Source organism: Microcebus murinus, chromosome X (assembly GCF_040939455.1).
Source record: "Microcebus murinus isolate Inina chromosome X, M.murinus_Inina_mat1.0, whole genome shotgun sequence".
NCBI lineage: Eukaryota > Metazoa > Chordata > Mammalia > Primates > Cheirogaleidae > Microcebus > Microcebus murinus.
The window spans coordinates 35,744,406-36,032,763 of record NC_134136.1 but is presented as its reverse complement, the minus strand read 5'-3'; the positions used below and the strand labels follow the sequence as shown (position 1 = coordinate 36,032,763).

General features: G+C 45.1%; 2 protein-coding genes and 1 pseudogene across 2 annotated transcripts; all 3 read right to left on the bottom strand.

Annotated features, from left to right (window-relative positions):
* Window positions 1-57,689: 57,689 nt before the first annotated feature.
* On the bottom strand, window positions 57,690-83,228 carry PRPS1 (phosphoribosyl pyrophosphate synthetase 1). Its single transcript, XM_012750781.2, has 7 exons — window positions 82,943-83,228; window positions 69,176-69,359; window positions 68,032-68,130; window positions 66,806-66,930; window positions 63,368-63,541; window positions 61,394-61,553; window positions 57,690-58,776 (listed from the first exon to the last, which is right to left on the bottom strand). Exons 1-7 carry the CDS (start codon window positions 83,062-83,064, stop codon window positions 58,684-58,686), a joined length of 957 nt encoding a protein of 318 aa, XP_012606235.1. The 5' UTR covers window positions 83,065-83,228; the 3' UTR covers window positions 57,690-58,683.
* A 19,839-nt stretch (window positions 83,229-103,067) lies between these two features.
* LOC142866084 (uncharacterized) lies at window positions 103,068-103,168 on the bottom strand (annotated as a pseudogene).
* A 5,508-nt stretch (window positions 103,169-108,676) lies between these two features.
* FRMPD3 (FERM and PDZ domain containing 3) lies at window positions 108,677-175,475 on the bottom strand. Its single transcript, XM_012750796.2, has 14 exons — window positions 175,295-175,475; window positions 171,767-171,869; window positions 168,604-168,649; window positions 156,515-156,619; window positions 152,668-152,775; window positions 149,976-150,107; window positions 148,060-148,179; window positions 142,193-142,329; window positions 141,729-141,855; window positions 138,868-138,957; window positions 137,015-137,194; window positions 127,221-127,365; window positions 115,074-115,895; window positions 108,677-112,654 (listed from the first exon to the last, which is right to left on the bottom strand). Exons 1-14 carry the CDS (start codon window positions 175,440-175,442, stop codon window positions 109,584-109,586), a joined length of 5,334 nt encoding a protein of 1,777 aa, XP_012606250.2. The 5' UTR covers window positions 175,443-175,475; the 3' UTR covers window positions 108,677-109,583.
* Window positions 175,476-288,358: the final 112,883 nt, after the last annotated feature.

Below are 288,358 nucleotides of genomic sequence, written 5' to 3'. Positions count from 1 at the left end.
AAAAAAACACACTGAAAGGCGGTCTTTCTCCAGCGCAGTGTGCGGTCCACCTGCCCCGGCTTTGTTGGGAAGTTTAAAATGTAGATCCCGGGGCCCAGTCTGGGAAAGTCTGAGGAACCTCTACTAGGTGAAAAATCAACATGACTTGGTGGCAAAGTGACTTGGGGAGGAGACAGCAAAGCAGCCACAGGTCGAGGAAGACATGAAAGATTTTGGTTTGGGATTTTTTTATTGTCGTGCAATATACAGAACATAGAATTGACCAACTTTTAAGTGTATAATTCAGTGGCATTAAGTACACTCACATTGTTATGCAACCATCACCACCATCCATATCCAGAACATTGTCATCATCCCAAACTGACACTCTGTACCCATTAAGCACCAACCCCACCCCCCCAAACCCCCACCCCGCCTCTGGCTCCCCCCAGGCCCTGGCGACAGGAAAGTTTCGATTGGGAGACTGGAGGCGCTGAAAGAAAGGGAGGGGTAGGAAAAGGCTGTGGCTTTGCAGAAGGATGACGGATTCCAATTTTGGTTTTCAGCTGAGCGAAGCATATTTACATATGGAAATAGCCCATCATGGGCTGTGGAAAGAGAGCTGTGAAGTAAAAGGGTTGCAGGCAAGATGAGACACAGGCATGTCTGTGTGTCGCAGGAGTCGAAGACGCCCCAGAGAAGTGGCTGCAGAGGAGGGCTAGGGGAAAGCCATGCATGCGTGCCAGGGAGGAGGAGGACAGGCAGCCACCTGGGAAGGTGACAGTGAGGAGGAGCAGCCAACTGGGAAGGCAACAGAGAAAGGGACAGGGAAAACCCAAGGGCACACTGAGGTTTGGTGATCTGTTGTTTTATCTTTTGGTCAATTTTTTTTTAACATTTCCTGTTTTCAGAGTCCTTCCTGGCAAGACTCCCCCCTTTTTACAAAATTAAACTAGTCCCAAAAAGGTCACTTTGGGGAAGGCTGAGGCAGTGGAAATATTCTAGGAAGAGGCAGTCAGGGGCCCTGGGCTAGCAAACTATGTGACCTTGGGCAAGTCACTGGCATCTCTTAGAAAACCTCAGTTCTCTAATCTGCAAAAGAAAGTGGTTAAACCAGATACTTAGTAAATACCTATGGGGCCAGGAAGAGCCCTCTGGCTGTGAGACTTGTATAAGGCACCTCTTTGCTCTAGTCCTCAATTTCCCTCCCACACCCCACATTCTATTCATCTTCATATCTCGTTCTTATCAAGTCATCCTGTTTAAAGAACACCATGGAACTAGCCACTTTTTTTTTTTTTTTTTTTTGAGACAGAGTCTCACTCTGTTGCCTGGGCTAGTGTGCCTTGGTGTCAGCCTAGCTCACAGCAACCTCAAACTCCTGGGCTCAAGCGATCCTCCTGCCTCAGCCTCCCAAGTAGCTGGGACTACAGGCATGCGCCACCATGCCCAGTTAATAGAAATAGCCACTTTAAAAGACCAATACACAGCCCAGCACCCACAAGACTCCATGTAACTTTGTAGAGGAAGGAATCACCTATAGCATTGTCTCTCCCCTTTTTCATTTCAGGAGCCACCTCCAGTTGGCAGCATTGTGACAACACACTTCGAAGCTCTGGGTCACCAAACTAGAATGGGAGGGAGGTGGGCAGGTTCTATGGGTACTGTGTTTCCCTGAAAATAAGATCTACCCATAAAATAGGCCCTAATAGGATTTCTAAGCATTTGCGCAATAGAAGCCCTACCCCGAAAATAAGACCTAGTGATGGGTGTGGCTACGCAGCGCATCTGCACAACCCATGCATTTCGTTGCAGAGTAGTAAAGAAGATGAGCAGCCCTTCTCATCTGCCCCATTGTGACAGCTACTATCCCAGAGGTGACCAGAAATGTGCGGGCAGCCCCACCAACAAGGTCGGCTCCCACTGTCAGGTCCCGGCCATCCTGTGCGTGCTGCAAGCCGAGGCTTTGAGGGGAAAATAACACATCCCCTGAAAATAAGCCCTAGGGTGTCTTCTTGAGGAAAAATAAATATAAGACCCTGTCTTGGCCGGGCGCGGTGGCTCACGCCTGTAATCCTAGCACTCTGGGAGGCTGAGGTGGGCGGATTGCTCGAGGTCAGGAGTTCAAAACTAGCCTGAGCAACAGCGAGACCCCGTCTCTACTATAAATAGAAAGAAATTAATTGGCTAACTAATGCATACAGAAAAAATTAGCCAGGCATGGTGGCGCATGCCTGTAGTCCCAGCTACTCGGGAGGCTGAGGCAGGAGGATCGCTTGAGCCCAGGAGTGTGAGGTTGCTGTGAGCTAGGCTGACGCCACGGCACTCACTCTAGCCTGGGCAACAAAGCAAGACTCTGTCTCAAAAAAAAAAACCAAAAAAACAAAAAAAACCCTGTCTTATTTTCGGGGCAGAACTTTGAAATGGGCTTGTCTTTGAAAGACTTGCGCTTGCTGCAGGTCCGTGGAGGGAGCAGGGAAGGGGAGAGAAAGGTGACTGGAAACGGGTGGCAGGAACTAGAAGAGGCGTGTGTGCAAAGCGGGCACCCCGGCCCACTGGAGCTTCCTCTGCTATTTCTCTGCTGTTCCACTGGCAAACACGCTGCCACCACCTAGGAGAAAAACAGGACGAATTCACCACCAAAGCCTGAGTCTGTGGGTCCTGAACTCTCCCAGACAACTCTTCTTTGCTGTCTGTTGAAATCCAGAACCCAGTCACTTCTGGTACAAAAGTGGTCAGGTTACCCTGACCTCTTCGTGAAGGCATCTTGAGGCACAAGTGATATCACGGCGAGTTAAATCACACTCGGGACCAGAAAATAGAGTAATAAACCATTAGCCATCGTCTAGCCCAACCCCCTCACTTCCCACAGGAGGGCACTGAGGCTCGAGAGAGACAGGCTAGTCCCAGCCCCTCGCAGTCGGCAGCAAGCCCTCTGCTGTCGCACCCTCTTCAGATGACCTTGCTGTAAAATGAGGAATGGGACCAGAGCAATAATAGTTCCTCACTATGGCTGCACAGTGAAGTCACCCGGGGAGAGTGTTTAAAGAAATCCTGAATGGTGAACGTCATCCCCAGAAATGCTGATAAAATGAGTCTGAGATTGGGGCCTGGGTGTAGGTGATTCCTGTATGATCTAGGAGGACTGTTCCAGGTTTTTTTTGTTGTTTTTTTGTTTGTTTGTTTCTTTTTTTTTTTTTTTTTTTGAGATAGTCTCGCTTTGTTGCCCAGGCTAGAGTGAGTGCCATGGTGTCAGCCTAGCTCACAGCAACCTCAAACTCCTGGGCTCAAGCGATCCTCCTGCCTCAGCCTCCCGAGTAGCTGGGACTACAGGCATGCGCCACCATGCCCAGCTAATTTTTTCTATATATATTAGTTGGCCAATTAATTTCTTTCTATTTATAGTAGAGAGGGGTCTCGCTCTTGCTCAGGCTGGTTTCAAACTCCTGACCTTGAGCAATCCACCTGCCTCGGCCTCCCAGAGTGCCAGGATTACAGGCGTGAGCCACCTCGCTTGGCCTGTTCCAGTTTTGACACCCAAAGGAGTTCGTTCATTCATTCAACAAACATTGGCACCTACTGTGTGCCAGGGTGTTGTGCGAGTTATGGGGGATGCAACGCTGACCAGCTCAGATATGGCCTCTGCACTGCATAGCATGTCTCCCTATGGAGAGAGCAGGTGAGACAAGATGGGGCATTTGGAAGGCGGAACAGGGCACACTCGGAGTCGCCCCCTCGTCTCTCCCCACCTCCTGGGTTCTCGCGCCTGCAGAGAACGCGTGCTCTGTCTGCTCCCCACCCTGCAGTCATGTTAGTGGGACAATGGGACAGGCCCAGCCCCTGCAGGGGAGGCCTGTGCATGTCCTCCCATGGCAGGGACAGGATGGCTAAGTCCGTCCCATTGAGATGGGACAAGTGTGTGATTAGCAAGTCTGTTTGACTGCAACTCTACTCCTTTTTCTCCAGTTTTATGATTCATAAAGGTGATATTCTTATCTCCTGTCTGACTCATGCTCATGTCTCTCTTGATCGATTCTGATTTCAGGCAGAAGAAAAGAGACACTATTTACCAGCCTCCTCTAAATGCAAAACAGCCTATGGAGGATGATGGGCAATATATAAATAATCCTATGGCCCCTACTCAGTCACCTTCTTGTCCTCTATTTGGAGTGTCTCTGGGCCCAGCTCTGCCTCTCTGTCCTCTCCCTGGCCAGTTCCATCTACCCCCAATGTCTTTTTTCTTTTTCTAAAATTTCTTTTTAATTTTTATGTTTTTGCTTTCACAGCTGAGCTACCAATGTCTTTTTTCTTTTGTTTTTTGAAACAGAGTCTCACTCTGTTCCCTGGGCTAGAGTGCCATTGCATCAGCCTAGCTCACAGCAACCTCAAACTCCTGGGCTCAAGCAATCCTCCTGCCTCAGCCTCCCAAGTAGCTGGGACTACAGGCACGCGCCACCATGCCCAGCTAATTTTTTCTATATATTTTTTAGTTGGCCAATTAACTTCTTTCTATTTTTAGTAGAGACGGGGTCTCGCTCTTGCTCAGGCTGGTTTCGAACTCCTGACCTTGAGTGATCCGCCTGCCTCTGCCTCCCAGAGTGCTAGGATTACAGGTGTGAGCCACACACCCAGCATACCCCCAAGGTCTTAAGTAACACCACCATGCTAATGACTCCCAAATTTATATCTCCAGTCTAAGCATTCCCCTGAGCTCCAGACTTCAACATTCAACGGTCTCCTCGACGGCTCCATTTGTATGTGTCACAAGCATGTCAATATCTACATGACCAAAATCAAAGTCTTGCCTCCCATCTCCCCCAGTGTCCCCCGCCTTGGTGTATGGTGCCATCATTTACACAGCTGCTCACACCAGAAACTTGGACTCGTCTCCCCCCGCCAGTCCCCATGTCCAATCCATCGCCCAGTCTGGTCCCTTCAACGTCCAAAACACACCTCGAATCCCTCCACTTTTCTCCAGCCCCGTTGCCACTGCCTGATCTAAGCCACTCTCATCTCTCTCATGAAGGCAAAAGCCTCACACACTGTTCTCCCAGCTGCCACACTGGACCTTGTCCAGTTCCACACAGCAGCCAGAGTGACCTCGTTCTTAATGGAAAATCAGATCATGGCATTCCCTTGCTTTAAGCTTATCAATGGCTTATCATTGTACTGAGAATAAAGTCCAAACTCCTTCCCATGGCCTACAAGTGCCTGCGTGATCTGGCCTCCGCTGACCTCTTCAGGTTTTCTGAGTGTCATTGCCCTGCTCTTACCAAGCTCCGGCCCCGCTGAGCCTCTTCCATTCCCCAGACAGCCCCCAGAACCTCAGCGTGTGTGGTTCCCTCAGCCCAGAACCTGCCACCAGCACCCACACCCCATTGTTGGTGTGGCTGCTTGTTCCTGTCCCTGGGCCCCGTCCCTTCCTCTGAGAGACCTTTGCCCACCACTTTGTCTAAAGAAGTTTCCCCCATTATGCTTCCTTTGTCGCACTTATACCAGATTGGAATAATTTGTTCACCTATCTGTGTGGGTCTGTTTCAGCCTCCCTGCTCTGGACGCTCCCTAAGGGCAGAGCCCACACACGTTTTGCTCTCTGCTATATCCTCGGAGCTGAACACAGTGTCTGACACATGCCAATCAAGAAATACATTTCTGGAAGTTTCACATGTTACAGCAGGTGATGGTGGGTTGGGAAAGACATTTTCAGATGGGGATGGCAGGCAGACGAAACTTTCCCAAAGTCTCTCTCTCTCTCTCTTTTTTTTTTTTTTTTTTTTTTTTGAGACAGAGTCTCACTCTGTTGCCTGGACTAGAGTGCCATGGCATCAGCCTAGCTCACAGCAACCTCAAACTCCTGGGCTCAAGCAATCCTCCTGCCTCAGCCTCCCGAGTAGCTGGGACTACAGGCATGTGTCACCATGCCCAGCTAATTTTTTTTTTTCTATTTTTAGATGTCCGGCTAATTTCTTTCTATTTTTAGTAGAGATGGGGTCTCACTCTTGCTCAGGCTGGTCTCGAACTCCTGACCTCAAGTGATACTCCCACCTTGACCTCTCAGAGTGCTAGAATTATAGGTGTGAGCCACCGCACCCAGCTGCAAAGTCTTTCATAGCATGCAAGTACACTGGCCTGTTGGTCATTTCTATTATGAAAGCAATGAACTGTTCATCCCATCAACCATTTTTAATTGAACCTGTCCTGTGTGTTATGCACCAGGCCAGGTGCTGGGGATACTATGGTAAATCTTAGGGGCATGATGCTGGTTGTCACCAGGCTTACTGTGCAGGGAAACTACCTCCAGCCTCTTGATATCCCTGTGCCTCTTGCCTAGGGAACCCCCTCATTTTTATCCCTCAAGATATTCTAAATGCTTACTTTCCCCCATGGAGCTATTTGTCAAGCCACAGTCTCATTTTAGGGAAGGGGTATAGTAGTTAGTTAAGAGTAGCTCTGGCTGCAATAACAGAAAAAAAATATATATTTGTTTTAAAAAGATAGTTTATGTATCTCTTCCATAAGATAATTTGGAAGGTAGGCAGTCCAGGGTTGATAGGATGGCTCTAAAAGGTTACCAGAGACCCAAACTTCTTCCAAATCTCTGCTTCCATATTTAGCCTATTGCCTTGTTGCCCAAGATGGCAGCTCAAGCTCCAGCCATTATATCCACAACCCAGGCAGCAGAAAGGAGGAAAGGGAAGAAAAATGGCTCCTTCCTTTTGAGAAAGCTTCCCAGACCTACTGCAAACACTGCTGCTTATCTCTCATTAGCCAGAACAGAGTCAGCCCGCTCCTAACTAAAAGAGAGGCCTTTTTTTACCTGAGTACATGGCTATCCCCAAACAAATTCCAGTTTCTATTATTAAGGAAGAGAAGAATGGACTTTGAGTAGGCAACCAGTAGTTTCTTCTTCAGGTGTTTGGCTATATTAAGCAATGAGAAGGAGGGAGAAGAAAAGAGGAAGAGAGCACAGGAAAGGGCTTCATTAAAAAGTCTGTGACCACTGACTTCCACACAGGGGGACATGCCTACTCCAATGGCCAGAGCTGGCAGGCAGGTGTGGCCATACGCTTTGGGAACCAGATCTCTGGGGAGTGGAGGGGTGTCTCTGCTGCTGCAGAATGGTTTCCCAAGAATGACCCAAAGGGGACTCAGGAGGTGACCCAAGAGGCCTCTCATCAGAGAAATTCCAGAAACTAGGAGCCCCGACTATGCCATTAAATGTCTTTCCGCAGGCAAAGGGGATAGTGATCTCTAAAATAGGCAGTCCCAGGTCAAAATCTGGTGCCCTGATATCTAAAGTCAAAATTCCCGAAAAATCCTCTTGCTTTTTGGTTGTTGTAGAAGGCATGTCAGCAGAGAATCTTCAAACCTCAGGGCTGGAAGAGGCCTTGAGGGTCTTCTACCAATCACACTGTCTTCTGCTCTGCAACCTCACAGGCCATGTGGAGAAAATGTTAATTTGAGGGGATTATTTTCTATGGGAATGTAGCTTTTTGCAGAGCTAAAAGACTTTTTTGTGGATAAAAATGTCCCCAAAACACTCATTTCCCCAAACCTAGGATTACAGTATCTGTTTTAACAGTCTTCAACCTCATTGAAGAGCAGTTGCTAACCTTATGGAGAATGACACAGACAGCTGAGTGTCACTGAGGGCCAGCTCATTCCCTGCAAGTCCCTTCTTCTCCCTCCAAAGGCATCAATATCATCTTGGCAGCTTCTGCCTTGCAGAAGGTCGGGGTATGTGTTTCTTCTGCCTTTAGCAAAAGGCAAGGGGCTCTGTAGAACTTTGGTCTTAGGGGCTCCCAGCTAAACTCTTCTATCTCTAGTTTCTTTTGAAGGTCCTACAGCTTGATTACCTTCAATCTCTCCCACTGAGCCTGTGAAATGGGACACCAGGGCATTGTTACAAACTGCAGGGAAAGCTAGGACTTAAGGAAAACATTTTTTTCCTGCCGCTGGGCAGGGCCAAGGTTGGTGCCAGGCAGAGCTATGGAAGTTTGTCTCCTGACCCTGCCCATCCAGTGAGCAAGAATTACTCAGGCAGAACACAACTCCTCCTCCCACAAATGCTGAACATTCTGTTTTTTGCCTGTAGGAAGAAAGTAGTAAATAACTGCATTCTCTTCTCTCAGTAGCACAGCCCCTTCTTTGCAAAACCAAGGAATTGGGTCACATTACATAAGTCTATGTGGTTTCAAAGGGCTGAACATCAAGCTTCAAATTATTGTCACACACATTGGAGCACAGCCCGTGTTCTCCTGGACAACACGAAGGGAAGTTGCTGAAGTCCAAAGTTTGGCAAATTGTTTTTCCATACACTTCAGGTCGTTTTAACTCATGTGACCTATTTGAGTTCCTCTCCTAGAAGGGCATTAAGCTCCGTGAGGAGTACTTAAAACTAGCCCAGACAAGCACCCATTAGGTTAAGGAAGGGGAAAGTTACCAGAAATTCCAGCCATCAAATTATCAAGGTCAACCCCCTCCTTTTGTAGATTCAGTCGTTCATTTGTTTGTTCAACAAATATTTATAGAGAACGTATTATTTGCCAGGCTTTCTGACAGATGAGGTTCCTAATCTTATGGTGCTTAAAGTCTAGTGGAGGGAGACAGACAGAAAATAGAGCGACAAGTAAGAAGCCCGGCGCGGTGGTGCAGGCCTGTAGTCCCAGCTACGCAGGAGGCTTGCCTGAGCCCAGGAGTTTGAGTCCAGCCTCGGCAACACAGCAAGACCGTGTGTCAAAAAAATGAGAAGGCCTATTCCTTAGAAAGAAACAAATAAGAACAATATCAGACAGTGAGGAAGCTGAGTCTGGAAGAGAGGAAGGGACTTGCCTGACATTACACAGTCCAGGTCTTCTGACTCTCAATGTCACGCTGACCATATATTGAGCACCTATCATGTTCCAGGCATAGCACTAGACATTGAGGATATAATATGAATAAAACAGACAAGGTTCCTGTCCTTATAGAGCTTATAGTATAGTCCGGAATATATATTGTGAATAAACACAGAAAAAACCATGGAGAATTCTGGTTTCTGGTCTGGCATGTAAAGAGGTTAACAGTCGCCACTCTGCCAAAGCTGAAATGAACTGAAAGATGACCAACTCTTACTAGATCTCTCAGAGGAGTGGGATCATAGAGCAAACTGCTACCTCCAAAACTGGAGAGAGAGACAGGCAGATGCAGAGAATCACAATGTTCCAGACCAGAAGCCTCTGTGGGAACCAGCACCAAGTGGGAAAATCTGAGCTGGAATCGACAAAGTGCTCAGTGTGGACAATGCTGAGAGTTAAAAACTCCAGGGGGACCCAGTCATGGGGGGCCCCACGTTTTTGTGAGTTTTACCTCCAGGAGCTCTATCATGTTCTCACAGTGAATATCAGAGAAAAATCCTCTCGCGCTTCCTGTAAGGGGCTGGGGGGAAAAGGAACCATTTTGAAATACACCAGAGCATTCTGTTCTTCTTAAAAAGGCATACCCTCTGGAAAAACTATTTTATCAGAGCCTAAATTGGTACGGTTTTATCAGAGCCTAGCCACCCCAGGGGAAGGAAATATCCAATTCCAGCTTTCTCTAGCTTTCCATTTGGGGTAAGGGAAATACCCGACTCCAGTCCACTCTAGCCATCTTGGCTTACAAGGGGATGGGGACTGAGAAGCATTGGTGAAGTTCACTGCCCTGGGGCGCAGGCTCACTTAAACACTGAGACCTAATCATGGGGCTAGAGAGTACTCCCCCTCCCCTCACACCTTACCATCACATCACTAAAGACCTATTTACCCCATAGATCACTTTCACCTTTCAACCAAAAAATTACAAGGCGTACTTAAAGGCAAAATATGCAGTTTGAAGAGACTCAACACACATCAGAATCAAAGTCAGATATGGTAGGATGTTGGAATTATTGGACCAGAAATTTTTTCTTTTCCTTTTTTTCTTTTTTCTTTTTTTTTTTTTTTTTTTGAGATAGAGTCTCACTCTGTTGCCCGGGCTACAGTGCCGTGGCATCAGCCTAGCTCACAGTAACCCCAAACTCCTGGGTTCAAGCGATCCTCCTGCCTCAGCCTCCCGAGTAGCTGGGACTACATGCACCACCATGCCCAGCTAATTTTTTCTATATATTTTTAGTTGTCCAGATAATTTCTTTCTATTTTTTAGTAGAGATGGGGTCTCGCTCTTGCTCAGGCTGGTCTTGAACTCCTGAGCTCAAACAATTCACCTGCCTCGGCCTCCCAGAGAGCTAGGATTACAGGCGTGAGACACTGGACCAGCCATGGACCAGAAATCTTTAAAAACTATTTTCAATATGCTAAGAGATTTAATGGGAAAAGGAGACAACATGCAAGAATAGATAGGCAATGTAAGCAGAACGATGAAAATTCTACAAAAGAATAAAAAATAAATGCTAGAAGTCAAAAACACTGTAACAGAAATAAAGAAGGCCTTTGATGGGCTCATTTGTAGACTGGACATGGCTGAGGAAAGAATCTCTGAACTTGAGGATATGCCATTAGAAACTTCCAAAACTGAAAAGGAAAGAGAAAAATACTTGGATAAAAATCAGAGCAAACATGCAAAAGTTGGGGAACAACTACAAAAGGTGTAACATACATATAATGGAAATACCAGGGAAAGAAAGAGAGAAAGGAATAGAAGAAATATTTAAAGAGAAATGACTGAGAATTTCCCCACATTAATGTTAGATACCAAACCACAGATCCAGGAAGCTCAGAGAACACCAAGCAGGATAAATGCCTTCCCAAAAAAACTATACCTGAACATGTCATATTCAAACTTTAGAAAATCAAAGATAAAGAAAAAATTTTGAAAGAAGCCAGAAGGGAAAAAAAAATCTTACCTATAGAGGAGCAAAGATAAGAATTACATCTGACTTATTCTCAGAAACCAAGCAAGCAAGAAGAGAGTGGAGTGAAATATTTAAAGTGTTCAGAGAGAGAGAGAGAGAAAAACAACCTAGAATTCTATACCCTGTGAAATAATTTTTCAAAAGTAAGGGAGAAATAAAGGATTTCACAAACAAACAAAAATTTGTTGTCAGTAGATCTGCCTTGTAAGAAATGTTAAAATAATTTCTTCAGAGAAAAGAAAAATGATGTAGCTCATAAACTCAGATCTATATAAAGAAAGGAATAACATTACAGAATAAGTGAAAGTTATTCTTAATTGATCTAACAGTTTGTTAAACTCACGCCTGTAATCCTAGCACTCTGGGAGGCCAAAGTGGGTGGATCATTTGAGCTCAGGAGTTTCAGAACAGCCTGAGCAAGACCCTGTCTCTACTAAAAAATAGAAAAAATTAGTCAGACATAGTGGCACATGCCTGTAGTCCCAGCTACTTGGGAGGCTGAGGCAGGAGGATCACCTGAGCCCAGGAGCTTGAGGTTGCTGTGATCTACACTGATGCCACGGCACTCTAACCCGGGCAACAGAGTGAGACTCTGTCTCAAAATAATAATAATAATAATACTGGGAATGCATTTGATAGTAAGAATGTATTTGATTTTATATATAGACACACATATATAACATATAAGTTAAATGAATGATAGCAATAATACAAGGGACAGGAGGGAAGAATGAGTATTATTTTGTTATAAGGTACTTGCACTATTGTGAAGTGGTATAGTTTATTTGAAAGTGGACTTGGATTATTAGCAAGCATATGTTGCAAACTCTAGGGCAACCACTAAAAACAGTTTTAAAAAAGTGTAATTGATATGCCAAGAAAGAGAAAATGGAATCATAAAAATGCTTAATTTGAAACTATAAAAGGCAGAAAAAGTGTGAAAGACAAAAATAGGAACAAAGAAGAAGAGCAACAAACAGAAAACAAATATGGTAAATATTAATGCAACTATATCAATAATCTCTTTAAACATCAGTGTTCTAAATATGCCATTTAAAGACAGAGAATGTCAGAGTACCTAAAAAACCAAGACACAGCTATATGTTGGCTACAAGAAACCCACTTTAAATATAAAGACACATATAGATTAAAAGTAAAGGGTAGAGAAAGATATACCATGCTAACACTAATTAAAAGAAAGTGGGATTAGCTATATTAATTTCACACAGAGCAGACTTCAGAGCAAGGAAAGTTATCAGGGATAAAGAGAGACATTACATAATGATAAAAGGCTCAATTCTCCAAGAAGACATAACAATCCTTAATGTGTATATAACTAACAACACAGAGTCAGAATATGTGAAGCAAAAACCAATAGAACTGCAAGGAGAAATATATGAATCCACTATTAGAGCTGGAAGCTTCCCTATCCCTCTATCAGAAATAGACAGATCCAGTAGGCAGAAAATCAGTTAAGGATAGAGTTGAACTCAACAGCATCATCAATCAACTGGATATAATTGACATCTATGGACTATTTCATCAAACAACAGCAGAACACACATTTTTCTCAAGCTCACAAGAAACATTCACCAAGACCACATTCTGGAACATAAAACACATCTTAACAAATTTAAAAGAATAGAAATCATACAATGTCTGCTCTCATACCACAATGGAATTAACTAGAAATCCATAACAGAAAGATAGCTGAAAAAACCTAAAATACTTGGAAAGTAAACAACACATTTCTAAATAACACATGGATCAAAGAAGACATCTCAAGAGAAACTTTTAAATATTTTGAACTAAGTGAAAATGAAAATGCAACTTATCAAAATTTGTCAAATGCAGCAAAAGCCATGTGCTTAGAAGGAAGCTTATAGTACTGAGCGTGTATATTAGAAAAGAAAAAGACCTAAAAATCAACCTAAGCTTCCACCTTAGGAAAATGGAAAAAGAAGAACAAATTAAACCCAATGTAGGCAAAATAAAAGATAATGCAAATTAGACCAGAAACTAACGAAATTGAAAACAGGAAATGAATAGAGAAAATCAACAACATCAAAAGCTGTTTCTTTGAAAACATCAATAAAATCAATATTCCTTTAGCCAGGCTAACGAAAAAGAAAAGAGAGAAGACACAAATTGCTAACAACAGAAATGAAAGTGGGGCAATTACTACAGATCCCATGGACAGTAAAAGGATAATAAAGGAATATCATGAACACAAATTTGATAACCTAGATGAAATGGACCAATTCCTTGTAAGACACAATCTGCCAAAACTCACAGAAGAAATGGAATAGCCCTATTCATTCAACTAATAAATTCAAATTATTCAAGAGATTTTTTATCATGAAAATGCTCATTAATAAAGAATCTAGACACAGACTTTACACCCTTCACAAAAATTAACCTAAAATGGATTATAAACATAAATGTAGAATGCAAAACTATAAAACTCCTAGAAGATAACATAGGAGAAAACCTAGACGAACTTGGGCAGGGGTCCTCAAACATTTTAAACAGGGGGCCAGTTCACTGTCCCTCAGACCATTGGAGGGCCAGACTATAGTTTAAAAAAACTATGAACAAATTCCTATGCACACTGCACATATCTTATTTTGAAGTAAAAAAACAAACGGGCAAAAACACCCACATGTGGCCCACGGGCTGTAGTTTGAGGACACCTGACCTTGGGTATGATGATGACTTTTTAGATTCAACACCATGAAAGAAATTATTGATAAACTAGACTGGAATAAAATTAAAAACTTCTGCTCTGCAAAAGACACTGTTAGGAGAATGAGACAACAAGTCACAGACTGGAAGAAAATATTTCCAAACGACACATCTGACAATGATTTGCTAACCAAAATATACAAAAAAAAAAAAAAAACTGTTAGAACTTCACAATAAGAAAACAACCTGATTTTAAAATAGACAAAAGACCTAAATAGAAACTCCAATAGAGAAAATACACAAATGGAAAATACGCATATGAAAAAATGCTCAACATCATGCCATTAGGGAATTGCAAATTACAACAACAATGAGAGACCTATTAGAATGGCCAAAATTGAGAACACTGGCAACACCAAATGCTGGTGAGGATATGGAGCAACAAGAACACTAACTCATTGCTGTTGAGAATGCAAAATGGTACAGCCACTTTGGAAGACCATTTGGCAATTTCTTACAAAACTGAACATTCTCCTACCTTTCAATCCAACATTCACGCTCCTTGCTATTTACCCAGGTGACTTGAAAACTTATGTCCACATGAAAACATGCACAGGGATGTTTATAGCAGCTTTATTCATAGTTGCCCAAACCTGGAAGCAACCAAGATGTGCTTCAGCAGATGAATGGATAAACTGTGGTACATCCAGACAATGGAATATTGTTCAGTGCTAAAAAGAAATGTGCTATCAAGCCATGAAAAGACATGAAGGAACTTTAAATTAAATTATTAAACTTTAATGTTACTAACTGAAAGAAAACCAACCTGAAAACACTACATACAATAAAAAGATCTGAGCTTGGCCAGGCATGGTGGCTCATGCCTGTAGTCCCAGCTACTCGGGTGGCTGAGGCAGGAGGATCACTTGAGCCCAGGAGTTCCAGCCTGGGCAACAGAGCAAAATGAGACTCTGTTTCTATTTAAAAAAAAAAACAAAAAAACAAAAACACCTTGGCTTGCAGGGGTTAGTGGGGAGGGAGGGATGAGTAGGTGGAGCACAGGGGATTTTTAGGGAAATGAAGCTATTCTGTATGATGTTGTAATGATGGAAACATGTCACTATTCATTTGTCAAAATCCAAAAACCCATAGGCTGTACAAAACCAAGAGTTTTGTACATCGGAATATAAACTATGGACTTTGGGTGACAATGATGTGTCAATGCAGGGCCATCAATTGTAACAAATGTATGTGCCACTGTGGTGAGGGATGTGGATAGCGGGGGAGAATGTGCATGTGTGGGGACTGGGGTATATGGGGACTCTGTAATTTCTGCTCAACTTTGCTGTCAACCTAAAATTGCTCTAAAAGAATAAAGCGTATTAATTTAAGAAAAACATAGAAAGTTGGGGTCTCAGGTACCTGAGAGATATCATCTGTCCATTCCACTTACTTGGCAGATGGAGCCACTTAGGCCCAGCAAGCAGAAGATATTTGCCCAAAGTGACACAGCAAGCCTATAACAGAACCCAGGTCAAAACCAGATGTCTTGCTTCTCTGTTCAATATATGTCCCCCTGCCATGTAGCAAGGGTCAGCCCATCGTTTATCAGTTAGACAATGACTTGCATGAGCTCTTCTGAAGTAGCTTCTAGGCTCCATTGTCTGCAAAGGGACTGAACGACTTAGCCCTAAGCCCTTCTCCCTTTGGAGGGCAAACTTTATGATCAGTGGGCCTCTGTGCTTCATAAAAGATCAGCGGTGTCACCAAACCCCAGCCTCACTTCTGCCCCAAGTTCTGCTGCACCTTCAGAGCCAGGGGCGGCCTCAGAGGCAGAAGCAGGAAAGGAGCCTAAGGCCTTTTTCCTGTTCTGTTCTCAGCCTGCCTACTCCTGGCCAAAGTCCAGAGCAGGATGGAACAATCGGCAAACCCATTCATTAGGTCCTATTTATTCACTGTAAAGGCTCATAATTTGTTTTAAGGGAAATTTTACCTTGATTAATATGTAGGCTCCCGTGCATACGCGCATTACATTACAATGTGCTTGAATCTGTATGAAGCACGTTTGAAGTGTGTATTGTTTTCACTTCCCAGGGAGGAACCAGCGACTCTGTCAGTATTGTCCTTTCTAGATGCCAAGGACCAAGGCCTGGGGTTCTATTTGAATTAACCCATGATTATGCCACATTATCCAAGTTTGCAAAGAGCCCCAATTCATGCATTGATAATTTGATCTTTGCTGCTTCCTTCTCATTGAAAATGAATTCATGAGAAGTAACCCTTCAAAAAGAGGTCTCCCTTCTCCTACTCAACATTAACCCCCCTGCTTGGGCTCTCCAAGCCATCTAAGTCCCCGCCTCCTGTCCTCCTATCTGGCTCCACTGCTTAATTCCTTTGTCTTCTGGGTATTCTATCTCTGCAGCTAAAATGGGCTTACTTGTGTCTTATCTTTATAATAAGGACTCTCCTCCAAACTTTCGCCCTCCCTTCCGCCCCCCACCTCACTCCCTTCCTTCACAGCCCAGAGTCCTTGAAGAAGAGCCTCCCTCACAACTTACTTCCTCACTTCCCACTCACTCCTGAGTCCTGCAGTCTGGCTTCTGCCCCCGCCACTCCCCTGTATCTGCTCAAAGACCCAAAGTAAATGCTAGACCCTGATGGCCACTTTTTAGCTCCTATCTTGGTGGCACTCAGCCATGGCACTGCTGAACACACTCCCCTGCAAACTCCCTTCCCCTCAGCCTAAGGGAGCCTCTCTTTCCCTAGCCCTCCTCCTGCACCTATTACCATTCCTTTGTAGCTACCTTTGCAAAGTCTTCCTCTTTTGTCCCTGTTATGTGTCAGTGGTCCCCAGGACTCTGTCCTTGGACCTCTTCTCTTCTCTTCTCACTCGGCCCCATCTAGTCTCATCCCTTCACCTGCATCTATATGTTCCCACACCTCAGGGCCCAGCTCTGACCTCTCCCCTGAGCCCCAGCCCCATACATCCAACCGCTGGGTGTCCCACTGACGTCTCACACTAACTGTATCCAACACTGAACTCATCATCTTTCCCCACAAATTTTGCTCCTTGTTCCCTGTTGCCCTTCTTACTGAATGACTCCATCAGACACTCCATTACTTAAGCCAGGAATCTAGGAATGAGCCCAGATTCCCTTTACTCCTCCATCCTTCCCCCCATCCAGCACATCAATTTGTCCTGCTGGCTCTACCTTCAGAATATATCCAGAACATAACCATTTCTTTCCACATCTTCTATACATTGAGTATCCCTTATCTGAAATACTTGTGAACACACATGTTTCAGATTTTTGGATTTTTTGGAGGGGGGAGGTATTAGAATATATGCATTATAATTCACCGGTTGAGCGTCTCAAACCCAAAAATCTGAAATCCAAAATGCTCTAATGAGTATTTCCCTTGAGAGTCATATTGACATTCAAAATTTTCAGATTGGGGAGCATTTTGGATTTCAGATTTTCGGATTTGGGATGCTCAACCTGTACTACCTTTCTGATCCAAGCCACCGTCCTCTCTCCTAACTGGCCTCACTGCTTCCACTGTCACGCCTTCAGTCCACACCCCACTTGACAGCCAGAGGGATTGATGCAGCATCAAGTGGCCTGTGTCACTCTTCTAGTCAAAATATCCCAATGGCTTCTTGTCTTGCTTAGAAGAAAAGTGAAACTCCTTATCATTGCATACAAGGAAGTCCACATTCTAGTTACCACCTGCTTTATCCTTCTCTTACAGTAGTCCCCCTCCCCCCCATGCTCCAGCCACTTTCCTTACCAAGCTACTTCCCCCATCTGGACCTTTGCTCATAACTGTTCCCTCTGCCTGAAATAATCTCCCCATTATGGTCAGCCAACCTGGTGACCACATACTCAAGTTTCAAGACAGCAATAGAAACCTTGCCTGATACTCCCAGGCTGAATCGATCATTACCTCTGCTGTGTCCTATAATTCATCATCAGGAAATGCCTATTAAGCACCTATTATGTACTGTTCTACCCACTCCTGTACATAACAAATTCTATTAGTTTCTGGTTTATTCTTCTTGTGTTTCTTTTTATACAAAATGAGCAGATACATTTATATATTTTTTTTACTTCCCTTTCTTTCTTGCACAAAAGTAAGCATACTATAGACATCTTTTTTTTTGCACTTGGCTTTTTTGTTGTTTTTTACTTAAAAATATATCCTGAATGTCACTCCCTATCAGTGCACAGAGAGCATCCTCATTCTTTTTAACAGCTGCATAATACTCCACTCTGTGGCCATGCCATAGTCTATTCAACCAATCTCCTATATACAGACATAGGTAGTTTCTAATATTTTGCAATCACAAACAACACTGCAATGAATAAACCTTAAGCATATGCATTTCCATATTGTTGGAGGTGTATCTTCCAGGTAAATTCCTAGAAATGGGATTGGTGAGTCAAAAGATAAATCCATATATAATTTTGTGAGAGATTATCCAATTCACCTCCAAAGGGTTGTATCAATTTTCTTTTCCACCAGCAATGCATGAGAGTGACCTAAGGCATTTTTGGAAGAGGGTTTTCTCAAAACATTAACTAGCTCCATTTCCTAGCCAACCTGTCTCTGTCTGTGACTGATTCGTCCCAGTGCACATGACGGCCCCTCGGGCACTCAGCACACAGCCGTGCCCCACGAGCACTCACATATGTAGCAGGGGACAGGGGACAATGGACAAAACTCTCTGTTGCTGAAAATGCTCCTGTATCTTCTGCCTTTCACACTGTTTATCGAAAAGAAATAATAAGCAAATTGTTTACACTAGCTCTGAGTGAGCAAGGCTAATCAAAAGTAACTTAAACGAGGGTCAATTAGCTTGAGGGACATAGGAGGAAGTACAAGGAAAGTTTAGTACTTTTCCAGGCTCAACAAGTACCAATTTGGTTTGCTTGAAGGCCCCTAATGAGAACAGACATCCATCTCATAAATAAATAAGCCATCCTATTGAGAAAAATAACAATAAAAGTAATTTATTGTGCTTCAAAGATCACACAGTGCTTTCACACACATACATTATCTCATTTGATCCTAACAATAGAAGCATCCACGCTGGAACAATTGCTTCATTGGCCAATCTTTGATGTCTATTAAGTGGTTCGTGGACTTGAACTGTGATTTATCCACCCAGACTTCAAAGGGTTAACTAGAGCTGAACTCTAAACAACCTGAACTTATTAGAGGCACAGGGTTGGAGGAAGCCTTGGGAGCAGGAAGTGGTCAGGAAGCTGAGTGGGCCCCAGGCTCAAATTTCCCTGACCGAGAGCCTCAGATGAATTATGGAGGAAAACCCCCAACTGCAGTGTATCCTTGCCCTTTAATTTAGGCATTTAATAAACAGATGGCATCGTCCTCCAGAAATAAGGAAGGTTTAATAATTTCCTTGGACGGAGAGTTCCAAGCAGCTCTGTGGCTTTGTGTGGACCTTCAAAAGAATTTCTGCAGACAGAGTCTGTGAAACTTTTTATACTTGTCTATTAACTTTTCACTAGGCTCTCCTGCCCTTGTTAATATCATTATAGAACTGAGGACCCGGCCAGGATTTGTCCAGCATCCCAGAACATCAGGCAGGGATTATGAGGCATTCTTCCTGCCAATGTTCCCAGCTGGCAGTGCCCTCTTCTTCTCCCGGGCTGCCCAGGACCCCCCAGCATGGCAGCGGATCATCGCCATGGGATCACTGAAAGAGGCCTTCTCTTGTCAATTCAGCTCACGGCATCACAGTGTCCCCTTGCTTCTACCAGTATCTCAGCAGACCCTGAAAGTGGAAAGCAGGGAGGCAGGGCCATTTTCTCTCTTTAGCAGCCCCAGCTTGTCAGGGCTTCAGGGGCTCTTAGGATGGCATTGAGCCTGTCCAGTTGCTGCTTAGGAAGCATTTATGAGTGTGGGGTGTGAGATTGCGATCAGGCAGACCTGAATCCAGATCCCGGCTTTGCCCTTTGCTAGCTGTGTGTTTTTGGGTAAGTCACTTAGCCTCTGAGCCACCATGTCCTCGTCTGTAAAGTGTATGTGTAAGGCGAGGACATCCCAGCGTCTACCTCACAGGATCTGTTCTGGGGATTAAGTGAAATAAGAAATGTAAAATGCTTAGCCTGGCATCTGGTGCGTAGCAGCTATTTGACTCTTAGCAAGTCACAATTAGAAGTGACCTTGGAGAGCATTTGTTCAGACCCTCTCAGTTTCTAGATGGTGGAATGGGCCTAGAGGGGGGTTATTCAACTCATTAACAAAAGAACCAGGCCTGCTTGGTGGCTCACACCTGTAATCATAGTACTCTGGGAGGCTGAGGTGGATGGATCATTTGAGCTCAGGAGTTCGAGACCAGCCTGAGCAAGAGCGAGACCCCGTCTCTACTAAAAATATGAAGAAATTACTTGGACAACTAAAAATACATAGAAAAAATTAGCCAGGCATGGTGGCGCATGCCTGTAGTCCCAGCTACTTGGGAGGCTGAGGCAGGAGGATCGCTTGAGCCCTGGAATTTGAGGTTGCTGTGAGCTAGGCTGACGCCACGACACTCTAGCCGGGCAACAGAGTGAGATTCTGTCTCAAACAAAACAAAACAAAAGAACCGGGATTCAAATAGGTTTCCTGACCCTTTTCAAGCCACCATGGTGTCTCTTTTGTCCAAAGCATATGGGTAGGAAGTGAACTGAGTCCTGACCTGCCGGAGGCCAGGTTGGGGAGATGGCAAGTGCCAGTTTGGCTGGCGCAGTGTAAGTGGGGACCAGTGCTGACGAGAAAGTGAGGCTTTGTGAGATGAGATGAGGAATTTTTCTGTCTAGAATTATTTTCATGCTTATCTACACCCTAGGCATTTCAGCAAAGCCTGAGTTGAAAATCCATTTGGTGTCATTTCTCCCTAATTTGGTGCTCAACCTAGTCCCCACAAAGAGCAAGTACTTTGCTCCAAGCTTTGGGAAGCAGAGCAGTCCTCCTTCTTTGGCTGTGAGCAAGATGCCACTCCCCAAGGCCTTTTGGACCAGCTGTGGGGTGGAGGAGGGAAGGAACTTCTCTCCCCAGTTCCCTTGGTGGAGGGAAGTTCTGCAGCTTTTGCTAGAACAAGTGAAGGGGGGGAGAAAGGGAGCAAGGATGCTGTGGCTCTAGCGATTGGCCATCCACAGAAGTGGTGTGTCAAACAGCAACCAATCTCATCCAAGCTCAGGCATTGAGGCCCGCCCTCCTGACCTCACGTGGCCCTGCATGAGGTTTCTGGTCTGAGACCAGGGAGCACTGGGAGTCCTGCCCAGCTCAGCACTTCCTTATGCTATGGAGGCAGGAAGGAACTGGCCCGTAAGGACTTAGCTCCTGTCTGAGCAACAGCCAGACTAAACAGGGTGGGGATATGTAACTAAGGACTGATGCTGGCTTTGCTGCACCCCCAGGCACTAGAACAACAGAGCACCCCAAATAATGGAAACCAGGCCGGGGGCAGTGGCTCATGCCTATAATCCTAGAACTTTGAGAGGCTGAAGCAGGAGGATCACTTGAGGTCAGGAGTTTGAGACCAGCCTGAGCAACACAAAGAGACCCTGTCTCTACAAAAAATAGAAAAATTAGCCAGGTGAGGCGACATGTGCCTGTAATCCCAGCTACTAAGGAGGAGGCTGAGGCAGGAGGATCACTTGAGCCCAGGAGTTTGAGGTTACAGTGAGCTATGATGATGCCACTGCACTCCAGCCTGGGTGACAGAGGGAGACCCTGTCTCAAAAAACACCACATTGGCAGCTCATATTTTAGAAAAAAGAATAAATAAAAAAGAGAAAAAAAACCCACCACCACAACACAAAACAAAACAAAATAATGGATACCAAAGTTGCTTCATTTCCTTCCCAACTCTGAGCATCTGTATCAGTTTTTGGAACCCCAAATTTGCCACGATGCACCAATAAATTCATCCTACCAGAATGCACTTAGCCTTCTCTGTTTGGTTCTCTGTTAAGTTCCTTCTTATGGGAGAATAGGACCAGGAAGCAGGATGACTTTGGGCAAGTCACTCCCCTTCTCTGGGCCTCAGTTTCCCTATCTGTAAAATGTGTGTGCTGAACTCCTACAGGAGGTCTGCACAGCCACTAGCCTACCTAGGCCAGGTCACAGCATAACCTCCTGACTTTTCTCTCTGCTTCCACTCTTGTCACCATTCAACCCATGACCTACACAGCAGCCAGGGGACACTCAAACACAAATTAAATTGCACCACTCACCAGCTTAAAAGCCCCCATTCCACTTTAAGTAAAATGCAAGGTCCTCAGTCGGGTGCGGTGGTTCACATTCATAAGCTCAGCACTTTGGGAGGTCGAGGTGGGAGGATTGTTTGAGGCCAGGAGTTCAAGACCAGCCTGGGCAACATAGCAAGACCCTGTCTCTACAAAAAAAATGAAAAAGTATTTGGGCATGGTGGTGCATACCTGCAGTCCGAGCTACTTGGGAGGCTGAGGCAGGAGGATCGCTTGAGCACAGGAGTTTGAGGTTGCTGTGAGCTACGATCATGCCACTGCATTCCAACCTGGGCAATAGAGCAAGACCTTGTCTCAAAAAACACAAAAGAAAACAGAACCAAAAAAACAAAAACAAAAAATTGCAAGCTCCTTACCATGGCCCACAAGGCCCTACATGAGCTGCCCCCTCGCTAGCTGCCTAATCTCACCTCCTGCCTCTCACCCCCTCACTCCCTCTGTTCCAGCCATACTAGCCTTCTTGCATGTTCTACACATAGTGCCATGCTTGCAACTGCCTTGAGTCCTCACGTAGCTATACATCTGCCTGAGATACTCTGCCCCCAAATTTTTGCCTATTTAACTCTCGGTCATGCTTGTGATCTCGGTTCAAGGTCACTTCCTTGGGAAAACCCTCCTTAAACACCCCCACTCCCCTCTCGCCAGCTTAAGTCAAGTGCTCCTGTTACATGCATTTTCACTGGATTTTGTTCTCTTCCATTATAGTACTTATCTCAACCACAATTCTCTCTGCAGTATTCTAACGTCCATCTCCCCCGCTAAACTGTAAGCTCTGTGAGGGCAGGAAGCTTGCCTGTCTTGTTCACGGGTTTATCTTTGGTACCTGTGTAGTGCCTGGCACAGAGGGGGAGCTTTCTAAAAAAAAAAAAAGGAGTTGAATGAATGAAGCTCCCGGATAGCTTGGGCAGCAGCCCACAGTGCCAGCATCATAGCTCCTTATCCTGCTACAGCCAGGGCAGGTCACTGTGTTCCTGCCTCTCTGGGGCCATAAAGCATTGGTGGTGACCTATTAACCTCACTGTCAGGCAAGGTGAGAGGACAAATATGTCCTTGGAAAAGACTCAGAATGTGGTCACTCCTAAAGCAAAATGCAAAAGACTTTGGTTTATGTTATTTGGGCCTCTTGCTCTTGTCATGAGTGATTCAATTCCTTAAGTATCTATTGGGCACCCACTGTATGCCTGGCTCTGCCCTAGATGCTGCTAGTCTAAAGACATTAGTCTTCCCAGGTGGCCTGGGCTGTTCGAGAGCTCGTATGTAAACAAGCAGTTCTCATACAAGCCAGACTCTGATAAGTGCCTGGGAGGACAGGGGAAAGAGCAATTGAGTACTGATTGTCCTGTGGAAATTTAGCGGGGGAAGGAGGAGGGGCAGAAGATTGTGCAAGAGGGTAATCCGATTAGTGGCAGAGCAGGAGTGCGTTTCCTGATGGAAAGATGAACATCAGGGAAGCACGCTCGTGGTGGGTGATCATTTGGGGAAGGGCTCTTTGTCCATCCAGTGGCCACCAGGGGCTGCATGTGGGGGTGGCAGGAGCATGAGCACCCCTAGTCCACATTCACATTCTCCACCACAGCAGCTTTCGAATTATTGGGTGTTGGGGCCACCCAGGGAACCTGTGAAACGTGCAGAACCCACTCCTTTCTCCTACCCAGCCCTGTAGACTCTGATTTAGTGGGGCAGGCGTGGCTGTGGCCATCTGCACAGGTAATAAATCTCCCTCCACCTGGTTCTGAGGCAGGTGGTCCAAAGGCAACACTGAGAGAACCACCATTGCAGCGGATTGGCCAGTAGCTAACACGAATGGGAACCCCAGTGGAAACCTAGGCCCACAGTGGGTCCTCAGAACTTTCATAGCATCACTGATTGGTGGGAGGCGTGGTTGCGTAGGAGGCAGGGGTTTGTGGGTGAGTGGCAGAGTCTGGGTGAATGGTATAAGACAGGAGTCCTGAACCCATGACAAGAGTCCTCAGAGCCTTGCTGGCCTCCATGCCCAAGTGCCACCCTGCCAGGCCAAGGTTTTCCTGAGTGCCCAGAAGGTTTCTGGACCACAAGGGAAGAAACAAGATGAGGGTATCCTAGGGGGGTTAATCCAGGAACAACTTGGGTGGGGAGCAGTGGCTCACACCTGTAATCCTAGCACTCTGAGAGGCAGAGGCAGGTGGATTGCTCAAGGTCAGGAGTTCAAAACCAGCCTGAGCAAGAGTGAGACCCCATATCTACTATAAATAGAAATAAATTAATTGGCCAACTAAAAATATATAGAAAAAATTAGCCGGGCATGGTGGTGCATGCCTGTAGTCCCAGCTACTTGGGAGGCTGAGGCAGGAGGATCACTTGAGCCCAGGAGTTTGAGGTTGCTGTGAGCTAGGCTGATGCCACGGCACTCTAGCCCGGATAACACAGTAAGAGTCTGTCACAAAAAAAAAAAAAAAAAAAAAAAATCCAGGAACACCAGAATCTCCAGGCTGCTCCATGCCTCCAACAGGCAGTGCTGGAAACAGGTAGGTTCAAAGGTCTACCATATGGGTGAAAGAGAACAATAGAGAAGGAGGAAGGGATATGCATGCAGTTCATTCATTCATTCAATGATGTGTTCATTCCACAAACTTGTGTTGAGGGCCAGACACTGTCCCGTCATCTGCCCTCCTGTCAAAGCCAGGAGCCAGAGTGGCATCCTAGACTCTTCCATCTGTCTTACTTATCCCCTCCCATCAATCCATTTAGCAACTCTCATTGATTAGACCACCCAAATGTCTTCTGACTCCCCCACCCAATCTCTCTGCCACTGCCTTAGTGCCAGAGCCCACTAACTTTTGCCCGGACCATTGCAGAAGTTTCTTCACTGTTCTCTGCACACCCAGGCTAACCTCCCTCTAATCCATTTCCCACACTGCAGCCAGACTGATTTGATAGTCTCTTATTTTTAAATAGTTTTATTTAGGTACAGTTTACATACCATACAATTCATACATTTTAAGTGGACAATTCAATGATTTTTGAGTATATTCACAGAGTTGTGTGACCATAACCACAATTCAATTTTAAAACATTTCCATCACCCCAAGAAGGTCCCTCATGCCCATTAGAAGTCACTCCCCATTCCCACCCCTAGTCTCAGACAACCACTAATCTACCTCTGTCTCCTTGGAGTTGCCTTTTCTGGGCATTTCATATAAATGGAATCATACGATATGGGGTCTTTTGTGTTTGGCTTTGATTGCCTCTCAATATAGAAGTCTGCTCAGTTAAAACTCTTGAATGGTTTCCCATCATTCCCATTCAAACACATCACATTACTGTTCAAGGTCCTTCATGAAGGTCCAATGGCTGACCCTACTCTTGAACCTTTATCGTTCCCTAACACACACCACACACTGATTCTGGCCTCCATGCCTTTGTGCCCGTGGTTCCCCTGACTACAATGTCCTTATGCTGCCCCTAAGCAGGCATCACCTCTGCTATGTCTTCAACATCCTATTCCCCAAGTTCTGCTCACCACTTCCACAGCTACAAGCACTTTGCACCGTGTATATGTTTTGTTCATCATCATCTCACATTGCATCACAAGTAGCCACATGCACGGGTTTCCTAGCTAGACCGTGAGTTCCTCGAGGGCAGAGATGCCATGCTTTTCATTTCTGTGACCCCACATTGGCAACAGATCCTGGTGCCATAAATGTTTGTTAAACCAAACAGAACTGCGTAAGACTCAGTCCAGAAACTGCCCTCGAGGAGCTCACAGTTTCGTGAGGGAGAAAACAATCCAAGCATCAGCCAAGCTACATTTACAGAGGCCCCACTGTGCGATGCTGGGAGGAAGGACAGAGTGAAAAAGACGAGGCATGATGCCTGTCCTCTTGGAGCTTATAATCGAGTGCAGAAGATACACTTGCCACAGAACAGGCTGCAATGCCACACGTTACATAGTCAAATGGTAGGTGGAATAGTGGGGTGTAGCAAGAGCTCAGGAAAAGGGGTAAGTGATCATTGTTGGGACCCTTGGAGAAAGCATCATGGAGAAGGAACTCGAGGGTGGGAGGGCCGGAGGATTTGGACCGGAGTGGGAAATGTACAAAGCGTTCTTAGATGGCAGTGAGACAGTGGCCTGAGCAACATCTTGGGGCAGAGGAAGAATGGCTTGGAAGATAGAGACCTGGGAGGCCAAGAAATCAGTTTGGTAGAGGGTAGTGACTTCATCCAAAAGAGTGATAAGACTTAAACTAAAGCTCTATCAGTAGGAAAGATTAGACAGCTGGAGTAGCATTTCCAGATGTATCAAATAAAAACACAGGACACAATGCAAGGGACACAAGGGACATAAAAAAAAGGCTATTTGTTGTGTTTTCAAAATTCAAATTTAACTGGGCATCCCTACGTTTTATCTGACATCCCTACACTAGTAAAGAGCAAGGTTGAGCCAAACTAGGAAAATCTTGAATGCCGCGCTACAGTGTTTACCCTGTGCCCTGGGGGAAATGAGAAGCCCCTGGAGGTTTTTAACTCGAGGACTGACAGGATCAGATATGTCTTTTAGAAAGATGGCTCAAGCCTGGGCAACACAGTGAGACCCCATCTCTACAAAAACTTAGCCAGGCATGGTGGCACCCGCCTGTAGTCCCAGCTACTCAGGAGGTTGATGTGGGAGGATGGCTTGAGCCCAGGAGTTTGAGGCTACAGTGAGCTATGATCGGGCCACTGCACTAGCCTGGGTGACAGAGTGAGATCCTGTCTCAAAAAAGGAAGGAAGGAAAGAAGGGAGGAAGGAAGGAAGGAAGAAAATAAAATAAAGAGAAAGATGGGGCCTGGTGTGGTGGCTCACGCCTGCAATCCTACCACTCTGGGAGGCCAAGGCGGGTGGATCACTCAAGGTCAGGAGTTCGAAAGCAGCCTGAGCAAGAGCGAGACCCCTGTCTCTACTAAAAATAGAAAGAAACTAATTGGCCAACTAAAATATATAGAAAAAATTAGCTGGGCATGGTGGTACATGCCTGTAGTCCCAGCTACTCGGGAGGCTGAGGCAGGAGGATCGCTTAAGCCCAGGAGTTTGAGGTTGCTGTGAGCTAGGCTGATGCCACGGCACTCTAGCCCAGGCAACAGAGTCAGACTCTATCTCAAAAAAATAAAAAGAAGAAGAAAAAGAAACAGAAAGATGGCTCAGGTAGCAGCAAGGAGAATGGGTTGCTGGAAGGAATAAGTCTACAGGTTGTGACAGTGACTCAGGGGACAGAGGATCAGGGCATAAGCCATGGCAGAGGAGGTGGGCATAGAGAAGAGAGTGGATGCAGGAGCAACTCAGCTCAAATCAGACGATGCCACCCTAGTGACAAGTGCGGGTTGGGGGAGTAGGGCATGGGGATGTTGTTGCCGGGGAAGCAGCTGCCAGGTAGGGGCTGGGCCTAGCCAGCTGTGAGTTTCCTCACTGCCTCCTGCTGCGCAAGGGAAGGCGATGAGCCTGAGCAGCTGCCATGGCCAAAACCCCTCCCAGGCTTCTCCCCAGCCAGTCAGTCCTGTACACTTCCCTTTCCCTGGGGTCCCGGCGCCGGTCCAGAGCACACAGTGTTCTCCCAAGCAGATGCAAGCATTCTGGGCTGGGTGAATCACTGTCCCTGGCCAGAACGACCTGCCTGCCGGGGCAGAAAACAGGCAACCCCAAAGAACGTGCCAATGGGGCCTCCTGTGCATACTCTTACAGAAAAGATTCACACGGGGGGGGGGGAACAACAGGTGCCAAAACAATGCTGACCTTTTCCGGGGTGAAAGAGATGCCCCATCTCAGCCCTGCTGGCCAGGAGTATCTAGAACATTTTCCTAGCTCAAGCTTAGCACTCCTTGGGAATGCAAGAGCCAAGAAAGCAGAACCTGCTTCTGCGTGATTTGCTCCACCGTAGCCCAGACGCTAGGGATAAGCTCCAGTCCCACCCTGGAGCTAGGATTAGGGTTAGGGTGATCCTTGTGCTTGCTTGCACGTGGGTCTTCACATGGCCTGGGCAGGGACAGGAGGCTGATGGCAGGCACAAGAGGCTATCCCCCATAGGCTGCAAAGGCAGGGTTAGAATGTTCTCAAGATCCCTGCTGTCTTTCTCTAGGACCTGTGGGACACAGTGGTCCCTTGGGGCCTGTGATGGAGTTGCCAGAATCTTCCTTGTTACCAACTGCCATTGACTGCCATTAAGCAGTCAGTGGGGAGGCTGCCTAGTATGGTGGTTAAGGACAGTGGCTCTACACTTAGATAGATCTGAGTTCTAGGCCTCACACTCCCTTCACTAGCTATAGACCTTGGCCAAGTTACTCAACCTCTCTGAGCCAGAATTTCTGTTACCAAAGCGTAAAACAGTGACAGTATGGGTACTTGAAAGGTAATAAGCATTTAGCCTTGCAGTTGGCACTTAGTGAGCACTCAATAAATGTTAGCTGCTACGATTATCCCCCTTTGATTTTATGCCCCTCATCTGTTGGTTTTCCTCATCCCTCACAGATTCTTTTTCCCAAGGTCACTGCTCAGGACCATCCCCTTCAGGCCACCGCTGCCTGGCCACAGAGCCCTCTCCAAGGATCCTTCTTGGGGATCTCAGTCCTTGCTCCATGATGGCATTTCTCCCAGGGCCTCTCATCCTGATTCACAGCCACTTGCCCTCTGTGCCTCAGCCTTTGCCTTTTCTCTCTTGTGCCATTGTTGAAAAGGAGCCAGAGACACAGGGCAAAGGGCAGGGCCACAGAGCAAGGCGACCAGCCCGGGCGGGGCAGAGGAGATGCTGAGAGTGTGTCCTGTCAGCACTTTTTCCATGTGGAGAGACAGCCACCACGAGACTGGGCTCTCTGAGAATGTCCAAACCCTATCTTGTGCAAAGCTCGGCTGTCCCTAGGCCGCAGTCCCCTCATCAGCAGGCTTTCTGATCTCTTGGGTGGAAGGAAGGAACAAGAAGCTCAAAGAACTCAAAAGGTCCCCTCCCACGTAGCTCTCCCCGCAGCCCCCTCAGTTCAGCATGTCCCTGCCACCCTCAATTGCAGGCGCCCGTGTGTCCTGACTCACACCACGCACTGCAAACCCAAGGGGCAAAGCTAGTCTTGAAAAGAGAGGGGGTCCTGAGGGTGACCTGCCACCGGAGGCTTTTGTTTGCTCTCCAAACTGCACACCAGGTCTCCAAAACCGCTTACTTTCCCCTGCAACTCAGAGGAGCTATCAAGAGCAAGTGTGAAAATGTCCCTGGTGCTAAATCAATTAGGATCTCCTTAGCAATCAAGCCCTTGATTTAACACCAACTTCATTTCCCAGCTTTTACTGCACCTTCTAGGTAGAATCTCATTAACTTCTTTCCAATCTCTAAGAAAAAAAGGAAAGCAAGCACTTGAGAAAAAGAGGACACAAACAGCTGCATTCAAGCCTACTTCACAGAGAAAATAGGTAGTGTGTGGGGGGAAATAGAGATGTTGTGTTTAAAACATCTGGGAAATGGTATCAGTCCTTAAAAAACACAACTGGCTGGCGGGTGGGGGGGGCTTTCCATTGGCCTTGCCCAGCTGTCTCCCTCCCACTCAGAACGAAATGTTCTGTCTTTTTGTGGTTATAACCTCTTTTCCCTTGGAATGACTTGCCATGTCTGGACCTTGAGCAGGGCTGCTGCTCTAAGTCGCTCTCACGCAATAATAAATTACCCAGGAGGCCCCGGGGCGAGCTCTCCTCCCCCGCCCCCGCCCACTTTCTTCCCCTCCCTGTTCTCCTCGTCCCACTCCAAAAAGTCACTGTGGTTGGTTCTTAGGCGGCGACCAAGCCCATGCTGAGCCGCATCACTGGCCTGTGGCCGTCCCCCCTCCCCTGTGGCCCGCAGCACATGTCTCCCCACGCTGCCCAGCGGCCGGGAAGCCGGGGCATGTGGGCCTCCTTGTGGCCGCCAGACGAGGGCGGGGCGGGGACGCTTGGCCCTGCCTGGGGCTCTGGCGAGTTCCGGGTGGCTGGAGTGGGGACAAGAGGCACTAGGGAGGATGTGAGTTCTTTAGATTTTCCAAACGCCTCTGATACATGTCCTCACTCCAAGCTGCTCAAGAAAACAAAACAAGCTCCACTAATAAGTGACAGAGGGAGACGTGGGGGAGGCGACGTTTGGCCTCAGAGTCCCAGAACAAGAGAGGAATGAGACCGTGGGCAGGGACGAGGTAGAGAGGCGGGTTTGGAGCAGAGCAAGGGTCAGAGGCCTCAGGGCCCGCCCAGGCAGGTAAGGGGACAGGAGAAAGTGATCATGGCTGTAATGAGGTGGTTCTCCAACTTGACTGCAAATCAGACTCACCTGGGGGGCTTTTACCAAACCTGATGCCCAGGCCTCACCCCACACCAAAGTCATCAGAATCCCTGCAGGTGGAACCTCAGCGGGAGTTGTTTTCTGAAAATTTCCCCCGGGGGCTGGGGGGTTCCAACGTGCAGCTGAGGCTGACCAGGAGCAGTGCAAGAGCTGCTGCTCAGAACTGGGCGGGGGACCAGCAGCGTGCACCACACCTGGGAGCTTGTCAGAGTTGCAGAATCCCGAGTCCCGCACCTACTAAAGCAGCATCTGCATTTTAAAAAGAGCAGCTCTATTAAGCTATCATTCACATGCTATAAAATTCACCCTTTTAAAGTGTACAATTCAGCAGTTGTTAGTCTATTCACAATATTGTGCAACCGCCACCTCTATATGGTTCCATTTTCATCACTCAGAAAAGAAACCCTGTATCGCTTAGCAGTCCCCCCCCCATTTCCCTCGTGCTCCTCCCTGCACCCCCCCCCACCATGAGCAACCACGGCTGTGCTTTCTGTCTGTATAGATTTGCCTCTTCTGAATGTTACCATGTATACACAGTTTGAGAAGCACCGCCTGGAGAGACCTAAAAAAGAAGCAACCCTCACTCCTCTCCCACAGTTGTTGTCGTGTAGACATGAGGGTCCTGAGTCGCTAGATTATCTGCTTTATTTTTTTCAAGAGAAGCCAACAATCTGGATTTTTATGTGAAATCTTGCACTTTTTAAAAGGTTGGCAACTAATTCCAATTTTCGGAAAATGCTGTTTGGGCCAAACAAAACCTGCTTGAGGGCTGGATTCAGCCTAAGAGCTGCCAGGTTGCAACTTCTGAGGGTCACCAGGTTCTTACCGACACCCACCCAAATCCTTCCCACTCCAGCCATAGTGTACTTTTTGTTCCAGTTTCCATAAATATGGGGAAACAACTGGTTAGTAGCTTCCTCATAAAATCTTCTCACATCTTATTCCTCCCTTCTCCAAACAGACGTCCAAATATTTCTTAAGGACCAACTATGTGCTTGGTGCTTTATATTTTTTGAGTCACTTATATCTTCACCACAACCTTTATGGCAGATGTTATTATCCCAGTTTTAAAGACGAGAAAACTGGAGTTCAGAGAGGTTAAGCAACTTTCCCAATGTTGCACAGCCACTAAGTGACAAAGCCCGAGCTCTTTCCACCTCACCGCACTGCCTCTACTGTACCAATCTCTGTCCAGAGGCCCCATCTTTCCGCTCTCTCTTCTTCCTATTCTGAACCTTCTCCATTTTTCCCTGATTGTGCACCTTGCTCTCTGATGAAGATTCTAGACTGTCACCGAGCTACGCCTGCTGGGGAGAGTCTGAATTTCAAACACTGAGGCTTGTTTGCCCATAAGGACATTTATCCTTGTCAAATATGTGTCCTGATGTTCAGTTTGGAAAATGTGGTCTACATAAGTGAGCTGTGCTTTATTTTGACACTGATTCATATTCAGCTTGTGGTCAACTCCCTTTTTCACTTGGTGTTTTTCTTGTTTATTTATGTGGAGCCAAATTATGTTGTTAGGTTTTGTCACTAACGAGCCCCTTGCAACCTGTCCCTGCTGAATTGCATCCTAGTTTCACAGGACCTTCTTCCTCTAACCCGTCTGACTGGATGGAAGTCCCTCTCCTCTCTGCTGTAGGTTTGGCCCCTCTCCCAACCAACCTTCTTTCGTTTGCAAGTCACTTCAAGCTTCGGGAAACTGTCTCCACCCTCACAAAAGGTCCCATGTGGCTCCCTCCCTTCACTGTTCTGGAAACCCTAGTTAGGCCTCTTGCAGGATGGTGAGGACAGGTGGAGGGAGACAGAATCTGTTCCCCTAAATTGGTTTGGGGTGGCGGAGGGTCTGGCTGCAGCTGGGAGCGTCCCCTCCCGGTGGCCTTAGGCTGCAAGCTCTCCTAGGCTAGTTCCAGACCGAATCTGATCTTTTCAGATCACAGGGATCCGCAGTCCTGGCGGACCCTTTGGCAGTGGTCCTTGAACTCAGTCCTAGCCCCTTAGGACATCCCATTGTCTGAGCACTGCAGAATCCCAGGCGGTTGCTAGGTGCAGGGCTCTCAAACAATGTGGTGTGACAGTTCCCTACCCGCCCCAGGGGCCTCCCCAAGCCACAAGGGTGTGGTTTGCAGTCTGGGTACATTCTGTACCCTCACTCTGGGGGCGGGTTTGTGGTTCCGGGTGCTGTGCAGTGGAGCCCCGCCCATGCCTTTCCTCTCCAGCCACAAAAACAAGCTTGACACCAAGAGAGGAAGAATCAGAAAAAAAAAAAAAAGGCTGTTACTGTACAGCTGGTCCCTAGAGACTCTGAGACAGACCCACCCCTTCCCCTTCCCTAAAGGCGTCCCACACATGGAAGGCCAACAGTGTCGCTGGCTGTCTACTGCCCGTTCTTCCCTTCCCATGCCTTCCTTAGTAGCTGCCTCCGCCACAGAGCAATGACCTAGAGGGGGGTGCCAGGCGGTGTTCTCTAGGGACTGGCTGTCACCTTCTTCCCCAGAGACCCTGAAATACGGCTTTCCTTTCTCTACCAGCACTTGGCATCTCCACATTCCTCTGGCCTTTACCCTGACTGCTAGCTTCCCAGGCCTGTGCACCTTAACTGTTATTATTAGCATCATTATTATTATTAGCCACCACCCATTGAGGGCCCATATGGTACTGAGCGTTTTCAACTTTTCCCACTTTAACCATCACGACCACTTTGTGCGATAATCCTCGCTGATACTTCACACTCACACATGAAGGCACTGTTGTAAGCACCTTACGTATGTCATTCAATCCTCACAACAATTTTGAGCTAGGCCTGTTTTACTGTACTGTTATTAACCACATGTTACAATCAGGGAGACTGAGGCACAGAGAGGTTTAATACCGTGCCCAAGGTCATACACTACCAAGTGGGAGAATCAGGATTCGAACCCAAGTCTTTCTACTGGACCGGACTGCTTGCTTTTCCCCCAGGACAATCCTGAGGACTGGATGACACCTCTTATCAGTCTTTTCACTGTAGAGTAGACCAGTTTGGGAGGGGAGGACATGGGCCCTGGAGAAGCTGGGAGAGACAGGAGCAACCTTTGCTCAGTTACAGGGATTCCCCAGGACTCCCTGGGAGTCAGGCCACACCCCACTGCTTCTGCTGGGCTGGCAGTCAGTGTCTGCTCTGGAGTGGGACGGGGTGTGACACACACACACACACAGGCGCGCGTGTGTGTGCACATGGGCGGGTGGGGAGACGGGAGGGGGAAGGGAGAAGGAAGGGAGCAGGGGTGGCTGAGGACACTAACCGTCCCAGAGCTCTCTTGCACCCTCTTCAGGCAGTATGTGCTCACTGCATCTCCTGTCCAGGTGACCAATTTCTGCCTTCTGAGGCTCTGTCCCTTGGACCTCAAAACCCACCACCATTCTCTGTGGGCTGCAAGCTCAGTGCACCAGGCCTCTGCTGGGGCTGTTTTGTTTGTTTTTTGTGGTGTTTTACATTTTTTGTACCATTTTAATCATTTTAAAGTGTATAATTCAGTGGCATTAAGTACATTCACATTATTCTGCAACCATCACCACCATCCATCTCCAAAACTCTTTGTCTTATAAAACTGAAACTCTGTGCCTGTTAAACAGTAACTCCCCGTTCCCCCCTCCCTCAGCCCCCAATAACTAACCAACACTCTACTTTCCGTCTCTATGAATTTGACTACTTTAAATCCCTCTTGTAAGTGGATTCGTACAATATTTGTCATTTTGTGTCTGGTTTATTTCACTTAGCATAATCTTCAAGGTTCATCCATGTTGTAGCATGTGTCAGAGCTTCATTCCTTTTATACTTTTTTTTTGAGACAGTGTTGCTCTGTTTCCCTGGGCTAGAGTGCCCTGGCGTCAGCCTAGCTCACAGCAACCTCAAACTCCTGGGCTCAAGCGATCCTCCTGCCTCAGCCTCCCGAGTAGCTGGGACTACAGGCATGCGCCACCATGCCTGGCTAATTTTTTCTGTTTTCAGTAGAGACGGGGGCTCACTCTTGCTCAGGCTGGTCTTGAATTCCTGAGCTCAAAGGATCCACCCGCCTCAGCCTCCCAGAGTGCTAGGATTACAGGCGTGAGCCACTGCCCCCAGCCTGAGCTTCATTCCTTTTTAAGGCTGAGTAATATTCCACTATATGTATATATCACATTTTATTTATCCATTTGTCCATTGATGGACAGTTGGGTTGTTTCCTTTTGGCTACTGTGAATGCTGCTGCTGTGGACATTAGTGTACAAGTAGCTGTCTGAGTCCCTGCTTTCAATTCTTTTGGGTATATCCCTAGGAGTGGATGTCAGAGCCATATGCCTATTCGCTGAGGCAGACTAGTGGCCCTGGCCCTCCTTGGAGGAAACATGCCTTCACAGCTTTCTGCTTTGATTCTGCTTTTGTCTCAGAGCACATGGCAGCACCTCTTGGAAAAGTTCCTCATGTCATCCCCCCCCTAACCCTACCCCATCACAAATGATTCCCCAGCACCAACTCACTGGTGAGCCTCTCTGGGCTTCATTTTGTATTTTTCTGCTCCATGTACTTATGGTCACATTCTCTCCCCTTGAAGACCATGTCAGTCTCTAGTTGCCCTGTCAGCTCCCCAAGGGCCAGGACCATGGCTGCAATGGCCTTTGTACAGGTAGGAGACAGTGTGGTGTAGTGGTTAAGGATGTGGGCCCTGGAGCTAGACTGCTAGGGTTTGAATCCTGGCTCCCTCCTTGTGTAACTCTGGGCAACTTACTTGACTTCACCATGGCTCAGTTTCTCCATCTGTAAAATGGGGACAATAATAGTATCTATTTCAAGTGATTATGAGGGATTAAATGATATACACAAAGCCACCAGTGCAATGCCTGATGCATAGTAAATGCTAAATACATGGGAACTGCTACTGGTAAGTCCTCTTTCTGCCCCTCACTGCCTCTTTGACAAAAACCATCAAGAGATAGTAAGAGTCACCTCAGTAGGTTTTCTAGGGAGAATTGCTGTTGAGCTTATAGAATTCCTTCACCACTATCCACCCTCACCCCGTGCTGACAGTCTTTTCAGGCCAGTGCCCCCTCCACCTGTGTTAAATGCTTTAGTGAAGTTAGTGTAAATAATATAGAGAATATAGGCTGGGCGCAGTGGCTCACGCCTATAATCCTAGCACTCTGGGAAGCCAAGGCAGGAGGATTGTTTGAGCTCAGGAGTTCGAGACCAGCCTGAGCAAGAGCGAGACCCCGTCTCTACTAAAAATAGAAAGAAATTAGTTGGACAACTAAAATATATATAGAAAAAAATTAGCCAGGCATGGTGGCACATGCCTGTAGTCCCAGCTACTTGGGAGGCTGAGGCAGGAGGATTGCTTGAGCCCAGGAGTTTGAGGTTGCTGTGAGCTAGGCTGACGCCATGGCACTCACTCTAGCCTGGGCAACACAGTGTGACTCTATTTCAAAAATAATAATGATAATAATATAGAGAATATAGCGCTTGTTCTCTTCACTCCTACAGCCCCACACATTGTAGCCCTTGTGCGATAGATAACCGGAGGTCCCACCCAGATTAAATATGACTCAGGAAGGTTGCCAACAGCAGCTGGCTTTGAGAAACCTCTCTTCCTCTTTAGGAACCTGCCAAAGAGGGGATACATTGTTTATGACTTCCAGGATGGGAAAGAAAAACCCCCGACTCAGTGTATTCTAAGCTTATCAGCAAAGATAGCCATATCTTGTTTGTCCTGTTGGTTAAAGCGCCTTATTAATAGGGTCTATTAACAAGGTCAAGCCCATAATTTCAGTTTACTGGGCCATTCTCCAAACATTGACTGGGCACCTTTTACAGACCAGGACACCTGTTACCTGTATCCCCCACTGCGGGATACAGACTTGAGCAAAGTAAGATGGCTGCCCTCGAGGCACCCAGACCTGGATGATGCAATGCTCCCAGTGCTCCAAGAGAGTTTGAAGAGCTCCCGCAACCCCAAAGCCTCCTGGAGGAGTCAGGGAAGACTTCCCGGAGAGAGTGCTAGCTTTTGTGTTAACTCTTGAATGAGCAGTGTGTTGCACTGAGGCCTGGCAGGGAGGACAGGGCATTTCCCCAGGGAACAGGAAGCTCATATGCTAAGGGCTCAGAGCACCAGGGTGATGCCACAGGTGGCTGGAGCTGGAGCTTAAAGTGCAAGCTGCAAGGCTGGGTGCGGTGGCTCACACCTGTAATCCTAGCACTCTGGGAGGCCGAGGCGGGTGGATCGCTCAAGGTTAGGAGTTCGAAACCAGCCTGAACAAGAGTGAGACCCCCTGTCTCTACTAAAATTAGAAAGAAATTAATTGGCCAACTAAAAATATATAGAAAATATAATTAGCCGGGCATGATGGCTTGTGCCTGTAGTCCCGGCTACTTGGGAGGCTGAGGCAAGAGGATTGCTTGAGCCCAGGAGTTTGAGGTTGCTGTGAGCTAGGCTGACGCCACGGCACTCACTCTAGCCCAGGCAACAGAGTCAGACTCTGTCTCAAAAAAAAAAAAAAAAAAAAAAAGCAAGCTGCAGTGCCAAGATGCCAGAAGGCCAGGGAGACAGGACCCAGAGCATAGGGAAGTGATTTGCTATTATTGTCTTGTTGCTTTCTTTGTTTTGTGAGAGTTTGGACTTTATCCTGTAGGTTTTCCAGCTGAGTTCCCCAGAGCACTAAAGTTCCACAGAACTGCCTCTGGGGAGCTCCCCAAGTAGCTGCTGGAGGTGACAGTGGAGGAAAGAGCAAGGAGGACACTGAGTGGAGGCGGCTGTACATTCCACCCCTGCTCTCCAACTAGAATGGCTCTACTTTTACCTGTGTCAAAAAGTTGTGGTTTTGGCCGGGCGAGATGGCTCACGCCTGTAATCCTAGCACTCTGGGAGGCCAAGGCGGGCAGATTGCTCGAGGTCAGGAGTTCGAAACCAGCCTGAGCAAGAGTGAGACCCCATCTCTACTATAAATAGAAAGAAATTAATTGGCCAACTAACATATATAGAAAAAATTAGCGGGGCATGGTGGCGCATGCCTGTAGTCCCAGCTACTCGGGAGGCTGAGGCAGAAGGATTGCTTGAGCCCAGGAGCTTGAGGTTGGTGTGAGCTAGGCTGACGCCATGGCACTCACTCTAGCCTGGACAACAGAGTGAGACTCTGTCTCAAAAAAAAAAAAAAAAAAAAAAAAAAAGTCGTGGTTTTGTTTTTTTTTAACTTATTTTTTTTAAGTTCCACTGTTTTTTTAAAAAAAATCACCACCCACACACAAGTTTGAAAACTCCTGTTGTGGACAAATGACTAAACATTAAAGGATTTGGAGTAGGGGAGTTGATACATTTGATTTATCAAATATATATCTGACTGTCATATGGAGAATGTATAACAGGAAGGTATGAGTGTAGGCAGAGAAACCAATTAGAAGCCAAGGAAAGAAAGTATGGTGGCTTACACTAGGGGGAAAGCCATAGAAGTGGTGAGAAGTGGTGGAAATGGGGCTATGTTAGGAAGTAGAATTGGCAGGACTTGATGATGGATTGAGTGTGGAAGGTGGGGGAGAACATATCAAGAATGACTTGACTTCTAGATTTCTGCTTAAGGCCACTTGTTGAGTGTCATTTCCTGAGCTGAGAAAGTCTGATTTGGGCAAAAACTTGAGTTCAGTTTTAGCCAGATTGGTTTGGGATATCAGTGAGACATTCAAATGGAAAAGCCAGTTAAGAGGTTGGCTATGTGAGTGTGGTATTGAGAAAGGACGTGTGGAGTAGTGCCTTGGAGTTGGGGTTCACGGTTGCCTGAGGACTGAATCCTCAGTGCAGGTAAAAAAGAGGAGGGAGCTGAGGACTAAGCCCTTTAGGGATCAGAAAGATGAGAAGGAGCATCCAGCGAGATAGGAAAGCCAGGCAAGTGTGGAGGAGTCCCCTAAACCAAATGAGAGGCCGGGCACGGTGGCTCACACCTGTAATCCTAGCACTCTGGGAGGCTGAGGCGGGCGGATTGCTCGAGGTCAGGAGTTCAAAACCAGCCTGAGCAAGAGTGAGACCCCGTCTCTACTATAAATAGAAAGAAATTAATTGGCCAACTAATATATATAGAAAAAATTAGCTGGGCATGGTGGCGCATGCCTGTAGTCCCAGCTACTCGGGAGGCTGAGGCAGCAGGATTACTTGAGCCCAGGAGTTTGAGGTTGTGGTGAGCTAGGCTGACGCCTTGGCACTCACTCTAGCCTGGGCAACACAGTGAGACTCTGTCTCAAAATAAATAAATAAACAAACAAACAAACAAACAAACAAACAAACCAAATGAGAAAAGAGTTTCAAGAAGGAGCGAGTAATCAATGGGACAAATGGTGCTGAAAAGCTTAGCAAGTTGAGGACAGATGGTTGTCCACTGGGGTTGGTAAATTGGAGGAAGCCAGGGACCTTGACAGGAACAGTTCGATGAAGTGGTAGGGATGGAAGGTAGCTTGGAATGGGTTGAAAAATGAACAGATTAAAAAACAAGAGTGAATGGGATGTGCGACATAAAAATCATGTGTGCAGACAATTCTTTTGAGAGTTGTGTTTTGGTTTAGAGAGGAGGCTGGAGATACGTTCAGTTTGAGGCAGGTTGGATCTGAGGTGCCTTTAAGACATCTAGACGGAGCATAATAAATAAATATATTTAAAGCAGATGGATATATAGGCCTGGAGCTCAGGAGAAAAATCTGGACTGCATACATAGGTTTGGACGTCAATCATTTAATAGTTTATCACTGAAGCTCTGGGAACTGATGAGTTGGAAGGAAGATGATTAAGGTGGTGAATAAAGATACAAATAATTTAGTGAGTGGGGGCAGGTTGAAAGTTGAGGAAATTCCTGGTTGATGGCCCGATAGGAGCCAGTTAGCTTGGTTCTATCCTAAAGGACATGAAGCTGGTCCATGAAAGGCTGGTGGGAAGATCTCTTGAGACCCAAGGCTGTGTGTGGGAATTAGGAGTTTTATGGTGAAGATGACTCTAGATGGGATCTAATTGTTGACATTTTATGATCTGCAAACTGATGGTATGAATGAGGTCATCCACTATAGCAAGATACAAAATTAGCCACTCAAGTTGTAAAAGAAAATGTGCAGGCCAGGTGTAATGGCTCACACCTGTAATCCCAGCAGTTTGGGGGGCCCAAAGCAAGAGGATTGCTTAAGGCGAGGAGTTCGAGACCAGTCTGGGCAACATAGTGAGACCCCATCTCTATATGAAAAAAAAGTATTTTAACAATTAGCTGAGCGTGGTGGTATGTGCCTGCAGCCACAGCTACTCAGTAGGCTGAGGCAGGAGGATTGCCTGAGCCCAGAAGCCTGCAGTGAGTGATGATGACGCCACTGCACTCTAGCCTGAGTGACAGAGTGAGACGCCATCTCTAAAAGAAAACAAAATGTACAGTGTGACACCATTTGTGTAAAATTTTTAAAACCTCAGAAATCAATATTATATAATATTTATAGATATACACTGTGTGGTAAAGGCATAAAACAAGGACCAAAAAATTGGTGATGACCAATTACCAACTTCAGGATAATGGTTGCCAATGGACAGTGTAGAAGAGGAATGGGATGGGTGAAATGTTAACTGTTTCTTCCATGTTTTCTTTCTTTTTGTAAAAAAAAGTTCTCTAAGGTAACTATGGCCAAAAGTGAACATTTGTAAAATCTGGATCATGGCTACAGAGGCGTTTATTATAATGGCTTGCTGTGAAGAATGAGTTAATCCATCGAAAGTATTTTGAACAAGACCAGTACATGACTGCACCCAGTCAGTATGGATTATTAGAATCAGATATTATTGTTTCTGTACTTTTCTGTATGTTTGAAGGGTTTTGGAATTAAATATATATTTATATACTTAAATATATTTAATTACTTAAATACTTAAATATATTTAATTATATATTTATATAAATATAGTATATATTTAAATATTTAATTATATATTAATATATCTTATATATTTAAATATATTCATTTATTTATATTCATTTATTTATTTAATTTTTGGGTACTTGAGCCCAGCAGGCTCACCACCAGGCTGCAAGCCTTAAATATATATTTATAACCAAAAATAGCCACTCCATGGAAAAAGGCCACTATTTACTTCTGAGCACTTTCAGCTCAGATGGGACTGATCACTGTGCTATGAGGACACCAGTGAAATGACATGCATTACAAGTTATTCCATCTCAGTGTCACACTGCTGCAGTGGGAAATGGATGATGCTACAGACGCATCAAAAGGAAATACAGGCTGGGCACAGTGGCTCAGGCCTGTAGACCCAGCACTTTGGGAGGCTGAGGCGGGAGGATCTCTTGAGGCCAAAAGGTCAAGACCAGCCTGAGCAACATAATGAGACCCCTGTGTCTAAAAAATATTTTTTTAAAAAATTAGGCAGGCAGATGCCCTGGGAGGCTGAGGCAGGAGGATCGCTCAAGATCTGGAGTTCAGGACCATCCTCAGCAAGAGCGAGACCCTGTCTCTACTAAAAACAGAAAGAAATTAGCTAGACAACTAAAAATATATAGAAAAAATTAGCCGGGCATGGTGGCACATGCCTGTAGTCCCAGCTACTCAGGAGGCTGAGGCAGGAGGATCGCTTGAGCCCAGGAGTCTGAGGTTGCTGTGAGCTAGGCTGATGCCACGGCACTCTATCCTAGGCAATACAGTCTCAAAAAAAAAAAAATATATTAGGCAGGTGAGGTGGCACGTGCTTATAGTCCCAGCTACTCAGGATGCTTGAGGCGAGAGGATCTCTTGAGCCCAGGAGTCCAAGGCTGTGGTGTGCCATGATCCTGCCTGTGAATAGCCAGTGCACTCCAGCCTGGACAACATAGTGAGACCCTATCTCTTAAAAAAAGGGGAAAGGGAATGCAACTAGCTAAGCAGTGGGCCTATAAGACCTTCCAGCTGGGTTTCTCTTGAACTGCTCATGATGTTAAACTTGAATTCAGACTATGATAGTCTATACAGCAGCATCTTTGCCAGTTTAGAAGATGGGCAATTATATGAACCTCCCTTCTATGGCCAAGGAGTAGGAGTGCCTTATTAGCAAGCCCAGCACAGGCAGACCCGCAGCAGCCAAGAGGGGCTAAGCAATGTCCTCCAGCAGGAGCAGAGGCAGCTGAACTGCTTAGACCTGTGCCCAGCTAACGGAGGCTGGGGACCCACCACCCACGTCCCCATCAGTGGAGGGCTGGGGGAAGCACAGGTGGGAGTACATACAGGCCATAAGGGAAGAGGTAGGAAGCACATAACCATGAACTGTCATAGCTAGAAGGGCCCTTAGGGATCATGTAAGGTAACTTTCTATGTTTATGGATTAGAAAACTAGGGCCCAGGGAGCAGACAGGACTTGTCTGACGTTGCCTAGCCACTTGGGGGCAGGTCTGGGAACAGACCCAACTAAGGTCTCCCAATTTTTCTTTTTCTTTTCTTTTTTTTTTTTTGAGACAGAGTCTCACTTTATTGTCCGGGCTAGAGTGCCGTGACATCAGCCTAGCTGAACCTCAAACTCCTGGGCTCAAGCAATCCTTCTGCCTCAGCCTGCCGAGTAGCTGGGACTACAGGCATGCCACCATGCCTGGCTAATGTTTTTTGATATATTTTTAGTTGGTCAATTAATTTCTTTCTATTTTTTTTTTTAGTAGAGACGGGGTCTGGTCCTTGCTCAGGCTGGTTTCGAACTCCTGACCTTGAGCGATCCACCTGCCTTGGCCTCCCAGAGTGCTAGGATTACAGGTGTGAGCCACCGCACCCAGCCCTCCCAATTTTTCTGTAGGGGCTTCGCGTGCTCTTTTCCAGGGACTACTCTGCCTTCCTGGCCCTTCAGACTCCAAGCCCTCCACCTTGGAAACAAGGTTAGCTGCCCTGGGATGCCACTCCCTTCGAAAGAATTCATCTCCTCTGTGGATTAGGTCATTGTCTCACCAATCTCCCCTGGAGCTTTGCCCAGCTTGGTCTGGAAAGGTAGCCTGACCCTGTGATGGCTCTGTTCTTGTACCACACACTCCTCACATTATCCCCTGCGGGCCTGGCTGCAACCTGGAACCTTGGGTGGATGGAAAACGGTCCTAATATGTAGCCAAGCGCCCGCATTTTCAGTCCTAGAATGATCAGAGCAGGCATAAGGCTGCATAGAGTGTATATGGAGGTGGCTGGGAGCAGTGGCTCATGCCTGTAATCCTAGCACTCTGGGAGGCCGAGGTGGGTGGATGGCTCAAGGTCAGGAGTTCGAAACCAGCCCGAGCAAGAGGGAGACCCAGTCTCTACTAAAAATAGAAAGAAATTAATTGGCCAATTAAAAATATATAGAAAATATTAGCCGGGCATGATGGCACATGCCTGTAGTCCCAGCTACTCGGGAGGCTGAGGCAGGAGGATTGCTTGAGCCCAGGAGCTTGAGGTTGCTGTAAGCTAGGCTGACGCCACGGCACTCTAGCCAAGGCAACAGAGTGAGACTCTGTCTCATAAATAAATAAATAAATAAGTAAGTAAATAAATAAATAAATAAGTAAATAAATAAATAAATAAATGGAGATGAGGATGGGGGCAGTGACAAGCAAGAGAGGCCCCCCCCAAGGCCTAAGAGCAGTGACAGCTGGCTGAGACAAAAGGTCTGAGGGGAGAGTAATTGCCCAGCAGGCCTGAGGGGCGCACCAGGAAGCCGCTGAGGACAGGATGGGTAAGGGAGGGGTAGGTGCAGACTGGAGGCAGTGAGAGAGCCGAGCCAGGAAGTTATTTCATTATGCCAACTTCAGTTTTTCTCAGAAATGATTTCAGGTGTCTTTCACCAGGGCACACAAAGTATGTCCAAGACAGTATAAATTAAAGAGAGAGAGAAACAAGAGAGGGTGGGCGCCAAGTCCAGCCAAGCGTGAGGCTCCGACGGCATACCATGAAAACGTCTGCTCCCACGAAGGGTGGGCCAGAAAGTTGGCTCTAAGCTTTCTAGCAGCCAACAGGAAAGGGGAAACCTTGTTGTTACACAATTCACAATGTTCAGGAGATAAAAACAAACCAATTGCTCAGAAGGGCAACTGTTTTCAGTACTAAGATCAGACAGGAATTCCTCCCGGGGGGTCCTCGGAGAGGATGCTGTGGGATACAATGAACAACATCCTTGACAACATCCTTACAATAGCGGTAGCAACAAGTTTCAAAGGGCTGTTTTTCATAAGGACCCTCAGGATCAACCGCCTGTATCCCACTGCAGCCAGGCAATTAGAGGCTAAAAATAGCGTGTGAAGGTGCAGAACACTGTGTCTAGTATGTTCACATTGGTGGGAAAAAAGAAGGTTATATATAGGCATACATATGCATAGAACTCCTCTGGAAGAATAAATTGGTAACAGCGGTTGCCTCTAGGGAGAGGAAGTGGAAGACTGTGGCTTGGGATAGGAGAGAGACTTCCTTTTCATCATATGCCATTTTGTACTGCCTGGACTGTTGTTAACCATGGCTTATTTTTTTCAATAAAAGCATTGCTTACTAAAATAATAATGGCATCCAGGGGTCAAAGGGGCAGCTGGATTTTATCTCTCACCCACAGCCAGCCTGAGGATGTCTGAGAGTTATCCTTGATGTTTAAGGAAAGAAGGAAAGGAACATTTACTGAGCAATTCCTTGATGCTAAAGGTTTTATCTACATTATTTTATTTAATCCACACAGTAGTCCTGCGGGAGAAATCTACCTCATGGACAATCCACTCAGTTTCCTTGGAGAAGATACATGAGTTACACTGTTTCTTTTTCTTCCGGCAATTGTGTTTTAGGAGAAATGAGCAACTGGGAGGAAAACAAGCAGCTCTAGGGAATTTAAGAAAGCAGTTATCAATGGGGGTGGGGTGGGGCTACCTATGAACCTCCCACTCAGCTCAGCCTCCTTAACTTTCCCCATCTCCGGCCCTGTGGCGTGGGGGCTCACTAGCTCTCTGGGAGGCCGAGGCGGGAGGATCGCTCAAGGTCAGGAGTTGGAAACCAGCCTGAGCAAGAGCGTGAGCAAGAGCGAGACCCTCTCTTTACTAAAAAAATAGAAAGAAATTAATTGGCCAACTAATATACATAGAAAAATTTAGCCGGGCATGGTGGCACATGCCTGTAGTCCCAGTTACTCGGGAGGCTGAGGCAGCAGGATTGCTTGAGCCCAGGAGTTTGAGGTTGCTGTGAGCTAGGCTGACGCCACAGCACTCACTCTAGCCTGGGCAATAAAGGGAGACTCTATCTCAATAAATAAATAAATAAACTTTCCCCATCTCCTTGCCTGGGCTTGGGGAAGTGGCCACTGGTGTTCAGACAGACAACCCTGACAGTGGCCAGACCTCTGTCAGAAAAATCAAGATTCACTCCCAAATTAAGGTAGCCAGATAAAAACCAGGATGCCCGGTTATCTCATTTTTGCCTGCTGGTCCCTGAAAAAAAAGAAATAAATAAAATAAAAAATTTACAAATTAGGCCGGGCGTGGTGGCTCATACCTGTAATCCTAGCACTCTGGGAGGCCGAGGCGGGCGGATTGCTTGAGGTCAGGAGTTCGAAACCAGCCTGAGCAAGAGTGAGACCCCGTCTCTACTATAAATAGAAAGAAATTAATTGGTCAACTAATATATATAGAAAAAATTAGCCGGGCATCGTGGCACATGCCTGTAGTCCCAGCTACTCGGGAGGCTGAGGCAGGAGGATCACTTGAGCCCAGGAGTTTGAGGTTGGTGTGAGCTAGGCTGACGCCACGGCACTCACTCTAGCCTGGGCAACAAAGTGAGACTCTGTCTCAAAAAAAAAAAAAAATTAAATCTCAGAAAAACAACAAAGAATTTTTTAGTATGAGTATGTCCCAAACGTTGCATGGCCTCCTTACTGCCTGGTGGCAATGAATATCCGGGCTCTGTACTAGGCCTTTTGGGAAGCCTTGCTGGGGGGTCTGGGGACACTTCCTTATACAGCCTGGTTTCCCACTTGATCCTTGCTGGTATGAGTGGGACGGGGCCAGTTTTTCTTTTTTGTGGTGTTTGGTTAAAACAAACCTTTTTTTTTTTTTTTGTGGTGTTTGGTGTTTGGTATTGTCTAAAAGTTTTATGGCTTGGGAGGCTGCTTCTTTCCTGATCCTTTACCTAGAGAGAGCTGGATTTTGTTAGGGCCTTTTTCATCTGTGCCCCCTGGCATTTCTGGGTTGCTTCTCTGGCCCCTAGCCTGGGATATATGAAGCAAAAAGAAAACCCAGGGAACTTACCACCATGTTGGGCCTCAGGTCCTGAGATCCCTTTTTGGTCTGCCTTCTTCTCTCCATCTTTCAGAGTCTTCTGGTTTTAAAATACACAATTATTCAGGGTTATCACTTGATGTCCTGTATTTTTATTGTCTAAATCTGGCAAACCTACCCAGACTCCTATTACCAGCCGAGGGAGTGAAGAAGACTTGGGGATTTGGGGTGAATTTTCAGCCACCAAAAGTGGAACAATAAGAAAGCTCTGCTCAACCCCTATTCACTCAGAAAAACCAATTTTTTTGAGGGAATTAAGCTGACCAGCCAATTTTCTCGCCCATTTCTGTTAATCAAAGTTTTACTGTGCTTCTAGAACCTTGGCAAACTTCCCTTCCCATATATTTGCCAGTGACATTGAGTTTGTGCTAATGAGGCCCTCTGCTGTCTGCAGAGAGAAGGACAACTCCATAAATCTCGAGGCTGTAGCAAATTTCTCTGCAAGGCAGAGCAGGAGTTCATAAATTACATACAATTATTAGAGTAGCCGATCCCCAAACTTTGGGGAGCCGTCATGCCCTAGCTCTGTTTAATTTCAAGATACACTTTCCTTCTCTCCTCACAGAAATGCATAGTGACCTAGTTAGAAAATACTTATCTCAAACTGCATTTTGGACATTTAGTAAAAAACTCTCCCTGTAACCCCCAAATTGGGGGTTCACCAAGGCTGCTGGCCTAGGAGGACACCCCAGTACAGCTACTCTCGTGAATGAAGCTTTTCCATCCCTCCCTCCAACCCATGAGAACAAAGTTACAAAAGAAACTGACTCCTCATTGTTCCTCCTTCCACAAGGAGGAAAGAGAGGAACTAACACTCACTGAGTGCCACAAACCTTACCAGGTACTTTACATACTGTTTAGTATTCACAACAGTCCTAATAATTATAAAAATGGTAACACTTACCCTTGACTGAGGGCTGGTTTATGTAGCAAGCACTGTTCCAGGCACTTCACGTGAGTTGTGGGTTTTTATTTTTCTTTTCTTTCTTTTTTTTCGAGATAGGGTCTCACTCTGTTGCCCAGGCTGGAGTGCAGTGGGATGATCATAGCTCACTGCAGCCTCCAACTCCTGGGCTCAAGCAAAGTGATCCCTGCCTCAGCCTCCCAAGTAGCTGGGGTTATAGGTGCACACTACTGTGCCTGGCTAATATTTTTTATTTTTTTACAGATTGGTTCTTGCTATGTTGCCCAGGCTGGTCTCAAACTCCTGGCCTCAAGAGATCCTACCACCTCAGCCTCCCAAAGTGCTGGGATTACAGGTGTGAGCCACTGAGCCTGGACGAAGTGTTTCTTTTAATCCTCAGAACACCACCCTGAGATCAGCGCTGTCATTACCCTTCTATAGATCACACCGCCAAGAAGTTGTAGAGCTAGGATTTGAACTTCGGTTTGATTCCAAATCCCATGCTCTTAACCACTGCACTGCACTTTTGGGAAATAATGGAACTCAAATTTGAACCTGGGGCTGTGAACAATGTTCAAACCTAAGGTGCCTAAGTGAGGGAGTCAGATTGATAAATGTGTACTAGGCCCCGCATGCCTATGCGCACGCGCACAGTCTGGGGAGAGCTTCGAGCTGGTCAGAGCGGGTCTCAAGCTATCAGCACCCTTCTGCTAAGCCAGCCAGGTAAAAGCCACAGAGGCACTGGTTACTACTGCCTGGAGAATAGTGCCTGAAATTGGATAAGGGGGGACTTCTGGGTCGTCAGGAATGTTCTGGTTTTGATCTGAGTGGTAGGTATGTTTGGTGTGTGAAAATTCATTGAGCTATAAACTTATGAATGAATTGTGATCTTTCCACATTTTAAAAAAGGTATATAGAGTTCTGAGAAGATGGAGTAGATGTACTTTTACCTATTCCTTCTGCTAAGTACGACTAAAAACTCTGGACACTATCTACAAAACAACCTGGCAAAGAACGAAAAGTAGAAAGAAGGCAGCTAGGAATTTCAGGCCCCCAGGAGCAGCATGGTGGTGAGTTTCTTGGGTTTTCCTTTTGCCTCCTGCGTCCTGACTTGGAGCTGAAGAAGCTGACAACATGGAAACACCAATGGGTGCAGACCCTAGCCAGAGTCTTCTCTCTCTAGGCAAAGGACCAGGAAAAGCGCAGCCTAGGAAGATAGAGAATGTTCGATATGGATTGCTCCACTGTAGCTAAACACCACATCCCACCAGCAAAGGCCTAGTGGGGAGCAGAGACTTCAACCCTTGCCAGGTTGGAGTGTTGCACCAAAGTCCCTGCCCGAAGTCCCTGCCAGGGTGGGTGTCAGAGAAGGCTGAGTCGGGAGCTGGGACCTGCATCCCTGCTGAGTGGTAACCTGCACTGGTGTCAATGAAGACCACATGGGGAGGGTAGACTTCTACTCCCACTAGGTGATAATAAGGTAACTCTTCCCTCCCTTCCTGGGGTGGTGTCAGAAGATCTAGAGGAGTGTTACAAGTTTCATCATCCGGGGCCGGGCATGGTGGCTCCTGCCTGTAATCCTAGCAGTCTGGGAGGCTAAGGTGGGTGGATCGCTCAAGGTCAGGAGTGGGGAGAGATGGGCTAAAGGATACAAAGTAGGCCGGGTGCAGTGGCTCACTCCTGTAATCCTAGCACTCTGGGAGGCTGAGGCGGGCGGATCGCTCAAGGTCAGGAGTTTGAGACCAGCCTGAGCAAGAGTGAGACCCCCGTCTCTACTAAAAATAGAAAGAAATTAATTGGCCAACCAAAACTACATAAAAAAAAAAAAAAACTCGCCAGGCATGGTGGTGCATGCCTGTAGTCCCAGCTACTCGGGAGGCTGAGGCAGGAGGATCGCTTGAGCCCAGGAGTTTGAGGTTGCTGTGAGCTAGGCTGACGCCACGGCACTCTAGCCTGGGCAACAGAGTGAGACTCTGTCTAAAAAAAAAAAAAAGACTTTCATCACCACCTCGCAGTAAGAAGGCCACCACACTCCTCACCATGTGGTAGCAGTGGAGGGCATGTGAAGAGTAGTAATTAATAATGAGGAACTCCTCCCCCTACCAGCCAGGAGGTATCAGGGAAGGCCTAGCTGAGAGCCAGGACTCCCACCACCACCCAGGAGTAATGAGAAGGCCTCTACTTAGCTGCTGATGGAGGCTGTGTGGGGATCTGTACTTCTACCCCCAGCTGGCAGGAATGGGGCATGCACCATTCCCCACTTCTCCTGCTGGAATGCAGCTAAAACCAAAGGCTTAAATAAGATCCAAAAAGATTTGACCAGACGCTTCAGCAAAGAGGATATAAAGATGGCAGATAAGCACATGAAAAGATGGTGAACATCATTACCCATTAGGGAAATGCAAAGTAAAACCACAAGGAGACATCGCTACATGCCCGTCAGAATGGCTAAAGTTAAACAAAAATATAGTGACAGGCCGGGCGCGGTGGCTCCTGCCTGTAATCATAGCACTCTGGGAGGCCGAGGCGGGCCGGATGGTTTGAGCTCAGGAGTTCGAGACCAGCCTACGCAAGAGTGAGACTCCGTCTCTACTATAAATAGAAAGAATTAATTGGCCAACTAATATATATATAGAAAAAATTAGCTGGGCATGGTGGCGCATGCCTGTAGTCCCAGCTACTCAGGAGGCTGAGGCAGGAGGATCACTTGAGCCCAGGAGTTTGAGGTTGTTGTGAGCTAGGCTGACGCCACGGCACTCTAGCCTGGGCAACAGAGTGAGACTCTGTCTCAAAAAATATATATATGGTGACACCACCAAATGCTGGTGAGGATATGGAAAAACTGCATCATTCATACACTGCTGGTGAGATGTAAAATGATACCACCACTCTGAAAACCAGTTTGACAGTTTCTTTGGAAAAAAACCCAAAAACTAAATAGGCAGCTACCACACCACCTGGTGACTGAATTCCTGGGCATTTATCCCAAGGAAATAAAGCCTTAAATTCACACAAAAACGTGTCCATGAATGTTCCTAGCAATTTTATTCCTAATGGCCCCAAACTAGAAACACATATATTTCAGTGGATGAATGGTTAAATAGGCTGAGGTACGTCCTCCACACCATGAAATTCTACTCAGCACTAAAAAGGGACAAACTACTGACGCATGCAACAACTTAAATGAATCTCCGGAGAATTAGGCTGAGTAAAAAAAGCCAATCACGAAAGGTCACCAACTGTGCGATTCCATTTCTGTGACCATATTATGGAAATGGAGACTAGATGAGTTGTTGCCAGGGGTTAAGGAGGAGTTGGGTGCGGAGGTAGCGCGGGTGGCTCTGTTCTCTCTCTTGCCCGTATCATTGTACCAGGGTGTCTATTGCCCTATAGTTCTGCGACATGCTACTATTGGGAGAAACTGAGTAAAGGCTGTATGAGATCTTTCTGTATTATTTTTCACAACTGCATGTGAATCTACAATTATCTCAAAATAAAAAGTTTAATTTAAGAAAAGGCATAAGGACTCTCTTTTCAGCACAGACACAAGGCTCTGGATCCCTTGCCTCCCTTTTTAACGAGGCCCTGTTTGCCATTCCCTCCTCAGGTGTTTAGCCTTCTAAATCTGCCCTTTGACCCTGTAAAACAGTGACTTTAGGTTATCTGTAGTTAGCCTGCTGCTGCTGCTCTTCCTTCAATCTTGCATACCTCCCAGATACCAAAATGACCAGGCTTGGGATGGGGTGGCAGCTGACGGGTAAGGCTTCTTACATACTTCCCAAATGTTCTGTAATGCTGTTACCAAATGTCCATAATTTTAAAAAGACTCACATCTTTTTCCTTCAGAATATTCTTTGTTGCCTTCTATTTATCTTTCTTCTTTAGACATCCCATAACCCCAATCTTTACTTTCTACATTTAAAATACTTTTTACTGGCTAGGTGTGGTGGCTCATGTCTGTAATCCTAGCACCCTGGGAGGCCGAGGCGGGAGGATCACTTGAGTTCAGGAGTTCGAGACCAGCCTGAGCAAGAGCGAGACCCTGTCTTTACAAAAAAAAAAAAAAAAGAAAGAAAGAAACTAGCTGGCCAAGTAAAAATATATAGAAAAAATTAGCCTGGCATGGTGGCGCATGCCTGTAGTCCCAGCTACCTGGGAGGCTGAGGCAAGAGGATCACTTGAGCCCAGGAGTTTGAGGTTGCTGTGAGCTATGATGCCACTGCACTGTAGCCCAGGCAAGAGCAAGACCCTGTCTCAAAGAAAAAAAAAAATCAAAATCTCATCCTGACAATGCCCTGTTGGAAACCCTCAGTACCTCCTCTTTACTCCCAGGATAAAGTTCAAGCTCCGTAGTATGTTTTACAAGTGGGTTACCAGATAATTTGTCGCCCCAAATGGGACATTTTTGAAATGGAAAGGGTGCGCTAGTAATAAGTACACTGGGACAACAGGTGCGTGGTCACCCTACTTGTACAATCCTTCCTGATCTTGTCTCACCAGCCCCCTCCCTCATCACAGCGCTCCATCCTACCCTAACACACAGCAGCCACTTCCTTTTGAGTGTCCAGGTAAGCCCCTGCTCTTCTGTCTGCCTGACATGCCTGTCTCCTCACTTTCTCTTTGACCAACTTCTCATGAACTGCTTCAAGAGTCAAAATATTTTTCCCCAGGCTGTCTTTCCTGGCACCCAACACTGGCTTCAGCGCCCTCTCCTGTGCTCCCATTGCACCTTGTTCTTCCCTCAGCAAACAGCAAACCGTAATTATTCATCTCCTGGCCTGCCTACCCCTCTAGAGGGAGCACACCTCAGGGTTGAGGACCACGTCGGGTCTGCCGCCGCCTTCCTAGCGCCCTTGTGTGAAAACGCACTGGCTGTGCACGTTCCCATCTGCAGAGTGCGCGGGCGCCATGCTGTCGCCCACACGGGAGAAGAGGGGACCTGGAAGACCGGCAGGTGCCTCGGCTGCCACCCTGTTCCCCAGGTGTCTCCTCGATCTAGCCTGTTTGGCGCCCCCTCGTGGCAGCTTGGCGGTAGTGACAGGCCCGCGAGGCAGGTGGTGGCTGCAGGCAGGGGAGTGGGTTGTGGAGGGGAGTGTCCTCAGCCAGGAGGCAGCTGCGCCCGGCGCTGGGGAAAGCTGGGCTGGGCTTTAGCCACAGGACAGCCCTGCCCTCATCGCTCTCCCCTCTGCCTTGCTGCAGCACCACGGAGTCCCCACCCATTGTACCATTACAGGGCCTACCCCAAGAACTTGGAGGGTGATGACTATGATTGGGCAGCATAGCTACAGGCTGCTTACATGCTGGAGGCAGAAAAACCTCTGCTGAGTGGATTGCCCTGGCTGGCCTGTTTTGTTTTATATCCAAACCCCAAATCAGAGCTGCAAGATGTGAGTGAGCTCGTGGCAACTACTGTGTTTCCCCGAAAATAAGACAGGGCCTTATATTTATTTTTCCTCAAGAAGACCCCCTAGGGCTTATTTTCAGGGGATGCGTTATTTTTTTTAAGTATGGTACAACAATCTACATTTATTCAAATATAGTTAAGTCGTCTTCTTCTGGAACATCATCATAACTCTCCAAACCCCGAATTCCATCCTGAATTTCTTGCGACTCTATTTCCTTTAGAACCATTGGCCCCAATCTCTCATGTCCAGAAATAGAGCTCTCATGGGGCAGATGAGAAGGGCTGCTGGACGAAATGCATGGGTTGTGCAGATGCGCTGTGTAGCCACGCCCATCACTAGGTCTTATTTTTGGGGTAGGGCTTCCATTGCACAAATGCTTAGAAATCCTGCTAGGGCTTATTTTATGGGTAGGTCTTATTTTCGGGAAACACAGCATGTGGGCAAAACATGAACCCAACTCCAGCAGTTAGCGGATGTGCAGGGGTTGGGGGCAGAAACTTGGAGAACATGAAAACTTGAGCCAGTTGGGGGGGAAATAGGGCTGAGGGGAATGGGAGGAGGGTCTACTGTCACCCTGAATGGCTTCAGATATTTTTGCTTCAAAATGAGCTTCCCCCACCCTTTATGTTTTATAGTTGACAGCTGAGCTACTGAAGGAACATACTGGGGCAAAAAGCTTGGAAAGGGAACAAGATGGAGAGAGAAGTCTGTTGGCCAGTGGAAGTTCTCTGGTTTTCCTTAGGGCATGGGGCAGGGAACAGTAGGCCATCAGGGGGTGGGGGCATATAATAGCCTGTCAGCAGTGAGAACTAGAGGAAGAGGATCACACAGACAGGTTTCTTTTTCTTTTCCTTTTTTTTTTGAGACAGAGTCTCACTGTGTTACCCAGGCTAGAGTGCCGTGGCATCAGCCTAGCTCACAGCAACCTCAAACTCCTGGGCTCAAGCAATCCTGCTGCCTCAGCCTCCCGAGTAGCTGGGACTACAGGCATGCACCGCCATGCCCAGCTAAATTTTTCTATGTGTTTTTAGTTGGCCAATTAATTTCTTTCTATTTTAGTAGAGATGGGGTCTCGCTCTTGCTCAGGCTGGTTTCGAACTCCTGACCTTGAGCAATCCTCCCGCCTCGGCCTCCCAGAGTGCTAGGAGTATAGGCATGAGGTTTCTGAGTCTATGGCTGATAAGGTTACAGCAGGCTGAGATGGAGCAAGCTACTCTGTCCCTTTTGCTCTCCTTCCAAAAAAAAATTAGGGAACCTCCTCAAAAAGAACGAAGGGCCTAAGAAGCTTCATAGCAAGATCTGCTCAGAAAGCTCAAAGGCTAAGGCCAGCCAGGCTTCCTCCACAGGAGTGGGGAACGGGAACAGACAGTGGTGCTTGGGAAGGACAGTTGTCGGTCTGCCTCATCATGGACCCTTGGTCTTGAGAAAGGAAAGCAGTCTCAGCAAGGGGAGGCAGCAGGGATCTGAGCAGCCCCATCCCAAGCCCTTTGCAATTTTTAGGGGCCATGTAGAGCAACTCAATAATCATTACCATGAATCTCCTGTCTCCCAGGTGAAATTCAACTCCTTGGGCTTTAAGGAAAGGATTGCCACTTTTTATATTCCCTACATCCCTCTCCCCACCCCCGTATTCCCCTGTAAGAATCATTCAAAAGAAACAGTGACCCCCTCATCTTAAAAATTCTGTTCCGAATGCACTGAACATGACTCCAAGTCACTTTTCTCTGTTACCAGGCTTATGACAAACTCTCAGAAACTGAATTTACACTAGAATTTCCTTCAGATTTGACAACTGCTAACATCTGGCCTTACTTCTGATTTAACATCTAACCTTACATTCAATCTTACCCCTGAAATAAGTGGTTTTACGCAGGCTTTTCCTAACAGTATGAGGCCTTCTGAGGCAGCTAACAGTGTTGCCCCAGCAGAAACGTCCCAGAAATGCAACCTGAGAACCAATAGCAGGGCCTGCACAAGTGATGTGCATATGCTATTAACATCTTAGTGTCACTGCAGTTGTCCCCCAGCAAAAACCTTTGAGAAAGGTGATTTACAAGAAATGCTTGTTATTCACAATAGCCAAGATATGTAAACAACCTGTGCCCCCACCCCCAGGAGGAATGAATAAAGACAATGTAGTGTACGCATGATAAAATATTCTTCTGCCTTAAAAAAAGGAGATCCTGCCATTTGCCATAACACTGGATGGACCTGAAGGACATTATGCTAAGTGACATAAGCCAGACACAGACAAATTTTGCATGATCTCACTTATATGTGGAATCTTTAACCAAGAAAAGGCCAAATATACAGAGATAGAGAATAAAACAGCAGTTGCAAGGAATGAGGGAGGTAGGAAATGGGGAGATATGGGCTAAAGGATACAAAGTAGGCCGGGTGCAGTGGCTCACTCCTGTAATCCTAGCACTGTGGGAGGCCGAGGCAGGCAGATTGCTCAAGGTCAGGAGTTAGAAACCAGCCTGAGCAAGAGCGAGACCCTGTCTCTACTATAAATAGAAAGAAATTAATTGGCCAACTAAAAAATATATATATAGAAAAAATAGGCTGGGCATGGTGGCACGTGCCTGTAGTCCCAGCTACTCGGGAGGCTGAGGCAGGAGGATCGCTTGAGCCCAGGAGTTTGAGGTTGCTGTGCGCTAGGCTGATGCCACAGCATTCTAGCCCAGGCAACAGAGACTTTGTCTCAAAAAAAAAAAAAAAAAAAAAAGATGCAAAGTAGCAGATATGTGGGATAAACAAGTCTAGAGATCTAAAGTACAAGGTGAGGACTATAGTTAATTGTATCCTATTATCTATTTGTTAAGTAGATTTTAGCTGCTTGTCACCAAGAAAACTATGTGAGATGACAGATGTTAGTTTCGCTATAATAACCATTTACTATCTGCATATATCCTATAACATTATGCTTTAAATCTCAAATGTATACAAAATCTACTTTAAAAAAAAAACTTTATAAAGCCAGGTGTGGTTGTGCACACCTGTAGTCCCTTCTACTCAGAAGGCTGAGGTGGGAGGATCCTTTGAGCCCAGGAATTAAAGTCCAGCCTGGGCAACATAGCAAGACCCCCATCTCAAAAAAAACAAAAAAAACAAAAAACAAAAAAAAACTGAGCACGGTGGCTCAGGCCTGTAATACTAGCACTCTGGGAGGCTAAGGTGGGTGGATGGCTCAAGGTCAGGAGTTCGAAACTAGCCTGAGCAAGAGTGAGACCCCGTCTCTACTAAAAATAGAAAGAAATGAATTGGCCAACTAAAAATATATATAGAAAAAATTAGCCAGGCATGGTGGTGCATGCCTGTAGTCCCAGCTACTCAGGAGGCTGAGGCAGGAGGATTGTTTGAGCCCAGGAGTTTGAGGTTGCTGTGAGCTAGGCTGATGCCATGGCACTCCAGCCAGGGCAACAGAGTGAGACTCTGTCTCAAAAAACAAAAACAAAAACAAAAAAAACAACCCAAAACTTTATAGCAACTGACAGCTTTGGAGAATTGTAAACAATAGTCAAGTAAATGTTATAACAACAAAACAAAAAGAAATGCTTCAAACAAGATTCCTTGGAGCAGAACTTGCTATATTCTTAAAACAAAAGATCTGCCAGAGAAAAATAGGCTTTGAAACACAGTGGAAGCAAAGTGGAGGGGCATCTCTGGCCATAGCACCCTTGCCTTTAAAGCACCACTTGTAACAAGATGGAAGCCACTTATCACAAGCAGCAGCATCCAGGAGCTAGTGGATGGCTGTAAGGGGAGGGATACCAGAGTATGTGTGTTTTGGGGTAATCATTTGCAAGAGGCTGAGCCAACAGCTGGGAAAAGGCAGCAAACAATAGGCACATGGCCAGTCCTTGGCCCGGGAAGGAGGTATGAATTAACTTTAGAGTGTGTACCTGCCCAATGGGTTGTGTTAATTCTAATCTTCCCTGATCCCATTTGCAGCTATGAGACAATGGTGGCTCAGATGAGCCTGGTAACCTGTTAACAAGTGATGGAAGGACAGGGTGCTTTGGCATCCTTTAAAGAGGACTCCAAAGACACATGGCCCTACTCTACCTGAACCTCTTTGGTCCTAAAGGCCTTGTCATGAGCAATTAAAATGGATTCCTTGCACAGGCAAAGCAGGAAGCGGAGGCAATCAGCTGAAGAAGCATCTGTCTGAAGACCAGAGGTATAGACTAAAGGGCAGGAGGCTGGCCCCCCTTACTGACCGGATGTCATGGCTGTTTTCTACACACAGAGCATTTATTCTCTCGACATCACCGGTGTGAGTGGTGGGCCCCAGAGCAGTCGTGCAAAGCTTTCTTCCTTCAGCCTCACTTTATTTTGTGAGGGAGGTGCCAATGACCAGATTCCCTTCTGGAGGCCTCTTCCCTCCTCCCCAACAACTGAGAGCTAATAAGGCTGCGATAGTAGGAGGGCACAGCAATAGGAGAAATGATGTTTTCTAGGGATTTCAGGCTTTTTATGATTCTAATAACCCTGTTATGGGCTACATGTTATTAATGGACAAGTTAACACTTTCCACAGGAAACACTTGGTGTCCAGATCTGGAAAAGAGACAAGGACTTGCCCCAACTCGAGATGAAACACATCTTTATTACAGAGGCATAAGCCCTGGGAGTTGCCGAGCTTAGCTTTGGTCTAGGTAGTCCCCTCTTCTCTGGTTCTGAGATGGGCTGAGGTGAGGGGGTGTGAACTAGACCAGTGTGATGCCTTTTGCTCGGAGGCAATCATGTAGCTGTCAACCAAGCTCGCTGCAACCCCACTCCACTCTGGTGCTGCCCCTCCTTGTGCCCCACCGGTCTGCTCTCACTGCTGTTCCCCATGGTCAGGAACTGCTCTGCCATCCAAGACACTTGGGTCTCTCTCATTGTAGGGAAAACAATGTCCCCTTGGAGGTGTTTATGGCACTTGGCTGAGTGTCACAGAAAACTGGACACTGGCCTTCCCCCAGGCATAGGGGTCAAAGTTGGGGACTGAGGGCCTTTCTTGAATGATCTCAAAACCTCATCCTAGGAAACAGATTACCCAAAGGAGCCCATAGTAGAGGTCTTATGTCAAAATATTCTGAACCAAGTCCTGACAACTGACCCAATACTTCAGGAAATAGCAAGTGAAGGCACTGTCGCACCGTATCAGCTTCTCCCAGAGCAAAGATTTGAGATGAAAGAAGGCTAGAGGGTCAGAGCCACATGCTCTATAGCTTACTTCAGTCCCTCTTGAATCATCTTTATCAACAGGCTAATTGTAACGTAGACAGCCCAATACCCAACCAAAGCGAAACCAAACTGATCAAAAGCAGACCCAGGCTCCACCAATAAGGGAGCACTCTTCAAGCTCCAGAGGTATGTAGTTTCCCAAAGTAAAAGAGTGCCCTCGTTTGATCATGCGCCAAGAAACTCACTTAAAACTTTGGAATGTATTGATTGTAGTTCATTTTTAAATCCTGTACATTTACCTTCTCAAAACAGTTTTTTTTTTTTTTTAGGGGGGGCCAAACCACGTGGCTTTATTATACACTCGTGGACGAGGTTCTGGGGCCCCAAGAGCGGGGGCCCCGGAAGTCGCCCTCAAAACAGTTTTTATTTAGAAGGGCCAAAATTAAATGCGAAACATGTTAATCACTGATGGATGGAGGGGCATTATCACTTTTGGCAAAATTGGCTCAAAATGAAGCATAGAAACTACTCTCCTTCTATAAGAAAATACTTAATTCGGATCCCCAGGAATAAGAGCCAGAGATCCAGTAGGCATTATGCATTCTATAATTCAGGTACACTGCACAGAATTATACTAAATCTAGTTCTTAAACCCTAGACATCTTAAAATCTTACAATTGAGTAAAACTGCTGCCAATGTGTTCTCTTGGCTTAGCAATGCACCTAAAATAGTTTGGAAACAAAGAAATAAGAGCTATTATTGGACAGAAAGGCATCTAAACCAAACCTTCAGCAAAGAGATCAGTGTAGATATGATATAGACCCCAAATCACACACATACAGACACTTTATTAGTTTCCTCTACAAGAAACAATAACATCAATCTTTTAAAACAGAAGTCTCAGGTCATTTGAGAGGCTAAACAGATCCATGGAAGGAAGATGAAAATTAAATACTTAAATGAATCCAAAGGCACTATGATTATCACCTAAAACCTACTGCTACAGCAGTAGTAGGCTAGGGAAGATTAAGCTACAGCAAATCATCTAATGTGAATGTTAGCAGTTACACAACAGGAAGCAAGTCTGCTTTTCAGAAGACTATGGTACAATGATCATTTGGGCCCAAGAGGATATTTGGACAGGAAAAGGTCGAGATGGATGAAGGTAAGCCAATGGAAAGGAACAGGTACAAAGGAGAATCAGAGCTACACAGTCAAGCAGATGGTGATGGATCAGGCTTCTTCCTCCCAAGAAACATTTGCTGCACTAAGTGCTGCCCCCCCACCCTCATCCCCCAACCCCACCCCATGGCTGCTCAAGCTGAGCTGCCTGCTCCTGCCTTGTTGGGTGCTCAGCTACCAGGACAAGGTTTAGGGCAGCCCAGAGCTCTTGCTGAAATTTAGCACAGATCTTAGGAGACCTTGTCCCAAGTGGGTTGGCTCTGTTGCTAGTTGTACTGAACAAAGAAAACCCTGAAGCATTCACATGCAAAGTATCCTGAGCTCTCCCAATCACAGTTAAACACCTCTACACAACACCTTCACAAGTCTAAAATCTTGCAGCAGCTGAGCCCATAGTTAAAGCTGCAAATCTCACAAAAATCATGGAGGAAGCCAGAATGAAACAACGCAGGTCGGAATCCTAGCAATTAATCTCAATCCGTCTTTCCCCATTTATAATAAGCTCTAATAGTCAATATGGGATGTAGAAAGCTACACTGGAATAAGCTGGGTCTTCTGCAGAGTTTTGTCATCAAATACCAAGGGAAAACAAGGAGGGGGGGGTTGATTTTATTTTCAAAAAGCTTCAGAAGTTATTCTATTATAAAGGAACATGGCTGAACAGGTACGAAACAGACTCCCCATTGTGAGTCCTCCTGATGGCTTCTGCAAGGATCATGGAGATGTCAATCACCTAGGAAGGCAAGAAGGGCGTTAGGTTAGTATCATATGGACAGAGATGACTGGCCAATCTGCAGACATTGACAAGCAGCCTAGTGAGTGCTCCTCCTCTTTTTGTCAGATTTGCAAGATTTATTTCTACAAGTAGATCTCTTTTTTTTTTGAGACAGAGTCTCACTTTGTTGCCCGGGCTAGAGTGCCATGGCGTCAACATAGCTCACAGCAACCTCAAGCTCCTGGGCTCAAGCAATCCTTCTGCCTCAGCCTCCTGAGTAGCTGGGACTACAGGCATGCGCCACCATGCCAGGCTAATTTTTTTTGTATATTTTTAGATGTCCAATTAACTTCTTTCTATTTTTGGTAGAGAAAGTGTCTCACTCTTGCTCAGGCTAGTCTGGAACTCCTGAGCTCAAAGGATCCACCCGCCTTGGCCTTCCCAGAGTGCTAGGATTACAGGCCTGAGCCATCACACCTGGCCAGATCTCTTGCTTTAATATGAGAGTCACTGAAAGAATGTGGGTGTTTTTACTATTATTTAATTTCAGACTATTACAGCGGTACAGACGTTTTGGTTACATAAATTGCCCTTATACCATTTGAGTCAAAGCCGTAAGTGTTCCCGTCCCCCAGATAGGGTGCACTGCACTGGTTAGGTGTGAATTTACCCATCCCCTCCTTCCCCAACCTGCTTGATTTCCGATGAATATTACTTCCATGTGTGCACATTTAAGTGTTGATCGATTAGTTCCAATTTAACGGTGAGTACATGTGGTGTTTGTTTTTCCATTCTTATGATACTTCACTTAGAAGAATGGGCTCCAGTTCCATCCAGGTTAATACAAGAGGTATTAGTTCACCATTTTTTATGGCTGAGTAGTACTGCATGGTATACATATACCACATTTTATTAATCCACTCATGTGTTGATGAGTACTCGGGTTGTTTCCTCATCTTTGCAATTGTGAATTGTGCTGCTGTGTGCCACTTGTCTTAAAAGTGCTACACTGTACTGTTTCCTCTCAGGAGCCTGCACTCAGCTACTCTTCAGAACATCTGTAACATAACCACTTAGGAAGGGGTCCAAATGCTAACTGAAGAAAAACCCTGATTCCAGCTCATGAAAATGGTGGTGGGTTGGCATTTTAAAGCCCTTAAGAATGAAGAAAAAAAAAATGGCCGAGTGTGGTGGCTCATGTCTGTAATTCTAGCACTCTGGGAGGTCCAGGCGGAAGGATCACTCAAGGTCAGGAGTTCAAAACCAGCCTGAGCAAGAGCAAGATCCAGTCTCTACTAAAACAGAAAGAAATTGGCCAACTAAAAATATATAGAAAATAAATTTACTGGTATTATAGACATATAAAAAAAAAAATTAGCTGGGCATGGTGGCGCATGCCTATAGTCCCAGCTACTTGGGAGGCTGAGGCAGGAGGATCGCCTGAGCCCAGGAGTTTGAGGTTTCTGTGAGCTAGGCTAATGCCATGGCAACCTAGCCCGGGCAACAGAGTGAGACTGTCTCAAAAAAGAATGAAAATTTAAACTGAAAAAAAAAAAAAAAAATCCTTAAGAATGGCAACAAAGCCGGGCGTGGTAGCTCACGCCTGTAATCCTAGCACTCTGGGAGGCTGAGGCGGGCAGATTGCTCAAGGTCAGGAGTTTGAAACCAGCCTGAACAAGAGCAAGACCCCGTCTCTACTAAAAATAGAAAGAAATTAATTGGCCAACTAAAAATACATAGAAAAAATTAGCTGGGCATGGTGGCGCATGCCTATAGTCCCAGCTACTTGGGAGGCTGAGGCAGAAGGACTGTTTGGCCCAGGAGTTTGAGGTTGCTGTGAGCTAGGATGATATCATGGCACTCTAGCCCGGGCAGAGTGAGACTCTGCCTCAAAAAAAAAAAAAAAAAAAAAAAGGATGGCAACAATCCTCCAACTATATATATTAATTTCAGAAAGCTAATAGGATACTGTTCCTGCCCCCCACTTTTTTTTTTTTGTTAAATGCTGGTCAAGTGAAGCAGTGGGTGTGGAGAAGGAACGAAGGAATCTGTAACTGGTTATGATCATGCACTTGGACCAGCCTGTACACATTGTTAATTAGTGAAAGGTCTTATTCTTTCAGTGCAACAGCACTCAAACTTTAGTGTCTAACAATTATTCGGAATTACTTTAAAATACTGGTTCCAGTATTTCTGGTTTTATAGTTCTTGGATGGAGCAAAGGAACCTACATTTTAATAAGAACCTTAGGTCCAGAGTATACTTTGAGAAACACTAAAATTCAATCATTTTAAAGGTTTCATATTATGTCTTCAGGGGCCTATAGTTAAGAGTAAGACAAAAAAACTGTAAAGTATGGATTTGCAAACTGTAATGTGCATCAGAATCATGAGGAAAGCCTGTTAAAATGTAGACACTTCTTGGCTCCATCCTCCAGAGACTCTGAGGTCTAGCAGTTTGAACTTCTAAACAGGTGATTTTTTTTTTTTCACTTTTGGAACACAGATTCTGATGATACACTAAACCCTTAAGATCAATGAAGGAAATCTTCAGAATCTAGACACCTAATTCAACATTACATAACCACCTCCTAAACACTTAGTGAAATCTTGTTTTGCAAGAATCTCACTCTCACCTGTATTTTGGAGCAATGCTTCATCTTGTCCTCCTGAGGTATGGTATTGGTGACTACTACTGCTTCAAAGCATGCATTGTTGATGCGAGAAATGGCTGGACCAGAAAAGATTCCATGAGTCAAGATGGCATAAACTCTGGTGGCTCCAGCTGAGAGAAGTCTACAAGAAAAGAAGTTCATTTGAATTAATCTTTCTTGTCACTACAGAATCTGAGTCAGGGAGAGGGAGTGCATTAGTTTGCTCAGGCTGCCATGATAAAATGTCATACACTGGGTGACTTAAATAACATTTCACTGTTCTGGAGTCTAGAAGTCCAAGATCAGGGTGCGGACAAGGCCTTTTTGTCTTAGCTCATAGGCGGCTGCCACCTTGCTGTGTGCTCACATGACCTCTTCTTGTGAGTAGGCACAGGGATAGTACCAGCAAGCTTTCCAGCATTCTCTTCTTGTAAAAGCACTAATTCCGTTGTGAGGGCTCTACCCTGGTGACCTAATCTGACACTAAATTTCCAAAAGTGATCTCCAAATATCATCACATTGGGGGTTGGGGCTCAACATATATGAATTTTGGGAAGACAATTCAGTCCATACTAAGAAGAATCTTGCCTGAATAGGTTTAGATTACTGTAAAAGGACTCTGCATAGACATCAGTGCTTAGCAAACTCCATCTCCTCTTCTCCCTAGGCATGCAGCTGACCTACATTTCCCAGCCTTCCTTGCATAGTTTGGTGTGGCCATGTAGCTTAATTTTGGCTATTGAAATGTGGGCAGATACGGATATATACCACTTTGTGGCTGGATTTATAAAAATCTTCCACGAGTGATCCTCTGTGTTCTTTTCCCTTTCTGGCTGGCCAGAATGGAAATGTCTTCCAAGGTAATTTTGGAAGCCACATGTTAAAGATATAGCACTACAAGATTGAAAAGAATCTGCATCTCTGAACTATTGCTTAGAGAAAATGAGTCCAACCAAGAATACTTGCATTGGAGGGTGCCATGGACAAGGAGAAAACTATCATGTTAAGGCCGGGCGCGGTGGCTCACGCCTGTAATCCTAGCTCTCTGGGAGGCCGAGGCGGGCGGATTGCTCAAGGTCAGGAGTTCGAAACCAGCCTGAGCAAGAGCGAGACCCCATCTCTACTATAAATAGAAAGAAATTAATTGGCCAACTAATATATAGAGAAAAAAAATGAGCCCGGCATGGTGACAGCATGCATTTGCAGTCCCAGCTACTGCTAATGCCTGTAGTCCCAGCTACTTGGGAGGCTGAGGCAGAAGGATTACTTGAGCCCAGGAGTTTGAGGTTGCTGTGAGCTAGGCTGACGTCACGGCACTCACTATAGCCTGGGCAACAAGCGTGACTCTGTCTCAAAAAAAAAAAAAAAAAAAAAAAGAAAACTATCATGTTAAACCACTGACATTTCAGGATGTTGACCTGTTGCAGCAATTAGCATCCCCTTATTAACACAAGAATGAAATGGGTTTATAAACATAAACTCCGGAATCCAAGCGAGGAATCATTCAGCATCCAAATATTTTACAGGCACTGTGCAAGGCTCAGACACTTAAGAGTTTTAAAAAAACCATTCTCCTTAAAACAAAAAGCTATCAAACATAGGGTACTCAAGGCGATGAAAAAACTTTATAAACAGACAGTGGTGATGGTTGTACAACACTGTGAATGTAATTAATGTTACTGAATTATATATTTTTAAATGGTCAAAATGGCAAATTTTGTTATATATATTAACAGTTTAGCACAATAAAAATTGGAAAAAATTAAGAAAATCTGAAAAAAATAAGACTAATTATCCACTTCTATGTATTATAATTCAAGACTAGGGTAATGAAAATCATCCAAAGCCACTTATCCAACTCAATTCAGTTCCAAAAAGAATCAGCAGGCTGAGGCATTCAGACAGCAGTTGTTAGGTTTTTACTTCCAACCATCAGCCCCAGCACTTCACACTCACTTGTCAGCTGCGTGGCAGATTGTGCCACAAGTGTCAGCCATGTCATCAACAAGGATGGCCACTCGATCCTTCACATCTCCCACTAGCACCATGCGGTCCACTTCATTGGCCTTCTTCCGTTCTTTGTGAATCAAGGCAAAGTCCACATTCAGCCGGTCAGCAATGGAAGTTACTCTGCAAAACAAAGGGTGTTCATGTGTATGTGTGGTTTCTAAGACACAAGAAACAGGGTCTTAGCCAGACTCAGTGTCTCATGCCTGTAATCTCAGTGACTTGGGAGGCTGAGGCAAGAGGATTACTTGAGGCCAGGAGTTCAAAACCAGACAGGGCAATATAGTGAGACCCCATCTCAACAACAAAAAAGCAAAATACAAAACCCAGGTGTGACAGCATGCATTTGCAGTCCCAGCTACTTGGGAGGCTGAAGCAGGAGGATCGCTTGAGATCAGGAGTTCAAGGCTGTAGTGAGCTATGATTGTGCCACTGTACTTTAGCCTGGGCAAGAGAGTAAGACCCTATCTTTAAAAAAAAAAAATAGACTGAAGAATGGACATGTTTTCTGGGGGAGAATGCTCCTTGAAACCAAATCGTTCCCAGGGCTGGAAGAAAGCAACCATCATTTATTGACATCAAAGGCAGATCACAAACTGTGCTTTATAGATTAATACCTACATATCCCGATAGCAGTTTGTGAATGTATTGGTCAAACTTAGGTGAGCATTCATACTTGGTAGGGGACATACACCCTCACCAGTCCTGGGAAGCAGTATTAATACTATAACACATTTATTTTATGCTGTGGTCCCCAACCCATGCACCATGGCCTGCCAGAAACCAGGCCACACATCACCGCCTGAGCTCTGCCTCCCCTGCCAACCCTCTAGCAGTGGAAAAATTGTTTTCCATGAAACTTAGGAACTGGTAGCACAGCAAGAGGCGAGCGAAGCTTCATCTGTATTTACAGCCACTTCCCATCACTTGCATCACCCCCTGCTTGAGCTCTGCCCCCACCCCACCCCCATCCCTGGCCCCTGGAAAAATTGTCTTCCATGAAACTGGTCCCTTGTGCCAAAAAAGTTGGGGCCAGCTGATTTAATGGATTGGCAGTAGAACAGATGAGAGAAGGCTTCATTAACTAATGCAGGGAGGGTGCAGGCTATCCCAATTTCTGCCATGGAAGACCTGTGACTGTGAATGTGGTGACAAGTGACCCTGAAGCTTGCAGGAGAGTAGCAGTGTCCAGCCTGTTCCAATGCCTATGCCCTCATTGCTCCTCTCAGTGAGGGTGGCAGAACACCCACCAACAGTCAGTGCCAACTGTACCTGGACACCAAGCTTGGGAGTTCCTTTCATGAAGCCTAGAAAGAAAGTTATCAAGATGGCATCTCACTATATAGGCCAAAGTATTTCTGAAATCAAAACAGAATTCTTATTTTTCTAATTACAAGATAATACAAACCAGACTAGAAGGTGGGATAGAAGACAAATGTGTTTTTGGACAAAGTACCACATAACTCAAACAGATATCCATTCAGTGTAAATGACAGTGAGCTGCCCCAGTGACATGTTTGTTCATGCTCTGCTGCGACATCCCTGTCATGCATGCAGAAGAGGCCTGTGCTTTGGGTTTTGTCTTAGTGTTTTTGTTTGTTTGTTTGTTTTTTTGAGACAATGTCTTACTCTGTTGCCCGGGCTAGAGTGCCGTGGCATCAGCCTAGCTCACAGCAACCTCAAACTCCTGGGCTCAAGCGATCCTCCTGCCTCAGTCCCCCAAGTAGCTGGGACTACAGGCCTGTGCCACCATGCCCGGCTAACTTTTTCTATATGTTTTTAGTTGGCCAATTAATTTCTATTTTTTTTTTTTAGTAGAGAAGGGGTCTCGCTCTTGCTCAGGCTGGTTTCAAACTCCTGACCTTGAGCGATCCACCTGCCTCGGCCTCCCAGAGTGCTAGGATTACAGGCACGAGCCACCTCGACCGGCCTTGTCTTGTTTTTAAACGTAGCATTGATCAAACTATAGCATTTTGTTCTGTGGTTTTTGTGTTTGTGACTAGGATCACATAGCTGAGGTTTTTCTGTGAACCACAACTTAGACAACATTTACACCTTGATCTAAATGAACTACACCCTGTGCTCTCCATTACTACTGCTTCGGCACATATCAATGTAACTTATTTGTTTGGAATGATTACTTATCCAAGGCAAATGCATGATCAATCAGTTTAAGTGTCCCGAACTGTCCATACTCAATGGCCAACAAGCTCAGTGCCCAACAAAGCATAAAGAGGGCTAGAAAAAGTCACTCCTTATACTCTTGAGTGGAGAACCACTGTGAGAATCAAAAATCACACAGGGATCTCCACCTAATCCCCAAACCCTGCCAAGACAGAAGTGATTACAATTATATAGCCAATAGGGAAAAAAAAGTGATAGCCACTCACTTGAAAAATACTCCATCACTGTAAGACAATTATAATGAAAAAATAATCTACTAAAGGCAGTTCTCCTGCACCCAACTTTGGAAAGAAAATCTTTCTTGATTATTTCAAATGTGACTATTCTCTAAGCCCCAAGGCAAGATATGAAAATAATGGCCAATAAGTTAAGACAAGTACAATGACTACCAGTAGGCGGATGTTTTTCAGGCTCTGTCTCCAATATTACAAATGGTAACTAGTGATTACATGGGGCTCACCAAGCCATACATCTGGCTGGATAAAACGACTCAAACTCCCAGCTTATCAGTTCTGTGGAAGTTACTGAAATCAAGAGGTTGTTAAGAAACAGTCATTGAAGATTTGAATGGCTTTTGGAAAATTCTGAATTAGCTTTTCCTAATCATCTGTGTTTTGTTGCTCTTCATTCTATTTCCACAACAAGAAGAACATGTGTTATGTTTTTGAATGCATTACTAACGAGTAATCCACTAAGGAAATCAAGAGCTCTTAGTCTGCACCATGTGAGCTGTAACTGGCAAGCCCTGGCAATCAGTTTGTTTAAAATTTTATCGTCTTGGTTTAAAATAAAAATAACACATTTTATTTTGCTTCCTGCTTGATCATAATCCCCCCAAAATTAACAGCATTAAGAGGTATGTAAAAGCAACCTTGTACACTAATGTGGTTCATAGCAACTGCCATTCATTAGAAAACCAAATTTCCCATCCTGCGATAGGTTTATTACAGTATTGCTAACTCTGTAGTGCCAAGCTATTCGTGTGTTACGGTCAAGTCCACAATACCATGACTATTTAGGGCTCTTTTTCTTTGTCTTCCAAGTAGTGATTCAGGCAAGTAAAAAGAGTAAGTAACACTATATTCAACCCATGTCCCAACTATTGGTATATCCATTCAGAAGGAGTATACTTATCACTTTCTGACATAATTGTCTGAAACGATTTTCCCAGTACATTGGTTACAATACTAATTTCAACCATACCTCTTAGCTCCACCAGCATCAGGTGAGACAATAGTACAGTTCCTCCACTCAGAGATGTTCTCCCTTATCCACTTCAGTACAGCTGGCTCTGCATACAAATTGTCAACTGGGATATCAAAAAAGCCCTATAGAAAGAAGCTAGATCAGTTTTGCTTCATTTTCCTTCTCTTCCATTTATAAATGGCTAACACAAAGAAAGCAGTAACTTGCTCAGAGAATACCTTACTGCAACATTCAAACTGATGGGAAGGCATGCCCAGTGTGGTAGATTATAAAAACGGCCTCCTCGAATCTAGGCTGTGTCAGAGAGCCCAGCTCTCAGCCAACCCACAACTGGCCATAGGAACATGAGTGAGTCCATGTGAAGAATGGACAAGTTCAGCCAAGACCGAAAGAACTGCCCAGCCAACATGCAGACTCATGAGTTAATAAATACTGCTTTATGCCAATAAATGTTGCATTGATTTGTTAAGGAGCAAAAAGCTAATTGATAAACCAGTTAGAGATGCTATGGTGTATAACTTAGTGGAAGCTATTTATAACAAACAATAATCTAGAAGTCAGGAGATCTATATTCTAACTCTAGTTGATACAAATTAGCTGTGTTTCTCAAGTCATTCCTTTCTATAAAATAAGTACAATCTCCTGTCCTATGTACTTCATTAAATTCCCATAAGCCTCAAATGATAATGATTTGAAAGCCTCTTTGAAAAGCATAAAAGTGGTGTTCCACTCCCCTCACTCTGGGTTTATGCTAGAAAGTAGGTTCTAATATCTGTGGCTCTAAATCTAAGACAGTGAATATTCAAGGGAAACAAATAATAATGACAATAACACTTTCCATTTATGAATACCTATCATGGCCAGGCATTATATTATGAATTTAATTATCTTACTATACTCACAATAACGAAAAGTATATGACAGAGAAGTTAAGTAACCTGCCCAAGCTTACAAAGCTAGTAAGTGTCAAAACCAGTATTCAAACTAGGTCTGATGCCAATGTCTATGCTCTTTCCCATAATACCAGACTGCCTCCCTATCTCACCACCTCAAATGACCAAGAGCACGAACTATGCTTAATGTGAATACATTTTAAAATGTTGTTGATGTCTAGTTTATTTAAGCTGTACTTTGGCATAATTTTTGGCTTCTCTGCTGTCTTCAGCATCATTGGCACTCACCTCCCACCTTTCTAACCCCCAATATTTAGGTTCCATTGATACCTGTATTTGAGAAGCATGTAGGTCCATGGTGATAATATGATCTGCACCTGCTACAGACAGCATATTTGCAACAAGTTTGGCTGAAATTGGAGCCCGGCTCTAAATGAGAGGAAGAAATAAGAAAAAAAGAAAAATCCAATTTGAAAAACTATTTGATCAGGAAATTCATAGAAAGAGACATGGCCACTGACTGTAAGTAGATTAAAACCTAGAATAAACATCACTTTTCCAACTTAGGACACTATTTCAATAAAGAATATACCTTCCTAGCTTTCATTTTCTTAACGTACATATTTTCATCCTATTCAAGTGTTTCCAATGTATAATTATGCAAACTAGGTAGACTTAAAGATCTCTTTAAAAATAAAATAATTTTATTAGAAATTTTGGCACATACATACTTAAACCTGTATAACATCTGATGTGTCAAAGTTTAAAGATACATCAATAAAGAATGGGAATTATAGGGTTTTTTTTTGGTAAATTATACCACTACTGTACTCATCTGGAGGTCAGCCTTCCAATAACCTTAAATCCCTTAAAAAAAAAAATAAACATGCCCACCACACTATAAAATAGAAAAATCCATGCCCTTTAATTTATATTCTGTTTGAATCAAAATATCTGACCTTCTCCCAGGCTTGTGTATGAAATCGGGCATTAATTACAATAGACTTGCAAAGTTTTATGTACGTGCCTTATCTTCAAATATACCAGATCTGGTGTAATATATATATATATGAGAAAATCAAGTATTCATGTAACAGACTTCAATTTTCATGAAGTTTTATGAAGAGGTCATAACGAGGACCCCAATTTTGACACTTTGAGAGGATCTACCATAGTTTCAAAAAAATATTCTACTCCATGCGGAGTTGGTGCTTAGTCTTACTGATACAATTAAAAATACCAGTGAGCTAACTGAAAGTTACATATGTAGGACTGGAATAAATATGGACTACAAATGTTGCTTTATACAAACCAATTATTAATATGTCTATTGTTTTGAAGATAGGTATTACCCTAACAAAATGTGATTTAAAAAATACCCCCTAAATATGTATCTGCTGGTTACAGAATTCTTTTGTGACTTTGGAAAAGTGCTTGTTTCCCCAGCTTTAAAAAAAAAAGATTCTGCTCCTACCTTATCCTTCTTATCCTGCCGGGCATACGGGAAGCATGGGATGACTGCAGTAACCCGGCTGGCTGAAGCAATCTTGCAGGCATTAATCATGATCAAAAGCTCCATTAAATTGTCATTGATTTCACCACAACCACTCTGAACAATGTAGACATCCTCTCCACGTACACTTTCGCCAATTTCCACACTGCAATGGGGAAGAAAAACAACATAAAATAGATTTTTAAGTGCTATACAGTCAGCCCTCCACATCTTTGGGTTCCAGATCCATGGATTCAAGCAACCGCAGATCACAACCTGTGAGATGAAATACAGGCTGCCTGCTGAAATTATGTTCCAATTATTTGTAAGTACTTTAGACTAACATTAGCCAATCCTTTTCATGTCGTGTCACATGTAGAAAATGGTAATATTTGTATACTGCACTGGAGTAAATTGAAGCAGTGAACTGCTTCTGGGTATAGGGGCTCCTTCAGAGGATCACCTGAAGTCTGAGGGATCAGTATCCACGTGTAGCTGTAACCCATTCACAGCATACTTGTAGGGAAGCTGTGCTTCTTAGACTTATTGCTTCTTAGACTTACTATCTGGAGAAGTATAGTTATCATCTCTCGGTATCCGAGGGGGATTGGTTCTAGGAACCCCTTTTGATACCAGTATCCACTGATGCTCAAGTCCCTTATGTAAAATGACATAGTATGTGCATATAAACTATGCGTATCCTCCTGTATACTTTAAATCATCTCTAGATTATTTATAATACCTAATACAGTATGAATGCTATGTAAAATAGCTGTTGTACTTTACATTTAGAAAATAGGCCAGGTGTGGTAGCTCACGCCTGTAATCCTAACACTCTGGGAGGCTGAGGCGGGAGGATCGCTCAAAGTCAGGAGTTCGAAACCAGCCTGAGCAAGAGTGAGACCCCATCTCTACTAAAAATAAATTAATTGGCCAACTAAAAATATAAAAAAAATTAGCCAGGCATGGTGGCGCATGCCTGTAGTCCCAGCTACTTGGGAGGCTGAGGCAGGAGGATCCCTTGAGCCCAGGAGTTTGAGGTCGCTGTGAGCTAGGCTGACACCACAGTACTCTATCCCAGGCAACACAGTGAGACTCTGTCTCAAAAAATATATAAATAAAATAAAACCACACACAAAAAAATTGTCTGTACACGCTCTATACAGGTACAATTTTTTCCCATATATTTTTGATCTGCAGTTGTCATGTGCATATAAACCTGATACATCACATGTGACTGTTATATATTCCATACATAACAAAAGGAGAAATATCATAAGGAGTGAACTGCTACTGTTCTATAATGACACTTTATACAGAAGACAGCCCTACCTCTACCACGTTGGCAATTCACTCAATAAATATTAACTGTTCATATGCTAGTCATTGTGCTAGGTGCCACAGAAACAATGGTAAATAAGACAGATGTGGTCCTTGCCCTCATTCAGTGTTAACTGTACTCTGGCCTAATCAGTGAATTTTGTTTAATAATACTCCACAGGAAAGTTACTCCAGTTATGGAGTAGGGCTATTATTTTACCACAGAATCAAAGTTTTAACACCCATACTTGGGTCCTTAACAAGAAAAAGTTATGACCTAAAAAAAAAAAAAAAAAAAAAAACCTCAGTGACACCTTAAACGGCACCATTTTCCCAATCGATCCCCTAGATGAGAAAGAGGTATGTGTGTGTATAGGCAAGGAGTAGATTAGAATGCCTGACAACACCTATCGCAAGAGAAAAATTTTCTGTCCAAATCAAAAGGCAATACAGTTATTAAATAAAAGAGCCAGACCTTTATCTCACTCTAAGTGCTATCTTCTGCGTGGTTTCAGCAACTATCCACTGTCCCATGCCTGTTAGGATCACTTTTACCCCATTCCACTCCCCAAACAAAACTTTAAGGAGCATTCTGAAACGAACTTATATGAAAATTGGCAGAGGTAATTCGATTGCCAGAAGAAGCTGACATAGCAGATATAATCACTTATTTATTCATTTCTAACCCAAGTAGCTATTGAAGGGATCCTACTTTTATTACAAAAAGAATGGGCTTTTAAGCACTGAAAGCTGTTTGATGGCTGCTTCCTTTTGCATCTTCCTGACAAATGGGTTTATTTTGCTTCGTAACCAGTCCTTTTGGCTAAGATGTCCATGGAAGCCCTCCAACAGCTGTTGGGTCTTTTTGTCCTACTCATTTCACTTTTCATATAAGATCATCAAAATAAAAACTGTAAGGCATTTTTTTAAAAAGAATGGTGTTGGTTAGTATTATAAAGCAAGAAAAATAAAAGCAAATAGAAAAAACCAGCTGAGCTTCCTGGCAGCCAGAATAAAAAGGAAAACACATTAGTTTAGGATATCTGAATATAAATCTCCAGGCACTGAATTCAAGAAGTATTTTATACCATGGATGCTTATGCTAAAAGTGTATTATTTGCTCAAGTCAATAATCTAAGTTCCTACCTTCAAGAAACTAGGAACAGCAAAATAAACCCAAGCAAGCAGAAGGAAGAAAATAACCACAAGAGCTGAAGTCACTAAAACTGAAAACAGGAAACAGAAAAAATTCAATGAAACAAAAAGCTAGTTCTTGAGGGGAGGGAACTATCAATAAAACTGATAAACCTCTAGGAAGACTGAATAAAAAGCTTTACTGGAGAATTCTGCCAAGCACTGAAAGAAGAATTAACACCAATTTTGCGCAATCTTTTCTAGAAGACAGATGACGAGGGAACACTCTCCAGCTCATTTTATAAGGCCAGTATTATTACTCAGACACCAAAACCAGACAAAGGCAATGTAAAAAGGAAAACTACAGAGGGGGAGGAGGAGAAAGGTGGATGTGGTTACAACAGGTAGGACCCTTACAGTGATAAAACCATTTTATGTCTTGACACTATCAACTTCAATATGCTGGCTGATGCATTGTACTCTAGTTTTGCAAGAAAATTATAGTTGGGAAAACTATGATTGGGAACTTTGGGACAAGTGGATAATGGGCTCACTGGATCTCTATGTATTATTTTTACAAGTGCATGTCAATCTACAATTATCTCAAAATTCAACTGCAACTAAAAGTGCATTTTTATACTCTTGTGTATACTTGAGTGAACTATTGCTGCAGCCCTCAGTGAAACCTAAGGTCATAAAAGCATAACTAAAAACAGCACTTTTGTAGTCAATCAAAAAGAACTTACTGTACTTGTATTATTTTCTGAGAAAATATATAATACTGAGAGAACTTGGAGAACAGTTAATTTGACAAATCGGTCATTTCAAAATATTTTCTCCCTAACTTATACATTGCGCCACACTCTCTTCCTTACATTCCTTGAATACAGCTGTTTCTTTTCTTTTCTTTCTTTCTTTTTTTTTTTTTTTGAGACAGAGTCTCACTCTGTTGCCCAGGCTAGAGTGAGTGCCGTGGCGTCAGCCTAGCTCACAGCAACCTCAAACTCCTGGGGTCAAGTGATCCTCCTGCCTCAGCCTCCCGAATAGCTGGGACTACAGGCATGTGCCACCATGCTGGGCTAATTTTTTCTATATATATTAGTTGGCCAATTAATTTCTTTTTATTTATAGTAGAGATGGGGTCTTGCTCTTGCTCAGGCTGGTTTCTAACTCCTGACCTCGAGCAATCCGCCCACCTTGGCCTCCCAGAGTGCTAGGATTACAGGTGTGAGCCACCGCCCGGCATGAATACAACTATTTCTACTTCATGGCCTTTACACTTCTCCCCGCTACCTGGAATGCTCTTCATACAGCTACCTTACTCACTTTTCAGGTCTCCAATCAAAATGTCTTCCTTCCCTGACCATCTTATCAAAAATGACCTCCCAGAGAACCTGTAAAATTAAGTGACTTAAAAATCCTATCAAACAGGCCGGGCGCGGTGGCTCAAGCCTGTAATCCTAGCTCTCTGGGAGGCCGAGGCGGGCGGATTGCTCGAGGTCAGGAGTTCAAAACCAGCCTGAGCAAGAGCGAGACCCCGTCTCTACTATAAATAGAAAGAAATTAATTGGCCGACTGATATAAATAGAAAAAAAATTTAGCTGGGCATGGTGGCGCATGCCTGTAGCCCCAGCTACTCGGGAGGCTGAGGCAGCAGGATTGCTTGAGCCCAGGAGTTTGAGGTTGCTGTGAGCTAGGCTGACGCCACGGCACTCACTCTAGCCTGTGCAACAAAGCGAGACTCTGTCTCAAAAAAAAAAAAAAAAAATCCTATCAAACAATTATACTGTATGGACCTTATTTGCATACTGTTTCAAACAAAAAAACCCCACATTTATGAGCTGGGGAAACTGGAACACTGTCTAGTTATTTGACAGTAAGGGATTACTGTTAATTTTTTAGGCGTGATAATGGTATTGTGGTTACTAAAATATACATAGGTGACAAAACACCTGTGTTTGCTTCAAAATAATTCAATTGTGGGAGTTATGTGTGAAGGGGAAATAATGCATGAAACAAGAGTAGCTATAAGGCCGGGCATGGTGGCTCACGCCTGTAATCCTAGCACTCTGGGAGTGAGGAAGCGTGAGGATAGCCTGAGCTCAGGAGTTCAAGATCGGCCTGGGCAAGAGTGAGATCCCGTCTCTACCAAAAAGAAAAAAAAAAAAAAAAGTGAAACAACAACAAAAATCCCAGGAAAGCGTTGCAGCGTGGGCCTATAATCCCAGCTACCCAGGAGGCTGAGGCAGAAGGACACCTTACTGCCCAGGAGTTAGAGGTTGTTGCAGTGAGCTACAATGATGCCACTGCACTCTACACAGGGTGACACAGTGAGGCTCTGTCTCAACAAAAACAAACAAGGCAACTGAGCACCCCCCTCACAACCCCCTAGCCCTTCAAAAAAAAGAGTAGCCATAAATTGGTAACTGCTGAAATGTATGATGGGTACTGGGAGTAGGGGGTGATCATTATACCATTTTCTCTACTTCCGTATATGTTTGAAATGTTCCATAATATAAAGCTAAACAAAGTGATCCTCCCCAGGTATTTTCTCATCACCCTGGTTATTCCCTTCAGAACACTTACCACAACTTATTATCACCTTATTATTTATGTACTTGTTTACTGTCTGTCTCCTCCACTAGAATGCAAGCTCTGTGAAGGCAAGGACGAGATCTGTCCCATTTCCGGGTATCCCCAGCAGCCAGTGCCAAAACAATGAATGGATGTATGAATGAACATCCTTCAGAATTAGCTGCCCCTCAGCCGGGCGCGGTGGCTCACGCCTGTAATCCTAGCACTCTGGGAGGCCGAGGTGGGCGGATCACTTGAGGTCAGGAGTTCGAAACCAGCCTGAGCAAGAGCAAGACCCCCATCTTTACTATAAATAGAAAGAAATTAATTGGCCAACTAATATGTAGAGAAAAAATTAGCTGGGCATGGTGGTCCATGCCTGTAGTCCCAGCTACTCGGGAGGCTGAGGCAGCAGGATTGCCTGAGTCCAGGAGTTTGAGGTTGCTGTGAGCTAGGCTGATGCCACAGCACTCACTCTAGCCTGGGCAATAAAGCAAGACTCTGTCTCAAAAAAAAAAAAAAAAAAAAAAAAAAGAGAAAGTGAAAAGACAACACATATTAAAAAAAAAAAAGAATTAGCTGCCCCTCGTACCCATTCATTTTAGACAGATTATAAACAGTAAACAGGATTTAGGCCTGTTATTGGGAAAATTTAGAAGGCTGACTTATCATCATCCTTCACAAAATAATTCACTTTGGCTCTATGATAGAGGCAAGTGTGAACATGTTTCTTTAAAAGGTTGACAAATCTACTCATGCCCTTTTGCAGATACTTGTATGATATTTAATTTGGGGAAGAACTATAATCTGATGGGCTCACCAGGATGACAGTGACAAAGAATTTTATGGTGTGATCCTTAAATAGTGGTGCTAAGTAAGATAATGAACAATACAGCAATTTTGTGAACCTCCACGTAGATGAAGTGACAGAGTGATCTACCTCTTTTTTGTTCTAACTTACGAATACTTAACTTGATTCAGCTTTTATATGAACTTTGCCTTATCTTCAGTTATAAAACGTAAAAGGATATGCATCTTTTATGCTGAGGATATTTTATCACCAAGATCATCAGCCTTAAGAAACAATTGAATCTGTTTGAAATACCAACTATGCCAATGTCAAAATTGCTTTCTGAAGATATTCTTCAAAATTCAGATAGGCAGGAGGGAGCCAGGAAGGGCTTTCTAGAAAGACAACTTTCATGTTTTCCAAAATGCAGGCCCTAGAATGGTACAGTCCAATATGGTACCCACTGGCCTCATGTGGTTATTGAGCACCTGAAACGTGGCTAGTGTGACCCAGGAACTGAACTGATATGTGCTATCAGTGTAAAATACACACTTTATTTGAACAACTGCAAAACCCAGAAAATTTTAATCTTGCCCACATTCGTCCCTCATACATCACATCATATCCTTGACCAAATTCTCCATTTCCCTGGGTGGAGTCAGGCACATTGATTTCCAATAATGTCAACTTTGCCCTCTACATCTGGTATCAGAAATGTATAGATCTTGTTTTTAGTCGAGAACACAAATATTATCTGTGCTGGACGCATTCACTGACCAGATCTAGGTGGTTTGTTAGGAGTTAAGAGAACAAATGTAATTTAACAATTGATCCAAGACAGTATAAAGGGCAGGCTAACTATCTATTCCTCTATGTTTTTAAAGCTTTATTATTATCAAGTAAGACCAGAAAACAACAATACTTAGACCACTGTGGATTATCTCCCTTTACCAAGGCCTTAACTATCAAGTCAGTATAAAAAATACCCACATTTGGAGCTGTCATTTGGGAGGGTGACACACCTGCAGGGTTGATGAAATATTTGATATCCCAATCTACATAATGCCTATTATGAATGTTTTCCATATGTAAAAATGCTGTACATTTAACTTTCTCCATTCGTGTTATAATTCACTTTCTCCATTCATGTTATAATTCAATGAAAAAGTAAAAATTGTAAAAAAGAAAAACCCACAAAATTGCTATATTGTTCATTATGTTACTCAACATAACAATTTAAGAATCCCACCCATAAAATTAGCCTTAAGAAAATAAAAGCTACATAATCCTAGGCTAGCTGACTGTGCTGTAAGAAGAAAAAAAGAAAAGCTACATAATCCATTGCATACACCTTTATCCCTCTGGCTGCCAGGAAGCCAGAGGGATACAGTTAAAGTAACACCAAACTTCAGTAATCATTTTATGTCAAATTCTAGGCACAATCACTGTAGTTTATCATTCCACATTGTTCCTTAACAAACTTGTGACTATTGTGAAACACACTTCAAATCCTTTCTTAAAAGCAGGTGAGGTAGGCTGGGCGCTCACACCTGTAATCCTAGCACTCTGGGAGGCCGAGGCGGACGGATTGCTGGAGGTCAGGACTTTGAAACCCAGCCTGAGCAAGAGCAAGACCCCCGTCTCTACTAAAAATAAAGAAATTAATTGGCCAACTAATATATATAGAAAAAATTAGCCGGGCATGGTGGTGCATGCCTGTAGTCCCAGCTACTAGGGAGGCTGAGGCAGATGGATCGCTTGAGCCCAGGAGATTGAGGTTGCTGTGAGCTAGGCTGACGCCACAGCACTCACTCTAGTCTGGGCAACAAAGCGAGACTCTGTCTCAAAAAAAAAAAAAAAAAAAAAAAAAAGCAGGTGAGGTATTAGTTATAAAATTAAACATCAGCTAAATACATAGCTTTAGTAGAGGTGATTTTTTAAAAAATGATATATTCTAACATCACATAAGGTTTGAAGAATAATTATTTTAAAATCATGTATCAGCTCACCACTCAACACAATCACTAGTATCATTTTTATTATTACACTTCAGACATTTCCCAAGTTTAAACTTAAAACTAAAATTTACCCTCAGCATAGAAGGATATTTGTTATGATGAGGCATGTATCTAATAACTTGAGCAAGTTATTTGTCAAAAATAAGGTGGTACAAGTAAACTTAGGACTTTTACTTGTTTTACTGTATATAATTTTTTTTTTTTTTTGAGACACAGTCTCACTCTGTTGCCCAGGCCAGAGGGCCGTGGAGTCAGCCTTGCTCACAGCAACCTCAATCTCCTGGGCTCAAGCGATCCTTCTGCCTCAGCCTCCTGAGTAGCTGGGACTACAGGAACGTGCCACCATGCCTGGCTATAATTTTTTTCTACTTTTAGTTGTTTGGCTAATTTCTTTCTATTTATAGTAGAGACAGGGTCTTGCTCTTGCTCGAGTGGTCTCGGACTCCTGAGCTCAAGCAATCCTCCCACCTTGGCCTCCCAGAGTGCTAGGATTACAGGCGTGAGCCACGGTGCCTGACCTATAATTCTAATGTTAAACTTATTAAGACCAATTTTTCCCTCTAGTAGTACTGTAATGTACAGACTTTGACAAAGCCTTAAAAAGTCCACGAATGATTAAGAGTTCAGAGAGTGCATGAGGATGGCTGGCCCTGGAGTAGGACAGTATTGCGGTGTTACGGTCCTAAGCCTGCATCAGGTATAATTCTAATAAGAGAGAGAAGCCAAAGAATGAAGCCTACACAGAGAAAGGAGCAGAAGTAAGAGACTATCCAGGAGGCACTACTGTGAAAGAGGAAGGAAGGGAGGGGCGATACCTGATCTCCCTGGTAGAGCCCCATTGCATCGTTTTTGAACACCACTTCTTAGCCTTGGATGTCTGGAGTACCTCTCTCAATAAACTCTCAATTCATTTAAGCAACTTTGATATGACCTTAGTTTTTTGCAACTGAACTGACTAGAACATCAAAATATTTTGTCCATACCACCATTATCACAGTTATTACAATAAAGGACAGATATTCTTCCGCTCTCCAATGGAAACAAACAAAAAAAAGTCCATGAACTACATTCATTATACAGCATGGAAAATAAACGACTTTTGGTTTCCTCTAAATCTAAGAAATAAGGTATGGCAGTGCTTGATGGGACGAACAGTTGTGCCTAAAACTTGTTTGCTCCTAATATAATCTATTAGGCAGAAAGACCCAGTTCAGCAATTTAGAGGATAACACTCTTTGTTCTCTCCCTCTAGTTAATGGAGTACTCTCCAAATGGCTTTGCGCCAATCATTCTCCCAGTTGTTTTGGAGAGGTGAGAGGACTGGCTATGTCCATCCAATCAGTGAGAAAACTAGCTTCTCTTTTTCCTTTCCTTTAGCATTAGGAATAAGTGCATCAAACCAGCACTGAATGTTAAAAAACACAAAAAGGAAATATAGCCAATCTAAAAGGCGGATGGTATTCTTAAGAAAATCTCAAGAATTCAGACTATGGAGATGTTGGCACGCACAAAATACATGTGATTAACTAACCAAAAGGTATGGTTCTTACAAAAATCCTAGGCAACCGAAGTTCAGTTCAAGTCTTCCTCCTCTCAGCCAAAGTCAATAAACCGAAGTTATTTACTAATATTTAAGAGAACAGAGTCAAAAGTTTGTTTGTTTTTGAGACACAGTCTCACTCTGTTGCTGGGGCTAGAGTGCCGAGGCGTCGACCTAGCTCACAGCAACATCAAACTCCTGGGCTCAAGCAATCCTTCTGCCTCAGCCTCCCAAGTAGCTGGGACTACAGGCATGTGCCGCCATGCCCGGCTTATTTTTTTCTATATATTTAGTTGGCCAGCTAATTTCTTTCTGTATTTTAGTAGAGACAGGGTCTTGCTCTTGCTCAGGCTGGTCTCAAACTCTGGAGCTCAAACCATCCGCCCGCCTTGGCCTCCCATAGTGCTAGGATTACAGGCGTGAGCCACCGGGCCCAGCCCTCATAGCAGTTGAGGGGGTTGTTGAATACAACATACACAAATGCTTAAAGGTGTGCTCAAACTATACATCAAATATCATCAATATTGTTATGGATGATGAAACTGGAGATTGGTTCAACTTTTCTGGGAAGCAATTTGGCAATAGGTATCAAAAGCCTGCAAAATGGCGTATACCCTTTAACCTAGTAATTCCCCTCCTAGGGATTTATTACTTTTTTTTTTTTAAGTGACAGGGTCTTGTTCTGTGGTCCAGGCTAGAGTGCAGCACAATCATTGCAGCACAATCATTGCAGCACAATCATGGCTCCCTGCAGCCTGGAACTCAAGTAATTCTCTAGCCTGGGTCTATAGGCACAAGCCACCACACCTGGCTCCTCCCTAGGAATTTATTCTAAGGAAATAATCAGATATAGTCAAAGATTTATATTCAAGGATTTTCATATAAAAGCATTAGATCAGGGCCGGGTGTGGTGGCTCACATCTGTAATCCTAGCACTCTGGGAGGTGGAGGCGGGCGGATCACTCAAGGTCAGGAGTTTGAGGTTGCTGTGAGCTAGGCTGATGCCATGGCACTCTAGCCCTGGCAACAGAGTGAGACTGTCTTTAAATAAATAAATGAATAAATAAAATAAAAGCATTAGATCAGAAGTTGGAAATATCCAATAACAGGGACTTGGCTATCTAAAACTATGGTATATGGCTCACACCTGTAATCTCAGTACTTTGGAAGACCAAGGCAGGAGGATCACTTGAGGCCAAGAATTAAAAACGAGCCTGTGCAACAAACATGGTGAGACCTCATCTCTACAAAAATTTTAAAAATCAGCCAAGTGTGCTACCACACACCTGTGGTCCCAGTTACTCAGGATGCTGATGCAGGAGGAAATCATACCACTACACTCCAGACTGGGTGACAGAACAAAACCTCGTCTCAAAAAATAAAATAAAATAAAATCATGGTATAACCATAAGAGTATGTAGCCGTTTCAAATCATATAGACTAGCTAGGCATAGTGGCATACACCTATAGTTCCAGCTACTCTGGAGGCTGAGACAGGAGGATCACTTGAGCCCAGGAGTTTGAGGCTGCAATGAGATGTGATCATGCCTGTGAACAGCCACTGCACTCCAGCCTAGGCAACAAAGTAAGACCTTGTCTCTAAAATTTTTGGTTTTGGCTGGGCATGGTGGCTCACGCCTGTAGTCCCAGCTACTAGGGAGGCTGAGGCAGGAGGATCACTTGAGCCCAGGAGTTTGAGGTTGCTGTGAGCTAGGCTGACTCCATGGCACTCACTCTAGCCCAGGAAAAAAAGGGAGACTCTGTCTCAAAAAAAAAAAAAAAAATTGAACTAAATAACTTTTAAAAAATCATATAAAATACTAAAGGGAGAAACTACTCAAAATGTATGGCTAAATGAAGAAAACTACTAAAAGTATATAATACACACATATATAACAAACATCTGGGAGGTCATAAATCAAAATGTGAACAGTTTATCTTGAGTGGTGGAATTATGAGAGATATATCTTTTTTTTCTGTCTTCTACAAAGATTAAGGACTCAAATCCAAGTTCCCTGATTCCAGTGACTTAACTTTTAACCTCTATTTGTGTATGTTTCCTAAATAACTAGGAGGATAATAATACTTGTGTATGTTTCCTAAATAACTAGCTGAGGATAATCCTGATTTCAGAAGAAAAGCTAATCTGCTCAAGACAGCATCAACTCCTGAGATTCTAACAAATTGTAGGAAATAGCAAAATTGTTTTATTTGTTCCCCAACACATGACCCACAGTACCTATCGAGTTGCCCTGTCCATGACCTTTAGATCCCAAGAGTCACCTAGGGGAGCAGGTATGATGTCTGCAGCATAGAAAAGACAAAGGTTGGGGGGTAGCTCTATAGACAGCATATCTGACTATGTTAAATGAAGATTTCTGAATATCTAAGGAACCAAAAAGCTAATGATTAAGCCAGAACCAAGGAAACCTAGCCAGTCAGCAATTATCCATGTTGGGCTTATTAGAAATCAACTTCTACTGAGAAAATGAGGTTATTTTCCCCCTCCCCTCACCCAATACAGCCTCAGGTTCTGGTATGTTGCATTATGCAGAAGGATTAAGACTAGGAGAAAATAAAGTCTTCATATTTTTCCTGGAAGCATAATAAAAGGATTAAATAACCACAGGGGCCAAAGAAAATCTTGAATTGAAAAACATTCTTGTCCACTAGCTATACTGCCATTCAAAAAGTCTGGTCCTGTTTTGTATTCTTAACTAAGGCCCATGATGTTTGGTCAAGGCTAAACACCAAGCAGCAGTAAGCCTCTTTTGCCTGAGGTACAGGCTTGTTACAGATGGCAGTGTTTACAGTACATTTGCATCACAATCATTGGCACAACAATCCAGGAGCCTGTCCATACAGTAGATTTTACTTTTATCACCTGGGTCTTAAAAAAGATAAGGGGAGGGCTGGGTGCCGTGGCGTTAGGATCCCTTTAAAGTCAGAGGTTGGAGATCAGTCTGAGCAAGAGTTGAGACCCCATCTCTACTAAAAACAGAAAAAAAAATTAGCTGGGCATGGTTGCAGCTGTACTCCCAGCTACTCGGGAGGCTGAGGCAGGAGGATTGATTGAGCTCAAGAGTTTGAGGCTGCAGCGAGCTATGATGACACCACTGCACTCTATTCAGTAAAAGGTAAGGGCAGTTACACTTGGAAATCAGTTTAAAGAAAAAAAGTAAACAAAAGCATTTAGAAAAAAATGTTCAAAGAAATGGAACAAGTTATTAGGTGAAAACTATTCACTTAACATATGGCTATATCTGTAAGATTGTGGGCCGTGCTCTGATTTGATCAACAAGGTAACAATAAAACACGAAGTACACCTATTAGAACCAAAAGATCCCGCAGTTAAGTGGAGGAAGTATTGAAAGAATCAGGTGACCAAATTATCTCTAAGATGGTCCCATGGTGCAGGTACAGGGTGGAAGTGAAGGGGAGTAAGCAAGTTTTAGTGGCAAGGCAATGAAAAAAATTCAAGTTGCAATGACTGTCCAATCCCGGTCTTCCACTTCATTATCTGTCCTCAATTATCTTAACATTCAGGTATAAAAATGTTTCCTAAATTCCCCACCCTAAGAGAAGAGAAGTGAACAAGTTCAGGGTAGACTGTGTTACTGAAAAATATGCTTTTGCATTATCTGTACCACTAGCTGCATTGGGGAAGGTCAAAGATTCCAGAATTAAAGTCCCCTGGACTTTCTGGATGGCTCAAGCTGAGATGCTGGCCATCAAGGATGCAGAATCAATGCATCACTTTATCCCATCAAGTAGATTTATGGCTCCGATTACGCAGTAATCTAAAGATGTGAAAGGCCAACGCTTGCCGGATCTAAGGGAAGTCCTCAAGTAATGATTTTGGCGCCCACAGTATATAAAGCCAGTTTCTCTCAACACCAGACTGGATCCACAACATTTCAAATGGAAAAGCTACTTCTTAGACACTAGAAGAAAGACCAGGAGGGCTCACTACACGGAAGGTTCTCCAATGCAAGCTAGTCTTAAGAGCCAAAGCGTAGTCCAAGAGCCGAAGCGAATCCAGTCAAGCATGGGTGGCTCAACAGCGAAGCCAAGCCACGTGTCCCCTCCGTCGCTCTAGGCAGCCACTATCCACTGGGTTCTCCAGCCCTTGCCTTTAAACCCAGCAGCCTCGCCTCATGCTCCATCTTGACTCCACCCCACCACACGGCGAGAATGAACGTGACCCTCCCGCGAGAGGTAACATAACGGAAACAGCCCAAGGGGCACGCTCGCCACAGAGCTGCCCCCTTTCCCCCTCCCAAGTCCCTCAGAACTCAGGCGGCGGCCCCATCCCCTCTACGCCCGCTGTTCAGGCGGGTGAGATACAATCGGGGTCCCAATTTGGCCCTTACCAGGTCTCCTGGTTGCTGAATTTCTTAGTCACCACCTTGCCTAGCTCCAGGCCCAGGCGGTCAGCAATCTTCTGGGATAAATCCTGGTGGGAGCTGCCGCTGAAGATTTTGATATTCGGCATCTTGGCCAACTACCCTAGGCACTCTTCCCTAAGCGATCGCTGCTGCGGCGGAGACAGGAACCGAAGTCGACCCAGAGACTAAATGCTAACCTCTTCGCGCTGCTATTCCGCCATCTTACATTCCCGCCCCGCGCGCGGCTCTAAATTACCCAGCGCCGGGGAGGCGGGGTTAGCAGGGAAGTCCACACCCCCACCCCGCCCGGATTAGCTGAGCGGGAGCGAGGGGCCGGCCCATCCCTATAGCTCGGCCTCCCTCCGGTTCTCCAGGTATTGGCTGGAGAGCATGAAGTGGGCGGGACTACTTTTGGCCCCGCCCCCTGTAGCTAAGCTGCGGGGGAGAGCAGACTGGAGCGCCTGGAGACTACTGGGGGTGGAGAGATGTGGGTGGAGGGATGACGCGGAGATAGTTCCCGCTAGCGGGAAATCAGCCACGCTTGGTTTTTTTTTTTTTTTTTCCTTCCTCAGCGCGAGAAAGTAAATCTGGCTTTGGTTTACAGTTTGCTTTAAAAAAATATGTTCATCAGAATGTCAGCCACATGAGTTTGCATGTTTCTGAACACCATTTTTCTCTCTTAATGGGGCTGAATTAAAGCACTTTTACATCACAGAGGTGCATCCAAAGGGCTTGTTTGCCCTTTGCAATTGAACAGCCTGAAAGACAAATCCTAAGGGGAAAGTGACTGAAGGCATGCCACCTGAATCATCCAGTGACACTGCCAGGGAAAGTTGAGTTTTGTTTCTTAACGCTGGGACCAAGTATGTTCAAGCAAGTGAAGGACTGTGAATTTTCAAAAATATCTGGGCAATAAAGGTCTGATTTACCTAACTCTTGGTAAGGAAAGAAAAAATAGAATACTATGGAACTTCAGATGAGTCAAATGAGGGATCAGAAAACCCGGATTTTAGTCCAGTCTCCCTTCTGTGATCTTCAATGTCGTATCTGCATGTTGCTAAAGTGGCTTTTACACCATGTCTTATTATTTTTATAATGATCCTTGCTAATTGGACCAAAGTGAGCTTTTATTCTTACACCATGTTTTCGTTAGGCATACTCCAACCATGGGGTAGGAGAAGAGAAAAATCATACAGTTCTAGAATCAAAAGTGACTGTAGTGCTCATAATTACCAATTATAAAAATAGAGATCATCTAGTCTACTAACTTCGTTTTACATATGGTGCAACTGGGACCCAGAGTGAGGAAGGGATTTGTCTAGTGGCAAAGGCAGAAAAATCTCGAAGCAGCAAAGCAGCATCCTATCTTTCTCTTACTGCCATTTTCAACAATGTCCATGAAGGACCTCTCCTCTGACCTTTTGTCATACTTTCACAAGTTCAGAAATTTAATATAGGCCCATGTGTATAGGAATACTCAGAGAAGGAAGCAGACTACAGGGCAGAATATTAGTAGTCTCCCATCATAGTTCATCCATCAAATATTTACTGAGTGCTTTATTGCATACAAGGCAGTGTACTAGGTCTTGAGGGGACTACAAGGTATTTGCCCCCAAGGAATTCATTCAATAAATATTCATGGAACACTTTTTATGAGCCAGGCCCTGTGTATATGCATGAGAATATAGCAGTAAACAATCAAACCCCCAACCCCCATGAAGTGTGCATTTTTCAAACAATAAACATGTAAATAAAGAAAATGCATAGTATCACAAATGATGATAAGTGCTGTAAAGAAAAATTAGGCAAGGAAAGTGGGATTATGTGCCAGGGTGTAGGGGGCAGGAGTATAATTTTAAGTAGGGTGGTCAGAGAAGGCCTATTTGGGAAGATAGCATGTGGACTAGAACTGAAGGCGATTTTAAAAAGAGCCATGTTGATATCTGGGGTAGACAGAGCAAAGCCCCTAAGGTGGAAGCATTTGACTGGCTTGAGGAACGCAGGGTGAGTGTGGTGGGGTCGGGGGTAGCATGTACCTATAAGAGAAAATAAGCAAAGTAAGGTCATCGAGATAAGTGTGATTGGAAGGAGAATACCCACTATGCAGGTCCTTGTAGGTTACTGTAAGGGGTTTCCTTTTACTGAATAAAGGTTTTTAGCAAAAAGTGACATAATCTGACCCCCCTTTTAAAAGAATCAAGGCAGCTGCTGAGAATAGAGTGTAGGAGGCAGGATAGGAAGCAGGGAGACCAATTAGAAGTTGGCTTCCTAGGAGGGGATTAAACATTGATACAAATAATTACAAATCATGATGCCATTTAACATGATGAAGAAACCTGTGTATTTAGGTAAAGAGTAAGCTTCTGGGACAAAGACTCTAAAATATGGCAGCTCAAGTAAGGCAAATTGTTTCCTTCTTGCAAAACAGGCTGGCTAGTCTAGGCCAGTGGGACAGTCCTGCTCCATGCTAGGAGGTCATGAGCACATCTACATTCTCACTCATGGAAGAGGGAAAGAGACAAGGTCCAGGCAAGGGATTTCTTTTTTCTTTTCTTTTTTTTTTTGAGACAGAGTCTCGCTTTGTTGCCCAGGCTAGAGTGAGTGCCGTGGCGTCAGCCTAGCTCACAGCAACCTCAAACTCCTGGCTCAAGCAATCCTCCTGCCTCAGCCTCCCAAGTAGCTGGGACTACAGGCATTCGCCACCATGCCCGGCTAATTTTTTGTATATATTAGTTGGCCAATTAATTTCTTTCTATTTATAGTAGAGACGGGGTCTCCTCTTGCTCAGGCTGGTTTTGAACTCCTGACCTTGAGCAATCCGCCCGCCTCGGCCTCCCAGAGAGCTAGGATTACAGGCGTGAGCCACCGCGCTGGCCGAGGGATTTCTTTTTTAAGCAAGTGAGGTGGAATTTGTCCATCTCACTTTCTCTCACATTCCTTTGGCAAGAGCTTAATTGCAAGTCACACCTAACTGCAGGAAAGATTAGAAATGTTTTGGTAGGTGGCCCTGTGCCCAGGAAGAAGAGGAGAGTGGATTTTGGAGAGGCAACTAGAAGCCAGTCTCCCACAAGGCCAAAATAAAGTGCTATGCAGGTCCAGAGGTAAAAGATATCACCTGTGCATGGGGTATCCTGGGAGATATTTTTGGAGGTAGAAGCACAGGAACTAGGCCTTGAAGAATGGGTAGGGTTTTGACAGGCAATCATTGTGAGGAGGTGGGAGCCTGCTTGCTTCCCCAAGCAGGAAGCCAAGGTGAGAAAGCAGAGAGAAGTTTTGAAGAAAGGGAAGTTGCCTATTTTGGCTGGAGTATCAGTTACCATGTTGGGACTTCATTCTGCAGGCAATGGGAAGCTACTGACTGCTCTAGAGTAAAAGAATGATGTGATCATCACTGTGCTTTAGGAAAATTTGTCTGTGTAATGTGAAGAATAGGGAAGAGATTGGAGACAAACCAGATTGAAAGAGCAAGTTAGTAATACCCTACAGCTACTAGGCTGTAGTGTTTAAGAAGAGGAATGGTAGAGACATTATAAATTTCAACCTTTTGGTGACCATGGACCCCTTTGAGAATTTTCTGCACACTATAGATTCTCTCCAGATACCAGTATACCTCATTTTATTGCCTTTTGCTTTATTATACTTCACAGACATTGTGTTTTTTACAAATTGAAGGTTTGTGGCAAGCCTGTATTGGCCATTGTCTATCAGTGACATTTTTCCAACAGCAAGTGTTCACTTAGTGTCTCTGTGTCACCTTTTGGTAATTCTCATACTATTTCAAACTTCATTATTATTATTATTATATCTGTTATGGTGATCTGTGATCAGTGATCTTTGATATTATTATTATAATTATTTTGGGACACTATGAACCATGCCTATATAAGACAGTGAACTTAGTTGATAAACGTTGGTGTGTTCTGACTGCTGCACCAACTGGCCATTCTCTCTGCCTCTCCTTTGGCCTCCCTATTCCCTGTGACAAAACAATATTGAAATTAGGCCAAGTAGGCTGGGAGGGGTGGCTCACGCCTATAATCCTAGCACTCTGGGAGGCTGAGGTGGGTGGATTGTTTGAGCTCAGGAGTTCGAGGCCAGCCTGAGCAAGAGCAAGACCCCATCTCTACTAAAAATAGAAAGAAATTAGCCAGACAACTAAAAATATATATAGAAAAAATTAGCCAGGCATGGTGGATAGCGCCTGTAGTCCCAGCTACTAGGGAGGCTGAGGCAGGAGGATCACTTGAGCCCAAGAGTTTGAGGTTGCTGTGACCTAGGCTGAGGCCATGGCATTCTAGCCTGGGCAACAGAGTGAGACTCTGTCTAAAAATAAAATAAAATAAAATAAAAAAGAAATTGGGCCAAGTAATAACCCTACAATGGCTTCTAAGCATCCAAGTGAAAGGAAGACTCCTATTTCTCTCACTTTAAATCAAAAGCTGGAAATGATTAAGCTTTGTGAGGAACGCATGTCAAAAAGCAAGACAGATCAAAAATTAGGTAGGCCTCTTTGCCAAACAATTAGCCAAGTCATGAATGCAAAGGAAAAATGTTCTTTCTTTTCTTTTTTTTTTTTCAAGGCAGGGTTTTGCTTGGTTGCCCAGGTTGGAGTGCAGTGGCACAATCATTGCTCACTGCAGTCTCTAACTCAAGCAATTTCCCTGCATCAGCCTCCCTAGTAGCTAAGACTTCAGGTGTGCATCACCATGATTGGCTAATTTTTCTATTTTTTTTTTTTTTAGAAGTAGGGTCTCACTATTGCCCAGGCTGGTCTCAAATTCCTGGGCTCAAGTGATCCTCCAATGTTCTGGGAATACAGGTGTGAGCCACCATCCCTGGCCAAGGAAAAGGTCTTGAAGGAATTAAAAGTACTACTCCAGGCCGGGCACAGTGGCTCACGCCTGTAATCCTAGCACTCTAGGAGGTCGAGGTGGGTGGATTGCTCAAGGTCAGGAGTTTGAGACCAGCCTGAGCAAGAGCTAATTGACCAACTAAAAATATATGGAAAAAATTAGCCAAGCATGGTGGCACATGCCTGTAGTGTCAGCTACTTGGGAGGCTGAGGCAGAAGGATCACTTAAGTCAAGGAGTTTGAGGTTGCTGTGAGCTAGGCTGACGCCACGGCACTCTAGCCCAGGCAACAAAGTGAGACTCTGTCTCAAAAAAAAAAAAAAAAAAAAAAAAAAAAAAAAAAAAAATATATATATATATATATATATATATATATACTACTCCAATGAACACACACATTATAAGAAAGCAAAAGCAAAAGAGCCTTATTTGGAGGAAGATTTAGTGGTATGGGCTGGTCCAAGTGCAGGCTGTTTACAACGAATTGATCACAACAAGTTACAGATACCTTTGTTCCTTCTCCACTCCCACTGCTTCACTTGACTAGCCTAAACAAACAAAGAAAGAACACAAGATTTAGTGGTCTGAATAGAAGATCAAACCAATCACAACACTCCCTTAAGACAAACCCTAATTCACAGCAAGGCCTTAACTCTCTTCAGTTCTAGGAAGGCTGAGAAAAGTGAGGAAGCTGCAGAAGATAAAGTATGTAGCTAGCAGAAGTTGGTTGATGAGGTTTAAGAAAAGAAGCCATCTCCATAACATAAAAGTGTAAAGTCAAGCAGCAGGTGCTGATGTAGAAGCTGCAGCAAGTTATCTAGAAGATCTAGCTGAGATTATTGATGAAAGTGGCTGCATTAAACAACAGATTTTCAAGGTAGACAAAACAGCCTTCTATTGGCAGAAGATGTCATTTAGGACTTTCATAGAGAGAAGTCAGTGTTTTGGCTTCAAAGCTTCAAAGGACAGGCTGACTCTTTTTAGGGGTGAATGTAATTGGTGACTTTTTTTTCCCTCCCAAACACCAAGTTTGGAGCTGGTGACTCTAAGTTGAGGCCAATGCCCATGTACCATTCCCTGAATCCTAAGGCCCTTAAGAATTAGGCTAAATCTACTCTGCCTGTGCTCTAGAAAGGGAACAACAAAGCCTGGATGACAGCACATCTGTTTATAGCATGGTTTACTGAATTTTTTTTTGACACCGTCTCACTCTGTCACCCAGGCTAGAGTGCAGTGGCACAATCTAGTTCACTGTAACCTAGAACTCCTGGGCTCAAGTGATCCTCCTGCCTCAGCCTCTTGAGTAGCTGGGTCTACAGGCACTCGTGACCATACCTGGCTAATTTTTTCTATTTTTGGTAGAGATGGGGGGTCTCACTTTTGCTCAGGCTGGTCTCGAACTCTTGAGCTCAAGTGATCCTCCTGCCTCAGCGTCTCAGAGTGCTAGATTATAGGTGTTAGAAACCATGCCTGCGGTGGCTCACGCCTGTAATCCTAGCACTCTGGGAGGCCGAGGCAGGAGGCCTTGAGCCCAGGAGTTTGAGGTTGTTGTGAGCTAGGCTGACGCCACAGCACAATAGCCTAGGCAAGAGAGTGAGACTTTGTCTCAAAACAAAAGAAACCATGCCTGGCTGGTTTACTGAATATTTTAAGCCCACTATTGAAACCTACTGCTCAAAAATAAATATTCTTTTCAAAATACCACTCATTGATAATGCACCTGGTCACCCAAGAGCTTTGATGGAGATGTGCAAGGAGATTAATTTTGTTCTCACCTAGGGATTTATCTTTTTCTGTAAGAAAGAAATAAAATCTCCTTACCTTTCAAAAAAAATGTTGTTCTCATGCCTGCTAATACAACATCTATTCTGTAGCCCGTAGATCAAGGAGTAATTTTGACTTTCAAGTCTTATTTTTTAAAAAAATACATTTTGTAGAGCTATAGCTGCCATAGATAATGATTTCTTTGATGGATCTGGGAAAAGAAAATTGAAAATCTTCTGGAAAGGATTCACACCATTCTAGATGCCATTAAGAACATTTGTGATTCATGAGAGGAGGTCAAAATATCAACACTAACCAGGAGTTTGGAAGACATTCATTCCAACCCTCATGGATGACTTGAGGGGTTCAAGACTTCAGGGGAGGAAGTAACTGCAGATGTGGTGGAAATACCAAGGGAACTAGAATTAGAAGTGGAGCCTGGAGATGTGACTGAATTGCAGCAATCTCATGATAAAACCTGAACAGAGGAGCATTTGCTTCTTATGGATGAGCATAGAAAGAGGTTTCTTTTTTTTTTTTTTTTTTTTTTTTTTTGAGACAGAGTCTCACTTTGTTGCCCAGGCTAGAGTGAGTGCCGTGGCGTCAGCCTAGCTCACAGCAACTTCAAACTCCTGGGCTCGAGTGATCCTTCTGCCTCAGCCTCCCGGGTAGCTGGGACTACAGGCATGCGCCACTATGCCCGGCTAATTTTTTTTTTTTTTATATATATATCAGTTGGCCAATTAATTTCTTTCTGTTTATAGTAGAGACGGGGTCTCGCTCTTGCTCAGGCTGGTTTTGAACTCCTGACCTCGAGCAATCCGCCCGCCTCGGCCTCCCAAGAGCTAGGATTACAGGCGTGAGCCACAGCGCCCGGCCAGAAAGAGGTTTCTTGAGATGGAATCTACTTCTGGTGAGGATGCTATGAACATTGTTGAAATGACAACAAAAGATTTAGAACATGACATAAACTTAGTTGATAAAGCAGCGGGCAGGATTTGAGAAGACTGACTCCAATTTTGAAAGAAATGCTATCAAACAGCATTACATGCTACAGAGAAATCCTTTGTGAAAGGAAGAGTCAATTGATGCAGCAAGCTATATTGTTGTCTTATTTTAAGAAATTGCTACAACCACCCCCCCTTTCAGCAGCCACCACCTGATTAGTCAGCAGCCATCAACATCAAGGCAAGACCCTCCACCCTTCACAGACATTGTGTTTGCAAAGATTATGACTCCCTGAAAGCTCACATGATTGTTTGCATCTTTTAGCAATGAAGTATTTTTTAATTAAGGTACATACATTGCTTTTTCAGACATAATGTTATTGCACACTTAATAGACTACAGTATAGTGTAAACATAACTTTAATATGCACCGGGAAACCAAAAAATTTGTGTGACTCACTTATTGTGACATTGGATTTATTGCAGTGGTCTGGAACTGAGCCCTCAATATCTCCAAGGTATGCCTGTAAATGACCATAGAAACCTAGACTCATTAGATTAAAATAAATATCCCATTAGGGCAAAAAGTAAGTACTGTAATCTGATTGCCTAATCCCAGAATGTAAATGGATATGGAAATAGTGCTGTTATCTTTGTCCTTTATTCCTCTCTGGAAAGGTAAACAAAGTCAGGGTATGTGGGAAACAATTACTCTCTGGGGACAGGTGGACCTTTAGGCAATATCTATAGTACAATAGTGGGGAGGGGAATTGAGAGGAGATTTCAATTAAAATAATTTAGAAAACAATGTCCTCAAACCTTTAGGGTTGAAAGAATATGGACGAATTATATCATCAGAATAGGGACAGTGTGGGTTTCAGGTAGGCATTAGGATCTTAAGAGGTGAGACTTTCTTTTTTTTTTCATAAATGTTATGTTCAACTTTTTAAAAAGTTTTTTATTAAGAAATTTTGCTCTCTCTCTCTCTCTCTCTCTCTCACTCTCTCTCTCACTCTCTCTCTCTCACTCTCTCCAAAAAAAAAAAAATAAAAAAAAAAAATAAAAAAAAAAAGAAATTTTAATTGACACATAATAATTTTACATATTTATGGGGTACATAGTGATCCTTTTTTTCTATTTTTTTCCTTTTTTTAAAAATAATTTTCAAATTAAAAAAAAAAAAGGGTCTCACTGTACTCAGGCTGGTGTTGAACCCCTGAGCTGCACCTATCCTCCCACCTCAGCCTCCCAGAAAGCTAGGATTACAGGCGTTGAGCCACCGTGCCGGCCACATAGTGATCTTTTGATACATATAATGTATAGTGATCAGATCAGGGTAATAGCATATCTATCATCTCTAACATTTATCATTGAGAACATTCAGTATTCTCCTTTTAGCTATTTGAAACTGTATAATATATTATTCTTAACTGTAGTCATCCTGCAGTGGTATAGAAAACTAGAATTTTACAATAAAACTAAATGTGTACACACACACACACACACAAAGAAAACTAGAATTTGTTCCTTCTATCTAGCTGTCATTTTATTTTATTATTTTATTTTATTTTATTTTATTTTTGAGACAGAGTCTCACTCTGTTGCCCCGACTAGAGTGCCATGGCATCAGCCTAGCTCACAGTAACCCCAAACTCCTGGGTTCAAGTGATCCTCCTGTCTCAGCCTCCTGAGTAGCTGGGACTACAGGCATGCGCCACCATACCCGGCTAATATTTTTAGTTGTCCAGCTAATTTCTTTCTATTTTTTAGTAGAGATAGGGTCTCACTCTTGCTCAGGCTGGTCTCGAACTCCTGAGCTCAAACAATCCTCCCGCTGCGGCCTCCCAGAGTGCTAGGATTACAGGCATGAGCCACCACGCCCGGCCTAGCTGTCATTTTATATCCTTTAAAAAATCTCTCCCTATCCCTCCCTTTCCCCTACCCTTCCCAGCCTCTAATATCCTCTCTTTTACTTTCTGCTACTATGAGATCCACTTTTTTTTTGGCTTGCACACGAGTGAGAACATGTCGTGTTTAACTTTCTGTTCCTAGCTTATTTCACTTAACATAATATCCTGCAGTTCTATGCATGTTGTCAATGACAGTGTTTCATGGCTGAATAGTATCCCATTGTGTATTTATACCACATTTTCTTTTTTTCTTTTCTTTTTTTTTTGAGACAGAGTCTCACTCTTGGCCAGGCTAGAGTGCCGTGACATCAGCCTAGCTCACAGCAACCTCAAACTCCTGGGCTCAAGCAATCCTCCTACCTCAGCCTCCCGAGTAGCTGGGCCTACAGGCATGTGCCACCATGCCCGGCTAATTTTTTCTATATATTTTCAGTTGTCCAGCTAATTTCTTTCTATTTATTTAGTAGAGATGGGGGTCTCACTCTTGCTCAGGCTGGTCTGGAACTCCTGAGCTCAAATGATCCTCCCACCTCAGCCTCCCAGAGTGCTAGGATTACAGCCACTGTGCTCGGCCTACCACATTTTCTTTATCCATTAATTTGTTGTTGGACACCTAGGTTCATTGCATATCTTGGCTGTGGTGAATAGTGCTGCAATAAACATGGGGGTGCAAATATTGCTTTGACATACTGATTTCCTTTCCTGTGAATAAATGCTCAGTAGTGAGATTGCTAGATCCTATGGTAGTTTTATTTGTAGGGTCTTTTTTTTTCCTTTCTAAGACAGGTTCTTGCGTTGTCACCTGGGCTAGAGTGCAGTGGCATCATCGTAGCTCACAGGAACCTCAAACTCCTGGACTCAAGCAATCCTCCTGCCTTGGCTTCCTTAGTAGCTGTGACTACAGGCACATGCCACCACACCTGGCTATTTAAATTGTTTTTCTGTAGAGATAGGATCTTGCTATGGTTCTCAGGCTGGTCTTAAACTCCTGGCCTCAAGCAATCCTCCAACCTCCCAAAGTGCTAGGATTACAGGCATGAGCTATTGTGCCTGGCCTCTATCTGTAGTTTTTTTGAGGAACCTCCATACTGTCCTCCATAGTGGATGTACTAGTTTACATTCCCACCAACAGTGCCTAAGAGTTCCCTTTTCTCTGCATCCTCATCAGCATTTGTTATTTTTTGTCTTTTTGATAATAGCAGTCCTAACTGGGGTAAAGTGATACCTCGTTGTGGAGTTTTTTTTGTTTTTGTTTGTTTTCTTACAGACTCACTTCATGGCACCTCGTTGTCGTTTTGATTTTCATTTCCCTGATGATTAATGATGTTGAACATTTTTTCATATATTTTTTGGCCATTTTTGTGTCTTCTTTTGAGAAATGTCTGTTTAGATCATTTACCCATTTATTTAATCAGATTTGTTTGTTTCTTTGCCAACGAATGTTTGAGTTCCTTGTATGTTCTGGATATTAATCCCCTGTTGGATGAATAGTTTGCAAATATTTTCTCTGATTCTGTAGGTTGTCTTTTCACTCTGTTGATAATTGTTTCCTTTGCTGTGCAGAAGCTTTTTACAAATGATGTAATCCCATTTGTCTATTTTTGCTTTTGTTGCCTGTGTTTTGAGGTCTTATTCATAAAATCGTTTCCCATATCAATATCCTGAGGTGTTCCCCCTATGTTTTCCTCTAGTAGTTTTGGGTCTTACATTTATGTCTCTGATCCATTTTGACTTGATTTTTATATAAGGTGAGAAGTGGGAGTGTAGTTTCTTTTCTTTTTTTTTTTTTTTTTTTTTTTGAGACAGAGTCTCACTTTGTTGCCCAGGCTAGAGTGAGTGCTGTGGCGTTAGCCTAGCTCACAGTAACCTCAAACTCCTGGGCTCAAGTGATCCTACTGCCTCAGCCTCCCGAGTAGCTGGGACTATAGGCATGCACCACCATGCCCGGCTAATTTTTTCTATATATATTAGTTGGCCAATTAATTTCTTTCTATTTATAGTAGAGACGGAGTCTTTTCTTGTTTAGGTTGGTCTCGAACTCCTGACCTTGAGCAATCCGCCCGCCTCGGCCTCCCAGAGTGCTAGGATTACAGGCGTGAGCCACCGCGCCTGGCCTGTAGTTTCATTTTTCTGCATATGGATATTCAGTTTTCCCAGAACCATTCATTAAAGAGACTGTCCTTTCCTCAATGTATGTTCTTGGTGCCTTTGTCAAGAATCAGTTGGCTGTAGATACGTGGCTTAATTTCAGGGTTCTCTATTCTGTTCCGTTGGTCTATGTCTCTGTTTTTATGCCAATCTATGCTGTTTTGGTTACTACAGATTTGTAGTATATTTTGAAGTCTGTGTTGCCTCCAGCTTTGTTCTTTTTGCTCACGGTTGCCTTGGTTATTTGGGGTCTTTTGTGATTCTATTTAAATTTTTAGGATTTTTTTCTATTTATGTGAAGAATGTCATTGGTATTTTGATAAGGATTGCATTGAATGTGTAGATTGCTTTATTTTTATTTATTTATTTTTTGGAGACAGAGTCTCACTCTATTGCCTGGGCTAAGACAGCCTAGCTCACAGCAACCTCAAACTCCTGGGCTTAAGCAATCCTTCTGCCTCAGCCTCCCTAGTAGCTGGGACTACAGGCATGTGCCACCATGCCCGGCTAACTTTTTCTATATATTTTTAGTTGTCCAGATAATTTCTTTCTATTTTTAGTAGAGATAGGGGAGGGCATCTCACTCTTGCTCAGGCTGGTCTCAAACTCTTGACCTCTAGAGATCCTCCCCGGTGCCCCTTAGGTCTCCCAGAGTGCTAGGTTTACAGCTGTGAGCCACCATGCCTGGCATGTAAATTGCTTTAAGTTGTAAAAGATAAGGTTTTAAAAAGTGTAGCTAAAGCCAGGTGAGGTGGCATGCACCTGTGGTCCTAGCTATTTGGGAGACTGAAGCAAGAGGATAGCTTAAGGCTAGGAATTTGAGGCTGTTGTGCATTATGATTGCACACGTGAATAGCCACTATACTCCAGCCTGGGCAACATAGCGAGACCCTATCTCTAAAACAAACAAACAAAAAAAAAAAAACAAAAACCTGGGCAGTTTGTGAAAATCATGGTGGGTTCTATAAATTTGATATACTGTAATTCAAAAACTGTGCTGAGCTCCTCTATGCCAGACCCTCTCGAGGGTGGGCATAGAGAATTTTACAATAAGCTATCCTTTCCTTTGAACAGATAAGACAAGTATTAATACTTACCGAAATAAGGTTACTAAGGGGGTGTGGGAAATGCAATCAAATTGAGAGGATCTGGGAAGAGTCTTACAGGAAATGGCTGAGGGAAGACCAAGGATCACAACCCGAGCATAGTTGCAAAGGCAAGGGCAAGTGAATGTATGTATGGGGTGAGATGGGATGAGGGTGTGTTAAGAGCTCAGGGAAGAGAGAGAGAGAGAGAGAGAGAGAGAGAGACCAACTGTGATGGTCAGTTTTAGGTGTTAGGTGTTAACTTGACTATGCTCTGGTCCCAGTATAGAATTAAACCCTGGTCTAGGTGTTGCTGTGAAGATACTTTGTAGAAGTGATTAATGTTCATAATGGGTTGACTTTAAGTCAAGGAGAGGTCCTTAGACTTTTTAAACAGGGGGCCAGTTCACTGTCCCTCAGACCGTTGGAGGGTCATTGGAGAGTGCGGCGCACATTCCACACATGCGCACTGTGGGCCTGGGACGAATTGGCTGCTAAGCAGGACAGGCAGTGGCAGCAAAAACACCCGGCGGGCCAGATAAATGTCCTTGGCAGGCCGCTAGTGGCCCGCGTGCCATAGTTTGAGGACGCCTGTCCTAGATCATCTGGGTGGGCCTGATTCAATCAGCTGAAAGGCCTTAAAGAGCAGAACTGAGGCTTCCCCGAGGAAAAAGGAATTCCACCTGTGGATGGCAGCTTCAACTCATGTACAGAATCCCAGCCTGCCTTTCCTTTTTTTTTTTTTTTCCAGACAGGGTCTCACTGTGTTCCCCAGGCTAGAGTGGCATGATCATAGCTTACTGCAACCTCAAACTTCTGGACTCACACAATCCTCCTGCCTCAGCCTCCCGAGTAGCTGGTACTATAGACACACGCCACCACACTCAGCTAATTTTTAATTTTTTGTAGAGATGGGGGTCTTGCTCTTGCTCAGGCTGGTCTCGAACTCCTGGCCTCAAGTGATTCTCCTGCCTCGGCCTCCCAGAGTGCTGGGATCACAGGTGTGAGCCACTGTCCCCAGCCAAGCCTGCCCTTCCTAATGCCTGCCTCATGGATTTCAGACTAGCTTAGTCAGCCCCACAATGATGTAAGCCAATTCCTTACAACAAATCCCTTAATATGTATCTCCTACTGGTTTTGTTTCTCTAGTTTACCTTGACTGATACAAAAACAGATTGTGGAGAACTTTGAATGCCAGTTTGAGGGTGCTGAGTGTAAGGGCTGGAGTCCTGATGAAGGGAGCTCTGATCCATGACCTGGAGAGAAAGGTAAGGGAAGAGCACTGATTTTTCATAGAAAATGCTGAGGGATGCCTTCTTGCCCATATTTCATATTTCCAACTAGCTCCAAAGCATAGGGCCTCTGGGAGAATTATGTAAACACTCTCCTCATCGGAAGGGCTCCTTCCCTCCTCCCACCTTGTGGGGTGTTTCTGCCTGTCTGGTTTTACTTCCCTCTGAGATCCCAGGCATGTTAGGAGAGTCTAAATCCACCCATTTGTTCAATCAGTCATTTCTTCTGCAGGCATTTCTTGGGCAGCAACTATGGACAAAGTACTGTAAAAATTTGCTCAGTCTCTGGGCTGGGTGTGGTGGCTCATGCCTGTAATCCTATTACTCTGGGAGGCTGAGGTGGGAGGATCATTTGAGCTCAGGAGTTCTAGACCAGTCTGAGCAAGAGCGAGACGCTGTCTCTAGTAAAAAGAGAAAGAAATTAGCTGGACAACTAAAAATATATAGAAAAAATTAGCCGGGCACGGTGACACATGCCTGTAGTCCCAGCTACTCAGGAGGCTGAGGCAGGAGAATTGCTTGAGCCCAGGAGTTTGAGGTTGCTGTGAGCTAGGCTGACGCCACAGCACTCTAGCCTGGGCAACAGAGTGAGACTCTGTCTCAAAAAAAAAAAAAAAAAAAAATGCTCAGCCTCTGGATTACAGAAATCAATAAAATATGGCTCTTATCTTCAAGAAACTTTACAAACAGACTTGTAGATGACTAACTTTAATAGCGGACAGAGAGAAAGAAGTCCCCTCTTCTGCTCCCTACAGGACTAGAAGGAAATAGTTGCAGCAAAATCTTCCTTTTCTGGGCCTGCCATTTTGATCCCAGTGCGCTGGGCTTCTTCCAGCTTCAGGTTTGACTAGCCGGGCTTCCTTGTCATCTTTCAGCAACCTTTCCCACTCCTTCTGGGCAGCATTTCTTTCAGAATATTTTCTCTTTTCTATCTCCTGTCTGTGTCTGTTCCAATTTTTCCCTCTTGAAGCTAGTGTGACCTGCCCTCATTGTTCATACTCCCGCCTTGGCCTTCTCAGCCAACTCACAATTCAATGCCAAAGTGATGGCAGGTGGGTGTTTCACTTTTGTAAGCACACCAGAGAGCTTTCAAAAGCCACTACGAAGCCCGTCACATCTGTAGAAACTGCCTGACCTGCTGCAGCCCACACTGAACTCACCAGCTCTCAGGAGTCGGCCCTTCCACTGGGCCCTGGGCTGCCAATCTCATGTTCTCTGTGTGTGTCTTCAGCAAGAACGCAAGCTGTCTGGAGGCAGAGGCCATATAGCTCCTGCAGTCTCACCTAGATCAGCCTTAGTTAGAGTGGATGCATTTTATTTTAGCTTCCTTGCTTGCTTGCTTCCTTCTTTTTTTTTTTTTTTTTTTTTTGAGACAGAGTCTCACTCTGTTGCTCAGGCTAGAGTGCCGCGGCATCAGCCTAGCTCACAGCAACCTCAAACTCCTGGGCTCAAGCAATCCTGCCTCAGCCTCCCAAGTAGCTGGGACTACAGGCATGTGCCACCATGCCCGGCTAATTTTTTCTATATATATTAGTTGGCTAATTAGTTTCTTTCTATTTTTAGTAGAGATGGGGTCTCAATCTTGCTCAGGCTGGTTATGAACTCCTGACCTTGGGCGATCCTCCCACCTCAGCCTCCCAGAGTGCTAGGATTACAGGCATGAGCCATTGCACCTGGCCGCTCTGTTTCTTTCCCTCCCTCCCAGGCTGGAGTGCAGTGGTGTCCTCATAGCTCACTGCAGCCTCAAACTCCTGGGTTCAAGTGATCCTCCCCTCTCAGCCTCTCGAGTACCTGTGACTACAGGCAAGCGCCATCATGCCTGGTTAATATTTTTTTCTTGTAGAGACAAGGTGTGGACACATTTTAAACACTTAATGATTTCGATTGAAAAGCTGGATTGACATCAAAGATATATTAGGAGGTGACTATTAAGGGCTTTTCAAAAGGATTCAACATTGGAGCCCTTTGAAAGAGCAAAGGACTTATATATAAATCATGGTTTTATTAACAAAAGTCTGTCTTAAAATGAATCCTGTTCTGGAAGATTTATCTCATAAAACAAAGTTTGCTTGTTTTATCTTAGGTAGGATTTGGCTGAAATCTTTAGATGTGTTTCACTCTTCTAGAGTTCCCGTTTGTAGGTTTGTTGTGAATGTAGGTGTTATTGTACAAGGTCAGTGTCATAGGGAGCTAGAATCATGTAGGGATTTAAAATATGCCAGGTTTCAATCCTTGTTGACAGAAGGTGATTAGATGAAAACAGCAGGGCCAAGTGGGCTTTGTAGTTTGTTCTGGTGTTTAACTTTTATGAATTGGGGAGTTCTCCCAGTTTAATTACTGACCTGGGGACTGTTGGGTGATGCTAGAAGTACTTCCCTTTGCTTAAACATGCTTCGGTGAACGAATGTAGAGAAAAATATTTTTTTTAAAAAACGAATAGACCCTCTAGTTCAACCCATTCATTTTATATAGCAAGAAATTGACAGCCAGAGAGGGGAAGTGAATGCTCAAGGTCACACAGCTAGTTCTTGGAAGAACTGCTAACAGAATCAAAGTCTTCTGGCTCCTGGTGTAGGGCTCTTGCGTGCAGCTCCGTTACAGAGCCAAGCTAGCGTGGGCTGAGGGCTGCAGGAACTGCAAATCAAATCAAAGTCTCTTTCATTGTTCAGCAGGGGAAAATCTGTCCAGTTTCCACTTGGTTCTCTGAGGCTTTTCGGATCCCCGGAGGCCTTGTACATTCCCACTGTGCCAGGTTAGGAAAGGGGCCGGAGTGCTTGTCCTTGCGATCTGGCTTTACTACCAATTCCTCTGTCCTTGGTGGCCAAGGCCATGTAGCATTTTTTGGCCTATAAATCAAACTAGGATGCGGGAATTGCATTCACTTCCAAGAAACTGCAAAAACAGCTTGCCCATACTGCAGATTTATTCTCAAATTTATATGCAAGAGGGAGGGGCAGATGGGATCTTTAGTTTGCAAGGGGGCAGGCTGAGGGATTGAGTGATTAGGGTTCTAGAGAAGGCAAAGAGAACAGATGTTACCTCAGTGGCTTGGGCACTCCCCACTGTCATCATCCCATAACTGAGAGGAGAAATTTCTGACAGCCACATTACCAAGGTCACACAGCATGTGTATCAATTAAAAGATCAGATTCATTGCAGCCCGCATGGGCTATGAGTGTATCTGCCTTTGTAGGAAGCTCTTAGGCCCAGCAACAGAGTGCTTTATTCAGTTCATGAGATGGCTCCAGACCTAACATATACCCATGACACCAGTTTTTGCTTGGGGAGAGGAAGAGGAGGAGGAGGTCATTTTGAGGGGAGGTGATATGGTTTGGATGTTTGGACTCTCCAAATCTCATGTTGAAATTTGAACCCCAGTGTTGGACGTGGGCCTAATGGGAGTTGTTTGGATCATGGGGCTGGGGCCCTCATAAACAGTTTGGTGTCCTCCTGCTGTAATGAGTGAGTTCTTGCTCTATTACCGTGTTTCCCCCAAAATAAGACCTACCCATGAAATAAACCCTACCAGAATTTCTAAGCATTTGCACAATAGAAGCCCTACCCCGAAAATAAGACCTAGTGATGGGTGTGGCTATGCAGCGCATCTGCACAACCCATGCATTTCGTCCAGCAGCCCTTTTCATCTGCCCTATGAAAGCTCTATTGCTCGACATGAGAGATTGGGGCCAATGGTTCTAAAAGAAATATAGTCACAAGAAATTCAGGATGGAATTCGGGGTTTGGAGAGTTATGATGATGTTCCAGAAGAAGACGACTGAACTATATTTGAATAAATGTAGATTGTTGTACCGTCCTTAAAAAGAATAATACATCCCCTGAAAATAAGCCCTAGGGTGTCTTCTAGAGGAAAAATAAATATAAGGCCCTGTCTTATTTTTGGGGAAATATGGTAGTTCTCAAGAGAGCTGGTTGTTTAAAAGAGGCTGGCACTCTTCCTCTCTCTCTTGCTCCCTCTGTCACCATGTGACAAGCCTGCTCCCCCTTCACCTTCCAACTTGATTGGAAGCTTCCTGAAGCCCTCACCGGAAGCAAGGGAGGGCACCACGTTCCTTGCACGGTCTGTAGAACCGTGAGCCAGATAAGCCTCTTTACTTTATAAATTACCCAGTCTCAGGTATTTCCTTTATAACAATGTGAAGTGGACTAACAGAGGAACCAGGCCTAGAGAGTTGTCACTGTGTAGGGCATTTAGAACCCAGAGGAACACACGATGATCCAGGATGCCCTAGAAGATAGGAGTGGGGGGAGGGCAATAAGGGGATGGGAATCAAAATCAATTTTACCTTCTAGGCAATTTTGCCATGATCCTGGGAACTGAGCTGCCCTCTGTGCCATGGGTCTTTGAGAATTGTTTCTTCTGCTGCCTTCAGCATGTTGCCACCGGTTGGCAACTGCTAGGGTGGGAGAGGGAGGCATGGGAACTGACCACTGGGCATAGTCGATAAACTATCTACAATATCTATAGCTGCTGCTGGGAAGCTGGCTAAGAATTTGGAGTTTAAAACCCTGTCCCCAGCAATCCCCCCTTCTGGATATTTACCTAAAGGAGATGAAATCAGCCCCTTGTAAAGATATTTACACTCCCATGCTCATTGCAGCATTGTTAGTAATAGCCAAGATATGGAAACAGCCTAAGTGTCTGTCAATGGAAGAATGGATAAAGGAAATGTGATATACATGGGATGTATACAATGGGATGTCATTCAGCTGTAAAAAAGGAGATCCTGCCACTTGCCACAACATGGATGGACCTGGAGGACATTATGCTAAGTGAAGTAAGCCAGGCACAAAAAGACAAATACTGCATGATCTCACTAACAGAGACAGAAAATAAAACAGTGGTTCCCAGGGGCAGGGTGGAGGGGAGGAAATGGGGAGGTGTAGTTCAAAAGATACAAAGTAGCAGATATGTAGGATGAAGAAATCTGGAGATCTAATGTACAACATGATGACTATGGTTAATAAGAAGTTTGAAAAGTGACTATTCTCAAAAAAAACAAAACAAAAACCCAAAGTGAATCAAAACCATTTCCTATTAGCTAAGCCTAAATGTTGAGGAAAAATAAGAAATTCAAGTCTTTTTAACTAGCTGCTTCTAGCAAGGAGGATGAGGATGCAGGAAGGGTAGGAGGTTGTCAGAGAAACCGGCCAGTGTATTGGCCAAAGGCTAAGAAGAGTCTTGGGCTCAAAAGGCCTCCGGGGAGGAGGTCCTGCATGTCCCTTTTCAGAGGAACTGATGGAAGACGGTTTTGCCTGAGAGCAATAGATCTGTGGAGGAAACAGGCCCCCAAAGCTCTGCTGGCCAAGTTGCTAGTTCTAGGCCCTCGGAGCAAGCTTAATGAGTTTCTGTGGACCAGCTGCCAATGGGGCAGTTCGATTTGCACTTGTTAAGCTTGTACAGCTAGGACTTGGGATTTTTATAGCTGCTTTTCTGGCATCACCTCATTAATTCTCACAGCCACAGAGGGAGGCTGAAGATTCTGTCAGCTTCATTTTAGAGAAGAGGCCCAAAGAGGTGAAATGGCGTGGACCCCATCATGTGGCAAGTCAGCGGCTGGGCAGAAAACTGAGCAGAGCCTCCCTCATTCTGGGGTGAACTGCTCAGCTTAGCCCACATCCTTCCCTGCTTTGCTGGCCCATTGCAGTCATGGAAATCTCTGGCTCACAGGGAACCTGGCTCCTCTCAGTCTGTGCTGGGGTGCAGGGGAGGGGGCAGGGGAGGGAAGAGGAGGGGAGGAGAGAGGAGGGGAGGGGAGGGGAGAGGGGAGGAAGGGAGGGGAGGGGAGCGAGGCTTGGATAATGGTGCCCCATCTCCTCCAGGCGTCCTTTCCTGGCACCATGTCACTCCAGGTCTCTTATCCCTGAAGAAGCACCTGCCCCCGCCACCTATGCCCAGACCCATGGAAATAAGCTGGTCTTAGATGTCCGTTTCTCAGAGCCTATGTCACCAACTAGCTCATCTGATGGGCCCTGAGTGTGTCCAGTGTTTCCATGTACCCTGGGGAACCCAGGCCCTAGGTTGAGGAGCATGAAGGGTCTCATAACAATGGGCAGATGGGAGAGGGTGAGGGGGCCACTTGGGAACTACATGTATATTTTGAGGGTAGCTTTTTATTTTTTTATTTTTTAAGGGCCATGCTGATCTTCTCTGTATGGTTCCAATTTTAGTATATGTGCTGCCAAAAGCAAGCACAAGGGTAGCTTTTTGAACATTAATGCTCTACCCACAAATTTCCATGCACGTATACTGTTGCACTCCTGGCTCCAAGAGGCATGTGGTGCAAGGGTGGAGTGGTGAACAGAGGTCAGCAGGCAGGTGGGCTTGTGATATCCCTCACTTCACACTCCAATGTTACTCACCACCTGTCACCCACAGGCTGTCTGGACCCTGAGCAGCAATGACAGGCCATCTTCTGATGGGTGGCTGTGTCCATGCCTCTGCTTCCAGGGGAAGTGCTTCAAAGGTGGGGCTGGGCAGAGTACTGCAGGTGTGACCTTGGGCTAGTGTCTTAACCTCTCTGGGCTTCAATTTCCTCCTCTAAGAAATGGAGATCATAATAGTACCTCTCTCAAAGGATTGTTGGGAAGATTAAATGAGATCATGTGTGCAAAGCACTTAGCAGAGTGCCAGGCACGTGTGGCAAGTGTTCATATACAGTTTGGGGCCTATTTAAGGGCAAGGATCAATTTTTCTGTGTTGCAGAAGGCTCCCAACATAGGACAGATGCGTATTCCTTTTTGCCAAAGTCTTGAAAGTAAGAATGAGGAATGAACACCCAGAGGGAAGGACATCACGGACAGGTGAGCAGGGAGGGTAAAACTGAGCTCATTCCTAAGTGGCAGGTCCACAACCCATGGCTGAAGGCATCGGCACTGCCACTGGGGCATGTCCCCATGATGCTGGGGCATTGGGCGTGCCACCCCAGGACTTGGTGTGTGGGCATGCATGGGAGGGAGTCACTCAGAATGCTGATGCGAAACAAGTGGCTCTATACCTGTGAGGAGGAAGGCCTTCATCATTTCCTCCTAACAGCGGCTCCCAGCAGGTCAGGACATTGGATCCAAGAGTTCGATTGCAGGACATTTCTCCAGGGCCCAGGACTGACCCCTCAGAGGTCATTTCCTCCCACTCCATGGAGGACCTCCTCCTTGCTCTGCATGAACACCCACAGCCTGGCTTCCGGGCTGCAGGATGGGGAATGGCTTGCAGTTATTACTCTCATCCTACTGGCTGTTTGGGGAATTTGATCCTAGGACATAAATGTATGCCACTTCCCAACGCTGGCAGTTGATCTTCCCCTGCCCTTTTGGCAGCAAAAATTCTGGCTGAGGCAGGTCATTTGAATTCATTGCTGATGAAATTGCCTATTATCCACAGTGCCTTGACAACAGCTTGAAAAAATGTGACTGTGCTAGCACCGCTGGCATTTTGGGCCTATGCCAATAGAGTGAACCCATTTTCCTTTAATTGGCTGAAGCCAGAAAGGCAGGAGTTGGGCTCTGGGGCTCTTGGATGGGGTGGCTGGAGAGCATCAGCTCAGGTTCAGGTGTAGGCTGAGGACGGCGAGGAAGACGCTGGTGGGAATATGGCCTCCCCTGCGCTCCCCCGGCTACTGTGGAGAATGGCCCTGGGTCTGCAGAACGGGAGGCCACCAGCTACCTCAGGAGAGTTGCAGAAGCTTTTGGGGCCAGGTGCGGTGGCTCACGCCTGTAATCCTAGCACTCTGGGAGGCCGAGGCAGGCAGATTGCTCAAGGTCAGGAGTTCAAAACCAGCCTCAAGAGCGAGACCCCGTCTCTACTATAAATAGCAAGAAATTAATTGACCAACTAAAAAATATATATACAAAAAATTAGCCGGGCACAGTGGCGCATGCCTGTAGTCCCAGCTATCTGGGAGGCTGAGGCAGAAGGATCGCTTGAGCCCAGGAATTTGAGGTTGCTGTGAGCTAGGCTGATGCCACGGCACTCACTCTAGCCCAGGCAACAGAGCGAGACTCTGTCTCAAAAATAAATAAATAAATAAAAATAAAAAATAAAAAAAAAAACTTTTGGAAAGTGGTTAGTGAAACCCCAGCTGAGTCCATGGGAAACTGGATGATGGTTCCAAGTCCTTATCTTTTGTTATGAGGATGCCAGGCTGCCTAGCTATGTCCCACTGGACTGCCCTGGATTGACCATTGTCAGAGGAGAGAGGGCCCTTTCCACTTGCACAGAAGTCTGGGAGGGCTTTCTCATGACAATCATCTCATTCAACACTCATTCATTCCATAAATATTTATTTGAAGACCTACTATGTGCCGGGCACTGTGTGAGTGAGCACCCAGGGTACAGAACTGAGTAAGAATGCTTTCTGACCTTAAGGAGCTACCAGTGTCGTTAGCATGGGGACTTAAGGGGCCCAAGGATTTGCACTGTCCAGTTGGGGGTCATTTTGAGGGGTAGCAGGCACTTTACACTGGCATTGACTTTCACTGAATCCCAACTTTGGTGTTGTGGGACAGTAACCCTGGCAGGCAGCACCCAGAAAGGCTCTGCCACCAGTCCTGGAGCTGTCACCTGTGGTTCCCTCCCATGTGCAGAGTGGCACTCTGGTGTTGGGGAACATGCAGAGCGGCCCAGCCTGACTGTGCTGCCTCTGGCTCCTCCTCAGGGCTTTGCTTCCAAACTTCCTTAGCCACGACCTTTTCAGACATGAAAACAGAGTCTGTGATCCATCTTTGGGAGGACGTGACTAATCAGGGTCGCCGTACATGATCGTGTAGTTTGTAGACCCAGCCAAGGAGGCAAGTAGGGCTGGATGGGGCTGAAATTACCAAGCTATGTGCCGACAGGACTATCATCACCCAGAGAGTGGTTTTTTTTTCTCTAATTCATCATGGGCAGGGGGGGCAGGGAGAACCTTTTTCTAATTTGCACAAAGGCACCTCATAGGCTAGTGAAGACCTGTGATTACCAGAAGGAGGAAATAAGAGAGTAGGAGAAACAAAATAATTTCTCACTGTGAACTAAAATAAAATATTAAGGCTCACCCCCCACCGGCTGACTGAATGGACCCCTTCTTGGCCATGGGGATATCCTAAAACTAAATTGACTGACACAAGGAGGGAGGACAGACATGCCTCATCCTGCCTCCCCCCTTCTTGGGGACATCCTTTGTAACCCATTAATAGGCCTAAGGGTATGCAAGACAAACCTGTAGGTCCTCAATTTACACAACAGATCTATGTCCGGTGGCTTCTCTCTCATTAACAGCTCCTTATGTTAAAACATTCCAATCCTTTAGAAAAAGCTGCATGTCTTTAACCAATTCCAACTCAAAGAATCTTCAAACCCACCTATAACCTATAAGCTCCCCCCCCCAGATGGCCCACCTTTTCAGGCCAAACCAATGTATGCCTCCCACATATTGATTTATGATTTTACCTGTAAACCCGTCTCCCTGAAATGTGTAAAACCAAACTGTAACCCAACGACAGTGACAGCGAGTCCACTTGCTCAAGGGTGTGGCTTCTTGGCTTCTTGGCTTCTTGGGTGTGGCTCTGGGTCATGGTCCTCAAATTTGGCTCAGAATCTCTCTAAAATTATTTTACAGAGTTTAGGCTGGGCACAGTGGCTCACGCCTGTAATCCTAGCACTCTGGGAAGCCTAGGCGGGTGGATTGTTTGAGCTCAGGAGTTCCACACCAGTCTGAGCAAAAGTGAGACCCCTGTCTCTACTAAAAAAAAAAAAAAATAGAAAGAAGTGAGCTGAACAACTATAAATATATAGAAAAAATTAGCCGGGCATGGTGGCACATGCCTGTAGTCCCAGCTACTCGGGAGGCAGGAGGATCACTTGAGCCCAGGAGTTTAAGGTTGCTGTGAGCTAGGCTGACACCACGACACTCTAGCCCAGGCAACAGAGCAAGACTCTGTCTCAAAAAAAAAAAAAAAAATATATATATATATATATATATATATATATATATATTACAGAGTACAGAGTTTGGCTTTTTTTCCCATTAACATCACCATTAGGTAACTCTCTGAAAAGCAACCCATTCCCCACCCTGCAGCCTGGAAGCCAGGCTGTGGGTGTGCATGCACAGCAAGGAGAAAGTCCTCCATGAGGTGGAAGGAAATGACCTCTGAGGGGTCAGTCCAGGGCCCTGGAGAGAGTGGGCCCTGCTTACAGTATCTTCTATCCTATGGAAACAACCCCCATCCAAACCGTCAGGGACTACTGCAAGGGACTCACTAGCCTAAATTACTAAGTGGTCAGGCTACACACTGAGGTGACCAGGCATGTTTCAGAGGGGAAGATCCCATTTCCCAATCCCAACTTGAGAGCTGGTCTAAAACCCTGCCTCCTGATTCTCAGGCCGTCTGGTACACTAGGCACAGGACACATTGTGTTTCTGCCACCCCCCACCCCAGCTCTGAGGTCATAGCCATGGTGGCCAGGTGAGCCAGATGCCCCATGGTGAAGAGAACGGGGCAGATAATATCTAACACCCGAGACAAACAGGAGGCTTTTAAGAGGAGCAAAGGGATCCCCTGCGTGTTGAGGAGGTGGGAGGAACAGGGTCCTCCCATTCCCATCACCCTCCAGAACCCAGGTACATGGGAACACAGGTCCAGGGGGAGCAGTTTAAGGGTTGCCACCACCCAACAATTCAAGGACACCCACAAAGAGGCACTGCAAAGACTTATTGGGATAGTAAGATGAATAGATTTAATCATTCTTGTTTGAAAAACAAGACATAAATTAGTATATATATAATTTATATATTTTATGTGGTATATATACTATATACAGACATTAGAAAATGTTTCCTCTCCATGAGGCTGAGGGAGAGGTGAAGGATGGTGCTGGAATGACACAGGCGGGGTCTGAGTGGTGAAGGCACAGGATCAAGAAGGTGGGAGAAGAGGGAGACCACGTCAGCGCTCCAGCTTGCAGTGGCCGTGGGGGACAGGGTTCCCCACTGGCTGCAGTTCTAGCCTATTAAACAACTGGGTCCTGTGGGAGGAGCGACAAGGAAGGGGGGCTGGCATCTGCAGAAGGAGCTCCCTGGCCCTTGCCGGGAGAGCTCGCCACTCAGGGGTGCTTCCTTGCCCTAGGGGTTACCAAGGATGGGTGGGGGTTAAGCACAGTGTACATCTTTATAAAACTCACAGAAGAATGGCAGATTTCACATGGGCCTCTCACACATTGACGGAAGAGAGGCAGACACAGGGCACGAGGGTGTGGGGAACGGGGAGCTATGGAAAGGTGGACGACAAGCTATCTATACAGAAGAAACATTGGCTTTCTTTGTTCCCTACAGTGTGACAGTTGGTAGGGACTCCGTGTCTTCACTCCTAGGAAGGTTGTTGGGGGTGGGGTGGGGTGGGGGGGTAGCAGCGGTGGTAGTGGCGGTGGTGGCAGCGGCAGCAGTGGTGGCAATAGGAGGTGTGTGTCAAGATGGATGCTAAACAGTGTGACTTCCCTTCCAGATGGCTCCGGAGAAGGAAAAAGAGGTGCAGGACTGCACCGGGTAAGGCGCTCAGCTTCTTTTCTTAGAGAGACAAATCCACAGGGTCAATACACAGCCAAAAGCATATACTCAGGACTAACATATCACACTAGCTTCCAGAAGTTTAAGATATAGTCATCAACACCCCCCACCCCCTAGCCCCTGCCCCCCTCCCCCCACCCCCCACCCCGATCCACAGCTAAGTCAACTCCTAAGGACAGTCTGTCTGGTAGAGATGTTGAGAGAGGAGCCTCATGCCTGCAGCGACAGCCCCTGCGCTGGGCAGGACTGGGCCGGGCGGGCTCCTAGGCCTGTGCTGGGTCACCCCAGGGCAGACGTTTTCACCAGGTACCTTACCCAAACGAGTGGGGTGATCCCAGAGACTTGTTCCCTAGTGGACTGAGCTGCCCTGCCCATCAGCGAGGGGCAGGGCACTTTGGGGATGGCTGGTGTGGAGCTACTGGACCTGGGGCCGAGGGCTCCCCAGGCTGCCAGCCTGTGGGGCTGGCCACAAACAGCTCAGCGCAGCTGTTTTCTGCAGACATCCCACCCTAGCATGAGCACAGATCCTCGGGGGAGGCTCCTGCCAGGTGAGTGTGAGCCCAGGGTGGGCGGGCACATCTGGACCGAGTGCCCTTTCCCCTCAGCTCGGCGCTGTGGCCTGCTGCTACTGCTACTGCTCCCGGGAGCGGGGCAGATGCTAGGAGGAGCTCAAGGCCCAAGGGGCTGCTTGATTCAGGCCCCGGCTCCCCCTGCTCGGAGCAGGAAGTGAACCTGATGTCACCTCTCAGTCCTGGAGAAGAGATAAAATAACAGCTCTGCGGTGGGCAGACTGACGAGGGGCCTTTGCCCTCACAGTGAGGCCCAGAGGCCAGAGAAGGGGTGAAGACACCCAGGGCGGCAGCTAGGCCTGCAGCCCTTAAGAGAGAGCCTCAGTCAAGGGAGTTTTCACTCCCTGGAGACTGATGGGCTCTTGGACCCTGACTGGCCCAACAGACAACACACACACACACACACACACACACACACACACTCACCACGAGATGCAAGGACCACAAAGTTCAAACCTGGGGCTGTGGTTGGGGAAGGGGGACAGGCTGGGCAGATGCCCTACTTAATAAAGGTTTTTAAGGAGCGGGTGAATGTGCTCATAACAGTCGCCGAAGTTGGGGAGCCTGGTGGGTGCCCTGTGGCTGCCCCTGTAGCTGCTGCCACCTGCTGCTGCTGCTGCTGCTGCTGCTGCTGCTGCTGCTGCTGCTGCTGCTGCTGGTTAAGGTTCCGGGCTGTGGACTCCTCAGCGGCGCGCAGCAGGAAGGTGTAGTTCCTCACCACCTCTTCTACCTTGGCCAGCAGCTCTTGGCGCTGCGCCTCGGAGCGCACGATGAACACCAGCCGCACAAAGGTCTCGATGAGGCTGCTCAGCACCTGGAAGCTGCCCGTGATGGCTGCCAGCATGTGAGTCGGGCTCTTGTCCACATTGGCCACACGGCGACAGGAGGCCCGGAGCTCCTTGAACTTGAGAGCTAGCTCGAGTTTGTACTCGGAGATCTGAGAGACGTAGGGCTTGGGGGCCCGGGCTTCGGGGCTGGCCACACACTGCCGCAGGACTGTCAGGAGCTCATTAGTGTCCAGCCGGGCAGCCAGGAAGCCATCAGGGAGGCCGTAGGCATGGGCGCGCAGGGCATTGATCTTGGCCAGGCTCCCCTCGAAGGTGGACACCCGAAGGTCGATCTCCTGAGTGCGGGACGCCTCGGGGCTGCTGCTGCTGCAGGTGGCGGCATCCAGCACCTGCAGGGTCCTGCTCACCACAGGCACCACCTGCTCATCCAACTTCATGCCGGGCAGAATCTTCATGGGGATAGAGTAGGAGAGTTCGTCCTTGCCATCACTGGCGTCATCTGCAATGTCGCACTTGCGGTAGTAGAAGCAGTAGCGGATGGAGCAGCACTTGCTGGTCTCACTGTCCTCGTCCAGATCAGCAGGCCTCCGGTACACCTCCTCGGGCAGCGAGAACACGGCCATCTGTCTGGGGCCTTTGGTCTCAGGGGCAACCTGGACATAGGAGGGGTTTCCCAGGGTTGGTGACTCCAGAGATTTGCTTTTGGAACCCAAGCCTAGGGGGAGGCCTGCCTCTACCTCCTTGGCCTCCCTGGGCAGCATCCCCAGGGGTGGGTGTGGGTAGATGTCGGAGGTCAGTGAGGCCCTGTCACCCTGATCCAGCTCACTGATGCTGTAGCGGCGCATCAGTTTCCTGTAGTTGGGAGCTGCCAGACACTCGCCCCCCGAGGCACACGTGCTCAGGCACGAGATACCACTCTCAGGGTCTGATCGGCACTCTCGGGATTCCAGGCTGGTGGAACGGATGCGCTGCATGTTGCTGGGGCTGCTGAGGCTCAAGCCTGGGCCGGCCTCTGGCTGCCTCTGGGTAGGGAGGACCCTGTCCCTTTCCCTCCCTTGGACGCTGGGCACTGGTGTCTGGGCGGCCTGGGGCCGGCCCCCACGGCAGATGCGCTTGCAGTCGCAGCTGCGCCTCTGCTCGCGGGACATGCCAGGCCCCTGCTGCACGGGGCTGCTGCGGAGCTGGCAGCTGCAGCGGCCAGGTGCCGGAGGTTGCAGGTACTCAGTGCCTGGCAGGTCTCCTTGGCTTGGTGGCTTTAGAAGTTCCTCGAGGAACTCCAGCTCATACTGCTTTACCTTCTGCAGTTGGGCCTGCCGCTCATCTGTCTCCTTCTTCTGGCGGGTTGGGAAGGTGGCAGAGAATAAATTGCGTAGCCGGAAAGGACCCCGGGATGACTTGGGCTTTGCAGGGCCTTCAGAGGCCGAGTGGGCGCCATTTAGGGTTGTCTCAAGCTTCCTAGAGGGCATGGTGCTCACCTGGCGGCTCACGGCCTTGGGCCTCAGTGGGCTCTGGCTTCGAGGCTGGCAACTGGGGCTCTGGCCTCGGGACTGGCTGCTGGGGCTGTGGCCAAGGGGCTGGCAGCTGGGGCTGTGGCTTCGTGGCTGGCAGCTGGGGCTGTGGCTTCGTGGCTGGCAGCTGGGGCTCTGCAGAACCATGGGGTAGCCAGCTCTGGGGACCAGGCTCGTCTCTTCAAGCTTGCTGCTTTTGGGGGTGCTCTCCAGCTGCACCTTCTCTCCCTGGCTGGAGATGGTGCCCTGCTTGTACAGGGTAGGCTTAGCACCCTCTGGCCCACCTTTGCCTGCCACCTCTCCTGTAGCTTGCTTGCCCACTGACTCTCGACTTGCTCGCAAATGATAGCTTTTGGGAGGAAAATTTTGAACAGGCAGCCTGTCTTCTTGTGGGGAGAGGTGCAGGCTATCAGCCCGGCTGCCTGTGAGCGCTCTGGGGCTGGAAGAAACCTCTGGGCAGAGCTGCTGCTGGGAATTCCGTGAGGTCTCTGGAGCACCGGGGCTCATTTTGAACTTCAGATTCTTATTGGCACTGCTGCTCATCATGCTAACTTCTGGCCTCCCCATGCTGGCCTCTAGCCTTCTCTCCCCTCTGCTGGGGGGGTTCCCCAAAGCCCCAGCAGGGGTGGCTAGACTCTTACTGTGAACCACCTGCTGTAGGGCGGCTGAGATGATGGCTGGGGTCACACTGCCCTTTGAGTCCAGGATAAGCTTGGGGCTCAACCTGACTTCCTTAGGCAGGTTCTCCCTCAGCTCAGAGACCTGCTCTTCACTGAGAGATGGCGTGGCCGCTCTCAGTGACATCTCGAGGCCTGCCCTAGTGTGGCTAGGCCCTTTGTCCTCAGGAACTGGGGACAGCAGGCTCAGATTCTTCTGCTCACTAAGCTGTGGGGACAGTGCTGGGTGCACTGCCAGGGAGTATGATCGCTCTCCCTGTGCCTGGCTGTCTGGCTGGGGCAGCTTCCTTCGCGCGCCTGGGGGGCCGGGACTCTGGCTTGTGATGACTGGCTGGAGAGATGCGTTGGGATCCGGGCGCCCGAGAGAGTAAGGGGCCGTGAGAACGGCCTGGGCTGCGCAGCTCTGGATCCGGAAGGGCAGGTCCTTGCGGGCAAGGAGGCTGTCCTTGTTGAGGTGCTGGGCCAGGAAGTAGGTGGTGTTCTGGTGCTGCTTCATGGCCGACATCATCTCTGACATGTCTGTGAGCTCAGAAGAGTTGGTTTCATGGCCCGAGTCCAGCGATGATTCAGGGGTGATCGTGGCCAGCACAATCAGACCTGGAGGAACAGGGACAGAGCCTGTTATACCTACTAAGATCAGGTTCTTTCCCACTCATATATAATTGTCCCTTGGTACCGATAGGGGATTGCTTCCAGAACCCCCAAGGATTCCCAAATCCACAGATGCTAGTGTAGTATTTGCATATCATCTACCCACATCCTCCTGTATACTCTAAATCATTTCTGGCTTACTTACAATGCCTAATATAACGTAAATGCTACATAAATAGTTGCCATACTGTATTGTTTAGGGAATAACAACAAGGAAAGAAAGCCTGTACATGTTCAGTACAGATGCAATCATCCATTTTTTTCCAAAATATTTTTGATTTGAGGTTGGCTGTGAAACTCTCAGATATGGAGGGCCGGCTGTATAGACAGCGCATGGAGGCCAAGGTTAGCCAGTCGTATATCAAGCTGGGGAACACCTGGGGGGAACACAGGACTGAGGGCGGGAGAAGTGGAGGGGACAAAGAGGGGCATGCTGTGAGAAGGGGTATGAAAGGCTAGAATCCAAAAGAGAAACAAAAGAGGTGAGGAGAAGATCTGGGCAGTTTGATGGCAAATTACCATGCAAATCACATGCAAAACAACATGCTAATCAACACTATTTTTAGATTCAACAGCTAGGAAATTTTTGTTAATTGTCTTAAAGAGGGGTTGGCAAAGAGAAGTCCCTCTCTATTCCTCCTCATCTGGCCAGGCCTGCCTACAGCTCCTGCAGCTGAGGCCATTTAGCAAGCTTGTCCTCTCTCTGGCAGCCATGTGGGCCTCGAGCCTGGAACAGCTAGGGCTTGGCACTCTGGGCTCTAAGTAAAGAGAAATGCTGGCCCCTGGGGGAGAGGGCAAACACACGGGGGCTGACCAATATCAAGGCTGTCCTCACTTACAGGCAGGTTCCCTTCTTTTTATTTTTATTTCAGCATATTATAGGGGTACAAATGTTAAGGTTACGTATATTGCCCATGCCCTCCCTCCCTCCTGGGCAGGTTCCCTTCTAATCTCAATCCTTTCACTGTCTCTGTCTACACTTTCCTCTGCCTCACCTGCTTTCTCATATTCCTTCCTCCCTATTCCTTTTCTGTTGCTGTGTCATTTGCCTCTTCTTTTTCTTAAGGTGTATGTGTATGGAGAGATGCATGTGTGACATTGTGTACATGTCTGATGTGTGTCTACAAGATGGAAGTACATGTATCTACATGCATGTTAGATGGTTCTCCTACTAAGTAATATTTACTAACAATAGCTACCACTTACTGAGTCCTTATTGTGTGCTAGTCAGTGTTTAAGTGCTTTGCACGAATGGTATCCTTTAGTCTTCATGACAACCCTAACCCTAACCCTAACCCTAACCCATTTTTCTTCCAATCATGTGCATGCTGGATGTTTTTTGCCTGTCTTCTAGATCTCTCATAGTTTTTCTCTGATCCTCCATCCTGGCCTGGATCAGTAGCTGTTGCTGGATCAGTAACTACTGCTATCAAAATCCACTTAAGGCCAGGTGCAGTGGCTCACGCCTGTAATCCTAGCACTCTGGGAGGCAGAGGAGGGCAGACTGCTCAAGGACAGGAGTTCAAAACCAGCCTGAGCAAGAGCGAGACCCCTGTCTCTACTATAAATAGAAAGAAATTAATTGGCCGACTAATATAAATAGAAAAAAAATTTAGCTGGGCATGGTGGCGCATGCCTGTAGCCCCAGCTACTCGGGAGGCTGAGGCAGGAGGATCGCTTGAGCCCAGGAGTTTGAGGTTGCTGTGAACTAGGCTGATGCCATGGCATTCAATCTAGCCTGGGCAACAAAGTGAGACTCTGTCTCAAAAAAAAAAACCCCAAAAAACCCAAAATCCACTTAAGATGACAAAAGTGAAGCTCAGTGAGAGTAAGTGCCTTGCCAGAGGTCACACTGGCAGTGAGTGGAGAAACAAGGACTTGGGTGCATCTGATTCAGAGCTCATGTTCTTAGGCAGGATAAAGACTCAGCCCTAAGCAGTAAAAGCTCTTGGCTCCCCTGATCCCAGGGCCCTAGGTGGTGAGTTGGTCATTTCATTTTTCTTCCAATCATGTGCATGCTGGATGTTCTTTGCCTGTCTTCTAGATCTCTCACAGTTTTTCTCTGATCCTCCATCCTGGCCTGGATCAGTAGCTGTCACGGCCCCAATCCCTGGGATCCATCTGCAAGACATTTCCAAAGAAATGCAATGGCGAGAGCCAGAGCTCTAGCTAGAGCTGAGTCGCTAATCCCTGCTGCAACATCACTGCTCCCCTGACCCCATCTGAATTAACTCTGGCCCATCCATCCACTGCCCTGACACACCACGGTGACTTGGACATCCGCTTGGGAAAACACAATGTTACCTGCTGGCCCTTCCTGGCCAGGAGGAAGGGGAGTCAAGAGGGAAGAGGAATGGGTTGTTACCTGCAGTCTGTGGGGGCGGGGGGTGTGGTCCATCCTCTGATGCAGCCAGGGCTTCCAGAGCTTGCAGAGTGGACACCAGGGCATCATCTAGCTCCTGAGCATGATCTCGGACAGTCCGGGTCTGCACACTGTCAATCAATGTCACTGGAATCTCATCATACAGGAGCCCACGCAGGTGGCGTCCTTGCTCCTGACTCTGGACGGCCCGGCGCTTCGGGTCATCCTCATCAGAGCTGTTGTCTCGGAAGCCAGGGGGTGGGGCGGCAATGGCAGGCAACAGAGAAGTTGTCTCATCTTCTTCCTCCTCCTCCTCCTCGCTCCCGGGTGGTGGGAGGGACATCAAATCTACAATATTGTCACGAGAGGAGCCAGGCCTTCCGCCTTTGCGTGGGCCCTGTTGCTCCTGGAATTTGGCTTTGCAAGAGTCACAGTAGAAATTCAGGGCTTCAGCCCCAAGGGTATTGTCCAAGGTGTAGGACCGGGCCCTGCTGGCACAAGGCTCATGGTCTAGGCTGGCTGCATCAAAGTCATCAGGGATCACGTCGTAACCTTGGCCAGAGCTTTTGGATGTGGGGTCAGACTTGGTCCGGGGCCTGGTCTCTTCAAAGAAGATTAGGTTCTCATTGACATCTGTCCGGCTTTCCTGCTCCTTCCTTTGTTCCCGCATGTGGAGGTAGCAGAAGCTGACAAGCTCAGAGTCGGCAGGCGGGGGCGTGCAGCGGCTCGACTTCCTGGGGCTGGTGCCCATGCTGCCCACATAACTACTCTCCTTTTTCCCCAGGTGGCCCCCAGTGACAGGGCGGTGGGCGCTGTGCATGTAATCTAAACCCAGAAAGAGAATGGACAATTGAGCCCTGATGCTGAGGATTACAGCTGAGCTCCCTTGGCATCTCTGGCCCAGGTCTCTGTAGCACAGTTGGATGGCAGGTACCAAGGGAAAGCATTACCTGGCTGCTAGAGATTAGGGGAAGGGGAGTGGATGAGCCATGTCACTGTTGACTCTGAAAGTGGAGTGAGTAGAATCGAATGATCTGAGCTGCTAATAGTCCCATCACCTGTGAAATGGGAAAAGGCATGTGGGAAGTGGGTGTGGGGGTGAACACCTGGGTACGTGGGCACAGCTGGACTATTACATGGACACCTATGGCCTGTCAGCTGTAAACATACTTAAAAAGGCAAGATTTGTTTTATGTCCCCCTTGGAACTGTTCCTGTCCCGCCCCAATCCCTTTTCAGAGCCCTTCCAAGTGCCAGTACTCTGCTGCTCTTTGGGTTATCTTAGATTTCCTCTAGCAGATGGAAATAAATCTGACAAGTCACTAAAGCCTTAAACAGACTACATACAATGTCCAAGTGTTTACATTTCAAAGAGGACTGTTGATGGAGGGACACACTCTAGTGCTCTAAGGCTGGTGGCTCACACCTATAATCCTAGCACTGCGAGAGACTAAGGCAGGAAGATCCCTTGAGGTCAGGAGTTCTAGACCTGCCAGAGCAAGAGCAAGACCCCATCTCTACAAAAAATAGAAAAAATTGGCTGGGCGTGTCCCAGCCACTTGTAAGACTGAGGCAGGAGGATCACTTGAGCCCAGGAGTTTGAGGTTGCTGTGAGCTATGCATCATCACACCACTGCACTCTATCCTGGGTAATAGAGTGAGACCCTATCTCAAAAAAAATAAATAAATAAATAAATAAAAGAGTTAGAATTCCCCACATCAGAATGTGTAAAGTGTATAGGAGATAGATAGGAGGTACATGTGTGGGAGGAGGGTGAGGGGAGCTACCTTTTCTTTTTTTTCTTTTCTTTTCTTTTCTTTTCTTTTCTTTTCTTTTCTTTTCTTTTCTTTTCTTTTCTTTTCTTTTCTTTTCTTCTTTCTCTCTCTCTCTCCCCCCCTCCCTCCCTCTCTTTCCTTCTTTCTTTCTCTCACCTAGGCTAGAGTGCAATAGCTTGATCATAGCTCACTGCAGCCAGTCTTGAACTCCTGGGCTCAAATGATTCTCCCACCTCAGCCTCCCCAGTAACTGTGACTACAGGCAGGTGCATGCCACCAAGTCCAGCTAATTTTTTTTTTAAGAGGCATGGTCTCACTTTGTTGCCCAAGCTGGTCCTGAACTCCTGGCCACAAGAGATCCTTGCATTTTAGCCCCCTGTGTAGTTGGGATTGCAGGCATGAGCCACCATGTCCAGCTTTGGGAATATTCTTATAATTCCTCACATCTTATTCCTTTTCTGTATTCATGTAACCAGCCCTGCATGCTACACATACATGTGGTAAATACTCTCATCAATAGCTCTTAATGCCGACAGGTGTGTGCATCTGAGAAGTATCCACAGCAAATGCTTTATCTCTGAATAGCTTTTCTCTCTCTCGCTCTGTTTTGGGAGCCCCTCCCCATGTTATCTATGAGAATATACTCAGACAATGCCAATTCACTTCAGCAGACAGATGATAAACAAGGACTAATTTAGGCTAAGCTCCTTACACATGATCCCATTTAATCCTCGCAACAACCCAATGAAATAGGTATTATTAACCCTATTTTAAAGAGAAAGAAACCGACAAAGATGGTTATGTGACTCACCCAAGATTACATGGATCATAAGTGACAGTCTGGATTTGAGCCCAGGTCTGAGGAACTTCAAAAGCCATATTTTAACCATTACCCTTATAGCTCATCATGGGAGTCAAGTTGCTGGAAAACAAGACTTCAAAATGCCTTTCAAAACTCCAGTTTGACTGAGTCACTGTGGCAGTGTTGCCCTTCACCAGAACTTATTATAGCTATGACAAAAGCACAACGCTGGCACCTAACAACAGAACACCAAAATACATGAAGTAAAAAAGGAACTGAAGGTAGAAATAGACAATTTAGTAACAATAGTCGGAGACTTCAATATCCCACTTTCAATAATAGATACAACAACTAAGCAGAATGTCAGCAAGGAAATAGGGGACTTGAACAATACTATAAACCAACTAGACCTAATATAAATCTATAGGCCGGGCATGGTGGCTCACGCCTGTAATCCTAGCACTCTGGGAGGCCGAGGCAGGCGGATTGCTCGAGGTCAGGAGTTCAAGACCAGCCTGAGCAAGAGCGAGACTCCGTCTCTACTATAAATAGAAATAAATTAATTGGCCAACTAATATATATAGAAAAAATTAGCTGGGCATGGTGGCGCATGCCTGTAGTCCCAGCCACTCGGGAGGCTGAGGCAGTAGGATTGCTTGAGCCCAGGAGTTTGAGGTTGCTGTGAGCTAGGTTGATGCCACAGCACTCACTCTAGCCTGGGCAACAAAGAGAGACTCTCTCTCAAAAAAAAAAAAAATAAATGGGCCGGGCGCGGTGGCTCACGCCTGTAATCCTAGCTCTCTGGGAGGCCGAGGCGGGTGGATTGCTCAAGGTCGGGAGTTCGAAACCAGCCTGAGCAAGAGCGAGACCCCGTCTCTACTATAAATAGAAAGAAACTAATTGGCCAACTAATATATATAGAAAAAATTAGCCGGGCATGGTGGCTCATGTCTGTAGTCCCAGCTACTTGGGAGGCTGAGACAGAAGGATCGCTTGAGCCCAGGAGTTTGAGGTTGCTGTGAGCTAGGCTGACGCCACGGCACTCACTCTAGCCTAGGCAACAAAGCAAGCGAGACTCTGTCTCAAAAAAAAAAAAAAAAAATGAATCAATCTATAGAACACTCAACTTAACAGCAGGAGAATATATATTCTTCTTAAATGCACATGGAACACTGCCCTGGAAAGACCATATGTTAGGCCATAAAATAAGCCTCAATAAGTTTAAAAGGAATGAAATCATACTAAGTATATTTCCTGAGCATAACAGAATTAAATTAGAAATCAATAACAGAAGGAATTTTAGAAAATTCATAAGTGGAAATTAAACATAGCACTCTTAAATAACCAATAGGTCAAAGGAGAAATCACAAGACAAATTAGAAAATACTTTGAGATGACTGAAAATGAAAATACAACATACTAATGCTTATGGGATCTAGCTAAAACAGTTCTTAAAGGGGAAATCTGTAGCTGTAAGTGCCTACATTAAAAAAGAAGAAAGATTTCACATCAATAACCTAATCTTCCATCTTAAGAAAACAGAAAAAGAACAAACTAAACCCAAAACAAGCAGAAGGAAAGTAATAGTATAGAAGATAGAAAAAATTAGAGAAAAATCAATGAAACTAAAATTTGCTTCCTTGAAAAAAATCAATTAAAAAAATCAATAAAATTGACAAACCTTTAGCTATACAGACCAAGCGAAAAAGAAAGAAGACTCAAATTACTAAAATTAGGAATGAAAGAGAGGACATTGCTACTGATCCTACAGATACAAAACTGGTTATAAGCGAATATGATGAATAAGGTTGTATCAACAAATTAGATAACCTAAATGATATGGACAAATTCTCAGAAATATACAATCCGGCTGGGTGTGGTGGCTCATGCCTGTAATCCTAGCACTTTGGGAGGCCAAGGCAGGAGGATTGTTTGAGCTCAGGAGTTCAAGACCAGCCTGAGCAAGAGCGAGATCCTGTCTCTACTATAAATAGAAAGAAATTAGCCAAGCAACTAAAAATAGAAAAAATCAGCTGGGCGCGGTGGTGCGTGCCTGTCGTTCCAGCTACTCGGGAGGCTGAGGCAGGAGGATCGCTTTCAGCCCAGGAATTTGAGGTTGCTGTGAGCTACTCTTTTTTTAAAAAAATTTTTTTTATTTCGGCATATTATGGGGGTACAAATTTTAAGGTTTCAATAAATGCCCTTTCCCCCCTCCCCCCACAAGTCTGAGTTTCCAGCATGACCATCCCCCCAGATGGTGCACATCTCACTCATTATGTTTGTATATAACCGCCCCCCTCCCCCCTCCCACCTGCCCAATACCCTATTACTGTAGCACCTATATGTGAACTACTCTTATGCCACGGCACTCTAGCCCAGGCAACAGAGTGAGACTCTGTCTCAAAAAAAAAAAAAAAAAAAAAAAAAAAAAAGAAAAGAAAAGAAAAGAAATATACAATCCACCAAAACTGATTCAGGAAAGTAGAAAATAGGAATCAGCAATAACAGGAAAATAAATTGAATTAGTAATTAAAAATCCCCAAGCCCCCAAAAAAGCCTAGGCCCAGATGGCTTCACTGGTGAATTTTATCAAATGCTTAAAGAATAATTTACACCAATCTTTCACAAACTCCTTCATAAAACAGAAAAGAACACTTCTCAACTCATTCTATGAGGCCAGTATTACATCGATCCCCAAACCAGACAAAGATATCACAAAAAAACTACAGACCAATATCTCTTATGAATATAGACACAAAGTTCCTCAACAAAATACCAGCAAACTGAATTCAGCAAAATATAAAAATAATTATACATCATGACCAAGTGATATTCATTGCATTAATGCAATGTTGGTTTAACGCCTAAAACTAAATTTGTGTAATATACCATTAAGAGACTATAGGAAAAAAACTGCATGATCATCTCAATAGATGCAGAAAGCCATTTGACAAAACCCAATACCCTTTCATGATAAAACATTCAACAAACTAGAAATAAAAAGGAACTTCCTCAACATGATAAAAGTTATCTATAAAAAACTCACAGCTAACATCATACTTGATTCAGATGAAATACTGAAAACTTTGCCACTAAGATCAGGAAAAAGACAAGAATGTCTGTTCTCATTACTTCTATTCAGTACTTTACTGGAAGTTTTAGCCAGGGCAATTAGGAAATAAAATAAAATATAAGGTTTCCATATTGTAAAGGAAAAAGTAAAACTATTTCTTGCAGAATACAAGCTCAATACACAAAAATCAATTGTATTTTTATGCACTAGCAATGGACAATTTGAAAATGAAATTAGGAAACAATTGTATTTTATGATAGCATCAAAAAGAATAAATAGGTATAAATTTAACAAAAGAAGAACAAGACTTGTACACTGAAAATTATAAAACACTTATGAAAGAAATTAAAGGAGATTTAAATAAATGGAAAGATATTCTATGTTCATAGATTGGTAGACATAATATTGTTAAGATGACAATATGTAACCTTAACACTTGTACCCCCATAATACACTAAAATAAATAAAAAAAAATCCCAGCTGACTTTGTAGAAGTTGACAAACTAATTAAAAAATTCATATGGAATCACTGGGACCCAGAATAACTAAAACAGTCTTGAAAAAGAAGAATAGGGCCGAGCGCGGTGGCTCACGCCTGTAATCCTAGCACTCTGGGAGGCCGAGGCGGGCGGATTGCTTGAGGTCAGGAGTTCAAAACCAGCCTGAGCAAGACCCTGTCTCTACCAAAATATAGAAAGAAATTAATTGACTAACTAAAAATATATATACAAAAAAAATTAGCCGGGCATGGTGGTGCATGCCTGTAGTCCCAGCTACTAGGGAGGCTGAGGCAGTAGGATCGCTGAGCCCAGGAGATTGAGGTTGCTGTGAGCCAGGCTGACGCCACGGCACTCACTCTAGCCTGGGCAAGAAAGTGAGACTCTGTCTCAAAAAAAAAAAAAAAAAGAAAAGAAAAAGAAGAATAAAGTAGGAGGACTCACATTTCCCCATTTGAAAATTTACTACAAAGTAAGACAGTGTATTACTGGCATAAGGATGGACATACATATCAAGGCAATAGAATTTAAAGTCCAGAAATAAACCCTCACATTTATGGTCAACCAGCCCAGTTTAAAAATAGCAAAATGATTTGAATAGATATTTCACCAAGGGAGATATACAAATGGCCAATAAGCATATGAAAAGATACTGAACATCATTAGCCATCAGGGAACTGCAAATCGAAAACCACAATGAGATATCACTTCATACCCACTATGATGGATGTAAATAAAAAGACAGATAATAACAAGTGTTTCAAAAATATGGTGAAATTGTAACCCTCCAATATTGCTGATGGGAGTACATAATGGTGCAGTCACTTTGGAAAACAGTTTGGCAGTTCTTCTAAAAGTTAAATATGGAGTTATCATTTGACCAGCAAGCCCATTCCTAGGTATATACTGAAAAGAAAAGAAAACATATGTCTCCACAAAAAGTTATACATGAATGTTTATAACAACATTATTCATAATAGCCAAAAGGTGGAAACAAGTCAAATGTCCATGAACTGATGAATAGATAAAGAAATGTAGTATGTCCATACAATGAAATATTATTCATCAATATAAAGGAATGAAGTACAGACACATGCTACAACATGGATGACACTTGAATATATTATGCTAGGTAAAAAAAGCAAGCCCCAGAAGACCATATTCCATTTAAAATTCATTTAAATGAAACATCCAGAATAGGCACAGCTATAGAGATGGAAAGTAGATCAATGGTTGCTTAGGGCTGGGTGGTTATTAGGGGGGAAATGGGGAGTGGCTGCTAATGGGTATAGAGTTTGTTTTACAAGGGGCAAAAATGTTCTAAAATTAGATGATGATGATGGTTGTACAACCCTGTGACTATACTAAATATATTAAAAAACACCGAGTTGTGCGCTTTAAATGGGTAAATTTTATGGCTTAGAAAGTTGTTTATTTTTTTACAAAAGCACAGCTCTGAACATGCACATGATGAACTCTCAATCCTTAGAAAAAAAGCAAAAAAGAGAAAAAGAGCTCTGCGTTGTGAAAGGACTTTATGTGGTTTACCTGACACAGTCCTGTCAAATCCCTCATGAGGTAGTAGTAGTATTGTCCTCTTTTTATAGATAAGAAAACTGAGACTCAGTCTCTGGCATCTAGTCATGATCACACAGCTAAGATATGGCAGGACAGGGACTGGATGCCAAGTCTTTTTGACTGCTGATCCCAAGTTCTTGTAGTTTTCCATAGACCATGTTGCCCCTTTAAATATACATTCAATGTAATTACATTGAGTGGGTTTGGTTCAGGCCTTACTGGGCTTTACTGTCTTGAGGGAATCCTGGATCAATTGGGGTAATGGTATCTAATGACCCTCCATCCAGGCCTCTGAGACTTAGGGAATAAGTGCTCCAGGGGAGCACCAAGCCAGGAGTATGAACTATTAGTTCATGTCATCTCTCTACTGCAAGGCATTGTCCTCAGATCCTGGGGCTGCACCAGGTGCTAACTACCTATGAGACGCCTGAGTCATCAGCTTGGCAATAAGCTGCCATTGAAGGTTGCTCCCCAGGGCACGTCCAATGAGCAGGTGGCAACTCTTCTCAGTTAAGGGCAGGAATTCTAAGGGTGGTTTCCCTCCCTACAAGATGGAAATATCTCCCAACACTAGACTATCAAGGCCAGGTGATTCCCAGGCCACCATTTAGTACTGTGATTTCCAGATTGGAGGAGAAAATGTGTCTGGAGAAGCCCAAATCTTCTCCTGGCAGAAGGTTAAAAACGCCAGTGATGCCAGGCACAGCTGGCTGATGGCTGGGACAGTGTGCTTCCCAGATTGCAAATATGTTGTAAATTACTCATCAGCTTCCCCCAAGGGGGTTGCCCTAGTCTATCCCTCTGTACTCAGCCACTCAGAAGACTGACTTTAGGAAAAAATTCTTGCAAAGAACAGGACGGTGATCCTACTGGAGTTACGGCTGAAAATATATGCATTTTATTTTTATATCTATAAACATACAGTCAGTGTGACATGGACTCAACCAGCATTCTAGTACTTGGCTCTGCTATATTCTGTAGTTCAGTGATCATTGGTCATTATGATGACAAGGACCACATGCTGTTTCTGAATCCTAAAAAAAGTCCATTATGTTCAGTGGAACTTTAGTACCCTGTGCATGTTGCTGGGTTTTAACTACATGAAAATTGGTAAGTCATGCGTGGTATATATGCTAGCCATTAACCAGAATGTTCAATTCACCAAATCAAACTCTTTTCTAACCATGGTAGAAAATATAGACTGAGTTCCTCCAACAGAGCCCCCAACTGGAGCCCCCAAAGACTTATTTCCTGGATTCCCCCAGAATACAGGGAGCTCAGGGCCACGAAGAGATAGTAGCTGCCTCTGGGTATCTCACTGCCTCGGTACAGATGGAGAATTGGCATTTGTCTGGGCCTTTCTCTAAGCTCAGGGCCTTTCTGGGCCCTCAAACTCAGGTGCTCTGTCTTTTGAATTTCTGCTATATAAATACAAGGGTACTTACTGTGCTGGACTATCCCTTTAATCATCTGTCTGTATTCCCTCAAGAGTAAATGAAGTATCTACTTCGGTGAAGCTACTGATAAAGCCCAAGAGGGAATCACTTTCCCACCATGTCCCTATTCTCCTTTTTTCCTGGGACTTGAAGAAAGGTGATGCTTTCTCTTTCCCAGTTGCTGGTTTAATAGCATCCTTTAGGCCCAACAGGCTGTGTCCTGAGTTGGGCTGGCTGGCAGCCAGCAGCTGCCGTGGGACAGGAATATAGAGCTGGCCAGACTTCTTCCTCCCTCCACAGAGACCAGGCCTGGAGTGGGCTGGGGCTTTGGACTCTGGGGGAAACGTCCAGATGAGGTTGGGAGGATGCCCGTTCCCTATAGGCCTTTGCTGAAGAACAACAGTTGGCATTGGGGCTTCTGTTCTGGGATGAACTGAGGACTGATGGAGTAAACACAGCTTAACTTTGGACCTGGGTCCTAAAGGTCTACAGGACCTGGAACTGATAATTCCTTCACTGGAACCTGAGCTGAGGTCTCTTCAGTGGTGCCCTTCCCTTCCTAGGGGTCATGAGACAAGATATGCCCACCAGTCCTAGAACTTTGCTGGGGCAGTGGCAGCTCAGTGAAGTCGGGCAGAGATGTGAGGCTTGCTGCAGCCCACCCCACCCACCAAGAGCATCTAACAGTCTAGAATGCCAAGAAACTGGGCCCAAGCATCGAACCAAGCCCCTGGGGAGGTAATGCCAAGTTTAAGTTCTCATGTTTCTGGGCAGAAGAAATGAGGAAGGAAGAGCAGAGGCTTTCTATATGCCTCTGCCTCTGAGCTGACTGTTTCTACCCAAGAAGGAGAAGCACTACAAACAGAGGAGACATCATAGTGGCCCATCTGGCTCCTGCATAGACACAGAGGCCCTGTGCTAGAGGCAGCTTGAGCCCCATCACCTGCAGGGCCAAGGGGGCTCAGGAATTAGGGAGGTGGGTTCTAAAGTCATGCCAGCCCATAGAGAATCCAATGAAACAGATCTGCCTTTGGAAAAGCAACGGGGGAGCAACATGGAATGTGTTCAGAGAGGTTCCAGGGGACACAGGAAGCCTGTGTCTCTCGCTTGGTGCCACTCTCACCAAAGCAAGAGGAATCCTTGGGCCCCGCATTGGCTAGGGTTCTGATGAGATGACAGAAACCCTTTGTTGGGTGGAGTGGGACTACAGAGTCACCACCAGTGCCTTAAGAAAGTAGTTTCCCCCAAACAATCCTCACTGCCACATGTGGTCCTTGACTGGGCTCCAGGTTGTTCCTTTTGCCCTCCCTTTTCCCTTTCTCCTTCTCTACCCTGTTTAGTAAGAAGTACAGTTTACTTGGTGAGAGTAGAGAGAGGAGGGCCACAGGTGACGCTGATAATGCTAACATGGGCTTTTCCATCATTTGGCCATCTGGAGGGTTGCTAGTATGGCCACCTCTTCAGAGCTATTCACCTGGAGACTCACAGCAACTCGCCCCCTGCTGTCTTCCTCTTTTTCAGTCCGTTCCCTTTGTCTTTCTATGTGAGCCTCCTTCATATGCCTGGGGGCCATCCATCCTTTCCCAAATCTGTGTTGGTGGATTGCCATTTAATTCCTGCGGACAATGTCATGAGATGTAAACTTGGGCTTGTCATGATGGTCGTGATGAAGAGACAATGAGGTGAGAGGATGTGTGTGGGGATCCCCAGCCCTCTGGGTGCTGGGTCATCCATTGGGAGTGTGTTTCTACTTTCAGACACCTCAATTTCGATCAGATATGACTACTCAAAACCAAGACAGCCTTGAAGAAAGAAGAAACAGCCAAACAGTAAGAGCAAATGGGTCAAAAGTATTCAGCATGTAAGGAGGGTGACTACTGAGTGTCAGATTCAGCTTCACCTATGATATGTGGGTGCTGGGGTGGGGGAACAGTTACTGTGTATACGTGAGCCTTAAGTCTGATATGTGGTGCACCTGCCCTTTGAGTCACCTCCTTCTCCTCTTCCTGTCAGTTCTGGGCAGCAGTGCCTGCACTGAGCTGGTTTTTTCCCAGGGCCCCTGTATGTGCCATGACCAGGACAGCTCAGAGAGGTAGCTGCATTAAGTTGCCTAACTAGAACGCTTTCTGTTTGTAGGGTGCACTTGAACTTGTTCTTTATGACCATCCCCTCTTATCTCTAAGCCTTGTTTGGGGCCTGCACAATCTTTCCCCACCAGAGCCTTCCATGGGCCCAGGAGAAGCCTTATTTCAGGCAGCTCTGTTGATCCCCACCATGATGAACAAAAAGAAAGGTTATATCTTCATTTTGTTTTTATTTTTCCTTTCCTTTCCTTTATTTTTTTAATTTTGTTTTGAGACAATGTCTCACTCCGTTACCCATGCTAGAGCGTACCTCTGGGCTCAAGTGATCCTCCCAATTCAGTGCCCTGAGTAGCTGGGAATACAGGTGTGTGCCACCATGGCCAGGTAATTTTTCTATTTTTCGTAGAGACGAGTTCTCACTATGTTGCTCAGGCTGGTCTCAAACTCCTGGCCTCAAGCAATCCTCCTACCTCAGCCTCCCCAACTGTTAAGATTACAGGTATGAGCCACCGCACCTGGCTATAGTTTCATTTTCAACCCCACTTCAACTGAGCCAGAACACCCATGAATCTCCCTGAGATCTCTGTACCTCTAAAACTTTGCTTTAGATCTAATGCAATTCTGTAGTTGGCTCTATTTATCGCTTGTTTGCTATTTTTGCTGTACATTCATTCACTGACTTGATCACAATATGTCATCATAGGCATCCTTTGTGGAACAGGCACATGTGAAGGTCAGGTGTCTTTCCCACTAGGTGTACCAGGTGGGACGCAGCGCTATAGGCCTGCTACTGGTAACCAGGTACTGTCGTCATGGGGTGAACACTAAGGCACAGAAGTTCCTCCCTCTATTTCCCCAGGGTCCAAAGGGGCTCCGGCACACTGAAAACAGAGGCTGAGCCCTACCTGCCTTTATCATTGGAGGTGGAAGAGGCTGGCTGGCAGGCCTGGAAAAGATCATCTTCCTGGAATCCAGCAGGAGGCGGCAATACCCCGCAATCAGGCAGGCAAAGTTGGTGGCTTCGGGCCACTCCATCAACAGCACCAGAGGCTGCAGAAGAATCGGGAAGAAACATAAAGACATGGAAAGCAGAGAGGCAGGTACATTTCTGGAAGGATGATAGCAAAGAAAAGATGACTTGCATAGTTATGGAAACCATACTTTCTGAACTCCAAATTGAGGCATGTGGCCTGACAAATAGTTGTTCTGATCTGGGAATTTCTTTGTAGTAAACTCTTATCCAGGTTATCGAAATTAAACCAAACTTTAATTATAAATTTAATGAACCACCTTTACTGCAAATGACTAAAATTATATAACATGTGACTACTGTGTTGGCTGTATGTGTGTTTGTCAGGGCTTGGCAGATGTGTGGGCTAATTGGAGTGAAGCTGGGAGTCTAGGCTAGACTATAGAATGGCCTGGTATACTCTTGACTCTAAGCTCCTTGGGTGCAAGAACAATCTCTTGCTCATCTCCACATGCCCCTGAAATATCCAGAACAGCTTCCTGGACATAGAAGATACTATTTGTAATCAAGTTCTAACTGTGTCTTTTGGGCCAAAGTCTTTCTGGCCCACCCTGCTCAGAGCCTCATACTCTATCCCCTTTCTTCTGTTTCCCAACATGGCCTCATGATGTTAATTGGTGCTTCTCAAAAGAGCTCCTTGTTCAAAAATGTTTGTGCAATAAATGCTGGTGTGGATGCGGAGAGAGAGGAACACTCCTACACTGCTGGTGGGACTGCAAACTAGTTCAACCTCTGTGGAAAGCAATATGGAGATACCTTAAAGTGATACAAGTGAATCTACCATTTGATCCAGCAATCCCATTGCTGGGCATCTACCCAAATGATCCAATGACACTCTACAAAAAAGACACCTGCACTCGAATGTTTATAGCAGCACAATTCATAATTGCAAGGCTGTGGAAACAGCCCAAGTGCACATCAATCCAAGAATGGATTAATAAAATGTGGTATATGTATACCATGGAGTACTATTCAGCTCTAAGAAACAATGGTGATATAGCACATCTTATATTTTCCTGGTTAGAGCTGGAACCCATACTACTAAGTGAAGTATCCCAAGAATGGAAAAACAAGCACCAGATATATTCTCCAGCAAACTGGTATTAACTGAGTAGCACCTAAGTGGACACATAGGTACTACAGTAATAGGGTATTGGGCAGGTGGGAGGGGGGGCGGGTATATACATACATAATGAGTGAGATGTGCACCATCTGGGGGATGGTCATGATGGAGACTCAGACTTTTGGGGGGAGGGGGGAAATGGGCATTTATTGAAACCTTAAAATCTGTACCCCCATAATATGCCGAAAAACAAAAATGTTTGTGACACAGGGTTAAACAAAGCTATGCAGATAGTTTTACTATGGCAATTCTTAAGACCCTTTAATATATTAACGTGCACTGTGAAACTTCAAAAGAAAGGCTTTAGTATTCCAAGTTTTCCAAGTTTATTTGACCACAAACATCTATTATATTTTTATAGAACATCTCATGGTAACAGAGTTGTTGTAGTTGGTTTTAACCCACTTTGGAAAATACTCGCATACTCTGTTGACTTCTGTTCCTAACCCTAAGTGAGTCAGATTAGTTTGGGGATGAACTGCTTCAAAGACCAGGCAGTGCTATACAAAAAAAATTCAGCACCTTTTCAAGAAAACTTCATAATATCTGTACTATAATTTAAAAAGTGTGCCTTGATTAAGCCTGCGTCAGGCTGAAGTCAGCTATGGGGGTGTTCTCTTTGGAATAGGGCAGTAGTCTCCAGACTCCTGAAGAGTGACTAACGAGGGAGCCATGGGGCTGTCGGTGGCCTAGGCCTGAGGCTCCCAGACCAGGCATTAAGAGCTGAAAGAATTAAGCAGAGGGAATGAGATTCTTTTCTGACCAGTGAGGAGGCTACTGCAATAGTTCAGGAGAGAGGCGAGTAGGGCCTCTGCTAGGCTAGTGGCCATTCAAGTAAAAAGGAAGGGACATCATACAGACTTGATAGGACTTGGTCACCAACTAGATTAGCTGCCTTTGGCTGTATCATTATCACTTGGGGAACAATTCAGACTCCAAACCAGCTCAGCTGTTAGATAAAGTTGTACCAGTTTTCCTTGCTGTCTCCCTGGATCCCAATATACATCTTGAGTTGAATACTTTGTAGTTCATATATTCTTTTTCTTTCTTTTAAGCATGAGATACTTGCTTTACATGCAGTTCATATAGATCAGGGGTTGACACACATTTTCTATAAAGGGCTAGATAGTACATATTTTAGGCCATATAGTTTGTCACGACTCTACCATTGTATGTAGTGTGAAAACAGCCATGGATGGTCTGTAAACTAAACAAATGGGTATGATTATGTTCTAATAAAACTATTTTTACAGAAACAGGCAGGTCGGATTTGGCTTATGGGCTATAGTTTGCCACCTGATCTAGAAGTGAGATTTCTTCCCAGCTAGATACAATTGCATTTATTCATCACACATCTCAACTTGTTACATTTGCTGACAGACAGTGATCGCCTTCTCTTTTGGAAATTCTTCTCTTGGCTTCTGTTTCTGTGAAGTGACACTGTGTTCTGGGTCTGTAAACTCTGACCATCTTTGGCTGGCTCTTCTTGAGCAACCTCCCCACCCTATCTATGCCCCAGGCTCAGTCTACAACCCTCAATTCTTCTCCCTCAGGGTGTAAGCTTTCACCTCTATGGTGGGGAATCCAAAATTCCAGTCTATTTCTCCCTGGAATTCTTTTTCTATCTCCCAAACTCATATGGTGCTATGTCTATACCATACAATCTTGTTCTGGATCAAACACTATCATGAATTATTTAATAGTAATTGTACATCCAATTACAACACATGCCACAGTAAGGCATTTGGACTCTGCCCCACAGGAAACAAGTGATGCTCCTATAGAGTTGGTGCAATACCATTGGGAGGAAAAAGGAACAGTCTCTACCCAGAGGAACAATGGCTCTTTTCTCCAGAGAGAAAGGGGTTGGGGATAAGGTATTACTTTTGAGTCATTATTAGGAAGGGACAGAAGGGATGTTTGTACCTCAAGTTAATAAACACTTCTCAGTCACAACGGAATGGTCAACCTTATATACAACAAAATAACAACAAAAGGGATGGAAAGGGGATGGGTTTGGGGGTGGGAAGAGAGTCAGATATCCCTTCCCACTGCACCCCCTGCCACCAATTGGAAGAAGGGTACAGAGAGGTTGGGTGTGGATGGCTGTCACTACCATGAAGGCCCAAGATTCATTAGGCTTGCATCAGGAGAATTCACAGATATCACCGCCATCCCTACTGCCACTGCTTTCTTTCAGACCCTTATCATCTTCCTCCCAGACCAAAACTTCCCAAGGCATGTGTGAATGGGTGGCAAATATGCTGAGATCCTGAGCCCCTCAGCCTCTGGGTCCTATTGCCTCTGGCTATAAGCTGCCTTATCTGTGTGTGTATGTATGCCTCATCTGTTTGTATGTTTAGTCATACAAATTGTGACATTTTTCTCATGAGATTGAAAAGGTTGGGACATACTAACCTAAGGACCTCCACTAGCCTCCTGATTGGGCTCTCTGTTTCTAGTCTCTTCCCACTTAGCTCCACTTCACCTCCATATTGCTACCTAAGGGGTCTTTCTAAAGTACAATCTCATTGTCATTTAAAATTTTCACTAGCTCATCACCTATAGGATAAAATGCAACTGTCTTTTTTTTTTGTTGTTTTGTTTTTTTGAGACAGAGTCTCACTCTGTTGCCCGGGCTAGAGTGCCGTGGCATCAGCCTAGCTCACAGCAACCTCAAACTCCTGGGCTCAAGCAATCCTTCTACCTCAGCCTCTCGAGTAGCTGGGACAACAGGCATGCACCACCATGCCCGGCTAATTTTTTCTATATATTTTTAGTTGGCTGATTAATTTCTTTCTATTTTTAGTAGAAATGGGGTCTCGCTCTTGCACAGGCTGGTTTTGAACTCCTGACCTTGAGCAATCCTCCCACCTCGGCCTCCCAGAGTGTTAGGATTACAGGCATGAGCCACCGAGCCTGGCCTAAAATGCAACTGTCTTACCATGGCACACAAGCCCTTCAGGACCTGGACCCAACCTCCATCTCCAACCTTATCTCCCATTAGCTCTGCCAGTGCTGTCCTCCATCTGTCCCTCATCTTATGCTCCAGCAAGGACATTTACAGGTCACATGTTCTTTCACACTTTCATACCTTAACCTATGCCACTCCCTCTGGCTGAAAGGCTCCTGTGCCTTGCTTTTTCTATGCAGCAAGCTGCTACATATTGGCTAGTGCCTCCTGGAGAGCATGAATGACTGAGAGATGCATCCATTCATTCCAGAACAGGGCCAACCCAGTTCCTGCCCTCATGGAGCTTACAATCTAGCAGGAAATAAGACACGAACCAAATAATCACACAAATGACTATGGCTGTGAGGTGTGATAAGCACTTTGAAGGAAACATAGGGAGAGCTATAAGAACATAGAATGTCCTGGAGCACTCCGTGGGTGGGTGGGTGTGAACATGTGTGTGTGTGTATGACTAATTTGGTTTCAGAAGCTGGAGAAAGCTTTGAGGAAATGACATTGGCTGACAAATATAATGAGGGACCATTTGACCAAAGTACAGGCTGAGTGGCTGACTGACTGACTGACTGAAGGACAGGCTGGCGGGCTGGCTGGTTGCAAGACTCACTCCTGCCCTGGCCGACCAGCGGTCTGCAGGGCAGGCACAATGCCTACGGGCCTCACGTTCTGGCGGCTTAGCTACCTGGCTGGCTGCTTGGCTGGCCGATGGACAGAATAACTGACTGACTGGAAGCCGGGAGATTAACTCGTTGACTGGCTTAGATGTATGACTTCAGTTTCCCCCTTTACCCCTAATATAGCCCAATGCTGGTAATGAAACAGCAGAAGGCAAAATCTTGCGCACAGAGAGGGCCAAGCACGTCCCCAGCTGGCTCAGCACAGCATGGAAGAGCACATCAGGAACCTCTCTTCGGCGTCCCCAGCCAGCCAGCCAACTAGGCCCCGGCACGGGCCAAATGCTGCTTGTAAAAGCAACACAGATGCACTTTTTGCCAGCAGGGGTAAAAATCAAACCAAAGGCAGGCAAGCCAAGAGGTTGGATAGGTTTCTTAGAAACCTTCATAAACAACATTTTATTTTAAATAGGATTTTAATGATCTCCACATCCAATGTAATGCCTGTCCCTAAAGAAAGCACTAGAGCAATAAAGCTCAAACATGAAAATAAGAGACACAATGGGCCACGAGAGATCTCTTGGGACATCCCTTTGATGGTTTCTTTCCCCCCTACGTGCTTCTGTGGTAATGGGGTATGGTAATGGCCCAGTGGCATCTCAGTCTGAGGCTGCCGTCTCTTGGAGAAAGATATTTCAATACTACCTCATGTTTGCTCCACTAAAAGCAAGTAAGCTGAGTGAAAATTATAACTAAATATGCCCAAGCCATCTTCCAATGGAAAAGGAAAAAAGGAGAATGGAGTCTGAGGCATGAACGAGCCAGGAGAAGGTACAGCAGGGATTGATTTGACACGTTCCAGCTTCATCTCTTTCCCAGGGTGCCCTGGGCGCTCTCAGGCACCCAGAACTTTGTGATGCCAACCAGGGAGGGGATTGGCCCTGGGGTAGCCCCGGCTCACTCTAGCATTCCTGAAAACAAAAAAAGGATGGGACTCCAGGGGCCTGGCAGGGCAAGGGTACAAGATGATGGTCCTTGAGACCCAGAGGGCCAGCACATTTGTGCTCTTGCCTCCGCAGCACAGGGAAATTTGGGCACAGCCAGCCAATTTGGGGGCAAGGCAGAATATCGCTTAAGGCAGTGGTTCTCAGGCCCGATACACATCAGCAGGGAAGACCTGTACACCCCTGGGCCCACCCCCAGAAATTCTGATTTAAATGGTCTGGAAGAACCTGGGCATCTGGTGGTTTTAAAATCTCCACACATGATGACAATGTACGGTCAGAGCTGAGAATTGCTTTAAATGAATAATTTTCATAATATCACCAGGCCCTTCCAGAATATTCCCAGAGCAGAGGGGAAGTGGGCCAAGCCTGGTTTCTAACTTCCACGTCTCCTGTTAAGGATGCTCGACAGCCTTGCTTCAGGGCACCTATGCAGTGGGGTGCTGCTAAACAGTTCACAATGAGTTCTTTCAAGTCCTGATTGGTAGCGGTGGCCAATTTCTCTGGTGTACATACTCCCGCCATGGCTGCTTTCGAGCTATCAATGTGACGGCACTGAACGCACAGTTGGGAGAGATGTGTCCAACTGGCTGTGGCATGCTGTGTGAGGTGGCTCCAGCACACCACTGACTCTGTGGGCAGACCCCTGCTAGGCCCAGGGAAGCCATTCTCCAACTAGAAGCTTCCCAAACCCTGTTCCCACAATTCCTTCCTAGAGGCACCTCTCAGTAACCACAAATATTAATGACATAAACTGCCTCCAGGAAGCTTTCTTTAATACTCCCAGCCAGAATTTTGCCCTCCTCTGTATTCCTCTAACACTCTCTTGCTATACCTCCTCCTTTGGTGTGTCATGTATTTGTACATTTCTTTCCTACAAGATGGTAAGCTTCTTTTTTCTTTTTTTTTGAGTCAGAGTCTCACTCTGTTGCCTGGGCTAGAGTGCCGTGGCGTCAGCCTAGCTCACAGCAACCTCAAACTCTTGGGCTCAAGTGATCCTTCTGCCTCAGCCTCCCTCCCGAGTAGCTGGGGCTACAGGCATGTGCCACCAAGCCTGGCTAATTTTTTTCTATGTATTTTTAGTTGGCCAGATAATCTCTTTCTATTTTTAGTAGAGACGGGGTCTAGCTATTGCTCAGGCTAGTTTCAAACTCCTGACCTCGAGCAATCCACCCGCCTCGGCCTCCCAGAGTGCTAGGATTACAGGCGTGAGCCACCACGCCCCACCAAGATGGTAAGCTTCTTGAGGGCAGGGAACCATGTTATTTTTTTTTCTTTCTTTTTTTTTAAAAAATCTGTGTATCCCCTATTGTGTTTAGTGTGCTTCCTAGCAATAGTATTAATAAGTTCATACTAAAAGACTGTCAAATGGAAACCTTGACTTTTTTTCGTCCCTCAATCTTCGTCTTTTCCTTCTACCACGGTATCATCCATCTTGCCTCTGCTGTGCACATAGCACCATTCTACGGTACACTTGGGATTCGTGTAGTAGGCAGCAGGGTTAGGTGTGATGCGAGAAGACATGTGCAATGTTGTGCAAGAACAGTGCGTGGGGGAGGGTGTGCATGCACATCTCACTCATTCTGCATGTTTCACATGCACGTTTTCTTTCTCATTACCGCTACTGTCCATCCAGCTTGGGCCCTTATCCCTCCACTCCTGGACTAGTGCCATGGTCTCCTCCTTGCTGCCCTGGCTGCACACTAGGCTTGCTCCCACCTATCTTGCACCCTGGTCCAAGTCAGCTTTCATTTGGTCACCCCTCTGCTGAAGGACCTACTGTGGAATCCTACTATTCTACCACATGACTCGAAATTCCCCAGACTGGCCTTCGAGGCTTTTTAATGAACTCATTCTGCCCACCCCCAATCTCCCCAGTCTCCTTTCGCGGTATTCTCTCTAGCCAAGCAACTATGCTTACCGACCTGCACATATGGCTTGCTTATTTCTGTGCTTGCTCCTTGCCTTTGAACACATCCCACTTCTCCCTGCTAATTCATGCCTATCACTTCAAGATCCAGCTTAAAACACCCTCTTGTGGGAAGCCAGTCTGGTTAACTCCTTCCTATTCTTTTCTTCCATGTTCCGTGCCACACTTCACTATAACATTTACTTCATATTACTTTTTGTTTACTGATGTTTTGCTTTTGAAGAAATAACAGGTCTCATTTGTTGAGTATTTAGGATGTGCTGGGCAGTGTGCTAAGACATTTTATGTGCATTTTCTCATTTTACCCTGACAATGACCTTCTGAGATAGGTGCTGCATTCTGCAGTTGAGGGAATCAGGGTTCAGAGAGGTGAAGACACTTTCTCGAGGCCACACAACTTGGAAGTAGTAGAGCTGGAATTTGAACCTGGTCTATCTGACTCCAGAGTTCTATAGATGTTCTAAAGTTGTTTTTAAGGCAGGTCATGTGTCTTTGTGAGTCTAGCCTCCCCAGTAAAAGTGTGGCCTGTTTGGGGCAGCAATTCATGCCCAAAACTGTGTCTGGATCACTCTCAGAAAGAAGCACAGTGCTCCTCACTCAGCCAACACCCACAGATCACCCGCTCAGCCTGTCTCTTCCCAGAGCTCTGGTCATATAGGTCTCAAACCTGTGTGTTCTCAAACTGGTTGTACTACATGATCACCTGGGAAACTGAAAAAAAAGTTGCCAATGCCCAGGCTGCAGCCCTGACCAATGAAATCATAATCTCTGGGAGTAGGATCCAGGCATCTGGTTTTTTCTTAAGGCTCTCAAGCAAATTCTATTGTGAAGCCAATGTTGAGAATCACAGAAGACAGGTCAGTTGGAAAGCCGCTTTTCTGTTTTAAACCCCTTTTATTTCTCAGGAATCCACATATTCTCTGCATGCCTTGTCTTTCCTCCCCCTTCCCTGCCAGTCCATTTGGCCAACAACATCCGAGGAGGGCGGCCACCATTGGTTCAGGAGGTAGCCAGAAGCCAATTAAACATTGGCTCCAAGCAGGTTCCTAAACCAATGGGAATCCTATGAATCACAGGTGGAGAAATTAACATATTAAAGCTTTCTGGGTTTCAAAAATACAAAAATAAAGCAAATAATTTGCTCTTTTAGAAACAGCAAACACTCCACCTCTTAATCACGGATAACAACATCTCCCCCCTGGGAAATCCTTTAAGAAAGGAAAGTTGCACCTCCTCTAAGAGCTTCCGCCAGCTGGCAGACAGGCCTGCCCCCAACCCACACTGGTCACTGGTATTCAAACAGGAGAGCTGTGGAGGGGGTGGCTGGCCACGGCTGCCAGACTTTGCACAGGCGACAGCTGCTTGCCAGTCCAAATGAGCTGGTCTATGGGGAAGGTTCTAAGGTTCTGGAAGAGATGGATTCCAGGAGGTGAAATAGGGACTAAGCTCCGCCTGCTCCCCTTCTCCCCAGGTGCCCTAAGGTGTTGTGTCCATGTGCTCAGACACCCCCCTCCATGATTCCAGTTGTGTGTGCACCTATGGCAGGGCCACCCCCAGTGTGCACACAGAATGGGTTGAGGTGAGCCAAGATATTCATCCTTTCAGCCTCTGGGACAGCCAGGCAGGGCCTGGGGTGGGCAGAGTCTCTGAGGCTACTCCATTCATCCCCAATGTTCCATGCGAATGTAATTTTCTATGTGTGCTATAGCATGAGAAAGATCAGAAAGCAATGGCCTGGGGGTAGCTCTAAGTTCTCCAATTCCCCTGGCCTGCGCTGAAGACATGTCTCAGGTTGATCTGACACTCCCCAGCCTTCCCTAGTGCTGGTGGAACTTATTATGTGGTCAAAACAGCATGTCCCAGAGGGTTGAGAAGGGAAAGATGAGCCCCAAAGGGTCCAGGGTCTGAACCTCTTTAGAATCACTGAACCTCACCTAACAGACTCAAACTCTCTTTCTCAAGTTTACTTCTTCCTCTGTTCCCAAGGCCTGTTTCTAGACAGAAGTAGCCCCCAAAGCAGGGTTTACCTTGGCATCCATGATGCTGGTCTCCACCCGGGCCACGCCCTGGTTCTCCCGGAACAGCTGGATCTTGCTGATCTTGCTGAACTCGGACAGCACAGTGGTGAGGTTGGTTTTGAGGTCAATAACATGGCTGATGCCGTGACGGGGTCCCACCAGGAGAGTGGTGGCTGACTGCTTCTCGTCCTGATGCCCAAGAGTGTGGCAGGCAGCATTCACAGAAAGAAGGGGTGGAGGAGGTGGGGAGAAGAAGCAGGAGTAAGAAATAGAAAACATGCATTGGACTGGTTCTGCTGGGGACATCTGGAAATATCTGGGGCTTGGTGCCAGGGCAAGAGGACGACGTTGAGGGGAAAATGGTTTGGGACTCCCCTGTTCCCAGGGTAGGGCCCCAGATCATCGGTTTCATTGGACACCTTAGCCTCGGCAGCAGGGCTGGCTCTAGCAATATCATGAAGTAGGTGAGGTTCGTTTGGGTGTCTTTGGAGCACCCTCTCCTACCAAGCCCCAGGGCCTTGCCATTTGTTGCTGCAGACCATTAAAGGCCACCCCCCCAACTCGTGCTCTACCTGACTAGGTAGCATCCTGGTCTTAACCCTCCCCCCACCAACAGCTGCTCAAACTTACCCTGTGCCATAAGCTAAACTGGCCCAGTAATTCTGCCTAAGGTGTTAAGGGGTGATTAGGCACTCCATGGGGGCCTCCCTCCCTAAGAGGACATTTGCCCTTAATAGGCACTCCAGCAGTCTGAACTGAAAGGAATGGCTGAAAGGAATTTCAGCAGTGGCAGGTGGGTGGAAGAAAGATTTGAGGGTGTGTGTGGGTAGAGGGAGGGGAAGGTGGGCTCTCAGTGTTCTGCAAATCCCAGTATGTAAATGGACATCTCTAGGCCTGGTAGACTGGATCTCCTTAAGTGGTCCTGACAGACTTCTTGGAGCGATCAAACCTGAGCCCTCTGTCAGCCTATTCCTTGGCATTAGCATCACCCCGAGGAACCTCTTGCATCTGCCTATAAACACTTTGATAAGTGGCTTTCCACCAGTGTGCTGCACTAGCATGACAGTGCTCCTGGGAGCAAGACAAGCACCTGGATCCAATCAGCAAGATGATTTGAATTTCCTTTCAGCAGGGTAAACTAGCCTGGGGCACAGTCTTAAGGGTGGGACCAGCTGTGCCCGCCCCAGGGTGTTTTTGTGGCAGCCTAGTGCCAGGCGGAGCAGGGGGAAGTATAAGGACTCAGGAAAGCTGGGGTCGGGAACTGCGGGGGGTAAGTGGAAGGGAAACAAAAGAGAGCAGGGTCTGGCAAACTATGGCTCGTGCAGCAAATCTAGCCCACTATCTGTTTCTGTATGGCCCACAGGCTAAGAACAATTTTTACATTTTTAAATGGTTGGGGGAAAATATCAGAAGGTCCACGTCTTGTGACCTGTGAAAATTACATGAAATTCAAGTCTTCCTGTCCATAAATCGTTATTGGCACACAGCCACGTCCATTTGTTTCTGCATTGTCTCTAGCTGCTTTCTCCATGCGACAGGGGGGGCAAGTAGCTGCCACAGAGACCTGTATGGCGCCTTGAAAAGCCTAAAACCTTTACTATCTGGCCCTTTACAGCAAAAGTTTGCAGACCTCTAAAATACAGGAAGGGGGACACAAAAGGGCCATGAAGGGATACTGAAAGCAAATATCTCCTACTTTATCATTTTACCAGAGGCAGGGCCAGAGCACCAAGGGGAGGCAAAGGTAGAAGAAGGAGGAAGTGAAGGAAGGTGTTTAGAAATATTTGCCCCTCCGACCCCGCACCCAAGGATAAGAACCAACAATGGGCCCCTCCCGGCTTCCCCCACCCTGCTCCACTGACCAGGCCCACAGTGTTGAACAAAACGCCAGTGAAGGTCGGAAGTTCATTCAGAATTCGAAGATACTGGAGCTTTGCCTGAGTTGCAGAGCCCTGTGGAAACAAGCCACGCAGAAATATGAGAAGCCCGAAGAGCAGAGGAAAAGCAAACCCACATTCTCAAAGAGGAGTCACACCATCCTGGGACAGGCACTAGTCAGCAAGCCACAGTGTGGGAACGTGAGGAGGCCCTCTGTAAAACCGCAGGAAGCTTTCAGTGTGCGCAGCTCTTACCTCGAGCATCCCTGCTCCTTCCTCCTGATCCTCCTTCCTAAAGCATCCGGCTGACTCATTTTGTTCTTTGGTTCATTCCGACACTTGCCCCCAGTGTGACACACTACCTAATCTATACCTCCCTGCTGAGACCCTCTGGACCCCTAGAGTCACCTACATACTGGCCATCTCCAGCCAGGGGTCCCACTTGATGGCTTCAATACTGAGCACCCCAAAGTCCCAAACCTGCTCTTCATCTGGCATTCCTGGTCTCCATCAGCATCTTCCTGGAGATCGAGCCAGAAACCTGCGAGTCACACTGGACTCCTCCTTCATCCTCTCATGTGAGTGCCACCAGTCACCAAATCATCTTGATTCTACCCTCTAACACCTGCTATCCCCCTTCTCTTCTCTAGCCCCACAGTCACTGCCTTGACATTCCCACCTGTGTCAAGGTGACAGCCAGGGTACCTTCAGGACTGACATTCTTTCCCCTCTTTCCCTCCAGTGCCTCCACACAGTTAGAGGGAGCATCCTAAAACACAAGTTTCTTTATTTACTTAGAGACAGGGTCTTACTCTTTCACCCCGGCTAGAGTGCCGTGGTGTCATCATAGCTCACTGTAACCTCCAACTCCTGGGCTCACGGAATCCTCCTGCCTCAGCCTCCCCAGTAGCTGGGACTACAGGTGTGCACCACCATGCCCAGCTAATTTTTCTATTTTTTTTTTTAGAGATAGGGTCTTGGGAGTTCTCACTATGTTGCTTAGGCTGGTCTTGAACTCCTGGCCTCAACCAATCCTCTCACCTCGGCCTCTCAAAGTGCTGGAATCATAGGCGTATGCCACCATGCCCCATTGGCTGCCAGCTTAAACCCTTCAGTGGCTTTAGGCTGCCTACAGGATGAAGTACAAGCCCTTTCCTTGGCACACAAGGCCCTCCATGGACTGGCTCCTTCCTCCTCTCTTGCTCCTACCCCTCACTCCTTGTATACCCCTTGCACTCTCTGTACTTGCTTAGGCTGAACTATTTGCATTTCTTTTCTTGCACCAGAGACTCTGATATCTCTGGGCCTTTGTACAGATGGATCTCTCTGCCTGGGGAAGTCTTCCTTACTACCCATGGCCACCAATTCACCTAGATACACTCCTACCTGTCTGTCCTTCAAAACCCAGCTCTGGCATCAAATACATCAATTCCTGGCCTCTTCCACCTCCTTTGAGTTGGGCCTGGTGTTCCTTCTCTGAGCTTCCAGAGTGCCAGCGCCTATCACGCTGTGTTGGACCGACTATTGTATTTCCCCACTAGACTGTGCCTGACTGAGGACCAAGCCTAGGCCCTCTTCATCTTTGTATTTCCAGCCGGAGCACTGGGGCGCCTCAGAAAATGTTAGCTGCAGGCGGGCTAGGTGGCTCACGCCTGTAATCCTAGCTCACTGGGAGGCCAAGGAGGGTAGATCACTCAAGGTCAGGAGTTAGAAACCAGCCTGAGCAAGAGTGAGACCCTGTCTCTACTATAAATAGAAAGAAATTAATTGGCCAACAAATATATATAGAAAAAATTAGCCGGGCATGGTGGCGCATGCCTGTAGTCCCAGCTATTCGGGAGGCTGAGGCAGGAGGATCACTTGAGCCCAGGAGTTTGATGTTGCTGTGAGCTAGGCTGACGCCATGGCACTCACTCTAGCCTGGGTAACAAGGTGAGACTCTGTCTCAAAAAAAAAATAAAATAAAATAAAATAAAAAGAAAATGTTAGCTGCGGAGACATTGGTGAGCACTGGTGCTCTCAGCTGAGAAGAAAACAATCTAATTAAATATGCACAGCAAGGTGGGAATGGCTTAACTCCCAGGGGAAATTTGCATCTTAAAAGAGAAGCTAGTTGGGAATAGGAGGAATCTGAAATGGGTGGGAATATCTGGGGGCGACTGTGTCCCGTGTCTACATCTGCATGCTGATTCTCCTGCTTCTCCCCACCCTCCTGCTTCTCGCCACCCTCCTGCTTCTTGGGCAGGAAGCACAAGCAGACTGAGCCTTAGGAGCCTGAGCAGGGCCTGCAGGGTTCTGGGCAGCAGTGAGTCAGAGGCCCTCAGAGCACTAGAAGGTGGAAGCAGTGACCTGAGCCCTTGACACTGCATGGTGACCCATTCTCCAGGTCAGGCTTTGTCCCTTAACTCTTCTCTGACCCTCGAGCTGTTTTTTTTTTTTTTTAATCTCCCAGAATTCCATATCCCAGGATTGATAAATTAGAAAGCTGTTGAGGGACGGAGCAGTCATTTCCATGGAAAACATGGGCCTCCCCAGGGTCCAATGCTTTCCACGTGACAAGTGCTCAGCCAGCACTAACTAATCAGTGACAGGACCTGAGAATTATCTCTTCCTACACCTTAGCCCCTTTGTATTGAGGGCCCTGAGCGCTGTAGCTGTCTGTGGGGGAGGCCCAGGCCTCTCCATAACTGCTCCCATACCTGGCCAAGCTGGAGGTGCACGTGAGTCAAAAACAGAGGTGAGGATCCCCAAAGGATCAGACCCTGCTTGAAAACCTCTCAGGATCCCCCTAGGGCCAGCAGTGCCGCAGTAGTAGCACGGCGCGCCCAGTGGCCTACTCTGGGTACCTTGGTGCCGCAGGAAGGATGTGTTTGGTGAGCTTTCAGTTGCTGAGAGAGAGATTTCCGGAGGTTCTTCTCTTTGATGCCCTGCAGGAGGGAGGGGGGAAGAAAGGGTTCCAGGCCCCACTCCTTCCTAAAAACAGAAGAAAAGTAAGAAATTAGTGAGAGAGACACAGCGGGGCAGAGACAGGAAGATGGTAAGATAGAAATTGAAAGTGAGAGAGAGGTGGAGGTGGGGGACTAGAGACTGGGAGAAAGAGACAGGGATGGTGACCAGAGAGTAACATTGGTCACTGTTCCCCAGTAGAAGCTGTAGCTCTAGGGCCTCATGGTCTAGGTGTGAGGAACTCCAACTTTCACTCCCATCACGTGCCCTACGTTTCTGAAGAAGCACAGCCTAGCTCAACCAGTGTACCGTTTCCCTGCACAACTAGTTGCCCCACATCCTGAAAGGCCCCAGCACAACTCACTCCACATTCTTCAGCGAGATCTTCTGACTAGGTCGAGTGGCTGAGACAGTGATATAGATGTGGAGGGCAGCAAGGCCCAGAAGCATCTCTGGCTTGGGGTCCATTCCAAAGCGTTCTCGGATAACATCGTTCCGACTCTGCGAGAGAAGGCAGTCCAAGCCCATCAGTTAAAGGAGACATTCCCTCCCCATCCCCTGATCTACTCCCTTACATCCCAGTAAAGAATCATGGTGTCAGTAAGGCATGCTAGATCAAGGGAGAGGGGAAGGTGCTGCCCTTGGGGAAGAGATGACAGAGGAGCCTTGGGTCTTGAAGACGCTATTTGCTTTGTTCTCAGTGACACGTGCACCCAATGGCAAGGCACCAGTGGGCAGAAAGTTTAATTCACCACAAAAGCGAGACATGGGACCACTCCCTTTCTTTCCTCCTCTTACTGAAGATGCTCCCACTTATTCTCAGGGATATACTCACCCCTCAGCCATACAAGCCTTCTCTACTAGCTCAGAAGGGCACAAGGGAACAAAGACATTGAGCAGGACTCTCCATAGGGCTCTGGTCCAGAGGCCCAGAGTGAGAAATGGATTGCAGGGATGGGGAAGATATTCTGTTCCTTGGTGTCCAAAAGACAAAAACATTGATGAGTCAATCTTCCCTATGCTATCCTAGAGGGGGGTGCACTGGAACTGCTGGCCAAGGGTATAATAACCCAATAACCCTGAGGGTCACAGCTCCAGCTATGAATGAGTCAGCCTTAGGTAGACCAGTTGCCCATTTTGTTGAGGTGGAACCAGGACAGGCTAAGGGACTAGAGAGCCACAGTAGTATCAGTATAGTATAGGAGAGGGTGGAAAAGGCATACTTTGTCAGTGATCTTCTATGTAGAAAATCCAATGGAATCTACAAGAAACAACTAGAACTACAGTTGTCCCTTATTACCCTGGGAGGATTGGTTCCAGGACCCCCGCAGATACCAAAATTCATGGATGCTTAAGTCCTTTACACAAAATGGCATAGTATTTACACATAACCTACGAAAATCCTCCTGTATACTTTAAATCACCTCTAAATTTCTTATAATATCTAATACAATTTAAATGCTATATTAATATAGTTATAAACTATAACTAACAGTTATTATGCTATATTTTAAATTTTGTATTATTTTTGTTGTATGGTTATTTTTTCTTGATTTTTTTCAAATATTTTCAAAATCCACAAATGTGGAACCTGTGGATACAGAGGAACAAATGTAATATGTGAGTTTAGCAACGTTTCAGGATATAAGATCACTATATAAAAACCAATTGTATTTCTGTATGCTAGCAACAAATAATTGGAAATTGAAATTAAAAGTCAAAATCATTTACAATAGAATAAAAAATATGAAATAATTAGGGAAAAAGCTGACAAAATATGTGAAAGACCCATACATTGAAAACTATAAAGCACTGTTGAGAAAAATTAAAGAAGACCTAAATAGATATAGAAATACTATGTTCATAGGTTGGTAGATTCAATATTGTTAAGATGTCAATTCTTCCCAAATTGATCTATAGATTCAACATAATCCCAATCCAAATCACAGCAGGTTTGTGGTAGAAACTGTCAATCCGGTTCCAAAATTCACACGGAAATGCAAAGGACCTAGAATAGCCAAAACAATGTTGAAAAAGGAGAGCAAAGTTGGAGAACAAATACTACCTGATTTCAAGACTTATTACAAAGCTTCAGTAAACAAAAGAATGCGATGTTAGCATAAGGATAGACAAATAGATCAATGGATCAGAATACAGAGTTCAAAAATAGATCACACATCTAAGGATACCCTAATCATGAAAAAAAAAATAGATCACACATATATAGATGACTGATTTTTGACAAGGGTGCAAAGGCAATTCAGTGGAGAAAGGATAGTCTTTTCAACAAATGGTGCTAGAACAATTGGATATCTATATGTGAAAAAAAAAAAACCCACAAAACTTTGATGGATATCTTGCACCACATACAAAAGTTACTCCAAATGGATCACAGGCCTAAATGTAAAAGCTTAAATGATAGATCTTCTAGGAAAAAAAAAACAAAAGAAAATCTGTGTGACCTTAGGTTAGGCAAAGATTTCTTTGATATGACACCAAAAGCACTGTCCATAAGAGGAAAAACTAACAAATTGGATTTCATCAAAATTCAAACATTTGCTCTGTAAAAGACACTGTTTAGAAACTGAAAAGGCAAGCCATAGACTGGGAGAAAAATAATTGCAAGTAACACATCCAACAAACAAATTGTACCCAGAATACATAAAGAACTCTCAAAACTCAATAATAAGAAAACAAACAACCCAATAAAAAAGCAGTCAAAAGAGCTGAACAGACATTTCACCAAAGAAGATGCATGACATCAAATAAACACATGAAAAGATGCTCAACATCATTCGTCATTAGAAGCATGCAAATGAAAACCACATGAGATGCCACTACACATTATTAGAATGACTTAAGTAAAAAAAAAATATGCAGAATACCAAATGTTGATGAAGATGTGGAGAAACTGAAACTCTCATACATGGCTGGTGGGAATAAAGATGGCACAACCACTTTGGAAAACACTATTGGAGTTTCTTTTGAAGAAATTAAAGAAAGATCTACTGTATGATCAAACCATTCCTTTCCTAGGTATTTACACAAGAGAAAAGAAAGCATATGTCCATACAAAGGCATGTACATGAATGTCCATAGAAGCTTTATGGCAATAGCTAAACCTGGAAACAACACAGATGTCCATCAACAGGTGAAGAAATTCTGGCACATTTATACCATGGACCACTATTTGATATACAAAGGAATGAACTGTTGATACATGCAACAATGTGGATGGATCTCAAAATTATGTTACACCAAATAAGCCACACCAAAATAAATGTACATACTGTATGATTTTGTTTATATAAAACTGTAGAAAATACAAACTAAACTAGAGTGACAGAAAGCAGGTCAGTGGTTGCCTGGGGCTTGAAGGGATGAATTACAAAGGGGCCTGAGGAAACTTGGAGGGGCGGTTAGGGTTGGGTATGTTCAATATTTTGATTGTGATATAAGTATATGTCAAACCTTAATATTTTATGTTTTTATTTTTTTTTTCTGCCAGGAATACTGTGTTGAGGCAAAACTTATCATGCTGTGTTCTTTAAACATGTACAGTTTGTTGTGTGTCAATTAGACCTCCATAAAGCTGTTAGATATAAAAAAGAAGGAATACACCAGAAGTCCATATTATCATGAAGGGGAGAGATAGGGTAGGCATGGACTTATCCCCAAATTCTAAAATATTAGAACCAAGGCAATTCCCAAGATACTTGAATGAAAAAAAATTAGGGCAAACAAAATGAGAACCAGACTTATAAAATTCACAGAGCAACCATAACATGTTATCCCCCAGAGTGTTGGTGAAGGAACTTGAGGCTGTATGAGAAATGTTCCTGCTGGGCACAGTGGCTCATGCCTGTAATCCTAGCAATTTGGGAGGTGAGGTGGGAGGATCGCTTGAGGCTAGAAGTACAAGACCAGCCTGGCCAACATAGTGAGGACCTGTCTCTACAAAAAATTTAAAAATTAGCTGGGTGCAGTGGCACATGTCTGTACTTCCAGCTACTCAGGAAGTTTAGGCAGGAGGATCCCTTGAGACCAGGAGTTCGAGGCTGCATTGAGCTATCATGCCACTGCACTCCAGCCTGGGCAACAGAGTGAGACCCTGTCTCAGAAAAACACAACAACAACAACAACAACAACAACGACAACAACAACAACAACGACAACAACAACGCCCTTGAGAAATGTTCTGGTGTACTTCCTCAGTGCTGAGTGATCTTTTGAAATTGTTCACCTGACCAGGCTATTCTTCTTTCATCATTTCTGTGCTTCTACTTTCCAACAGAATTTCTTTACCTTGGATGCACATTAGAATCACTTGAAGAATTAAAAAAAAATACCAATGTTTGGACCCTACTCCTATAGATTTTGATTTAAATGGTCTCAGGTAGGGCAGAGAATTTTTTCTGAAGCTTCCTAGATAATTTTAATGTACAGATAAGGCTAAGAATCACTGTCCTATGGCTGGGCACAGGGGCTCACACCTGTAATCCTAGCACTCCGGGAAGCCGAGGTGGGAGGATTACCTGAGCTAAGGAGTTGGAGACCAGCCTGATCAACAGTGAGATCCCTAGGCCGGGTGCGGTGGCTCAGGCCTGTAATCCTAGCACTCTGGGAGGCTGAGGTGGGCGGATTGCTTGAGGTCAGGAGTTGGAAACCAGCCTGAGCAAGAGTGAGACCCCGTCTCTACTATAAATAGAAATTAATTGGGCAACTAATATATATAGAAAAAATTAGTCAGGCATGGTGGCACATGCCTGTCATCCCAGCTGCTCGGGAGGCTGAGGCAGTAGGATTGCTTGAGCCCAGGTTTGAGGTTGCTGTGAGCTAGGCTGACGCCACAGCACTCACTCTAGCCTGGGCAACAAAGCGAGACTCTGTCTTAAAAAAAAGAAAAAAAAAAAAAGAGTGAGATCCCCGTCTCTACTAAAGATAGAAAAAATTAGCCGGGTGTGGTGCTGGGCGCCTACAGTCCCAGCTACTTGGAAGGCTGAAGCAGGAGGATTGCTTGAGCCCAGGAGTGTGAGGTTGCTATGAGCTAGGCTGACGCCACGCACTCTAGCCTGGGCAACAGACAACAGAGTGAGACTCTGTCTCAAAAAAAAAACCCAAAAAAACAAAAAAACCCCACCAAAAACGAATCACTGTTCTGAAGCAGTGGTTCTCAAAGTACTCTTTTTGGCATCAGAGTCCCTTCGAGGGCTTGTTAAAACACAGAGTACTGGGCTCTACCTCCAGAGTTTCTGATTCAGTAGGACTGGTCTGGGGCCTGAGAATTTGTATCTCTATGTTCCTAGTTTATGCTGATGTTGCTGGTCCAGGGACCACACTTTGAGAACCATTGCCCAGCCTTCCGGGGACCATACTTTGAGAACCATTGCCCGGCCTTAATCATAAAGCCTATGCTTGCCATGACCTACCAGCTCTACACTACCTGCTTCCTGTCTCTATAATTTCATTTCCAACTGCTCCTTACCTCAGAATCTCCTGCCATAATATTAATAAAAATCACTATGGTGCTCTCATGCCATGCTGTTTCATGCCACCATGCCTTTGTTTAGAATATGTCCCCTGCACTCCATCACTCTACACAGCAAACCTCCATTCATCCTTCAAGGCTAAGAGCATGTGTGTACCATGTTCTTCCTCTGTGAAGCCTTCACTGTCTCTCCCCCATGTAGAGTTGGACAAATGTTACCTGGATGCCCTCATTGATACTGCACCCTGCTGCTGTCATCCATATCTGTGCACAAATGTGCTCTAGCGAGCCAGGACAATTCTTTGTTCACCTCTGATTGCCAGTAGCTAGCGTAAGTCCTGTCCCAGAGTATGTGTTCAGTAAATGTCTCTGGATGAACTGAATTGGGAATTGTTTCCTTACTGGAACTTGGTATTATGGGTGTTGGGATCCCTGGAAACCCACATGGGCTTGTTAAGCCTTGGGATCCTGTGAGGATGCCAGAATTAGTGGGGTCACTTGTTCCTGAAAACTGATGAGATCTGAGTGGACAAATAAATAGGACTTTGAGCCAAAGCCAGCTCAGGTCACCAGGCTAACCAACTTGGCCATGGTCTACAATGGTAGCAGAAATGGAAAGGAACTTCAGCGATACCTGGAGGTTGGAAAAACTTACATAGTGACTGCAGTGTGATGGCAGAACAGTCTGCCTGCTTGTTTGTCCACTGGTCGGTCTGTCTGTGTGTCCCCAAGTCAGACCCTACCTGGATGTATAGGTACTCGAAAGCAGCGGGGTCCCGACGCAGGAGCTCCACAGGGTCTTTGGGAAAGAAGCTTATTCGGAAGAGGCATTTCATTCCGTGATAGTGTGTCCGCTGCACCACCTGAATCCCAGGATGAGAGGGGAGAGGAAAAGAAATCTGGAATCAATGGCCAGGGTGGTGGGTAGTCAGCTCAGTGACTCCTTAAGGTGGGCCTTGGGGCAGAGCCAGGGTGTTGTTTCCCATTCTGTCTCCCACTTGGCTGATTCCAATTCCCCTTAGAGGAAAGTGGTGATGACCCAGGTCTTTTCCACATTTCTGACCCAAAGTAAAAGGAATTTTTATTTTTTTATTTATTTTGAGACAGAGTCTTGCTCTGTTGCTCAGGCTAGAGTGCCATGGTGTCAGCCTAGCTCACAGCAACCTCAAACTCCTGGGCTTAAACAATCCTTCTGCCTCGGCCTCCCGAATAGCTGGGATGACAGGCATGCGCCACCATGCCCGGCTAATTTTTTATATATATTTTTAGTTGTCCAGCTAATTTCTTTCTATTTTTAGTAGAGACGGGGTCTCGCTCTTCCTCAGGCTGGTTTTGAACTCCTGACCTTGAGCGATCCGCCTGCCTCAGCCTCCCAGAGTGCTAGGATTACAAGCAGGCATGAGCCACCGTGCCCAGCCAGAATTTTTAAATCACTTATCCAGGACGTGACCTTTATGAACAATTGGATCTAAGGCCCAAGACACTAGGTAGAAAGAGAGGGCTCCTGGGAATTTCTCATACTCTTTTCTCACTGTGGGACTCAAGCCTTTACCTTGCAGAGGAGCTCAGCCTCGAGCAGAGGAAGTTGCTGATTATGAAGCCAAATCAAAGATTTAAAATCCCATGGCAAAGAATAGATGAAACAAGTTGGCAAGATATTGGTAATTGTCAAAGCTGGGGATGGGTAATAGGAATCATTATACTATATTCCTTCTACTTTTGTGTATGCTTGAAATTTTTCATAATAAAAAAGTTTAAAACCCCATTTGGAACAAGAGACCAATCGTATTCAAAGAGCTGCACAGGAGCTAGGGAGGCACTTAGGCCTCCCTCCAAGCAGGGCACCCACAACCTTTCCTTCCCACCTGGGAGTTTCTGGATTGCATTTGGCTGAGAACTAAACTTGAAGAATATTTCTTTCCAAAAATCCTTTCAGCTTTCATTTTTTTGTGTGTAAATTGGTTTTTATTTGGCTTCCACGTAGGCTCTGAAAAGGTATTTCTTCCCAACTGTTCCTATTCAACTCTGTCTCACTCTACCTGGCAATTGACTGGTTGCCTTTCTGACACTTCTTGGTGCTTCACTGTAAGTGAAATGCTGTCCACCAATCCTGGATTTTCCCAGCTTTCTTCCATATGGGGAGGGCCAGGAAGACCAGGCAGTTTTTCCCACTCCACCTTAGAAGGTGATGTGGGTGGCATGCTGCCTGTTCTTGGCCCTGCTCAGGCCATTTCCAACTCTCACTAGTCCTACTCTCACTAGATTACATTCCCTGACCCTTCTGTATTACAGCCTTCATCCAAAAGGCCAGATTTCCTCCCTGAAAGCAGAAAAATCTAGCAGGTGGGGTTTGCAGGACACAGGAGACTTGCCACTGCTCTGTAACTCAGCATTCCGGATGCCCTGCAGGGATTTCCTACCCCACACTCTTCCCGCTAGACACGGAGACTAATAATCTTCATGCCCTTCTCAGGCCACTCACAAAGGGCATTGTCAAAAGCCCTCTGGAGGTGGGTGGTATCAGCTTTGGGTGAGAACTGTGACTTCTGGGAGCTGTCTGAGCATATCATTATGTTTCCAGACAGGGAGTGCCTTAGGTCCTCTTTTATACTGGAGGCCACGCGCAAAGCTATCAAGCCAGGAGAAAGGAGTTACTTACATAAGCCAGGGGCTGTTTGTCCTGGAGAAGCAGAAACTTGTGATTCTGTTCTGGCCCAGCATATTCAAGGACAAGAGCAAAGTGCTCAATGTACCTCAGGGAAAGACGGTCCTGTAATGTCACCATCACATCCTGTGGAAGAGAAAAGAGCCTTGAGAGGGAGAGCTGTTCTGGCTCTAAGCTATTCTAAGCACCAAACATGGGAGGGGGGATCGAACACCAAGAAAGACAGTTCTGGGGAAAAGGCTTGCGACATCAGCCTTTATGACAGCCCCAATACTGTGCTTCAGGATGTGACCCATGAGTGCTACTCAGAGTCCTGGGCCCTGGGAACATCAAAGGTGCAGGGGATATAGGAAGGTGTTTCTGTTTTTTTCTTTTTTGTTGTTGTTGTTATTTATTTTTCTTTTTTTCTTTTTCATGAGCCATCAGATCAGAAGAGGAAGGTGTTTCTGAATTCCACCCGGCCAGGCATATGGCAAAAGAAGGTCGTGTCTCTCTGTCCCTCCCTCCCTCTCTCCTTCCATTCCACAAATTATTTCCTGAATGCTTATTAAGTGCCAGGCACTGTGTTGGTTCTTCCCTCACCTTTTCTTATAAGTCAGAACGTCCACTCAGGTTTGTCTGTCAACAATTTACTTAGGAATGAACAAAAGCAAAACCTACATTGATAGGATTAAAAAGTGTACTATTTCTGGATTCATAATCTAAATCAAATGACTTGAGTTACTGGCAAAATGTTCACTTGTGACCGTATCTGGCTTTTATAGACGATCAATTTAGCAACTTGAAAAATATATCCAAGCAGAGAAACTATGTCATGTGTCTTGTGTACAGTCATAAATCTGACTACTTCTTCGCTCCGTCTGCTCTGCTGCCCTACTTTTAATATTAGGGTGTCTGGAAACATATTGGTGGGGGCTGCCCAAATGTCAGTTTTGAGATTTCTGCCACCTATTTGCTGTGACTTTGGCTTATACACCGGGATCCAGTGTGTGTGTGTGTGTGTGTGTGTGTGTGTGTGTGTATTCATGGAGTTGGCATCTCTCAGCCTCCAAAGGCTTAGGAGTGTGAAGCTCCCTTACAACCAGGGTTGCCAAACAAGCCCCCCAGTGAACACTGAAAGACGTTCAGCCATTCAAATGTTAGGCTGGAAATTGGTGAATACTTGAGAGCATCTCTTTGTGTTATCCAAGTAGTCACAGAGGCGCCAGTGTTGCTGGAGCTCTGTCAGGGACAGATGAGGTTTTCTTTGCAGTTCGGCTGCGTTGGGATTGTGGACAGCCAAGCCAGTGATTGCCAACTGGTGTTACAAGTGTAACAGCCCCTGTGCCAGGCTGTCAATTCACCCAGGTACCTCTCTGGGACAAGTGGCTTGGCAGCCTGTCAAAGTCCCAATAAATAGCCAGTACACCCTTCCTGAAGTCAGAGAGAGATCACGAGAGAGGGGAACACTGCAGTCCTGGAAGGCTGGGGCTACCTGGAAGCCACATTTGGCGGTGATGATATAAAGTGAGAGAATCTTGGAGAAGCCTCCAAGGGGAAAGAGAGGGCAGTAAACACTCAGTGTGGGGACAGAATCTACAGTGGACATACCAACCCATGAATAAACAGTGAGGAGGATTCTGATACAAAGAGATATCCACATCTGGACGAGAGATATTTGGACACCCCTTGGGTGGCTTATTTCTGTTTCAATGCCCCTTCCCATTGCCTGAGACCTTCAATAGCCCAGAGACCATCCCATGGCACCCTAAGGAGAACATCCTAGGTCCCCTAGGGGACCCACCCAGGCCTAAGCCTTCCAAAGAAATTCTTGGTTCAATCAACATGGTTTAGTCACAGTGTATTGCAATGAGGGTGCTACTGGCACTTTGGGCAGGACAATTCTTTATCATTCAGGGGCTGTCCCACTCCCTGCACAACACTTAGCATGTCTGACCCTGAGACACCAAATCACTGGGATGGCCCCAAAATACCCACTGTCTTTCTGGAGAGAGTCCAGAAGGAGCAGGAATGGATATTTCTGTCCCAGAACAGAGTGGATCTGGGGACTTAATTGTATCATTGCCTCTACTCCTCAGGACTAAGAGAATCACTACGACTTACAGACGCCTGGCTGAGCTGTTAAGAATCACAGCTCACTAACTGCTCTTCCTGAGAAAAGAACAGCCAAAGGGGCTACGGCTGGATTTTTCAAATCTTGGTTCACTGCTTAAGATCTGGTTGTTATTTAAAAAGCAAGGCCTGGCTAAACTAATCTCTCAAGAGATTGTGTTTGTTTATTTCTGTGTGTAAACTTGCGTAGGTGTCATTGTATCAATATAAATCACTTTTGCTTATTATAAATGGTTTAATGATCTTCACATTCCTTAGTTCCTAAGTTCCTGAAGGACCCTGTGTAATATGAATACAAAACAGTTCACAAGTAGATGTGTGCCCATGTGCCCAGATGTGCGCACACACACAGTTTTGATAGTGACTAGCACATAGTTGGACATGCAACTTTCTACCACCATCCTCATCTGAGGCCTGCATTTTTGCAGCCTTGTGCTCACGAGCATTGGGAGCTAAAGTCCTTCTTGCTCTGGCAGCAAGCAGTGATGTGTAGACTCAGAGGAACACGGGACAAACAGCTGTGTGTATTCTGGAGGGGTCAATGTTGGCCTGGGAGAGGAGACTCTGTATGTACCTTAACAGTGGTCCGGCCATCAAATGTGAATGATTTGATCTGCCCATTTTCTAAGAAAACCTTCAGGACGTTGGGGATGAGGAGGAGAGCTTCCTTCTTCATCATTTTCTGTGAACAAGCAGAAAAGAACAAAGACAGAGGCTCATTTAGGAGGAGGGAAGTGAGAGGAAGAGTGTGGAAAGGAAGAGAGAAAAGGTGAAAGGGACAGGGAGCCAAAGGTGCAGGAGGACAAAGAGACAGAGCAAAGAGCAGGTCATAATAATGCTACATGGGGACTGGCACCAAATTCCCCAAGAAGACACTGGGCCATGTCAAAAATCCACCCTTCATTTAAAATCATGGTGCACCCACTGTGGTTCAAATCGCCCCAGGTTAGAGCAGTCCTTGGCCCACAGAGACCATCACACACTCCCTGAAAGGCTGATGAAGGGCCTCCTTCAGAGCACACCTCACTCATCTGATTCTACCTCCTGATACGTCCTTTCCCACCAGGCACTTCGCAAGCCATCGATGCCTTTGCTCTGCCATTCCCCCTCCCCTATGGCATCCTAGGCCCTTTGTGACCTGGCCCCTGCCTACCTCTCCAGAGTCATGTCTTCCCATTCCCAGTTCCCATGCCTCTTTCATGCCTCCATACCTCTGACACGTCTTCATCATTCAGGGACTGTCCCACTCCCTTCAGGACACTTAGCATCTCTGATCCCAAGACACAAAATGCCAGTAGCACACCAAATCTCTGGGATGACTCAAAACACCCTCAGCCATTTCTGAAACGTCTCTAGGCATGAGCAGTACTGACCCTGACTGAGGATCACTGGCCAGGCCTCTTTCTGAGCACCTGACAACTCCTTAGCAAAAGTTTTCCTTGCTCAGAGGTTTCCTGACTTATAGAGTGCTGTATGTTAAGTTCTCAGTAAAAATTCATTAAATAAAGGCTGTTTTCACTACCTCTCTCTTTTCCTCCTTGGCAAACTCCTATTCATCCTTCAAAATCCCACGTGATTGTCAGACACATGGACCTGGTCTTCCTATGCATTCCTATAGTAATTTATACAAACTTCTCACAGTGCTCTTAGCATATTTTTGAAGAATATTTGTCTTTCAGAATCAAATGGAGAACTCAGAGCACAATAACTATGTCCTATTCATCTTCGTAGTACCAATACTAAACTGAGTTCCTGGCACACAGTTGGTGCTCAATAAATGGCTGCTGATGAATGAGCAGTAGGTGCTTAATATGTACTTATTTGAATGATTACATTTCCCTGGGTTGACCCATCAGTTCTGCAGAAACCAGAAAGCTACATAGATGGCCAAAATCCTTAATTATGGGCATTCATTGAGCCTCTACTGTATACCCAGCACTATGCTAAGTCCCCATGAGGGATACAACAAAAATAGAGAACATGATCCCAGTCTTACACTTATATTATAGTGACCTGGCATACACACACATTAGAAAACCAAACCACCAGGTACAAGACAGCTAAAGTTTCCCAGATGAGGCAAATTAGATTTTGATTTTGAAGGAGATGGTAGATGTGGATTATTAGAGAAGCCGGAAAACAACAGTCCAGTTCTAGAAACTGTCACAGATCAAGGACAAAGCATGGAAACAGGAACAAGCAAGTCCCTCCTGGGGTGGGTTGCTGGTGGTGAGGAGTCAGGAGTCAGGCTTGGCTGGGGTCAAGCCAAAGTGGGAAGTGATGGGATATAAAGTTGAAAAGGTGTAACTCTCTGGTCCTCTCTGTGATCCTGAGATGCCTTGCTCCCGCTAAGCCCAGAGGCCCTGGATCCCTGGGCTGATGACGCGCAGCGGTGGCAAGTTTTATTTAGCACACTGGGTTGGACTCAGATAATTACTTAATTGATTTTGCTTAAAAATAGAGTTGGCAAGGAACGCCCACAGGATTTATTTTTGTTCTGGCTGCTTAATAAAGCCTTGGAACACAAAGGGAAAGGGATGATGGGACAGCCCGGAGTCACCTGGGCCTGGAGGCCCCCAGTCCGGACCAGTGATGAGGCTGCTATGGTCCACACTGGCGGCAGAGGTGCTGTTGTAACATCAGGTAATTTCCTAAGCACAGCAAGAGTGGGAAGATTGATGTCTGTCTCTCTCCCAGACAAGAGCCTTGCACCATGTCTGGTGGCGTGTCCAGGAGAAAGAGAAGCCACTCTGGGTGGGTCCTACCTACTCTGGGACATTGGTGTTCAGATTATACTGCAGTGGGGGCTTGAGTCTGCCTGTGGCCTAGCTGTGACGCGTGGAGAGGGGAGCCATGGCAAAGGGAGGAGAGAGTGGAGAAGGGAGAGTGGAAGGGAGACGAAGAGAGGGGAGGGGAGGGAGTTCCTCACTGGGTGGCCAGGCCTTGATTGATTACTCTGCAATGTTGGGATGGGATAGGATGCACCTGTCCATACTTTCCAAATTCAAGTCATATGTCCTCTGGCTTTTCAAGGGCTCAGGACACAAATGTCCCCTTGGTGACTTGGAATTCAGGATCTGCTTCACCCTGCTCTGCACGGACTCCATACTGCTCCCTTTCCTCTCTGTTTACCGACCCCCACTTCTTTTCAACCTTTTCTGCTAGGATTGACATGGATCTCAGGCACCAATGATTCAGACAGCTTGCCCAGTGGGGTCCTGTAGTCCCTTGGGCTTGCCAGCCTTCTGTACAGAGAAGGAGGAGGGCATGGGCTGAGCTTGGGATGAGAGTCAGGGAAATAGCGATGGAAGACACCTGTGTTCTCTATCCCTTCTTCTCAATGACTCTGCCTCAAAGAACTACAGAAGTGCCTGGCATCCTGCTGATTTCCCTGCTCAATCTGGTCCTGCTAGCTTCTCTCAACAACTGCAGCTGTGCCTCCGTACGTAAATGCCAAGGGCCCCCCTGACAGCCGTGCCTGCCATAGCCTGCAAAAGCACACAAGTGCCTGTCAGTTCCAGCTATCCCCTCCACCCTCACTGGGATGTCACCAACTTCCGCAGATTCCTGGGGGACTCTCGGCCGGACCCATGACTGCTGAACACACATCTTTCTGCTGTCCACCCATATCTTCTTATTTGCACATCTGGAGCAGACAGCTTGCTGCATGTAAACCCCACAAAGCAGTGAGAAATACTACAACTGGCCAGGACCCCCCCCCCCCCCACACACACATTATTAGCTGCATGGCATGGGCTGGTAAACATTGCCTGCTCCTCAAAACCATACCACCCACTGGTGGATTCTACATTCAATCTGAACCACTGGTACCCCGCCCCAACGTTGCTGAGAGGTATCCAGTAGCAGGGAACAGGTATTTATTTTGACCCCCCCCATCACTGGGAAAACAGTAGGTGCCTAATAAAAACGTGGTGCTTTGATGAGAGTCTGTATCATTTGCCCTAAGCAGATTCACCCATCACTGCAGTCTTCTCCAGTCAAGATATGGGGTTGCAGGATCACTTAGATGTAAAGAGAGCTCAACTTCAGCAGCCACTCGTTCCCTGGAACCAGAAAACCATCACTTCCTTCCTATTTCTATCAAGTAGCCAAAAGATGCTTATGGAGCACTTGCTCTGGGTGTAAGCTATTTTGTGTCAGGGATGGAAATTTCTCTAAGGACCAGGAGGATCCTGGTTGAACCGATAGTATTCCTTCTCTCCTCTCAATGCCCAGGGCCTTTCTGGATCTCACACACTCCTCTTCCCTCACTACCCCCACCCCACCCACAGCACCAGGACCCTCCCACTGCAACTCATTCAGAACGCCACCGTGCACCCTGAGTAGCCCCACAGGGAGACCTCAACAGCCAGGATGATTCTGGCTGAGGGCTGAGGGGAGAGAGCCAAAGCCGCACTTACTGCATCTGTTTGTCCAACTGCCACCTGCTCAGAAAATCGAACCTTCACAGGTTTGGACCTCAGCTTGGCCTTCTTCGCAGCACTGATGAAGGCAGATTTGGGGGACTGAAAAAGAACAGAGAGCTGGTGAGTTGTCTATCCGTGGGGAAAACCTGACCATTGTCATGTCAGAGTTAAGATGTCCCAGTACAGGTACACTTTGCCTTACTGATTAAGGAGTCAATAAATAAGTATCGATCACCTACTTGGTATAAGGCAATGTGCTAAGTGCTTCCCTATATGATTGGTGTGTTCTGAAAAAGTTGGGCATGAATTGAAATAAACTGAATCCTATTATTAATGTTCTATGCCTAGGGGAGTTTGCAAAAAATTCTTTAGTAATGACATATACTGAATTTTTTTTTTTTTTTTTTTTGGAGACAGAGTCTCACTCTGCTGCCCGGGCTAAAGTGCCATAGCGTCAGCCTAGCTCACTGCAACCTCACACTCCTGGGCTCAAGCAATCCTTCTGCCTCAGCCTCCTGAGTAGCTGGGACTACAGGCACGTGCCACCATGCCTGGCTAATTTTTTCTATTTTTAGTTGTTTGGCTAATTTCTTTCTATTTTTAGTAGAGATGGGGTCACACTCTTGCTTAGGCTGGTCTTGAACTCCTGAGCTCAAGCAATCCTCCTGCCTTGGCCTCCCAGAGTGCTAGGATTACAGAATTTCTTTCTATTTTTAGTAGAAACGGGGTCACACTCTTGCTCAGGCTGGTCTCGAACTCCTGACCTTGAGTGATCCTCCCACCTCGGCCTCCCAGAGTGCTAGTATTATAGATGTGAGCCACCAAAATTTTTATATATTTGGTTTTCTTAATGTGAGACAAATCTAAATAGTGGTTTTTATTACATCTGAATATAAGAATCCCAAATAATTTACAGAAATGGTCTTAGCTCACAGATATGCCCTGCCCCTAAAAAGAAGGCACATAACAGTTATTATTTTAGATGTGGGAGAAAGGAGACCTAGCACACAAACATGATTTATCTACAGTTGCTACACTATTTGGGAATAGAGATGTGGGAGCATTAACCCAGGTCTTCTGGCTTTCTAGTTCTAGGCTCTGCACCACTTTGTTTATCAATTCTGAAAGAAATGCCCAAATAATCAGCTAGGTTCTTTAGTTCTTAAAAAGTTGCCCTGGTCGGGCATGGTGGCTCACGCCTGTAATCCTAGCATTCTGGGAGGCCCAGGCGGGCAGATTGCTCAAGGTCAGGAGTTAGAAACCAGCCTGAGCGAGACCCCGTCTCTACTAAAAATAGAAAGAAATTAATTGACCAACTAATATATATATATATATATATATATATATATATATATATATATACACAAAAAAAATTAGCCGGGCATAGTGGCGCATGCCTGTAGTCCCAGCTACTCGGGAGGCTGAGGCAGGAGGATTGCTTGAGCCCAGGAGTTTGAGGTTTCTGTGAGCTAGGCTGATGCCATGGCACTCATTCTAGCCTGGGCAACAAAGTGAGACTCTGTCTCAAAAAAAAAAGTTGCCTACACACCAGGCCCAGTGGCTCATCATGCCTATAATCCTAGCACTTTGAGAGGCTGAAGCAGGGAGATTGCTTAAGGCCAGGAGTTTGAGACCAGCTTGAGAAAGAGGAAGACCCCATTTCTACAAAAAAAAATAAAATAAAAATTAGCCAAGCGTATTGGTATATGCCTGTAGTCCCAGCTACTTGGGAGACTGAGGCAGGAGGATCGCTTGAGCCAAGAAGTTTGAAGTTGCTGTGAGCTGTGATGATGCCAATGCATTCTACCGGGGGTGACAGAGCAAGATCCTATCTTGAAAAAATAACAAAAACAAAAAGTTGCACACAAATTCAGTGGGAAGCATGATTAGCAATCACTGGAAACTAAGCCTTTCCTGGGTGCTCCTTGGATTCTAAGCCCCTGCTGAGCTCCAAACAGCCCAGCAGCCAGGAAATGCAGGAGCCAAGCTGAGGGGCATCCTCATATCTTTGGGGACACTTATTCATTCATTTGACAAATTGACGGAGAGCCTACTACATGCCAGGCACTGTTCCAGGTGATGAGGGATAGAGCAGTGAACAAGACAAACGCAACTCCCTGGCCTCATGGAGTGTCCTTTCTAGCGGGGGTAAACAGACAATAAACAAATATCTTTTAGGTAGCAATTAAGGACTGTGAGGAAAAATAAGGCAGGGTAAGAGACTACGCAAGAGGATGAGTGAGTGAGTATGGCAGTGGTGGGGGGTTATTTTAGCAATTTTGAACTATACATTATTATAACTATAGTCACCATGCTGTGTAATAGATCTCAAAAAACTTATTCCTCCTGTCTAATTGAAACTGTGTACCCTTTGAACAGCATCTCCCATTCCCTCCTTTACCCCAGCCTCTGGTAACCACCATTCTACTCCCTACACTTCTATGAGTTAGAGCTTTTTAGATTCCACATATAGGTGAGGTCATGTGGTATTTGTCTTTCTGTGCCTGGCTAATTTCATTTAGCATAATGTCCTCCAGTTTCGTCCATGTTGTCACAAATGACAGGGTTTCCTCCTTTTCTATGGCGGAATAGTATTCCATTGCATATGTACCACATTCTCTTTATCCATTCATTTGTTGATGGACACTCAGGCTGATTCCATATCTTGGCTATTGTGAATAGTGCTGCAATGAATATGGGAGTGTAGATCTCTCTTCAACATAGTGATTCCAATTCCTTTTTTTTTTTTTTTTTTTGAGACAGAGTCTCGCTTTGTTGCCCAGGCTAGAGTGAGTGCTGTGGCGTCAGCCTAGCTCACAGCAACCTCAAACTCCTGGGCTCAAGCAATCCTGCTGCCTCAGCCTCCCGAGTAGCTGGGACTACAGGCATGCGCCCCCATGCCCGGCTGATTTTTTTCTATATATATTAGTTGGCCAATTAATTTCTTTCTATTTATAGTAGAGACAGGGACTCACTCTTGCTCAGGCTGGTTTCGAACTCCTGACCTCGAGTAATCCACCCACCTTGGCCTCCCAGAGTGCTAAGATTACAGGTGTGAGCCACCGTGCCCAGCCTCCAATTCTTTTGGATACCCAGAATTGGGATTGTAGGATGTTATTTTAGACAGGATAGTGAGGGAAGACCTCTCTGAGGAAGGGACATTTAAGTAGAGACCTGAAGGAAGTAAGGAAGAGACAGCCATGAGGCTATCTGGAGAAAGAGGTTTCTGGACAGAAAGAACAGTAAAGAGTTTAGAATCTGACCTTATTAAAACAGGAAGGGGCTGCGCTTGGTGACTCACGCCTGTAATCCTAGCACTCTGGGAGGTTGAGGCGGGAGGATTGCTTCAGCTCAGGAGTTCTCATGAGAAACCAACCTGAGCAAGAGCAAGACCCCATCTCTACAAAAAATAGAAAAAGTAGCGGACTGTGGTGGCACATGCTTGTAGTCCCAGCTACTCGGGAGGCTGAGGCAGAAGGATTGCTTAAGCCCAGGAGTTTGAGGGTGCTGTGAGCTAGGCTGATGCCACGGCACTCTAGCCCAAGCAACAGAGTGAGACCCTGCCTCAAAAAAAAAAAAAAATGTCTAACTGCAATAATACGGTTAAAATATGATGGAGGCTGGGGCTAGGATGGTAATAATGGGAAAGATGAAAAGTGAGTGAATCCTGCATATATATATTTTTTAATTTTTTTCAATCAGCTTTCTCAGGTTGAAAAATTATGTATATATTTTGAAGACTGAATCAAGATGATATATTGACGGACGGATGTGGGGGGTGAGAAAAAGAGAGGGTCAACTGGAAGAATGGAGTTGCCATTTGCTGAGATGAGGACTGGGGAGCGAAACAGGTTTGGGTGGGAGTACTTCAAACCACCTCCCTCTGTGGGCCTTGCCATTGGAGCCTGTGAGTCCTACAATCAGGAATTCCTTTGTGTTAAGGCCCTGAAGGTCCCTGCCAGCTGGGAAGGCAATGCATTAAGCTATTATCGTCCATTTACACTGCAGTTGAGATTCATTTACTAGATCAGCCACAGGAGGGCAGGGCCATAAGATAAAGACACATCAGAAACAAACATCCTTATCACATCTTGGGCCCTGGTCCCAGCTGTGTTCTCCATCGGAGCCAGCAATGGCATTCCCCACAGAGGGCAGATTGCAAAAAGCCACGTGTTCCACCTGAGTCCAGCAGAAACTCAAGCAGTGGGTCTCAGTCCTGGCTGCATAGTAGAAACACTGGAGGAGCGTCTCAAAATCCTGAAGCCCAGGCCCCACCCCAGATCAATTATATCAGAATTCCTAGGGGTGGGGCCTGAGCATTGGTATTTTTAAAAGCCTCCGATGATTTAAAAGTGCAGCCAAGAAGAAGAACCACTGAGCTAAAGGAACCCTAGGCTTGTCACCCTGAGCCACGGAGGCAATTTGTTGGCAGCAGATGATATAGCACAATGAAATCCAGTGCTGGAGATTGCTGCAGAAAGTGATTACAGTATTGATTGTTCATGGAGTCGATAAATGCCTTTGTGTTACATAGCCAGGTGCTCTGATACTGGGCAGGGTCTGCAGGCTGAGGCAGGAGCAAGAGGAAGGGGCAAGATAGAAAGATCTATAGCCACGCTGAGGCAGCTCTGCTTGACTCCATCTCTACAGTCATCGCAAGTTCCACCAATGTGCCACAAACATGAGGCAGGTGGAATCTTCATTCTACCTGACAGTCACCTTCTCTCTTCTCTGTGATCATCTGCCCTCAGATTCCTCCATGGCACAATGTGGAATGAAGTATCTCTAGAGACTTGAATGGGCCATGCAGTCTATCCTTCACTTTTACATTGAAACAGAGGCCCAGGAAGATACTTTACCCAAAGTATCAAAATAATTGAGTAGCAGAGCCAAAACCAGAACCCAGATTTCCTGAGTCTTGCATGGGTGATTATGCCTCTACAGCAAGCTGAAGCTGGGAGTCCCTTCCTGATCTTTCATCCACTGGTTCTGGTTCTACCTTGGTCCTATGTGATGGATTCCAACAAATGAAGCAGAATCTCAACTGGTATCCTTTTATGTATTCACCACAGTGGAGGGGACAACATCCTTGCTATCCCTACCCCACATCTGAGATTAGATCCTGCCCTAGAGACTCTTGGTACCACTGCAAACCACGATTCTGATATTAATATTTATGGGAGCAAACCACAAAGGAGGAAGTGGAATTGCCATTGTTTTCAGGGATTACAATTCATTTCCGGGTGTCTGTTTCAGAGTTATTTTCAGCTTGTTTGTGCTTCATTCCTCATTGACCCTTGTCCTGTTGGTCTCTAAGACTCCATTCTGTTCTCAGTCTTCAGCCTTGATCGTTGATCATGACTCACTCATTGCCAGCTGGTCTCTGCTAGATGTTACAGAGTCATGTCTAGCCTTATGCTTAGACACAGGTGAGGCCTGCCTTGCAGTGTGATACGAGGGGGCTCCCAAAGGTCCCCCTGTTCCAAAGCATCTTCAAAGCTCGGCTGTGGAGCCTGAAGTTCTTAATATTAGGGTCATTCCTTTGAATGAAAATATTGAGAATTGGGAAGGCTTTGGTCAAAATGTGAATGTGGTACCAGGGAGGGGTAACAAACACACTTTAGGGGTGAGCAAATTATAGGCCTGTATGGGCCAAATCTTGCCCACCAGCTGTTTTTGTAAATAAAGCTTTATTGGAACACGGCCATGATCTTCATTTATATAAATTGCCCATGTCTGCTTTTGTGCTACCATATATGGCCTGCAAAGCCTAAAATATTGATTCTATGGCCCTTTACAGAAAAAGTTTGCTGATCCCTGCACTAACTCATTAGCATGCACCAACCCACTGTTTCTAAAACTTGCCTGATGGTAAGAATCACTGAGGAGTGCTTGTTAAAACAGATGCCTAGGCCCATACCAGACTTGAAAAGTAAGAGTCTCTGGGAGAGTGGGGCCCAGGAAGATGTCCTGATTCACAAAGCATAAATTAATTGAGTGCCTTAAGGCTGGGACATCTGAGCTCTTCACTGACCCTATTTTGCCTTCAAGCAGCTGGGAGTCTCATTTTGCAACAGGCATCCTTTCTGGCTAAAATGAATTTTGGCTTGAAACCCAGGACTAGAATTGTTAAGTACCTCTGGGGCCACTGTATACCCCTTGAAGCAGTTCGGTGAAATAAGGAATAGAAGAGAGAGTCTGCCTACCCCTCAGGGCTGAATTCAGCAGCTGGTGATTTTTTAATTGGGTGGCTGTATTGGTACAGATGTCAGCGTTGTGATCACTCATATCTTGATGAAAGGCAGGTATATGGTCAAACGGCCAACCGTTTTAGTGAAAGGTAGGGCCCCACTTTGATAACGGTGAAAGGATGAAGCTCACGTTCCTGAACGCAGTGCCTTAGACTGTTCGGCCATCCCAACAGCAGCAAAACTCACGTTCCTGAAGCTTTGCTTCCTGATTCACCTTCCTGCTGGCTCATTGTCTTTGACACCTGAGCCTACTCATAATCAATTCCCCTAGCAACCACTGTGGATGTCTAGGACAATAGAGGGCTATCCTGGTTTCACCAGATCACTGATAAGGGAACCAGGGTGCCTTCCTTCCTGCAGACAAAACTGCCTAGAGATGAATATGTCCTCTTGCTGACTTCCAAAGCCCCCCACAAGCCACACTCGACTCTCTAAGTGCCGATCTCCAATATCACCTTCTTTTGCACTTGGTGGTTCTGTCCACAGCTCCCTGCACACACTGGGCTTGTTCCTACTCCTGGACTCACGTCATGCTGTTTCCTCCCATCCCCACCCTTCAGGGCCCCCAGTGTCCCTTTAGATGAGCTAAACGCCATATCTTCTTTATTTTTATTTACTTATTTTTTTGCCGTCTCTTCTTTAAAGCTCAGTTCAAATTCTACCTTTATTGTGCATCCTTCTCTAACTCTTCCATTTCCCTCCCTGGATTCCCTATAGTACTGTTAATCCACCCTGTCATAGCTCATCTCCCCAACAAAGTTGTACAAGCAGAAATGACATTTTATATTAGCACGTCTTCTCCTACATCAAGCACATAGTAGGCACAACATAAAATATTAGTTGATTACTAATTAAAGATCAATAATTAGTTCATTAACTCAGCAAATATGGTTTGAGTACTTACGATCTGCCAAGCATTACACCCCAAGAAGCTCTGTAGAAAACCAGTGTTTCTGCAGGTGTTCTCATTATTTTGGCTTTTTTTCTGGGTAGGTGACTCCAAGCAGAGGGGATTCAGGCTTTTTGAGTACAGGCTAAGCTTTCAGAACCAGAAAACTAGGGTTTCATTTGAAGAGATTGTCTGGGCTTGCTTTGCCAGGGTCATTCTAGGTCATAGCCCAGTACTTTATCTATTTTAAAATATTTATTGAGGATCTAATATGTGCCAATGTCTAAGGGTACCAAAATTAACGAATATTTAGATAATCATGGGGAATAATTGGTAATTCAAAGGTTAGGGAACATCCTTAAATACATAGAAGCTTAATAAGTGGCTGTCTATGCGGTATGTTTTGAAGGGCCCTGGGAAAGGACTCCTGTACCCCTGAAAATACTTCCCCAACTGTCTGCCATGATGAGTCCCTCTGTTAAAAGGAAAATGTCATCTGAAAGAGACCACATATCAGAATCATTTGGGGAGCCTTTTCAAAAGAGCAACACCAGGGCCCCATCTCCAGAGCTTCTAATTCAATTAGTCAGGACTAGAGTACAAATATCAATATTTTTAAGAGCTTCCCAGGTGGTTCTAATGTATAATCAGGGTTAAGAACTATGGTATATAGGAGGAGGTATAGACCATTATCAGCCATAGAATGTAGAAGCTGGAAGGAGTCTAAGAGGTTGTCTGGTCCAGTGTTTCCTAAATTTTGCTGATCAAAAGAATCATACTACAAATACAGATTCCTGGACCATATCCTGGACCTACTGGAAGGTTGTCTTCTAGAAGAAGTGGTAATCAAGATTTAACAAGACAAGAGTTCAGTAAGAGGCAGCAGTCTCCTTGCATCCATGACATGCCAAGTGCCTGCTGTGAACACAGTACAATTCTCTGTGATGCATGGGGTATAACATTGAACATATGTTGGAGGTCTTCAAGAAGCTTTCCTGATAGCTTGAGAGAGAAGATTCTTTCAGATGAGTCTTGTTACTCATGGTAGTTATGTTCTATAAAGTCACCGTGAACAGTGAATTAGTGAATACTGAACTGTGGCCCCAATATTTCACAGATTATGATCTTAAATCCCAAAGGCAATTCATCTTGGAAGATTCTATATTTATTTCACAAGGAGAAAATGAGGTTCACAAGTGTGAAGTAACTTGCCTGAGGCTGCCCCACTCACAGTTGCCAGAGTTGGACCCCTTCCAACTGGCTCCCTAACGAGTGCTTGTTTCTTATACTACACGGCACTGCCCCTATTGTCTCCATCTTCTGGTCATCTCTCCTACCCAAGTACTAACCAGGGCCCGACCCTGCTTAGCTTCCGAGATCAGATGAGATTGGGTGCATTTAGGGTGGTATGGTCGCAGAGCCTCTGGAGCGTTGCCTTGTCTGACCTCGGCTGGGAACGTGTGCATTGGGCAACTCAAATTTCTCACACTCTGCACATGTCTGCAAATGACCAGGAAAGCGCTGTATTGATTTTTGGGGTTACAAATAAATTTTAGGGGGTAGGCAAATTTGCAAACATGGAATATGCAAGTAATGAGGATGGACTGTATGTGGATGCAACACTGACATTCTGTCAGGATGCAATGGTTTGGCCACACCGGTTGTAAAATAATGATGGATTCTTTCACTAATTGGTAAATAGCCACTGCCCTAAGCTTCCTGGGTGCCACCTGACCTCTCCCCTGGACCTCCTTACAAATGTAGATAAAGGGGTAACACCTAACACAGTCAGGTGGCCTTCAAGACTCTGTTCCAATGCTATTATTGACTTATATTCTGATTGGTTGGCACCTATGGTACAGTGTTTTGACTGTCTCCCCTGTGTACATGTGCTCATCCACTTCTATGATCCAAAAGTTTAGACAGCACAAGGCCAAGAACTGGAATGTAAGCTCTGTGAGGGCAAGAACCATTTCTATCCCGTGCACTGCTATATTCTCAGCCTATAAGAGTGCCTGGAATAGTATGCATTCAATAAATGCTTGATGAATGAATGAATGAGTGGATTAGAAACTCTCATTAAGGGTAGTCAGGCAAAGTTGTTTGGAAGACTTGAGTATCAAGCCAGGTCTTAAAGAAAATAGACATGTATTAGAAGAGATATGGAATAGTACAAGGACAAAAGTCAGGGAAGTAAGATCTAAGAAATTTACCTAAGAAAGAGGAGAAGAAGGAAATGTAGCAAAGAAAAGAGGAGAAGAAGGAAATGTACCTAAGAAGGAGGAGAAGGAAAGCAGCCTGGCCATGGCAAAGGGGCCGTGGGATAGGACATGTGGAGGCATCAGAACTGGGAAGCAAGGGAGTGTTGGAGGCACTGGGATCAGAAAGTTGGGACAGAGATTGGGAGGAGTGTCAGGCTCTTCATTCCAAACCTATGTTTGGATGGTTGAGTTTAGTTGGGGTTGCTTTGGTGGACAGAAGCTGAGTTTCCTTCATTCCTTCAATAATATTTATTCGTGTCTACTCTGTGCCAGGTGCTGGGGATATGGCAGGAACAAAATACAGTCCCTACCCTCACAGAGCTGACATTCTAATGAGGAAGATAGACAATAAACACACAAATATAGTATTTCATGGGAATGTAAAGTAGTACAGCCACTCTGCAAAACAGCCTGGCAGTTTCTTAATAAACTAAACATACACTTACTATATGACCTAGCAATTGTACTCTTGGGCATTTATGCCAGATAAATGAAAATTTATGTTCACCAAAAACCTGTACACGAACATTTATAGCATCTTTATTTGTAGTAGTTCAAAACTGGAAACAACCCAGATGCCCTTCAGTTGGTGAATGATTAAATAAAATGTGGTACATCCATACCATGGAATACCACTCAGCAATAAAAAAGGAACAAAATACTGATACCTGTGATAAGTTGGATGAATTTCAAGGGCATTAGGCTGAGTGAAAAAAAGCCAGTCCCAAAAGGTCATATACTATATTATTCCATTTATATAATATTACAGAATGATAAAATTACAGAAATGGAGAACAAAATTAGTAGTTGTCAGGGATTGGGGGCAGGTGTGGTTATAAAACGGTGACATGAGGGATCCTTTTGGTGATAGACTTATCAAGTATCTTGGCTGTGTTAGTGGATAGATAAACCCATATATGTGATAAAATTCACATTGAACTATACACATATATTTAATTCATGTTGATTTCTTGGTTTTGATATTGTACTATAGTTATGTAAGATGTAACCATTAGGAGAAACAGGGTGAAGGGTACATGAGATGTCTCTGTACTACCTTTGCAATTTCCTGTGAATCTATAATGATTTCAAAAGAAAAGTTAAAAAAATATAACATTCTGATGAAAAAGGAAACAGTATCAGGAGATAGTGATAGGTAGATGCTATTTCAGAAAGGGGAATCAAGGAAGGCTTCTGCAAAGAGTGACTTTTGAGGAGGCCAAATTAACAGAGTAATCTACACTGGGTCTTTCATTGGACTAGTAAATTCTAACCATACAACAAGCATGTTTTGGGGGGAGACAGGAGATTAGGGAGTTGGGGATTGACTGCCCACTAGGCAACTGCAAATGTCCAGTAAAATGGGGACGAGGGGACTTTTGGTAACACCAATGGAGGTGTTTACCCAGAGACAGAGAATTGGAACTGAGAAAGGCCCATCTGCCTGGGAGCATTGTGTGTATGTGTATGAGAGAGTGCACGTGTGAGTGCATGTAAGTATATGTGTATGTGTGTATGTGTGTCAGTGTATGTGTGAATGTACTGTGTGAGTATATGAGTGTGAATGTATGAGTGTCTATGTGTGTGAGTGTATGTATGTGTGAGTGTGTACGTGTGCAAGTGTGTGTGTGTGAGGTTTACACTGGCACTGAAGAGGGCTGGGGGCTATGGGGAGAGGCAGGTATTTGAACCACGCCTGATTTGAACCCCATCCCCCAGACTGGTGAGCCCATGCTTTGCACCTGTGCTCTATCCCTGGCTTTGCACATAAATATCATCTGTCTCTGGAAAAGCTTTCCCTCTATCTCTGCCTGGGAAATCCTGCCCCATTCCTCAAGGTTCAGCTCAGGTGCAGCCTCCTCTATGAAGCCTCCCCTGGTTTCATGTCCTTGCCCACAACAGATGCGACCTCTCCTGTGGTTATTGAGTGCTGGGGCACAGAGGGGTCTTGGAGATTCGAGGAAGGGACAGATAGGCTGGAGAGCTCTGAGTTTTGCACATAGAAGTTTTGCACATGTGAGTTAAGACTGCTATAAGGATGTAACCTAGTAATGGACACCAGGCTTTTTGAATCCAACCCTTGAGAAGAAGGGCCTGGAGATATTTACTTTTAGTAAGTAGTCCTGGTGACTATTATGATCAGGTTTGTTTAGGAGACACTGCTCTTTAAACCTCTCAATTTACAGAGGAGAAAATACGTTCAGAAAAGAGAACTGACTCACCTAAGGTCACACAGTTCGTGACTGTAACAGGACAAAGATGAACCTGTTTGTCCAACTGTACTTCCCAGCAATTTTCTATTAAATTTCCTCACATATAGTGCTGTGTCTCATACATTGTAGGTCACTTAGTAAATATCTGTATGAATGAATGGATAATATTAGCACGCACCATCTTCTAGGACTTTATGAAAGCTGGACACACTGGATAGGTAAATTTCAATGGGACACAGCCAAAAAGAGGCAGAAAATATATTTGGGACTGAGGCAGCCTTCAAAATCCTCAGCCTTAGACATGAGAACAGACATGATGTTTAGAGAGTATTCTTTAAGTCTACTCCTTGGCTCACATGTTGGTCCTAGTCTCTGACTCCCCCTCTCCCCCCTACTTCTGTTGCTTTGCAATATAGGGTCAGCTCTTCTCGGTGAGGAGGAAGGACAGATGGCAAAGAGGCTCACTCACCTGATGAGTGTGCAGAACTGTAAGAACGATGAATTCCTTAGCGCTCCTACAGAGAAAAGAGGGAACAGGAGAGTAGTGTATCATGCACTAGGTATTCATCTAGTACAAGAAGCAACACCAGAATTTTCCCCTGGGCTGCATTCAGGTATATGGATTAGGACAGAGGGCAATATGAGAATCTGCACGGATGCCTTGCATCCCATCATTCGTGGAGGCCGACACAAACCATCCATATAGGTTCGCACAGGCATCTGAAGATGGCATTACCATTACCTCTGTGGTTGTCATTTTTCAGGTCTTCGTTTTGTATTCCTTCTCACATTCTCTCTGTAGAAATACCCAAACCTTAGGAGCAATTTTATCTGTAGACCAGAAAATTCTCAAGGAAAACTAAAGGACTGAATTATGGAACTCAAAGTCAGAGAGTCCTGGGAACCATGTACGATGATTATTGGTAATTTGGTATTTAAGCAAGAGGAGAAATTCAAAGGAAAAACCCAAAGGAGGTCATTTGGTCATCATGACTCATGCTCAGCAGATTTGTTTTAATTGAGGGACCAAAAAATGAGAGCCAGGGAGCAACAGATGGAAGCCAAGACTCTCCAGATAGCAAATATTCAAAAGGATGAAGAATTTGAAATTCTTCCGGCAAAAATTATGTCAATGATCAAAGAGGCTGTGAGGTATGAAAATGCTCTCCCAGGAATACATAATTGTTTAAAAGAACTAAAAGAAATGGAAATAGTTTGCCTTGAAGGAGCTTCCCCTCTCCTTGTTGGCCTTTTTCAAATGTTCACGGGAACAAAGGTATTCAAGAAATGGAGTCAGTTGATTCTGGGTATTCAAGAAATGCCAATCCCAGAAGTTGATTCTGGGTATTCAAGAAATGCCACGGCCCTCTGCTCAAGGACTTTGAGCATTTCCCACATTTGGCAAGGCAAACTACAGGGACCAATCACCCCAGGATCTGGAAAGTTCCCAGGAGAAGTCAGGAGTTGTGTTCTAGGGAAAACACCAAGGAAAATCCTTTGTCTTGAACAGGGAAGGGGCATAACATAAGTTGCATTATGTGACTTGTCTGCTCCAGCCCTTGCCATTCTCCCCATTTCATTTAGAACAAAGCCATAGTCCTTGTCGTGGCTTACAGGGCTCTCCATTATATGGACCTATCTTTTACAATGATCTCCTTTCCTTACCTGACTCCAGACCTACTGGCTTCTCCCTTGTTCCTCAATCATGCCAGACACACTCCTGCCACGGGGCCTTTGCATTGGCTCTTCTCTCTTTCTCCAACACCCTCTCCTCCTTCAAGTTTTTCTTCAAATGCCACCCTTTCAATGAGGCCAACGCTAGCCCTGCTGTTTAAAGCTGCATTCTGCACCCCTGTGCCCCGCACCCCTGATCCTCTTTACTTGTATCTACTTTCTGTTCTCCAATAACATTTAACAACCACTAATATACTATACAATTACTTATTTATCATGTTTACTGCTTATGGCATGTCTTTTTTCACTAAAATGTAAACTTCAATAAGCCAGTATTTTTGTCCATCTTATTTACTGCTGTATCTTCAGTGCCTAGAATAGTGCCTGGTTCATAGTAGACACTTAATAATAAATATTATTTATTTATTATTGAATGAATGAATTTATTTATTATTGAATGAATGAATAAATAAATGAATGACACATGGGCCCCTGAGGTTATCAAAAGAGTGAGCTATGTTTAACCCTGCGGGAGCTCCAGACTCCCTCACAAAATCAGGCTACCTCATTCTAAGGCACAAAGATATCCACTAGAAGCAAAGCAGTGACTTCCAAGAGCTCAAGCTGAAAAAGCTCCAACATGCCCTGATGGAGTTGAAAGAACTTACCCCATATTAGTGTGGTAATGGAGGGTGAAGGGGGGAAGGCAGGGGGTGGGGAAATGCAATGGACAACTGAACTTGGAGAAGAGATAAAGTCAAAGTCATTAGGGACCAGACACATTTCAAGGTATTGAGCTGGAGGCGAAGCACGCCAAGGAAGACCTCTGGACTTAAGAAGGAGCATTCCAACCCTTCCAGGGCTAGTAAGAGGGCGCTGTTCCACACGCAGAATATGAAGTCTACCTTTGAAGGCAAAGGAAGAGATCTGAGACCAGATGGGCTTTTAGGGGCCCCACAAAGGTGAGTGGCATGAAAACACTCTGAACCAAGAAGGATTGAAGGAGAGGGAGGCAGAGATGGAGCCAGACTATGTGAGGCTAGCAAGGGTTGGGGGGCGGGGTGAGAGAGCGCAGGCACATGCACATGGTTTCATTTGGAGGGAGATAGCCAAGGTATCCAAAACTCAGGTTAGCCTGTGGAATTTAGAGCCTTCACCTCTATTCTCTCATTCCTTACCAACTAATCTATGCCAGGGTGTGTGCATGTGATGTGAGTGTATGGTATAGGAGGGAGGGGTAGGGGAGTGTGTACGGTGTGTGTGTGTGTGCAATGTGTGTAGAGGTAAGGGAAGGGCAAAGGCAATGTGATTACTCTCCACTGAGAGTGGAGTGGGTGGTCCCCCAACACTCCCTTTCTCTCTCACCTGCTTTCATCTGGGGGAGGGGGAGTCATTAAGGGGTCACAAATGCAGTGGGCAGAATCCAAAATGGCAAGTTCCCTTCCTCAACCTGCTGCCCAGGGATTTTGATTTTCTTCGTGTGTGTGTGTGTGTGTGTGTGTGTGTGTGTGTGTGTGTGTGTGTGTGTTTGGGTGGTAGGGGAGGATCAGGAGGAAGCAGGAACAATGTCTTGCTTGCACTTTGCTTATCTCAGAGTGTTCTGGCATGTTGGATTCTCATCAGCCACTTGGTCTGTCCCACTGCACAGGAACTGAAAAACGAAGGGGCTTGGGTGAGATTAGCTGGGTGGAGAGAGGTGGAGGTGAGGCTCTAGGAGGTTCTTCTTTGTGTCTATTCACACCATTGGAAAAGGCTAAGCCTGGATGTCTGAGGGCCCCTAGTGACCCTGAACGTCTAGCCCCTAAGGTTCTTAGTAGCCAGCCCTGTCTGGGGCTTCTTTGCCTGGGAAGATAATCTTCCCTCAGGGTCAGGGAGGACAGTGATAGCCCTATGCCACTGATGAGACAGGGTTGGCAACCCTGCTCAGCTCCTGCCAAGGCCTGAGAGGCCCCTGTTACCTGATGAGTTCTATGAACCTCTCCCTGGGGGCTTCACTCACGTCCTCCTCATTAATAGCCACAATCTGGTCACCAGCCAGGAGCTTGTCCTCAGAGGGGCCTCCTGCAGAGGAGAGGAGAGAGGCATGAGGGCTTAGGGCTACTGCTGGGAAAGCACAAGTCTGGGCAAGTCCCCAGTGCCCGAGAGCTGAAGCGGGTGCTGTGGCCTGCGGGAGGGAGATGATGCAGGCTGAGTAGTGGTGGTGGGGGGTGCTGGGCGAGCTCTCTGCTGTTGCTGCCACTGCTGCCTAGGGCAGACAGAGGGCAGGGGAATGAAGAAAGAGAATGGAGTGGACCTCCTTTAGCTGGGTGTGCTATGGAAGCAAAAGGACCCAAGCCCAGGCCTCATGCTCAGAGGAAGTCAATAAATGCTTTACTGGCTCTGTTCTAAAAAGGAACACGGACTTCCTTCTCATAGGAGGGATTTGCTCAGGCATAAGGAATGACTTCCAGACTACTGGAGGTGGTACAGGTGACAGGAGGAGGTGGAGGAATCTTCTTACTTGAATATTACTCATATTTATTGGTCTGGAATGATTTAGGCCAGGGGACCTCAAACTTTTTAAACAGGGGGCCAGTTCACTGTCCCTCAGACCGTTGGAGGGCCATTGGAGAGGGTGGCGCACATTCCACACATGCGCACTGTGGGCCCTGGACGAGTAGGCTGCTAAGCAGGACAGGCAGCAGAACACCTGGAGGGCCAGATAAATGTCCTTGGCGGGCCGCATGTGGCCCGTGGGCCGTAGTTTGAGGACCCCTGATAGGCATTCACTTGCCTGGAGACAGGGGATGGACTAAGAGACCTAAAGGGTTTTATTTCTTTTTTCAACACTGAGAGATGCCACTGTCAAATAAATGAGAGGAACAAGGTACATATCCCCTGGGCAATTGGATATTTGCTTTCTCTCCTTCCCATCTCTACTGCCAAGGTTAAGAAAGAAAGCAGACCTCTCTGAGGGCCATTCCTGCTTGGCTAGGGTCAAGAGTAGGCGTAAGAGGGCTACCCCAAGGCTGTCCGTTCTCTGATGTTTATGCAACATCTTCTTGGAGAAAAGCTTTTCAGAGACTCGGGGATATTGAAAAGTCAGATCCAGCCTGACTCAAACTTAAAAGAAATGGTTAATACCATGTCCTACTCCCAAACCAGCCTTGACTCTTGCTTGTGTCCACTTTAAACGGCCAGATCCCAACATCTCCCACTCTCCACAAAGACGTATGCTGCCCAAATTCCAAAAACATGAACATACACAGCAAATATGTCACTCCAGAGCACAGCTCAGTGGCTCTGGTGCATGGGGCCTGTGTGCTGAGGATGGCTATGCCAGCACAGCCAGAAGGATTCACTGCTCGAGCAGCAATGGCCCCCAACACATGAGGCCAAGTCTGTCAGCACAGTGACTTTAGGAGAAGAGTATGGTGGTGAAGAGTATACTCTTTGCAGCCAAGCAGACCTGGACTCTAATTCCAAATCTGCAATTCATTAGTTGCATGACCTTGGGTGAGACATTTAATCTGAGTCTCTCTTACCTCATCTGTAAAATGGGGAAGTAACTGTACCTATACATCAGAAGAAGGTTGAGAGGATTAATGAGATGATGAATGTACAGCACTTAAAAGAGTTGATTGGTGTTGGTAAGAATTGAATAAATTGCAATTACTATATCCTCTAATGGACAATTCCTTCAACTCGTTTCATCCTTGTCTCTATCTACTTCTGCCAAAAATGGAATCTCTTAGGTGGGGGCCATTCTCTGTCTCTCTCTATTTCCTTCCTTCCCTCCCACTTCCATCTCTTCCTCCCTCCTTCCTTCCTTCATCCTTCACTTCCTCCCTTTCTTCCTTCTAATGGAAGAGGTCCTCATGGAATTCCCGCATGGACCTTGGCCCTTTGATGAATCTGGTAACATCAGTCTACTACTGCTTTCACGAATGGCTTGTTGGCTTGTTCAACCATAATTGCTCCTCTGTAGGATGCTTCTTTGTCTTTCCTTAGGGCCCCAAATAAAGAACCAAACAAGTCCTCTGCATTCAGGAGCCACCTGGGCCAGAAGTAGCAATGTGAATGAGCCCGAGTCTTTTTTAGGGCTGCGCCTGCCAGTCCCATGGCTTTCTGTGCCTCTTGCCTGGTGCTTTCTCCTCTTTACTCCTCTAATTCCTTCCTCTTCATTCTTATACCTTTTGCAGCTGACCCTCCCTAGGCCTGGGGCCTTCCTTCAGCTGTGCAAATTCTGTCCCATTTGAAGTTAAAGCAGGGGCTCCCGGTGGTCTATTGCTAAGTTTTATCTTTCCCAGGATAAATTTGATTTCTGATCAGAGATTCAAAACCCTTTTGCCAAACTGCATGACTGCCTCTGGAGCCTTAGGTCAGTCACGAACTCCTGTACTGAATTATTATTTTTTTTCTCTGTGCCCTCTAGTTGAAGAGAAAGCTTTTTCCTTTGAGGATTGCAAAATTCATCAAATTTCTGCAAGACCAGTTTGTACTCCGGCTGCTTCTCTTGACTGAGCGAGAAACTGTTGTAAACATCTAAGGCCTCAGGCCCAGCAAGTCAGGAATAAAGCTCCTTTCTGTCTGTCTTTTCTGTCAATGCCTAGCAGATTCAAAACAAAACAGTGCTTCGGCCCTCTCCCATTTCATTCATGATGCCAGGGCTTCACATTTTAGGTGGAGCTTTTGCTCATTCCAGCCCACATGGTCCCACTCAAGCCCTACTTGCCCTACAGGGCATCACATAGGCCCAGGTGCAAACCCTGGCTCTGCTGCTTCCTAGCTGAGGGACTCTGGACAAATCACTTCTCTTCCTCTATGCCTCAGTTTCCTCATTTGTAAAATGGGAATGATATTACTTATTTACCTTGCAGGCTTGGCTGTGAGAATTAAACAAGATGATGTAAGGCACATAGCAGATGCTTAAACAATGGTAGATGTTGTCATTACCACTCAGGCATTCAGAGGTTTCATTCTTCTCTCCCCTGGACAGGGGACAGATCTGGTTCCTGATTCTGGCTGTCTCCTGAGTCTGGCCTTCAATGGCAGACTTATTTAATGAGTAAGTCCAAGTCTCCACAGCCTGCTGGTTGATGGTTGAGAACAACAACTGTGTCTTATAGTTCCCTACAACATTGCTAGGCTTAGAGTAGGCAATATATAAATACTTGTTGAATTGAATTGTATAGGTAATTTCTCATCCAAAGCATTATGGCTCTTCTATGAATGTTCTATGCAAAAGGAAGCTTTATTAAGGCCCAGATTCTATTAAACAATCAATTGCAGCCTCTTTCTAGGGCCCCAAGCATCCTCAATGGTTTGTGTCTGTCAGTCTTAAGAGGCCAGCTCCCCCCACAGGTATTGGTGGGCAAGTCTTCACCCATTTTTCATGAATTCCTCAGCAACACAGTTGGAACACTTGGAAGGTCTGCTCTTTGGGCAGATATGTGAGTGCTGGGGGGTAAGAGTCAGGGCTAGGAGACACTCTGAGGGACACATACCTGGCCTCACAGATCGAACCACCACAGGCTTCTCACTGCCAGCCACGAAGCCAAAGCCATATATAGGGTCTCGGTGAATGGTCACTTGTCGAAGTATCTCTGCTGGCAGCTGCTCACATTCCATATCATTTGCGCTCTCTTCCTGCATCACATGACTGGGGGAAAGGGAAGATGGGAGCAAAACAAGATGCAAAGGGAACTAAACCTCAGAACCAGCGGGGAGGGACATTCGTTAGGGTTCCGGCCCTAGCAGCCAGGAGTTCACAGCTTAGCTTCCTGCATCCTTTGGAATCAACAGAGGTGATGATTGCTTCATCTTTCAGATTGGAGAAAGAAGGATCTAGAAAGCAGAAGCCACTGTCTTCAGGGCTAGAGCCAAGAAACGGGTGTCATGAGCCTGCAATTAGAGTAGGGCTCTTCCTCTAAGATACTGGAACTCCAGAAGAAGCCTAATGTAAATGTTCTGCAGATGGTAACTGGTATCACCTACTGAATTGGCTATGAGCCCCCTAAGGGAAACCAAAGGGAATAGAAAACAAAACAGGCAAGTGAATGGGGAAGAAATGTGAACTTGTTCCAGAATGTGGAGCATCTTCATGAAGTCCTTATGCAATTTTAAACTTGCCTATCTCTTAGGTTACATATAAAAGTAAACTATTTAGGTGGCATATGTAAACAAATGTGCTGTTTAGGCCCATTACCTTATGCAATTGTACATGATGCCAACTTATCTCAGTTAATGAGACACCTGGAAAATGGTTCCTGGGGGCCAGAAGGGGAGCTGCATCCTGGGGCTGCCAGAAAACCTGAAACCCAGAGGAGCTGGGAGAAGAGAAATTGCTGCCCTAACACCTGGGAGAGATTACAGATTGTTCTCCTGATGCCCACAACTTAAGTTACTGAAGCTTAGGAGTTCCATAAGAGCTTTATAAATGTTCTCCATCAAGGGCCAGGGGGAGGCATACTGCAGGCAAGAATGCACCTGAGTATAGTATTCAACTGAAGAGCCCTGAAGGTAAGGGTGTAGGGACACTGGAGCCTGGGAGGGTACTGGAAGGAAAGGAGGTAAAAGAGAGAATGGAAGGTCCAGGGAAAAGGCAGGGCAGGTGGAGGAGAAGGGTCCAGAGCCAAGGGACCCAGAGCTTTAGCCCCTGACTTGGCACTACTACAGCCCCAGGCTTTCAGGCCTGCTGGATGGGCTTAAGTTCTCCAGCCTCTGTATGTATATTCTCTAGAATTAAGGTTCCAGGCAGGGCCCTTTAGAACAAGATACAAAGGGCCAGGAGCTAATTAATCAAACTAGTATAAGGTTTGTAAAAGAAGCAGGAGGTTTTGACACTTTGAGAGTGATGCAATTGTTGATTAGCTAAGAATATCGAATTTAGTAACAAATGGTTTCAAGCAGTTAGGTTGTTTATCAGGACACAAATTCAGTAATTAGAGAGGAGCTTCAGAGCATACGTGGTTGGGGGTGAAGGCAAGAAGATTTAGAGTAATTGGATAGAAGAGAAATTCATAGCCCAGCAAAAGAACCTTGGGCTTCTCTCTAGCATACAAGAACTTGGGAAGGAAGACAGACCGTGGCTGATTTGAATTCAGCCACATCCGCTCTGGCTGCACCCACCCTGGCTTGGAGCCTATCACCCCTTAGGTAGGTAGAAGGGGATGCTAGGATGGGGTCCAGCCTCCAAAAGGCAAATTCAAACACTGGCTCCTTCCCTCTCACACTGGTAAGACAAATAAATGGTCACTTTTCAATGGAAAGTCACTCTGAAGTTGGAATGTGGCTGGTCAGTGTCTTAGACAGGGACCCTTCCAGGACAAGGGTCTCATGAGGGTGGCCACAGGCTGATGCTTCTTTCATTTGTGCTTCTGATGGCAAGCAGGAGCTTGGCCTTGAAGGGAGCCAGAGAACATCTTCCTGCAGCTGCTGTCTTGCCTCACCCCTGGGGCTGCTTCCAAAATGAGCCTTTTGCCTCCTGCCATCAGATCTCATTGGCACTAAAAGGGCCTCTTCTTGGGATGACACTAGCTTATTTCCGACATGGGCACCAGCCAGGGTAGGCTGGAGGATGAGAGCCTGTCAGGCTGCGCAGACTGTGGCTGTGGGGGGCAGGAACACCAGCAAGAAAGACGCAGGTGTGCTGCAGAAGCACTCTGGACACTGTCCTGCACTCAGCGCCACCTTCCCCCAGCTGCCACTGCAGCCGAGGGCTTTGCTCCCTTTTTCCAAGCTGGGGACACTTCAGTCTCCACTGGGCCTTGAGATAGCACCATTTCTGATGAAAACAGGCACTCCTTGAGCCAGAGGAACCAATGGGCAAAGAGCCTTTTGCAACAAAAGTGTTTTGCTTTACTCTTTTTGACTCATGTTAATCAACAAGTATTTATGGTTTTTTTCAGTCTTACTAATTTTATTTTTTTTTATGTCTGCATATTATGGGGGTACAAATGTTTAGGTTACATATGTTGCCCTTGGTCTCCACTCCTAGTCAGAGCTTCAAGCATGTCCATCCCCCAGATGGTGCTCATTGCACTCATTATGTATGTATATACCCATCCCCTCCTCCTTCCACCCATCTGCCCGATGCTCCATAAATGTTATTCCTATATGTGCACTTAGGTGTTGAACAAGTATTTATGGAGTTCCTATTCAGATGGTCCACAGCTCTGGGGGACCCAAGAGAAGTTACAGGTCTCTGCCCTCAAAGAGCTTCCAGTCTAATTGGGGGAGAAAAGACAAGTGTACACTGAACAAGGGAGTTAGAGTGCTGAGACTAGTAGATGAGGTCTAGAAGTTCCAGCTTGTGTGTTCAGAGGAAGGCATGGAGAAGGCTCTGTGGAGGCAGTGGGGATTATGCTGCCTGGCCAGGAAAGGGCAGAGGTGGTGAGAGAGACAATAACCCAAGCTCTGTCTATGAGTGTGCCTTGTCTTCCTGCAGGGGGCCCGGCTATTTCTCCCACAGCCACAGATATGTCTCCAGATGCGACTAGCACACATTCATTCCTGGGTTGTCCCTGACTAAACTGGACTAACTGTCCCTAACTGCATCCTCCCTTGATTCTGCAAGCAGTCCTTTCCTCACACTGCCTGGGCCTTCCCAGGCATCTTGGGACATGGGAGAAGCACCTCCATTAGCAGACCAGAAGGCCATTTTACAATTCAAATACAAGTTGTTCCTTCCCTCCTGGGGTTTACATCTTCCAGTGTCGGCAGCTGAGTCCCTCTGAAATTTGCTAAGTGCCTAGAGACTTGGGAGTGACACTGAAGGCAAGCAATGATGGATGACAGGAGCTCAGCTGTCCATGGGTCACATGACCACCCTCCTGAGGGACAGGCAATTTGACTTTGAAAGATGTTTGGCTTCTGGTCCCTTCAAACAGGACAAGCCTGAACAAAATTATGAAGCAGCCAAAGCTTATCCCCCCTCCAGCTTTGTTTCTGAGACCTGCTGTTTTCTTCTGTTGTTTGCCTCAAAGCATGCAATGCCTTCACTCTGTCCCCTTCCTACCCAAAGTCCCCAAAGCTACCCCTCACCCTGTGCCAGGCTTGCCCTCTCTATTTAGTGACACAGGTAAACCCCCTAGCCTTTCTCTTATGCCTAATGACAATAACATTTTATATCCATGTAGTTCTTGTCATTTTTATACCCATTACCTCATTTGAGAAAAGGTGCTTTCACATCCATTATGTCCTCATAGCCTCTAACTGTCCTGCCAAATAGGCTAGGTGACAGCTCCTCCTCCATCCCAGCCTCCCAAGCAGGAGATGAAGAAATAGAGACTCACAGAGGCTACTAAGCACCTTAGTGACTTGGCTGGGGTCAAATCTCTCGGACAGGACCCACAATTGCAGCACCCCAACCTGCACCCACTGGCTATCCAGAGTCCCCACTGCGGGGCTGCCCCAACCCTACAGCCAGCAGCACTTCACGTCCTGGCCCAGCCTGGATGCTCAGCCCTCATCATAATTAACCTGTCTCTGAGCCTGTTCACTCCACATTGTTGGGAGAATAAAATGAGATCATGACTACAGAAGCACTTAGGAAGGTTAAAGCATATCACACAAATGTAGAAATAGTGATATTACTGGTAGCATTATTCGGGGTGGCCAGAGGAGCAGAGAAAGGGAGCCAATGATAAACTTCACTCGCTTCACACAGCCCAGGCCCTTGCTTCTAGGAGACAGCCTCACAATGCACTCTGTCCCCTCATTTTCCAGGCAGCTCTTTCCCTGACCTAATTGTTAGACAGCCTGGCTCCTTCTGGATGCCCTGACTCCTATGTGGGCTAAATTGATCCCTCCTTCACTGTCCAAAGACGGACTGGTGGCTTGAGCTCATGCTAACAACTGTTGCTACGCAGGATGTGGTTAAACGACAAACGAACCGAGAAGACAGAATGATTCTAAGCTGATGCTCTCCCTCCTTGCACTTTTGGGCAGGAAGATAAAAATGTAACAGTTAAATTTCCAAGCATAGCTTTTAGTTTTCTACCCCTCCTTGCCTTTGGCTCCTTTTTCTTTACATTTGGTTGACTCCTTGGGGAGTCTTGTCATTCCCCTTGAGACTGGCAGGATTGGAACCATGTGCGGCCAATTAGCCCTCTGATGCCAGTAACAGGAGCCTCACTCTCCTGAAAGCTCCAGAGATCCAGCATGGTAGGCTAGCAGCTGGGCCCCCATGAGATGCCATGTTCTCCTGATAGTAGAGATGGCAGCCCTATCCCCGGGGTTCTAAAGTAGCTGCTCTGGGTGCCCTCTTGTAAGGAGCTTGGACACAAACCCTTCTTCCTGTAAAAAAAAAAAAAAAAAAAAAAAAAAAGCCCTCACCTGTTACTTCAAGCTAGCTGTTCCTTATTCTAGCAGTGCTGCTCAAGCTTTAAAATGCGTATGAATCACCTGGAGGTATTGCAAAAATGATTCTGATGCAGTAGGTTTGGAGCAAGGTCTGAGATTCTAACAAATTCCAGGGTGGTACTCATGCTGCTAGACCACAGACAACACGTTGAGAAGCAAGGATTTAAAAGAATGCTATTCTTAGACAATGAGAGAGTCACAGTCAGGTGGGAGGACTGAGATGCTTTTATTCCGTTGGGTCATGGCATTGCAGGCCCCAGTTAAAACAAATGTTATCTTTTGTGGACACATAAATTCATACAAACAAAGAACTTGCTGGTTGAGTCAGACTTACCCCAGGAGAGAACAGGGAAGGCTCTAAACGAATATGAAATAAGAGAGGTACAGTTGTGTTGGAAAGAAGGAGAGAAAAGATCTGGAAGAGGGGGCATTGTTCCAGGGGTGGGGAACCTGTGGCTTTAAGGTCACATGTGGCCTTCTAGATCCTTAAGTGTGGCCATTTGACTGAATCCAAATTTTATGAACAAATCCTTTTATTTTGTTTTTCTCTCTCAAGTCTCAAGTCCTCCACAACCTGCAGGTGGGGTAGGAGTCCTCCCAGCTTGCCAATGCTGCCTCCAGGCCATTATTCTTTCTGCAAAAAATCTTGCTCCTTTAAGGAATCTGCCACCCTGCTCTACCACTCTTTGCACCTCTTTCTACCACCTCTACCTTCTCATTGTTACCTACAGACTTCCCAGGTAGGCCTCATTCACTGAAGACTTTAGTTTCTAGTCACGTGTGATCTTTCCCTTCACCCCAACTCTTTATTTTTTTTTATCATGGTAAAATATACATAACATAAAATTTACCGGTTTAACCATTTGTGAGTATACAGTTCAGTGACATTAAGTATATTCATACTGTTGCACAACGATCACCACCAGCCATCTCCAGATCTTTTTTATCTTCCCAAACTGACACTCTGTACCCACTAAATACTAACTTCCCCTTCTCCCTCCCCTAGGACCTGGCAACCATCATTCTTCTTTCTATCTCTATGAATTTGATACTCTAGGTATGTCATATCAGTGGAATCATACAATATTTGTCATTATGTGCCACTAGCTAATTTCACTTAGTATAATGTCTTCAAGGTTCACCCATGTGGTAGCACGTATCAGAATTTCCTTCAAGTTTGAATGATATTCCACTGTATGTATATACCATATTTTATTCATCTGTTGATGGGCACTTGGATTATTTCCACCTTTGGCTTATTGTGAATAATGCTGCCATGAACACGGGTGTACAAATATCTGTTGTAGTCCCTGCTTTCACTTCTTTTGGGTACATACTTGGAAGTGGAATTGCCAGATCTTACGGTAATTCTACAGTTAATTTTTTTGAGGAATAGTCATACTGTTTTCCACAGTGGCTGTACCATTTACATTCCCAACAGCAATTCACAAAGGTTCCAATTTCTCCACATCCTGGCCAACACCTGTTATTTTGTTACCTTGTTTTGCTTTTATAATAGCCATCTTAATGGATGTGCCTACTTCAACTCTTGATATTATTGGCAAATCAACATCCACAATGTCCCATTCTCTACTACACCATCCATCCTGCCAGTTTACTACCACAATGGCTCCCACTGCAGTAATCATCTGAATGCATCATGATCACCTATTCACTTCCCACTTGATATTCCCTTTTCTTGGAAATCTCTTCCTCTACTCTTTGCAGAGCCGACTCTTCATCCTTCAAGTTTCAGCTTAAATGTCACCTTTTTAGAGAGGCCTACCTCCAAGCACTTACCCCTAATTTATTCACTTTCTTATTCTCCTTTTGAGTTCCTTCTTATCCTCCTTTGAGTTCCTTCTTATCTTCACTTGGCTTCATGTCCAGATTAGAGTTCCTGGTCTATCGTTATAATCATTCTTTTGCAAACACTTTTCAAACACTTTCACTTACTTCCCCTTCCCTCTGCTATACTCACCTTGCAGAACCTCACTCCTCCATGGTGAACTCAACCATATGCATTCTCCATGCCTGCTCAGAGTAGCTGAAGGTAGCTGGAGAAAAATCATACAACTGGGTAGCTGGCTTTTACTTTAAAATTCACAATCTCAATCCTGGTATAGGCTCTCAATACTTTCTGGTCACCATTTTCTCACTTGCTAAGATGGCTATTTCATAGCTCCCCCTCTCTCCTCCATCTTCCTCAACTTCCCCTTTGCCCCCCAAAATCTCAGCTGATAACTTCATTCCAATATACTACTGCAAAATCAGAAGCCATCAGATGAGAGCTCCCTCATCTGACCACCATTAAATCTCCACATCACCCTGTCTACATCTGTACCCATGTTTTCATTTTCTCTATTAAAATGGAGAATGTTTCTTTTCTTCTATCAATGGCAGATCTCTTCACTTATGCTTTGGTGTCATCCCCTCTCATCTTCTCAATGATTCTGCTCTTTTGGACATTCACTGTCTTCACTAGATAGATCATCAATCTCTCCACATCTCCAAAATCATGCTACCATGCTAGTGAAAATCTCTGATCCTTAAGAAAACAAACAAAACCCACCTCCTTCTACTCCACAATCCCCTTGTAGTTACCGCTGTGTTTTTCTGCTCCCCTTCACAGCAAATATTCCTCAAAAGTGTTTTCTACACATATTGTCTCCACTTCTTCATTTCTTATTTGCTCCTTGATCCATGATCATCTGGGTTCCATATCTATCACTCCACAGAGTTGCTCTTGTTAAGGTCCCCACTGGCCTCCATGGTCATCTCTCAGTTCTCAATTTGCTCAAGCTCTCAACAACTGTTGACATAGTTGGCCACTCCCTCCTTCTTGAGACACCCTCTTCTCTTGGCTTCTGGGACTAACTCTTGATTCTCTTCCTACTTCTCTGACCACTTTTTCTTTTCTTGTTTTTAGACAGAGTCTCTCTCTATCACCCAAGCTAGAGTGCAGTGACATAATCATAGCTCACAGCAACCTCAAACTCCTGGGCTCAAGTGATCCTCCTGCCTCAGCCTCCCAAGTAGCTGGGACTACAGGCATGCGCCACCACACCTGGCTAATTTTTCTATTTTTAGTAGAGATGGGGCCTCACTCTTGCTCAGCCTGGTCTCAAACTCCTGGCCTCAAACAATCTGCCCGCCTCAGCTCCCAGAGTGCTAGGATTACAGGCGTGAGCCACCATCCCTGGCCAGGTACCTTTTTCTTAGTGTCCTTTGTGGGCTTTTCCTTCCCTACTTAATCACTAGATATTGGAATTCTTTGGAACCTAGTCCTGGGCCTTCTCTTCTCTCTGTCCTCTCCTTCCCAAGGTGATCTCATCTAGTCCCTGGCTTTAATACAATCTATATTCAGACAACTCCCAAATTTGCATTCTTCCCACACCTCTTCTGTGAGCTCCCAAACTCATATACTCTGACATCTCTACTTTATACCTCATAGGAATCTCAAACGTAACATGTCCAAAACCAAACTCTTGATTATTCCCCCCTCAAGCCTGAGCCTCCCTCAGCCTTCCTCATCTCAGTACATGGCACTGTCTCTTCAAGTACTCAGGCCAGAAACCTGAGAGTCATTCTTGAGGCCTGTCTCTCCCTTTCCCTTACCCTCCATGTCTAATCCCTTAGTATTGTATAAGTATTGTCAGCTGTTGCTTTAAAACCCATCCAGATCTGACCAACTCTGTCTGTCTCCATGGCTAGTTCAAGCCACCATCATTTCTCCTGTGGATCACTGCAGCCGCCCCCTTACTGGTCTCCCTGTATCCACTGCTGCCAGTCTTCTAAGTCTGGTCTCTACAGATGTTGCAGAAGTCTAGATCAGATCCCATCACTTCTCTGCTTAAAAACCTTCAGACATTTCCCATTGCAAGTGAATCATATCCAAATTCCTTTTGTATGGCTCACAAAGCCCGGTGTGATCTCCTGTTCTCCTCGCCATCCCTGCTGATGCTATTCTTACTCTTTCCTACCACAACTGGCCCCACTGGCCTCCTTTTAGTTTCTCAGCACCCCACCCCACAGCCTTCCCACTTGGCATTCCTTTATTCTTGGAAACTTCTTTCCCCATTCTTCACAAGGCTGATCTTTTGTCCTTTTAGATCTCCACTTAAATATCACCTCTTTACAGAGGCCTTCGCTGGAAACTCTGTTTTGGTTACTACTATCGCAACCTGTTCATTTCCTTCATAAGACCCATCACAATTTGTAGTGAGATATTCTTTTCTGTGATTATTTGGCTGTAGACACCATAAGAACAGAGAGTGTGCCTCTTTTGTTCAACAGTATATCTCTACCACTTAGTCTAATACCTGGCACATAGGAGGCGCTTAGTAAATATTTTCTAAATGAACTAATGTAAGGATGGGAGTGACTTTGAGGTGTACAGATTAGAATCCTCTGGCCATTCCATGCAATTCATTATCAAATGCCTATAGTTTGTATCTCAGCCTCAGGCAGGTTTCCGCATGGGAAGTCTGGCCGATGGGAGAAACCCCTCATCATCTCTGGCCAAAGAAAAAGGTAGGGAGAGAATGGAGTCAAAGGTAGAGTACAAGGAGGGCTACCATCTAAGAAGAAATGGAGGACACCATGGCTCCAGCTCTTGTAGGGGTACAAGGATGGGAAACCAAGTAGCTATTCCTTCCTAGGGAAGGAATATTTTTTAAAGGGTAGACAGCTGTCCTTTCAGAATGGCAAGAGGCATGGGGATGGGCAGAATGACTTTGGCTAGTTCTTCCCTCTCCTGAGAGTCTCTGGATAGCTGATGTTGTGACTCTCCCAGGGCTGCCTTCCTCTTTCCCTTCCAGGTCTTCATGGCTCTACAACTTCCTCTTCAGCTGAGAGAGGCATCTTCTGGAAAACCTGCTGGTTTCTGGATTCTTTTTCTGGTTATCCAAACAGTTACTTTCTCCCAGTGGGCTAGAATGGAGACATTGGTCACCTGTTCTAGCAGGCAGGGAGGCAGGTAGGGATACCAAGGTCATCTGTCCTTCCACAAATACCTGAAAGCCCAGATTCACCTTACAAAAGACCAACCCTATAGTGTTTCTGAGAGGGGCTGCAGACGACCCTCCCTACAGCTGCCCTTCCCCTCCCCCCTCCTCTCCTCCGGGGCTACACATTCACTAGCTTCAGACATGTTGTCTAATAGGCCCAGACACGTTCCTAAACCCTCCCTGCTGGGGCTGCCAGCCCAGTGACAGATGTGAGGGCTGTGCCAGATGTGAGGCTGATGCCATATGGCACCTTGGGTCACAAGGTCTGAAGCTGCTGCCACTGAGCTGTGGCGGAGTTAGTGGGGAGATCCTTGTGTTTTAGCCCCCACTCACCTGTCACTGGCAGAGGCAGTGAGGGGGAACTGGAGCCATGAAATATTCATGGGCCCTTGAAGGAGTTGTCATGTCACTCCAAAGAGCCCTGGGCACCCCCACCCCCACCTTCCATGCACCACACCAAGGGATTCTGAAGGAGGCAGAGACAGACAGAGATTGACTGAGCCAGAGGGGAGAGATGAGGAATAAAGGGAAAGACAAGCAAGAGGGGAAGACAGCGGAGCAGGAAAGGGGCCAGACAGCCAAGAGGGAGAGGTGAGGGGAGGTGGCAAAAATAAGACAGGATAGGATAAATGAGACGAGAAGAGGGCCTGGCAGACAGCGAAGGAGAAACGACAGGCTCGGAGAAGGCAAGCACTACAGACAAGCTGTGCCACCAGCTCTGGATGCCTCAGCTCTTTGGGGGTCCTCACTTGCTCCCTTCGAAACACCTTGGAGCTTCCCCCCAGCTCTGCCCTCAGGGATCCTACTGCAGCTGGAGGGCCATGTGGTAATGAGAGCCTCAGGTAGAGAATAGAAGACCTAGGTGATGAAGCTCATTGGGAGGGGACTGCCAGTATGCAAATCAGAAACAGCATGAGGATGAGACCCAAGATACCTTCCTGACTTAGGCCACTTTCCCAGTCACCAGAGACTGTAGTTTTTGATCCAGAGGAGACTGAAAGGAACAAATGGGAAGGGGAGAGAATTCCAGAAGACGGGAGGGGATGATCATGATGGGAAAAGTGGAGCTGGCAGGAAAGGAACAGCCAGCCTGAATTCTTCCCCTCAGTGAACACATCTCTCTGAGGCAACGTGGGGCTGCAGAGCTCTGGCACAGAATGCTGAGCCGGGAGAGGGTCCTTGGCCACCCAGATCTCTCTCCTCTTGGATCCCAGCGTTTAGTCTGCCAAGGGCTGAACTGTAAACAAAACTTGGAGGGCAGATAGGGGGAGCAGGTGTGGGCAGGGGCTTCTGGGAACTTCCCAACAAGTAGCTGCCTCCAGCAGCCAAAGACCCAGGGCTCAAATAGCACCCCTCTGGGGGCTGCTTGGCAGGCACGGCTGCACAGGGCTCTGGGCACAGCCTCCTGAAGCCAAATGAGGGCCTACTTGGCTGCTGGCTGAGCTGTCTCCCTCCTTTCTGGGAGGCTGCTAGGCCTCAGTGGCCTGGGCCACCAGCTTTTGATGCCCCCAACCCCTAACTTATGGTTAAACTGCTGGACAGTCTTAGAGTCAGCAGGGACCTTGGAAGTCATTTAGTTCACCCTTGTCATCTTCCGCTGATTTCCAGAAGCAGCGGGAGGCTTTCTAGAGGAGGACTGCAGCTGGGTACTACGGGAAGGGCCAGATTTGGTCAAGTAGAGAGGGAGGGCACCAAGAAGAGGCCCAGAGACAGAAGAGAGCGGGGGTGTGTGACAGAAGGCATGAACACAGCCTCGGTGGGGGAGGGGGCTGCTGGGGAGATGTTAGCTGGGAAGCAAGAGGCCGTAGCTGACCCAGGGTAGACAGTGAGTAGGCCTTTCCCTCATTCCCTCTCTCGCATCTGGCCCTGCTGGGACACCAGGTCCCCCTCTCCACCCCGGTGCCCCTTAGGGGAGAGAGAGAGGCAAGCCAGTCTAGGCAGAGCTGCATAGAGAAAGGCACATCTACCTCGACGCTTTACCTAGATGCACATCTGCTACCCCTGCCCGAGATGATGCAGGTGTATCTGAAGCCCAGGCCGTATGCCCAGAAGGTACCGGGCTGACCTCTTGTGAAGGAGCAACTCTGGCTCTTTCTTGTATACCATCTCTGAGCTGTCCAATTAGGAACATAGCCCAGGGGCAGGGCAGAAATTAGGCCAAGAAGTCTCGAGTCAAAGGAGGGTATGGGAACACAGGCCTGGTAAACTCATGTCACCCCGTGTAGAGGTGTCCAGAAATGCCAAACCAAAGCCTCAGGACAATAAGACGCCTTTTATTCTGCCTAATCGCATCTTTCCTGCTGAGAGGGAGGAAGGAATTATAAAGGTCTTTCCTAAACTGGGGCTAGAAAGGGGGCAGGGAGGTTGGTGAACCCTCCACCTAAGAATAAAAGGCAAGGGCAACAGCTCGTGCTGAATTTCTAGCTCAGAGGGCGTGAGTGAGCACTGACACTCTGCACCTCCTCCATGTTGTCAGTTGGGAAACTCCTGTCTGTTTCCTGGAGATGAGTGACAGTGAAATTACAAACCTCAAAGGGCCTGTGGGCTTGTCTTTGGGTGCAGCAAGGACAGGCAGGAGTGGGGGAAGGTAAGAAGATTATATCCTACTCTAGAAGCAGGCCTGCGGGGAAACAATCCTAGGGAATCCTGAGAACCCACAGGCTCCCTGCTTGGCAACGCGAATTTGATGATGGTGGACCCCAGCCTTGTCTCACTAAGGTAGAAAAGCAGAACCAGGCATTTTAGAAAGAATCAAAAAGGGTAAAGAAAAATGAATGTTTTTTTTTTTTTTGGCCTAACTCTCAGTTACCCAGAAACATTCTATTCATCAGAAAAGCCCTTCCCCCAAGCATTCAGGTTTTGGCATTACAGTGTAATTGGTTTTTTTCAGTGATTAAAATCTATAGAGCTGGGGCTCTCTGTTGCAGAATAATGTAAGCTCTGCTCCTATCTCTCCCTTCTTATGAGGGGAATAATAGCAGAGTTCCTTGTGTGAGTCAAGGGCTCTCTCCACCAGCTTTTAGATAGCATTCATTGCTTCCTTCCTTCCTTCACATATGCAATGAAAATTTATTGAGCACTTTCTATGCACCAGGCATGGTACTTAGTCCTGGAGACATGGAGATAAATAAGGTCCAGTCTCTCCCCTCAGGGAGGGTGCAGTCTATGGTAGGGGCAGGTATGTAAACAGACAAATATAAAACCATGTGTCCACCTGACACCAGAGGAGGCAGCAGAGGATGCTATGGAAGCACAGAGGACAGTGTGCCCCCAACTGTGCTGTGACCACCCCCAGCAGGAGACCCCACCCCACCCCAGCTGAGTGGTGAAGCTGAGGACATTCCAGGAAAAGAATGTCAAACGTGATAGCAAATGAATAATTAGGAAGATTCAGTAAAGAGGGGAAATCTCTGGGAATTTAAGTCATGGCAATTAAAAGAAGAAATCATAGAATAAATTCAGGCAAAACTGAAGGGAATCCTTAATTTGAAGAGGTAACCACGGACACAGTCCGGCACCGGGGTTGCCAGCCACATGTCTTATGCACAACCCCAAAGCTAACATGTGGAAGGCCCCCCTCTCATGGGAGGAGGTGGGAAGGGTGGACCACCAGCAGATGCACTGAGATCCAGCCATAGTAATGGAGACCAAAGCCAAGCTCACACACTCCATTATGCCCACACTGAAGAGGGTCTAGGTGAAATCAGCAATATGAATGGGTCAGGGCCAACAGTGGGGAATTACAAATAAGCCAACTGCGGGGCCAGATGTGACACAGGAACAGCCCCAAGGGACCTGGTCACATTCGGGTTTCAGGTGTCAGCTCACAGAGGCCAAGCTGGGTGGGGGAGGGGGGAATATTAAATGGGCACAGCAATACTACTACTCATGTACGGGCTGCAGTTCTTGCAAACAAGTCCCCCCCCAGGAGGTGGGAAGCCAGCTTTGCCCAGCATTGCAAAGAAGGCTCTAAAAACTTTTCAGAAAATAATTCCTAATAGAGGTACTCAGATAGAGCCATAATATCGGATTAACAACTCCAAGCCAGCAGACCAGACACTTGTCTAATTAATAAAACTTATAAAGCAGAACAACTTATTGATGTTACAGGCATAGCACTTAGTATAACAACAAAACCCAAATCTATGCAGAACACTCCATCTTGTCTAGGAAGCCTTTTCTCTGCCAAACTGTACAATCCCCTCCTTAATGCAAAGGGGGGCTGGGGAATAGAGAAGACAGTGCAGAGCTCTGGGAACTGGCTTGGGGGAGGGGAACCTAGGGAAGGCAAACCTCTGCCTCACACACAAATCTGCCAAAGGGTAACCCCATCCTGGGCTTTGGCATTAAGAGATCTGGGCTGGAATCCCAACTCTGTGGCAAGTTACTTAACCTCATGAGCCTCAGTTCCTTCATCTATAAAATGGGGTTCACAATAGTAGCTACTTCAAAGTACCTACAAGAAGGTTAAATATACATGTAGTTTTGGTGCAAAGTAAGCACTCAATAATGGCTATTAGCAATTATTACTATTATTATTATACATTAGTATACTAATGTCTATAAGAGGATCTGCTGTCCTCTTATAGTCCACTCAGTTTGCCTTTCTTCACAGGATGTAATGGGGGTCATCTGAAAAATGATTCAAAACTCTTCAGACCTGGGGCCCTGACTTCATATCTACAGAATGAATAAGCTTTGCCATAGATAAATCAAACTCTATTTTACTACTTCATTAAAGCCAACCTCTCATCATATTTCTAGTAGTTAACAGTGGGGGGTGAAGTGAGACCGAAATCCCAGCTCTGCCTCTCACTAGCTGTGGGACCTTGGGCTTGTATACCTGTGTCTCAATTTCCTCATCTGTAAAATGGGGATGATATTACTGTCTACCTCACAGGGTTATTGTGAAGATTAAATAAAATGATGCATGTAAAGCACTACAAACTGTGCCTGGCATACACAAAGCGCTGAGTGAATGCCAACTACTGTTCTTACTGTACATGAATTCTGACTGCTAGGTAAAGAGCTTAGCACAACGCTGGGCACATAGTAACAGCAGCTATTAGGATCATCAGTACGGCTTGGTAAAACGAGTGACTAGGGGCGGAAGAACACAAGGGAGACCTGGGTGTTCTCCGACCAGGGACTAAGTGATTTAGGGTAAACGCGCCTTTGCAATCTCAGGCCCCCTCTCTCCCATGAATTTTACGCGGCCTGAGAAAAGAAAGTGACAGGTGTGCTCTTGCATATTTCCCACTTCCCAACGTTTCTGCAATTAATGCACCACCTCGTAGGGTGGTCTTGCGTCTCAGCCCCACAGAGCTTCGTGAACGCTGAGGCCTCACCTCTGCCCCGCCCCCTCCCGGCAGGCCAGCCAGGGTACCCGGCCCTGGGGAAGCTGAGGTGCAGGGGGTGGGGGGAGGCGGCTAGAAGCCCCCCCCCCCCCACTTCCAACGCAACGCGAGATGCGGGTCTCCGGCCCAGGACAGAACAGTGGAAAGGGAAACGAGGGGGTCCAAGCACCTGGAGGGCCCCCCCACCCTACCCCGGTGGCTTCCCTCCCAGCTTCTGGCTCTCTTCACCCCTTCTCTCCACGACCCTCTCCCCCACACCAGCAGGAAACTTCCCGCTCGCTCGCTCGCGCCCGCCCGCCAGTTTTCCACCGGCGTCAAAAACCTCATCCCCTCGCATCTTGCCTTCCAATTTCCTCTTAGGTAGCACCGCGAGGGGGCCCGCGGGCTGCCTGGCGACCAGAATGAATCCCTGGGGGGGCTCAGGATGGAGGATGGAGAGGGATGTCAGCTCACGACGCGCCAACTCCGTCCAACGACTGCAGGCGCCCATGGGGCGCGCACAGGGGAGGAGGGGGCCCATGCCAGCGCCGACCCCAAGTCACTTTAAGGGGCCGGCGAGGTCCCTAGCACTCGGCTGTCGACCCCCCAACCTCAAAAACCCCTGCCTCAAGGTCCAGGCTCCCGGCTTTCTGGCTCTTGCCCAGGCGCCCCCCAACCTGGCTGCTCCGAGTGCGGTACTTACTGTCGGGGCCCTCTCCGGGGCCGGGGCTGGGCGACTGCCCGGCCCGGGAACCCTCTCGCTGTCTCCCGCTCGTGCTGCCCCCGGCTGTGCCCAGCGCCGACGGTAGCGGCAGCGGCGTCTGTAGGAAGGAAAAGATCACGCCTGCCTTAGAAACCCAGCCCCTGCTGTGACCAGAATCTTAAAGAAGGAGGCGACTGGCTCGGCCCCAGAGCCGCGGCTGAGGTGGCGAACTAGCGAAGCTGGTAAACACGGCGTCTGCTGCCTCGCACCCGCCCGCAATCCAGCAATCCAGCCGCCGCCGAGCACTCGGCGGCGCCCCCGGGAGGACGCAACGCCTCCCCTCCCCGCCAGGGACGGCCCCCGCCGCGGAGCTGGGGAGGGGGAGGCTCGGAGGACACAGATGTGCAGATAATCCAGCTACTGCTTGCTGAGCACTTACTAAGTGCCAGGCACCGGGCTTCACATCCATTTTCTCATTCCAGCATCCTCTCCATTGTACAGAAAACGAAATTGAGGCTCAGAGGAGCGAAGCAAATAGCTCCCAATATATGAACTACTAATAAGTGGTGGGGCCAAGATTTAAAACCTGAGGACCTTAAATTTGGGGCTGCCTGCCTCAAAAGCCACCTGGTGCTATTGCAAAGCAGCATTCGAATGCCTATGCCTCTACCTCTGGTTTCCCCATTTTTTCTGACCACACTAGGGATGGATGGCACCCCAGGTCCATTTGTCTGTGGAGGTGGGGCTGTGGGAGGCAGGATCTTGACTGCAGTGCCTAGAGCCAGGGAGTGGCCATCCCTCTTTAGCTCAGACACTTCATTCTTCTCACATTTATTATGAACCTACTATGTGCTAGGCCCTGAGGGAGGTAGAAAAGTCTTAGTCCAGGTGCCCGTCTAGGAGACAGGCACTGAGCCTATGAGGCCTGACTTATGCTAAAAGTGTCAAGGGGTGGTGGTGCAGAAGTCCTAAAGGAGTGGACAACCAGTGTTCTCAGACACCCTTCCTCCAGGAGCCACTGGGAGGGGACACAGGGAGAGAAGGGGCTTGCAGAGACAAGGTGGGGAGAACACTTCCCATGGGGCTGATTCCGACTCCTTCCTGCTACTGGAATAAGGACCCACACCACCCATTCCTCTTTAAAGGACCTGTGAGGGGAAGGCATCCTTGTTGGGAGACTGAGCCCCATGGCTTTCCTATGGGAGCTACCCTAAGCTTCATGTCCTGACAATAGCATCTGTGAAATGGGAATGATCTCTTACTTCTTCCTTCCTTCCTGGTCAAAATGATGAAATAGCACAGCATTCCTGTCCTTCTATTCCAATCATTTCAAAAAGAGCAGTTTTAGAACTTGTATTTCTTCCTGCCTTGCCACTACTTATCTATTCATTCATTCAGCAAATATTTATTGGCATCTCCTGTGAGCTACGCACTGGCTAGGGGCAGGGACCTCCACAGCTCTGTGGGAACAGTCCACATGAGAGGTGGAAAGATCACAGGGCTGGGATTTAGGAAACACATCTGAAGTCTTAGTTCCTTGACTAAATAGCCATGTGACCCTAGATGAGTCATGGTTCCTTTTGGGACCTCAGTTTTCTTGTTGGTCAAACAGGACCAATAATACCTTCTCATCCTACTTCACAGGGGTGTTTGTGAGGCCTGATGGAGATAATGGATGTGAAGGAGCTTTGGAAAGTATAAAGCCACTAGACAAATGTCAGGGATTAGTCTGTCTCCAAGGTGGGAGGGGGCTGCTGGGAAGTAAAGCTTAAAAGAAATCCTGGCTGCCTCTCTCAAATTGATAGCACTAAATTCCATCTTCCTCGAATCACTGAGCCTGCACCTGGGTGGGAGTCTCTGCTCTGTGAAGTATCATTCTCCTTTAGCAGTGCTCATGACACACGAGTTAGTGATGACCTGGCCTTAAGCCGGGGAGATTGTTTTGGGGACCTGAATAGAACCATCGAGACAGTTTTGGCTCTGAGTCTCTAATTCCCAGCAATAGCAGCCTCCTCCTCCTCCTTGAGCCCACCCAACCCCAGGACTTTAGATGTCTGGGTAGAAACATCATGAAGCCCCCAGAAACATCCTCTTCAGGAAGCACAAGGCTCATGTCAGATGGAAAAGGTTGACCATGAGGGTGGATGCTTTATTTTGTTGGAAACTGGGGGGGGGGGGTGTTCTGTACTCTGCACAGATAGCTTAAGGATGACATCTGTGCAACTCTGGGCTCCACAGAATTAGTGGAGACTTTGGGAGGATCTTTAGCTTACTCAGCTCACCTCTAAAAGCCACCCCAAATATACCTGCAATCTAAATTACAATACTATACTTGCTATGCAAACACAGCTTCAAGACAAATTCCCAAATTTCCAGAAGCACTCTCCCCTACCCTTCTGTTATCCCAAGTAAACATACACTCTAAGGAAACACAGGGTCTTGCCAGGCAAAACCAATTTCCAGACAAATCCACTAGCCTCCTCCCTCCCATTCCCCCCATCCCTTATAAGATTGTCACCCTGAAGCCCCTTGGATGTAAAAATGCTAGAACTGCTGGCAAAACAGGGACGGCTCAGAAACCTGGGAGCCACAGGCAAGCCCAGAGTCGCATTGCTCAGCTCTGGAGCAGAACTAGAAGGGAAGTCAGAGACAGCAGCAGAAAGCACCCCAGGCTTGAGCCAGGGCACCTGCAGCCAGCAGGTCCCTGGGGGAGGTGCAGAACAGACTCCACACCCAGCCTCCTGTGGCAGTCTCAGAGCCCATCTCTCTTGCGGCTGAGGCTCCTCTCAATGTCTTCATAGATTCCCTTGTCACATCCATCTCGCCCAGGCTGCTCCTCTTAATAAAGTGCCCCTGCGGCCACTCCAGACAGGCTGATGTTATCCTTCACTCTCCCGCCCTTCTCCCCAGCGTGGGCCACACAGCAGTGATTCAGGCCTCCCAGGTCACAGTATGGTCTTCGGGGGAAATGCTTCCTGTGCACTCCAGCCAGGGCTTGACGGATGCTCTGGTTGTAGGTGTATCAAATACTCCTTTTTTGCCCCATCAGAGTAGCTTGACATCTGGATTCTGATTCTTGCCCCGAGTTCCCATGCCTACCCTGGCCTATATCTTCTTCCTTGGACCAGCTGCCACTGCTCTCCTACAAGCTGAGTCTAATTTGCAAAGCCTTCCTCTCAGTGATTGTCAGTATATCCCCCTGAAAGACCAGAAAGCTTCAAGTTCCAAAGGAATGAATCACCGATGGTGAAATTGCAGGCACAATGACAGGCAATTGAGGAGACATATTTGATCACATCGTGTTTACCTATGTGTAAGGCTGGCCCTGAGGATATTCTGGTATTTTCCCTCAAATATAATGAAGACTTGGGATAATAGCAAAGAAGGCAATAGAAAATACACCAGGCTGGGCGCAGGGACATCTTGCTGCTCATCCCAGCTCTGTCACTAATTAGATGTATGGTCCTACACTTTCCCTTTCTAGGCCTCAGTTTCCCCATCTGTTAAGAGAACACTGAATTAGCTGATAATCAGGGTTCCTTTCTGTTTTATTTTTTATTTTATTTTATTTTTTGAGATGGAGTCTCACTCTGTTGCCCAGGCTAGAGTGCTGTGGCGTCAGCCTAGCTCACAGCAGCCTCAAACTCCTGGGTTCAAGTGATCCTCTTGCCTCAGACTCCCAAGTAGCTGGGACTATAGGCACACACCACCACACCTGGCTAATTTTTCTATTTTTAGTAGAGACGGGGTCTTGCTCTTGCTCAGGCTGGTCTTGAACCCCTGGCCTCAAGTGATCCTCCCGCCTTGGTCTCCCAGAGTGCTAGGATGACAGGCCTGAGCTACCTCGGCCCAGCCCCTTCCTGTTTTAATAAGCTTAGATTCTAAGCTCTTTGACACTGAAACCAATTAATGTTCCTCCAAGCGTGGGCCCTGATTCCAGGACACTGGGCCTGGTGCTGCTATTTAGCAGTGCAGCTAGTGTCTGACTCACCTTTTGCTATGAGAGCAGAGGGAGAATTTGTTCATTGCCCCCCACCCTGTCTTGCACCCCTCAGGTTCCCAGCAGTAGCTACCTGCCTGTGAATCCCTTATGCCCTCCTCCAGGACTGACTCCATCTGCCCCAGCATCAGGGCTGACATTCCCCAGTGAACACCTGTACCACCATCCCACTTGTTCATATCTGACATTCCTTACTTAGCAATGGGTAAATAGCTGCTGCCCCAAGCTCCTCTGAGTGCCCTCATCTGTCCTGGCACTCCTTGTTTCCAATCCAGTGACTAAAGGGTTAATGCCTGGCTCAGCAGGGAGCCTGCAAAACACTGCTCCGGTTCTAAGGTTCTAAGGGCTGTTCTTTGGACTGGTCAGTGCCTGGGCCATATAAGTGATATAAGATTTTTAGTATCACCCTAATCTGGGATTCCACTCTAGTCCAATATCCCTCCCTCTTCCCAGGCCATTTCTCTATGAAGATTTATCAAGGGTGTTTCTGAATGGAGGAATGCCTGACTCCCTTCCTCTGAGTCAGGTGGGCCCTAGTTGTTTCACAGAATGAAGAAAAAGAATTCAGCAGGAGTGGCAGCGGGGAGGGGACTGGCTCTGTAGTTAGTAGCAGCTGCCCTGGTGACCTTCTGCCCTGTGGTCTGGATCTAGTTGCCAGAGGATGAAGCCAAACGTGTTGAAATTGGAGGAACACACCTTCCAGCTATTACCCACCCACACACCGGTCCCCTCCCCTGAGGGCTAATGGGTGCTCCCCTGGCCCACCTGGGGGTACTTCACTATTTTCCTTCCCTCCTTCGTGGCCGACCCCTTCCCTTCTGCTCTTAGGCAGAGCAAGCCTCTCTAGCACTGAAAACCCCCCTCACTCGGCCCCTCTCTTTCCTCCCTCTGCTATTCCACTTCCTTCTCCCTGCCAAGACCTAGCTGCTCCAATGGGTGCTTTGCTCCTGCCGTGCGAATGTTCTGTTCTCGCTGGGCCCGGTATTAATTTGCTCTCATTTGTGAGCTGCTTTGTTAACATGTGCGCGTGGCCTTTTTTCAATGTGTAACGCTGCTCCCTGCTGCCTCTGTTACCTCCCCACCCACACCCTCCTTAACCTTGTAATAACGGGCCCTTCCCTGTGGAGAGGGGGCTGGGCTTTTTCAAAACACTTTCTTGTGCATGATGTAGTAGTCCGCTGCATCCTCACAACCACCAGAGGAGACTGAGCGGGAGTGATGACTGATCCCTGTGGGGTGGGTGAGGAGAGCTGAGAGGGCCTGTCTGCGTGGATAGCTACTGCGTGGTGGCCAAACAGGCCCAGAAGCCAGTTCTTTCCTGCAGTACCCCACATGCCTGTGTCATTCAGCTTCTGGACTGTCCTTTGTTTGAGGCGCTGACCGAGTCCCCAGAAAAGTGTATGTATGCACACACACGCATATACGGTTTTGCTTGTGATTGTATGAGGGGTCATAGAACCTCTGAGGGTCAGGCCCCTGCATCAGTATTTTTTTTTTATAAGCTGCCCAGGTGATCCTACTGTGCAGCCAGGGGTGAGCACCCCTGGCTGTAAGGAAGATGGAAAAATAAGTGACAAGAGAATTGGTGTTAGCAGCCAAGAGCTTTCTTTAAAACCTTGGGCGTTCCCAGTAAGAAAAAGGTAAAGTAGATGTGAACTATGGCCTAGCTTCCTGCCTCAGTTTCCTCCATTCTGCCTAGAGGATATCATTCTACAGGCCTTCTCAGTCCCTCCCCAGCCCTGGACTGGCTTTGGAAGTCCGTCAGCACTGTGTTTGCTGTGGGAAGGGGCATAAAGAAAGATACGTACCTCCCTCCCCACTAGGCGTACGCTTGTCAATTACTGTGTAAGTGTATCTTTAGTATTTTCTGCCTGCAAAGGTGAAGCTAAATTGCCCTGACTAAGGAGGGCATGGGGTCTATCTGGAAGTGACACGTAGACACTTTCCTGTCAATCAACCAGAAAAAGAGGTTCCTCAGGTAAGAACTGAAACTCCTATGAATAATAATCATTCTAATAGCTACCCTGTATTAATCACTGACTATGTGACAGGCATTTCAGTTACACTACCTCATTTAATTACCCTCTGAAGTAGGTTTTACAATTATCTCTATTTTACGTATTAGAAAACTGAGGCTTAAGAGGTTACCTGCCCAAATGTCACCCAGCTAGGAAACAAGGATGTTTTCAAACCATTTAAAAAATTCATTGTTACCCCTTTAAAATCCTCCTATTTGATATAAGAATCCAGATTTCTCTCTCGTCTTGAAAAATCCTACCTGGAAACCTTGGGCCTTAAGGGCCCACCCAACAATAATCAGATCAAGCTAAATAGCACAACCCCTTTTGGATGAGGGATGAGCACTCCAGGTTATTTCTTCAGTGCCCTCATGTTGCACTTGTACTGTTGTGTTGCTGTTTTTATTAAAAGAATAATAAAGAGGAAAATGGAACATTGGGCATACATCTGATCTTCCCCTAGTGAGTACATTGCCTCATTTGGGTGTAGCCCCAGAGGCTATGATCCTTCCTCTCCACTGCCTCTTTAACATGGTGAGAGGGAGAGTTGGATACCTTGGTCTTGGCCTGGCCCTCCCAGAGTCTCAGTGTTTGGGAGGGCACTTATGGGTGACTAGGGTGACAGATGGCCTCTGGCCCACAGAGGCAAGCCAAGAGGTGGGAAGGATAAATGGGCCCCCAGAGGACCCCAGTAGTGGAAGATGACTGAATTATGCCTTCTAAGACCAATTATGTAGCCTAGCTTCCTGGTCCTCATCTGTAAAATAGGCATACTGATAAGAACAGCACCATGTCTACTTCATGGGGTTATTATGAGGATGAAATGAGTGTATGCATATGTGTCTGTACATATATATTTAGAATAGTGCCTGGCTCAGAGGAAGTGCTCAACAGATGTTTAGCTATTTTTATTATTATTACTCTATATGTTCATTTCTCTTTTCTCTTCCCCTAGCCTTAAAATATGGTTTTCTTGAAAGTTTTAGCCTGATCTAAACAATGCTGTGGAGTATTAAAGGACTCCCATGATGCGTCAATGTTATAGGGAAAGGGGGATCTTACAGATGTTTATTTTCATTGAAATAATCTCCTTTTAGGGTCAATCGTGGAGGTTCTGGGTGACATTTTATTAAGGAAGATGGCATTTCCTACTCTAGGGAGAAGGCTGTCTTGCCTTTTTCATGGAGACCATACCAGGCCTTTCATACTTCTATACTTTTACACTTCCTGCTTCTTTACCCAGAATGCCCTCCACCAACTTGTCTACCTGGCAACCTCCTACTCATCCTTCTGGACTCAGCTCAGGGGTCACCTTGTCTGGGAAACCCTCTCTGAACCTCATCTGCCTTCCTAGGCAAGGTTAAGTTAAAAGGCTACCTGCCTTCCATTAGAATGTGAACCAGTTGAGGGCAGGGCAGGACATATGTTTTGTTCACTGTCTGCCCAGAGCCTGGCAAGAGAATAGGTTCTCAGTAAATGCTCTTTGAGTGAACTGGGATGAGGGGGATATGGGAAAGAAAAGGGTTCAAGAGGACCCCCTAACAGCCACATTTTCTGGGGCTCTCTAGCTCCTAGCAGACCTCCTAACTCTGCTTCTGCCTAACACCCCAAGTTCTTCAAACTAACATCATAAATTCTCTGTGCCCATCACAAGCTTATTCTAAGTCTCTCCTATAGAGAAACAGAACCAAAAAATAAAATAAAATAAATAAAAATAAAATAATAAAAAATAAGCCTCTCCTGCAGGGTAGGTAAATGTGACTATTTATAGAGCTTTTCCCAACTTTCAGCATGGTCTTACTCCTTTGAACAGCCCCTCACTGTGATGGATCCATGTGCTCCCCACCCCCAGGCTATGCAGGGTGCCCAAAAGCATTGAGAATTTTCTGTGGATCCCTCTTGAGCATCAAAACTCAGATTTTTTTTTTTGCAAGCATGAGAAAAAGTTTATTGAGGAAGGATAAAATAGGTTTACCGAGTAAGAGCAAGATATAGGTTCACAGAGCAAGCACAAGATACATTCGCCATAGATGATGAACAGACCTCCCTGTTGTAACAAGAGGGCCAAAACTTAGATGTTTTATATTCCCAGTCCCTTCAGGTGCTACCCTTCCACTAGGTCTTCCTTCCCAGACAACATATTTGAATCTCCAATGCGTCCATCCAAAGGGGATTTCTAGCACTGGGATGCTATTTCTGGGTGAGTGGGATTTGATGTCCCTTCAGTCACACTTCACAGTCTGCCTCCTAAATCAGGAGGGGATTTTCCTCAATTTGTTGTAAGTACTAGTCTTTTGTGGAAGAGCAGGGTAATTACAGCTGAGTGAGATTTGTGTCACCAACGCTGCCACCTCCATTAATGGTCCCACAGGGTAGCCATGGAAGCCCCTCAGCCCTGCTTAACATTTAAGTCTTTCTCCTCCTTCCCCCAGCCGGTGTGGTCCTGGTCACTATCTCCTATCTCATGCCAACTTTCCTGTCCTGTTTCCTTTACGATCGGAGTTCCTTTACCAGGAGCAGCCTGCCTGTGTGCAAAAACAACTTGAGAGCCATTATGGGGAAAGTGCATCTTTTCGAAAAATCAGATGATTCTAAGGCATTAACGGACACCTTTGCAATCCTGTCTCAGGAGGAACTAATGTCTCATAAGCTGGCTGGCACTGGGCCAAGAAGTGCTCTGCATAGCAGCCCTCCAACTCTGGGAATATGTGCCCTCAGACCCAAGGTGTGCCAGAAGAGCCAGGTGAAATCCAGGGAGCAATGAGAAAACCCAGGATGTGACCTCCCATAGAGTGCCAATCCCAGTGGCATATGCGCGCGCGCACGAGTGCACACACACACACACACACACACACACACACATCCAGAACACAGGCGGGGCCACACGTTGGCACAAAAACACCACCTACACTCTTGCTATAAGACCCACATGTGATTTGCCAACAAATTGCAAATTAACCTCCTAGTGAACAGATTAATGGTATTCATGGTAATTTACACTCCAAGTTTCATAGCAACAGACTTTGAGCATTCTGGTTGCATAAGAATTCAAGGATTTTTAAGTTCCTGGAGACATTGTAGTAATTAACCTGATAAGCCTATGCAAATTAGTCCCAATTTGACACTGTCATTTTTGAATCCAATATCCAGGGTATTTGCCCAGAAGGTTGCCTGTCGCTGCTCAAGATTGTTGGCTTGCGGTGCTAGGCTGACAGATGCCAGTCTGCATTTGTCTACGCAAATGAAGCCCCTGAGCAGAAATCTCCATCAGGCCCAGAAAGGTACTGGACAGTTACAAATGGTCTGCTGCATGGTGATGAGAATGGAGTCAAGGCTTCCAGGAGAAATGGGGAGGGGGCCTCAGCCAATCTGCACAGGACTGACAGCTGTTTTTTAAGGTCCATGATTTGAGGATGAAAACTCTTCACTTGCACAAAAGTTTGGGCTTTCCACCTGAAGGTCAAGGAGAAGCAGCCTCTTTGTGGCATATTGCCAAGTGCCATTAGAGTTTTTTTATTTTTCCAGAAAGATTAGCTTCCTAAAATAAACCCAAAAGCTGGGGTTCCCAGTTTCTTCCCTGGGAAGGTGAAGTTTAATTGGCTCTATTGCCCATTTTGAGCAAAAATCACAGAACGTACTCAACTCCCTCATCAAATCAATCAGCCTATGGGCACAGCTTGTGTGCTCTCTCTGCGGGTGGACTGGTTCCTGTCTAATAATGTGTAGCCTCAGGGGGTGGCCACTCCTCCTTCCCCCACCACACTGAGCTCCATCCTTGACCTCCTTCTTGTTTGATATCTTAAACCACTGGGGCTGAAATCCCTGGTAAATCCACCCTGTGCTTCCAGCTCTGCAGGGCACAGCAATGAGGTGCCAGAGAGGAGAGCATCCCTGCCCGCTGGCTACCCACTGCTGCTGCCTGGCTCAGCTCTCCCCGGGACCTCAGGTGGTTGCTCTTTGAGCTGCAGCCCCCACAGAACAGATTTGTTGAGTTTCCATTTGGGGGTGGGTGAGAACTGCAGAGAAATACTGCAGAGAAACTGTTTAGGTCACCCAGACCCAAACCTTCCATTCATGGACTGCCACCTGGAACTCTGAGTTCTTCCTGGAATGCACAGGCAGACAGGATGATGATCAGAGCAGCTTCAACACACTTGAGGAGCTAACACTCCAAGGTGATGAAACACTTAAAACTTATACCAGGGCCATTTGGTAATAACTATCTTTATTTGTCTTCCTGAGCAACCTGTAGCTAAGTTAGGATTTCCAAGAGTGTTAGAAGGCCTCCGGTGTAGCTGCTGGCTTCCTCTCTGAATGCACACATCTAGCCATTAGTCCAAGATAATTCCTATGGCCACTCTCATTCTTGTCTACCTTCCCATTCTCACAATGCACATGCCCCTATCCACCCAGGCTCCAGCCCATCTTCTTTGACTGCCAACAACACTTAGCATCTGCTGCACCCACTCCCAGAACTGTAGACCCAGGACCCCAGGGGCTGCAGAGTATAGTACTGCAAGAGGGATGCAAATCCATACACCTGGAAGCATTGCCTTTGGACTCAAACAATAACCTGTGATGATGATGATAAGAACAGCTTCCACTGGGGGAGCATTTACTACATGCCAGCCACTTTACATGAGCTCTACATGCAGTACCTCATTGAATCTTCACAACTCCTCTGTGATCTTGGTACTGTCATTAGCTCCCTTTTGCAGACATGGACACTGAGGCAAAGGTTTAAGCAACTTGTGCAAGATCACAAAGGTAATAAGTGGCAATGCCAGAAATCAAACCCTAGCTGACAGATCCGGAGACTAGGCATTGAAGCACCATTCTGGAACATCTCATACATGTTTGTATGACTATTTTCCAAACATTACGCAGATGTCATAATGTTTAAGGAAATACACATTCATTTTAAAAGATCACTACATTCATATTAGTTTGTGGTCATTATGTATTTCTCAATCAATGGATACCATGAGTAAAGTTGCTGTCAAGAAGTATCCAGAACATGAGTCCTTGGCTTTGGCTAGATTGGGAACCATAGGCATTCTGTGCATAAAGTACTCCCAACCTATGTCTTTGTACCCATAAAATCACACATTCTCTTATCTGCTCACCTTCTATTTCATCTCAAAGGTCCTGTGTGTCTCTGTAGATATGGGAGGGGTGGGAAGCCATGTCCACAGCTATCTGCATATTCAATCATTGATTATGCAAATATGTACTGAGATCCCACGGTATGTGCCAGACACTGTTCTAGACACGATATTCAGCGAACAAAACGGATAAAAATTCCTGCCCTCACACAGCCTGCATTCTAGTGAGAAGACATAGACAATAAACAAGTAAATAGGCAAAATTCTATGATAGTTTAGGGAATAAGTGCTTTGGAGAAAAATAAAGCAAAGAAAGGGGATACAGGTTTGGGGATGAGTGGCTGCTACTTTAAATAAGGTAGACAGGGAAGGCCCCACTCAGAGAGTGACAGCTGAGCTGAAGGAAGAAAGGAGCAAGCTGTGTTGATATATGGAGGAACAGCCTGTCGGGCACAAGGAGTGGCATGTGCAAGGACTGCAAAGAAGGCTAGGGTTGCTGGAAGAGTTTGTCTGTGACAATGTATGTGATTGGTTGTACGTGTAGAGATTCAGGAGTGGGCTCTGTCATTAGATCTCCAAGTGGGCTATGAGGGCCACCTTAACCTCACTTGCTTGCAGGGCTAGTCCTAGGTAAAATTATGAGGCAAACACGCATGTCTGTCAATCCTCAACCCTCTAGTCCTTTCTTTTACCTCCTCAGAAGCCCATTTGCTCCCTCAGAATTCTGGGCTCCTGTAGTGCTCTCTGACATCAAAGCCAGTCTCCCAGTCCAAGGAATAAAAAGTAGTTAGGATTTCCACAGATCTGGGCTGGCCTCCTGGTTCCACCTCTTACTAGCTGTGTGACTTTCTTTGGATAGGTAAGTCATCTACGTCTCTGAGCCTCAATTTCCTTATCTGTAAAATGGGGGAGATCATAAGGTATTGTGAGGATTAAATAAGATACTGCACATAGTAAGTGCTGAAGAAATGGTAGCTGCTATTATTCATTCACACCCAGGTATGAGTTATAGAGAACAACCTGTGTGCCTTCAGTCCTGTGAAAGGCCTGTGGATTTCCTACAAGGAAAATTCTTGAATACACCAATTGTGAATTTTCAGTAGAGAGAAAAATTCAAGTAGAATCACTATTGTGGGAAGCATCCTAAATGTTCAACATTATAAATGGGGATTGATACTTAGGAAGGTTAGAAACCATTGGCATCAATGGTTACCTTTTCCAGATAGGTTTGCATTTAGCTCCAAACCGATGGGGCTCTAAACCACAGTATTTCTAGCATCATTGAGCAGGTGGGAAATTCAAATGAAGCCTTGGCTCTCCTGATCCAGAGTGAGGAAGGGTTTCCATAATTTCTCCCACCTCTACTCTGTTGCTTCTGCTCTGATGAGAGTGTGAGAAAGTCCAGAATCACTGTTCCAAGTGCACAGTGGGCAACCTCAGTGGCTGGCAGGTCTTCCAGCCCTAGGTGCTTTATGATGTGGTCTTCCTCACTAGGTAGCACTCTGCTGGCTCATCTCACCTCTTCTTCCTGCACTCTGAACAGACAGTCTCGGCCAGCCATAGAAAGTGGCTACTGAGGAGGTGCTTGGTGGCAACCTCTAGGAAACCTTGCTGAGAGCTTTGCCCATGTCCTAACCAGAGCTTGAGCACAGGAGCACCTTACTGTACAGAATGGATACATCCTGGACAGGTTTCTTACAAATCAAAATTTCACATATCAAAGGCTATTTCTCATTTAACTTTTAACATAAAATTTGAGATGTGTTTCTCTGAGGGCCAAAAAATGGGGCCCCAAGACTTAATAAAAATCATGTTTATGAATGCAATGCAGCAACACACTTGAAAACCACAAATGTGGATAGAAAAAACGAGAATTTTCTTATAAAATATTAACAATGCCCCCAAATGAGTTGCAGGATCTGAATACAAAATAGCCAGCATTATTTTGATGTTTGGCACAATTGCTTAAAGGCCTAAGAGAAAAACAATTACAAAACTGAACAGAACACACTGGACTAAAAAGTTGTCCAGCTCCTATAAAATTGTCTTTATAACATTCTACAGCAGGGGACCATGCAACATTCTTTGGATGTTCGGATCCTGAGCTCTAATACTCCAGGAGAAGCTGCTGGGTTTAAGAAACAAACAGATTAATCCAGACCAGAGAACAGACCAACAAGCATAGCTATGGCACTGCTTAAAAATGCCCCAGGAAATGAGTTAATTGGGAGCGAGGAGGTATGGGAAGAATTTCTGGTAACACAAGATTTTGAAGACTTGGAATTTCTGCAAAATGAATCTTTGGGTAACATATAATGAATCAATCCCGCAATTTCTAAATGTTGCTCTGGCTAATGTGTTTCTATAAGCTCTCCAATCAGTAACATTCCTACAAAGGGCTTTCTAGCCTTGATATTTCCCCAAAGCATGTTCCGGGGAACACTAGTCCTATAAAAGGCTTCACAAAGGGGATTAATGAACAAAAAAGTTTGAGAAATGCTGTGCACTCTAAATCAGTGCTTCTCAAAATCTAATGTGCATACAGGTCACCTGAGGATCTTGTTACAATGCCAGTTTTGACTCAGAAAGTCTGGGGTGGGGGCCTGAGATCCTGCATTTCTAGCAAGCTCCCAGGTGATGCTTTTGTTGCCAGCCCCCAGATCATACTTTGAATGGCAAGGCTCTAAATACCCTCTTGGTGATTCACAATTCTCATTAGTATATTAAAAGCTCTGCGAAATTCTGTAGTAAAGTTTAGTTTATCTAACCCAGCATTTATCAAACTCATTGGTACTCAGAAACCTTTTTCTCCCCAGGGTACCTATTAATCCCTCACACTCAGGGTACGATGGAAGCCAATTTGGAAAATGCTAGTCAAGCTAATACTGCTCCACCTGGAGTGACTTCACATCATCTGCAAAATGTACATTTTGGGTCATGGCCATAAACCTCATCTACAGCTAGTTAATAGCTCTGCAGAGACACAGGTATGCCAGGGCTGTGAATTGCCACTGGTTTTCAAAGACTCCATGCTCAATGACAGCAAAATATCATAAAACTCTATTTACCATCCTGCCACACTCACTACTTTCCAAAGTGCTTTACAACCTTAATGTGGCTTGCACTGAAATGAAAGCAGGAAAAGATGAAGAGATTTGGAGCCGAGAGGAGCCTGTTTTTGAAAGAGGACATTTTTGAAAGAGGAATGAAATAAGATAAAAAGCAAACGATGCTGAAACTAGACAAGGGCAAGGAGGAAGAAGTAGGCATCAGCAAGAGATGCTAGTGGACAGGGTATCCTGGGGGTGTAATGAAGAAAGAATAATTACTCTGAAAAGTAATATGACAGCTTAGGGAATAAGTGTAACTCTATCAAATGCAGAGGAAGAAAACACAAAGAGAAGAGTTGTGTTGTTTACCCTGGCCTCCACCTATATGGGTCTCAGCTACTACATTTGTTCTGCTGTACAAATTGTTCGGTGGGGAGGCCTTCTCTGGGTAGATTTCTTATTCTCATGGCACCGGCTGCCAGATGGAAAGGGTGTGGGTTGTCAGTTCATCAAGAAGGCATCTGCTCAGGCCCATGGTGGCCTGCCACTCCAGCCCCTCTCCCAGTTAGCAGATGGGGCTGAGAGAGCTCTCCAATTATCAGAAGCCAGTGGCAGACAGTGCTCCCAAAAGGGTAAAAAGGGAGAGACAGAAACCTCTTTGTAGGCAGAACCCCTAATATAAAAGGCAGTACAGCACAGGAAGTAAGGTTCTAGAGTCAGACAGAGGTCATATCCCATCTCTGTTACTCACTAGCTGTGAGTTCATGGGGTAAATTAGCCAGTGTGTAACTTCAGTTTTCTCTAAAATATGGCTAAGAATAGTATCTATCTCATAGCAATATGGTAAGGAATGATTAGGGTAATCCTTATAAGAGGGTTAGGATAGTGCCTGACACATAATAAGAACTCAATAACTATTAACTGCTATTAATATTATTTATTATTATTAAAAGCATCTTAGTACAGTGCTTAATATAAAGAAAGTACTTGACAAATGATAGCTGATATGATAACATGATGATAATGACCACGACAGTGATGATGTTATTGATGATGAGGGAGCTTGCTTTCTCTCAGCCCTGCTGTGGAGGTTGGCATCAGGTGGTATGCTTTGAAAGGCTCTGGAGTCAGATAGTCCTGGGTTTGAATCCTGACTCTGCTACTTAATAGTAGGTGGTCAGTTTTCCCAGTTGTAAAATACAGATAATAATCTATCGACCTCACTGTGGTGAGGATGAAATGAGAAGATGCCTGCGAAGTGGCAAGCCCAGGGTCGGGCACATTGGAAGCACCGATAGCTGTTGACTAGCTAGCTAGGGATGCAGCATCAGAGAACTTGAGTGAGCTCTGGAAGGAAAGTTTCAGGGGTAAAGGTGCCCTCACAGTCCAGTTTGAGCATCATAAACAAGATCATGAAAGGCTTACATACATACCACGTGCCTTTCCACATGTTCCCATTTCACACACATGGAAATAACACATTCAGGCCCACATACAGAAACTTGCCTGTTAGCTGAGGAGACTTTCCAGTGCGCAGAAATTCTTGATTCAGGGCTTAAAGTGTTTTTTCTTTTTTTTTCCTTTTTCTCAGAGAGTGCCTTTTAGCTCAGGAAGAGGAGTTCAAAAAAGAAATTAATAAAACCCACTAGACTGTAAATGCCAGGCATGCAGGTTTGGGTGGCCAAAGCACTTAGCCCAGTGCCTGGCATACGATGGTGCACAACACATATCCACTGAATAAAACGTCATGTTTTCGTCTCAAAGTATTTTTGTGGTGACAGTATCTATATTTTTTTAGGATGCTTTTCTCTGCACTTGGGAAAGTCCTATCAGTTTGCAAATGGGCCAAATTTGAATATTAGCCATAAGGGCTAGACACCCACAAGTACACAAAGACTCCCTCAAGTGGATACACAGACAGTCACTCTCCAAATGCTTTGCCAACTTTGGGCCTCCCCTGCAAGATCTGGGCCCTGCTTCTTTGGACAGAAATAGCAGAGCATGCATCTGTGATGGTTCTCAGAGCCAGTGGAGATATAATGATGAGGCCATTCAGGGTCCTTGTCAAAACCATGTGGATCTAGGGTGAAATTTCAATCATCTCACCAGCTGGCACCAGAATCCTTCTTAGGGAGGGAACTGGGACTGTCTTTAGGAAAAGATTTTGATAAGCTGCTTGCCTTGACAGCATGGGTAGGCAGGAGCCAAGGCAACAGAGGAAAGAGCTTAATGCTGTGTGGTAAATTGGACAGGACTTTGAGGTTGCATGGGGAACAGAGAGTGGGGGAGTAGATGGAGGGGAAAGGTAGCTCAGCCTGTGAAAAGGGGAACTGAGGAATAGGATGTGAGACTAGAACCTGACTGAGAAAATGACCAAGGGACTTCTTAGGCTCAGGACTCCTAACTTTATTTTATTTTGAGACATAGCCTTGCTTTGTTACTCAGGCTAGAGTGAGTGCCGTGGCATTAGCCTAGCTCACAGCAACCTCAAACTCCTGGGTTCAAGCAATCCTCCTGCCTCAGCCTCCCGAGTAGCTGGGACTACAGGCATGTGCCACCATGCCCGGCTAATTTTTTCTATATATATTAGTTGGAGGACTCCTAACTTTAAATGTTCAGTTGTTTGTGCTGCTGCAGGGTAAATCCTTCTGTCTTCCCAAAGCCTTCTATATACATTTCCTTGGGTGAATGCTTATTTGGGTGGGATTAAGGAAGAGGGCAAAGTTCTGCATTTTAGTAGACATGAAAAGATGCAACAAAAGAATCATCTGAACTGGCATGTCTTAACTCTGGCTATGCATTAGAATCACCTGGGGAAGTTTTTAAAACCTAGAGATGCTCTTAAGGGCCTCTCATCAGAGATTCGGATGCAACTGGTCCAGGGTGGGGTGATGCATCAACACTGTGAAAGCCCCCCAAGTGGAGGTTTAGAACCACTGGTCTCCATGGAATTCTTTCGGGAGAACCAGGTGCTTGTATAGCCTGGGGTGAGGGTAGCGGACAAGAAGAATGGAAGCTCTCCCTGGGAATGTGGAGATCTAGGAGGGCATGAATTTTGAAGGCGCCTTCTCTCAACCTGAAGGACAGGGGAGACCACGCGGACACCCGGAGAACCGGGATAATTGATGCCTTTGTCTCCAACTTCCCTCTTGGCTGTCTAGACCTCCCTCCCCACCTGAGCAATTACACCTCCCAACTCAACTAAGCCATATGCCTCCCCTTGTTGCAAACATGTCTCTCTCCTTCCCATCAAGCAGTATTTGCCTTAAATCCCATTTCTTTGTGAACTTGGTCTTTGACAGGTGAAAGCCAGTGAATCTGATATATTGAAAACTTCTCAGACAAAACAAGAATGTACATTTTAGCAAGGTCTTTGGAAGACAATGCCTTGACCCAAGGCAATAATTTTCAGGGATCATGGCAAACATGGAGAAAATATTTTGTGGTCAGAAGGGACCTGTGGAGGTCCTCAAATCACACTGTGTGAGGACATGCCATGTGGTAGATACCCATAAAGCTGATTACTGGAGATCCAAGTCAGAGAAATATCTGGAACAGCTGGGCCGATTCTTCTGGGGTCACTGGAGATGGCACCCAGGAAAGGCCCGGGAGTGCCACAGCCTCCTGGGGCTCTTTTCACATCCAACTGAAAGTGTCTTCCTCCCCACTCCCTCACAATCCCTCTGAGCTCTTTACCTTTCCAGTATTTTATGCAGCGCTGAATAAAGTAAGCTTCGCAGGCCAAGCTACCAGTTAAAAGCTCACTCCATCATGGACAAGGCAGGAGTCAGCATTTTAGCAGCAGTTTAGCCACAGCCAAAGAAGGCAAAGGCAGAGAATGGCAGATTGCAGGTGCCAATTCCCTGGTTTTTATAGGCCCAGGCCTGAGGGATGGATCATCCTGCCTCACCTCCTGAAGCTAAATGTGACAAATGAGTGCTCTTCAGTGGGAAAACCATTAAGTAGGACAGAACCAAGCAAGGAGGGCCCCTTCTCCTTCCCCTAGACCCCTGCTCCCCTCCGCTCCTGCCCTCGGCACTGGGGCGATAGCCTGGCTGGGGGCGGGGGGGGGGGGGACGAGATAAGGTGGGGCCTCACAGGCTACCGGCAGGTACCCGGTGGCCACAGCTCCCATTGGCCAGAATAATTTACTCAGAGGCAGAAGCTAAAATTGAGCAGACTGGACATTCTAAATCAGAATGAAACCTGTCAATTTGCTGCACCATACTTCATAGATATCTTTCTCATTGAACACAGAACTGAGGTGCTATCTAAAACCTAGTAAACCAATTATTAATAAATCCAGAAAGAAACTTCCATATTTTCTAATGCAAGGGGAACAATTTAAACAGCCACTACAGGCCGGGCACGGTGGCTCACGCCTGTAATCCTAGTACTCTGGGAGGCCAAGGTGGGAGGATCATTCAAGGTTAGGAGTTCGAAATCAGCCTGAGCAAGAGCGAGACCCCATCTCTACTAAAAATAGAAAGAAATTAGCTGGACAACTAAAAAATATATAGAAAAAATTAGCCAGGCATGGTGGCGCATGCCTGTAGTCCCAGCTACTCGGGAGGCTGAGGCAGGAGGATAGCTTGAGCACAGGAGTTTGAGGTTGCTGTGAGCTAGGCTGATGCCACGGCACTCACTCTAGCCTGGGCAACAGAGTGAGACTGTCTCAAAATAAAAATAAAAACCAAACAAAACAAAACTAGCCACTACATCTGAACAGAACTAAAACATTTAATTTGGTCCAGGATCCTTCTTGGTAGCTGGGAGATTTCCCTCCAGCCGCCGCCCCGATCCACGCCAGCTCCTGAAAAGAAACCCCCAACCAGCAAGTCCCCACAGTGGGGCTCCTGCAGAGACCCACACAGCCCCAAACCAGTTTCCCGAAGAACTGCCTGACCAGCAGAGGAATGCAAGCTCCATGCACAAGAAGCCCACTTCCATTCCAGAGTGCCTGCCCCTTTCCGTCCCCCTTACCAAATTACTTGGTTGGCTTAGCCCACTGGCGTGACTAAATTGGAACATTCTCTCAGGGTGTGTGGCTCTTTCCAAGAGAGTTCAGAAGGACTGGGAAGCAGACATTTCTGACTGAGAGCAAACAGAATCCGGGGTTCTGTCTTCCTTATAAGCCTCGAATCTTGGCATGATCAGATCTTTGGCCTTCCCGATTAGCTAATCATATCTTTTGGGATTGGCACCCACCTCTGGGAGGTCGATTGAGCTGTTAGAAGTCCCAGAGGTGGGTGTGAAGCAGGCACTGGGGAAACCAGCAGCTGCTATTCCTCAGAGACAGCAGACAGACTGTTGCTGGACTCTATGCAGCTTGGCTGTCCTTACAGTATCCATTCAATTGGACCTGCCCTGGTCTGTGCACTTCGTAACGGACCCCAGGTTACCGGGCTTCTCTGTTTTTGGCCACCCCTGGATGCACACCCCAGACTTCCGTCCTGGCTCTAACACCCAGTGCCTGGATTGCCTTGCATCTCGCTTTTCCCCTGCTCCTCCTGGCCAAGACCCACACAGGCTCCCCTCCCCCTTGCCCCAGGGGAGCCAGCTGGAGCCAGTGATGACGCAGTTTGTCAAGGCAGGAGATTGATGGCAGGCCCTCTGCTTTCTTTCCCCGCCCCTTCTTCCACTGTCTGGCTCCTTCCCGCTCTGGGATTTGGGGAGGAGGGCAGAGGCGGAGCGGGAGAATGCTTAGCTGTTCCATTCACATTCTTCTTTATTCAAGGGCTTTTGCTAGTCCTCTCTTGAAGGGGCTAAGCTGAGAAGATGCTGGCCTCCCTCTCAGAGTGGAGAGATTTGTTTCATGGACCTGGCCCCCTCCCGGTCACCTCCCCACTGGCTGGCGCTGAGTTGGTCCTGACTTGAGGCCCCTTTCTTCCCCAGCAGCACTCTGTTGGGCAGTTTGCTGCAGGCCCATCTGGCACTATAATCCACTGGCCTCTGGGAGCTCATTTGGAAGCCTTGGGCCTGTGCTGTCAGGAAGGTTGGGGGCAGGGGGGCCTTGAGCATAGCCAGGAGGAGCGACTCTGATCTGAGGACTCACCTGCCCCCACCCTCCACTCTCACTATGCAGGTTTCTTATAGCTTGTTCCTGGCCCTGCCATAGCCCCTCCCCTACAGCCCAGGGAGGATGGGTGGGTGTCTGGTGGGCTCATGGCATGGACATGACAAAGCTCTCCAGCTAAGAGCCCCCGGCCACTGTCATCCTCTCTGCACACCCGGTGTATGTGCTCTTTTGCAGTGAAAAGCACCAACAGGAGACCTCCATCCAGACAGGCAGGCAGGGAGCAAGAGCAGGGAGCTCGGTGAGCCCCACCCCCACTCCACCCCTGCATTAGGGCCCTATCCGCCCAGGATGTGTTCTGGCTGCCACAGCTGATTAGAAGAGGGGCAGCTGGGAGGGCAGGGCACAGAAAACAGGGGACACAGCAGTCAGAGTCACGATGCAGACAAACAGTTGGCACCATTCTACCAGGAAGGAAATGGGCATCCAAGAGGTGATGGCTAAGCCAAACAGGTGGGCAGAGCACAAGGGCAGAAAATCCAGGGTTGAGAAAGCTCAGAAATCTAGAAGTCATCATGAGGGAGGGCCCTGGATCCAGGAGACCTGCTTCACTGGATTTTCTGCTCTCATGCTCAGAAGGTGGCTGGCAAGAACAAAACGCCTCAGCCTGGGTCCGGGGGTACAGTGGGGAGAGCCCCAGGGGGGAACTTAGGAGCTTAGAGATGGGTTGCCACGGGGAACTCATGGCTGATGGCAGCCAGAGCCACAAGCAATCTAGTCAGTGTCTTTGTGTAGAAAGCTTAGAAAAAGCTACTCCCTCTGGGCGATTGCAGCCCCATGAGGAGTATGGCTTTGTTAGATGAAAAATGTACCCCTTCATCCAGGTGGACTTGGCGCTGCACCAGGGCATGTGGTTTGAGGAGAAGGGCAAGGGCTGGATTTCCATGCCTATTTACCCTCTCAGCCAAGTACCTTGATGCAGCTCATAACCTGCACAACTGTATGTGGCAGCCCTGACTGCAGCAAATAACACCCCTCCCTGCTATTGAGGCTCAGGTAGACTGAGCTGCTCAAGGCCTTGCCTGCATCCCATCCTCATTGGTCTCCAAACATGGAAAGGGCTGGGTCTATGGATAGGGACAATGTTGAACCCGGCTGGGGCACCAAAACTGTGGGAAGCTACATTGTGCGGTTGATGTAGAAATGCCTTTTTCTTTCTTTCCTTTTTTTTTTTTTTTTTTTGGTAGAGATGGGGTCTTACTATGTTGCCCAGGCTGGTCTCAAACTCCTAAACTCAAGCAATCCTCCCTCCTTGGCCTCCCAAAGTGCTGGGATTATAGGCATGAGCCACTGTATGCAGCCCAGAAATGCCTTTTTGTTTCTGAGGTGGTTATTTTCCAGGGCCTTCTGCCCATCAACAACTTTGCAACTTTTCGTTTTTACTGTGTTTTATTTTATCAGGAAAATAATGCTTGTCTTTTGCATCCTCCAACCTCTCCCTTGGACTCACCTCTTCAAGAGCTGCCACTTAATCTCCCTGCCCAATAGTGTTGCTACTACTCTTATTCAAGCAAACTCTTTGGGAACCCTGTTCCCTCATGCACTGCTCTAAAATGAAAATTAAGCTATGCTATTGCGATAGTGATCCTCAGTTTCCCTATCTATACATTGGACACAGTTTAAGGTCCCTTCCTATTCTGGGGTCCTGAAACTCTGAGAAGCCTATACTCCTCCTGCTCCAAGGTCTGCTCCTTGGTCCTCCCTTCCAGCAATCCAATAGAGGATCATGTGGTCCTAGAAGCTGGGATGAGGAAAAATATGGGCCCAAAGGCAGAATCTGGTGACCCCTGTTCTCCAAGTCAAAGGTAAGAGGATCTGGGTGCAAAACAGATCAAGAGTCTCGGACTGAGACCAAGGGAAATGGCCAAGCCTGTAGTCAGCCAGCGGCTACCTACTAACAAGCACTTCACTGACATTATCTTCATTTCAGAAAGGCCTTTCCAGTAAGCCTCTGCTGACAAAGGAGAGGGAGGGGGAGTGGGCTGGAGAGAGAGCAAGGACCTACTGAATTCAGCTTGGCCTGACTCCAGAGCATGGCCACCTTGCTGTGGTAAGACAGGGAAGGAGGAGGCGGAAGCCCTTTCCAAGACTGGGTTTCAGTCGGTGCTGCCTTGCAAATATGTTTGAGAGAAAAAGAACTATCAGCTCATGGGGTTTTTACATGCCAGCACAGTGTGTCTTATAATTTATTAAAAAGGGGTGGATTGGGTTTCAGGGGCTCTACCTGGACTAATTATCTGGGTGGCCTTGGGTATGTCCCTTCCCCTCACTGAGTCTCAGTTTACTTATCTGCAAAATTAGGAAGGGAATTGGACTAGTAAATAATCTCTAACATTCTAGCCTATCCTAGTCTATCCAATCTCTCACCTACATTCATTTGTTGTAACTACACTGCATTAGCCCTTGCTTAGAGCCTGGTTTCTTTTAGACCCAACCTCAATTATTTGGGAACATGACTGTCAAACATGACTTGGGAGGAGATCTAATTTTCAAGAAGGCTGAAGTCCCAGAGGTCCAGGAGATGAGGTGAGAGCTCACAAGGCTTCATTCTGGCCTGCTCTATTCCAGACCAGCTTGCTCGCCCCCGAGTGGGCCCCACTGCCTGCTCAAGTGCTCGCGCTTGCTCTCTCCTGCTTTCTGTCCCCCTCTCTCTCTCTTTCTCTGGCTTGCTTCATTTTCTTGGTGGCATTTATCCTTTATGGTGATTAATGTAGACACTAGGCAAATGCTGGCCAAGGGAAAATGCAAATTAAGTCCCTGTCCCTTTCCCTTGTGCACTGGGAGGGTCAAAAGCCTTTCTGTCTGCTGAGGAAGGATGAGGCCCTGGTGGGGTGGAAGCTAGGCAGGTCTAGCAAAGGAACAGCAGGGACAAGGTGATCCCCATAAATTCCAGTTCATTGTTTGGTTGGTGGGGGGCCGAACCCCAACTTAATGACTCTGTTGAATTCTGAACTAATCCTCAGGCCTTGCCAGCAATGAGATGGATGGCACCTCCAGATGTTTTCTAGGCAAGAACATCTGGAGGGCCCCAGTGCTGGGCCAGATCCTCCCCTTCTCCCTCATCGGCAAAGCCTCAAATGGCCAATGGATCACACATGGGTAGGACTGTATAATTGAGTCACGGGTCCTTCCATTTGATGTCTCTTCTCACGAAACCTTGGGATATCAAGCCATTATGTGTCACCTTTCAGAGAGCCCATGTGACCCCCACGTAGGGGATGCGCGGTTTGATGAGATTTCGAGAGTAGAGCTGAGTGGCACAAAACTAACCTAAGTGAACTGATGACAACTTCAGCAATGTCTATTTGTCTGCTTCATTCACTCATGGAAAACTCACAAGCACCACCGCAGCCTGTAGATGTGAGGCAGAAACTGGACAGTCAGCCCTTGACTGGACAGAGCCCTTGAGAGACACTATGACCTGTGCTATGTCACAACCTAAGTACCCTCCATGTAACAACTTTTCTCTCACTCACCCCAAGTATCAACCAGAATGGACATTCTGCCATATTACCTGTCAATGGACCAACAATGCCCAACAACACAGTGACCCATCCATTGCCTCTTCTCCATCACTACACTCCAATCTGCCACATGCTCTTGTGGCCCATGACTCATCTTTGGCACAATCTTTGACTGCTACAGACAGCCGGGTGTCCATTTCTCCAGAAGCCTGTCCACATCCAAGAGTTTCTGTTATTTCCTACATTTTATTATGAATCTTTTCAAATATACAGAGCAGCTAAAGTAGCCTAAAGACCAATACAGTGATCATTTTTATATTCATCACCTAGACTCAACATTTATTAAATTTTTTTTCAGTTTTATGCTCTCTCTCTCTCTGTGTATAACTGTGGTAAAATACACTTAACATAAAATTTACCATTTTAATCATTTTTAAAGTATCATTAGGTCCCTTCACATTGTTGTGCAACCATCACCACCATCCATCTCCAGAACTTTGTCATCATCCCAAACAGAAGCTTAGTACCCATTAAATAATAACTCTCCATCCCCCATTTGTATTAATATCTTTTTAGATGCTGTACCATTTTAAAGTTTCAAACATCATGACACTTCACCCCCTAAATATTTCATCATTCCCACATATTTAGAACATTCCTACATAACTACAATATCATTCTCACACCTAAGAAATTAACAGCAATCTACTATCCAGTTGGCAGGGTCTTCTTAAACAAAGGTACACTTAGAATGAGGAGAATGAGTCACATTTAGTCATTTCATAAACTATGAAGTGCTATATAAATATGAGGCATTAATAATCTTATTAGATGATCTTGAAAGTTTGGTTCAGCTCAAAAATTCAATTAGTGTTTATGATTTTCCAAAGGGTTCCGCCTCCAAAGCAGTTGATGTGGCCAGAGGCTGCTCTCAACCCCTCCTCGGCTCCCTAAGGACAGGAGACAATCCCTACGGATGGAAGCAATGGCCTTAATTCCAGCCTAGCCTCCTCTATCCTCACAACTGATTAGCAATAAACAAATACATCAAATAAATCCACCCAAATCCCAGCACTTTGACTCCACAAAGGAGTATAAAGGCCATAAAGCAGGTTTTCCAGAATCAAAAGGAAACACAAAAGGAGCTGTAAGTACTTGGCCACAGCCAAGGGGGGCTTCAGCAGCTCTGGGAGGACTACAGCAGTCGACTTGGCCATTGGTTTGGGGATGGGGTGGAGAGACAGGCGCCTAAGAACTTAGGTGCTGAGCGGCTTCACTCCCCACCTCCAGTACTGCCCCCACTCCATTCCCATGCCAGGTTCTCCACTCTGTTAGCTTAACATAGCACAAGCCCCTCACACGCGTTTCAGCTCCTGAGTCTCCATATTTGTCTCTGCCTCCAGATATCTGCACACAGTCACTAATCACTTGAGTTTACGGCTGCTTTTTTTTCCCCAGCCATCTTAACAATCAATTTCTGTATGATTGCATGGCTTGGCTTTACAGTCTAGCGAATCCAGGCACTGAGTCAAACATTTTCCTTTTCTTTATTTATACTGTGTCTTGTTTCAGAAAGGATTTAAAACGAGGAGACAAACATTTAGTAAACACCCTGGACCAGATGCTCGAAACTGTGCTAGGTGTTGTGGGAAATGCAAGAGAGAACACATGGCTTTTTCTTTTTTTTTAACCCTCCGTTGAGTTTACAATTCACTTGGGAAGACAAGACTCTTTGAGGAGGCAACTGAACCACAACTGCATTGGCCTGGGAAATGGGTGCCTGGACACCTGGGTCCCACTTCCCGCTCTGACACTAAACAACCACATCAGTCAACTGTGTTATCTTGGAAAAGTCACCTGACCTCTCTGGGCCTCCGTTTCCTTACCTGTAAAATGAAAGGGCTTTGTATACATGTCTGTCTGAGCATAGAGACAGAGTGTAGAGACTGGTAATATTGGTTTTCTGAGAGGATGGGATTTGAGGGGCTTGAGAGGGAGATTAATTTCTTCTTTAAACCTCTCTGTATTTTCTGACTTGTTATAGTGAGTATATATTACTTTTGTGGTTAAATAAATCTAGCATTTACAAATGGGAATGGATGGACCTGGCTAAATTCTTGCTTAGCTCTAACTACGGTCTGTGATTATCTGTGGTTTGGATGATACAGAGCTTTTGGAGTTGGGAGAAGGAAAAGCTTACTGAAGACTTCAATAGTCAGGGAAGGCTTCCTGGAGGAGGTGAGGCTCCAGATGGGTCTTAAATAACTGGCATGCTTTGGCTTGGTAGAGACAAGGAGAGGGCATCTCTGGCATGAGGTGCAGATGAGTAATAAACTGGCTGAGGCCATAATAAGGGGTGGAGGGCAAAGATGAGAATAACTCTTTCCCAAGGCCCAGATGCATCCTTGGCTGGGGAGTGAGCCTGAGAGCAGGAATAGTCCCCCTTCTGCAGGGGCAGCCCCCAGGCCCACCTACCATCACAGCAGCTGCAGAATCTGAGCAGCAGAAAGTCTAGAGGCCCAGCCTGGTGCTCCTGGATCACGGAGTAAGCATAACACTTGGGTATTAGCTAATCAATCTCGTAAATTCATCTCCCTTTTACTGGGATCTGTCAGGAAGCTGATTAAATGCTGTGCGAGTGGGATTTGGCTCAGATGCTAGCCGGGAGCTTGGGGCTGAAGTTTTTCAATGTTCAGCTCATGCATAAAATTCATAGTTTATCATTACCCAGACTTGCTTCTCTAGAACTATCCAGATGGGAATATTTCTATATGACAGTCCTATCCTGGGTGAGCCGGTTGTCTGGCCTCTCCCCCAAGAGTTCTCCCTGCAGTAGGTGCTTCCCCACCCCCCACCAGCTCAGCTCTGCCTGCAGAGGCATCTAGCCAGGATGCCAATAGCTCTGGGGCACCCAGCTGGCTTTTCCTGTTTCTTGGGGCCCCAAAGGGATTCCTTGGGGCAAAGCCAGCACCCTATACCTCCAGAATCCTCAGGCAAAATTGGGGAGTAGGCTAGATGTATTTAAGGAGAGACACATATGCCACCACTACCACTCCCTGCCCCAGTCCCTGGCTAGATGCCCTCTGGCTGTCCTTTTAGCTTGGGTGCCCCGCTCATCCCTGCTTTCTTTTATTAAGGCCCCAAGTTCCCTCCAGTCACCTAGGCCTGGAATCCTACACCAGAGGCCAGTCCCTCCTCTATCCCAAACCCTCAGTCTAACCAGGTGAAGTAATCTCAACCAATGGGCAGATGGGAAAGAGCTGGGGGAGGGGATTGGGCTGAGGTAACAAACTTCTTCAGCTTTTTTCTCTCTGAAGAGAGAGTGGTTAGACTTGCCTTTTGCATATGGCCTGATTTAGGACTATCCAGCCTTCATTTCTTCATCTGTAAGGTCTCTTCCAGAGCTAACATTCCTCTCACCATGATTCTGCATGCGACTCTAGCAATTGCAATGGAATTGGAAATGCTGTGTTCATTTCTACCATCTCCCTCAGTTTTGGGGTAGCCCCAAAAGAATAATCATATCAGGAACAGCAGCTATCATTTATTAAGCCCTCACTGAATGCCAGGCACTGTACTAGTCTAGAGACGTCAAGGCAAGGATCCTGTCTGAGCCTGAGGCTCAGCCCCGTGGTGGGGTGACAAAGGCGTCAGCAATGGCACCATTACCGAACATGACTAAGCTTCAGTGAGGTGTTTGCAACTGGGAGCTAAGGGGTTTGAATGGCTTGGTGGACACAGTATGTTCTCAGAGGTAACATTCTAGTGAGGAAATGGGATAAATGGTAAACATTCAGCCAACAAACATCTAATCTATCCAATCCATCAATTGGTCATGTACATTTTTTTTTCTGCACTTAGCTGTTTGGAAAAAGAGGCAAAGGATAATGAAATAAGCCCGAATGATGGAATAATTCAAGTAAGTAATTTCCAAGGGATGGTCTGTGTTCAGTACACATTTTCACTTACACTTTCTCCATCTTATAAAAAGAACACCACTCCATCTTACAAATGAGGAAATAGAGGTTCAGAAAGGATAAGCCACTGCCCCAAATTGCCTGCTAGTATGTGGCTACCCTCAAAGGGGAACCCACATCCTTTGACTCTTAGAAGTCAGTGTTCTGACTGCTATGCCATACCACCTTTCTATGAAACGAAACATTAGGGCTGATATTCAGAATGCAAGGTCCTTAGTCATCAAACACAGAATCCATTTCTCTGGAGCCTGACCCCCTACGGCAAGAAAGAGGTTTCATACTGTAGAGAGAATTTCAACAATGAATCAAAATTAAAACCCTCGATTCACCAGAAAACTGTTACTATCTGCCCATTCTCGAATATTCTGATCCACAGAGGTTTTGCTCCATCTATGGATAACTCTCCTTTAGGCATCTGGAAACAATAGCTGAGCCGACATTTCATTGGCTCAGAGATTCTTCTCAAACCAATGATTGCTTCCCCCTTTGGATGTTGTTGAGGAAATAGTGGCTCAGGTTTAGGTTGGGGCCGAAGAAAAAGGAACCGCAGAAAACAAAAACACATCCCCAGCCAGGGCCTCCCTTCCACAGAACAGAGGAGACACTTGAAAGTAGCTCAAGGAGGGAAGACAGCTGGGATTAAGGTGGTCTTTAGAGGCGAAATGAAGACCTACTGACACCCGGACACCAGACAGAGAGCTAACCCGGACACTCACATGTGTTATACATAGATGTGTAATGTCTCTGTGTACCAGGAGAGAAAATGTTCCTCTCTATGAAGACACACACACACACACACACACACACACACAACACATGCAGACACATTTCATGACCTATACTGTAAATTCAGAGCTAGTCCTGCCATTGATGGTGGTGGACCTGATAGTTCTCTAAAATAAGATTCTGCAATATACACCCATTCTCCTCTTGGAGTTTCCCATACCAAGCCTCCATTTAGTCAATTTGTTCCCCTTGGGCTGCAGAGCACAAAGCCCCCATCACCAACCCTACCAGAGCAGCTTAATCTATTGCAGCCTTCCAGCCTTTTGCTTTTTTTCTTTTCCTTTACTTTCTGCTGTTCCACCTTTCTTCAATCTCAACTTTTCCAGCACAGAGTAGGCACTTTGTAAATGCTGTTCATTAGTGACAAGGGTGGCTTGGAGAGGAATCAGCCTTCCCCCATTAATCCATTACCTGCCCCCACGTGCCCCTACAAGCTACTCCTAATAAATATGCAACCTAAGTAAAAATCACATGCAAAGGGAGCTTCCAGATAAGTCTCCTAAACCATTACCAATGAGATTGTTGCCCCCAAGTTCTTCCTATATGACGATTCTGGAGGCCACAGTTTTTAGTATTTTTTCTACATTTTGCTCTTTGAGTTACTGTCTTTATTTTTCCTCCATTCCTTCATATCATATCTCTCTCCTCCTCTCTTCCTTGATTTTCCCTTCTATTTCCTTTATTCTACCTCTCAATCCTTGTGCTTTTTCTTCGTCATTCTCTTTCCACCTTTCAGATCTATATATTCCTCACCTAGTCTCCCTCTCTCCAGACCAAGACTCAATTCTGGAATCTTCTCTAGTCTTAATTCCTTGCCTCAAGCTCCAAGGGTTTCAAGTTCTTCCTTCTAGACAAAGGAGAGGCTGCCCAAAGCTGCAAGGCCAGGGCAAGTTGTGGCCAGCCAACCCCCCCCACCATGTCCACCTCCTGCTGTAGGAACTGAGATTCCCATGGTAACAGGAAGAGGTTACCTGCATCCCTGAGAGGAATACTGTGCTCTCAGAGTTTAGCATTTTGAACAGGCCCTCAAATACACTCAACATCTGTTTCTTGGACTCATAAACATGTTCAAAAGGAAATTGGCCATTTGGTATAAAACTGTGTTATGTGTTGGGGGTGAGGGGGAAGAATGCCATTACACAAATTAGAACCTCTACTCCTGGCTCTGCCATGAGGGGGTGGAGTAGAAACTTCCCTGTGGAGTCAAGTTTGTGGGGCTCCAAAAGCTTTCTACCTTTGTAGCCAACCTCTGGCACTGCTGTCTTATGCGCATCACACCCTGAAATCATGTTCAAAGCTAACCAACTGTGGAGTAGGATAGAAAAAGGTCAGATTTGGGGCTATGACAGATCTGAGTTATGGTCTCAACTCTGCCATTTGCTGTGTGTCCCTGAGAAAGTCACTTCACCTCTCTGAGCCTCAATTTCTTCTTCCATAAACTGGAGATCATTAGAGTGCCTAACTCATGTAAAGTCCTCAGCAAAAGAAGACACACTCAGAGAGGGTTTCTGACTGGTTTGGAAAGGGGGTCCTGTGCTGGGAGAGACCTGCCTCTTTTTGGCTGGGTGCCCTGAGTCAGGGCTGGATATATAAGAGCAGGTACCACTTATTGGTGCTTTACCTATATGAGCTCACTGATTCTTCACATCAACTCTGTAAGCTAGGGACTATTTATCTCCATTCTGCAGAGAAGGAAATGGAGGTGCTAAGAAATAAAGTGACTTGCCCTAGGTCACAAAATCAGCAAGTGGTAGAGCCAGGATGGGAACAGAGGAGAGATAAAAGGAAGAAGGAGGTGGCAGCAGGCAGTTGCTGGCCTACTGCACTGGTTTGCCCAGGGCTGGCTGGCCCCTTTACCCAAGGCCTCAGGCCCATCAGCCCAACGCAGCCCAAGTAGCCTTTCATTACTGTTAGCCAAGCTCACCCCCTGCAAACAGCGGCTTGGAGCTGACACGGCGGCAGTGGCCTGTGGGAGGCAGCCAAGGGCTAGCTCAGCAGAAATGACAAACCCTCCTGCTTCAGCCCCTTGTGTGAAGCTAAAATTAACAACTTCCCCAACTGCAAACAAATGCAGTTGCTGAACCTGCATTCCCCACTCCTGCTTCTGCTGCCACTGGGCTTCCTGGGCCTCCTCCCAGCTCCCTTCTCTTTCCCTGGCCACACCCACAGGGCTGGGCCTTGTGAGCAAGGACGGGTGATACCTCAGCACAACAAATTTGAGCTTGGATCAGAAGAGGGTCCCAGGACTTTGGCAACCCCAGATGTGGGTCAAATACCTTTCAGCTACTATCCACCCCACCTTTTGGTTCCTTTGTTTGCCCTTTTGGTACCCAACATCTTTGGCTACCACCAAGTCCAGTAATTATTGATGCTGGCCCCCAATTTGCCAGAGGATTCTAACTTTCCACTTCACTAGGGCCTTTTTTTTTATAACCTCCTACCATTAGTACTTATTCATCTGTAGTAGACAGCTTCGAAAATGGCCCCAAATAATTCCCATCTCCTGATATTCACACATCCTTGTGTTTCCCCTCCTCCTGAGTATGGGTTGAACCTAGTGACTAACTTCTAATGAATAGAATATAGCAGAAGAAATGGGATAGAATTTTTGAGATAAGGTTATAAAAAGACTGTGGCTTCTACCTTGGGCTGGCCTAGGCACTCATGCTTTCATTCTCTTTCTCTCCCTCTTATCAATCATGTGGGAGGAAGCAAGCTACCATATTGCCAGTAGTCTAATAGAGAAGCCAACATGGCATGGCAAGGAATTGAAACCCTCAGTCCAACCACCTATGAGGAACCAAAGACTGCCAACAACCACATGAGTAAATTTGGAGGCAGATCTATCAGCCCCAGTTGAGCCTTCAGATACTACAGCCCTGACCCACAACGTGAATGCATCCTTATGAGTGATCTTGAGCTAGAACCACCCAGCTAAGTTGTATCCTGACCCACAGAAACTGTAAGATGATAAATGTTTATTGTTATAAATGGCTAAATCTTGGGATAATTTGTTATACAGAAATAGATAACAAATATGCCACCCTGGATCCATTCCTTCAAAGCCCTGCTTTATCCCAAGTGACAATAAAGCTGTGCTTTATCCCAACGATCTAATGTTCATTTTTTTCTACTGCCAGATAAGAGGATGCCTTAATTCAGTTAAAAATGCTTAAGTCTCCAGATTTCCACTAAAGAACAGTGAGGATTGTAGATGCTGGTGGAAGGTTAATGGAAAAGACTGGGGCAGAGGGCCCAAGCTTACTTTGCATACACTGAGTCCTGAGCCCAGCCAATGCTCACAGCTTCTTAGAATCCTCAGCTGACAAAACTTGGATCAAAATAATCCAAGATCATAGCAGTTTCCAGATTGTATCCCCTCATATCACTTTCCTCTTTGGATAACGATAGCTAAAGTTTATTGAATACTAACTAAGCACTTCACAATTATTAATTCATTTAATACTCATAACCACCCCATTCCACAGGGGAGGAAACTGAGGCATAGAGGGGTTAAGTAACTTGTCCAAGTTCAGAGTCAGTAAGTGGCAGAACTGGGATTTGATCCCATGCTCATAACCATGTTACTCTAGGGTAGTCTGTGTGTTTTGGGCAGAGGAAGGATTCTGATTAACAGGAGGTATCAGGACCTTTTCTTTCCTTTTCTTCCTTTCATTTCCTCACTCAAAAACCTACAGCAGTTTCTCAATGCCTACTGGATCAAGCCTGATGTCCTCTTTGTAACCCTTATCATAATCTGGCCCCATCCTACACAACTTTCTTCTCTACCACATTAACATCTCCCTGTGGCTAAAATAATCCCCTGATTCCCTCACCCATAAGCCATCTTCCTGATTTTGTCCCACCTGAAAAGCCTCAGTGTTTCTTGGAAATAATTAGGCATGACATACAAAAGGGTTTTATAGCCAGATCATCTGGAGAAATGCTGAAAGGCCCTTCCTTGCACAGTAGTTGTCTCAAATTCCAAAGAGAAGACCGTGACTCCTCTACCCAAGTGAAAGTGTAGCTCTCAGTTTGGCCAAAGTGAGGCCAGCTGCAAAGGTAGTGACCAAAGCTCTGTGCCATGCACTGTACCTGGCCAAACTCCATCTCCCTAGCTTTTATCTGCCCACATGATTTTTCTCATTTCTGAAATCTGACACTGCTTGTAGTGTGAGACACACAAGTGGCATCAGACTACAGGCTGAGTTGGGTATATAAGTGCCCCAAATCAGAGCTGGGTGTATACGAGCAGCTACCATATATTGGTGCTTTACCTACATGAGCTCACTGAGCTCAGGCCATTTGATTCTTAACTCAAACGTCACCTCTTCAGAATATCCTTTCCTGACTGCCCTAGCTAAAGTAGCTCTCTATAATTCCTCTCACAGCCACTTGTTTTTGTCCTTCCTAGAACATATCAATACAAGTAGTGATTATTTATTTGTTTACTTTTAAATGTGTCCCCACTGAAACACTTGCTCCAGCAGGGCAGGGATTTTGTCTGTCCTGTTCACCATTATATCCTCAGCATCTAGAACAGGGCGTGGCACATGGGAAGCGCTCAATAAATGTTGGATGTTGGTTGAATGAAAAACAATTTTCACCCATAAGTTCATTGGTGTGACTTTTCCCTAGCTATAGAACAAGTTTTCTAAGGGCAAGGCCCCATGTCATTGTCTTTAGTCTTCCATGGCGTCTAGTAAATCCTGAGACCATACTTGGTGAGTAAAATTGTTGTGATGTCTTGCCCATGTCTCAGTTTTTCCATCTATTTAACCACCTACCCTGCCTTACTGGGCTGCCCAGGATGGGGAGAAGTAGAGAAGGGGTGGGCTTTTTGACTGTACAAAGTTCTAGTCTTGAACTTGCCAAAGGGGTGATCTGCAGAAGCCTGAGGTGGGAGTGGGGAGTTGGCAGGTTTTTCTGCAGTTTCTGGGTAGAGAGTCTTTGTAGGGGAGAAGGCACAGGGAAGTCAAAAGGAAAGATAGAAGGGCCTATCCTGACAGGCAAATGCTGAAGCCCATCCACATATTTGGAGAAAACGAAATGTTGGTCCTGAGGAGGGGGCATTTGGTACCCAGACTGCAAGGTGGTCAGGACATTTTGAGGCTGCAGAGTAAACTCTGGGAGTCTCCGAACAGGAATGTAGACTACTACTATAGGTCTCAGTGACCCTGGTGTGGGAGAATGAAAGGAGAGAAAGTTGAGAGAGAGAGAGAGAGAGAGAGAGAGAGAGACCCAGCCTAGGCTCTTCACATCTAAAAATAGAATCTAGTGAGAGAGGGGGAAAAATTTCCTAACCTTAATGCAGTTAGGGGGCGGAATAAACTGCCTGGCAAGGATCTTGAGTCACTGGTATTAGAGGCATTCAAACTAGGCAGGATCAGATCCTAGGGGGGGTTATCAGTAGTAGCAAGCCCTCAGCATCCATGGTCAGTGGGGGGAGGTGCTGGGCTCAGTCCTCAGAGGCTACCTCAGATGAATTCTCTCTCTCTCTCTCTCTCTCTTTCATACACTCTCTCTTGTACCCTGAATGGAAAGAAACAACCATGTTCCGTCTTCCGAAGGCTCATCTGTTTCATTAATGATGAAAGGGCTATCACACTACACAGATTGTATCCCTTTTCTCTACTGACAAGTCACTTTTGTGATCCTGACGTACCCCTGCAAAGGTCCAGATGTCCCCTAGGCCTCCCCAGTCAGGAAAAATTCAACCTGCAGATTTACCCTCACACACATACAGGCACATGCAGAGATAGACATGTATACTTCTCTCTCTCCCCCCCTCCTCTCCCTCTCCCTCTCTCCCCCCTCCTCTCCCTCTCTCCCCCCCTCCTCTCCCTCTCCCTCTCTCCCCCCCTTCTCTCCCTCTCCCTCTCTCCCCCCTCCTCTCCCTCTCCCTCTCTCCCCCCCTCCTCTCCCTCTCCCTCTCTCCCTCCCTCCCCCCCCCCCCACACACACACACGCACGCACGCACGCACGCACGCCGCCCCTCCAACCTGAGTGAATTTCAACAGATACCAGCTGGAATCCTTCAGTCTCATATCCCTGTGGTTCCCAAAGGGCCACCCCTGGCCTTTCTGACTGAACCCCTTCTAGATTCTTTTGGCTAAAGGTAGGTGTTTTCTCTATCTCCAGAGGTATCTACAGTACCTCCCCAAGGCCCAGCAATGGCTATTGAAGGGCCTATTCCTGCTCTGAGGGTCCAGAGGAAACACAGACTTGGCCCACACCCTGCAAAAGCAGCCACGTTAGTTTCTTTGCCTTCTCTCCCACCTCATCCTTTCCTTCCCTTTGGCAGCAGCAAACTCAAAGGCCTCCTCAGTCCCACTGAAACTAAGAAGAAAGAACAAGACCCAAATGAAATGAATCAAGTAGTAGACTGAGAAATTGAAAATGCACCAGAGCCCCAGGGAGGGAAATGGAGAGCAGCGGGGCAGGGAATGAAAGTGGAAACGGCCCAGCTGAGAGGCCCATGGCCACAAATGGCCCTGCAGGGTACTAGCCTGGCCAAAGCTGCTCTGCTCTGCTCACTGTTGGCTCAGACCTGAGAACGCAGCATTTACCAGGAATGGCCAGCGGCTAAACTGTGAGGTGGGAGAGCTGGTCTTTAGCATGCTCTGTCTTGTTCTCACTTCCATTTTGAGGATCCCTCAGTGCACCCAAGTATGAAACGGTGGGTCATGGCTGAAAGCTTCATTCCCCACAGCTGTTATGTGACTGTATTAGGGTATGTTTGAGGAATAAAACAGGGGGATAGTGATCTATGGTCAAATATGTATTGCGGCCTGGCATGGTGTCTCACGCCTATAATCCCAGCACTTTAGGAGGATGAAGCAGGAGGACTGCTTGAGGCCAGGAGTTCAAAACCCGCCTGGGCAACACACCAAGACCCCATCTTTCTATAAATTAAAAAAACAATTAGCCAGGCATAATGGTGTATGCCTATAGTCCCAGCTACTCGGGAGGCTGAAGTAGGAGGAGCACTTGAGCTTAGGAGTTTGAGGTTGCTGTGAGCTATGATTGCACCAATGCACTACAGCCTGGGCCACACAGAGTGAGACCCTGTTTCTTAAAAATAAAGTATTGAAAGCTTTAAACTACAATGTTGTAGCAGGTTTCTCTACTGCAGGACTTCTCAGAGCCTTTAATATGCTAATGTGCATTATGAAGCTTTAAGAAGGGTATACAGCATTTCTCAAACTTATTTGGCCACAGATTTTGTTTTGGTAGAGCAGCTTACAGGACCAATGTTTTATTTGATGTATTTACCCTCTCAGATGACTTAGCTGCATTTCACAACAGTCCTGAATGCCTAACTAAACCTAAAAGAGTGACTGTACTGGTGGGAAAGCTAGGCACCCTTACAGTTAGGGAAAGCAGTGATGGTTAACCTGGGTCAACCACCAGGCCACAGGGGAGATAGTAGTGACCAGAGGACCCTGGTGATATGGCCGTCTCATGTCATACATTATAGGCGGTTGTCACTTTCCTATGGGCCTGCTCCTATCCCATACAGTTCCAAGTGCCTTTATAATTAATTAATTAATTAATTTTTTGAGATGCAATCTCACTCTGTTGCCCTGGGTAGAGTACAGTGGCATCATCAGAGCTCACAGCCACCTCAAACTCCTGGGCTCAAGCAATGCTCCTACCTCAGGCTCCCGAATAGCTGGGACTACAGGCATGTACCACCACATCTGGCTAATTTTTCTATTTTTTGTAGAGACGGGGTCTCACCCATACTCAGGCTGGTCTCAAACTCCTGACCTCAAGCGATCCTCCCGCCTTGGCCTCCCAGAGTGCTAGGATTACAGGCGTGAGCCACCACGCCTGGTCCCAAGTGCTTTTAACACATTGACTGCCACACACAAAAAATCAGAAACTTTACCTTGGGACCACAGTGTTTCATTACGAAAACAGAATAAAAACTTCAAGTGTAATTTAAAGGTAAACATAGATATAAAAATGAAATTTATTCACTTCTATTCATTTAATCCACATTTTTTAGAATTCAGTTGTCAATACTAATTTTAACAATCAGAACATCAGCAAGATTTTATATATGCTTCACACAGCCCTGGGGCCCAAATTAGAGGCAGTTAAATACGACTCTCATGGCAGTTAATGTGTTAATACTTAGCTTTGTTGTGCTGTGTCTGGGAGACTAGTATGGAAGGAATAGAAGGAGCCTGTACTCCCTAAGGCATGTCTATTTCTCATGTTGACACACTCATGTTTGATAGCTTCCTTCCTGAAGCATTTGACATTTGTGACCTTGTACTCCAATGACACCACCAGTCCCCAAGACTCTATTCTCTAAAGCTCCTTGGGCTTGCTGCCTCAAGAAGGGCTACCTGTGAGCACCCGTCCTTTCTCTGGGTTCTCTCATACAAGTGCATGAGCCAATCACTTCTTTACAGTGCACAGAATTGGAAAAATGGGAGGCATTGGAAAGAACCTGAGGGCTGTACCCAGTCACACTGCTCCTCTGCTAGCCTATTAAGTGGCCTGACTAGATAGGTCCCTGAAAGAGACCTCCACTAACTCCCTTCAAAATAGCTGAGATGCTCTTCAACCTGGTGAGCTCAGCGGGGTGGGCACCAGGGTGCTCTTTGGAATCAGGTGATTTAATCTTGGGAAGGGTCAGCTACCTGAGAACAAGAAATTCTCACCTATTAAACCGAAAGCTCTCCAAAGGTGACAACTGTGCAATATCAGGCTGCTAATAAAAGCACTGTGGCTACTGTACTCTGTGCTGCTCAGAGCACCCCAGGAGTACTGTGCTTAGTTCTGGGAAGGACCCATAAGAGGTAGCCTCACAAATTGGAGTGTTGTCAAAGAACAGTGAATAATATGCTGTCAGGTCAATAGGCTAGGACATTTTCTAGACACATAGGTACTAAAAGCCAACGTTTTATATAAAATTTCAGGAGGTTCATGGACCTCCAGGTTAAGAAGCTCAGCTGTGGAACCATATCACAGAAGGAATCACTGAGCAAAGTGGGCAGATTTAGCCAAAAAAAAAAAAAAAAAAAAAAAAAGAAAAAAAGAAAATAAAGAAAAGTCAAAAGACAGGCAGACTTGGGGAAACGTGATAGCTATATTCAGATATTTTAAAGGGGCTGCCAAGAGGAAGAGGGAGGAAAGAAGTTACTGAAAGATTGCTTTCAGCTTGATATAAAAAATGCTCTAATTAGAGTTGTTCAACAATGGAATGGACTACCTTAGATGACAAATGCCTTGGTGATAAAAGTTAAAAATTTGAGGAAAAGAGTGGACTACATGATCTCCAAGGTCTGACAACCCTTCTGACTTCACATTTCCTCCCACCCACGTATTTCTGTCTATGTCACTGAGATGCTTCCTAGTTTATTGCAGACCAGAGTCACAATCTTGCTGACGAACCTCAAAAGGCAAGAGCAGATCCGAGGTGGCCCCAAGCTCCAGACCACTTGGTCCCTTCACTCCACCCCTACCTGAATTCATCACATCTTGCCAGCCCCCACACCAGGGCTCTCAGGGTTTGCTGGGTGACAGCTAGTTAATCTGATAAACTAATCTACACTAATGGGATCAGGAATGCTAATGAATTAATGCATTACCTTCCCAAGTGACATATTTGCATTTTAACAGAGGTCTTCTGGAGATAATGCCTTAACTGAAAGGAGTGATTAATGTTGAAATTTCAGCTGTTTGGCAGTCTAGCAAAGGAGATATTTTTAGAAATATCTTTTTTTTCCCACCCTTCACTGTCAGACCATCTGTTAGAAGAGGAAACACAAGTCCCTGCCCTTGAGGGGTTTATAGTTTACATAGTTGGGTGATTACAATGGCTAACATTTATCGAGCCTCCATGAAAGTGTGGAGTATAGCACTTCGATAATATAAATATTATCTTTGAATTCTCACAACAACAACCCTCTGACAGGGTATTTTGCAGATAGAGGAACTGGGTCTCAGAGAGGTTAAGTAACTTGGTGCTGCATTTCATTGACTCTAAGATGCTGTCAATGGTAAGAAGCAACATTTTCTCAGATTTCCCTAAGAAAGAAAAAATGCTGCCAACTAACTACAATGCACCATGGATTGTAAGAAGCATTTCAGTTTCAGAAACATTAAAAAATGTGTCTTCGAAACTATGAAATACAATAAGTAGTAAGGCCAACTCCAGAGTGTACACTCTGCTTAATGTTGGTTATAGAACCCAGATGGGAAATAGCTGGGCAACATTTCGATATAATAATATAATAGCAAGTACACATTAATATTTTAAAACAAAATGATTACACAAGTACCCAGAAGATTGCACACTGTCTGAGGTCAATGGCAGAACATGTTGGTGAGCGTCATGAATTTGAGTGGTGGAAAGAAACAGAGATAGTATTTATGGGAAAGGGACTAGGTTGAACTGGGCCTGGGGCTGAGGTGAGGGATGGCAGATAGCAAATAACTCTGGAATTCAGGGGTTTGTTTGTTTGTTTTCCCCCCTTTTACAAAGATCTAGATTTATGAGGTATGGAATTCAGTTTGGGAAGAGATGGCACACTGGCTGGCTTGGCTAAAGTGAAGGGGTTAATTAGGGAAACCTGGAGAGATACTTTAGTGAGATGGAAAAGGGAAGGCAAGTGAACTGGCAGATAATCTTTGAAGGCCAGAATGAGAGATTTCCATTTAACATGCTGGGCAGAGGGGGCAATTGTGCAATTGTGTATTCTTGCCAGTTAATGCCAACATATGAGGAAAATCTCATTCTGGCCACTAGAATGAATTAAACTTCTCAGCTTCAAAGCCAGGGGCTTCCTAAAGGGGCAAAAAGCAGCATTACTAAGGGATTGTGCCACTGGAGGCAGCAGAATTCCAGGGCATTATGCACACAGAGCTCTCAGTATTCTCTTCTCTCCGGGTGCATCATTCCTCACCTGGAAGAGGAAGTAGGAGAGCCATGGCCGTGTGGGGCATGAAACCTCAAGCACTGCCCCCCAAGCATGCACCCTCTCCCCTAGGCCAGGGTTGGGGGCGGTACAGCCTGAATGATGTATAGCTCATCTCCCCATCATCTACTAACTAGTGTTTGTTGAGCCCCTGCAAGGTGTGTCCCCCTGGGCCCTGGAGGATACCTAGATGAAAGAGGACCCTGAAGTGCTCACTCTCCAGCTGGGGGAAAAGGTGAACACACAGAAAGTCAAAGCAATAAGAGGTGGTGGAATTAAGTGCTGAACTGTGGTGGAAAGACTGTTCAGATTCCAAAAAGGAGGAGGTGAAATTGTGGGTACCCTTTTTTTTTCCCTCTGTATTTTCCTGTATTCTCAAAGTTTTCCACTATGCGTAGGTATTTCTTTTATAATCACGGAAATTATAATTTTAAAAACGAGGGCAGCCAAGGAGGGCTAGAATAATCAGGAAAGGCTTCACAGCAGAGGCTGGACTTGAGCTTGTTGCTTAGGGGATGTGATGGAGGGGTTTGCGGAGGTGGAGAAAAGGGAACCACTGCAGGCTGGGGGGATAGCAAAAAAAATTTTTACAGCAGAAAGAGAAGTAAACACCGGGTGGGGTACAGTGGGGCAGGAAGCGTAAAGAGAATAAGGGAGCCCGGGGGTGGGGAAGAAGTGGGAGAGAGAGATGATATATATATAAAATATATATGCGTACATATAGAAAATATAGTGAATCCCAGCTGTTGTGGAAGGCAGGCCTCAGATACCAGGGAGAGGAGCTATTCTATTTGATATAGTAAGCAAAAGGGTGCTATTATAGGCTCTTGAGCAGGGAGTGACATGATGAAAGATGCTTTAAGGAGATTCCTTTGGCAGTAGCGTTGAAGGATCACTCGGCAGGGATGGGGAGGCTGAATGCAGAGAAACCAGTTAGGCTGCTGCAGTACTCCAGGCATGAGGTAATGAGGGCTCAGGGTATGATGGTGGCAGTGCGAATGGTCAAGAAGGGGTGGATCCGTGAGGCACCTGTGAGAGATGAACTGGCAAGACAAGTGGTGACTGACTGCAGTGGGGAGGGGGTGATTGATTCCAAGGCTCAGCCCTTGGGCTATGAAAGAGTGATGGTGTCATTGATAGAGACAGAGATACAGCCGGAAATGGGCAGAGGCTGGGGAACATTGCGGGAGGGTAAGATTGGAGAGGAGATCGGGAGTTTGGTTTTAGCTGTGGTGAATTTAAAATCATGGTAAACTCCAACGAGAAAATGTCCTTAAAGGTAATAATGAAATGGAACTGGAGCTCGGGTTAAAGGCCAGGCTTTATCATTTCCAGCAATCACCTAGAATTCCAAAGCAGGGCAAGCTATATTTAGACTAAATGTGGAAACCTCTAAAGCGGGGAGGGGGGAGGGAGAAAAAAAAGCAGACCCAACAGCCAATTCTGATTTGTACATTGCAGGTGACAGACACTAAATGGTGTGGCAGCAGCAGACTAGTGGGTCTGTTTAAAGATCCCCCTCCTTTTTCTCTGTCAGTGAGTGATTTCCCTACATATTAGAAAGATTACGGCTTGACTGTAGGTGATGAGATGAATATGGAACAACACTCGCTTTATTAATCATATCTGCATTCTCTGCAATTTCACTGATGGTGGCAACAGAGCCAGTGCGGCACACAGCGCCCTCGCCAGCCTTGTGAAGGGGCTGGTTTTCAGAGCCCCAGTCCACAAAAGCAAGATCCAGAGTTCTGGCCACCTTTACACAGGATCGGAGGCAAGTCTCGTTTAAAAAATCACCTGGGTACCTCAGTTTCCCCCGTGTCCACTGGCAAAGCATCTGAAACTGATGTGCACGGCTCTAGGTTATTTAATAGAAGTTGGAATGATAAAGAGAACAATTACTGAAGGGAAAAGTGTATAGACCAAAGACAAAACTTGGGAGAGAAACCGTGAGTGCAGACTATAGCAGGATTTCCAAATTGAGAGATCTTGACACTTACCTGGTTGATTCCTGAGCCAGTTGTTGCCACCATGCCAGCTGCTTTCTGCTTTCAATGAGCTTTTCCACGAGAAGGGGAGTAAATATGATAATCACCCTAGTCAGCGACTTGCATTCTCCCTTCCCAATCTTCCACCTGCATAAGCATTTCCACTCTGGACACCTGCCCACTCCTCAGTCATCCTTCTCCCAGCCACCACCCCTACCTCAAATCAGCAAGCAGAAGACTCAGTGGAAATCAAAACAGAAATTTTCAGCAGGAAAGTGCTAGGGGCTGCTGGTTAACATACTATGCTTGTGTGTGTGTGTGTGTGTGTGTGTGTGTGTGTGTGTGTGTGTGTGTGTTCACGTGTGTGTCCATCCACCAGTCTAGCCATCTGTTCCTGTTTTCCCAGTGGGGTTGGATTAGAAGCAAAGAGAGGTCTGTTAGACTGGGTGGTCCTGTTCCCAGAGCAGAGCTCCCTTGGCAGTTAGGAGCCCACACCCTGGGCAGACCTACTCTACTCATTCATCTTTAGAAGGCATCATACCCTCCCACAGGAAGAACTAGTAAAAGAGGATGAAAATCTTACAAATATCCCTTTATCTGCAGTCCTCTATTCCCCTCCAACCCAGGTATGGGAGACTTGGCCCCGATACCTGCCCAATAACTGACAATCAACAGGTTGGGTGGGCAGGGGGCAGTTGGTGGGGGAGGCAAGTGAGCAGGCAGAGGCCTCAACTGTCACCCTCCCTGGTGACACCTGTGGATGCCTCCCTTTGTTCTCTCATACCAGCTGGAACAAGAAGGCTCCAGCTGGCATCAAAGTGCCCTGGCACAGGTGTGACCTCCACTGGGATGATTCCTAAGGGCTCAGAGGAGTTTTCAAAAAACCGATTCTACCAGGGAAGTTGAAATGTGTCTCCTCAGTCTAGCAGTGCTCAGAAGTCCTAAGGGCTTGAAAAAGACCAAACATAGGCATCACTTGCCTTCATCCTCCCTGGTGAGGAAGGGAGCACTCAGCACCCCACCTTGACTTGGCTATCATCTCAGCCACATTCTGCAGCCAGATTCCTCATTGCTTACTCTTTCGGTTCATGGCATTGAAGCCCCCGTGCAAATCTACTTTACTCGGAATAGTTAACCTGAAAGTCCTGGGGGCCTGGGACAAAGAAAATGTAAGTATTGAGGCTAAGAGGAAAGAGGGAACAAGACAAAAACAAGCTAAGAGAATCGACTTGGTGGTTTACTAGCCACAGCAATGCCTTAAGTACCTTTTGGATTTCACCTCCTGTCTATGCCCACTGCCCCACCCTAGTCACTTCTCTCTTGGATTGCTGTAGTATCTTACAAGCTGGTCTCAAGTCTCTCCTTATTCCAATCAATTCTGCTTCCCATTGCACAGCTAACCATCCTAAAACACTGTGCATAATTGTCCAACAGCCCTCCAGGGTCTCCCCAAGTCCAAACTCCTCATTCTGACATGAAAGGCCCTCCAAATCTGGGTACCCCTTACCCAGGCAATCATTTTTTTCCCACTGTGCCTCTACATACAGCCTTTCCTCTTAGTCAGACCCTTTCTCAATCACTGCCTGACCATCTCCACCTCTACCCTTTTCCGTGCATGGTGCCTCCCCCTTGGAATCAACAATCTCAATCTCACATGTTATTCAAAATCTAATTCAAATTCAACCTCTTATGGGAAGAAATTCCCCTTCTATTCTGGCCCACACTCTTTCCCTCTGTGCTGTGAGCCCCTATGGTGCTTACTGTTTAGAGCAAATAATGTGGTACGTAATTGTTTTCCATCTTCTATTATTCTTAGTTGCTTCATATGAATAAGTACTATTTTTCTGTTAAATTATGAATTTCTAAAGAGCAGGGCTTTTGCTTTCCCCTTCTCAGCATGACATTGGTATAGTGCTAGGCCCAGGAGTGCTCAATAGACTTCTGTTCCCGTGCCTGAACTCCAAAATGAGAAAAGGATGAGATAAATGAAGACCCTTTGAGGATCTCCTGTCCCCTCCATCCCCTTTCTCAAAAGATGTTCCAGGTGGCAGAGGAGCTGAGGCTGCCCAGCAAGGCAGAGGCAGCCAATCTGCATCAGATCCTAGCTTTCAGAACACTCCCACCTCCTAAGGTTTTCTGGGCGATCAATAATGCTGCTTAAGTGATCAATCTGAGACACAATGGGCTGCAGGGGCCAGTGTTTGATTAACTGGAGAGAATAATAAATGTATGCTGGAAGAGACAGAGCAGGGAGGGAGAGCAGAAGAGAATGCAGGAAGAAAGATGAGCTGGGGGAAGGAAGAGGGAGAGAAGGTTTTATGAATGAGGAGATGATAGGATGGAGCTGAGAGTGGTTCTCACCTGATCCGATTCAACAGCTTAAGCAAGTTCTTCTTACTGAGGTGACTAAACAATCTTGAGGTTTTCTCAGAGTCCAATGAATATCACAGGGGCTGCTGGGCAATCTTTGACGTTGGCAAGAACACCGTTGCCATGATCCACTGAGGGTCCACACAGGCTCCATATTGAATGGAGAAGTGTGTGTGGAATGGAGACTTCAAGGAACCTCAAGGAAGGACTTGGGTCTTGAGCTATGCTTGTTGGCTGAGTCTATAGAAATCCCAAGCTCTGGCATCCTCCACTCCTCCACCAAGCATGATGACTCAGAAACCCATGAGGACATGGGGCAGTAGGGTAATCTGCAAGGGGGATATCAGCATTACCTTCTCTCTATCCAGAGGTGTACATACTATCCTTCTGCTCAAGGCTGGAAATCGAATTATTTGGCAGTTAACAAAAAATAAGTAGTACCTTTCAGAATTTTTTTCTGGAGGGCTCATATGTCTAGCTATACCACTAATCAAAATTCTTCTGGGAAAAAAACAGAACAGATGGCTTCTTACTGTGAGAAAGTTCCTCCTTTAATCTAACCATGATTCCTGCTGCTCTCATTAAAATCCCATTCTTCACATTGTTACCCTACTCATTATGCAGGCTCAAAGCCTTGGAATCATCTTTGACTCTTCCTCTTCCCTCACCCCACTATTCCAATTGGTAGGTAAATCAGGTTTTCCCTACCTTCAAATCCATCCACCCATCTTCTTTCTATCTCCAAACAGCTATTGTAACAACCCCCTAACTGATCTTCCTGCCCCTGTGATGACTGCCTATTAATCAATCTGCCAAAGGGGAAAAAAAGAAGAAAAAAGGAAAAATAAACCTGAGTCTAATCAAGCCCAGAGCCAACTTCCATTTACAGGAAAAGCAGGGGATAGCAGAACAAGCTAAATGACAATAAAAGGAAAAACCAGAATAATAAAAGACAAGAATGTGGGACATTGTGCAGAACAACCAACCTGATTTCTGTAACAAGTCAAAGAGAGGGGCTGTTGGAAGGGCCTTCAGGGACTTAACCGCTAAATGTAACCTGTGGAATTTTTTGGATTTTAATTCAAATAAGCCAATTGTAAAACATGTTTTGAGACAATTGAGAACATTTGATTGTGGACTGGGTAATGGATAATACAAAAGCATTATTGTTATTTTTGTTAAATGTGTTAATAGTACTGTGGTTATGTGAGAAAAATGTGCATTTCTCAAGAGATGCGTAGAGAAGCATTAGGAATGAAATGGCATGATTGATGTTTGGCATTTATTCGAAAGTACTTCAGCAAAGAAAAAAGGATAGATAAGGCAAATATGGCATAGTCTTGATATAATTACTTAATGTGGATAATGGGTATATGGGGATTATACTATTTTCTCTATTTTTTGAGGTTAAAAATGTTGAAAATAAAGAATAAAAAACAATAATCATCCACTATACCCCAGTTTATCTTCCCAGGCTCATCTTTCTACCCTACCCTAGTTCTCTATGACATAGCTGTGCTATGTCCTCATTCAAGTTTTTCCTGCCTGAACTTCATTCCTTCACTTACTCTTGCATTCCTTCATTCGTTTACTCAACAAATATTAATTAAGCACTTCTTGTATGCACTCGGCACTGTAAATACAAACATGCTGAGAATGAGGACAAAGAACTGCCTTCACCTTTATATTCTCCACAGCAACTAGCACAGTGCCTTGCACATAATAGGTACTCAATAAATATTTATTGAACTAATGTGCAGGGAGAGATGTGATAGAATCTCTGTCTAATGGGAATCAACAAATATTCAATTCAACTCAACAAATGCTTGTTGAGCAACTATAATATGTAAGGCATTATATGCTACAGGGATGAAAAAGATATGGTATACTTGCTAAATGTATTTTAGAGACAGGAGATCAGAGGACAGAGAGAGATCCGTCTAGAAGGATTAGAGAGGACTTCATAGAGGAGTAGAGTTTGAATGTAGAGTTGATGGATAGTTATAGTGGTTATTAGAAAGTAGAGGAGCATGGGCAGAGAAGAGAGGGCGTTCCTGGTGCATAGACTAACATGGACAAAAGCATAGATAAAAAAACGTACAAGACATGTTTAGAAGATCCTAAGGAAAGAAATTCGACTGGAGTAGGGGGTCCATGTGGGGCTGTGTTTCTCAAGTAGACCAAGTGCATCAAAATCACCTGGGGGAGCTTGTTAAAATGCTTATTCCTGGACTCCAGCTCCCAGACTTACTGAATTAGAAGCTCAGGAGGTGGGACCCAAGAATCTGCATTATAACAAGTTCCCTCAAGTGATTTTGAGACATATTAAAATTTTCAAATCAATAATGTGGACCAACCGTGGGAAATAACGTTGGAAGAATACACAGGGTTAGACCTACTAAAGGAGGGCCTTGAATGCCAGGCTAAGAAGGCTGAGATTTATCCCACAGGCAATTAGGTATCCACTCTTCAAGGATAGTGATCAGAAGCATCATGAATAAAGGATATTCCAGAACAACAATCTGTCAAGTGTGTGTATTATGGACTGGATAGGAAGGAGAATAGTGCAGTGTGGACATGAGATGGTGACAGGGGGTAGGGTGGACTGGGATATAGGCATAGAGTCAGAGATGGCTCTGAGGTTTCCAGTCTGGGAGACTAGGGCTTGAAGTAACAGAGAGGTTAGAAGAGCAAGTATCTCTGAGATAACGAGATGATTTTGTGAATGTTGAGTATGAGATGATGGCAGACTATCCAAAGGGAACTGTTTAGTAAGAAACTGGAAATATAGAACTGAACCCCAGAAGCCGGGTTAAGTTTGGGCTAGAGAAGTGGGAATGGCCAGTAAAGAGGTGAAAGGGGAAGCCACAATGCGGCTGTGTGTCCTTGTCAATAAGGTGTAATAGAAAGCAAGAGGAGCTGGAGAACACCCAGATTTGAGGGGTGGGCAGAGAAACTAGCCAAAAACAAGAAAAAAGGAGGGGTCATTTGGGTGAAAGGAGAGCTAAATGGGAGAACCAGGCAGAAAGCTCTTACCAAAGTGAGGGATGGCTAGTAGTGTGGCTAATGGCAAAATGAGCTGAAGCTCCGAGAAAGGCCATTCATTGGCTATGGCTGCACACTGAGAAAGCTGCTGGAACGCAAACACCTGCTTACTCTCATGTTCCTTAACAAACACACACAAACAGGCACATTTGTTTCTACATATACACAGGTAGCACGTCTCTCTTTCTCTCCTTCCTCCACTGCCATGTCATACACATATTCCCACTTCCAGGCTCATTTTGTGACTATCAGGGAGTGTGCACTAGTGTGCCACTGGGCTGCTAATGTTCCATTGTAAAGATGGTGCCTCTGGTCTCAGAAAAGGGGGCACTGCCTGTCATAGGTGAGAAATAATACAGAACCCCAAGATCGCTGCCCTTTTCTTAGCAGCTCAGCTGAAGGGGAAGTGGAAAGGAGAGAAGATGGCATGTTTCTCTCCATGTGCTCTCTACACTCCCCTACCTACCCTTTTGCTCCTAGCCCTCGGATTTCTCAGCAGACTGCAAGGTCTGGCCCATTTGGAGAGCCCTTCATTGTGGCTGCCGATAATGCAAGAGAATGTTTTTCTTTCTGAATTTATGATAAGAAAGAAAACAGAAGTCCTTGAGAGAAAAGCCAGAACAGTTTTCAGCTGGGAATGCTAATGGCCCTAAGGCTGGCCCACAAGCTGAAGCTGACTTAGGCATGCCTTCTTCACAGGGGGTCTGACCAAGCTAAGTGTCTTCACCCAGCATCAATGGGTACCATCCCAGCCCCACTAGAAGTGATTGCTAGGGCCCATATGTGAAGGCATGAACCCCCAGAAGCCAAGCTTGTCTGCACGAACCTTATTTCTCAGAATTCGCCACATCCCAGGTATGTGTGAGGATGTGGGGATGTGCATGAGGCATGCATGTACTGTGTGAGATTCGTACGTGTACATGTGTCTCTTATGGCTCCAGCTATCCTGGAGGCTCCACAATAACAGGGATCCTTCCTCTGGTGTGTTGGTGCTGCCCTCTCTGGGTGCCTTGTTGGGTGCTGGCCATGGACCCCAATTGCTTATGCATAGTGTGTGTGGGGGTACAGAGTGCTTCCATTGTCCCTCATCCATGCATGCTCCCTCCAAGGGCTGAAGTGAGGATTACTGCAGTGGGACAGTGCTGGCCCAATGCCTCTCCTCCACCCACCCCACCCAGAGACGCCCTGTACTCCCCCCACCTCCAGTGCCTTGTCCAGCTTGCTGCTGTCATCAGCAATCCCAGGACTTTCTTGTTACACTTTTTTCAACCTACTGCTGCTCCCAAAAGATATCGTTGGTGACAAAATTTCCCAATTAGGCCACACAGGTCACTTCTCAAGACCCTTGGACTGTGCCACTTACCAGAAGGAGAAGTCCCCTGACTCAAAATGAAGCCTGCAGCCTCATAGGAGTCCCCAGACCTCTGGGGGTGTAGGGGAGCAGAAACTCCATTGCGCTTTCCAAAACCACAGTACCAACAGCATCACAAGCTTATGTTTTGGGGGACACTTACTGGCTACAGGCCAATAGCCTGGCCACTCTGTAGGATACCTCAGATATCCCGAAGAAGCTCAGAGCCAGGAGCCTGGGGTGCCCACCACTCTGCCCCGGCTGGCCTCCAGCACACACTGGCAAGGCAATTGTGGTAGTGGGTGTCAGTGAGAGAGAGAGGGGGGAGGATCTCTCCACTGGAAGCAATGCGTGCTTCTCTCCTGCTTAGATCATATCCCCTCCTTTCTCAGAACACTGCAGTAGCTCCCAATTGCCTCTCGAATCAATTTAAACCTCCTCTCTGTGGGCCTCAAAACCCTCCGTAATTACATCCCACCTTCCTACATCCCCACTCCCACACACACATCACGCATAAGTCCGGCCCAGACATAGAACACAGGCAGTCGACACTGTCCACCCATTGCTCCTGCCTGGGACCTGCCACAGGTGCCTGAAAGCCCCACCAACAGAGTCACTCTTCTGCCTCCTTTAAAAAATGCAAATATTACCTGTGAGGTGTAGGCAGTAAACCACTATCCGCTATTAACAACTTGGCCTGCCAGGGATTCCGTCGTCAGATTTGACCAAGCACGGAGCTAAGCCCCACCTAACCGGTCTAAGGGGGTGGGGGAGGGGACCCAGAGGAGCCAGGAGCAGCTGATGGGAGGGGCAAGAGCAGGGAAGGGGCTCTGACGTCGATTTTACCAAGGGCTACAGTCTGACTCCCGCGGAGCCTCTACTTAAACCAGTCAAACCCGCTAGTCCTTGCTACCCCAACCTTGCTTCCCCCTGCACACACACAAATTATGCCTTATTTCACCTCAGAGGTATCCTCATGCCAAGCTGCTGAGGCTGAATTGGTCCACTCACACAAAAAACCTCAGCCACGAGATTGGGTAGACACCGGCATGTCTGCATGGGCACGGCCAAGTCTTGTTGAGGTCCCCCGGGGGAGAGCCGGAGAGCCCTCTGCGTAGTGGAAATAGCAAGGGCTTCCTGGGAAGCCTCTCTCAGCTCCCAGGAAGCTGCCAACTGGGTTCCCCCTGCTTCTCCTGCAGTGAGCTTGACGGGCAGGGAAGGGGAGGGAGGGGCAGGGCCTCCCAACTCGGGAGGACCCGGGTGGCTGAACTGCCACACTGCCCCGGGGCCCTCTAGGCCCAGGTGTGTGTTGATGTTTACCCCAGTCTCCAGCTGGGAAAACTCACTGGGCGCTTCTCTCTGCGTCAGCATGGAGTCCCCCACCCTCCACTCCGAGAAGGGCGCCCCCAAGGGAACCTTGCTCCCATAGCAGTTGCTCCAAGGAGCAGAAGTCCAGAGACTGCCCCGCCCTCCGCAAGAGCTGCAGGATGCTGAGACCACCCCCTCCCCAGGACTCCAAGGTTCTGCAGCTGGACCAAGATACAAACCCAGGCGGGTGGGGGCAGGTCTGGCAGAATTCAGCGTTCATTCCTTGTGATCAAGGGCTGTTTAATGGCAGCTTCAAGGGTGGGGGTGCCACCTGCCTCTGGGGGAAGGTGTCAAGCATTTGCCCCTGCAGTGGTTTCAGTGTGTGTGTATGGGTGTGTTTGTGTGTGTGAAGGAAGCCCAGGAGCTCTGGTGTGGAGAGGCATGACTACAACAGTTGGGCACGCTTTTTGCCAGAATGGAGTTCTGAAGGGTCTTAGTGGAGGTGTCCACAGTAGTTTGGGGGGTTGCTGTAGGGGGGCAGCAGGTACTGGATCTGCAGTAATGTGCAGTTGTCATGTAGTTTTTCAGGGACACTCTGAGAAAACACACACACAGCCTCACATACACACTCTCCCATACACACTCTCCAAGCTCCAAGGCACCAGGCTGGGGAGTAGAGGAGTGTGTATATGTGTGTGTGTGTACATGTTTTAGCAGCGCTGGGGGGAGGTGCGTATTGCCGTATATATGTTTGGGTGACTGCTTTATTAGCATCTTGATGGGAGGGGGCAAGTGTAGCTCTGTGTGAGTGTGTGTGTGTGTGTTTTGTCTTTAGATGGGGGTGACTGTGTGGCTGAGCGCCGAGTATGTGGTGCGGCTGTGTGTGCGTGTGTGTGCGCGTCCGTGTCCGCTTGTGAACATGGCCCCGGGAACCACGCACACGCTTCAGACAGCTGTTTCTGGCAGCCCTGGGGCTTGGGCTTCGCCGGGCACCCCGGCTAAGTGGCCACCTCCCAGCAGCCAGGCCCCGCGTCTCACCAGCTCTCCCAACTGTGCCCACAGCCCCGGCGCGCACACAAAGGCTCCATAATGAACGCGCTGCACTCCCCTGCGCCCGGCTCCTCACCCTGCACCCCGGGCGGCCAAGGCTAGCCCGCCAAGCCGGCCACTCGCCAGGGCAGTGGGCACGCAGCCGGCCGCTCCCCCCGCCCGCCCAAACTCTAGGCGGCTCGACGCTCGGCGCCCCCCGCCCTGCCCCCGGCTCCCGGGGGCGCCCAAGCGCCGGTCGCCCCCGAGCCGGCCCGGGGCGGTACGCTCCCCCAGCGACTCACCCCCGGCCGGGCTGAGACTGCGGGCGCGCCCCCCTGAAGGCTGCGCGCCTCTTACCTTCCTCTCCCTCCTCTTCCTCCTCCTCCTCTTCCTCAGCGGCGCGGCAGCGGCGGCGCAGCGGCGGCGGCGACGGCGGCGGGACTAGGGCGCCCGTGCCCCCGAGCCCGGCACGGGCGTGGGGCTCAGTGGCGCCGGGCGGCGGGGCGGGCAGAGGTTGGCAGGGCGGCAGCAGCTGGCCCGGGACGCGGGGAGCTGGCGCGCAGGCGGCGGGCTGCGGGCAGGCTGGCAGCGGCGCGCGCGGGCTCCTCGGGCGGGCTCCATGGCTGCGCCGCGGGCGGCACCATCGCCGTGGCTCGCTCGTCGCTCTCTCGCTCCAGGAGTGCGGCAGGCGGCGAGGTGACGGATGGCGGCGAGGCGGCCGGACGGCCAGGGAGGGGAGGGGAGAAGGGGCGGGGGGAGGGGGAGGAGGAGGAAAGAGGGGAGTGCAGAATGAGGGGCCTCTCCGGCGCCTCCCGACCCTCGAGTGCTGGCGTCGGTTTCCCCGAATGGGAAAGCGGCTTAAAGGCGCAGTTCCTGGTTCGGGTCACAACTAAAAATAAGCACAACATTGACAATTGGGGAAAGAATCTCCCAAGACACAACCCAGCAGCCCAGCCACCCAGCCTGGCGCTGCCTTACTTCTTGAACCTGACCGTTCAGGCAGGGCTCTGCCGGGAACTGCCGGCGCTGAGAGGGCAAGCCAATTTCCAAAGTGAACCCGGGAAAGGGGGCGGGGAGTGACCTGCGGAGAAGAAGGGGCAGCGGGTACGCTAGCTTCGGGGGTCGGGGGACTCCATTCCCTGGCCCCTGACCTTGCCTCTCGCCCCTTGTTTGCTCGCCTTCTGCTGGGGATGCCCTCCCTGCTGCTCCCCGCTTGGTCACCACCGCCAACATCCGCACGCACCTTGAGTTTCGGCTCGGGCTCCTGCTTGCAGCGCCTCGCCCCACCATTGGAGTGTGAGCGGCTTTGAGCCCAGGCCCAACCCGGGGAGCCCACCTCAGTAAGGGAGCGAGCGATCTGCCAGCTGGCAGAGGTCTGCTTAGAGCATGCGATTGGTTTGGTGAGAAGGGAAGAAGGTTAAGGTGTGTGCGTGTATGTTCACCAGCAGATGGAGGGAGGGTCCTAGCCACACACACACACACACACACACACACACACACACGCCAAAGGAGAGCAGCTAGGCACACAGCACAGTGCCTGATGAATGATCTCAGGACATTTTTTAGAGACATGCTGTGAATACTAAACATGTAGCAGCTGAGATTGAAGAGAAGCTCTTGGTCTCCCAGCGGGCTCCAGACCCCTTTGGAGGAGTTTTGAAGACCAAGAAGCAAGGCCACTCTTTCTCCCCTCAAAAGGGCAGCCTCAATGGGGACCCAGAGGGACTGGGAAGCTGGACAGTGTGTCTGGGAGGGCGAAGTTGAGGCCAGGGAAGAAAGAAGCAGGAAGAAACAGTAGAGTTGAAGAGAGCTGCTGGGTGATGTCAAATACATGGCTGAATTTCTAGTGTCAGAAGCACCTTGGAGAGACAGCTAACATTGGCACATTTGGGCCTCAGGAGTTCTAAGGTGAAAAGTGAGCCCTTCTCAATTTCCCCTGTGTTCCTGGACTCCGGAAGGGAGACTGTTGGCAAAAGGGGACCCATTCCACTTGGAATCATTTTCTCACCTTCAGTTTATTTAAGCACGTGGGGAAAGCCTCAGAAGAGGCTAGAGGGCAACTGAGGGGCAATTGCGAGGCAAGGGCTGTTCTCATAGGCTGCGTGGAATTTCCAGGATGCAGAGGAGAGCTCAGGGCACAGGGCTCTGTTGGCTTCCCGCAGCTGGGATCAGCAGTGGAGTAGCTGACTAGCAGATTTGGCCATCCGTCCACTGAGTACACTTTTTGCTTCCTTCCTGGCACTTCCTACCTTGATAACAAGGATGGAAATTCCCTGCATCTGGATGGGGGTAGCCTAAGCTGGGAAAGCAAGCTGCTGGAATTATTAAAAGCTGATGGTGAGAGAAAGTGAAGGTGTGCAGGGAGAGAAACACGCAGCATTCCCTGCAAACGCACAGGCAGGCCCCCACACAGGAAGATGCTGTGAAGAATACAACATGCATGCAGAGGCACACAGCTCAGAGTCACACCTAGGGCCACAGACGCACTGAGCTAGTGCAAAAAAAAAAAAAAATTAAAAAAGGCTAGCCAGATAGGTGACTCAGACTTGATTTCTAATCCTTCCAAAGGAGAGAGGTGAAGAGAAGCAGGGAAGAGTTGGCTTCCTGTCTCCAGGGACTGGGGAGCGAGCCGAGAACCAGCTGTCCAGTGTGAATAATAATCTTTGCAGCCAGACAGTCCCTGGCTGGTTTCCTTGGGGTGGTGTCTGGTGGGGGGATCCCTTCCAGGGCCCCCTGATCCTCACATAATTTAGTCTTTATTGAAAACACAGATACCAACAAGTTGGTTTATATCAATTCTTACAATAAAGCTCATGAGTTAATAACTAAAACGAGTGTATTTTACAATTCTGATCAGCGCTTTTCTGCTGCTTGCTAGGCTCACTCAAAACATATGCCGGGGCTCCAGTCAATCTGCTGGGTGGTAAACAAAAGCAACGAAGGGGTGGTGGAGAGGGACAGAGAATTGAGAAGGGCTGTGTCACTGGACAAATGCAAGTATGAGGGCTCCTGGGTGACCAGTGAGGCACTGTGTGGTTTACGATAGTGATTAGGTGCATGACTTTTGGAATCTGCTTCTTACTAGTGCTGCGATCCTAGGTAGGTCACCTAACCTCTCTGAGCCTTACCTGTGGGATGAGGATGATGGCAGAACCTACCTCATCGAGTTATTGGAAGTGTTAAATGAGATAATCAGTGTAAAAGTCTCAGTAAATGGTAGCTGTCTTTGTCAAAACCAACCTGCCTCTTAGTCATCCATTGAAAGGCTTCCCATTTTGTTCTTATTTTGCCCATTGCAGTCTGAAGTGACATAGCATTTGCATTGTTATTTGCTCTTGGTCAAAGTGAGCTCTGAAGCCTTCGTGCACACTGGCTTCTTTCACGTCCACGGGCAGAACTCTCCCCCACCCCCCCAAGAATTATGTAGGTGGGAGTTTCCCATTTTTGTTTTTGTTGTTTGACAAGGTGTGTGTATTCCCTACACTCAACAGAAGTGAAGGAAGAGGCAGAACAGAGGTGGGGGACAGAGAGGACGTAGTGATGGTTCTTTAACATTCTTAACTCTTTGTTAAAATGCAGCAAAAGAAACACTTGGATATAAAACTGAGATCCTTGATTCCGTTGCACTGAAATACAGTGAAGAGAAGCCCCTCGGGGCAAGAGTTCAGTTCCTTCAAATCACATGACAATTGGATGACAAATAAAGATGTTCCAGCCAGAACTCTATTTCCTATTGAAATCTATACGTGGACCCAAAGCTAATAAGTGCCACTATTTTTCTCCCCGGCGCAAGGAGAGTGAATGGAGGCAGCCAGCTTCAGTGGCACCTTGGTCTGTAATCGGCACTTAACAACCAAGCAACCGACTCACCATTAACTGAAAATCCAGGGATAATGGACAGAGTCTCTTCGCTTCCAGTAATAATAGTAATACTGACTACCACTTATCAATCCATCACTCACTGCAAGCTGGGCACTCTGCTAACAGCTTCTAGGAAAAGGAAGATAGTTCTTCATCCCAGGGGGTACAATTAGTTCCACTATCTTAGTAGGACCTCCAGCCAACCCTGAGAGCTTTGCGTGCATTAACTCATTTCATGATCACCACAACCCTCCTACCAGGTCACATCAACATTCTTATTGTACAGGAGGAAACCAAGACTCATGTAGCAATAACTAGTGGAGCCTGGATTCTAACCACATAATGACAACTCATAGTCATAATAATTACTATTGCTAACTTTTTTTGAACATTTATTATAAGCCAGGCACTATGTTGACATTTCACATGTAATCATCACGTTTACCCCTCCCAATAAACCCAAGAGGATGGGTACTATGCTTATTATTTATCTTAAAGAAAACTAAAAGCTCAGAGAGGCTGCTAAGTCATTTCCACAAAGTCACACGGCTAGTAGGGCCCAATCTGGGGTTTGAGCCCATGTCTATTTGACTACAGTGTCTCCAAAAAGGTTGTGAGTCCAAGCCTTTAACGAAAATTAGACAGCACAGACAGGCTGTTAGCCTTTTCTAAAGAGACATTACTTAAGCTGCCCACTCATTAGCACTCAGAAAAAGATAAATGAGGGAAAAGCAGGGTGTCACCGGTGGCTGGAGTATGAAGTACATCTGCCTAAGGCAGCAAGGGGACACTTTAGGCAGCTAAACAGGCCCCGGAATGGTAGAAGGGGGGATGATGCAATTAGAAATGTAGAGGAGTGAACCAGAACCCACTTTATAATTTTTCAGACGCCAACTCTTTATTCTCCATCTTGCCTTGGAGCAAGATACCCAGCCACGCTAAAGTGTCCAGGGCCAGCCAGGGCTCTGGTGTTTGAGACAGGGTGGGTGGAGGACAAGGGAGAGAAACCTCCTGAGCTACTGAGTTACTGGGTAAACTGGAAGCTAGCAGGAAAGCTGAGTGATGGAGAGAATGTCTGAGAAAATGGAGAAGGAAAGGGCCATTTCAAAGATTTGTCCCTAGGAGGAGAGAGGACAAAAGGCTGGGCAATTATGCTAAGAGGGCTTTTTAGTGGCCGTTTGTGTGCTAGCTGAGCCTAGCACACAGTGTGGGGTGGAAGACACTGAAGGACCAGGCATGGAAGAAGTCTGAGCTGATGAGCTGCAAACTGCCAGCCAACCACTTCAGGACGCTGGCTGGCAGGCACTGCTCCCCTCAAACACAGCTTCTGAGCAGGACCTGCTGCCTGCTCCTTCCATGGGTCTTGGCTAGCTCCCAGCTTCCCTGTTGATATACACCGCCCCCCACAAAACATGCTGGGGAAGTACCCGGTCATGGGAGGGTGATCCTCTGGTCAGAACTGCAGTTCATCTTACCATGGTGCCCCAGTGATGAGAATGGGGTCACTTGGTTCCTGGCTCCTCTCTGGGGCTTGGAGGAGTGTCTACTGCTTGCATGGATAAAGCCCATGTCTCCTGGGTGCTGCTGGGCAGCTGGCCATTTTGACTCCCAGCCTTCCTTGCTCCTGCCCATTTCACTCACCCAATAAGTATTGGGCTGACAAAATTTCCTTCTGCATACAGACACACCTCCCCTCAATAAGCCTCTTTTTTCCTAGATCTTCTCTGAGGGCCCTTGCCTTGAAAGCTCCTCAGGCTTTATCAAAATTTATCCATTGCTAGTCATGGTATTGGATAATCTCATAAACTAATCTATACTTATGTAAACACACGTGGTAATTGGCAGTACTTCTCAACCTCTATAATGAATACACACACACACACACACACACACACACACACACACACACACACAGAATCTCTAACCATAGAATAAAGTGAGAATCTGGAAGTGAAGGCCAAAGTGGCTGAAAGCATACAATTTCTTTGAAGACTCAAATTTTATTTTGAAAACACACATGAATTTTTGCCTCTATTTCACAGTATACTGGTGTTGGATTTACCATGTAAGTAGGGTAGGTCTCTAAAATCTTTGCATAAATTGATATGGAAACAACCGAATTGCCCATCAATACATGAGTGGATTAATAAAATGTGGTATATGTATACCATGGAGTACCATTCAGGTATAAGAAACGATGGTGATCTAGCACCTCTTGTATTACCCTGGATAGAGCTGGAACCCATTCTGCTAAGTGAAGTATCCCAAGAATGGGAAAACAAGTACCACATGTACTCACCATCAAATTGGTGTTAACGGATCAACACCTAAGTGCACATATAGGAATAACATTCATTGGGCGTTGGGCAGATGGGAGGGGAGGAGGACGTGGGTATATTCACACCTAATGGGTGCAATGTGCATCCTCTGGGGGATGGACATGCTGGAAGCTCTGACTAGGGTGGGCCAAAGGCAATATACATAACCTAAACATTTGTACCCCCATAATATGCTGAAATAATAAAATAAAATAAAATACAATTTTTGCATAATTTGAAGCTCCAAAAAGATGCCCTGTGTTTATCTTGTGACTCTGTGTACCCCATAGGAAGTATGGAGACCCCCATTTGGGAAGCACAGAATGAATGAATGCCCAGAACCTGCTTGCCTTTTGGTCTACTCTCTCAATTGAAGATAGTGGTGAGCAGAAAGAATGACTAAAATAGTTTGGAGTGTTGGGGTGCAAGGGTGTGGTGGGGGAGTCTGTCTTCTTGTCAGGCTCCATTTTTCTCCACAGGAATTACAGCAAAGCCAGCTGCACCCCTAGATCCCAGAGGGTGAATGCAGACACGTACCTGGTGTGACATCAGTCTTCCCCTTCCTCGAATTCACCTGCCCCTCAGCTGTGTGCGCTGGAAATTCTCCTTTGGGTTAAGGCCCAATCTCCAGAAGGTCCTGGTAAATTGCACATGTTATCTGGAATGGACAGCACATTAAGTCATTAGCGCCCATTAATGCACTCGCCTGAATAAATCTATCAGATTGCCTGTCACCTCTCGGAGGGCAGAGCTGTAAGGGAATAAGACACTGACAGGGACTGTTTCTTGGGGGTGCGATGGAGTGGGGTGGAGAGCTCTAGCACAGCATGTCCCCAGCTTCGTGCCTTGCCCTAGCTGCATTGGAATCACCTGGATAGTTATAAAAAGGCAGATTCCTGGGCCCCACCCTACAGCCCAGGACTCTGTATTTAACAAGCTCCTTGGGTCTGGGTTGCAGCTGCCCCACCCAAAGCAGGCCTGAGGAAAGGAACACTGCTCTGCAGGCTTGGGGTGCAGGGCTGAGAAGACTTTGTGGGGGTGATCTCCCCTCCAGCCCTGGCCCTATTCTGGAGCTTCCTTTTTTCTTTCTTCCTCTTCTTTTTTCTTGTCTCTCTTTAGAGAGAGCTTCCGAGCTGCTGCCTTTTCCTCTCCCACTGCCCACGTGCAGAGGGAGCCCCGCAGAGAGAAGGCCAGTGACTCAGAAGGCCTTGGAGTGGAAGCTGAATTGACAGACTCTGGGGAATCGCCCATGGCTTCCTTGTACGCCTTCCTCCTCACCCCCCTGCTGGCATCTCCGGCATGTTTGCCCTCCTGGAGTTAGCAAGCAAAACACCAATTTAAATTGATGCTGACGGAGCCTGTCAGATGCCAAGTGCTTGCTGCAGTTGCCACCAGGACAGCTATTCCCCATGAGACAGTCCAGGCGTGTGCTTGGGACAGTGCTGCCAGGAGCCAGGCTCCTCACCCCTCCTCACCTCTGTCCGCCTAGGGCTGCAGTGGGGAGAAATGTAGAGAGGAGAAACAGAATGGACAGGAAATGTCCCTAGGCTAGAGAGCAGAGAACTAGGTGACTCCCATAGGCTCTCAATCCTGGGTAAGCCACTGTGTGATTATGGATACTTTACTTACCCTCTCTGTGCCCAAGGTCCCCCTGGGGGGGAAAAAAAAACACGAAGAAGATTCGAATGTCTGCCCAGTGCTTTTTGCATGGTATAGACTAGAAGGATGCACCTGGAACTTTTTAAAAGGAAAACACCACACAGAGACAAATGTCCCTTGAAAGACTCTGAGGAAAGAAAGGGCGTTTAAATCCACCTCTGCAAAAAGCTCTGAGGGTCCCCACCAACCTGATAAATGAATTCTTGCTAATGTGCCAGTGAACGCTAATGGGCCAATGAGTTAACCTCCCAACAGTTTGCATTTTGTCCAAAGCTAAGCTTTCAATATCTTTCTCCAAAGGCGTGATTAACAGCGGGGATATTTGACTTAGAGGCAGGTAGCTGAGGAATTTGAGGGTTTGGAGGCCTTTCCTGGTTCACCTGGGTAATCCCTTCCATGAGGACAAGGCTTTACAGTTTAATTCATTCTTTACAATAACAGCTTGAGGCAGGTAGGGCAGCTGTAATCCCCATTTTATAGATGAGGAAGTTGGGGCTCAGATTGCCTAAATGACAGTCCAATGTCCCACAAATAAGAAGTCACTGATTCCTGGATCAAGTGTTCCTCACACTTCTCCAGGCCCATTCCACCTAAGCAGAGCACAGGGCTCAGAAATACCAGGCTTGGAGGGATCACATTGGCTTCTCCCATTCACTTTTTCTGCCTGTTGCTAATTTCTCTTTTCTTCACTCTGTCTTTTCTAGACTCTATTTTCTGCTTCTCTGGCTACCTTTCACCAAACAGGAAAAAAAAAATCAGTTTTGAAAGGAAAAGCAGGTGTTAGTTTATATGTCTGCAATAACCCCCAGAAAGGCCTAACTAAAACATTCTCATCACTGGACTGTCAGGAACTTGCTGTGTTTGACCTGGAGTCAATTGATTAACCTTTCTGTCTGTGAGTTTTCATCTTTTCAGCTGGCATAAACCTCGCTAGGCTCGTGGCAGGGTTGGTGCACGTGAGGGAAGCAGGGGGAGAGGAGAGGGAGTGGGAGGTGGGGATGGCTAATGAATAACAAGAACAGAAAAGCACTTTGCAACCATTCCTAAGTGATGCATCGATATTTAATGGCATTCTTCGCCTCAAAAGCCATGGCTCAGAAATGGGAAGCATTCATTAAGGCACTGCAGGCTGGTACCTGGTAATCCAAGAAGCCTCCTATTTAGGGGGAAGGCCTAATTATAGCGTCTTCTTTTCCTTATCTTCTTCTCTTGTTCATTAAGACCAAAGGACATTAGCTCAGGAAATCAGATCTTGGTTTCAGAAGATTTCATCTGCTCCCACAAATTGAATTTCCCACCTGGAGTCAAATTCTCTATTTATAAGAAAGATATCATCTGCCCAGAAATCTGTCCTTGGTCTGGGCCTAAGCTTGCCGAGATGTGCTTCGAATGATGACCAGCTCCATAGGCTGGGTGGGCCTGAGGGAACTGAGGCTGTGGTCACTGGGTGTGGAGCCCAGACTGCATATTTTAGTGACATGATTGGGCCCCAGCTGGCTTTGTCAACTGAGGCCTGGTCCCTGTCAGTGCTTGAGCACGTTTTCAGTGGTTACAGCTGCAGGAGGTTTCTTAATGGCTGTAGTCTTAGGCCTGATCTCCCTACCTCCCCCTCCAATCCACCGTGCCTAGACAGATCGATCTTGTCAAAGCACAGCTGACCCCATGACGTTCTCCTGCTCAGAAGCCTTCAGTGGATGCCCAATACCTGCAGCATAAAATCCAAACTCCTCTGCTAGTGTCAATCTCCCACTACTGAGAACTGCTCAACCCAGGCAGACATGGCCCCTCACTCTTTCTTGCTGATACCTTGCCTCCTGCATTTTGGTCTTGCTGTGTCCCAGGCCTATGTTGCTGTCCATCCTCTCTGCCCCACCACCTTGTGTGCCTCCACCTAAACTCCAGCTCCACCATCTGCAAAGATCCCTTCCTCCTAGGAATGTTGAGTACTTCTCACTGCACATTTGGCACATAGAGAGTGAGTGCCTTGTCGCAGCACTTATATTCTTGGCTTGGATTGTAATTTGTCCTTTTGTGGGCATAGTCCCATCTCTCTACCGTTGTGGGCACAGGCCAAGCTTTGTGCTTCTTTCGATCTCCCAGAATGCATGGCACAATGCTGGGCCTATGGTGGGGTGCTCAGTGGAGATAGCTGGGCTCAGGCTTCCTGCCCCGATTTCCTATAGCTCCTTGTAGCTCTGCAGTCTCTGGTGGCTGCTTTGTTTTCAGCCTTCAGGCTTTCCCCCACCCCATCCCCTCTTCTTGTCCTTCATTGGAAGCTCCTAGCATAACTCAGTAGTTTCTTCCTTTTATTAATCATTTTGATGGTTCTTCCTTGGACCCTCTTCAATTTCTCTGAAATTAATCAATCCAGAGGCAGCCAAGAAAAAAACTGGGAAGTCAGAGAAGTTTGTCTTTCATACAACCCTACCTCCTCTGGTTGCTCAGTGTCTGCTATTGAACCAGGCAGCCATCATTTTCACTTCCTGCTCCCTGAGACTAAACTTTACGAAAAAAGGTGTGTAAATGTCCTTTTTATAATTTACCAAAAAATCTTGATTGCTTAGCAAGAAGCTAGGAGTTCTTTAACCCTGGGTAGCTAGATACTGGGACAAAGTGGTTACTCTAATATGGTCAGAAATACACTTCCTGGGGTTCCAAGGGGTTTGGTGGAAATGCGTCCTTGGGTAAGGAAGAACTTTGTTCTGGGGGGATCACTTTCAGTTACCTATCCACTCCTGGGCCTTGATGACTTACGAAGTTATTCAAGTACAACTACTTCAGCCTGGCCTAGAAAAATCTTCTCTTTAATCAGAAGATGGAAGTGGCCTAGTGGCCTAGGCTGCACCATTGGTTGGTTGGGGAACAAAAGCTGATATTTACTGAGCCTTTAGCAGGTGCCAGGCATTGTGCCATGCAGGTTACAGCAAAGATCTCATTAAATCCTCATAACAGCTCTTGAGGTAAGTGCTTTTATCCTCAATTACAGATGAGGAAATTGAGGTACAGAGAAGCAAAACTTGTCTAAGGTCACCAACTAGTAAGTGGCAGAGTTGGGGTTTAAGCCCAGGTCTATTTGATGCCAAAGCCTGTGAATTTCACCACCACTCGATTCTGCTCTGGCAAATACAACTGCCTCTGTGGAGCAAATATTAATATATAAACAAGGGCCACTCTTTGACTATTTTCTGTATACCCTCAAGGCATGCTTTCAAGCTACTATTTGTGACTCATTTCTTCATCATGGTCTTAACAACCACAATATGCCCCTCACCCTGCCCAAATCTCCCTGACTTATCTAATACAGAAGCAATACATGCTACTCGAGGAGATCACAAACGTTGAAGCCAGACTGCCTGGGTTCAAATCCAAGCTCTGTCACTTTATAGCATTATGACTTTGGGCAAGTTGCTTAATTTCTCTGTGCCTCAGTTTCCTCATCTATAAAGTAGGGCTAATAATGACGCTTACAGAATTGCTAGGAGAATTAAATGAGATATTGGATGTGTCATGCTTAGCACAGTGCTTGGTACCTAGTAAGCTCTCAGCAAATGCTATCTATTATAATTCTCCCCTCTTTTGCACCTTCCAGGGTTTCCATAGGCCTTATGCCATCCTCGAATTGTTGAGGACTCCCCTCCATGGTACCCTTTTCAGGCTTGCTGGTGTACTGCTCTCCTCTGAACATCTGCCTTCCCACCCCAAACTTCGTGCTGAGTCCCAGGCCCTCCCCCAATTGTTAGCACTTAACAAGCAATTGTAACCTCATAAAAATTAACTTTTGTGCATCAAAGGACACTATTCACAGAGTGAAAATGCAACCCATGGAATGGAAGAAAATATTTACAAGTCATATATCTGATAAGAGATTAACATTCAGAATATATAAAGAACTTCTGCAACTCAACAACAACAAAAGCAAATCAATTAAAAAACGGGCAAAGGACTTGAATAGACATTTCTCCAAAGAAGATGTATAAATAAATGGCCAATGAGCACATGAAAAGATGCTCTACATCACTAATCATTAGAGAGATGCAAATAAAAACCACAATGATGGACTACTTCATACCCATTAGGGTGGTTACTAGCAAAAGATCAGAAAATAACAAGTGTTGGCTAGGGTGTGGAGAAATTGTAACCCTCGAGTATACTGCTGGTGGGAAGGTTAAATGGTACAGCTGCTATAGAAAACAGTATGACTGTTCCTCAAAAAATTAAACATAGAATTACCATATGACATAGCAATTTCACTTTTGGGTATATACACAAAAGAATTAAAAGTAGGGCCTCAAACAGATTCTTATATACCTACATTCATAGCAGCATTATTTGCAATAGCCAAAAGACAGAAACAACCCAAATGTCCATTGACTGATGAATGGATAAACAAAATGTACTAATAGTATATACATGCAATGGAATATTATTCAGCCTTTAAAAAAGGAAATTCTGACACATGCTACAACATGGATGAATCTCGAAGACATTATGCTAACTGAAATAAGCCAGACACAAAAGGACAAATATTGCATGATTCCCCTTATATATGAGAATAGTCAAATTCACAGAGACAGAAAGTAAAGTGGTGGTTGCCAGAAGCTGGGGGAGATGGAATTAGGAGTTCATGTTTAATGGGTGCAGTTTCTGTTTGCAAGATGGAAAGAGTTCTGGAGGTGGATGGTGGTGATAGTTGCAGTACAATGTGAATGTACTTAATGCCACTGAACTATAAATGTAAAAGTGGTTAAATGGTAAATTTTATGTTATATATATTTCACTACAATTTACAAAAAGCAATTGTATACACTCCTTAACCCTGTGACGCTCTTAGGCACTGAGGATGAAATGGTGAACAGGACAGACAAAGTTCCTGCTCTCACAGAGCTTATATTTTAGAGGGGTCAGAGAGAGAAAATCTATTCAACACATAAATGAATAAGATATTTTCAGATAAGTGATGGAAATCTTTTTTTTCCAGTTTAATTTTAAATGTTATTATCTATTGAACAGGTGATGGAAATCTTGATCGTGGTGGCAGTTGCACAGTGTATATATTTTTAAAAACTCAACAAACCATACACTTACATTTCTATGGTTTTTATTACATGGAAATTATACCTCAATAAAATTGATGATATTATAGAAAAAAATATTTTGAGATAGGGATGTGTTATCAAGAAAATAAAACAGCAGCAGAGAAGTTACTTTAGGTTAAATAGTCAAGAAGTGCTTCTCTTCCTCTGGAAGTTGGTTCCTAAAAGAAAAAAAAAAAAAAAAAAAAAAAAAAGAAGTGCTTCTCTGAAGAAGTGACATTGTGATGTTAACCCAGATTTCTGAATTATAAAAGGAGCCAATCATGGGAAGTTCTGCAGGGAGGACATTCCTGGGTAGAAGGGCCAGCTAATGCAAAAGCCCTGAAGCTCAAACTAGCTTCATGCAAACTAAGAACCTAAAGGAGGCCAGTGAAGGTAGAGATTAGTTTGGAAAGATGGGCAGAGGCCAGACCCCGGAGGGTCTTACAGACCAGGGTGAGAGTTTGGATTATAGTCTAAATCCATGGAAAGCCATTAGCAGTTTTAAGTAGGGAGCAATATGATCTGAATAACTGCTTTAACCACTTCAGTACCAGCATCGACTATAGTATAGTCGATAGCCACAGATGAACGCGCACAGCGACTGTAGCCAACAACCGTGATATGAAGGCGCACAGCCAAGCGTCCACTTTAGTCGACAGCCGTGGTATGACTTTTCTAATTTTTCCTTTATCCAAATAAAATTGTGAACATTTAAAAATCACGTAATGAAAACATGTATGTGTATGTTACCTATTCTGATTTACATTACAAGTAAAGCTGCCTGTAAAGTAAAACAAGCTTTCAGTGCTTTAAAGCTTTCCTCATCACACGAGAGCAAAAGGGATCCGTCGTCAATGCACAGCACAAACTGTCGTGCGGACTGTGAGTGCCGGCTGTGGGCAAGGTTTTGCGGCAGGTGAGCACCGTACCGAAGTGGTTAAATAGATCATTGGCATCTCTGGAGGATGAACCCAGGTGAGATGTGATGCTGGCCTGATGATGGCAGCAGTGGAGACAGAAGTGGATAGATTGTGGATATATTGGAGAGCTCAACAGGCCCCACTGTTGGATCAGATGTAAAAGGTGAGGTAAAAAAGATGACAGAAAGGATGACACTTAGGTTCTTCCTGAGCAACCGGATATTTGGTGGCACCAATTTCTTAAGATGAGGAAAAGTGTGGGAGGAGATTTTGGGGGTAGAAATTAAAAGTTTTGTTTTGGTCACGTTAAGTCCGAGATGCCTATGAGACATCCATGGGGAGATACTGAGTTAGTCACATGTCATCATCATCTCTATCATCATCATCATCATCATCGAACATTTATTGATTCTTACTATGTACCAAATACTGTCCCAAATGCTTTACACATTTAATTCTCACAATGGCCCTATGCAATCAGGTATTATTATCATTCTACTTTATAGAAGAAGAAACTGAGGCACAAAGTTAAACAACTCGTCACACGGTCACACGGTAAATGACAGAGCCAGGATTCAAACTCAGGCAGGCCAACTTCAGGCCCTGTGCCATTATGGTGTAAGTTTGGAGCTCACAGAGGAGGCAAGGGCTAGAAATATACATTTGGGGGTGTTCATTTTTGTAATGCTATTTAGAGCTATGGGACTGGATGAAAGTATCTTGGAAGGGAATGAGTAAGAAAGGGGTTTGGGCTTGATCCTGAGAGCATCTCGAACATTTGGAGGTTGAGTGGAGGAAAAGGAGTCAGCAAAGCTGACAGAGAAAGCACAAGGTAGGAGGCAAGTCAGAAAGGTGTGGTCTCATGAAAGCCCAGAAAGGAGAGTGTCTCAGGCCAACCACGCTGCACAAGAGCCTATATGTTGGGGACAGAAATGTAACCATATTGATGTGACCAATGTTAAATGGAAGGAAGGATAATTTCCTAGTGTTTGCAGGCTAAAACTTGTGGAATGCCTTGCCCCTTCTAACCCCCCTTCCCTTCCTTATACTTTCCTTCCCTGCCCTTTTTCTTTCCTTCGTCCATTTACCCATTCGAATACATAGAAGTCCACAGCTGTAGTAGAATCTATAGAAGGTGATCAAACGGTTCAGACCTAGAATCTCGCTATTTCCTATTTAGTATTTGCTTTGGAAGGGATTTCAGAGTCAGTCTTAGGTTGCAAGAGAGAGTTCAGTTATGCGTGACCTGAAGAAAGCTTTTAGTGGGACTAGTTGGCTTTGGGTGTTGCTAATTTGCTGAAGGTAAGAAAATGGTCACCAATTTTCCTCAGCAGCTTGGGCCACCTTCCTGGGAACACAGCTTAGGAGCATTATACATTCTACTCGAATGGACACCTCTCTCACTTAAGCCATAAACGACTACTAACACACCTTTCTCTATACATGAAGACTTTTCAGGGAACAAATACACTCTCTACATCATATTTTACAGGGAAGACCCAGAGTCTGGTTTTGTCTTGCTCAGGGATTCCACGATTCTGAACTATTCTTTCACTTTAATCTATTTCTGGGAACTATCCAGCTCTCAGAAAGTCTTTTCTTTTTCTAGAAACATCTTCTACCTCTGGTCCATGCTGAGCTTTCATTGAGTAATCGGTAGGTCTCCTCTGTCTTCCAGGTCTCACAGAGACCTATCACTACTTTGTTTTTCTCTTCCTTTAATTATCTTTTACTTAGCTCCCACCAAAAATAGTGGGGCTGTCTTTCATCTGCTTTTAGAGTGGGGACCTGCTGGCTACATTCAGGGCCAAAGGGACCTGTCCCCAAGAACAATTATACTGTAGCTCCATTTATGAGCTCATATTAATACAAAACCCATCATTTAGCATAGATATGCCCACTGTACTCCAGGCTAGGACAGACAATGGTGCTTGGAAAGGATCGGGTTCACTAAATCAGTGATCCCTAACCTTTTTAGCACCAGAACCCAGTTTCATGGAAGATGATTTTTCCACAGATGGAGGACAGGAGGACTGGGTGGGGGAGGCAGAGCTCGGGCGGTAATGTGAGGCCCGGCTCCTAACAGGCCTCAGACAGTACCAGGCTGCGGCCAGTGAGTTGGGGACCACAGCACTAAATTCTTCAAGTGAAACTGATTTCAATTATGTATACATATGTATATTCACACACATAATAATAGATATATAAAACTATGTGTAAAATAATATATACATAATACTATATATGCCATATATAGACATAGATCTATTTGTGTATATCTATTTATACAGACATAGATAAATATAGATCTATTTATATATCTATATCTATATATAAAACAAAGGAATGGACCCCTTCCCAAGACATACAGTGCCTCACAACCTCCTGAGATCCAATTTTTCCAGCAGGACAAGTGACTTGAAATCATCTTCGTAGCCCTCTCAACATCAGACCTACTATCACGCAATACACACACAAACACACACACTCATAGTAGATCCTTACAGTAGATCCTTACAGGATATCTGTTGAATTTACTAGAATGAAATGTGGCAGGCCTTGGTGTCTGACGTTGCTAATATCTGTAGGGCTAAATTGGGATTCTAGATCAGCATGATCTTTATTGAGTCACTTTACCTTTCTGGATCTGACTTTCGACAATCTATAAAAAGAACAAATTAAACCAGATGGTTTATAAAAGGCCTTTCCAATTCTGATATTTAATGACTACATGAGGCTGGGGTAAGTAGGAGATGGAAAGGATCAAAGGGAAATCCCTTCTTTAAGAGCATTTAGCACTGAAAGGTTGGCAATGTCTGGAAAGGATGGAAGAAGTTAGTTAGGGAGAGGAAGAGCAGGTATCTGAAATTAGAGGAGCAGGGGTGTGCAAGAGGGAAGAAAAAACTTTTCATTCCAAATAATAGCTAACATTACTGAACCCTAACTAGATGCCAGGCCCATTACTAGTTCATTTAATCCTTACAACTCTATGAGTTAAGTACTATTGTCATTCCATTTTAGAGATGAAAAACTGGTACAAAAACTGTAAGTAAACTGCACAAAGTTGTATAGCTGGCAAATGGCAGAGTTGGGCTGCAAACCCTGGCAGTCTGACTCCAAAGCATGTGCTCTACTGCCTCCAAAGACAGGAGGGGAAGAATACATAGAATGTGGATTCCATTTGGGTGCTTGGTGACCAACTAAGAGAAAAGAAAGCCAGGCCAAGTGTAGGAACTTGGAAGAAATCAAAGTTAGGCCCTGAATCAATTGCATATGCTAAATTGTCCAACTGAAAGAGGCTCCTCATTGCTCACAGTGAAGTAGTTAATGATGTTCCCCTGATGTGGAAGGGCCGAGGAATCCAGGGGAGCTGTGTTCTAAAGCCTGAGGTGAACCATGTCCCTGAGCCACTGAGGATAGTAATGAAGATAGTGCTGGCTGCCAGCGCAGCAGCAAGCTGGGTGCCACCACCAGTTTTCTCAATCACTATGAGAACACCGCGTCCTGCTTTTGCCCTAGTCCCCAAGAGATGTGGCCAGTGTAGCAGGGGCACTTCTCATATTTTCCACCCCAAGCCATCTCCACTTAGGAGAAATGGCCTCAGTGTTCATTTCTCTTCTTACAACTCCCAATCCCTCCCTGACCTGAGTGAATCTGCAGGTTAACCTAGTAGCTCCTGCCTTTGTTCAGTATACCAGAAAGTCTCCTAAGGAGCACCAGAGACTGAGCTACATGCAACAGTCATTCAAAATGGATCCAACAAACCCCTGGCTTTGACTTATTCATTCCAGAAAGATTCTGAGTGACTACAGTTGCCTAACAACAACTTAGCCCCAGGAATCTAGCCAGAGGGAGGTTCTAGCACTTGGTAAATAAAGCTGAAACCCTGAAACCGTGTTGCCTCCCAAAGCGCAATCACAGGTGCTAGGTTTCTAGGCCTGATAAGCAGAGCCCTTCTTCCTGTCAGCCATCTTGCCCCCTCATCTCTTCCAGTAACACTACCCATAATTCCTCATTGGCCTTTTTCCATGCTTCCCTCTTTTGGGTTCCCCTCATTAAAAGAACGCTTTCTCCAGGGAAAGCCTAGCCAGCCCAGGGGATTCTGTGGGGTTGTCTGAACTTTGAAATCTCCCTATCCATGACTGTCCAGGGGCAGGTGTGGGGCTGTGGCCAGGAGGGAGAGGCCTCACAGATCACCTTTTCTCATCTAACTATTCCCACTAGCATCCCCGAGGTTCTTATGGAAGGGGTTCTATAAGATATGACAGCCTAAGTCCCCTGCTCCGTATCCCAGGCCCTCTTGTTCTGACCCCAGGGTAACCTACAGCTTAGTCTTCAAGAAATATTCAGAGTTCTCTGCAGAGTTGCCCATGGAGGACCATAAATCAGCTGCATCTACTGGGCCTGTCTCTGCTTGCCGGCAGGCACAAGCCCAGGCAGACTGACAGGAGGCTCCCTAGCTGGTATCAAAATGCTGAGGGCTCATATTACCTGGGCTAAGAGGTGCCTCTGCTCTTCCTCCTTCCTTATACTGGCTGCGGGATGCCCATTTAGAGGATTTTTTCCCCTGTGGAAGGCACTCTTTGATGTTCCTTTTTTTTTGAGACAGAGTCTCACTCTGTTGCCCTGGCTAGAGTGCCGTGGTGTCAGCCTAGCTCACAGCAACCTCAAACTCCTGGGCTCAAGCAATCTTTCTGCCTCAGCCTCCCGAGTAGCTGGGACTACAGGCATGTGCCACCATGCCCGGCTAATTTTATCTCTCTATATATTTTTAGTTGGCCAATTAATTTGTTTCCATTTTTAGTAGAGATGGGGTCTTACTCTTGCTCAGGCTGGTTTCGAACTCCTGACCTTGAGTGATCCGCCTGCCTCGACCTCCCAGTGTGCTAGGATTACAGGCGTAAGCCACTACGCCCAGCCCATGTTCTTTTTAAGAGGAATTCAATGCTAGAGGGATAACCTGATTGGCTCTAGCTTGTACCTCCCACTAGGAAAGCTTTAGAACACTTTCTGGGGTACTGTTTGGCTGTAGTGCCTTTCTCTGCTCATGTCCATCTCTGCTCTTACCCCTTTGGAGGACAGTGCCTTTCCACAGCAGGAGAGGAAGTTTGGAGAGGTCTTTGAATATGAAGTTCCCAGAGTAATACGCAAAGTGTGACCCTGATGCTTGGGCCACATTCTATGCCAGGCACTGGGGATAGAGTAGTGACAAAGATCGACTCTGCTTTTGTCCTCATGCAGCTTACAGTCCAATGGGAAAAAGACATTAATTGAATCATCACACACAACTCAAATAATTATAAGTTGCATTGAGTGAAATGAAGAACACAAATGGTGCTCAAGTAGAAAATAATAGGGGCAAGAGAAGTTGAGTTCATTTTTATCAAAATGACACATGCACCTGGATAAAAAAATCAAACAGTGCAGAAAAACATATATTAAAGAGCAAGATCCTTTGTGCCCTCCCATTTCAGGCCCACAAAGCTGGCATTTTTTAACCTTTCTCTTTTAATTCTTCTGATGATTGACTTCTAAGTCTCTAAATAATATTGTTTCTGCCCTCTTGATTTATCAACTTGAGATATTCATCTATTGAATTTCTACTATGATAGACGAGAGGGCAGTGCTCAACAACACACCCACTTCCACTCCTTCACACCCCAATACAGTTCTGTAATATTGTTGTCCTACTACTAAATACCTTTGCAACATTGAGTAATACATATTAGCCATTATATATTGTACCATCAACAATAGACAGAATCTCTTTACTCTCCATTTTATTGTTGCCCGGGCTAGAGTGCCGTGGCCTGACCCTAGCTCACAGCAACCTTAAACTCCTGGGCTTAAGCCATCTTCCTGCCTCAGTGCCCTGAGTAGCTGGGACTACAGGCATGCACCACCATCCCAGCTAATTTTTTCTATATTTTTTCAGTTGTCCAGCTAATTTCTTTCTATTGTTTCTTTTTTTAGCAGAGACAGGGTCTCGCTCTTGCTCAGGCTGGTCTCAAACTCCTGAGCTCAAACAAGCTTCCCAACTCAGCCTCCCAGAGTGCTAGGATTACAGGCGTGAGCCACTGTGCCCAGCCTAAACATTTTTATACTCTGAAATTGCATATAATGGAAACATATGTATGTTACTCTTTTGTGTGTGACTTCTTTAATTTAGTATATTTTTATAATATTTTAAAATAGCTTTATTTAAGTGTGAATAACCTATAACAAACTGCACATGTTTAAAGTGTACAATTTGATAAGTTTTGACATATGTTTATACCCATGAAACCACCACCACAATCAAAATATTGAGCATATCCAACACCTCCAAGTTTCCCTCAGGCCCCCTTGTAAATCATTCCCCCTATCTCTAGGCAACCACTGACCTGCTTCCTGTCACTATAGATTAGAATTTTATATAACTGAAATCATGCAGAATGTACACTTTTGTGTCTGACTTCTTTCATACATCATAATATTTGTAAGATTCATCCATGTTGTTTCATGTATCAATAGTCAACTCATTTTTTTAAAATTGACAAATAATTATACATATTCATGGGGTACATAGTGATGTTTTGATATAGAGAATGTATAGTGATAGTGATAAGATCAGGGTAATTAGCACATCCATCATCTCAAACATTTATAATTTCTTTGCTTTGGGAACATTCAATATCCTCCTTCTAGCTATTTGAAACTATATAATATATTTTTGTTAACTCTAGTCATCCTACAATGGTTTAGAAAACTAGAACTTACTCTTCTTATCCAGCTACAATTTTGTATCCTTTAACAAATCTCTCCCTCGTCAATTCCTTTTTATTGCTGAGTAGTATCCCATGGTGCTATATAACAAAATAGATTATCTATTCATTTTTACAAGGCATTTGAGTTGTTTCTCATTTTTGACAATGGTAAATAAAGCTGCAAGAACATTTGTGTACAAGTTTTTGTGTGGACATGTTTTCCATTCTCTCTAGGAGTGAAAAAGGCTGAATAAAATAAGTGTAAATTTAACTTTATAAGACACTGCCAAAATGCTTTCAAAGTGGCTGTACTGTTTCAAAATCCTGCCAGCAGTGAATCAGAGTTCCAGTTGCTACATATCTTTACCAAAACTTGGTATTGACATTCTTTTTATTTCAATTACTAGTAGGCTGTATAGCAGTACATTATTGTAATTTTAATTGTCATTTTCTGAATCACTAATTTCATGTGTTTGTGAGCCATTTTTGTATCTTCTTTTATAAAGTGACTCTTCAAAATTTTTTGCCTATTTAAAAAAATTGGTTTGTTTCAATAAGTCTGTTGTTCTGAGTTGTAATAGCTTTTTATGAATTCTGGATACAAGTCCTTTGTCACATATATGATTTGCAAATATTTTCTTCCAGTTTGTAGCTTGTCTTTTCACTCTCCTAAAGTGTCTTTCATAGAGTAAAAGTTTCACATTTTATGAAGTTCAATTTACCAATTTTTCTTTTTTTATGGATCAAACTTTTGGTGCTATATGTAAAAAGTCTTTGCCTAACCCAAAGTCACAAAGATTTTCTCCTATGTCTTGTCTACAAGTTTTATAGCTTTAGGTTTTCTATTTAGATATAATATCTATTTTGAATTCATTTTTATATAAGGCATGACATTTAAGTCAAGGTTCTTTTTTTTAAAAAAATGTACAGATGTCCAATTGTTTCAGCATTATTTGTTGAAAAGACTATGTTTTCCCCATTGAATTGCCTTTGCATCTTTGTCAAAAAGTCTCTTTTCATATGTCTCTTTCTGGGCTCTCTCTTCCATCCCATTGATTTATGGGATACCAATACCACAGTCTTGATTACATAGCTTTCTATAAATCTTAAAATCATTCAGTACTATTCCTCCAATTTTATTTTTTCCCCACATACTGTCTTGGCTTTTCTAATTCCTTTGCCTTTCCACTTTAATTTTAGAATAAGCTCATCTATATCTGCAAGAAACCACCTAGGATTTTGATAGACATTGCATTAAATCTATAGATTGATTTGGGAGAATTGACACTTTAACTATGTTAAGACTTCCAATTCATGAACATGGTATGTCTCTACATTATTTAGTTTTGCTTAATTTCTTTCATTAGCATTTTGTAGTATTTAGCATATAAACCATGCATATGGCTGGGAAATCAGCTTTGAAGAAAATCATTCTGCATGACATCCAGTTGGCTTTTTCAGTTAGAAATCCCATGTTTTCCATCAACTTTGGGAAATTTCATCATATTACTTCTTTAATAATTTGCTCCCTTCCTTCTTTTTGGAATTTCTAAAAGTTGGATATTAGATGATAAGCCTCTTAGATTTTTCATCTTTATTGCTTTTCTTTCTTCCTTTATTTCTCTTTTTTCTTCATTGTGGAAGAGTACCTTATGTTTGTCTGCCAGTCTTCTGTAGCAGGCAGAATTCTATGATGGTTCCCAAGATTCCTGCCCTGAGGTGTACACACGCTGTATAATTCCTTCCCCTTGAATGTGGGTGGGACCCATGAATTGGATGGGGTATTACTTCCATGATTAGGTTGTATGGCAAAAGGTAAAGGGATTTTGCAGGTGTCATTAAGGTCCCAAATCAGTTTATTTTTAATTAATTAAAAGACATTATTCTGGGTAGGCCTGACTTAATCAGTGAGCTCTTTGAAGGGAATCTAGGAGTCAGAGACAGAAGTCAGAGGCCTTGAATAAGAAAACTGCCATGTTGTGACCTGCCTTTGGAGAGGGGCACCATCTGGTTGCTGAGGGCCTCTCTTATGACTTTAAGGAACTGAATTTTGCCAACAACCTGAATGAGCTTGAAAAAAGACCCTGAGGTTCCGATGAGAATGTGTCTCAGGGACACCTTGATTCCAGTCTTGTGAGACTCTGAGCAGGGAACCTTGCTGTGTTATGCCTGGACTTCTGACCTACAGAAACTGAGACGATACATGTTTGTTTGCTTGCTTTTGTTTTTGTTTTTGTTTTTTGAGGAGGGTCTCACTCTGTTACTCAGATTGGAGTGCAGTGGCATCATCATATCTCACAGCAACCTCAAACTCCTGGGCTCAAGCAATCCTCCTGCCTCAGCCTCCTGAGCAGCTGGTGTGTGCCATCACATCCTGCCAATTATTTTCTTTTTTTGTAGAGATGGGGTTTTGCTATGTTGCCCAGGCTGCTCTCAAACTCCTGGCCTCAAGCAATCCTCCCTCCTCCACCTCACAAAGTGCTAGTAGCACAGGCATGAGCCACTGTGCCCGGCCTAATGTGGGTTGTTTTAAGTCACTAAGCTTGTTGTAATCTGTTATGCAGCAATAGAAAATTAATACACCTTTTATGACATTTTACTTTGCCAATTACATTTTTAATTTCCAAGAGTTCATCATTTTTTAAAATTAAACTAATTTATTTCAAAGAAGTAATATCTTCACGTGATTCAAAAGTCAAAGCAATATACAAAGATTTACATTGAAAAGTTTTGCAAAGACCTCAATTATATTCTTTGTTCTTATTTTTTATAGCATTCTATTTGTGTTTCACAGCTGTAATATATTCTCAAATTTCTCTGGATACTATTTGGTGTTTTATTTAAAGCTACTTTTAGTTCCCTGAATTAACTCTGCATGTTTCATTTATCTTGTGATTTCTCTTTAAAGTTCTAACCTTTCCTCATATGTCTAATGTTCTTTTGTTTCCTGTTCATCTTTTAAAATGAGGCTATAGAGAGTCTGGCTGGGAGCTGGGTGTATATGAGCAGACCTTGGCAATAGGCAGATTTTACTTAAGGACAGTGGAAAGGGAGCTGTTTATTAATCTCTTGCAGATGCTGGGGGATGGGGTCCAAATATCAAACTACAAAAGGCCTAACTCTGAGGCACTAGCACCCAGATATCTGCCCTAATTCTACCTAGATACTTTGCTTAATTTCTGCAATGAAGAAACCCTTTGTTTTTAGGCTGGCAAGTAAATATTTGGCTTCCAAGTCATCTCCATGTAGGGGGTGGGGGTCAACTCTTCTTCATACAGATCTTCAGTTAATCGCTCTGTTGTCAGTCCCACTTCTCACTCTTATTTCTGTCATGGTCTTTCTTGCTAAGGTTTGCAAGGTAGGCGGGCTGCCTCTTTAGCTGCAGCCCTTTCACAGAATTTTAACTGATTGTTCGCTCCACTAGGCTTCATCAGTTAGCACTGCTCAGATGATTTCTGACTTCAGAAATTTATTTAAATTTCTCAGTCACTGACGGCTCCCCTCCTGTTCTCTTTGTTGTGGTGGGTTTATGCATTTTAAAATGTCTGTGCTATTATTTTAATGAGGTCTCTGGAGGGAGAGGACTTAAATGTTTGTGCTCAGTCTACCATCTTGTACTGGAAAAATGTACAATGGGGATAACAGTGGTGTCTATTACATTGGCTTTTTTTGAGGATTAAATGATTTATGCATGTAAATCATTTAGCACAGTGCCTGGCACATAGTTGATTATTTATAAATATTAGTTATTATTATTATTATTTTTGTGACAAGCAATTGGAGAATAGAGTTCTGGACAGAAAATCTTTTCCTGGTACTGTTGAAAACCATAACAGACAGGCGACCACTGCAGCCAACATCATGTCAAGCCTGGTCTAAGTCTGAGGTTTAGTTCTTTGGTTCCAGAAATATGCTTCAGGAAACAGCTTTAGGTTTTGGGGAAAAGCCATGGGTGTGAGGAGTAGATGGGTGGAGGAAAGAGCTGCTTCCCCCAGCGGGCAAGCCCTGAAATGGACAAGAAATCTCAATTTTTCCTTGCAGCAGATTTGGGAGCCAGTTGTGCTATGGATGGAGGGTAGAGTTTAGCAGCAGCAGCAGCAGCAGCAGCAGCAGTAGCAGCAGCAGCAGCAGCAGCAAGAGCAGGCTCAAGACCAGAAACAAGGCAAAAAATATTGACTGCAAATGGCTCAAATTTGCCATGGACCCAAGGAAGCTAACGGGGCTGGAGGATGGAACCAGAAGGCAAATGAATATGAACTGGAATTGTTTTTCTCTCAGAAGGGTTGGAAATCTTCCCACTAGCAACTCATTCTCTTCCCTATTCATCAGGCTCCCTTACTTCCTCCTGAGTGATCATAGGCACCGTGCTCGGCTGCACCCGCTAACCCCTAGGCAGAGGCCAGAAGGATCAGCTGTTGTACGCCTGCATCCTCAACCCTCCCCTCCAGCGGAGCCAGCTCCCTGAGGATGGGGCTGATCACATATGCAGTAGGAGTGGATAGGCTGCCTAGGTTTTGTAAAATCTTTAGCAGAGTTGCCAAAACATGATCCTGCCCAGAGACACTTCCCTAGCTAGCCTACTATGCTGGTTGAAACTCCACAGTTCCTTTGGGTTTAGTGTCTCTAGAGTTCTGAGTTAAAATGCAAATATTGTAGATATTTGCTATTCAAGCATGAGTTCATTACCAGCCAGAAGACATTAGGTCTGGTTTGTTTATTCAATCAAACAGCCATCTTGCAGGCTTCCCAAAAGAGGTGGGAGGGGAGGAAAAAAGGAATACCTGTACCTGGCAGAGAGAGAGAGAGAGAGAGAGAAAGAGAGAGAGAGGCAGATTAGGAGCAGGGGTAACCTCAAGGCAATCTTCTCAACTTGGATAGGAGGCTGGAATGCTTTCCAAAGTGCTTTACTTCTGTGATCCTATGATTCTAAATTTTGAGGAGGCTAGAAGGTAAAATGATTCAGCTGCTCCTCTTGTTTATTTGGGAATCCCATAGTACCCAGTCACTTGAAAATAAAAAGGAAAGACAACAGGGTCTAGGGAGTAGGGAAAATGGCAAATAATTTGGATCAAAGCCTTGGGAGGCCCTTTTCTTTCCCAGCGCCTTCAGGGAAATACAGTACAGCTAAGAGATCCCTGAAACTTGGCTTTAGGGCTATGATTCTATCCCAAACCCATCTATTTTCCAGGGCAATCACTTGCTTTTTCTGCCTCAATCTCTTTAACCATCTAATGTGCATTCTAGTCCCTGCCCTCCCTATCATCACAGGATTATTGGGAGGATCAAATGAATTGAAGGTCAAGGAAGTGGTCCAAATCATCAGGAGTTCCTTAAATGCAAGATGTTTTCATGTATTAGGCTTCACAAGGACATAGTAGCTAGCCTCAATTTGAAGGAAGATTTTTTTAAAATGACTTTTTTTCTGGATTATGAAAGCATTATATAATTACGGGAAATATAAAATGGTATCAAGACAGATATTAAAATCACCCTTAATCCCACCCAGAGATAGGTATCTTTAATGATTTGGATTTTTCTATATTTCCTTCCAGTCTCTTGTCCTTCATGAGGACAAAGACTGTGTCTGTTTGGCCCAGAGATATATCACCAGAATCTATTACTGTACCCAGCACATAGTAGATCCTCAACAAATATTTTTTTGAGATATTGAGTACATATACTTATTTTATTTTGAAAAACTTTGAGTTTTATATCCTGCTTTCTTTACCTAATTATATCCTGAACATTTTCTATGACATTAAATATTCTTTAAAAAGATAAATTTTTTTTTTTGTTTTTTTGAGGCAGAGTCTCACTTTGTTGCCCAGGTTAGAGTGCTGTGGCGTCAGCCTAGCTCACAGCAACCTCAAAGTCCTGGGCTCAAGCGATCTATCTGCCTAAGCCTCCCCAGTAGCTGGGACTACAGGTATGCACCACCATGCCCGGCTAATTTTTTCTATGTTTTTAGTTGGCCAATCAATTTCTTTGTATTTTTTTAGTAGAGATGGGGTCTCACTCTTGCTCTGGCTGGTTTCGAACTCCTGACCTTGAGCGATCTGCCCGCCTCGGCCTCCCAGAGTGCTAGGATTACAAGCGTGAGCCACCGCACCCGGCCTAAAAACATAATTTTTAATGTTTGCATTGTATTCCATCATATCAATGTATCAGCCCTCTATCACATGACATTTGGGTTGCTTCCAACCTTCCACTATATAATTAAAGGTGATATAAATATCCTTATAGCAAAATCTTTGTGCCCATACATGTTTATTTCCTTTGGATACATTCTTAGCAGTGGGATTCCTGGGTGACATGGTAAGCACATTTGAAAGGCTTTTAATACATATACCAGATTGCCCTCCATGAAAGTTGTACCAAGTTACCCACCAGCAATGTCTATGTTTTTTTTAAATGCACATAAGTTCTTGATTTTGGCTTTGTCATATTTATCTGTAGTTTTCCTTTGTGACTTCTTCCATTGCATTTATGCGTAGAAAGTCCTCAGGGAAAATCTTTTAAGACGATAAAAGGTCAATTTGTATGCAGTTCCTGCTTTTGCAATGCAATGTATTCATGGAAGCTTTATCATAAGACAGTCTACATACTGGGAAATGGACCAAGCTCATGCATACGCATGACTGTATGCATCTATTGCAACTTGATTGGTTTCATCAGCAGAAAATAATGAATGTGTGGATAAAGGCAGCAAGAGGTGAAGTATAGGTGTTCAAAAGGCAGTGTTATAGGGCAATCAGTGAAAAAACAGTGCTTGCCTCTAAGTGGCTCCCATGTATTTCTTGGGTATTAGAGAGTTTACAAGCAAACTCTGTTCAGGAAACCCATTTTCAAAGCTGGAAGAGCCCTACAGGGCAGGGCCTATGTGACCAGGAGGTGGAAGATAGGTTTAAGGAAGGCCTAGGTCCCTAGGATCATTCCAAGATTAAGGACATACTGAAGAGTGATAAGCACTTCAGAGAGTTTTGCCCTTGATTCTTATCCTCTTTGAGAATCTTCAGTGATTTGAGTGTCTGGCTGGCTGGATGGCTACTTTTTGGAATCAATAAACTTCAAGCTGACCAACAACAGGAGGGAGGTGGGACAGCGTCTCTGGCCAGTGTTGTTGCCTAAGAAAGCTGACTGTGGTTCGCTCTGGGCCAGAGAAGATAAGAGAGATTCCAAAAGGAGAAGTTCAGTCACTGATCATCTCTATTCCCACAACATTTGACAGAGTGGCAAGCACATAGTAGACTCTCAGTAAGTAGGTATAGAATGGATGAATGAATAAACAAATAATTGCTTTGTTGGTCTATGCACCTGGAGAATTTCTTGTTCACTCCCTGGTGTTTTTTATGCCTTGGCTTCCTCCTTTACCTCCCCAAATTCCCTTTCCTGTTTCCCATTCTCTCAGGGAGCCTTTCCCAAGGCCCTGAAGCTGGATGTTCTAATTGTAACATTGGGTAGTGCTCTAGGGTGATATAGAGTTGGGGTAGCTCTCTCAACCTAACATTGAGTGGTGTGTGACATTGGGCAAGTTATTTACAATTTCTAAACCTCGGTTTCTCTACAAAATGAAGTTAACAATAGTGTCTACCTCTTTGGGCATTGATGAGGATTAAATGACACAATACATGTAAAGGACTTAGCATAGTACCTGGCTCATATTAAAAACTCAGTGGTTGGTAGCTATATTAGTTTCCTGCAGCCTCTGTAATAAATTACCACAAAGTTGGTGGCTTAAAACAACAAAAATTTATTCTCTCATAGTTCTGGAGGTCAGAAGTCCAAAATTGGTTTCTCTGAGCTGAAATCAAGGTGTCAGCAGGGTCTCACTCCCTTGGGGCCCCTATGGGAGATTCTACTCCTTCCCTCTTGTGGCTTCTGGTGGCTGCTGGCATTCTGTGGCCTGTGGATGAATCAATCTAATCTCTGCCTCTGTGGTCACATTGCCTTCTCCTCTTCTGTCTCTGAGTTGAATTTCCTCCTGCTTCCCTCTTAGAAGGATGTACAGGGTTGCATTTAGGCTTTGCCCAGATAATTCAGGATAATCTCCTATAGTATAAGGCCTAAAATTTCATGTGCTGCCTTGACATCTTTGAGCCTTAACAGGACTTTAAAATCCTAACTGTGATTTCCTCCACTCTGGCCTGGTATGTCCCCTGTATAGCAGGAAATATTTCCCATCCAGCTAGTCTCCTTATCAGCTGGACCAGCTACATACCACCTGGTCCTCAACCTAATGGGTTTCATCTGCCTGCCAGTCTGGAAAATTATTCAAAGAAGGCAATCACATCCTCCACAGGAACCAGGGAATACCCCACCCTCCTGTTACTACAAAGACTTTCTCCTGCAGTCTCTTCTGGTTTACTCAAGGGCAACCACTGTGTGGCCCTGCATGGCATGCAGTGTCCTCCTCCAGGCTGTGAGTGTATGTAACTAATAAACTGCTGTCAATCTTATCCATCCAGGGTTCAATGTCATGTATTTGGACATCCCCAGAAACCTAGGACAGTACTCCCTCCCTTATCAATGGGATGAAGTGGAGGCAAACAAAACACCTCCCCATCTCAAGATCCTTAATTTAATCACATGTGTAAAGATCTCTCTGTCTCTGTCTCTGTCTCTCTCTTTTTCCCATATAACATAACATTCACAGGTTCTAGGGATTAAGATGTGGATATCTTTTGGGGGGTCATTTTTTTTAGCTTACCACAGTAGCCCTTATTATTATTTAAGAGAGTGAAAATTCACACACCTCTTGGTAACTTTAAAGGACTAATTATTTAATTCAGAATATCTGAGTTCCAGTTGGCTTTTCTGTTAGAAATACCAAGGACTTATTCAGTGATATTTTAAGGAAGTGCAGCAACCTTGAAGCATAAAGACTTTAAGATTATTTTTGAACATCACTTTAATGGTGGAAATATTCTTCTTTGGCCAACAAACCTTTATTATAATTTTCTCCTAATATCTGATTTCCAGGGTCATGGCAGAACCTGGTGGTTGCCCCGCTCTGCCATATGTATTCTCCTATTCTTCCATTGTAATAGAAATTTTAGCTGGGTACATGGCTTCCCAGAAAAAAGAAAAAACAACATTCTATTTCCTAGCTTCTTTTCTAGCTAGAAGTGGCTATGGAGGTATAAGCCATTGGTATGTAATGTTTAGGCCAGTGGGATGTAAACTTAAGTGGTAAATGTCAACTTTTAAGAACCTTCTTTAAGAAAGCTGTCCATGTCCCTTGCCTCTTCTTTGAAATTTCTTTTATCCTACTGTCTAGAATGCAGATCTGATGGATGGTGCTGTAGACCACCACCTTAGACCATGAAGACAACGGAAATACTGTAGGAATGGCAGAACATTGAGCTGGAAGTAGTATGGATCCCTGATGACAGCATGGGTCAGAAACACCAGCAGCCTAACATTTCAATGAGAGAGAAATAATCTATGTTGTTTAAACTATGGATAATTCGGATCTTCTGTCAACAGAAGTTGAGCCAATTCCTAACTGAAACAGATTCCTCCTCTTCCTCCTCTTCTTCCTCCTCCTTTTCCTCCTCCTCCTCTTCCTCCTCCCTCCTCCTCTTTTCTCTTTCTCTTCTTCTGGTTGTTATTGTTCTCCAAAAGGGCCAGTGCCTTCCAGTATGATGAACTTTGCTCATTATCCTGTATGATTTCAACATCCATGTGGACAACTCATTCAACTGGCCTCTTGGTTTTTTGGTACCTTATTCCAATGACTTTGTTCTTTATACCACATCAGTCACCCATGGCTGTTCAATCTGAAAAATCAGTAACTCAAACATCTCTCTGTTTGAGTTTCTCTCTTTCTTTATTACTTATTCAACTATTCCCACCATGACTTTTTTAAACCTAATGAAGAACTCTAGTATATTGACTGCTTAGTTTTCTCTCAGTCTATCAGCCTTTGCCTTTCATTTCTTCCATGCTTATTCAACTTATATTACATGATTCACCATTTCAACATCTTGCCACTGTCCCAAACTCTCATGTACCTCTGAATTTTTTCTGCACCTGTCTGGTAAAACCCTAATTCTGGATGAGCCCTATTATCTACTTTCTTGATGCCTTAACCTGAGCACTGCCAAACAAATTACACAATAGGGTAGACTGGGATCATAAAGTTATGATAATAGAGCATTCCAGTTGAACTTAGCACATTGAACACCTATTCCTTCATTAAATCTCACTACAATGGGAGTAAAGAAAATATTTTAAAAGGTATAAACCCATGAGAACAAAGAAAGCAGGAAAGGAGACCACAGAATAAGAGATGTGGGAAGAGTTTGGAAGATGGAAAGTAGATGGAGGAGTTAATAGAGGTGAAAAAGGCTGAATACCAAATCCATGCAAAGGATAGTACCAATGAGGAGGAAGTCAATTTACCTATGGAATCCAAAAAAGACACAGGAATTGGAGTAAAGTTGGGGTGGGAAGAATGGAGTTGAAAACAGGGAGTTGGGCTAAAAGCCTGTATAAGAAAGAAGAGACCCTGAGTCTCTTCCTCCATCCTGGTAGGGGATATAGTAAATTTATTACATGGAGAGAATGAATCAGAGAGACCTTGGTTTTGGGAATATCAAGCACAGAATAAGGTACCATTAGAAAACATTGAGATTAAGTAAAAGTGTATGTATTCAATGGTGAGGACCCCCCCGCCCCCCGCAAGTCTTATACTACTCAATTCCAAGAATGTTATTAGCTAGATATATAGTCATCAGGCAAGGGATTGGAGGATTGCTCTCCAGAGAAACTACATGGCTCAGAGAAAAGATCCACAGATATTGGCAGGGCCTTGCTTTCACAGTAGCACAGGACCATAAAAATGACCATTGCAAGCTGGAACCTTAGTAATCAATGGGAGAAATTACAGTTGTTCCATGACCTTTAAAATTGTTTGTCAAAACATTGAAAACTATTACTGTCAGGTATAAATGTATAGGGAAATGATGGAGTAAAACTGATTTTTATTTAGTGCCCTATAATTTAAAACATTAGGAACATTGAGAAATCAGCTTTTTTTTTTTTAACTTAACAACTAGTTTGAACAGTTCTCGCCACCTTCTTCTAGTATAATTTACAATACAAAGCAAGCACCTTTTCTATGCCTTGGCACAGAAATTGTGATACTCTTTTCTAAGTTTGGATCAGCTTCCAACATTTTATCTTTTGTACTCTCAATCTTATGCAATATCTCTAGGAGTTCCTTGAATGTAAAGTGTTTTTTATTTGGTCCAGCATCACTTCCTCTGGGACATCTTCATCCTTTTTGTCACAACCACTTTCCTCATTTATCTTGGTAAATTCATCTTCACTAAGTCTCACTGTGTATCTAGAGTCTCTCCTTTATGGTCACTCAGTGATCCTTCATCTTTTGTCAAATAAGTTATTTATAGCTTTGCCTTTCAAAAAAGACCTATTTCATCAACATTAAATGGTTGATGATAATCATAACCACCTGACTTAACTAATCCTTGGAATCTGGGTGCAACTTTTCCAGCAATATCTTTATCTGTGCTAGTAGCTTCTTCACCAGATAGAATACCATTAATCAATTCATGCAGACTTCTGAAATGATTAAAGCAGCCTTTACTGGAAATAACTTCAATGCTTTGGCCTGAACACTAGCCAAACTGATTGGGATTCTTTTTTTAACTACAGTCTTCAATCCAAAGTAGAAGCAAACACTCCATTTCAACCATAAGCAGCTTTCTGTTCCTAGTGCAATTTAGACTAAAAGATGTTGTTGTGACTTTACCTTCTATTTATATTCATTGAACTCTTCAATATTGTTTGCACTGTAACTTTATGCAGGCCTTGTTCTATCTCCCCTTTGCTGTCACTACTTTAAAATGACATCTACTTTTACTTCCAGCATTTTCACTTCTCTTTTCTTTGTTGTACTTTGATCTTTGTTGGCCAATTCTTTCTTTTGATTATCCATTTTTGTAAAATGTCATGTGGATTTATCACTGGAAGACAAGGAGGCAACATAACAACAATACATACTTTGTGGTCTGTGCATGAACTGAATAATAGATGCACAATGACCAATCACAAACAGACTTTGAAAGAAGTGACATGGTCTTGATACACATCTGTTATTTACACAGCGATTTGTGGGTTGAAGAGCTAGCAGCAAAGTTTGTACTTTATGCAATTACTCACAGTTAATATACTGTGGTAACTGAAATTTGAACTGTGCTATTGGGAGACTGGTGGTAACTAAAATTTGTGCTTATGGGACTCAAGCAAAACAAAGATTGCTTGTGTTGACAACTGTCATCCCTCCAGTGGAATGTCTGGGTTCCTGCCCAATCATCTATAGTGAAGCCTACCAGTTAATAAGCCTTATAAGAACTTGCATTAAAAAATATAAATAGATGGTAGAGTATCACCACGTATTTGAAGAAGGCTCTAATGTAAAAGAGAGAAACCATGCACAAACACACACGCAACCCCTAGCCATTCATATAAACACAAAGAAAAAAAATAAACTCTAAGGAAACAGAGACAGTGAGTGCATAGAGCAGAAAACTTAAAAAATTCCAATAATTAATATCCTTAGAGAGATAAAATATTTTATCCAAGAAACAGAAATAGGATCCTTAGAAAGAAAAGGGAATAGAGAATAAGAAAGAGCTATTCGAAATTAAAAATAGTATAACTGGATTAAAAAAATCACTGTAAAAATTGAAAGATAAAGACTCTTACCCAAAAAGTAAAGCAAAAAGATAGCCATAGAATATTGGAGACAGAAGATAAGAAAAATTAGAGAATCAATCTGGAAGGCCAAAATTCAATGAATAGGAGTTCCAGGAAGAGAAAAAATTGGTAGTAGGATGTTACAAAAGAAATAGTGTAAATTTCCCAGAAATGAAGAACATGAGTATTCCAATTGCAAGTGCCCAGCTCCATTGAGGAAAAAGAACCTATAATTATGGCAAATCATCATGAAAATTCAGAATGCTAGGATAAATAAAAGATATTAAAATCTTTCAGAAAGGAAAAATAGGTTACATACAAAGGATTGAGGAACCAGAATGGCATTAGAATTTTCAATAGGCACACTGGAAGTTAGAAAACAATGAAAAATGTTTTCAAAATTATAAGGGAAATTTATTTTTAATTAAGAATGCGATATCTAGCAAATCTATTAACCAAGATTCAAGGTAGAATAGAATACCTACGCAAAATTTCAGATATGCAAAGTATATGAAAACTTACCTCCCATGTCCTCTTTCTTAGGAAGTGACTAGAGGGAGTGCTCCAAGAGACAGAAACATTTGGGATCCAGGAAATAGGAGATCCATCATGGGAGGAGAATGCAATGAAGGACTAAGATGATAGCTGTGTAGCCGGCCTAGAGGGCAATCAGTACAGAGTGGAGGAAGTGGAGGGAGGCCTTCAGGACAGATGTCTCTATTAAAAAAGGGAACTGACAGAATTCCAGATGTCTTTGACCATGTAAAAAAAACCCAGTATTTTGGGGAGAAAGGAATTTAAGGAATACTGACAATACACAGATAGAAAATCAACAATTTTTTAAAAAAGGACAAACACTCTAGTTAGAAAAAAAGGATACAGAAGAAAAGAAATGTAATCACAGTATACTACTTGGCTTAGCAGTGAAAGATATTGACATAGTCATAATAATGTAAACGAGTATCAATTTAAACAATACTTATGATATAACTCTATTGTAAGGATGGAAAGTAGGGAAGTCCACTTGTATGTGTGTTGGTATGAAGGGATGTAGTTTTAAAATTAAATTTTTTTTTCAGAGACAGGGTCTCATACTGTCAGCCAGGCTGGAGTGCCATGGCATGATCACAGCTCACTGTAACCTCGAACTTCTGGTGATCCCTCTGCTTCAGCCTCCCAAGTAGCTGGAACTACAGGCATGTACCATCACACCTAGTTATTATTTTTATTTTTTTTTGTAGAGATGGGATCTTGCTATGTTGCTATGAGGGTGTGTTTTAAAGAGCAAAATCCTATCCCCTCCTTAAATTATTGATGATTTGATGACATTTTTCTTCTCTACATTAAAATACTCCTCTTGTGGTTCTTTCAGCTTTTAAACCTGTTTAAAACTCTCTCATTGATAAAATAGAACAAAAAGGAAAAGAAAAAGAAAACCATCTGGCCAAACAACCAAAAAAAATTCCTCAAACTCACACAACCCTTCAGCTAACTGCCCTATAGCTTTCTCCTACTCCTTATCAAAGCCATATGTCTTGGCAGAATGGTTATATCCACTCCCTGCATTTCCTCTACAAAAAAGCTAGTTTGTCAAGAGTGTTGGACAGAGGTCTATATATACAAATCAATTGTATTCCTATCAGATATCCATTCTCTGAAAATTCATCTAAAGATTCAGTGCACTCCCAAACAAAATCCTAGTTTATTTTTTAAAGAAATGGACAATATTCTAAAATTCGTATGGAAATTCCAAAGACCTAGAATATAAAAAATGATTTTGAGAAAGAGCAAAATTGGAGTATTTACCATATATTATTTAAAGCCTTACTATGAAACTATACTAATCTAGAAAGTGAGGTATTAATGTAAAACTAAACATATAGATCATATAACAGAATATACATATGATCAATATATACAAAATATAATATATAAACTCAACATATTTAAATAATATATATATAGATAGATAGATGTTCAACTTATTTTCGTCAAAGTTACTACAAAAATTCAATAAAGATACTATACTCTTTTTAACAAATGGTGCTAGAACAACTGTGTATCCTAATGCAAAAACTGAACCTCTGCCATTACCTCACCCTATACACAAAAAATAAGTTGAAATGGATCATAGATCTAAACATAAAACCCAAAATGTTAAAACTTTTAGAAGAAAAATAATAAGAGAAAATATTTCTGATTTTGTAGTGGGCAAAAATTTCTTAGACCATGACACCATGAATCATAAAAGGAAAATGAAGAAGTTGTGCTTTATCAAAATTTTAAAATTTTGCTCATTGAAAGATACTTTTAGGAAATGAAAAGGCAAGCCACAGATTAGGAGAAAATATTCTCAATACGGAGTCAGATAAAGAACTTGTATCCAGAATACATGAAGAACACCTACAGCTCAACAATAAGAAAACAAACCATCAATTTTAAATATGGGCAAAGGATTTGAACAGATACTTCACAAAAGAAAATATAAGAATAGTAAATAAACACATTAAAAGATATTTTAATATTATTAGTCATCAAAAAGTTGCAAATTTAAACCACTACCCATCCGGTAGAATGATTAAAATGTGAAGTCTTGACCATATCAAGTGTTCATGAGGATGTGGAGAAGTTGGAATTCTTATACAATGCTGATGGGAATGTAAAGTAATACAAACAATTTGAAAAACAGTATGGAAGTTTCTTAAAACAATAAACTCATACTTACTATGTGATCTGGTTATTCCACTTCTAGGTATTTACTCAAGAGAAATGTAAGCATATGTCCATACAAAGACTCATATACAAATGTTCATAGTAGCATTATTTGTAACAGCACCAAACTGGAAACAATCCAAATGTCCATCATCTGATGAATCAAAAAACAAATTATAGTAAATTCATACAACAGGATCAACTAAATAAACAGATTACTGACATAGTCATTAAAATGGATGATTCTCAAAATTATGCAGAGTGAAAGAAGCAAGGCAAAAAAACATATATTGTATGAGTCTTTTAACATAAAATTATAGAAAGTGCAAAGTAACATGTAGTGACAGAAAGCAGACCAGTAGAAGCCTCAGGATGAGGTGAAGGGAGAAATGGATTTCCCAGGGGCACAAGGAAACTTTGGGGGGCAGATAGTGGAAACATTTGTTATGTTAGTTGTGGTGATGGTTTCACAGGTTATGTACACATGCCAAAACTGGACAAATATGTGCAGTTTAGTGTACTTCGATTATACCTCAAGGAAGTTTAAAAATATTTTTTAAAAGAATCCAATTACTAACACACTACAATATGTATGAATGCCAAGTGAACAAAGACAGACGCAAAATAATACATACTGCACGATTTCATTTATATGAAGCTCTAGGAAAGATTAATCTATAGTGATTGCCTGGGGCCAGGAATGGGCAGTGGAAATGAACTGAGAAGGAACACAAGATATTTTAATTGTGGTGGTTGTTCCAACATGTATACATTTGTCAAAATTCATCAACTGTTCACTCAAAATGGGTGTATTTTATTATATGTAAATTATAGCTCCATAAAGTTGATAAAAATTAAAACCATCATTATTTTCAGATGATATGCTTAGCTATCCAGAAAATTCAAAATAATCTATAGATAAACTATGAAAACTAATAAGTGAATTTAGTAATGTCATTGTTAATGAGGTCAATATATAAAAATCAGTTGTATTTCTATATGCCAGAATAATTTGAAAATGAAAAATTAAAAACTGTATCATTACTCTGGATTAGATCTTAGAATAGAAAGAGGACATGAATGGAAAAGCTGGAAAATCCAAATAAAGTTTGGAGTTTAGTTAATAGTAATGGACCAATGCCAGTTTCTTATTTTTGACAAAAGCACCATGGAAATTTAAGATATAAAATAGGGGGAATCGTATAAGGTGTAAGGTGTATATGCGAACTCTCTGTGCTATCTTTGCAACTTTTCTGTAAATATAAATTCAGTTCAAAATAATTTTTTTTAAAAAAAGAGCAATCTAAAACTCAACAATAAAATAAAATAAATTGACTTGAATTTCTATTTAGCGGTAGAATTTTTTTTTCTTTTTCCTTCTTTTTTTTTAGAGATGAGGGAGGGGTCTCACTTTGTTGCCCAGGCAGGTCTTGAACTCTTGGCCTCAGGAGATCCTTCCACCTCAGCCTCTTGAGTAGCTGGAATTACAGACATGAACCACCATGCCTGGCTCAAGTGACAAAATTATTTTAAAAACTTAAAAACAGTAATTCAACTGTATATCTCCAGTGGGATATACCCTAAGGAGAAAAATAATTACAAATTACAAATGAAAAAACTGACAACAACATACTTTAACCCTCAGTATATCAGCAAAAAGAGTCATCCTCATTTAACATCTGTATCCAATGTAATCTTTTCAGTTTTTATATTTTTAGTCATCTTACAAAACTTTACAGACTAAAAGCATAATGAAAAATAACTTTATAAAAACATTTAGGAAGGTTTTTAGTAGAACAAATAGTTTTATATCAAATATATTTTGGCACAAAAACATCATAAACAATATAGAATGTGGTCATGGCCTTTTAGCAAAAAGAGATGGTTTAGGTCCATGTCACAAAATATTGCATAAAAAAGTACTTCCTATTAAATGACTGCCATTTTTGGTGTCTTTTTTGTTTTGTTTTTGTCATTCTTTTTTGTCTTTATAAATATATTGTTCACTCATCAATTCCTGAGTTTGAGAAAATTTATCTAAGATATCTTCATCTGAAGATTCATAGCCTGAGATTTGACTTACATGATCAGTTTCACTATCATCAGAGTCTGAGGTGCTATTATCTTTCCTTTGTATTCACATTCTCATTCATCTAGTAATTGTAAAACACTCTCCTTTGTTAATTTTCTTCTATTTGCCGTTATGGGAAGAAAATCTAAAAAAAATGTGTATTTTCAAATGAGTTTATTAAAAGCTAGCAACAAAACAAAAACAAAATAGCATTGAAAAACATCCAATATCTAACAGTTAAACTAGAAAAAATATTATACACAAGACCTCTAAACAGTAATTACTAAAACATTTTATGAGAGGAAGTAAATGAGACCTAAATAAATGAGTATATTGTAAATCTCAATATTGTAAAGATGTCAATTCTTACTGATTTGATTTATACATTCAAGACAATCCCAATCAAATCCCAGTGGGTTTTTTTTTCGTTTGTGAAAACTGACAAGCCAATTCTAAAATTTATATGGAAATGCGAAGTGTCAAGAGTAGCTGAGACAATTTTGAAAAAGGACAAATCAAGACATAATGCCAGAAACCAAGCTTTATCCAGCCATAATTATTAAGATAATGTGGTACTGACACAAGGATAGACAAGTAGACCAATGGAAAAAAAATAGAGAATCTTAAAACAAATCCACATGTATTAAGTCAAAGACGACATTGCAGTTCAGTGGAGGAAATGACAGTCTTTTTTTTTTTTTTTTTTTAAGGAACCAAGTTTTCTGCTAAGGAAATGACAGTCTTTTCAATAAATGGTGCTTTTCAATAAATAATTACTTGATTATCCACTCGTGGGAAAATGTGTGTTGATCACTTCTTCATACCAAACCCATAACTGAATTCTAGATTTGCAGATACAAATGTGAAAGGTAAAACAATAAAACTTTCAGAAGAAAATATAGGCAAATATCTTTGTAGAATAGGCAGCTTTAAGGAGCTCTTAGTAGCCAAATCGGGGACAATTTAAGCAAGTAAAGTAAACAATGATAGTAATGGATTATAACCCATAGAATAAGACACATATACATGAGTTCATACTGATGTAAATAAATAATTAAATAAACAAAGTGGAAGGAGGGATAGCACTTTTGTTCCCTCTTCTTCCATTCTAGAAAAGCCAGGGATAAATCCTTCTTACAGAAGAATTCCAATTAATGAATGCAGAAGGAATGATAGTAATAGATAATCATCATTAAGCAAACACCACAGTAATAATTATTGCAAGCAAGAAACCTGATGGATGCTAAAATTAGTGGGTAAAAGTTTAAGGAGAAATAGGACAGTAGCATAGTCTCAAAGTATCTACCCCTCAAATATATATCAATTACAAAAGAGAAAATAGCAACTTTACAGTGGAGAAACCTAGCAAACACCACCTTAACCAATTGATCAAGGTTACCATCACCAGTATTAAGTCATATTGGCATCATGTACCTCCTGACATGATGCACTGAGAAGAGCACAATATCACCTTTGTAGTAGTCTTGCCACACACACACACACAAAAGCATAACCTCAGTATCATCATGAGAAAAAGTCAGACAAACTCAAATTAAGGATAGTCTACAAATAACTGACTAGTACACTTTAAAATGGTCAAAGTCATTGTATTAGTTTCTTATTGCAGCTGTAACAAATCACCACAAACTTAGTGGCTTAAAACAACACTAATTTATTCTCTAACAGTTCTGGAGGTCAGAAGTCTAAAGTCAAGGTGTCAGCAGGGCTGCATTCCTCCTGGAGGCTTTAAGGGGCGAATCTGTTTCCATGTCTTTTCAGCTTCTACAGACTGCCTGCATTCCTTGGTTCATGTCCCCTTCTTCACATTGCTCTACCATCTTGCTTCCACTGTCATATCTCCTACTACTGACTATGCTTTCCTGCCTGCTTTTCTCTTGTTAAGACCCCTTGCCGTTACATTGGACCCACCTGGACAATCCAGAGTTGTCACCCCATCTCACCTGCAAAGTCCCTTTTGCCACATAAGATAACACAGTTTCCAGGGATTAGAACATGAACATTTTGGGGGCCATTATTCAGCCTTCCACAGTAATGAAAGACAAAGATTAAGGAATTGTCATGGATTGGAGGAACCTAAGGAGACATGATAAATAAACACAATTGGATCCTGTACTAGAAAAAGGACATTAGTAGGACAACTGGCAAAATTCAAATAACAACTGCAAATTAGCAAATAGTATTATTTAATTTCCTGGTTTCTATTGTTGTACTGTGGGTATATACAATGTTAATATTAGCCAGACTCATTGGTTTGCATCTATAGCTTATTTGGGAGGCTGAGGTGGGATAATCTCTAGAGCTCAGGAGTTCAAGGCTGCAGTGAGCCATGATCATGCCACTGCACTCCAGCCTGGGTGACAGAATGAGACCCTATCTGTTAAAAAAAAATGCTAACATTAGGGACATTGGGGGATGCTAGGTGAAGGGTGTCTAGGAATGCTCTGTACTATTTTTGTAACTTTTTCATGATTCTAAAATTATCTCAAAATCATTAAAAGAAAGACACCAGCAACAACAACAAGTTACAATAAGATACTGCTACTCATCCAACAGAATGGCTAAAATGAAAGAAAACAAAAGACAATACCAACTATTGGAGAAGATGAAGAGAAGCTTAAATTGTCATTCATCACTGGTAGGAGTATAAATTGGTACAAACATTTGGAAAATTCTTTGGCAGTAACTTCTAAAGCTGAATATGTATCCATATTGCATGACTCGACAATTCCAATTCTAAGCACATACCCAACAGAAGCGCAAATATGTTTACCAGGAGACAAGACGAACAGGCTGCTACTGCCGCTGCAGCCCCCGAGAACTTGAAAAAGGGGAAACAGGAGGGAACTATCAACTCTCTTCAGACAGTGGCTACCATGACAGTCAAGGTCATTGGAGAGACACAGTGGCTGTGGTGGAGGGTGGGCTGGAGGAGGCAGAACAGCCATGGAAAGTAAATACAAGAAGGAGAAAGAACTACCAAAAGCAGGGAAGAGTGGGAAAAGTTCAAAAGGACAAAATACAATAGAACTAGAGTGCTACAGAGCTTGAAATTATCATTGAAAAATACTGAAATGTTGGGCCCTTCAATACTTCCTCATAAGGATACCAGAGGCGGCATGTCATATTAAGCTTGATGTATGACAGATCATTGTGTGAATGATTGTGCAGGAATACAAATTGATTCACTTATAGTTCCTCTGAACTTTGAATTGACATGCATTTTTTTCTTGTTGATTTTTCTCCCTCGTTTTCACCATCCTATTTCCACCCACTTTTCATGCCACCCACTTACTAAATATGATTGACTCATGCATGTGAATTAAACCATTATTGCACACGCTTTTACTCTCTTGTCTTTCAACATTACTCTTAATTTGAGCGTTTCAACTTGAACATTTCAAATGGGTTTGATATTTTCATGTCACTTTCCAAACTTTAAAATATCGCATCCACTTTCACAACCAACAGTTGCTCGGATTATCCTGTGAACTTACCTCTATTAGGATAGTGTATTAGCCTGCAGAGGTATAGATAGCATGTACCAGTTGAGGACAGAGTAGCTCAAAAGGCTTAGGAAATAAAAATTACAAATAAAATATTAAAGAACTTGGCCCCATGGTTAATTATACTTCAAGTATATGAAAGGTTTTTATAATAAAATCCTGACTGTCTGCTTTCTAGCCCTACCAAAGAAAATACAAGGGAGAAATTGGCTTAAATTGCAGAACATTTTCTTTGTTAGAAGCAAGGGGAAGTTTGGTGGTATAGATTTTTTGGTAAGAAAGCTGAAGTCTCGGAGATTGGTAGTAAAACAGAGAGTGGTGTAGTGGAAAGTGAGTGGTTAGAAAATAACGGTGCCAATTCCTGCTTACCATAAATGTCACTACATGCAAATCACTTAACTTCTGTGGTACTGTTTTCTTATCTTTAAAATGACTTGACGAGCTTAAGATTTACTTGTTTTTAACTGTATTGGATAGATTAAGTAGGATTTTTCTTTTTTTTTTTTTTTTTTTTTTTTTTTTTTTTTTTTTTTACTGATACCCAAGTAGGATTTTTCTTGAAAGAAATTTCTCTGCAAGATGTATTGCCAATTATATTTTTTAATGTAACAAAATATTGTTCAAGGTTATAACAGCTGTCATGTGATTTTTGCCTTTTCTCTGTTTCTTGACCAAAGTGTATTGTTATATATATATTTTTTCCTTTTAAGAGTGTCATGCTCTACTGACTTAGCTAGCTGGGCCAGTTTTTTTTTTCCTTTTAAAATAGAATGTTTGTTGCAGACCAATATCCCTTATGACTATAGATGCAAAAATCCTCAACGAAAACTAAATCCAATAACATAATAAAAAGATTATGCATCATTACCAAGCGGAATTTATCCTAGGAATGCAAGGGTGGTTCAACATAAGAAAATCAATCAATATAAACCACCATGTTAACAGAAAGAAGGAAAAAACCCCACATCGTTAACTCAATTTCATCAAAGGACATTATCAAGAAAGTGAAGAGATAGCCTACAGAATGGGAAAAATATTTGCAAATCTTCTGAAAACTGTCAATCAGAAAAAATATTGCAAATCATATATCTAATAATGGTCCAGTGTTTGCAAAATATAAAGAATTCTTACAACTCAACACAAAAAGACAAGCAACCCAATTATAAAATGAGCAAAAGATTTGAAGAGACATTTCTACAAAGAAAATATGCAAATGGCCAACAAGCCCATGAAAAGATGCTCAATATCATTTGTCATAAGGAAATTCAAATAAAAATCACCATGAGGTTTTCACTAGGATGACTATTATCAAAAGACAAAACAAAACAGAAAATAACAAATTGGAGAGGATATGGAGAAATTGTCTTAAATTGTAGAACATTTTCTACATTTCTAGTGGGAATGTAAAATGGTTCAGCCATTGTGCAAAAAAGTTTGGTGCTTCCTTAAAAATTTAAACAAAGAATTATCATATGCCTCAACAATTTTACTCCTAGGTATATGCCCAAAAGAATTGAAAACAGGTACTCAAACAAATACATGTACACTCATGTTCATAGAAGTATTATTCACAATAGCCAAAAAGTGGAAACAGCTCAAATGTCTGTCGATAGATGAAATGGATAAAGAAATTAAAGTATATTCATACAACAGAATATTATTTAGCCGTAAAAAGGAATGAAGTACTGATATATGCTACAATGTATGGATGAACTTCAAAAACTCTATGCTAAGTGAAAGAAGCCAGACATGAAAGGTCACATATTGTACCATTCCACTTATATAAAATATTCAGAACAGGCAAATTCATGGAGACTGAAGGCTGCTTGGTGGTTGTCAGGGGCAGAGGGGAAGGGTCCGGGAGGAATAGGAGCATCTGCTTAATGGGTACAAGATTTCCTTTTGAGGTGATGAAAATGTTTTGGAACTAGATAGAGGTGGTTGTGGCACAGTATTACGAATGTACTAAATACCATTGAATTGTTCACTTTAAAATGGTTAATTTTATGTTATGTGTATTTCACCTCAATAAAAGAAATTTTTTTAAATAGAATATTTGAATTTGACTTGTTGCCTATCCACATAGTTCCTGGAAATAAAAGTTTCTGTCCACTACTTAACAGCTGGCTTATTTTGTAGTGAACATTTAAGAAATGCGGCCATAAATGGGCTAATGGATTACTTGAAGTTGAAAAATTATTTGGAGATTTACAGAGGGGATTGGTTTTCGAGCAACTCTCTCATTGTAACATTCAAATCTATGGAAATATAACTAGAAACATTTTATATTTAGAATGCTAATAAATTGCTCTGAGATTCATAAAGTTAATTTTATAAAATCAGACCATAGGATGGTCTTAAAAAAAAAAGAACTGTGTATTTTTTACAAAGTTATGTTTTTAAAATTTTGGGTGCTTTATGAAAAGTGATTTGTTTGAAACACATTCAAGGTTAAATTGAATATTTTAAAAACGAGACACATAAAAGAATGCACTACTTGTAATGGGCCCAAACTGGAAACTACCCTAATGGCCTTCAACAGTAGAATGGATAAATTAACACAATAGGATAATAGGAGGGCTGTCCGGAAAGTATCCAGCCATTGTTAATATAATGAGAACAGTTTGCGGGACATCAATGTAACCTGGCAGCCAAGAAGACTGGACCGGAATGTCCATATGTGAACAATGACAACTTCACTGTATTAATTAGTGGGGAGCTCTCACTGACTAGTTTCACTGAGTGAGCGTGTGTACTGTGTGGCCATCTCATTCAAAACGACTGAGCAAGTAGAGCAGCGAATCTGCATCAGATTTTGCATTAAGCTTGAACATTACTCTGTAGAAACTATTCAGGTGATTTGGAAGGCTTTCGGGGACTATGCAATGGGTGCAGCGCAAATAAAAGTGTGGCACAAATACTTCAAAGATGGTCAAGAATCTGTTGAAAGTGATGCACGTTCTGGTAGGCCTGCAATAACAGAACACCTGAGAATGCTGAACGTGTACATGTTAGGTTAAGAGATGCTGGGAGAACTGTGTGAGGTCCCAAGGTGCATACTTCGAAAGGGAATGAGGTGTTGTTGTCCTATGTACAGTGTTTCTTGTATCTCCTATCTTCTTCAGTAAATGTCTCCATTTTTCATATTACATGGCTCGATACTTTCTGGACAGCCCTCGTATACTACAATGAGAGTGAATGCACTGCTATTACACATAACGATATGGATGTATTTCACAAGCAATGCTGAATGATAAAAACTAGACACTAAAGAGTACATACTAGATGACTTTATTTGGGTTCAAAGGTAAAGAGAATAACTCCATAGTGTTAGAAGTTAGGACAATGGTTACTCTTGCAGGGGCTAGTTACTAAAACGGGTCACAAGGGACTTCTGGGGTATTCTCTTTTTTGATCTGGATGCTAGTTACATGGATTGTGTTCAGATTACAGAAATTCATCAAGCTGTAAACCTGATTTGTGCTTTTCTGTATGTATGTTATATTTCAATTAAAATTTCCCAAAGCAAGCAATCTAGCAAACAATCAAATGCTTCAAACTCACATACCCTTTCAGCTAACTGCCCCATATCTCTTTCCTTCTTCTTAATCACAGCCAATTTCTTGAATTTTCTATACTAACTGCTTCTATTTCCTCACTTTCTACTCATTCCTCAGCCCACTCCAATGCGGCCTTCTGGCCCCATAACTCCACAAAAGAGCACTCACAAAGATCACCAATGGCCTTTCATGTTGTTAAATCCAAAGGAAAAATATCCTCAACTTGCTTGACTTCCCAGAAATATTTATTTCTTTTTTTCTACATTATCTAGCCCACAAAGAAACCAGTAATATTTAGCACTGCTAACCACTTCTTCATTTTTTTTTGAAACATTCTATTCCCATGGCTTTTGTGACACAAAACTCTTATTTTTTTAATTTATTTTTTTATTTTAGCGTATTATGGGGGTACAAATGTTAAGGTTCCTTATATTGCCCATGCCCCCCTCCCCCCTCAAGTAAGAGCTTCAAGCATGTCCATCCCCCAAACGTTGCACATCTTACTTGTTGTGGTTGTATATACCCATCCCCTCCTCCCCGCTCCCACCCTCCTGACACCTGATAAATGTTACTTCTATATGTCCACTTAGGTGTTGATCTGTTAATACTAATTTGCTGGTGAGTACATGTGGTGCTGGTTTTTCCATTCTTGACATACTTCACTTAGTAGAATGGGTTCCAGCTGTGCCCAGGAATATACAAGAGGTGCTATATCACCATTGTTTCTTAAAGCTGAGTAGTACTCCATGGTATACATATACCACATTTTATTAATCCACTCATGAATTGATGGGCACTTGGGTTGTTTCCATAGCTTTGCAATTGTGAATTGTGCTGCTATAAACATTCGAGTGCAGGTGTCTTTTTCATAAAGTGACTTTTGTTCTTTTGGGTAGATGCCCAGTAGTGGAATTACTGGATCAAATGGTAGATCTACTTGTATCGCTTTGAGGTATCTCCATATTGCATTTTAGAGGTTGAACTAGTTTGCAGTCCCACCAGCAGTGTAGGAGTGTTCCTCTCTCTCCGCATCCATGCCAGCATTTGTTGTTTGGGGACTTTTTGATAAAGGCCATTCTCACTGGAGTTAAATGATATCTCATTGTGGTTTTTATTTGCATTTCCCTGATGATTAAGAGATGTTGAACACCAAAACTCTTATGATATTCCTCCTACCTCTCTGACCATTCTGTCTCTTCATCCTCCTCTATCCAGCCATTAAATGTTGAAGATTCCATGAAGTCTCAGTCCTAGTGAAAAGGTGAACAAATGACCCAAAGGACATTTCACCTAGGTTTTGTCTTTTCATGCTATTCTCCCTCCTTAAATGATTTCATTCCTATGAATGACTTTCTACACAATCCTATGTCCCATGTTACAGAAATATTCCAGACTTTTCTAAGCTCATACTCATATATTCAATTACCAAATTTACATCTCTGTTTCGATGTTTCAGACTTCTCAAACTTAAGTTATCTAAGACTA

Excerpts from the sequence above, each read along its gene's own strand:
- FRMPD3 (XM_012750796.2), bottom strand. The coding sequence starts at position 175,442 with ATGCAGGAAGAGAGCGCAAATGATATGGAATGTGAGCAGCTGCCAGCA. Across the intron at positions 171,870-175,294 it reads GGTTCGATCTGTGAGGCCAG|GAGGCCCCTCTGAGGACAAG; the intron begins GTATGTGTCCCT and ends TCTCCTCTGCAG. Across the intron at positions 137,195-138,867 it reads TGTTCAACACTGTGGGCCTG|GACGAGAAGCAGTCAGCCAC; the intron begins GTCAGTGGAGCA and ends CTTGGGCATCAG.
- PRPS1 (XM_012750781.2), bottom strand. The coding sequence starts at position 83,064 with ATGCCGAATATCAAAATCTTCAGCGGCAGCTCCCACCAGGATTTATCC. Across the intron at positions 63,542-66,805 it reads GATGCTGGTGGAGCTAAGAG|AGTAACTTCCATTGCTGACC; the intron begins GTATGGTTGAAA and ends TTTGTTTTGCAG. Across the intron at positions 58,777-61,393 it reads AGCATTGCTCCAAAATACAG|GTGATTGACATCTCCATGAT; the intron begins GTGAGAGTGAGA and ends TTGCCTTCCTAG.